The 248,419-nt window shown below is 43.7% G+C and overlaps 2 protein-coding genes across 5 annotated transcripts; one reads left to right on the forward strand and one right to left on the reverse strand.

Moving 5' to 3' along the window:
- Positions 1-9,703: 9,703 nt before the first annotated feature.
- On the forward strand, positions 9,704-142,999 carry USP9X (ubiquitin specific peptidase 9 X-linked). Of its 4 annotated transcripts, none has more exons than XM_066599961.1 (45): positions 9,706-10,050; positions 63,331-63,584; positions 68,791-68,936; positions 71,208-71,287; positions 72,026-72,138; positions 74,921-75,139; positions 75,514-75,629; positions 76,223-76,474; positions 78,236-78,374; positions 88,382-88,534; positions 91,007-91,111; positions 91,422-91,637; positions 95,587-95,723; positions 96,361-96,494; positions 96,672-96,759; positions 97,239-97,581; positions 99,073-99,168; positions 99,429-99,640; positions 101,566-101,806; positions 108,720-108,869; positions 109,346-109,466; positions 110,062-110,192; positions 111,199-111,474; positions 112,409-112,525; positions 112,611-112,736; positions 113,310-113,476; positions 117,249-117,357; positions 117,834-117,980; positions 118,061-118,207; positions 119,555-119,762; positions 122,363-122,583; positions 125,197-125,390; positions 126,481-126,654; positions 127,106-127,247; positions 128,674-129,424; positions 130,593-130,716; positions 130,967-131,192; positions 131,311-131,440; positions 131,530-131,715; positions 132,746-132,966; positions 133,378-133,466; positions 133,973-134,129; positions 134,453-134,665; positions 137,344-137,439; positions 141,308-142,999. In XM_066599961.1, exons 2-45 carry the CDS (start codon positions 63,489-63,491, stop codon positions 141,440-141,442), a joined length of 7,644 nt encoding a protein of 2,547 aa, XP_066456058.1. In that variant the 5' UTR covers positions 9,706-10,050; positions 63,331-63,488; the 3' UTR covers positions 141,443-142,999. The 4 variants fall into 4 exon arrangements, with proteins under 4 accessions (XP_066456061.1, XP_066456058.1, XP_066456060.1 ...); XM_066599963.1 differs by having other exon boundaries at positions 91,422-91,628; XM_066599962.1 differs by lacking the exon at positions 9,706-10,050 and adding an exon at positions 10,383-10,533.
- Positions 143,000-169,416: 26,417 nt separating this feature from the next.
- On the reverse strand, positions 169,417-176,927 carry RPL8 (ribosomal protein L8). The gene is made up of 6 exons (XM_066599965.1): positions 176,839-176,927; positions 175,112-175,255; positions 171,033-171,174; positions 170,331-170,549; positions 169,784-169,899; positions 169,417-169,620 (listed from the first exon to the last, which is right to left on the reverse strand). The coding sequence occupies exons 2-6, from the start codon at positions 175,247-175,249 to the stop codon at positions 169,462-169,464; spliced, it is 774 nt and encodes a 257-aa protein (XP_066456062.1). The 5' UTR covers positions 175,250-175,255; positions 176,839-176,927; the 3' UTR covers positions 169,417-169,461.
- Between the last annotated feature and the right edge of the window lie 71,492 nt (positions 176,928-248,419).

Consider the following 248,419-nt stretch of genomic DNA (forward strand, 5'->3'; position numbering starts at 1 on the left):
TATATACACTTCAACATGACAAATATCTGCATAAAAGCGCTAAAACTTATTTATATAGCTATCTTTAGAGACAACTTAATACTACATATTGCTGCCATAATTCAATTCGGATTTTAAAAAAGGGCATAGGCAACCACTATTGAAGTGTGTAAACATTTTTGGGACACATATATACACAGTACTGTGCAAAAGTTTTAGGCAGATGTAGAAAAAATGCTGCAAAAGCAGAAATGCTTCCAAATATAGAAGTGCTAATTTATTCTTGCCAATTAACAAAATACAAAGTGAATGAAAAAAAAAAAAAGAAAAAAAGAAAAACAGAAATCAAAGGGATTATTATCGTTCTGGTTGTTCAGGCTCCTGCGGGGTTTTAAGCGATAATCGTCCCGTGTAAAAGCATGCAGAAACTGAATGGCTGGACGAGAATCGTCCAGTTTGAGCATGCTTAAAATCCTGAACGCCGATCATTCAGTACTGAACGGCCGCTACTTACAGTGAACGGAGAGAGGTGGGGGGAGAGCGAGGAGAGAACTCTCCTCCAGCTGCCCCACCTCTTTGCTGGCTGTGCTTTGAGTGACCTAGCTTTACTTGCTCCTATGTACCAGCACAGGAGTAAGGATACATAGGGACGAGTATCGGGCATTGTTTGCCCGTCACTCGTCCCGTGTAAAAAGGCCTTAACCCTTTCCAATCCATTTATTTTTTCTCACCCATTCTCCCCAGCTCCAAATAAATTGGAGCTGGGAGAATGGGTGAGAAAAAATACATTTTCCCTGCACCCTCCTGATCTGACAGAGTTCAGGAGGGTGCAGGGAGGGACCTGCTTACCTGACCGGCGTCTTGTGCATTCTCCTTCTGCCTCCCGGCTCGGCGATCATGTGACCGCTGGGGTCAGGTGACACCTGGCGGTCACATGATCGCCGGGTCGGGAGACAGAAGGAGAATGCACAAGACGCCGGTCAGGTAAGCAGGTCCTTGCACGGTGCAGGCTCCCGGCTCGGCGTTCATGTGACCGCCGGGGGTCAGGTAACACCGGCGGTCACATGATCGCCGGCCGGAATCTATGCATTGCATAGCGCTAATTGAGCGCTATGTAATGTTTAAAGCAGTGGGCAGAAAGGGTTAAAAACCCTTTCTGCCTTCTCCTCGGGGGTCCTCGATAACGACCAGTAAAGGAGTGCATGTGCACCCGATGTGCCTGACGATCGGGTGCAGATCCACTCCTGCACTGCAGTGTCGGGCCTGCCCCGACATCGGAGCTGTGGAGGAAAATGATGATGTCGGGGCAGGCCCGACATTGGACTGGAAAGGGTTAAATCAAAACTTGGTGTGACCACCCTTCGCGTTCAAAACAGCATCATTTCTTCCAAACATCTTGGAGAATTAACAACAGATCTTCTGTAGATGTCAGCTTGCTCAAATCCTTCTGTCTCTTCATGTAATCCCAAGAAAACTGGATGATGTTTAGATCAGGGCTCTGTGGGGCCGTATCATCACTTTCAGGACTCCTTGTTCTTCATTACACTGAAGATAGTTCTTAATGAGAATCGCTGTATGTTTGGGATCATTTGTCTTCCTGCAGAGCCAAATCAGACACCTCCCTGATGGTATTGCATAATGGATAAGTATCTATCTGTATTTATCAGCGTTCAGGACACCAATAATCCTGACCAAATCCCTAACTCCATCATTCAAATGCAATAAACCTCCCCATGCTTCACTGCTGCCTGCAGACACTCATTGTATCGCTTTCCTGCCATTCACTGAATAAACAGCTTTCTGTTAGGCCCCCTGTCTACGGGTGTGATTTCGCCAGTGGTAAATAGCCAGCGAATCACACCAGCTGAAGCATTCCATAGCGTTGCTATAGAAAGCGCCTTCCCCGTTTCACAATTCTCCGCGGTCAGCCTATCAGATTAGGCTGACCGGCGGAGATTTGTCTGCAGCTCCTGCTCCTGGGTGACGGAGCTCCGCTGCAGGATAGTGCAACGCCTGTGGACAGAGGGCTTTAGGGCTCCTGCATACTTGCAGGGTTTTTTTGCGCATTTTTTTCACGCGATTGTTAATGGGACTTTTTGATGTTAAAAATGCATTGCAATTTCGTGCTTTGCATTTTTTTGGCCTTGTTTCGTGTCGAAAATATAGATTTTTGGCCACAATTCTTCCATGAAGACCACTTCTGGTCAGACTTCTCTGAACAGAAGATGGGTATATGTTGTTCCCACTCGTTTTTGCCAGTTCTGAGTTGGACATCTTCCGGTTTCAAATGGAAATAAGCATGATAGGTCTATCATCTGCTGAAATATATTTCGTTGGGGAACCACTGTATCTACGGTCCTTAACAACAAGTGTGATCTTTTGCTTCTTCAAAAGAGTTTGAACAGCACATCCTAAAACCAGTCTGCTTTGAAATATTTGCCTAGGACAGACCTTGCGGATGCAGGATAATTACCCAGCGTCTCGTTGCCGTGCTCAGGCTAGCCATGGGGAAGAATTATTATTAGAGATGAGCGAACGTGCTCGGCCCTGCCCCTTTTTCGCCCGAATACCGTGATTTTCGAGTACTTCCGTACTCGGGCGAAAAAATTCGGGGGGCGCCGTGGCGGCGCGGGGGGTTGCAGCGGGGAGTGGGGGGGAGAGGGAGAGGGCTCCCCCCTGTTCCCCGCTGCTACCCCCCGCACCGCCGCGCCTCTCCCCGCCCCCCGGCGCCCCCCCGAATCTTTACGCGCGAGTACTGAAGTACTCGAAAATGGCGGTACTCGGGTGCGTAAGTACTCATTACGAGTACGTTCGCTCATCTCTAATTATTATTGCTGTGTTAAAGGCAAAAAGTGGTCATTCAAATATCAATTTGATTTACTGTAGATTTTTTTTGTATTGTTTTATATTTTGAAAGCATTCTCACTTTACAGCAATTTTTTTTCTACACCTGCCTATAACATGTGCACACTACTGTGTGTAATGTTATATATATATATATATATATATATATATATATATATATATATACACACACACACACACACACACACACACACACACACACACACACACACACACACACACACACACACACACACACACACACACACACACACACACACACACACACAGGTGCTCCCCGACTTGCGAACAGGTTCCGTTCCGGGAGCCCGTTCGCAAGTCCGTTTTGTTCGCAAGTCGAACAAATGGTTGTATGGAGGGGATCGCGGGTGGATCCCGCTCCATACAACGTCAGGTGCCAGCTGTTCTTACAGTGGGCACCCGGCGGCAGCAGTTCCGACGAGCCTCGCCGCTTGTCGGAACTGTTAACACTTTAAATACTGACAGCGGTATTTAAAGTGTTAACAGTTCTGACGAGCGGCGCGGCTCGTCGGAACTGCTGCCGCCGGGTGCCCGCTGTAAGAAACAGCCTGCACCCGACGTTCAGGGGGCCCGTATAGCGTCCCACGATGAGATCGCGGGACGCTGTGTGGTTGCTAGGCAGCCGGAGACCTCCTGAAAGGCCCCAGGGCTGTCTATGCAGAGTGCCCATCAAGCGCACGGCTTGCTAGGTGCTCTGCATAGACAGCCCTAGGGCCTTTCAGAAGACCCCCGGCTGCCCAGCAACCGCGATGTGACCGGACAGGCTTCTATCAGGCTTGATAGAAGCTTGTCCGGTCCCTGCACAGCATGATGTAATGCCATAGCATTACATCATACTGTGCAGAACAGATAGTTCGTATCTAGCGAAATTCGTAACTCGAATGTTCGCAAGTCGGGGACTATCTCTATCTATCTATCTAACACACACACACACGAATATTGTGCAGGACCCTCTCTAGCCTTGCAAAGGGCTGCAATTCCACATAGCACCAAGTCCACAGGTGAACGGAAGACACCTCGAGGGATGTTGAGCCATGCCGCCTGGATAGCCTCCCACAGCTCTGTATTTGTAGGTGCAGGATCTTGGGTGCAAATTGACCTCCCCATCATATCTAATAAATGCTTGACTGGGCTCATGTTGGAGAAATGTGCAGGCTACACAATCATAAGAACTCTAGAATCTGCCTCAAACTAATTCTGGACAACTTGGGCTCGATAGCACAGTGCATTATCCTTCTGAAATAGCCCATCATTGTGGGGGTACCCAAAGGGCTGTAAAGGGTCACCAAGCAATGAAACGTATCAGGCACCAACAAATATGTTCAGGCTGAACGGTGAACACACCCCACACCAGCATGGAACCACCAGTAGCCTGCGCAGTGCCTTGTTGACAACTGAGGTCCATGGCTTCATGGGGTTTGCGTCCCACACAAACCCAACCATTAGCACAAAATAATCGGTACAGGGACTCATTGGACTACGTCGCATGATGCCAACACTCTAGGTTCTAGTTAGCAACCTCATGAGCCCAGATGAGGCGCTATGTCCAGTGTCATGGTGTTAACAGAGAGTCTGGTAGGCCTTCTGCTACATGGAATGAGGATGCTGCACTGACCTGCGTGAGGCCTCCTGCAGTGAATATGCATATGATTTTTGCCATAGTGTACTTGTCTGTTTGAACGGGCAATTCTAGCCAGATGTCACTGGTTGCAAGCATTAAGTACTGTGGGTGGTAATGTCTTCAATGACGGTTTCCAGCTACACGTGACACTGCGGATCGAAGAATGTTAAATGCCTGCATAACTTTGGAAATGGAATGTCCAATCCATCTGGCACCCACTGTCATGCTTCATTCAAACTTCAGCAATTCATGTGGCCTTGCCATAAGTACGCTGGCCCATGTTCAGCCTCCCTCACAAGATAACACCTCACAACTTATACACGTATAGGTGTTCCCAGGGCATCACCCGAGAGGACGCCCCTTCGTGATCAATGTACATACTGCTACAAAAGTCATACTGCTATGACCTTTGTAGCTAAAAGTGATAGACGAGCTGCGACCATGAAGTAGAGCTGGGGGGCCAAAACTGAACTTTTTCATCAGGGTCTATGTGCCTTTAGTTACACCCCTACCAATCTTGTTGCTTATCATCCGGTTCATATCAAGCCATGTGAAACTAACTTAGGTTACATTCACACGGACGAGAATCTGAAATATGAACTCCATTCTTCTGAATGGACTTATTCACATGAGCGATTTTTCCGCCTCACCCATTGATTGCAATGGGACCTTAATAGACATTGCATGGCACTCAGACGCTGTGCGATGTGGTTTCCTATTGAAATCAATGGAAAACACCTGCAATCCAATGATGTGCATGAAACACACACCTGAGGTTCGCAATTTCAAAAAAGAGATGCAAATCGTTTTTTAATGCAAAAAAGCCTTGCGTTGCCATGCAAAACACACCTTAACAAGTGCAATATCGGGCAGAGTTTCTTGGCCGGATAGCGCGCTTGTCTGTGTAAATCGGGTTTAATCCTTCAAGTTTAATTACATCCCCCAGAATTAGATTCAATTATTTTAACACAGATCAGGACATATTTACCAATGTATTTGTGCCCGCCTTCTGTCTTAAATGCACTGAAAAACACAGTATTAGAGCCACATTTATCAGAGAAATGGGTCGCAAAGTCACACAAGTATTTTTTTTCTCTTTATGTCACTTTATCTTCCCCATTATGCCAGTAAGTGGCAAATTAAACCATTTTCTAGAGTTTGTTCACACTTCCATTGGAGGCTCTGCTGGGACTGTCTAGAGCAAGTGTGGCACAAAATGCCAGACAAAACACCACAGCATGTGGCACTATTTTGTCCAGTTAAATGCCAGAAAGAAACCTGAAGGACCTCGAGTCAATGTGACCCGTTGGACACCAATTTTTTGCCTGTCATATGCCAGATCTGGCGCTTCGGGGTTTTTTTTTGCTGTTCAACTGTAAGCAATGGATAACCCTAGCACAAGTGTGAGCAAAGCCTTAAAGTGGTTTTGTCATAAAAAAAAAAAAAATTCTATACTCACCTATTTCTGCCCAGTCAGTCTCCTTACCACATCTTCTCCTGGCTGAGCTTCTCCTGTGTCCCGGGTCACCTCACCGCACACCGGCCGGCTTGTTATTAAGGCTGCATTCCTTGCATTGTCTTCCGGCCGGATCAGTGAAGGTCACATCCCTGTGCTGCAGCGTTCACTGCCTAGGAAGGAATTCTGATCTATTGCCGAGACAGCTTGCATAAGCAGCCTTTAAAGTACATCAGCACTCCCCCTGCTTGCCTGTGACGTAACATACATTACCGGGCAGGAAAACAGCCGGCAATGTACGTAACCTCACAGGAAGGAGTGGAATCAGGCAGCTGGAGGTGACGTGACCTGCCCCGGACTGCAGGAGACAGAAGATGGGAGAGGTGAAGATCTGGTAAGTAGACTGACAGGGGAGAAATAGGTAAGCATACAATTTTTTTTTTAAATAAGAGAACCCCTTCAACCCCTATTTTTTGGTTTAACCCCTTAACACTGCAGGGCGTACATTTACATCCTACAGTGTCGGGGTATTATGAAGAGAGACCTGGGGGACTTCTGAAAGGCCCCAAGGCTGTCTTGGCAGAATGCAAAGACACAGAGATGGCAGGCAGTCTAACAAGCCCGATAGCAGCATGATGTAATGCTATGGCATTACATCATACTGCAGGAGCGATTAAAGCATCGCAAGTTGTTGTTCCCTCTGGGAACTAAAAAAAAACAAAAAAACAAAACAGTTAAATAAGAACAATTGTTTTATCAATTATTGACATTTTTTTTATAGTTTTTATACCAGTTTGAGATACATGTGACTTTTTGAATAGGCTTTTGTTGTGGTTTTCAGGAGGCGAACAAAGAAAAAAAAGTTGCAATTCTGGTGTTCGTTTTTAAACACACTTTTACAATGTTCACCTTGTGCCATAACTAAAATATCTTCTTTGTCTGGGTTGTTAGGAATGCCGTAACACCTCTTACGTTTTATTTTCTTTGGTATTTTATCCATTTAAAAAGAGTTTTGTATGACAGCAGCATATTATACTCTGCCATAGGTGGGGTCAGTACCGCTGTATTATGTCACCACCGGAAATTAGGCGACATAATACAACAGTATTGACATTGAGTCACACCCCCAGCTTCTGATTGGCTAGGGGCGTGTCTCACCTCCCAAGTACCGTCCAGCAGTCAGATGAAACTACAGCGGCGGGGAGCACAGCGGCGCGGCCAGGTCTTGGTTGGGAAGCGGACATCGGCTGCATACAGAGCTGGCGGCCAGGATGGAGCAGAGAATCAGCTGAGGTGGTATGTCCCACTTGGGCAGAGTGGAGGGCGCTGTTAGGCTGGCGACATGGGCGCAGGGGGATTGCTATTGCTGCGCAACTATTACACTGTAAGCAGAGGGGGTAGGGATCGGTCAGGCAGGGGGAATGCAGCATGTTGTCATTTGTGGGTGGGATGGAAGTTTAGGGGTAAGTGTAACAGTTAGGCTTATATTAATTTAAGCCTAACTGTTACATTTACCCTCAATTCCAGTGAAGAATCAATGCTGGCTCATGTCGGCCTCCTCTGAGCTCTTCTCAGTCAGCAGCCAATCGGGAGCTAGGGGTGTGACAGGGGCGTTCCTCCTGTCAAACCCCCAGCTTCTGGTGGCGTCCAGGTACACCAGTACCCATGGGGTCTAATCGGCTGAATTACATGGCAGTCATGGAGGCCTTTGTCAAGCTTCTGTCTGCCACGTTAACCCATCGGTACCTTGCAATCACACTGTGAGGTGCCAATAGGTGACCATAGGATCCCCCTACCAGCCATCTGCTTAAATGCTGAAGCTGCTATTGATTGTGGCATGTAAGGGGTTAAACTGCCAGGATCTGATGTTTCTCTGCATCTGGCTGTTTGAGCAGGATCCTGGCCGTTAGCAGTCAACCAAACCCCTGACTTAGGGCACACGAGCGCGATTTTTGTGCGTTGTGAGATGTACGTATATGATTTTTTTTTTTACGGAGTTATTTAGATGAACGATTTTTCCCCCCTCACCGCAATGTTGAAAATCGCTGCATGTCCCATTTTTTCGCATTCTCTCAGAATGCCTTGTCCGTTGTCGTCAATGAGGCCTTTCAGAGACATTGCATGCAACTGAAAACAATAGGAAACACTTGTGATCCTCTGGCGCGCGTGAATTAGCTACACCTGAGGATCGCAGCTCCACAGAAGTGGGGCGAGGAGTTTTCAAATAAAAGACGCCTCACATCTGTGTGTAAACCGCATGTTGGCGCGCGATATCAGGACAAGTTTCTCGCCCATGTGAATGTAGCCTTAAAAAAAACATGTGCAGATTTAACCCTTTCCAATACTGCATCGGCCCTTGTCAGATATGAAGATGTCCGATGGAGCGCTGTCCTATATAGTATGGCATACATAAGCAGTACAGCCAACATCAGAGCGCTGGAGGGAAATCTTAATGTCCAATGAAGAACGACACTGGATTTGAAATAGTTAATTTTCAAATAATTGCTAGCAAATTCATCAGGACATCATTTTTATGCATTTCTGTTTGTTGATTCCTTGGAATTACCCATGCGCTCTCCCCCAAAATTAAAAAAAAAAAAAAAAAAGCTGGGGTGCGCGCGGGTGGTGGAGGAATTGGATTTGAAAGGGTTAAAGCCCATTAGTGAGGTCAGTAAAAAGGCGTATTGGCTGTCACTACGGCTATGTTCACACCACCGTTTGTCTTACGGTTTCTAGCAGATCCGTAACATTTTAGAGAGCGGATGAGCATATTTTAACGTCTGATCCATTTAACGCACCTGTCAAACACGGATACTTTTCTTTCAGTTTTTATCCGTTTCTGGACATTTCTAAAGGTCAATACTTATTTTTACCCACCTTTTAGGCTAATTTCACACAGGCGAGTGAGCTATTGGGCCGTGACACTTGGCGCGATATCGGTACGGATGCGAGGTGTTTTTGTATCAAAAACCGCCTCCCATGACTATACATACACACGATATAGCGATTCTCCGCTGTGGCTGACCGCTGCGGATATTTCCTATGGGAAACCTCGCATTGCAATTGCATGCACCTAGCACGCCGTGCGATGCTGCCGCCGGTCCCACGGAAAACAATGGGTGATGCCCAAAGATAGGACATACTGGGATTGCATGAAAGAAAACATTGCAGGAAAGAAAAAAAAAAAAAACAACCCAAACTGCTTGTGTAGACGACGCCATTCTTGCAACGCGAGAATCTCAGGTGTGAGTCCTCGCTCTCAGGCCAGCTCTATCGTTCTGCGCATGCTCAAACAAAAACAATCAAAAAGTGGATGTTTAACGGAATAATGACGGATACATTAGACGTTAACGGTAAAGAAGAACGATCCAGTACGCCTTTTTTTTTTTTTCGGGAAAGACAGAAAAAAAGTTCTACAACTTGTGTTATTTCTAATGTAAGAAAAGACAAAAAAAAACCCAAAAAAACTGAAACCTGAGCGCAACTGAAGTGAAGTGGGGAGAAGAGACACAATGTTTCCATTTTCTCTGCTCACATCCTCTCTACAGAGAACCATTGTATCATCATGGAAGAGATGAGACATTAGGAGAGCAGCGCCCCGGGGTTAATGTACCCCAATAGTCCAGAAGGCGCAGCATGCCCGACCCCAGCTCCGCGCCGCTCTGCTCCCGACCATGTGCAGCGCCGTAAGTGAGGTGCCGGCAGTGAGCCGGCGTGTATGTCCGGGCCCGGGGAGGAAGAGGAGGTGGTTGCTGTCGTTGCTGATGATGGTGGGAGAGGAGGAGGTGCTCAGCTGCTGCTAGGGCTCATGACGCAGGAAAAACGCACCGCCGGCCAAAAAAAAGAGAGAGAGACACAGTGCGAGACCGGGGAAGCCGGGGATAATACAACTGCCTGAGCACACGGAGCGCCGCCGGCCGCACAGAGGAAACCGGCGCGGGAGGCGACGTGAAGAACTTGTGCCGCCTGTGGAGTTGCGGGGGGAGCGAGAAGGACTGCCCGCCCGCCTCGTCCGTTATTGTGCGAGCAGCGCGCTCCCATGTGTGTCCGCGGGCGCCCCGGGGTATGAGCGGCTCCCCGGCCGGAGAGGGCGGCGCACAGGCTGGCGGTGAGTACGGAAGGAGCCCCCGGTCCACCTGCCGTCTCCTCCACCCTCTTTATAACATGATGAAGTGTAAAGGAAAATGGCTGACGCCTGTCCCCCCCATCCTGAGTGAGGATGAGCCAGCACTCCGCCGCCGCCGCCTCCTCTCCCGCTTCCTCTCTCCTCCTCCGGCAGCCATTGCTGCCCTCAATCCTCGTCCTGCTGTTATTTATTCCCGCTTAACCCCTGGCGGCCCGGCAGCCGGCATTTCCTCCCGTCGCCCTCCCTCTCTCCTCCCCCTTCTCTTCTGCTTTCTGCCAAACGCCATTACTGAGGTGGAGTGATTTGGAGGGGCGGGTGGGGAGACGTAAGACATGTAGGCCCTGCCTGCAATTACAGGCCTCGCACTCCTATAAATGGCGGCCTGGCGTCCCCGCCGTGAGGCGATCTAACAGGCGGCTCCGTCCTCTGCCGGCCGCCGGCTGCTCTCCGTCCAGTGCCGGGCATGTAAGTAGCGGCGGCCGCCGGTGTCATTGTCACCCCTGTCACCTCCCAGCAGCTGGTGGTGCCCTCGGGGGGAGGGAGTCTTCACCTATATGGGGGCATGTACATGGCCTCCTGACGGGGGCTGCACCTATATATGGGGGCATGTACATGGTCTCCCGAGGGGGGCCTGCACCTGGTATACAGGGGCATGTATATGGTCTCCTGAGGAGGGCTGCACCTATATATGGGGGCATGTACATGGCCTCCTGGAGGGGGCCTGCACCTATATATGGGGGCATGTACATGGCCTCCTGATGGGGGCTGCACCTATATATGGGGGCATGTATATGGTCTCCTGGAGGGGGGCCTGCACCTATATATGGGGGCATGTATATGGTCTCCTGAAGTGGGGATTGTGTAAATAGGGGGTGTCTGCACCTATACAGGGGAATGTATATGATCTCAGGGGGGACTGTGTGTATATAGGGGGGCTTCACCTATATGGGAGCATGTATATGGTCTCCTGAGGGGGCTTGCACCTATACATGGGGGCATATATATATGAGCATGTATATTGTCTAGTGAGGGGGGCCTGCACCAATACAGGGACATGTATATGGTCTCCTGAGGGGGGGGCCTGCACCTATATATGGTGGGCATGTATATGGTCTGAGGGGGATTGTGTGTGTATATAGGGGGGTTTGCACCTATACAGGGGAATGTATATGGTCTCGGGACTGTGTATATAGGGGGGCTTCACCCATATAGGGACATGTATGTGGTCTCCTGAGGTGGGTCTGCACCTATATAGGGGGAATGTATATGGGGGGGGGGGGACTGTGTATATGGTGGGGTATGTATATGGTCTCCTGAGGGGAGGTCTTCACCTCTACAGGGGGAATGTATATGGTCTCCTGAGGGGGGCCTTCGCCTATATACAGGGGCAAGTATGGACATTATGGTCTCTTGTCCTGTACAGCGGCCGCGGAGTGGGAGGCGGCTCACGCTACTTGTTCTCGCAGTACAACAGACCGCCTGCTCGCTGTTCTGCCACGTGAGGCGATTTACGATGGAAGGGTTTATTTTCTTGCTATTTGTTCATTTTACACCGGCGCCCGCTCGCTTATACGGACAACGTGAAAGCTGACCGATTTCTCCGCCTAGTTAGCGGTGACGTCGCTCGCTCCTTCAAATGGTAGTCGGCTTGACTGAAGGCTCCTCGCGCCCCTCTCTCACGGGACGAGCAGCGCGTTTCTCGTTTGCCCCAGCGAGCTGGTGATGTCATCATGGCGCCTGCTTTAGTTGCACGATTCTCACTCCGTAAGGATGGTTTCACATTGGCGAGTGCGATATCGGCGTGAGAAAGTCGTGGCAATATTGCGTACGTGCTGATGAGATGTCGGAGCGGCAGCGAGGCTTTTTCCTGACAATAGAGCGCCGCCGTTTGTGATTTTTCTCGCCAGATAGACAATAGGAGCTTCTAATGGTCAAAACGCATCACATGAAAATCGCAGGTTCGCATGATGCGGCGGAGGCTCCATAGGGAAATGTAGGCGATTGGAAAAAACAAGCGAAAAGCAGACCGCTAGGGCAGGCAGTGGTTGACAAATGTCGCAATATCGCAGGAAAGAAAACCTCGCAGATAGGAATGTAGTCATTGAAAAGCATGGGTTTCGGAACTCTGCATTTTCTTTCGCATCGCGCAATTCTGTCGAACGTGTGAAAACGACCTCAGGCGGCTGTCACACGGGGATTGTATTACTTTCTTTTAACATTGTTTAGTAGGCGTTGTAAACGCCCGCTAAAAACGCTGTACTGAGCCGCCATTAATGTCAATATGGCTTCTCAGACGAACGCTTTAGCGCAGCGTTTCTAACGCTGTATGTTCTGTTTAAGGCCTCATGCACACTGGTGGATTTTTGCTGCAAAATCCGGAGCGGGTGTCATTGAAGTCAACGGAAGCCGTCCTCCCCGCGGGAAAAGCAGGGGTTTAAAAACAAAACAAACAGTATTGCGCATGTCCAAAGGCAAGCCGGGCGGACCATCTGCAGCTCAGAAAGAGAAAAGCAGGTCCGCACTGATGCCAGCCGGGCACAGGGTCAGATTCCACTGCAGGCTCCTGCATTTCTACCGCATCACCTATTGCAATGATGGTGTGTGTTTATAAACGCCCGGGTGAGAGCGGCCTTAGGCCTCATGTCCACGGGCAAAAGAAGAATTAAAATCCGCAGCAGATTTTAACTCTTCTCCTGCCCGCGGATCCGCACCCCATAGGGATGCATTGACCAACCGCGGGGTAGATAAATACCCGCGGATGGTCAATAAAAGTGATTTAAAAAAAAAATGGAGCATGAAAAAATCTGGACCATGCTCCATGTTCGTGCGGGTCTCTCACGGGGACGGCTCCCGCGGGCTTCTATTGAAGACCAAAATCGGAATTTAAAAGAATTAACTCACCCGCAGCGGACCGGGAAGGTCTTCTCTTCCTCACGGCCGGATCTTTCTTGCTTCGGCTCGGCGGATGTGCCCGGCGCATGCGTGCGGCAGGTCGGTAACGTGCCGGCGAAGTGCCGCCGGTGTGACTAGTTCATCCGCCGGCCGAAAAAGAAGATCCGGCCGTGAGGAAGAGAAGACCTTCCCGGCCCGCTGCGGGTGAGTTAATTCTTTTAAATTCCTATTTTCAGCCCTCATGTCCGCGGGGCAGGAGGGACCCGCTGCAGATTCTCCATGTAGGATCCGTAGCGGGCCTGATTTTCCCCGTGGACATGAGGCCTTAGGCCCCTTTTACACGGGACACAGATCTCGTGATTTCCGTTTTCCCAAGCGGGCGAGCTGGGGATGTTATCCTCGTCCGCGGTCTAGATGCACGATTCTCATTCGCTGATCGTTGAGTGCTTCCCATTCCTATGAGACGCAGAACGATTAGTGCTCAAGGTGTACGAGCCGGCGCTGGGTGTTATGGAGGCCAGAACTGAACGATGAATGACAAGCGTATGATTTTTGTTTGTCATTCAGTTGTTGGCTCGTAGTTGAACTGAATGATTATTTTGTGTAAACGGCGCATTAGGTCTCCTGCAGACGGCCGGGAATTCCGCGGCGGGATCTCCCACAGAATTTCCGCCCATGGCCGCTGCCATAAGATTGCATTAGATAATGCAGTCCAATGCACACAGCTGCGGTTTGTCCGCGTGAAAACAAATCGTGGCATGTCCTATTTCTGCGCAGATCTCGCAGAGGCCCGCATAGAAATGTCAGTTGTGACCCGTCGGCTCCACTCTGCGCATGCGCCAGCTGGGAGGCAGCCGGCACAAAGCAGAGCAAGACGCCGGGAGCAGTTGAGCGCCAGGTCACTGCAGGGGCACGGGTCGGATTCCGCTGCAAGAAATCTTGTCTGCAGCAAGTAAGGGCTCATTTACACGACCGCATCCGTAGAACGCTGTGGAAGTCTGTAACAGTTTACCAGTCTGAGAGCTAGCAGAAGCCACGTATGGCAACGAGTGCACCGCGTATGTTATTCACACGAACATGCGCAGTGTTGACTGTCTTATTTTAAAATAAAATTCCCCACTGTGTTTCATAGCGGGGTTACGCATGAAAACGCCGCACATACGCAATATAGTGCATACACTGCCTATGTAAATGTATATAAGGCTTACGATATGTGATATGCTGTGAAATAGAGCATGCTGCGATCTATTTCTCGTGTATCTACACGCTAATGTAAACGGATCAATGAGTCTATTTAGTTTTATTGACCCCATTCACCACGTGGCCGGGCCTTGCCGTCGTAATATGTGCTGAAATCAGTCGTGTGAATGAGCCCTAAAAGTTTTCCTATTCTGCCCTAATGCCATAGTGTACAACTACTGTAGTCTGCCGCCACGGAGGTGCATTGCCCAATACGCTATTAGCATGTTATAATTGGCTTATATTTATTATTTCCTCGTTTCTCTCCACATTTACTTTGTGTTTTCTTAGCTTCTAGGGATTGTCTGGGTTTAGGGGGAAAAAAAAACTAGTGAAGCTTCAGCGGATCGTATCGCCTCCATCATGTCTTCTGCGCTGGCGTGGAATGTGGGCTCTGCTTGTAATCTTTGACCTCATACTATCCAAACTGCAAATACCAAGGCACCAGACTGAAGGATATCAGCTTTCTTGGGCTCTGTCGCGGTTTATAATGGAGAACATAATGCAGCGTGGGGTCTGCCGTATGACTGCCACCACCGGCGCCGGAGGGATTCCATGGACTTGTCTGTGTCACTGGGGTTTTCATTTTAATGGCACCAGTGGTGCTACGTGCAGATGTGTTAGTCTCTGGTTCAGACATGGACACGGCCGTCCAATCCTAAGGACGGGTTTACAGCCGTGTGAGTTTTGTGCGTTGCGAGATACACGAACGTAGACCCCATTGTTTGCATGGGCCATCTTTCTCTTGCAGCGATGTTTCCAGACAGCAATGGTGGCATGTCCTCTTTGCGTGTAAATGACACACGAGAATCGTACATGCAAATGTTCTGTGCGATACAAGTCGCACCCCAGATTCTCGGGCTCGGCTTATCGGTTATGTAAATATGGCTTGAGTGTATATTCAGACGTGCGGCTAAAACTGCCATGGAAACCACATGGGTTTTGTTGTGGTGTTTGCTTACTATAAACTACGGTATAAACTAGTGTGGGTTTTGCGATAGATTTCAGTGCGTTTTTTTTTATTTTAACCACTGTCTGAATACATCCATAGAGCTCCACTCACACAGGCGTATGTCGCCTGCATATTTTTCATGGCTGTAGGTTGTGGCACTAAAAACCCATTGATTTCTATTGGGCCACTCACACTCCCTTTGTTTTTATGAGTATGAAAAAAAAAAGGCAGCATGTTCTATATGGGCGCGCAATGTAGGCTATGGGGATTTAACGTACACAGCAAAAAACGCACATCCATGTGTATGTACTATGTACTGCGTAATACACAGGCATGTGTGTGAGCCTTAGGACTCATTCCCATGAACATATTTTCACTGCATACAGCGCGCGCACAATGTATCCGCGTGTAATAAGTGATGAGTGGAGTTAATGAAAGTACATTGATTTTCATTGATCCATTCACACTTGCGTATATTCATTCAAAAAAGAACGTAGCGTGTTCTATTTTACTGGGTATTGCGCATGTACAGCACTATTGTTCTCTGTGGGTTGCATATTAAACGCTGTACATACGCAATACTTTGTGTGCGGCGTTGAATATGTGACAGAGCGGGAACTTAAAAAAAACAACAAAAACACAAGCACATGACGGTGTGCGTGAGATGTGCTGTCATACGCAGATAGCCGCTTACGTGGCGGTAAAAGGCTGCGTAACACATGCAGTGTATTATGCTTACGGCGGTGTGAAGGAGCCCTTAAGGGCTTATTCACACAGGTGCATTCTCAGTCCCTATTCATGTTTGTGTAACGGACAGCACATGGACCTGCTAAAGCCAATGGGGCTGTTCACCCACATGTCGATTGGTCTGGATTTAAAAACTAAATAAAATCCCAGCATGTCCCGTTGTCTGTTTTCACGGACCAGAGCCGCCCACTGAGGTCAGGAGAGCGCAAAAAATACACGGATGGCATCAGTTCTCTGGTTTTCACTGATCATTGCTTAGTAAATCTAGGGGGGAAAAAACTGATTCCCCCTTAGGTTATTTACAGAAGCGCAAAAAAAGAAGAAACTGCCGTAAAAATAGGAATATGTGCAACCTGTACAGATGTCGCTTTGAAATTGGTCTGTTTTTCATGCATCGAGATTGGACACGTTCATGTGAATAAGGGAAAATCGTAGAAGTTTCTGCCGCATAAGTTTAAAAATGGTTCCGCATGATCCAATTGTCACTTGTACTTTAGAGCAATATCCTTTCAAGCTTTTTCAAAATGACAACTCTCAGCATGCCCTCATAAGTTGGAGGAGTCCTCAGTTGCATGTTGAGATGTTGTTCTGCAAGTGTTTGAGAGCCACAGGGTTGAGTCAAAATACTAACGACGACCTGTTTGTCTGTGCGTGAGTGAGTTTGTAAGTGACTTGCATGCACCACTCCGATCACATGACGGCAACATCATCAAAGGTCCTTCGTCCCCAGTGAGGGAGTTAAATGCTCCGCCCCTGATCACATGACAGTGACATCACCGGTCCTGTAAGCATACGGCTGCTGTCCGGCTAGGTGTTTAATATTCCATAGCAACTGAGGCCCATAATCTGCACAATGATGCAGGACCTTTGACATCACCGTCATGTGATCAGGGGAGAGCACATAAGTCACTCGGGATGAGCGTCACCATCATGTAATCAGGGGAGGAGCATGACCGTGACGTCATTGCAGGTCCATCTCCAGTGCCGTGCTGCTTCTGATCTCTGTAGTATTGGGATGAACAAAAATGGTCATGTTTGACGTTGCTCATTGAGAGAGAACTGCCTGCTGACATCTAATTTAAAGGGAATCAGTCATCTCCTGTTAGTGCTGTAATCGGAGTTACCTATCCTATCTGCTGAATCCAGGGGTGTAATTTTTAGCTGGCTCCCTGTTCCCATGCTGTCACCTGGGAGTCTGCACTCCTCTATGGCGGTGCGTACACACGGACAGTCCTACTGATGGACTGAGTGCAAACTTCCCAGGTAACTTTGTTTATGATGTCTATAGAAGGTGACTGTGCTTGTGTAGTACAGATATATTAGCGCTATGTTCAGTTTATTATGCAGTAAATAACCTACAAAACCTTATGTTAATACCTCACACTGTTCTAAGTATTACATTTGCCTTTTTTCCGCAAAAAAGGATATTTGCCTACTTTGCTTGTTTTTGCGGACCTATGAATACTGATTTTATAATATTTCTGCAAGCGGTGGACATTGTTGAAATAAGGGCTGTGTTTGGGCTGGAAAAGATTTTTAGGCTGTGCGCTTCTGATGTCTTGAAGGAGTAGCTTTTCTTTTTCCCCACTTGGAGGATCCTAAGGAGGGCTGTAAGAGGAACACTCCTATAATATCACTATTGGAAGTTTCTTTATAGACAGGATTGTTCTGGTAATTTGGATTGGTTTAGGCCGAATGCAGACGGCCGGGTCGGATTCCAACTGTGAGATGCGACCCTGTGCCCCTGCAGTGACTGGCTGACCTGTCCAGCGTCTTCACTCTGCGCTCTGGATGTGCCAGCTGGCGCACAGCCTCACATGCGCAGTGCAAAGCGGGTGCGTCAGCGATGACAGTCATGTGAGTTTCGAACTCAAATAGGACATGCTGCGATTTCCACCCTGCGAGCCGAATATCGCAGTTGATTTCCGCTCGTGGGCATGGAAATGCACTTTTCAATGCATGTCCTATGGGCTGTATTTGCTGTGAGATCCAGATTCCACAGTGCAAATACAGCCGTGTGAATTAGGCCTCATACACCCTGAGGCCTCATGCCCATGGCTGGGTCGGATTCCAACTGTGAAATCTCACAGCCGGTGCTCCGGCAGTGACCCCCAGGGACCCATACTCGCCTGTCCGGATCCACAGCGAGTGTCTCAGCTGGCGAGTTGGCGCGCATGCGCAGTTCAGGGCATGACGCGCTAGGCTATGATGCGGATTCCCACGATACTTATGCAGTGCTCGCCGTAGGATGGAGGGCTTCCTTTGACTGCAATGGAAACCGTCCGTGTGATTTGTCTGCACTAAATAGAGCATGCTACGATTATCCCCCGCGAGTGGAAAATCAGTTGATTTCCACTCATGGGCAAGAGAGTCTTTTTAATGTAGGGGAATCTGGCTGCGAATTCTGATCGTGGGCATTAGGCCTTACAAGTTTTGAATCGTAAGGGGGGTTTTAAGATCCTAGAAATAAAGATTGCAGTATACTTTACCAATTCTCTTGTTTACAATGCGGTCATGTGATGCATTGTCACTATGGATGAGATGTCATGAAGCTAGCTGCAGGTTAGAAAGTAGACCGGTGGCACAAGAACTGGTGGCAATCTATAAGGGAGGAGAATAAACAAGCTTAAGCCCTTAGTGACTGCCCTACTTTGTTTTTACATCCTTCAGCTTCAGGACCTGTATTAAGGGAGATTGCACGGTGATCCATACATCATGGCTGCTGGCTATTTCTTACAGTCGACACTTGGTCGGCAACAGCTCCGATAAGCTGTGTGGCTCATCATTCAAATGCTGCTGTTAATTCGGACAGCAGCATTTAAATCCCTCAAATGATGTTCGGAGGTCCCGTACAGGCCCTTGTGATGAGACCGCAGGGGGTCGTGCAGGTGTCATGGCAGCCGGGGGCCTTCTGAAAGGCCCCAGGGCTGTCATGGCAGAATGCCTATCAAGCCATGCCTGTGGGGTGGCTTGATAGACTTCCTGCCCGATTGCAGTATGATGTAACGCTATGGCATTACATCATACTGCAGAAGCAATCAAAGCATCACAAGTTGTTGTTTCCTCTGGGGACTAAAAAAAGAAAAGTAAAAATAGCAATCAAGTTTTACTAATTCTTAAAGATAATAAGTTTAAATCAGCCCTTTTGCTATTTTTATAATAAAATCCAAATAAAACAAAAATACATATTTGGTATTGCTGCGTCCGTAAGGCCCAATTAACACCAGCGGACTTTTGCTGTGGAATTCGTGGCCAGACGCCCACCACGAATTCCACAGCAATGTTTGTCTATAGCATGCAATCTAAAATGATTCTTCTGTGCACACAAGTGGAAAAAGAATCACAGCATGCTCTATTTTTGTGCGAGACTCACAGGGATGGCTTCCATTGCAGTCAATGGCAGCCGTCCGTCCCGCGGCAATTCCGAAATCTTCGCAAATCCATGTCGTCGCCCGCATGTCATTCTCCGCACTGCACTGCACTGCGCGGCGCCAGCCAGCACATCTGCAGTGTATCCGAGACTGGTATATAGGGGTGACTGGCTGAAACTGGGTCAGATTTCGCTGCGAGATCTTGCAGCTGGAATCCGACCTGGCAGTGTGCATGTGGCCTAAATGTCCAATCTTATCAAAGTAACGCATTATTTACCCCGCACAGCGAAAATAAAATCAGAAATGTGTTTTTTGCTTTTTTTTTTGGTCACCCTGTCTCGAAGTAAAAAGCAGTATGTATTCCAAAATGATACGGACACAAACTACGGGACGTCCCGCAAAAAATGAGCCCTCGCCCAACTATGTAAACGGATAAATGAAAGCTATTGCGCGCAGAAGATGGTAGCAGAAAATTAAAAAATTATCTTTTGATAAAAAATACAAGCCGTACTGCAAAAAAAAACAACCTGGTATCGTACTGACCCATAGAATAAAGTTACCGTATATACCGGCGTATAAGGCGACGGGGCGTATAAGACGACCCCCCACCTGTCACCTTATACGCCGGTATACAGTGGAGAAAAAAAAAAAAATTCATTACTCACCTCCCCCGGCGTTCCGTCGCGCTCCGGCAGGATGTTGCTCGCTCCTCGTCCCCGGCGCAGCATTGCTTTCTGAATGCGGGGCTTGAAATCCCCGCTTTCAGAAAGCTAATACACACGCCGCCAGCCATGACATCATTGAATGGCTGTGATTGGCTAAACCACACGTGGCTTCAGACAATCACACTATTCAATGACATCATTGAATGGCTGTGATTGGCTAAAACACACGTGGCTTCAGCCAATCACACTATTCAATGACATCATTGAATGGGTGTGATTGCTAACACGTGCGCCTTCAGCCAATCACAGCCATTCAATGCTGTCATGGCTGCCGGCGTGTGTACTAGCTTTCTGAAAGCGGGGATTTCAAGCCCCGCATTCAGAAAGCAATGCTGCGCCGGGGACGAGGAGCGAGCGACATCCTGCCGGAGCGCGACAGAACGCCGGGGGAGGTGAGTAATGAAATTTTTTTTTACACTTTTTTTTTTTGTATTACCGGCGCATAAGACGACCCCCGACTTCAGACCCGATTTTTCGGTGTTCAAAAGTCGTCTTATACGCCGGTATATACGGTATGTCATTTTTGTTGCAGTTTGTGCACCATAGAAACAAGACACACCGAAAGATGGTAGAATTCCTTTTTTTTTTCCATTTCTCTTCACTCAAAATTTTTTTTAGTACATTTTATAGTACATTAAATAGTACCATTGAAAAATACAACTTGTCTCGCAACAAACAAGCCCTCATACAGCGACGTCAATGGAGAAATAAAGGAGTTATGATTCTTTTTGAATGGGAGGAAAAAATGAAAACGGAAAAGTGAAAAAAAAAAGCTCGGTCACGAAGGGGTAAATGGCGTAAAGTTACAGAAAAACATCTGTCTAGACCTGTGTGTAGTGCTTGAGGATGCAGGTTGCTGACAGGTCAGTGGGTGCAATAAAGGTTACATTTCTGAATGGGGTGTATTCAATGGGAAAAGCATCTGGGAAACCTGTATTGTACTGAATGGCCACTTAACAGTTGAGTGCATGTGTCTATATAATATGGAGTGGCTGGATGGTGTAGTGTGCTACAATTACTGTCCTCAATACAGGAGACTGGAGTTCAAATACTCTCTGAAACCATTACAAACATGTGGTCCAAAAAAACAGTAGCTTGAACACAATTGCACTCATTGTAAAAGAGAAAAATCGAACACCTAGGAGTTGGAATTGAAATTAGTTGATATAAGTGATGACCATATTGGAGCAAAAGGGTAATTTTATTGTGGAAAACTGGATGCTTGAAGGGAGGCTCTAAAACCCTGTTGTACCGCCTCTAGCTTGGATACAAGCTGTGATACGGGCAGGGATAGAGGCTCTAGTACCCTGTTGTACCGCCTCTAGCTTGGATACAAGATGTGATACAGGAGGGCATCGAGGCTCTAGTACCCTGTTGTACCACCTCTAGCTTGGATACAAGATGTGATACAGGAGGGCATCGAGGCTCTAGTACCCTGTTGTATCATCTCTAGCTTGGATACAAGATTTGATACAGTGTGGCATGGATATAAGATGTGATACGGGCAGGCATGAAGGCTCTAGTACCCTCTTGTACTGCCTCTAGCTTGAAAACAAGATGCGATCCGGGCAGACATGGAGGCATATGGGTTCTGTATGGTATCCTGCAGCATATCGGGCTACATTTGCTCTAGCTGAGCCTCTAGATCATGCAAACCCATAGTCTGTTGAAGTTAGTGTCTCAGATGGTCCCATATATGTCCTGATTGTGATAAAGCTGGTGACTGGGAATGCCACGGATGTGTGTCACTGTTGTGCCGACATCATTCCTGTGACCTCCTTGTGTGTGCGGCCGAGCATTATCCTGCTGGAAAAGGCCTCTTGGAGGCCGCCATGAGAGGAACACATGTGGCTTCAGGATGTACTGAACATATCGCTGAGCTGTCATTGTTCCTTGTACCACCAAAAGGGGTGACTGACTGTCATATACGATGGCTGACCAGACGATCACACCAGCAATGCGGACAGTGTGCTGCTCCACAGAAAAGGCAGGATTGAGGTGCTCAACACTAGATTTTCAGACACTAACATGACCGTCATCAGCGCCAAAACTAAACCTGCATTTGTCGCTGAAGACAACCTGGTTCCATTCTACAGCGTCCAGTTTAGTTGTTAAAGCGCCACGCAAATGGACATGATGGTGTGTTAAAGGCAGTACATGTATTGGGCGCCATGAGACCAAATATCCTTTAGTTAGGACAGACACAGGGTCCTGTAACAAATGGTGTTACCTGTCTCTTGATGGCGGACAACGAAATAGTTGAAGCTGCTTGTATTTGTCAGACAATCCTCTCTACTGGTGGTCTGCCATGGGTACGCTGAGCTCGGTCACCTTGTATGTGTGCCCTCACGTATTATTGTACCTCTCCACCAGAGAGTAGTGCTGGAGAGAGCACTGACAGCCTGGTGACTCCCCCAGTACCTGATGGGCTGCACAGATGTCTCCCCTGCAGGTCCTAGAAGGTGAGTATAATTCTCCCCTCTGCTCCCGGCCAAGTGTTGTCCTTCCCGCTGCTGCTGTCACTCTGCCATCGGTCTGCCAAACACCCCAGGGCGGCCCACATGTTAAGTTTCCTGATGCTGCTTGAACTTCCCCAGCCTCCCGCTCAATACGTTACCTCCCCGCTGCAGTTCAGTGTTGCCCATCTGTTACCCGCTGCTACTCATCCCTGCTGCTGTGTCTGATGTTCATCGTTGTTGCTGCTGCTGATCGACGGGATAGGTGTCTGGACCGGCCACGGTCGGACATGCAGTGTGCGCTTAGCTAGCGGTGCCACGACAGTGCCATCGGGCCCTTGCCCAGTGTTTTACCCGTGCCGGCTGCAGCACATATCTACATCATAGTGATGCGGCGGCAGCAGGTCACTGCAGTCCGGCCGTTCCTAGGTCCTGCTACTCCCTGCTCTCCATCTCCCTTCTGTCCGGAGGCAGCGATTGACCAGGTCACATGGAAGGGGGATGCCAGGTACACATTGCAGCATCGTGTAGCATCAGTGTTTTGAGATTTTAGCGGGCCCTGGATGGTTAGGGGTAATTTTCCAGTGAGGGCTACATTATTCACTTTAAATGGCACTGGAAAATAAGCCGTAACCGTCCACGGCCCGCAAAAAATTTCTAAACACTGTGCAGCTAGGACCTTAGTGACGTCAGCCTATTAGGAGCTAGGGGTGTGACGGGCGTTCCTGCGTCCCTTTCCTGCCAAACCCCTAGATTCCTGGTGGCGTCAAGATACAATAATACCTGTCCCACCACCTAACAGTCTGGTCAGAACAGCCCAGGTGGCAGCAGTTTGTATATATGACCATCCAGCTTCTCACATCTCAATGCGCCCCCTCAGACTCTGGTAACTGGGTGAAATCTCTTGGATTATGGTAGAGGATTCTCGCAGCGGGACCTGACCCGAGCGTCTGCAGAGAGCAGCGCGGGCACTCACCTCTCCCGCGGCCCCAGCTCTTTCATGTGCTGGCAGCCGGCGCTTGCGCAGAGTGGGTCCGGCGGCTGGTGAGTGACGTTTCTGTGCGGGTCTCTGCGAGCCCCGCACAGAAATAGATCATGCTGCAGTTTGTTTGCCGCGCGAGGTTTCGTGTGGCCAAATCGTGGCTGTCTGCATAGGATTGCATATTGTAATGCAATACTATGGCAGCTTCCAGTGCTGGAAATTCCGCGGGAAATGCCGCCGTGGAAATTCCGCTCGTGTGCAGGCGCCCTATGTTGTAGAGGCGTCTAGCGGCCAACAAGCTCCACAAGAAGTCACTACACACAAGGAGCCTCTGAGAGCCTCTTATAGGCCAAGGAGGGAACCACTTTTAGGGCCTCAGGTGGCAAGACCGTTCATCTAATCATGTCACAACTGTAATCATTTGCATATCTGCCTGAGATGTAACTGCATGCTGAGTTTTGCTGCAAAACGAAAACGTCTAGATGCTTTAATTCTTATTTGTTTGACATGGTGTATATATTCTCATAGTACCGCCTACACACCCCCATTAAACACTTCAGTTCCTCTTGTATTTGTTCCTAGTTGTATCTCTGGCTACATTTTGAAAATGTGTATTCAATGAATATATAGCACTTGCCAGTCTGATGATCCACTGCACTCTATACCGTCCTCTGGTTGCAGCTATAGCTGGTGTCAGTCATACAGGCTCTACCTCTTAGGGCTCCCATACACTTGTGTTTTTTGTTTTTTTTAACTGTGTTAACGCAAATGTCAATGGGACTTTCTAATGTTAAAAACGCATCGCACAAAAATCACACAGCACCAACTTGCGTTGCATTTTTAACATTTGAAAGTCCCATTGACATTTGCGTTAAAAAATGCAGTGTTAACAAAAAAACACAAGTGTGTGGGCGCCCTATTTTAGCTTTGTGAGAATGAGAGGTGCTAGATAATGGTCACTGGTTTAGTGGGTGGGATTTGGTATTCATGAGCAGTGTGTGGGAAGAGATGCAGTCCAGGGGATGATGGGAGTTGTAGTAGAGGACTGAACAGGAAGTACTGATGTAAACAACAACAATGCACAGAGGGGCTGCAGAATGAGGAGAGCAGAGGGAATGGATGGATTTACTATAGCTGAGATGGTTGAGACCAGTGTCAAATTCCAAAATAGTCATTAAATACTCCTTTAAGGGGCTGACCCTTGGGAGTGATATTGTGTGGCTGCTTTCATCAGTAATCCCCGTAATGTACATCAAGGCTGGTGTCACGCAAACGTGTTTTTGCGCACACAATATGCAGTGAATGGAACAAATTCGTTGCTTTTTTTTTCAATTGGTCCGTTCACATAAGTGTATTTTAAACTCATTTAGTTTGCACAATAAAAAACTCTGCATGCTCTATCTTCCTGTGTATTTGCACCTGAAAATGGCACACGCTGAACTAATTTAACTTTAATTGCCCATTTCAATGAATGGGAGCATGGTTACATGTTCTGCGAGCGCAGATGTGATCGATTGGCGCATTCAGTATAACAGACGTGCACACAAAGATGTAATGCCCATTGTGCAAATACGTGGTGTAAATGTGCTTCCGCTCGTGTGACGTTGGGCTAATTCTTAAAATTGCTCCCTTTTTACAAGTTCGATTGACTCTAATAATTCTATGGGTTAATTCAAATACATTAGTTCTCTTGAAAATCCTTTAACATAAGTGAAGTGGCGCATACAGCGCTCTGTTGTACCCTTAGCCAGCAGACACAGGCCCTGGGAATTTCACCTTGCCACAGCACTCCTTCTATTGGAACGTACTCTTTCAACACAGAATGACGGACTGGTTAAAAAAAAAAAGTTATAAAATTGTCTACAGTTTTTTTCTACTGTATCAAAATTATAGTTCCATAAAAAGGTAAACCTACACTTGGCAGGATCCATCTGACAGGGACATCTGGGAGGTGCATTTTACGGCGCCCTGTCAGCTGTAGGAAGTCAGACAGCTGTTCCTCGCCAATGTCTTTCAGATAGAGGCCATACATGCTAATTAGCTCCCCAAACATATACACAGGAAATGCCATAAATGTCTGATGGGTGGAGATTTCAATGTAGAAGTAGCTGAAGATCTCCACAGATTTCTCCTTTTTTAAAGTCTGCTTGATACATGGAAACAATGGAGTATAGCTTGTTGTTCAGGAGACATGAATATTTAAAGGGGTATTCCCACCTCAGGAATCCCATTTCAGTATGTTCGAAATCGCAAAGAAATTCATTCAGTCATAAGATGTTTATATCCCAAATGCTCCGTTCTCTTGTTGTTGCAGCTACTGATTCCTCTGCTCATCGCCCAAAAAAAACCCCCAAAAACCCACTTCTATGTAAAGAAATAGAGCACAACAATAGCTGCTGACTGGGCCGAAAGCTAGTGCTCAAGCACTCCTAAGGTCCTGACTATCGGCTTTAGAGGACAGAAGCGCATCGGCCTCCACTGCTTTTTTTTCCTATAGAAGAGGTTCGGTTTCCCTGGCACTTAGCAGTAAATGGGACCGAGAAATCAAAAGCTGCAGTATCTGGAGAATGGAGCATTTGGGAAATGCATCCTATGGGTGAGGACCTTGTCTTGTAACTTTGAACACCTTGAAATAGGATTCCCAAGATGGGAATAGCCCCTTTTTAATAACCAGCTTCAGCACAACCTGTAGGAGCAGGTCCCTGGCTGATAGTCACCTGAATAATAACTCAAATTAGTGATTATGGGTGACTCATGGCTCGTGTACACATGGGGGCCCCCCGGTGGCACTGAGCGAGGATTCCGTTCGTAGTCACTAGTCGTTCCGTTTCAGCTTACATAAAGTGACTTCTTGCCTGTTTGCAGTAAATGGAAGCTGGTGGCCGGAAGATCTCTGGCAGACTAGCATTCTTGTATAAAAGCAGTGAAGCGATAGTCGCTGGGACAGCTGCGTCCAACAGTTGGCTCGTATAAAGGTGTGCTGACGCTCTTTATCATGAAGGGCTAGAATAACTATTCAGCGGTAACATATAATTAACTGACCCTCTGACTGGCAGATCAGACTTTTTTTTTTTCTGTTTATGGGTAGCGTTGATTACACGCCTATAATGAACAGGCTCTCACACGTAATACATGGCAAAGTAGAACATGCTGAATTCTTTTTTGCCCTCACGCAATTATGTAATGCATCCACGGAAATATGAGCGAAACTGCATAAGGTAATGTATTTCCTTGCAATCTACTGTGTATTTTGCAGTAAACTTGGGCTCGTGTGGCCTAAATCTCAACTCAGTTTATTAGTATGGTTTGTAGTTGGGCCATATGCTCACAGCTATACAGCAGTGCACGAAGGCCTCGCCATACTACTGTATGGCCTCCAATGCTGCAAAATCGGAGGCATATAGAGGTACGTACGGTGGTGTCCCCATACTTGTCCTTGGGAGCCCTATTATGGTTCTACAACCAGAGATGCAGTGTACATAACCTTCCTTTGTAGACTTCATCTCCTAGGGTGCTTTTACATGGGACGATTGTCAGGCAACAGATGCCCAACAGGTCGTCCCAGTGATACTCTTACTTGTGCCTTTACACTGGAATGAGCATCGCTGACTGACTAGGGGCAGAGCGTATTGGGGATTGTTTTGGCCCACTCATCTCTGTTCACAGGGCGCAGGCAGAATTTGACATGCAGAATCTGTGTGTGGGGTGGGGGGGGCGGAGATTCACAATTCAAAGCGCCCATAGGGGAAAATGGGCATCTGCGCGTGGATTTGATTTGCAGATCTTTTGGCCTGGAAAACAAATCGCAGCATGCTCCATTTCAGTGTGGTTCCCGCATGGACCTCTTCCATTGAAGTCAAAGGAAGCCGTCCAATCCGCAATTGCATTGCGGATTCTGCGGGAAAGCAGGAGTTGAGAGGGAACAAAAAGCCATACCGCGCATGTCTCCACCGACTGCACACGTGCAGTACAGAAAAAAAAAACGGAAAGGGCTGGATTCTGCTGCGGGCTCCAACTTGCGGAATCCGACGCGCCCATGGACATGAGGCCTAACGGTCACATTAAATTTGGAAAAAGTCTCCCAAAAAGTCACACTTTTTAAAATTGTAGGTTTTGAATTTCCGTACTTTTTTGTGCAGAACTGTCGCCTTAAAGGGGTTGTCCCGAGGCAGCAAGTGGGTCTATACACTTCTGTATGGCCATAATAATGCACTTTGTAATGTACATTGTGCATTAATTATGAGCCATACAGAAGTTATAAAAAGTTTTTTACTTACCTGCTCCGTTGCTAGCGTCCTCGTCTCCATGGTGCCGACTAATTTTTGGCCTCCGATCGCCAAATTAGCCGCGCTTGCGCAGTCCGGGTCTTCAGCAGTCTTCTATGGAGCCGCTCGTGCCAGAGAGCGGCTCCGTGTAGCTCCGCCCCGTCACGTGCCGATTCCAGCCAATCAGGAGGCTGGAATCGGCAGTGGACCGCACAGAAGAGCTGCGGTCCACGAAGACAGAGGATCCCGGCGGCCATCTTCAGCGGTAAGTATTGAAGTCACCGGAGCGCGGGGATTAAGGTAAGCGCTCCGGTAAACTTTCTTTACTTCCCTGCATCGGGGTTGTCTCGCGCCGAACGGGGGGGGGGGGGTTGAAAAAAAAAAAACCCGTTTCGGCGCGGGACAACCCCTTTAAGTGCTTTTTTTTTCAACCCCTTGGTAGCAGAACTAATTTTAGCCTTAAGGACCAGTAGATCATTTCCCCTTTTGTGTTCAGCAGTCATAACTTATTTTTTTTCCATTAGTGTAGCTGTATGACACCTTGTACTTTGTGGGACCAGTTTTTGTAGGATCCAATTTCGGGAGCGTGTATTCAATAGCGTTTTAGAACTGTTCGTTTTTTGTTTTTTTCTTCCCCCTTCTCCTGGAGCCAATTGGGGGGTGGGAAAGCAATTTCTTGTTTTTGGATTTATTTTTAAGGTATTCGCCATATGGTATAAATAACTTTATGCGGGTCATTATAATTGACAACACTTATTTTATTTAGGTTTTATTGTGTTACTACTTTTGCAGAAAATAAACACTTTCTTGCATGAAGACTTTTTTTGAACGTAGTGACAAAAAAATATTGTGTTTTGTCAGCTGTATGTGGATTTGTTTTTTTGCTGTAGTTTCTATTGGTATCCTTTTGAGGAATTTGGCTTTTTGATTTCTGTTCATCTCTCTTCCCAAAAACTGTTTTATATTGGGGGGAGGGGGGCATTACCAGCTATGTTGCAGGTTTTGTTTTCAACATTTTAAAACATTATGTAAGGGGAAAACTGTTTTACTCTTTTTGACTGCAGAATTGTACAACATACAGCAGTGACCAGATGAACAACATCTCAGTATTGTATCTGGTCTCCACCACAAGAATGGGCGGAGACAAACAGTATGCCCACAAACAACGCCCCCAACTTGATTGACTGGGCAGGAGAATGTGTGTTTTTTTGTTTTTTTTTCTTTAGCTGTCCCATATCCCCTTTGCACTGCGTTGACTAACATGTCAGTTCCCAGCTCCTGTTTCCCTGGTAGTATCGGCGGCCCTTCGCTCACTGGCTATGTAAGCCAGCTGCCATCAGTGACGGGACAGCCAGCTGTGGTGAACTGTGTCCAGATGTGCCGCTGTGCTGCCTTGCTGACTCAAGCTGCTGCTCCGGTGCCAAGCCTCATGCCTCTTTCTGCTCCGCTGTCCTGACTTGCTCCTTGTAGGAAAGCACTTGACCGTTGCCATGGAGGCAGACCCGGATAGACCGCTGACGGACTGTTAGAACACCGCAGATGGGGGAGACTACGAACACTGCCGACAGCTCATCGCTGAGCTGAGGCTGCCGTGCTGACTGTGGGGATGGAGAGCACCGGTAGCAGAAGCCAGAACGTTGGCGCCACTCACCGAAGCCGGCAAGGGGACATCATCTTGCCTACACCGGCTGAGATGGAATGCCGGAGTGTGGAAAGGCTGCATGGTAGGGACACTGACATCAGCTGGCAGCTGAGATTAGGTTGGACACGCACAGATGGGAGGGGGGGGGGGGGCAGAATGACAGCAGCCGAGCAGGACTAACACTTGTGTCCACCCCTAAGTTGTGGTGGAGACAAGATACAGCAATACCCAACTTATCAAGGTTATGAAGGACTTTTGTATGTTTTGAGATCTGCTTCTTAAAGTCCATTACCCAAACAGTGCTGGTTTTTAGATGGAAACTGAGCTGAATAAAACCTTTGGTTTTGGTGAAAAATTCTATTCTTGGACTGTAGAAGATGGGGTGATATGTTACTTGCAATAATTGTTCTCCGCAGTTTTTCCAATCTGTCAGTTTTGGTTCCTGTTTTCAGCTGTCTTTAGGATGCCAGATGCAATCTTCACACTACCTAATCCCCATAGTACATTGATGGCATTAAGCCCTATTTACACGGGATGACTGTCGGGCAAACAATGCGTGACACTCGTCCCTGCACATACTCGCTCCTGTGCTGTTGGAGGAGCAAGTATCGTTGGCTCACAGCGGGGCGGCTGGAGGCGATTTCTCTCCTCGCTCTGCCCCACTCCCCTCTATTCACTTAACACTGCCATTCAGTACTGAACAACCATCTTTCCGGATTTTATGCAGTTTAAAGACCTGAACGATGATTGTTTAGGGTAAACAGCAGCCATTCAGTACTGTACAGTCGCTGTTAAAGTGAATGGAGAGGGGTGGAGGAGAGCGAGGAGTGAAATCTCCAGCTGCCCTGCTGCGAGCCAATGATACTCTTCTGTGTTGGGTGATGTTTGCCTAACAGTTGTCCCATTTAAGTTGGGCTTTAGACTACCAATTCACTACACCTGCTCTCTGGCTGGTAAGCAGCACTGGCCAATCAGAGCAGTGTGTAGCTGGATAAAAAATTGAATAGCCGAAAGCTGGGACCAGAACCAGTTAATCAGATTGATGGCAGAGCACAAATGCAGGTAATATACCCCTAATGCTTCTGGCCCCAGGTCACATTTCTTGTCCGGAAACAGCAGTCTTTTCAAGGGCTTGTTCAGATGTGCGTATATCGGCCGGGAGGGAAAGGTGGAATGCCTAAATGGAAGCGTATATCGGCTGGCCGTGAAAACGCCAGCCTATATACGCTGGTGGGAATAAGGTCTAAGACTGGGGCTCAGTCACCTGCAAAGTGTTACCCTGCAATCTCTTGCAAATTTGCTGCTTAAACCAATTTCATTTGATGGCTGTGATTATCCACTGTTGGAAAAAAGGCAACTGAATTTCTGTAATAAATGCAAAAAATCCAATTTGGTAGACGTTTGTCATGCATTGCCATAGGATATCTTTGTACGAAACCTCAAGCTGCAGTATAAGAGACCATGCACATTTGAACACAGTTGTACCCTGAGCGGCAAGGTAAGGCCACATGGGTGTCAACGCTATGGGTTTTGCTATTGCAGAAAATCTGCAATGTTTAGACAGTAATATGCGCAGTACAGATTTTTAATTCCTTTTAAAAAAAGGAATGCTTTTCCCCACGTCATCGCCTAGCGCTGACGTGGAATCCGCTACCTTTCCGCAATGTCATTGCTAATTTACTAAGCCTGGAATTTCCTGCATTGGGCTTGGTAGTTTTCCAGGCACATACCTCTTCGTGTATTTCTTGCACCCTCAGCTGCTCTGTACGCCAGATCCGAGCTGGCGTACGTTTCTTGTACAGTTTGCACTAACTTCTGGCATAAGTTATACATCGGTCACTCTGGATTGTACACTCCCCACTCACTTTTTGAAAAGGGGCGGTTCTGGAAGTAGAGAAAGTTGCAAAAAGTGGATCCGGCATGTCGTACTGTAGTTGCGGCAGTATTTTCCAACCCTATTTAGGTTCACAGCACACTTGACCCAAAAAGATATTTTGTAGCACCCATGCAAAAAGTTTTTTTCTTTTTGTTTTCTTTTTAGGCTACCTATCCACGGCCGTGACAGAATATCGCTAGTGATATTTCCACCGCGGGTAGCAGGGGGGAGAACTGACAGGTCTCCGCGATGAGCCAATCTGATAGGTTCACCGCAGAGAATCGCGGCAAATCACAGTATACCACGATTTGAACTCCGCACGGAGAGATTTGCTAAGATTCTCCGCTTGTGGATGTCAGGCTGCGCTTTCCATAGTTAAGTTTATGGGAATCGTTCACTGCGTTACCCACGGTAATGTCTCGATATGCATCCCTGCTCTGAACAGAGTGGGGAATTTGAGGAAAAAGAATTTAAAAAAATCATGCTGTGCATATTCGGCTCGTACGCGGTCTCTGTCCGCACTGCGAATGGGCTGTGTATTGTGTAAAACACTGCAAAAGATCCGTGGCTTTTTACGCTCGTGGAAATAAGCCCTTAATTGAATTCGCAAGCGAATGGGCAAACTGGGACAACGTTTGCTCATTCGCTCAGGCGAACGATTTCTTCTTTGTCTAAAAACACTCTAGCTGAGGTGGATGCAGAATAGAAACTGTAGGTGCCGCTACTCTAACATTAGTCTTCAAATATCTGGGAAGGAAAACCATTTTTTTTTAGTGTAAATGCAAAAAAGTTTGATTATGGGCTTGAGTAATTAGGCTCAGACCCCGACATTGCTATTCCCCTGGTATGCGAATGTGGTGTAAACCGTGCAGTGGGCAGTTCACCCGCTGGGACTGGTTCGGGTGCTCTCCTCCTCATTTGGATCAAACTCCACCCTCTTGTAATGATTGACGCCTCCAGCTCTCTTGAGCTCAAGATACTTGCTGTTCCAAGGTATATTACTGAACCCTTAGTAAGCAAACAAGGGACAGTGACCCCGTGGATCTCTTCTGGATCTAAGGTCACATGGAGCATGCATAGAGATGTGGGCTTACTCTTTACACCTCTGGTTTCAGAGACTTGGCTTTTGTTTTAGATTGCATAGATATCATGACATTGTGAATGCTCTACTGGATGCTGCACGAGGAAGCGTTCAAGACTCGCGAAAAGTGCGTATCAGATGCTGAACCACAGAGGTTTCCTCCGCTAGAAGCTTTAGTTCACCTTAATTTATGTTCCATGTGCATTTGATAGGGAAAAAACCTCAGATTGAAATTAATGGGGAGGGTATGGTGGAGCTTGTGGAAAGACCTAATATGCCTTTATTCTCACTTGCGTGTGGTGTATTTGGGCATTTCCAGAGTTTGTGTAGCTGGTTTGAAATGATGCAGTACATGGTGTGTTTTTTTTTTTTTTGGGACGAGTTGTAGTTTTTTTTTTTTTTAAATTTGTCTTTATTAAACAGATTAAAACAAACATTCAGTGTTATCATAGTTTTGCAGGCTTTTTCTTTGTGTCTTGTATCAATCTGCATTTTTTATATTTTTATAAAACATAAAATAAAACATTAAATCAAACAAATTATATATATTAAATCAAAACTTTGACCCATTTTGACCACGGGTTTTTATTATTTTCCCCCTTGGTCTACTGACCTGTTTGTTGAGGATCTGCAAAAATTTGTGGGGGCCCTGCACGGCTACGGCACGGTCTGTGTTTCACCCTAAACAGGTATGTCTCCTATTGCCACCTGCTCCTGGAACCAGCATGTATAGTAGAAGGAGCTTTTCAGTCTATCTTTTACCCTTTGTGGTAATAATTGAATGAAACTCCCCCAGGTTTCAAAGAAGGCTTGTACCTTTTTTTCTTTAAAAAGCGATGTTTCTGCCCAGTCCATTTGAAACAGAAACGCTAGCTTGTCCAGGAACAGTCTGAATGGAGGCCCTGTTGGTTGTATCCATGTCTGTAAAATGGCCTTTAGTCCTGCTGCTGCTATGAAATGCAGTAATTTCCTGACCCCCCTTGAGCAGTGGTAGGTTTCGGGATCTAAATAGCCAAGTATTGCCCATGTTGGTTCTTGTGGGCAAAAATTCGTCAAGTGCGTTTTTGTGTAATCGCCTATTCGTGTCCAAAATTCCTGTATTGAGGGGCATGTCCACAAACTGTGATATAGGTTTGCGTGTGGTGCTTGACATTTGAAGCAGTTAGATGTGTTGTAAATTCCTATGTGGTATCCTCTGCTTGGGGTTAGGTATGACCTATGAACAATTTGCAATCTCATCTCCAGGAACCTGGCCGATGGTAAATATCTATGTGCCGATGTTAGGGATTTCATTATCAGTGTCGGTGTGAAATCAGGGTTGTCCGTGGCCCATTTGCCCACCCCCGGGTCAATGTCCTCCTGCTCTCTCATATTTCTTATTGCCTTGTACAGCTTTGAGATCATGCCCCGCGGACCCGTTTTCCTGGTCATCCATGTATCGCCTGTTTGTACCCAATCCGGTTCTTGTATTCGTGGTATGAGTTCTGTAATGTAGTGTCTGACTTGCAGGTATGAGAATAGTGGAATTCGGAGTTCGGGGTATTTTTGTTTCATTTCGTCGTGTGTTAAAACTCGTCGTTCTCTTGTGTGCAATAGTTTATCTATAGTGTGTATTCCTTGGGCCTCCCATTCCCTAAATATATTGTGGGGATTACCGTCCTGGAAGTTGGGGTTGTTCATTAATGACAAATACAGTGATGTTTGTGGCGATGTTTGGCTATCTTTGCGCAGTTTATTCCATGTTTTCCAGGCCGTCAGTATCAAGGGATTCTTTTTAGCTTTTTCTGGGAGTTCTGCATATGTGTGATGGAGGATGTTCTGGAGTCGTGTTGTGCCGACCATCTCCTGTTCGAGTGGTCTGTTTGTGAAATATGACTTGTCGTGGATCCAGTCGTGGATGATTCGCGCCTGGGCTGCTAGATTGTAGTCTCTGAGATTAGGTAAGTTAGTTCCTCCGTTCTCTCTGTGTTTCTGTAGCGCTTTGAGCGCGATACGCGGTCTTCTTCCCCCCCATATGAAGTTAGTTGTAGTTTTTAATTGCACCGCTCAGGGAAATGAAGGGGGGTGGGGACTTGGGACTCCAGGAACTCGACCATTGTTTCTGGCTCCTGTTTTTAGGACACTCACAATTGGCAATTTGGTAAAAAGATATAACGTTCTTATCTGCATCAGCATGATTACTACTATACCAAGTTGATATAGACTTCTAGCTTTTTTTATACTACTTTTGCACAATTATAAAAAAGGTTTTTAAAGAAAAATAGAATGATTCAGGTTCACAGATCCTTAAGGCCTCATGTCCACGGGGAAAATCAAATCTGCTCCGGATTTGTAACGCGGATTTGGGCCGCGGATGCAGTGCGGATGAGCTTAAAATAGTATTTTATTGCATGCGGATGACACGCGGATGCGTTTTTTTTCACGCGTGTATGCACGCGGATGGCATTTTTGCATCTGCGCGTGAAAAAAAATGCAAGGCCACTGAAAAAGAAGCCAAACTTGTAATCCGCATGCAGATTTCACGCACCCAAATAAATGGCATTTAACACCCGCAGCGGATTTCCCGCACCCCATAGAGATCAATGGGGCCATCCGGAGCGTGATCCGCACCTAAATGGAGCATGTCCATTTTTTTTCATGCTCCATGATTTTTCTAATTCACATTTATTGACCATCCGCGGGTATTTAGCTACCCGCGGGTGGTCAATGCATTCCTATGGGGCGCGGATCCGCGCGCGGGTGATCCGCTGCGGATTTTAATTATTATTTTCCCCGTGGACATGAGGCCTAAGGCCCAATGCCCACAGACCAAAATTCCGCGGCAAGATTCTGCATTGAATTTTCGCTGTTGCACGCTACCATAGGATTGCATTAGTTTATGCAATTCTATGCTGACAACCGCAATTTGACAGTGTGAAAACTCGCGCAGTATTAAAATCGTGGCATGTCTTATTTCTGTGCGGGCCTCAGACTCGCACAGAACCATCACCCCTGACTCGCCGGCTCTGCTCTGCGCATGTGTGAGAGCGGAGAGAGAAAACGCCCGGACAGGTAGGCAAGAGGTCAATGCCGGGGCACGGGCCGTGTCCTGCTACGTGAATCTCGCCGGCCCCACTGAAAATTCTGGGAGAACATCGCAATCCTCTGCCGCAGCTATGACAGCTGCGTCGGGAGATTCCTTCAGCCCTGCAGCAGTGCGAGGCTATCGTATCCAGGGGTTACCACATGTTCCCAATGGGGCCGGCGGCAGCAGCGATGGCCCCATTGAAAACGGCGGGAGAAGATCGTGATCTACTGTCGCAGCTGTGATGAAGGAAACTCCCCCTCCCCCACAGGGATGCGAGGCTGTTTCCATGTGAAAACGCCATGTAACCAGGGGTTTGCAGAAGGATTGCGAGGGCGATATAGGGCTATGAATCGCGGCCCGATATTGCGTTTGCTAGTGTGTGGAAGCCCTAAAGGTCCACGGGACAAGCTGTCAGACAAATGATGACCAGCAGCTCATCCCAATGATGCTAACTCAGGTGCTGTTACACAGGAGCGAGTATCGCTCGCATCGCTCACAGCGCTGCTGGAATGGAGGTGGAGCAGGCGAGGAAGGTCTCTTCCCCCTCCCCAACCCTGCCTCCCTTTACTGTAAGCAGACAGTTCAGGAGTCAGCCACTGTGGTTTATACTGAGCGGCACATTCAGTCTCTGCATGTGTTTACACAGGGGGTAATTACCTTTTAAGTTCCTGCAGAAGCGTGGAATCTGAACGATTCTGAACAATCATCCCATGTAAAAGGGCCTCTAGAGTTTTTGAAATAGCTTTTTGTTTTTCATTTTTGGGAGATAAACAAAAGAAAAATGGTATTTCAGACATTTTTTTCTTTTAAAATTATTTTTACAGTGTTGCAAGTGTGATACAAAAGTTATATATTTTCATTGGGTTGTTACAAATGCCGTAATGCCTATTGTGTTACAAAATAACAATTTTAAATGGCTTTTTGTGGGGGAAAATGTTTATTTGTAGAGTAGCACACTGCATTAGTAATGTAGTTATGTCTGCCAGAGGCGGGGTCTAATAGGCTGCGTTGCATGGCAGACATGAAGGTCTTGGTCAGGCTTCCGGCTGCCATGAGAACATGCTGGTACCTTGTAATCACACTGTGGTACCAATGGGTGACAAAGGGCCTGCTCCACCCTGTCTGCTGCAGCTGTTATTGATTGTCATGTAAGGGGTTAAACAGCCAAGATCTGAGGGTGCCTGGCTGCTAGTAGATGGCCAAGCCACTGCCCATTGGGGAGGGCAGTAAAAAGGGGTTAAGAAACCATGTCTTTACCCTTTCACAATGAAATAAGTTTTTACTAACTGCTGCTAGACTATAAAGTCTACAGCTTGGCATCTTATCCAAGCCCAAAATCTTCACTTTCAAACAATGCCGGGCTCATTAATCTAAGCTCAATATACAGAGCACAGCACTCTTGAAGTTGGAAAGCTGCATTAAAAGTTTAAATGGGCCCCCGACCGATCAACTGTGCGGGCGCATGCTGTCAGCGCCGCAAAAACACAGGTTAGAGCGGAAGCCTCCGCACCGACCTTCCATGTAGTGGCCGGTGCTTGTAAGTGAAATCAATGGGAGCCGTGCCTGCATTTACATCGGAGGTCAGTGAGAAGGCTTCCGCTCTGACATCTGTTATTGCGGCGCTGACAGCATGTGCCTGCACAGTTGATCTGTCGGGGTCCCGAGGGGCGGACCCCAGCCGATTAACTATTTATGACCTATCCTGATAATGGGTCATCAATAGTATTTCCACGGAAAACCCCCTTAATATTGGCGGATTTTTCCTTGTTTAGCAGCTGTGCCTGGTAAACAATGAAGTCTGCTGTGCTTTCCCAAGTTCCATGACCCCTTCAATCAGCTGATGGGTGGGGGTGCCAGCATAAGCCTGAGGATGCTCAGGATAGTCTGTCAATATAGAAGTCCTGAAAAACTCCGCGAAGGCTGGTGCACACTTCTGTTGGGTGGGGGGTGGGGGGGGGGGGGGGGGGGGGAGAGAGTCTGTACAAAAATGAAAGTGTATGTCTTTTGATCTGTCTGCAGTTTCATGTGTGTGGTAGTATATTTGTTTTTAAAATTCTCATATGCCATACGTTTTTTCCACAAAAAAAGGCCTAAATTAATCCTAACCCACTTTTAAGGAACCTGTCGTGTCCTAGAAGTACCATAAACGAAGTCCATGAATGTGCGCTTACTCTCCCAGCCTCCTGTTCCCACATAGTCACTGGTGGAAGTCTGCGCTCGATCAGGCAGTTTGTGTGTGCTCCGGTAGAGAACAGCAGGAGTGTGCTTGCATAGTCTGAAGACGAGTCACGCGCTGACTTCCAGGAGTGGCAGCATGGAAATGGGGAGTCGGTTGACTATAAAGAATGAGGGGGGGGGTCTCTAGAAGATTTGTGGTACAGTGTGACATGGTGAAGGAGGAGACATTTGGTTATTCCACCGCTTGTACAATGGGTCGTGTGGCAGCACCTAGAGAAATGTCATGCTTTCTGCTTGTCCATTGATACTTTTGACTGTCTGCTGAAGGAGTTGCGCCCTGGAGTTAAATACCAAAATGCGACAGCATGTTTCAGCAGATGAACGACCCCTTATCACCCTTGGGTAAGGAGACCTACTGCACCCTTCACACAATGCCCAGTTTTTTGTACTATTAGCAATTTATTTAATTTTTTTTTTCAAGCTACTAAGGCTGGCTGCACACGGGCGAGTCGGATGCCCAGGCAGCATCTGCGCGTACCTGCCTTTTTGTTTTGTTTTCTCTGTTCTGAAGATGGTCCACACGGTGAGCCGTCAGATATGCGCAGTACAGGCTTTTATTTATTTAAAATACTTCTGCTTTTCCCACGTCATTGCGTAGTGATGATACTGAATCCGTGACCTTTCCTTAATGTCAATTGTGGCAGGACCGTGAATTGGGCAGCTTCTGTTGACTTCATGGGAAGCCATCCATTGCGCAATCTACGCAAAAATAGAACATGCTTTGATTTTTTATTTTTTTTCCCCCACTCATGTAGAGGAAAACTTTTTTTTTTTTCTTCAATGGCATGTTATGGGCAGTATTTGCTGCAGAATCTGGAGGCGGACACCCGCATGCAGGTGGCCTAAAATGTAGTGAAACCATATGTAAAGTGGGGGCGGGATAGGTGTTTAATATAAACAGGATATTAATGTAGATCTATTACAGTTGCTTTCAGATTCCTAGCAAACACATTTGTCTCCTTGCAAATTGGCAAGCCTACGGTAACCCACGATGCCATTTGCAGTCACATCAAGCAGTCGGTGTTGCCGAAGCCAACAGAGCAACGATGACTGGTCATTTCCAATAGCTTCCTTTTCGCTGCCTAGCTTCAAACTGCATTGGGTACCAGCTGAGAAGCACATCCATGTAAAGAAGCCTCCACACTAATATTCTAATTGCAAATCCTTTTTCTATACTGTTGGCCTTCACTGCTAGTAACTAGAAGTGTGTAATTATAAACATGGGATCCTATGGAAACGCCGATGCTTCCCTCTATAGGGCTTCCAGAATAGGTCAGTGACTTCTTCCTGAAGTCCCAGAACCCCGGATACTGCCTGGATTACTTTTCCTACCTGTGTCATTTGTCAACTTTGCTGAAAAGTAATTTGCCCTTGCTGTCGTAGTGTCACTTCCACAAAGGCGCTTAGATGACAGGAAGCACATTTTTAATGGTTTCACCAGGGCTTTCAGGTTTGTGGGATGTGTGTTTAGTATGTCGGCAAATGGTAAGTCTTTCAGAGTGCTATACAGATGGATCTAACCAGTGTGAACGTCATGGAAACGTGTTAGGTCTATCTTCTACATCAAAGGCAATGTCATGAGTGCATGGAGTTGTGTAAGAGATGCCTACCTCACTTCTGGTGAGCAAACAAGACCTAGGTCACTTGGCCTACAAGTCAGGGACTGAGGGAGCTGTTCTGGGGAGCACACAATTTGTTCATGTTTTCTTAGTTTAATAAAGTGTCTAACGTTAATCCCCTCCCCCATACACAGCCCCAGAAAACTCATGTTTGGAATTTAGTTTAATTATAGCATGAAGAGAAGCTGCTATTAGTTAATATAATAGATATTTTAAATAATTTTAGATATTTTTTAATGGTTACAGAACGACAAATAGGGGTTAGGGTGAGGACATGAGTCCAGGTCCTCCAGTGGTGGTTTCAGACTGTTCAGAGACTTCAAACCACTAGAAGGCAGGTGCATAATGGAGTTGCGCACTGTATGGCCCTGTAATGGGAGGGCCAAAGCACGATTATGGGGTTCCAGCTCTACATTGGGAGCCCCCCATAATGTTGCCTATTTGGGGGGAAAAAGTGGAGTGAATTGTTGAAAGGTTGTAGTCTGGTTGTGCCTTGGACACTATAATAAGGGAGTGGAGGAGCTGAAATAGCTGTGGCTGGAGAATAGGTGGGCATGTATGCTAGTGGCACAGCTTGGTTGCTCACTGGCAACTTAAGTGCCTGGAAGCATTCCTGGTGGTTATAGGGTGGAGTGGCAGACTTGATGAGTAGGTTTGCAGCCACAGCCCCTCCGGTGCTTTCCTCAGATAAGGCCCAAGGCTTCTCCCAAGAACGCCCTCTACACTCGTACCTCAATACTGGTGGACCTTTGAATCTACTTGGGTAGCTGTAGGAGGGCAGGGGGTGACTTGGTCTTTCAACTAGCAGATGTTTTCCCTGCAACTGGTCATTAGGTGGTTTGGATGTGACCGTGGAAAGTTAAGGTGTGCCAGGTGCTTCTAATAACTCATCTGGATTGGCTCTTGTGGTATCTGCAGAAGTGGATCATGGGTTTGTCAGCTGGTCAGCATCCTCTGTTGTCTGTACTTTAAGTACAAGATCTTTAATTTTAAAGCTTATTTTCTGCATAAAATACTTGCCTGAATCAATATATTTAATTAGGTCCGTACACCTACAGATAAAATGATTAAAGGGCCTCTCGGGACTCCACCTTAAGATGGTGCCTGATGAGAATCAAACAGGGAGCTGCACTTTATTGAAGTGACTTCCAGAGTGTGACAAGCGATCAGGTGAATGGGGTAAGGATGGAAAAAAAAGTTTTTGACGGAGTGTCCCTTTTATAGCTCTGTGGCTTTAAATATTTAATATTTTACTTTAAGTCTCCTCAGCTAGAGATAAGTCTTAGGCCGCCTGCGGGACCCGACCCGAGCGCCTGCAGGGACGAGCGCGTACTCACCCGCGCCCGACGGCCCCGGCTCTTTCATGTGCCGGCTGCCGGGCAGCCGGCGCATGCGCAGACCGGAGCCGCGGGCTGCGTGAGTGACGTTTCTGTGCGAGGCTCTGCGAGCCCCGGACAAAAATAGGACATGCCGCGGCCGTCTGCATAGGATTGCGTTTGTTAACTCAATCCTATGCAGGCTTTGAGCGGCGGGAATCCCGCCGCGGGATTTCCGCCCGTGTGCAGGCGGCCTTAGGTTTATATTTTAAGGGAAACATTAGATTTTAAATGCTTACATTCTTGTCTACATCCTCCAAAAAGGCATGTAGAAAGCGGGATGTCTGATGCTAATGTGAGGAGTGTACCCAGGAGATCCTGCACATCCATACTTGGCAGCTGCTAGACACAGCTGACAGCCGGGCACGTAGCGGCAGGCTATCTGAAGGTAAAGATTTTATTCGTAGAAGGTTACAAATACTCCTCAATGGATGACCCTTCAAACAGATGTGGTGACAATTTTTTTTATTTTTTTAAATTGTCCAGTTTATTTCAAAACGGAGTTAGGCTGGGTTCACATCTGCATTGAAACTTCAGAGGTTCAGTCGGAGATCCAGCACAATGCCGGAAGAAATAGCGCTGCATGCAGGGCTTTTTCTTCTGGTATAATTCCAGGCAGCTGAGCGGAAACCAAATAGATCCTGGCAGATCTCCTCTCTTGGAATCCCTATTGTTCTAACCTGTGTAGGAAGACTCTGATGTATCCCGATGTTCTTTCCCCTCCTACAGCAAAGCAATGAGGCACTTCATGGGTGTGGTTATGGCTGCTGCTATGATGCCAATTGGATCGGGGACCGTTCCAGCACTGGGGCACATCTGATTAGCATGGTTACACTGTCAGACTGCACTAACGCTTCACTGACATTACTTCCTGGGCTTAACTTTTATTTTTTAATGTATAAATTGGGAACAATTGTTTAAAAATGGAAGGCACACAGATGCCTGCATGCACACGGGCATGTGCCCGCCCCCCATATGCCGGATTCCCGCAGCGGAGTTCAACCTGGTGCCTGGCTGGTGACCCCAGCGTACCTCGGTATTAGTGTATCTTGACGCCACTGGAAGAGTGGGTGGCGACAAGATAGTGTTTTTGACATGCCGACCTCTTCCCCCTCGTCAAATCCTGGCACTCAGTAACAGCGCCTTTGGAGTGCCCTGCTTATCCGGACAGTGAGGGAGCAGCAGCACAGTGGCTTTCCCGTCCGGCTGTCAGCATTCTGCAGCGGTGGGGGAGACAGAGTGAGCGGCGGGGCTGGCAAACCACATGCGCTTCCCCGTCGCCCTTCCTGCACTGACCAGCGGCGCAGGATTTTACATCGGCGGCATCAGCTGCAGAAGTAGCAGCGGCGCCTGCACTACTAAGATTCCTCACAGAGTAACAGAGGGAGGGGGAGGCGGAGGGTCGAGGCCAGCGGCGAACACGGAGCGCCGGGGATGGCTGAACCGCTTCTGTGTCGGCCTCCTTTCACTCTACAGCGGGCGACGAGACACAGGGAGTGGGGAACCTGCGGCACTGACTGTCACTGAGGAAGGGGGACTGTCAGAGAGCAGCAGGGAAGGCAGAGCCGCTTCCCTGTCGGCCTTTCTTCACTCTGCAGCGGCCAGCGACACACACAGTCTGAAGGGCAGCAGACCAGAGGCGTTTCCCTGCCACCCTCCCTGCACTGTAGCGGCTGGGGAAGCACACTGGGGAGTGGGGTAGCTGCTGGGCTGACAAGAGGCTGCAGGATGGAAATGAAAATAAAGGACCTTGCAGCCGTGAGCCAATCAGGAGCTAGGGGTGTGACAGGGGGGTTCCTCCTGTCAAACCCGTAGCTTCCGGTGGCGTCAAACACTAATACTGCGTACCTCTCTGCGGTCTTCTCCTCTGCTGCTGATGTGCAGCAGAGGACGCTATGGCATGGGTGCAGCTTGTGGGCAGGAAATCACGTATTGTCATAGCTTGCTATGGGCTGGATTTGCTGCAGAATTTGGAGCCAGTATCCCACTCCGGATTTTGCAATGCAAATCCGCCGGTGTAGGGGAGGCCTAAGGCTGGTCTAACCCGAGCGTATACTTCTGCGTATTATGCCCAAGGTATTTGTGCAGGTAATACGCAGTACCAGTCTCCCATACTTGCAAATGTGTGCCTAATATGTGGATGAAAAGTGTCATGCCTTATCTTGGCATGCATATAAATGGTGACATCAACTGGACCTTATTGCATTATCTTGTTTTTTTCTTTCCTTGCTGGTGTGAAATACATTGTGCATACGGATGCAGCATGCAAAAAAAGCTTTTGCACCAAGAGCATGTATATACTGTATGTAGTGAAAATGCTACATATTTCATGGACCAAAATCTCATGCACGCGTGTGAATGAGGCCGTACTCTGGTGTTGCACAAGTTTCTGTATGCATGTATTTTTGAAAGATGCACATGTGTATTGATTTTTACGTCACTGGGATATAACATTGATTAAAAAACGTATGTGTGGTTTTCCAAAAATGTGTGCAAACTTACATGCGTTCTTGGCGCATTTAATGTGTCTAATAGAATTGAAAAGGAGGACATTTTAAATACTTTCTTACATCATAAATGAAGGAAGGAAAAGAATCTGATACACACATTCCATATGTAGCTAAAAAGTAACAAAGTACAGCTAGTCCTGCACAGAAAAAGCCCTCCTACAACTTAATGGGAGAATGTCATGGACTTCTGTGATTTGGGCAAATACAATTTGTGTTGTGCAGAAACGTAAACCTTATTGCCATAACCATATCGACCATATAGTACAAAGTACCTGGTTTCCCTTAAAAAAAAAAAAAAAAGACAGTCTTAGCGCATTTTTGGGAGCAAAAATTTATATATGTCTTATTTTCTGGGGATGTCTTATTTTTCCATGAAGAATTCACATTTATTGTTGAACAAAAAAAATGAACATTTCTTATACTGTACAGTAGTTGTCATCACAAACCAGCATAACCAGACAAACTGACTCCTATCAAGAGTTTATTACTACTGTAACATTATTTCCATGTACAACGATCTACGGTACATTTACAGATCCTGATATTTATGAACACAAAGCAAGATTTATTCAATGACAGTCGTGTCATCATCTTCTGGAACATCATCATAACACTCCAAACCCTGAATTTCCTGGTGAATTTCTTTTGACTCCATATCTTTCAGAATCATTGGCCCAAATCTCATGTCTAGCAATAGCACTGTCCCTAAATGAGTACTTCTTGTCTTGCATAACTCACACAGGGCCACAAAAAAGGGGTGTAAAGTACCTGGCTCTCCCCCACTGTTTGGAGGCTGTAATGATCACCCACAGCAGTTCCTGGACCACTTGTACAGTAGGGGAGGCCTTATATTTAGCACTTTAGCAAAACCTCTACTAGGTCTTATTTTCAGGGGATGTCTTTTCGGGAAAACACTGTAGCAGCGCGAGCCGCCGGGAGCTGTATTCAGGGAACAGACCACCCGCTGTTTCCTGATTACGTTTGCTTTGTTCTGCCTGCGGGCCTGACAGCTGAGAGCAGCTGATACAATGTTATCAGCTGTTATCAGATCTCTGCCAGCTTGCGGTCCTGCTTATCAGCTGTTCTGCTGAACAATAGTTTTCTAGCCAAAATGAAAACAGTCGTTCGGCAGAAAACTGAAAGATGGGCATATTTAGACACAATTATCGCTCAAAAGACGACACTTTTTTAGTGATAATCGTTGTCTAAATGGGCCTTTACCAGGTTATTTATCACATGGTAAACAGTTTTTTTTTTGTTTTTCTTCCACTCTCTAGCCAAAAGGAGATGCAATGGATTATATTTATGTATGCCAAAAATAGTGTGAATACAAAAAATATATAACTTGCCCTGCAGAGATACAAGCCTGCAGCTGTGTCAGCGGAAACATAAGTTATGCTCTTGGAATGTGACAGTGAAAAACTGCAAATTGTCCAATCTCTTATTAAAAACATACATATTTTACTTTTAGGGCATATCGGTTAGCCCTGGGTGTAAGGTGTAATCTGCAGTTCAGTGTTTGTTTTTTATTATAAAATTATTTTTTTAATGTAAAACTTTGACCCTTTCTGCTGCTGGCATAATTTTAATTAGTTTACTGTATTTTGTCATAGAGATGCCCAACAGAACCGGATGAGCCCATTAGAGCTGTTCGCACAAGTGGAACACTTCTACAATATGCACTGTAAGGGCTCCTTCCATGGGCAAATTTTCGCTGCATTCCCCGCGGCGATTATCTGGCCGCAGGAAAAGCAGTGTGCTTTCCATAGCACTGGTATGGGAAGCGCAGCCCCGCCTGTCCACGAGCGGATCATCCTAGCATGCTGTGAATTGCCGCGATTCTCTGTGTTGAGCCGATCTGTCAGATGGGCTCACTGTGGAGATCTGTCTGCTGGCTCCTGCTCCCGGGCAGTGGCTCCGCGGGATTTCACAACGCCCATGGACAGGCAGCCTTAGAAGCTTCATCTGTCGCTCCAAAACCTTCAAGTCTCTGTGCAGAGTTTGATGTAGAATTCCGTTATTTTCAATTCTACATCAAAATTTCACATGGGAGTGCAGAATTTTCCAGGTCTGGAGGTGTGTATGGCAGAAATATTCCACGGATCCAATGGGGCCGGATTTCACCCCTTCATTTCAAGTGGTGGAATCTACACTGAAAATACATAGCATATGGTTGCTTTTAGACTGTCTGAATTACTCCATACCCAGACACCCCAAATTTACATGTCTCATTGTGGATTTTGATGTGAAATTGAAGTGGCTTATACCGGTCTGCAATTCCGCATCAAAATCTGCAATGATGCTCGTGGGTATTGGTGTGGAATTCACAGTCCACACTATTGTGCTGCGGATTCTGTACAGAACTCTTCCACATCACGTCAATTAGCTTCTTGAAAATCTTGTCTACTACATAGATGTCCAGTAAATGCTTTGTTTTTTTTTTGTTCCCCCTCCTTTTCTAGGCCGAAGCCTTTTGTGGCCGTGACATATGATAGGCACCAGCATGTTATAGGGTTTCCTGTGCTGCCTGACAGCTGCAGCTCCTGTCTGAATCTTATGCCAGTGCTTCTTGTGTCTTCTGCCTCACCCATAAATGTTTGATGGGACTACCGCTTTTAATATTGCAATGAATATATATCAGTTGGTAGAATTTATCTTATTTTTTCCCCACTTTGTCTTAATACAGGTTGCCGTAAAAAAATTCCAATACCTCTTTAGCAAGCTGTAGCTTTTTATGTCAGCCATAGTAAGGCTAGAGGCACACAGCGGTAACTGAGTTGCACACACACTCTGAGGCAACCCATCGGCCAGCACATGGACCCTGCACCTCGCAAACGAATTATCATAGAATGTGGCATGAGGGTTTTTGTTTTTTTCAAATAAACTGATGGTCCATGTAGGAGGAAAAAAAAATGTAATTGCTCGTGTGTAGCCCATAGTGAGGGTCATGTGCTGTCCGTGGAATTACACGGATGAAATATAGCACCTGCCCTAACTGCATGACAACTTGGTTTATGGTGCCATAGGCTGGTGGCAGAGTCCTTGTAAGGTGGCCAAACATGTTAGGATGTTAAGTGACCCAAACTGTGTTTTTGGTTGAAATTATGTTTTGATCACCTTTTAGGGCTCATGCCCACAAGCGTTATGGGATACGTCCGTGGATTTACATCACGGGAGTACCGCGTTTAAAAACAAAAGTGCCTTCTGGTAATCACTGATTTCCACGGTCTTAATGCTATATTTCCCGCTGCAGAAATCCGCTGCAGAATTTTGCACGTCAGCCTTGACAGGCAGAAAAGCTATTAGGTGCAATAGAACCCAATGGCTGCGGAATTCACATGTCTATTTCTGCCGCGGGAAACGCGGTAGAAATCCGTCCGTGGCCATTCATTCTTATACTAAGGCTATATTCACATGGGCGATGATTTAATAGAATATTTGCATTTTATTTTTTTTATTCTCTTGTGGTCTGAGATGGACAGAACTAAAAAAAGGACCCATTTATCTGGGTTAATTCGCGCACGTTATTTCCCCCTTACTTGAATCGACAGTTTGAGTTTGAAAAATGCTGCTTGTCCTTTTTTTTGTGCGAACCTTTCAGGCGTTCAAAAAGCAAATCCCACTAGCATGCCATACGAGTGCAATCCGTTTTTAATGCATGTTATGGGAATCGCATGGGGAAAAAAATCACATCTCAGTGCAAAAAATGGATGCAAATGACAAATGCAAACAGGCCATGTAATGTGCGGCGGTCTGCACAGAACACGGATGTGTCCGTATGTTGTGTGATGCAAGTTGGGACCGAGAATTTTTAGCTGTTTCATGACAGACGGTCTGGAAAGAAGTCGACTGTTTAAAACTTGTGCGATGGTCACCAATTCTTCAGTGTATACAGAGCAGATGGTCGTTGCTGAACAGTCGCCCCAAGACAAATCCTGCACCCAGCACCTTGGAATATTTATGGCCAGTTTGAGGGAGTGTAATATCCAGTATGGGCTACAATGTGTGTGGTTGCGTAGGCATACTGATGGCCTAACCATCAACCTAATTCTTTCTAATGTCGTGTCTTTTTGCCGCCTTACTTGTTTTCTAGTTTCATTTCTGAAGCCCTTTCACCCTGTTGCTTGAGACTCTCTTCCTGGCCAGTCGTCTGCTCCCAGCAGTTGTGGCACCCCCTTCGACATGTGACACCCGTTGCCCACCAGGCAAGGGTTCACAGGAAACTTATCGCTCTGATGCCTTGAGATGGGCCAATGCAGTGCCGTTTATACTAATGGAAATCCTTTTTTAATTCTGAATTTCTCCAGTTTGTTATCCTACACTTACTTCCATGCATAATATACCAGACTGAGAGGTTTCTAAATTCGTATAGAGATGCTGTTCCAAGTAATTTTGGCAAATGATACACCTCCCACAGAACAAGACAAAGGAAGCAAACAACATAGATGACAGTAAAAAAAAATGCGTTTATATAAGCATCATGGAAAATGTGGTATTCTGTGTCTGCCACTACAGATCAGCATAAAGCAACTGGCCAGTCAAAAGCTAAAAACGATGTGCAAGTCAGTACCTATACTGCATGCTCACCCGCTAAGACTGTCTCACATCTTGGCTTCTGTTTTGCTTGACTCACTAGAGCAGAGCAGTGATCTATGACTACAGTTATCTACAGAAGTCTATGCATCCATCTTTAGCTCCTGAATAGAGCTGACTAAAAAAGATGCAGCACAGCTCTTAGGTCAGCGCTGCAGCTTCATTTCAGCAATCAGCGGGGGATCCTAGCACCCGAACCCCTCTGTTCAAAATTTAACATGTTGCTCTGGCATGTCAAAAGTTTGAGTGCCGTTACTCTTTCATGCATTCTTATGGACTACACTTGAAGGTGTCATCACCCCTTTCCCATTTGAAAACCGCGAGCTGAAATCAATATGGCAGACTTTTAAATTTGTCACTGAATTTGTCAAAAAAAAAAATGCAGCCCCCTTCCAAATTAATACTTTCACACATTGATGGTCAATTTTCTTACTAGTACACCAGTTAAACGGGTGTGTCCAGACTTTTGGCTCACCCTGCGTGTTATCCATATGTTGGGGGACTGCAAAGGTGATTGTAGGCACCTATTTTCTCTTCCAAATATTGTGTTTAACCGGTCTGAATAGTTTTTCTTTGTATCTTTTACTATATTTTGGTAAATCAATAACGTGCAGATTGATCTTTGCCTTGTACTGTGACCCGGGCTGACTTCCGTTATGAGTCATGAATGGCTTTCTAAGTATTACTAACTACACAAGACCAGGGTTTCTCAACCTTTGCAGGCAAAGTAGCGCTTGGTGACAAGTTCTGAGCGCCCACTGAAATCGGCAGTGTGAATATTTTAAAAATTCCGCACACTGAAGAAAATGTCCAGAGCGGAAATTGACCTGCAATGCAGTGTTTAACCCCTTAGTGATGGCCCTATAGTGTTTTTACGTACTGCTGTTGATGGACATGTATGGAGGGAGATAGCGCCGCTATCTCCCTCCATACAGCGCGGGCGTCAGCTGTTTATTACAGCTGACACCCGTGGGCAATAGCCGCAATCGGCCGTTAGGCTGATCGCGGCTATAGACCCTTTAAATGCTGCTGTTAATTCTGACAGCGGTATTTAAATCCCCTGACCGATGTTCGGGGGTCCCAAACCCCCCCCTGTGGTGAGATCGGGGGAGCCGTGCAGGTGTCATGGCAGCCAGGGGCCTTCTGAAAGGCCCCAGGGCTGCCTTAGCAGACTGCCTATCAAGCCATACACGTGGGGTGACTTGATACTGTCAAAAAACAGTGACGTAATGCTATAGCATTAGAATTTTTTAAAAGTTTTTCAGTACATTATATGGTACAGTAAATAGCACCATTGAAAAATATAACTCATCCCGCAAAAAACAAGCCCTCATACAGCGACGTTGATGGATAAATAAAGGAGCTATGATTTTTTTTTAAAAGGGAGGAGGAAAAAACGAAAATGGGGGGGAAAAGCAAAAAAGCTCCGTCACTAAGGGGTTAAACCCTTAGTGATGGCCTCATTGCCTTTTTACTTCCTAGCTAAGTGGGCTTTAATTCTCAGGGATGTAAAAACATGCATAACCTGAGGATTCAAGCCATGTGGGCTGTGGATGTGACGCCTACATGCTGTCCGTTACTGCAGATGGCTAACAACATGGAGCGGTCATGGGGGGGCCTCCCATTGCCACTCTTAGCAATGCGATTAGTGCTATGAAGTAAATAAAAAGTAAAAAGTAGCTTCATCTGGCCTGATGAATCTAGTCCTCCAGTACCGTACATCGCTCTTCTCTGCATGCATGCCAGACATATGACATCGTCGCAGAAGGTCGGGAGCTGCGGCAAATTTAAAATCTCCTGACTGCTGCAGGTAGCCGTGACCTTAATGGGTATGTCACTGCAGTCCCTGGGCCTGTGATCACTGGTATTGAATGGATACCGGTGATCACAGTAAGGTTAAAAATAAAAAGTTTTAAAGTTAAAGTTGGCCTTATAGATCGGATCCATGAAGGCAGCTGAAAATACTCACCCCAGTCCTTCTTGATGTCCCAAATCCATCAGGACCTGCCGCGAGCTTCTGCGCCAATGTGGCGCACATGCACGGAGAACCTAGAACTTAAAATCTGCCTGCAAACACCTGTCAAAGATAGCCTGGAGATGTCACGGGGGGCCGCGGTGAGCGGTTTCTGGTCACGTGATTGCCTTGATCCAATGGATAATGGCGATCATGTAAAAGTAAAAAAGTTGAAGTTTCATCTCCCCTCACCAATGCGATCGATGAGAGATGAAACGTTTTACCGGAGGCCTTCGTATTTGAACCCAGACGCGATCCTCCTCCATGGACCTTACCTGGATTCTGCACATGCGCCCATCGGCAACATGCCAGACACATTCGCAGGAGGCGGGGAGGGCCCGGGAAATTTTAAATCTCCCTGCTACTAACAGTCGCCGAGAGAATGGAGCAGCGACCGGTGGCCTCATTGAGCGGTCCCCAGTCACGTGATTAAAAAGGTAGTGATATACCATTAGGCCGGTCTCGCACGACTGGATAGGAATTACAGATTCCGCATGCGTCCGATTTGCAATTATACGCCGATCAATTCCACTGGATTACGCAATTCCGCTAACATAAGCGGGTTGTAATTACGTTATCCACTCGCAGAAAACAAAATGCAGCGTGTTCTATTTTACCGCCGATATCCGTAACATAGATCCCATTATGCTCCATTGTCAGATATATGTGCACGACCAGGCTCCCACATTGGATCTGTTCAGACCGCTACGTGTAATATGTAATTTACAAGAAGGCCCGAGATCGCTCGCCTTCTTGCAGTTTCAGGAGCAGCTTGTTGAGTGCCTTCTCCCTACAAATTTTTTTTTTACAAAAGTTATGCAATACATTATATATACCTAAAAATAATGCCATCAAAAATGTCCCGTAAAAAACAAGCCCTCATATGGCTGTGCCAATGGAAAAATGAAAGTTATGGCTTTTGGAACGCAACTGCAAAATTAGTTGAAATTAAATGATTAGACCATTTTAAAAACCTGCCCTGGTGGGTCTGACAGGGTGGTAAGAAACCCACTACTCAAGGGGTTAATAGCCCCGTTGGGCATTTAGATTTGTAATTTTATATAAATACTTGATTGTAATCTCCTTCTTACGGGTATGGTATGCTGGTTGAGGTCTCGTATAGTGTTTCTCCTATTGGCTGTGATTTTAACTGCTTCTAACCTGTTTTGTGTCTGAATAATGTTTTGAATACTAGACCATTTTTTGTAACTTTTTGCCAGCATGTCAGGTGCTCTATTTGCCACACATGCTGCACCACCACTTGACTATTGGCGGCGCCTGCTTCTAATTCTTGATCCCAACGAACTTTAAATCTAAAGTAGGTCCGTTTATCCTTAAGATATTCAGCATGGATTCTGCCTCTTTGAATAGGTTGTGAGCATTAAGCATCAAAATCAGCAGCGGCTATTCTGCTGTGTAAATTCCGCTGTGTGGGTTACCCTTAATGGGTAGTATTCAAATTTGTTTATTCTAATTGGAACCAGATAGTGAAACATATTCCAGTTTTCTAATTGTTGTGATTTTTAGATTTTTTTAAAATTTATTTTTAACCGTCAGTACATGACTCTTTAAGGGCTTCCATCTGCAGAAATATCTAATATTAAAAAAATCTGGCACCTTAAGCCCTATTTACACTGATAGATGAATAATAGTCCCCTCTGACTGCCGGTATCCCCACTGTGAATTCACAGCAGGACACAGGCACACCTGATAACAGCCTGCTCCACTGAGAACAGCTGATCGCTCAATTCTAGCAAGCTAGAAGTCAGTGATCAGCGACTGGTGCACAAAAACTGCACGATGTCAGTGCATTTAGACAGAACGAGAATTGCTCAGACGGCTTTGAGCGTTTTTTTTTTAAAGCTATTCTTGTGTCTGAAAGGGCCTTTACCTTTTTAAGGAGTAATTCCCCTCCCACACACAGGACAGGATGAGCAGTGGCATAGCTGATCACACCAATCTAGCCTAATCAGGTTAATTTTCAACTGACTCAAATTTTTTTACCTGCACCTAGATGGTGGAAACTTTGTGAAAGCACGTACCTGTATTCATAGTTATAGCTAGCATGTGGAAACTTTGCCGCTTTACAAAAATTAAGATATTCAAAGACTGTCTGGGTCAGACTTCTAATTGTAAACGTAAAATTTTCTGTCCCATTTACAAATCTTTATGGTTTGATGTAAAATTGCAGCAAGCTTTCAGCAGTGTAAACGCCTGGGTAATGTTCTCACAATGTGCCAGGGGTCTCATCTGAGAAAACTAAGAATAATGTGGAGAAATTATTTTTGCAAATATCTAAGCGCTCATCAGATGTGTGAAAACTGTACTACAACCCCCGGCAGCAAAAGAGTTGGAGCGTCTGTCACCTAAATATTATTTTAGTATTTTTGGAGCAATCCTCATAGCAGCAGCATGGTGAATATATTCTGCACTATGATGGATTGTCTTCTAGTAACGCTGCAGATGTCCTGAATTTTATCTTCATTTCTTACACCAAGCTGCTGCTGCTGAGTATTCATTATGCTTCAGTCCTTAGCCAACCCGCTAACAATACTCGAATCAGTAGCTGAGGGTGGATCATGTGATCTACTCCGCCGAGCTGCACCGAATCTCATTGGTCCAGACCCTCGCTGCTCCTCTGTATTTTAGTCTGATTCAGACACAGCCACTCCTACAGACACATCCATGTCAAAGTGAAAATTACTCAAAAATGGCACAGACACACAATTTAGAACTCATGAGAACCTTTTATAGGCTCTGGCTAGTAATCCCTTTGTGCAGGATGAATTGTTAGGCACATTAGCGCCCGACTGCTGTCCGGCAACTATGGCTTCTGTGCTTTAATTTGTGCTATCTGTTAATGGAGGTAGAGTGCGTCAGGGATTGTTCCAGCCCACTCGCCTCCACTCACAGTAAACAGTTGCTCAAAGACTTGACAGATTCCGCTTTACACAGCCCGATAGTCGTTTAGTCTTAGCAGAGCTAATACCAAACTACTCCGACAAATGAGCGCCGTAACCAACTTGTGATCTACAGGGGCACCGTAGACTTATTATAACCCAGCGCCCTAGATACCACACTTGTGCAAGATAGAGCCTAAATTGCACCCAAACACTGTCTTGCATGCCCCCAAAGCCTCTTCTGCCATCACTGACCGCTTCTGCCAAGTAGGGCAGCCACCGTGGTAATGCTTGCCAGCAGCCTGAACACTGTTACTACTCCAGGGTTATGGATCGTGTAGAACTTCAGACAGTCTGACAAAGTTGTTTTTTTGTTTTTTGTTTTTTTAAAGCCGTTCTTATATAAAAATATTCATAAAGGATCTATAGCGTACAAGGGGTTAAGGAACAACAAAGATACACAACCTTTAGGCCTCATGTCCACGGGGAAAATCGGGCCCGCTACGGATTCTACATGTAGAATCTGCAGCGGGTCCCTCCTGCCCCGCGGACGTGAGCGCTGAAAATAAGAATAAATGACAATAAACTCACCTCCCATCCGCTCCGTTTCTTCTCTTCGCGGCGGCGTCATCTCCTCTCGTCGCGGCCGGATCTTCATTCTTCGGCTCGGCGGATGTGCACGATGACGTCGGTGACGTGCCCCGCGCATGCGCCGGGCCGAAGCAAAATGATCCGGCCGCGGCTGAGAGAGGATGGCGCGGCGCCGAAGAGAAGAACCGGAGCGGGTAAGTAAAATGTGATTTTTGTGTCCCGCGGATCCGGACGGCTTCCATAGGCTTCAATAGAAGCCCGCGGGAGCCGTCCCCGCGGGAGACCCGCATGAAAATGGAGCATGGTCCAGATTTTTTCATGCTCCATTTTTTTTAAAATCACTTTTATTGACGATCCGCGGGTATTTATCTACCCGCGGGTGGTCAATGCATCCCTATGGGGTGCGGATCCGCGCGCGGGAGAAGAGTTAAAATCCGCTGCGGATTTTAATTCTTCTTTTCCCCGTGGACATGAGCCCTTAAGAAAATAAAAGGGATCAAAGTAGTCTGATATTCCTGGCTGCAGAGAGCATGTGGAAATCTAGACAGCCCAGTGTCAGATACAGTTCTTTGGTCTGACAATTTGGCAAGTGTAACCACAGTTTTCATCCCAGGGATGTGTAATTTGGGTTTGTGGGAACAGGATGGAAACAATTGTAATGATATTTCTTGCTGGTAACTTCATTATGGAGATGAAGAGCCATAACTAGAGGTCCATTAGACACAATGATTATCACTCAGGATTCGTTAGAACGATCAAGTGAGCGATGGTTTTGCTTTTATAGACGTTTTAGCCTAATGAAAATTGTTTGAAAATGGATGTAGGGGCTGGGCATTTCAGTCGTTGGTACTAATGTTGTGTAGCCTTTGCATTAAATAATAAACTGTAATTGAGCGTTAGTTTGTTTGAAGGTGTGTGTATTTAGTGAAGGGGAAATAAGAGCTTCTTTGTGTTGGCTCATGAAAATTGTGGGTGCGCTTATTTGGTTTTTAGCAACCCAGCTGTTTAGCAGTGACATTAGAAATGTACGCCACGCCAAACGATTAAACACTCCCCTCAAATCCCTGAACGAATGTCATTTAACCCCTTCAGTGGCAGGTTTTTTAAATGGGCCAATCATTTCATTCCAACTAATTTTCCAGTCTTGTTCCAAGAGCCATAACTTTTTTTCCATTGACAGCCATATGAGGGCTTGTTTTTTACGGGGCAAGAGGTATTTAACGGCATCATTTTTGGGTATCTATGATGTGTTTCTTAACTTTTGTAAAAAAAAAAATTTGTTAGGCCTCATGTCCACAAGGAAAATCAGGCCCGCTACGGATTCTCCGTAGAGAATCCGTAGCGGGTCCCTCCTGCTCTGCGGACATGAGGCATAAAAATAAGAATTAACTTGCCTCTCGCCTGCTCCGGATCTTCCCTTCGCCGCGGCTTCATCTTCTCTCCGTTGCGGCCAGATCTTTTCTCCGCCTCGGCGGATGCGCAGGGCACGTCGGTTGCGTGCCCCGTGCATGCGCCGGCCCGAAGAAAAAAGACCCTGCTGCGACGGAGAGAAGATGAAGCCACAGCGAAGGGAAGATCCGGAGCAGGTGAGTAAATTCCAATTTTGGTCTCCCGCGGATCCGGACGGCTTCCATAGGCTTCAATAGAAGCCTGCGGGAGCCCCGCACGAAAATGGAGCATGGTCCAGATTTTTTCATGCTCCATTTTTAAAAAAATCACTTTTATTGACCATCCGCGGGTATTTATCTACCCGCGGGTGGTCAATGCATCCCTATGGGATGCGGATCCGCGGGCAGGAGAAGAGTTAAAATCTGCTGCGGATTTTAATTCTTCTTTTGCCCGTGGACATGAGGCCTTAAGGAGATTAGGGGTGAAAGAAAATACCATTTTGTTTTTTTTTGGTTTTCATTTTTATGGCATTCAGCGTGCAGAATAAATAATGTGACATTATTCTGAGTCCGCACAATTCCAGCGATACCAAGTTTTTACAGTTTTTTTTGTTTGTTTTTCGTTTTGCTCTTTTTGTGCATTTAAAACATTTTTTTCCCTTTTTAAAAGGTTTGCTTTTGTTTCGCCACATTCCAAGAGCCGCATTAATTTTATTTGTCCATTGCCAGACCTCTAGAAGGCCTTGTTTTTTTGACCTCTAGTCTTTTATCTAATTTTTGGGAACATGTAAAATTTTCATTCATCGCTTTTCATTCTTTTTTTTTGGGGGGGGGGGGGGGGGATGGGGGCAAGATTAACAATCTGTAATTCTGGCATGTTTTTATTATTTTTCACTGCATTCTCTGATCAGTATAAATAATATATTAAAGTAATTCTACGGTCCGATTATGCCGATACGAAATTGTAATTGTTTTTTTTTCTTTTTCGCTACTTTTCCACACTTAAAAAATTGTGTGTGTGTGTGTGTGTGTGTGTGTGTGTGTTTAGTGCTGCATGCAAAGACCCCTAGCAGTTAAATTCTTTTTTTTAATCAACTGAGCTGTGTAAGACTGGGTTCACACGGGCCGGATTTGCCGTGGAAATTCCGTACGGAATTTCACCGCGGCAAATCCGCCTGCGGCCGCTAATCCCGGAATTAGCCAGCCATGTGTACTAGATTTCTCAAAATCTCGTCCACACGGGACGGCAAAGCCGGCAGAAGCCGTCACTGCGGCGCAGATTAGCCGGCCGCAGCATGCTGATTTTCTTCCTCCGCTGCGGCCACGCTCTCCTCTATGGGAGTGCCGGCCGCAGCGGAAGAGCCAGCGGCTGGGCCTCTATAAAAACCCGCGGGTTTCGAAGCAGCGCTTCTCCCGGCGGAAATCTCGTGGCTTTTCGCTGCGGATAAACCCCGAGATTTCCCCCGGGAATTCGGCGTGTGAGAACCCAGGCTAAGGGTTTTTATTTTGCGGGATGAGTTATACTTTTTTATTACCATTTGTTGATCCGTGCAGTATTTTGATCACTTTCTATTCCGTATTTGTATAGTGGGATAGGCTGTTAGCTATTTTCGAAACGTTTTAAATGTGGCGTCCCCCCCCCCCGCCCCCCCAATGTCGTGAACCCTGCAGATTAAGTAATGTACTATATTCCTCCTCGGGATAATTAAATATTTTTTTACAAAGTAAAGGGAGAAAGGTGGGTTATGATGTGTTTTTTTTTTTTTGTTTTTTTTTTTACTTTTTAAAAATTTTTGGTCCTTTTAGGGGACTTGCATAATACTTTTCATTCTTCTAATACTCTGCTATGCATATCAGGGTATTAGACAGGGTATGACACTGTCTAAGCATCATAGCCTAAATTAGCTGGCAGACCGTGTGGCTATATTCAAGCCTCTGGGTGCCATAGAGACCCATCAGGACCCCATGATCACATTGCGGGGGGTCTGATGGTGACAGAGGGAGCCCACCTCCCTCTTTCAGCCCTTTACATGCTGTGGTTGCACAGCCTGTGGTATGTAAAGCGTTAAACAGCGGGGACCATTGGACGGCTTAGGACAAGCCGATGGTCTCTGTGACAACGTGTAAATGGTGCAGGACTTTCAAAAAAAGTGGTTATTTTTCAGCTTTTCTTTAAAGTCCTGCACTGGTTCTCTGTGGCACTGTGCAGGCGGTGTGTACAGAACACAATGCCACAGCTTATGACATTGTTCCTCTCTGGGACCGTGCAGAACACAGTCTGGAAATCTTCTTCTAGTTTTTATCACTATGGGCAGTGGGTTATATCACTATGGATAGTGGAGCTAGTCCTGGAAAATTTCCAGGACTGCCACTGAAGGGGTTAAACTAAATGAAAAGCGATCTGCCAAACGTTGAAATTTAGGCGAACTGAGAGACGACTATGAATGAATAGATAACGAAAAATGCGCGATGGGCACGCGTTTATCGCGCAAAAGATGGCTTTTGAGCAAATTTAGAGCAATAATCTTTGTCTAAATAGGCCTTAAGCCTTTAACTTCCAGGATGTGGAAGATAGCAGAGGATGGTGTCTGAAAACCCCTGTTCAAGTGTCACAGGAAGCCTCGTGAATTTTAATTGAGCTTTGCTTGTAATGCAGAACACCTGACCGTATCTGTGTCCGGCAAAATGGTTGATACCAGAGAGCTGTAGCTGACACACAGATGGGTGAATCTCCTGGTATCATACTTCATAGCAGTTGCCTTAACCCCGTGAGTGGCACGCCTGGAAATTTTCCGGGACGAGCTCCACTGCCGATAGTGATATAGCCCGGAAGATTTCCAGGCTATGTATCACTATGGGAGCTGCAGAGCACAATGCCACAAGCTGTGACAGTGTGCTCTGCCTGCACAGACCCACAGAGAACAAAGCAAGGGCTTTGAAAAACCAGCAGAAGATATTGTCGATAAGTCTCCTGCTTTGTTTACAGGTTGCTATAGAGACTATCAGCTTGTCAGAAGCAAGCCGATGGTCTCTGTGGCAGGGAGAGCTTGGTGCTTGGCTGTCAGAGGACAGCTAGGTACCAGCTCTTACAGCAGAGATCAGAGAAAACCTCTGATCTCTGCTGTTAACCCTTTACATGCTGCAGTCTGTCACTGCGGCATGTAAAGGGCTGTCACCATCGGACCCCCGGAATGTGATCAGGGGGTCCTGATGGGTCCCTGTGGAAGTCCCCTAAAGAAACAAAAAAAACAAAAGTAAAAAAATTATAAAAAAAAGAGAAATAAAAACACTTGTCTCCCTTTACTTTGTAAAAAAATCAAAAATAAAATCACACGTGGTATCCATGTGTCATAATGACCCAGAGAAGGAAGTTAATACATTATTTAACCCCTTAATGACATGGCCCCTTTTTTTCTTTTTTCCCCATTTCTTTTTTTTTCCTGGACCCCTGTTTAAAAAATCACAACTTGTCCCGCAAAAAACAAGCCCTTATATGGCCATGTCAATGGAAAAATGAAAAAGTTATGGCTCTTGAGACGCAACTGCAAAATTAGTTGAAATTCAATGATTAGACCATTTTAAAAAACCTGCCCTGGTGGGTCTGACAGGGTGGTAGGAAACCCGCCACTCAAGGGGTTAAATGTTTTACATCTGATTTGCAATCTGATTATTCACTGTTAGAATTTTTAAGCTCCTCATAAACTGATAACTTTAAGCAACTCTCTTCTAAAAAAAAATATTTTCTTATTGAGGCCTACCTAGTCTGAACCAAGGGGACCACTTGTAAGTGAAAGCCATGCGTCCTAAATGCTACACTTCCGTCATGTACATTTTATTAGTGGTATCCTTTTAGTATTTTATGCTAGCGTTGCATTCAGTCTGTGAAATAAGCACATGGTGTTCATGATGCAGCTGCAGGCTTGTTTTATTTTGGGTTAAGGGGGGGGGGGGGGGATTTTCGGAGGAAATGTGTGCAGTCTTGTTTCCTTGTCTATCACAGGCGAGAATGTGATTGTTCTCAGTAAGAGAAATCAAGTAATCTTGTAGATATGATACGTTTCTATGGCTAACAAAAATACACAATGTTATAGCGGAGCGCTGTCTTCTGCATATAGCTGTTGTCTTCTCAATGCTCAGCTGGTATAGAGCTGAGCACTCCGAGCGGGGTATGCAGAATACAGCTGGAGTGCTGTCTTCTGCATACTTCTGCTGTGTTCTTTGAGCGGGATACCAGCTAAAACAATTGTATCGGCGGTATGCCGCTGAGAACTTGGCGCGTGGTCCTGACGAGAGCTGAAAGAAAACGATGAGCGAATCGTTACTAAAAATTGCACGATGGCCGCATGTTTAGACCCAACGATTCTTGCTCAAAAAAATGCTTTGAGAAAATTGTCTAAATGGGCCGTTAAACCTCATTTGCCACTTTTCTGCCCCCAATTTATCCAGATCCTTTTGCAATCTCCTTTAGAGATGAGCAAACCTACTCGGCCACGCCTTTTTTTCGCCCGAGCGCTGCGATTTTTGAGTACTTCCGTACTCGGGTGAAAAGATTCAGGGGGCGCCGTGGGTGAGTGGGGGGTTTGCAGCGGGGAGTGGGGGGGGGGGGGGGGGAGAGGGCTCCCCCCTGTTCCCTCTACCCCCCCCCCCCCGCTCTGCCACACCTCCCCCGGCGCCCCCGAATCTTTTCACCCGAGAAAAATCGCGGTGCTCGGTCGAGTAATTACTCGAAACGAGTATATTCGCTCATCTCTAATCTCCTTACTTCCTCTCGTTGACATATAGTTTTGTATCATCTGCTAATATTGATATTTTACTGCACAATTCTTTTACTAGGTCATTAATAAGTATATTAAAAAGAATTGATCCCAAAATCAACCCCTGTATTAAACAATAGGACCCAGTACTGCCCCCTGTGGTACCCACTAGTAATGGTGACCTAATGAGTAGTTACCATTTATAACCCCCCACTGCTTTCTATCGCTGACCAGTTACTTACCCACTGACACACATTCTCACTAGACAAGCATTCTCATTTTATATACCAACCGTATTAAATGCTTTGGAAAAGACCAGATATGCCCCTTTTTTGATATGGAAACGTGAGCTTTACCTTTATCATAATTAAACAGTAGCTTCTACCTCAGTATTCCAATAGGCTAGGTGCATCTTAAAGGCAGCATGTCATAGGCGATGGAGATTTAACGTGCATATTTTATGCATGTTCTATGCGGGACACATACTCCTTTGTGAGGGAGACCTTGCTCTCGTATTTATATCAGTCTGCAATTGTTCATTTAGTTTTCCCAACTCCTGATAAGCAGTTTGCAACTTTTCTCGTAGCCTCAGATTTTTTCTCATGTGGGCATGCTTCCAGTAATCCATTCTGCATGTGAAGTCCTGTGTACCCAGGCTACTGCTGCCTTCACTAGCTTCTCCGCTGTCCTCTTTGTGCAGCGAATGAGGACCTCCCTTCCCTTGTACTGACACACTGATGCTGGGGAGTGTGCTGACAAGGGGGAGGGCAGACATATGTCGGACTGTTCGGAGAATATCACTCGGGGCAGATAAACTGAAGACTTAAATGGTTTCCTTCCTCTCCACGCTCTGATCTTCTATATACATCCTCCTCTCGCATCTTTAAGCGCCCTTTCACACGGAATGATTGTTTACTTGATCACTATATAGTGTGACACAACAATATTTGTTCAGTCGCTGACTATTTGCTCAATTTTTTTTTCTATTTCTATGCCTCCATAGACTGGACAAACTACTATTCTTTGAAGTTACGTAGCAGTCGCTTTTCTCCATGTGCAGTGTATAGAAGCTATAGCAGCAGTTTTTACCCACAAACTCAGAGAAGACTGGTGAAGGCTGCTGTATGACTGTAAATAGGCGTGCTCCTCATCTGCACACATGACTTTCAGTAATAAGCCTGGACTTCCAATGTTTCACTTTCAGCAGTGTTGGCAGTCATTCCTGTGGGGGAGAGGGGGACGACTGATAACAAGAACCCTCAATATTGTCTGATGTACAGGTTTTCCCTCAGAGCCCTTAGTACAACTGAACATGCTAGAAATGTCCTTTCATTAGTTGTTGCTGATTTTGTTGTTTACTGGAAAAGGTTTACGAAACTTTTTTTTTTCTCTTCCAATGAATGGTAGTTAAAGGTCTACTCTGGTGGCCTGTTTCGTTCATTATGTAAGGAGTCCTAAAAACACACTTAAAAAAGGGATATACATATATTTATTAAGATGTAAGGATTGCCGTAGAATAATAAAAAAAAATCATTAAAGCGAGCGAAAGTGAATAATCATTTGACTTGTATGCAAGCCAACGACCGACCGAGAATCACGCAGTCACCGTTTGGTTTCAGCAGAACTAAAAAAAACATCATTGGATCATTCACTTCGGTTTTTCCACTCCCCTTAAATAAAAGTTATGATTTTTTTTTTTTTTAATCAATTAACGTACATGGCAGAGGGCTTGCTTTTTGCGGGATGAGTTTTATTTAATGTACTGAAAAAATCTAAATGAAATGAGGAAAAAATGAAAGTCTGCCACCTTTTTGGTTGAGTCTTGTTTATACGGCGTACAGACTGCTGCAAAAATAACCTGATCACTGATGACATATGGGTCAGTATGATTACTACAAGACCAAATTTATATAGTGTTTTTGTGGTTTTTGTTTTCCTGTTGACCATAGTTGTGGGGCTCCTTTTTTTTGCAGGACGCCCTGTAGTTTGTATTGCTACCATTTTAGAGTGCATATAACATTCCTCCCCCTCCAATTACATTTTTTTTTCTTGGAGACTGGGTGACCAAAAAAGCACAATTGTGTTATTCATTTATTTTTTTCTGACGTTCACGATGCGGTGTAAATAATGCGTCACTTTGATCGAACTTTTACGGACACAGCGATACCAAAATGTTTTCATTTAGATTTTATAAATATAGCAAAAGGATTTTTTAAAAACTTTATTACTTATTTTTTTGATCGCTCCTGCAGTATGATATGCCATAGAATTACACTACACAGCGATCTGACAGGCAGTCTATCAAGCCACCCCATGGGTGTGGCTTGATAGGTACTCTGCAATCGCAGCCCTGGAGCCTTTCAGAAGGCCCCTGACTGCCATGATAACCGCATAGGAGCCTGCTATATCACTACAGGGGGGCCATACAGGACCCCTGAACATCGTTTTGGGCATTTAAATGCCGCTGTCAGAATTGGTGATATTTAAATGGTTAACAGCTCTGATGAGCGGCATGGCTTATTGGAGCTGTAGCCGGTGTCAGCTATAACAAACATTGTATGGAGCGGAATCAACACCGCAATGTCACTCCATGCAAACCCCGAACTTGCAGGAGGACATAACTGTACGCTCTGTAGCGTTAAGGGGTTAAACAGTCTCGACTCAGTGTTTTCACACAAGAATTTGAAATGCTGAACAAGAAGTGAATGATTTTCATTGGCGATCTTACTGCCTAAACAGTTGGCACAATGGCACAAGTGCGAACGAGTTAACAGTGACGTCACTCGCTCGTTCAAACTAGAATAGACTTCTCATAGAGAGGAATTTATAACTAATCCTTTCTATCTAAAAACTTCCTGTAGTCTTTTCCTCGGGTGGGTCGTGATCTTATTGTGACCATTTGGGAATTACTTGGCCTTACAATCTTTGAAGAAGTTACTTTTTCAGTCACCATAATGTCTTCTACAAGAAACTGCCCTGTGAAGAGCCTGTGTGGTACAACCCATGCAAAGACAAATGCCCATCACACTTATACATGAGCTGGCTCTCAAGTGATGTCACCGCTAATTCATTCAGTTGTTTGCGCAGAATATTTTAGCCAGGCAGATCATCGTTGAGAATAGTTCCCTTCTCATTCAGTGCTCATTCCAACAGGGAGTGTTCAGAAATGTAACTGGAAGCGAGCAAGATGCCGATGATTTTTATGCAGACTAAAACTAAGCAACAAAGTGTACAATGGCCACATTTAACCGTAACTACTATTGCGCACTTTAGTTAGTTTGAGCGACAATCATTACGTATAAATGGACCTCTACTGCTGATAACTCGAGGGTCCTGTTAAACAGTTATAACGAAGATAACTGTTCATCCTCCCTGACTTTATACTTACGGACTTTATCTAATGTACTCTGTAGGGGGCTGCACTGCATGGCCGTGACTCAGGTCTATGTATATTGCAGTCTGGCTAGGGGGGCATTGTTTTGGGGGTGAGAGGGGGGTTGCCACAGTGGCTCTTCAGTTTCTTCCATAGCTATTTTGAAAGCACACATACTAGTAACTTTCCTATTAATCTCAACAGAGGAAAAATGCCCCTTTTACATGGGCCAACAGTCGTTTAGACTGAAAGACATCGCTGGCTTCTCACTCAGGAGAAAGTGTTTACATGCACTGAGAAACCAGCGACTTTTTTTTTTTTTTTGATGCCCGCGTGAAGCCGGCCTAACAAGACTGTGACCCATCATGGGGTTATACGGCCCAAAAGCTCCACTCAGGTTGCTCTTTGTGAAATTGAATGACATCAGACGTTTAATGATGAGACGACGTTTGCTTCAAAACTGTTTAATATATTGATATTTGGAATATTTATTTCTATTACTGTAGTCATCACCCTGACAGACTATAGTAGTTATCTAAACTCGTTATATGAAATGCTTTTTTTCTTGATTTTACTAATGTATTTTTTTTCCCTTTCTCTCCCCTGAACAGGTTATGCAATGGTCTCTGCAAAACGTTCTGTGTTTGAGGTGGAGCTTCGTAAGACAGACATATGCCGGCTTGTCATCTTTAATAAGGGGACTATAATTTCTTCTCTTACAACTGCTACATAAACAGACAAAATTGCAAAGATCTGCCCTGTGTCGAGTATGACAGCCACGACCCGTGGCTCTCCAGTTGGAGGGAATGAAAGCCAGGGCCAGGCTCCCGATGGACAGTCCCAGCCTCCATTGCAACAGAATCAGGTTTGAATCTCCTATTTTCCTGGTCCGACTCCTGAATTGTCTTACAATTCTAGCAGCCAACTTCTACTACGGTATGCAGGCTTTAAAAAAAGACTTTCTTATTGCCACTCTTCTTTTTGGATGCTTTAATGAAGCTCCATGGTGCTTTTACGCCATGCAAACATCCAGTGATTTCTTGGGCTTCAAGCAGAGTAAGGAATATACAAGCCCTAATTCTGAAAAAGCAGGCGCTGTGTGTAAAATGTAAAGAAGAAAAATGCAGTGATTTAAGGCCCATTTATACTGAAAGATCACGCAGACAGTTTGAGTGACAGTTTTGAGCGATCACCTTTGCATAACAACTTAACTCCTTAAGGACCAAACTGCTTTGTACCTTAAGGACCAGACCAATTTAGTTAGTTAGTTAGTTAGTTAGTTAGTTAGTTAGTTAGTTAGTTAGTTAGTTAGTTAGTTAGTTAGTTAGTTAGTTAGTTAGTTATTAATTTATTTATTAATTTATTTATTTTAAAGGGATTTTACCCATGTGGCAGTTTTACTGCCCCATTTTGTTTCCTTTAGCTACCAAAAGAATTCATGTGTTTTTTTTTTATTTTTGTTTTTTTCCCCCGTGACATATGGGGCTTTTTTTTTCTTCCCCTTTTAAAAATCTTTTTCACTGACCTTCCGTTTTATTGGGGGGTAAAATGCTAAAAAAAAGCTTTTGTAAACTTTTTTTAAATGATTTTTTTTTATTTAGTAAATTTATACTAAAAGTATGAGAATGGGTTCCTTTATTTGTTTTGGACATTTTGATATATATGTATGGTTTTGGTTTACAGGGCACATACAGTGACTGTTTTGGTTTTGGCTTTATTTTCCTATGTATATATGTATTTTTCTGTAATCTACTTATGTATGTAATGTGTTTTTTTTTTTTTTTAATTTTTTTATGTCCCCCATGACATCATATAAGACCTCTGGGGGACATCATTTCTTTTTTTTTTTTTTTGACACTTTCCCACTGTAGCTGGGGCATCCATAGGAGCCCTAGTTACAGGGGAAAGCAACCCCTGTAGTGACAGTCACTGGCAGAGATGGCCAGGGTCTAGTATCACCCTCCAGCTCTGCTGTAGCAGGATACCCCAATGGTCATGATGACCCCCCCCCCCCGGCTCCTGGAGTGAAAGCTACACTGCTTTCACTTTCTAGTACACAGTGCTCCATTGAGCTCTGTGTACTCGGAAGGAAAAGGCAGGAAGAGTTAACCCCCCCCGCTTTCTCCTCTGGGTTCTCAGCTGTCACTAACAGCTGATAACCCGTCCTGACTCTAATTGATTGCAGAGCCAGGAGACTTAAAGCGCTGCCGTAATTTTACTATCGGCGGTGCTTTAAGCCCAGGACCAGGCGCTGTAAATTTACCGTGCCTGGTCCTTAATGGGTTAGAGTTAAATGCAGACTGAGCGGGACACCGCTGATAACTCAGAACAGCAGCTATTTTGTATATACAAACAGCTGCTTTGTTCTTGGAGCTTTCAGCTGGTATCCTGCTGAGAAGTCCCATTGAAATAATGCTTTCAGCGCCGCCCGCTGAGAAAATCGGCATGTGACGCTGATAGGTCATTAGTGATTTTCTAGCTTGCTAGAAATCAGCGACGAACGAATAGTTAACGGACAGTGCATGATGGCAGCGCGTTTAGACGCGATTATTGCTCAAAAGATGGCTTTTGAGCAAATTTTGACCGACAATCGTTGTCTAAATGGGTTTTTAGAAGCCTCCTATAACTATATTGTATTCACAATAGAAATATCAGAAATGAAACAAAATGGCCAAATGTCTCACTTTCAAAGGAAAAAAATTACCGTAATTCAGAAATTGATGGCACAGGGCCGTGTATGCAATTGTGTAGCATTACCTTATTTTTAACAGTCAGGGAAGTGAGGAGACAATTGCTGGAGTTTTAAGGAGGGAATGTTGTCCCATTTGTGTCTGATGTAGGATTCTAGTGGCCCAACAGTCCGGGGTCGTCTTTGGCAGATTTTTTGTTCCACAATGCGCCAAATGTTTTCTGTTGTGAAAGTGAAAGGTTTAGGCTGCAGTCAGAACAGTTCAGCACCCAGACTCTTTCTGCATCAAATCACTTACATTGCTTTGCAGTATGTGGTTTAGCATTGTCTTGCTGAATATGCAAGGCCTTTCCTGAAGGAGACATTGTCTGGATGGGAGCATATGCTCTAAAACCTCCATATACTACTCAGCATTGATGGTGCCTTTCAGGATGTGTAACTGCCCGTGCCATAGACGCTAATGCAACCCCTTACAAGCAGACATTCAGGCTCTTGTACTGTGCGCTGATAAGCTAGATGGTCCCTCTTCTTGATTCCACATGAGATGACATTTGTGGTTTCCAAAAAGAATTTCAAGTTTCAATAGGATCTGACCACAGAAGTTTTTTCCATTTTTGCCTTTGCCTACTTTAACCCCTTAGTGACCAAACTTTTTCCGGTTTTCAATTTTGTTTTTTGTTTTTTTTTTTAGTTTTTCATTGTCCCCAGAGGGGACAACAACTTGCGACGCTTTGATCGCTCCTGCAGTATGATGTAATGCTATAACATTACATCCTACTGCAATTGGGACAGGCAGTCTATCAAACCACCCCACGGGCATGGCTTGATAGGTGATGGGCATTCTGCAATGATGGCCCTGGGGCCTTTCATAAAACCCCCGGCTGCTATGACACCCGCACAGCTCCCTGCATCCTAATCCTAACATCATTCGGGGAATTTAAATGCTGCTGTCAAAATTGACAGCTGCATTTAAAGTCTTAACAGCTCTGATGAGCTGCGCGGCTTATTGGAGCTGTGTCTGCTGCAAAGAAATAGCCAGCACCGGGTTGTATGGAGGGAGGGCTGGTCACTAAGGCGTTAAATGAGCTTTGGCCCAGAGAAGAAGCTGCGGTTTCTAGACTGTGATATATGGTGTCTTCTTTGCATGATACAGCTTTAACTTGTATTTGTGGATTGTATGGCGAACTGTGTTTGGACAATGATTTCTGGAATTATTCCTTTGGGCCAGTAGATTTGAGCATGCAATCTTCACCATTGTCGATGTCCCTTGTGCACCTGAGTTTTCTCCAGATTATCTGAGTTTTATAATGTATACTGTCGATGGTGGGATATTCAAAGGCTTCATAATTTTACAGTGAACATTTTTATGAAATTGTTCCTCAGTTTTTAGGCTCTTTCCCCATCACCAGAAGCCCTTCAGTTACAAACACCTAAAATCGATTTTTATTAATTTTGATTAAAATAATGGGCTGACAAAGACTACAAAAAACCACTAAATTCATGCGACTGAACACTGTATATGCTAATACCGAAGAAGGTGATGTGGTTAGATTAGAACCAACATAATTGGGTCGGAGTTGGCAATAGTCAAGGATATCAGGTTAATGTATTAATCCATCATGTTAAATGACGCATACAGGATGAATGATGAATCATGAATTCCTGATGGTTATGATACCTATTCATTGTAGAGTGGCAGAACAGATTAGCAAGAAGTTCCCTGTTCTTGCTTATGTAGTGTATATTTATATAATTTGTTAATTAACGGTGTGATCATCAAAGTGAAAGTTATGATGATTTATATATTTTTTGCGGTTCCAATATCAGATAATCCTGATTTATAGATCAAAAACTGGTTCAACGCATTTGTGTCATATGAAGACACTTCATCAGGAACCAATGTGCAGTCACACCAACTGTATAGTATACTGGTAATGAGGTGCTTTAATGTGTGATATTAGCTGAACTACATAATAGGACCAAAGAGGCAAATTCAGCCTGACTACAGCCCTGCATATCCTACAAGTGCACCATAGCTAGGGAGGGAAAAAAAAAATCCAAGGCACATACAGGGAGTCAGTTAGTGATAGAAACTGATACAGACTTGCGTAGAGCCTAAAACCCTGCACAGTATATAGGGAACTCGTGCTCAGAGATTGTCCCCATAATACAGGATAGAATAAAGCAGAGCTGTTTGAGCCATCGGCTTGGTCTAGATAGCCAGAATAGTCTGGTAGTCAGCTCTACACAAAAAGCACTAGGATAGGAAAATGAATGGAATAAAGGATAGAGCCTCCGGCCTCTGTGGTAGACTGGAGGGTATTCTGGTGAACCTCTGGCCATTTCTGCTTCCAATACTCCACCTCGAACATGCTCTTCTTAAACACAGTCCTGCAACTTGGTAGAAAATAGTCCCTCCAGCTGTTTTTCATTAGTACCACTTAGGGTGCTTTTTAGATGGAACGAGTTTCCTTCAAATAACTGAAAGTGCATGATAATCGTTCAGTCTAAACGTGACCAAACGAATGATGATTGCTTTTCACTCAGCCATTTTATGCATGAATCAAAATCCTTGTCTTCACTAATCGTCTGGGTTAAACAGCGCTTGTTCAGTCGTTTTCCTTCAGTGAATGGGAAAGACTGAGCCAGTGATTGTTCCTGCCTGTCTAAACATGCTGCATGAGCCAACTCCGTCATTCGCTCATTCAAACGGTAAATTGGCTTGGCTTAGAGCACCCTTACTTTTCCAACCTTTTGTTAGCCCTGTCCCAACTTTTTTGAGATGTATTGCTGCCTTCAATTTCCCCAATTTTAAAAAATGTTTTAAACAAAAAATGGAAAACTGTCTTCTTTCAACTTCTGATGTATTCTATTGTGAATAAAATATGGCTGGCACGCTGTGTACAAAGTAAATGTTAAAAAGAATGCAATGATTTGGAAATCTTAGCTCATTTGGGATTGTTATTGGTTAACAAATAGGTCATGCTAGTAGATCTGCACAGATTTTAAACAATTGTCCATTGACAGTCTGGCAGTGGAGTTATATTGGGTTTTCGGTCTCTATGGCTTTCTTGCTCAGTTATTGACAATTGCCATGCGTTCTGCAGTGTAGGATTAGGATCCGTCTGCATCCCTTCCACCATCTGGTCTACAGCTGCATTACATTTTAGGACTGGTTTCTCAGACTTCCATTCTCCCCCAGTGCTACTTTGGCTACAGCAGCCTGTGACACCCAGTTACCAGCCAGTAAACAATCGGAGACCTCTGCCTTCTTATAACCCCTTTTAAGGACATGTATGTCTAATTTTTTTATTTTACAGTATTTTCAGATGTAAAAATATTATTTTCTTGTGTTTTATATACTTATTTTTCTTACATGCAGACCTCCTCACCTGATTCTTCCAATGAGAACTCCCCGGTCAGCCCTCCTGATGAGCAGGGACAAGTGGATGCACCACCTCCACTCGAAGATGAGGAACCCGCTTTTCCTCATACTGACCTGGCTAAGCTGGATGACATGATCAACAGGTTTGTTTTTTTCACCTAGAGTATTTGCTAGGAATGAGTGTATGTGTGTGTCTGTATGTGTATATTATTTTTTTTTTAAGTATATAAATTGCCAGTGCTTAAAGGGAATTGTTTAGTCGTTCACGACCCTCAGTAACCCTAAAGGCTCCCTCCCTCCCTGTTTTTCAGTCTTGCACTGCGTCTTTCATTTGGTTGATATCCATGTTAGTATCAGCTAACCCAACCCATAACACATTACTATAGATGAGCGAGTACCAAAATGCTCGGGTGCTAGTTTTTAGAGTCAAGCTTTTCGTAATATTCGAGAGTTCTCTAGTTATAAAAAGTTTGATAGTTTTTAATAAAAGAAAAATGTTAGAAAATACACTTTTTTTACCTGACAATACCCTTTTTTTAAAATGTGAAAGTATGTACGTAACAGCTTTCACCACATTCATAGTGACCGGAAAACAACGATGATATGTTTATCCCACATGATTAACATTAATAAAAAAAACAGGCTAGAACACTTTTTTTTTCGTCCCAGAAAATACAGTTGAAAAGATCCAAAAGTCACAAGTACTCTAAAATGATACCAATAATAACTGCAACTGTCCTGCCAAAAAACAAGGCCGAAGAGTTCCATTGCTAGATGAATAAAACTGTTATGGTTCTTGGAATGCAACTATGGAAATTCAGTTTGTAGGCTTTTTTAACCCTTTATGGACCCAGGCACCTTGTTTTGAATTTTTTCGTTTTTTTTCCCGTCCTAATATTAACCCTTTCCAATCCACTGTCTGACATCTGAAGACATTATGATTTAGAGCTGTACAGCTCCGATGTTGAAAGACGTCAGTCGGGGTTCTCTTACTGTATATTGCCAGCCTCTCTGCTGTCTGAGCCTATCCAATGTGTCACCTCATGCAGTACTGGCTTTAGCCAGTATATAGCGCTGTTGTATAACTGCAGAAAAAGAGTAAGCCCCCCTAGGAAAACCCAGATACAAATTAAATTGGAAAAAGTAAAAAAAGAAAATCACAATTTTTTATTTTCTTTAATTTTTCAAACAACGTAGCTGTCTGGGGGCTTGTTTTTTGCAGGACTAGTTCTCGTCTTTAATCGTATTACTTAATGTACTGAAACTTAGTCTTCTTTTTTTTTTTTTTCTGAAATGGAAATGACTTCTCTGCAATTCTGCCATCTTTGGGAGGGGAGTCTTATGGTGTACACACTGTATCAAAAATTACATAACTTTATTCAATGGGTCAGTACTATTAAGATACCAAATTTCTATAGTCTGTTTCACAGAATTTTTATTTTTTTCAGTGCTCTTCTGACAATCATAACTTTTTCCTATGACATAGTTGTGTGAAGGTGTTTGTGTTTTTTTTTGCAGGACATCCTGTAGTTTGTATTAGCACCATTTTGGAGTACATGGGACTTTTTTTTTTTCTTCTTGGAGTACATTGTATTTTGCTTTTGATTACATTTTTTTCCTTGGTTACAGAAAGCTCAATTGTGTTGTGTATGCATTTTTTTTTCTGATCACCTTGCTGGATGAATAATTGTGTTGCTTTGATGTATCAGACTTTTACAGTTGTAGTAATGCCAAACAACTGTTTGTTAAACTGAATGTAAGATGGTTTGATTGCTCCTGCAGTGTAGTGTAATACTATGGTATTGCATTATACTGCAATCTGACAGGTCCCGTCTGCCATGAATCTCATTAGGGGAAACCTTTATTGCCTTTGAACCTTAATTTGAATCATGTAATTGCTGCTTACAGCCTTGATCTATACAAAGCAAATATAATTCAAAAAGTCAAGCAAAGTAAATCCTCACTCAGTAGGGGAAGATGAGGCACTAATTCCTAACCCCCTGAATCCAGGATTGCTCTCCAAATATCCATTCCAATCCAGAGAGGACATATAGCCAAAACTTCCTTATGGTGAACAAGTCTTTATTAGGATGTAATCAAAGATGCATCGCATTTCACCTTTTGAGTGATATTGTTTGGTGATGCCCCAAGTACCGATATGGTTTCTTAACTCTTTATGCTGTGATTCCAAAACTGGGATTCATTCGATCTTATATCATTCATTTCTTTTCTTTTCTTTTCATGTTACGGACACAACACCTTTCCTGCTCTTAGAGCACCGTAATGCTAATCATGATAAATAGATGTTTACACTGGGTAATTACTGATCGCAAAGGATATACAATGGATAATAAATAGCTATTCTGAAAAAAAAGTTTTGATTTTAGTAAATGATATGCAGTTCTTTCTTCTAGACCTCGCTGGGTTGTTCCAGTTTTGCCGAAAGGTGAATTAGAAGTTCTTTTAGAAGCTGCTATTGATCTTAGTAAAAAAGGTATGTTTAATACAATGGAATAGATAAGGGGGGGGGGGGGGGGTTAAAATGTCTTCCATAACTTGTGTGTATGTATCCATAGCACTTTGATTCCATTCCCAAGTAAATGGGGCATTAATCTATTCTCGTTTGCCTGAGCAAACGAGCTGCTCACGTTCTCACCAGCTTGGGCAGCGTGATTAGAATCGTTCAGTGCTTCACATTCCTATGTGAAACACTGGTCCATGTTTAAACTGTGCAATAAGTGCCCCAGCTGATGCGGATTTTTATGTTGGCTGAAACTGACTGACCAATGAGAAGTGCGTTCTCGTTTCATTGTTCGGTTGTTGGCTGTGTTTAAACTGAACGATTGTCATTTAGTTTAGCTCGCTGAATGAGAATCCTTCAGTCTAAACGCATCTTTAGCATGTGTTCACATCGTGCAAAATGTAATGGACTTCAATTGTCAGATGTATGTAAAAGAATATCTGACTGGCGCATATTTGGGATTTTGTCTGTTTTTCATTTTATTGCTGAAAAGCATGGACCACTTTGCTTCTGAATGCAGGGGACATTGCAAAAAATACTTGCCATCTCATAATAGCTTTCAGTTGATGACTTGTGCCTACATTTTTTTAAGAACTATCTTTTTTTGGATGTATGCCACAAGTACCTATAGAAGCTCTTGTAGTCAAAATACTGATTATTTATTTGTATAGTTTTCTAAATGTGCGTTTTATTTTTTTGTTTAAACCTTAGGCCTTGATGTGAAAAGTGAAGCATGCCAACGATTTTTTAGAGATGGTCTAACGATATCCTTTACCAAAATTCTCACTGATGAGGCAGTGAGTGGCTGGAAGTTTGAGATCCATGTAAGTGTATTTGATAAGAAAATGTAAATTTGTATATAATGCTATTTCCATAACCCTAGTTCTTGAAAGTGCTGATCTGCCTTTTTTACTATAATTCTACATTTTAAAAGTGAAGCTCCATCTTTTGGATGTTTTTAATATGGGCATTGTTCTATCAGCAATTTATAATTTCTATTACCTCAGCTTTTCATTTGATTGGGAATGATTGAGTAATTTAAAAAAACAAAAAAAGCTTTCTTTTAATATGGCCCTACGAGACCCACTTGATGAGTATTTTATGTAAAAAATTCAATAAAAACAGATTAAATATAAAAAATGCTGTATAGACTGCAAATCTCTCAACATCAGGTGCCATTTACCACACTAGTTCCTGAATGAAATGTGCAGTATAGAGCCCCATGACTACAGCAAGACAGCCTTTTTAATGGCTTTCTTTAAAGGGGTGGTCTCGCGAAACCAAGTGGGGTTATACACTTCCGTATGGCTATATTAATGCACTTTGTAATGTACATTGTGCATTAAATATGAGCCATACAGAAGTTATTCCACTTACCTGCTCCGTTGCTAGCGTCCTCGTCTCCATGGTTCCGTCTAAATTCGCCGGCAGCTTGCTTTTTTAGACGCGCTTGCGCAGTCCGGTCTTCTCCATTCAGCACGAGCCGCTTCAGTGTGCTCCCCGCTACAGCTCTTCTGCGCATGCGCAGACGAGCTGTCACTGCTCGGGAGCGCGCTGAAGCGGCCATTCTGCACCATCCTCTGTTAGAGGAAGGTGCAGAAACTGGAGCTGCCCAGCGGAGAAGACCAGCCCAGCAGCCCCGAGAAGCCTCCCAGGTAAGTGATGGGTCGGGGGGGGGCTGCCGCTGCGCCGGGCTGCGCCGGGGGGGGGCTGCCGCTGCGCCGGGCTGCGCCGCCGCTGCGCCGGGGGAGCTAGCGCTGCGCCGGGGGAGCTAGCGCTAGGCCGGGGGGGCTGTCGCTGCGATGGGGGGGGCTGTCGCTAGGCCGGGGGGGCTGCCGCTGCGCCGGGGGAGCTAGCGCTAGGCCGGGGGGGCTGCCGCTGCGCCGGGGGAGCTAGCGCTAGGCCGGGGGGGCTGCCGCTGCGCCGGGGGAGCTAGCGCTAGGCCGGGGGGGCTGCCGCTGCGATGGGGGGGGCTGTCGCTAGGCCGGGGGGGCTGTCGCTGCGATGGGGGGGGCTGTCGCTAGGCCGGGGGGGCTGTCGCTGCGATGGGGGGGGCTGTCGCTAGGCCGGGGGGGCTGTCGCTAGGCCGGGGGGGCTGTCGCTAGGCCGGGGGGGCTGTCGCTAGGCCGGGGGAGCTAGCGCTAGGCCGGGGGGGCTGTCGCTGCGATGGGGGAGGCTGTCGCTGCGCCGGGGGAACTAGCGCTGGGGAGCCGGGGGCTAGCGCCGGTTACCTGCTGTCTGGTCGGCGGCTGCGGGGCGTCTGGTCGGCGGCTGCGATGCGTCCGGTTGCCATGGAGACACAGCTGGCGGCGTCTCGGGAGCGCGCACGTCGGGCTGCAGCGAGCGACTGGGAAAGAGCCGGCGGCCATCTTGAGGAAACTTTTATAACTTGCTGAAACGCTGGAACGGTAAGTACGAACCAGCTAGAAATGTCATTTACAGGGGGGCTTAGTAATGTGTGTTTAATGGGGGGGACTGGGCTAAAAAAAAAATTAACTGCTTCCTCGAGACATCTCCTTTAAGTAATATAGGTGAGTTTAGATAATAAAAATCATTCCTATATTACCCTTCTAATAAAAAAAGCTCTTCAGATGTAGCAAGTCACATGTACCCCAAAATGGTAACAATAGAAGACACAAATTGTCCTAAAAAAATTAAAAATTAAGTACAATTAAAGTAGCGCAGCTACAAAAAAAATGGAAATTTGGAATCGTGTTTGTACCCACAGAATAAAAATTGGTATTTTTGATGCAATGTCAATGCCAAAAAAGCAAGGCAGCCCCACTCCACCACACAGAAGAGGCGCAATTGCAGTTTTCTATTCACTTGAAAGTTGTTTTTTTTTTGTTTTTTTTTACTTTTTCTCAATGCATTATTTTGCACCATTGAAAAATACAACTTTTTGCCCACAAAAAACAAGCTCTCAAACAGTTATGTAGATGGAAAAATTAAGTTTTTCTGTTTTGTTTGTTTTTTTTTTTTGGGGGGGGGGGGGGGGGTTGTGAGGGCTCCTACAATGGCGTGAGCTATATAAGGCTGTGAATCACGGTGTGATATCGCCCTCACTGTATGTGAAAGCCCCGTGGATGCTGGGCGGTTTCATGTGAAAACCGCCTCGCATCACTTCAGTGATGAAGGGTATCCCCACCACGGCTGTCACAGCCGCAGCAAAGGCTTATGGAATTCTCCCATTGTATATGGAGGGGTAAGTTGTTTTGAAAGCAGACAGCCAAACTGCTAAAAGGAGGGGCATTGTATCAGTGCAAAATAATGATTAACAGCACTCGTACACCCTCCTTATATTAAGGGGGTTGGCTGCTTGGTACTATCGTGCAAAAAGGCATATACGAAGTATTGGGCCACATGGTACATGTGTTTAAGCTTGAAACCATGGTTAAAATGATTACTCCGGGTACAACCCCTTTAAAATCACAAATTATTCCCTAGCTACACCTTAATGGATAACTTGCTGATCGGTGGGGATCTCACTGATCCCTGCTGACCTTGAGTCCTTCATCAGCATGCAATGCATTCCCTTTACCTTATGGTTGATAATGGAATAGGCTGATTGTTTATTTAATTAACTTTTTTTATTTTTATGAACAGAGGTGTATTATTAACAACACTCATCGCCTTGTGGAGTTATGTGTGGCCAAGCTTTCCCAGGATTGGTTTCCTCTTCTTGAGCTTCTTGCTATGGCCTTAAATCCTCACTGTAAATTTCATATCTATAATGCTACACGTCCATCAGAGACCGTTCCAGCTGGTGTCCAGCTGGCAGAAGATGAGTTGTTTGCCCGTCCTCTTGACCCTCGATCTCCAAGGGTAGGTGACCCTAGTACAGCAATAGCTGCAGTTTTAATTCTAAAGGATTCCATTTTTTTAACAGTATTTTGAAAATTTAGCTGGCATATTTTAATTTGTAAAAAATACTTCTATAAATATATTTTCTGGCATTTCTATTACATTTTTACATTTTTATAAAACTGTTTAAAAAGCCATAAATGTGTTACGGCAGAAAATCTTGACTGTCCCAATTCAGTACTTGGTATTCTGCATATGGACTACTGATATTGGTGGATCTTTCCAACATTATTTTGCTAACATGCATATAAACATCCAAATACTTTGTAAACTAAGCAAGAAAATTGTTTGGCTTATGTACTAAAACTTTTTTTTTTTTTTTTTTTAATTTGCAGGGTTGGTTAGTAGACCTCATAAATAAGTTTGGCACGTTAAATGGGTTCCAGATACTGCATGATCGCTTTATGAATGGCTCCGCATTGAATGTTCAAATCATTGCAGCTCTCATAAAGTAAGTAAACACCGGATCAATGTTTTTCCTTGTTGTACCTTTGGCCTAAACTAGTTGGTATCAATAACCTCCTTATTATAAATCAAAGACAACATTTTTTTTTTGTATAGTCTTTAAAGGTTATGCTTTCACTATCCGCATAAGAAAACCAGTTTAAAACCTCATGGCCACGGCACGTGCAGATTTTTCATGCAGTTTTTCGCAGCGGATGCACTGCGAGCCGTCATTAAAATAAAAAATTTTTTTTAAATTGCTTACGGGAGATCGCGGATTGCGTTTTTCCGCACTGATGTTTGTGGCTGATGCGGATCATTTGCGCAGGAAAAAAGTCTGCAACCCTGGTGGTCATATTATAGAAGACCCTCATAACCTCTGGGATCCTGAATACTGTGCCAAGTATGGTACCAGATCTGAGGAGTCCTCTCCCCTAATTGCAGAGATGACTTCCCTTCTCCACCCCCCCCCCCCCTCCTGAGTCCCTTCACCTGTTTATCCCTTAACCTTATATAGTTAACATGATAAATTGTTTTTTTTCCTTAAATTTCCAAATCTTGTGACCTCCTTTGATAAGATTTCTCTCTTCTCTCCTGTAGGCCGTTTGGACAGTGCTATGATTTTTTAACGCTTCACACAGTCAAGAAATTCTTTCTTCCAATTATAGAAATGGTTCCTCAGTTTCTAGAAAATTTAACAGACGATGAATTGAAAAAAGAAGCAAAGAATGAAGCCAAAAATGATGCACTCTCCATGATAATAAAATCCCTTAAAAATCTAGCTTCCCATGTTCCAGGGCAGGAAGAAACTGTCAAAAACTTAGAAATTTTTAGACTTAAAATGATTCTTAGGTAAGTTGTAAAAGTATACTTGAGATTGATTCTGTGTTTTGGCTTTTTTTTTTTCTTCCACTTTTCTACACTGTAAATTGCAGTGTTATCAGATCTTACATCTGTCTTTGCTTGCATGAAAGCTAATATAATTAGCAGTAGTACATGACTTGAAGGAGGTCCCCCCCCCCCCCCCCCCAACTGATGACACATTCTCTGGATGGGCAGTCAGTAGTTGGGTGGAGTTCTGCCACTCAGGACCCCGCCCGTCAGCTGATCATCCAGCCCGCTGTCCAGTGTAGCAGACTGGATGTTGTCATCGGGGGAGGAAGTGGTAGTGCCAGCTTTATTCCCATTGAAATCGATGCAAGTACCCCTCTGCCGTTCCGATCTCCATCCAAGGTAGGATTTCAGTATAAGCAGGAAGTGGAATAACAGCATGGCCATCGACTACTGATGGACTATCCAGAGGATAGGCTATCAGTTAAAATGGGCCCAGACTATTCCTTTAAGGGAACTCTCTATCCTCATTTTCTGCATGTCCTGTTCAAACATATGAACACCATTGGAAGGGATGCCCCCAGATCCTCCACAGCCCCCACCCCCAATTCAGTATTGTCTAGAAGCCGATGTTAAGATCTACATACTTTGGTCAGCCACAGATTACATGGCCATCCTTTCATTTTAATGGCCATCTTGTAGTACTGCATTTCTGCAGGTGTCACTTGGTTCCCCTTGCTAAAAGAACTGATTGTCCAGGGAGGGGAAAGGATTTCAGTAGCCTGCCAGTGAAGGACTTGATTAATATGGACATTTTTGTTTGTTTTTTGGTTTTTTAAAAAAAATAAATTCTACATTTTTGGGACATCCGCCCTGGCGTATGCCAGACTAAAGTGGTATCTGGCTGTTCGTTTGTTGTAGTGGGTTCCATCTTTGAGGCTTTACACAGCTTAAGGGCTTCTACACACGAGCGTATATATCGGGTGCTGTTTTCACTGCCTGACGATATGCGTTACCATCTGATGCATTGTATTCCAATGTATCAGATCACACAGGCGTATTCCCATGGGGTAAAAGCGCACGCCCAGCAAATATAGCGCCGGGCAGGAAAGATGGTCCTGGAACTATCTTTTTGGCTGGAATATGTCGGATGCTGCATAAACTCCAATCAAACCCTATGACAGCAGCCGGAGAAGAGAGGTGAGAGGGAGTTTAGCAGCGTGACTGTTAAACTCTCTCCCCCTTCTCTCCTCCTCCTCCGGCTGTTTGTAATAGGAAGGGGCGGAGCTAAGCTCAGCAACTTCCCATTGCGTGCTGCGGACAATGGGTGAGAGCTTGGCCCCATCCTGTTGCAAACAGCCGGAGGGGTAGGGAAGAGACGGCGAGGGGAAGGCATTGCGGCCTCGGCATATATGCGTCGGGCTGTCTGAACGGGCGCACAAACATTAGATTTGTGCGCCCGTTCATGCGTTTTTACGGAGTCATCGGGTGCACATAACACATACAACCATGTGAATCTAGCCTAACTTGGTTCTCTCCTGTATTGGACCAGACCAAACATCCAGTCCATGTATAGTCCACTTCAGTTGAGCAGGCATACCTGCACCTCTATGGGGTACAGTAAAGATAAATTTCATATTTACAGGACAATCGGGTTTAAAAAGAAATAAGCATAGAATGTAGGTTTACTGTAAAGGTTTGGTATTTTGGAATGAATGACATCTGTAATCGACATGCTTTCTATAATTGTGAATATTCTGTTACTGTTATATTTTTATATAGGTTGTTACAAATTTCATCTTTTAATGGAAAAATGAATGCACTTAATGAAGTGAACAAAGTTATATCAAGCGTATCTTACTACACGCACAGACATGGCAACCCAGAGGAGGAGGAGTGGTTGACAGCAGAGCGGATGGCAGTAAGTACAGCTTTTTGCAGTTCGTATCATTAAACCTAATTTATAGCATGTTGAATGAAGGCTTTTTAGATTAAAGGGGATTTACAGTATTTACAACTGCATTATATGAGTTTATCCATAAAAGTTAAAAAATACTTTGTAAGGTGGGAGAAAAAATCTGCCTCCTTTCTAGAAATGGCACTGCTCTTGTCCATGGGCTCCTACCAGTATAGCAGCTACTCTGTCGTGAGGTGCAATTCCAAGTGCAGCCACTGGACAGAAGTAGCACTAGTGCTAGAAGAAAAAGTACACCCGTGTGTCATCCAATTCTAGACAGCGCATTTTTTCTTTTAAATTGCCAAAATACTTAAATACAGCAAAAATAGAATTTTTGTTTGATTTGACATTTGAAACTAACTGGGCACTAAGGAGATATAGATTTGATTCGAATTTCTTGGCATAAAAGTGTTACTGCAGCTCCAGACTTGTGGTTTTTTTTTTTCTGTGCAGAAAAAACCTAAGCGGTTTGCACTGTGTGGACATACCCTTTCACTGCTGATCACGAGCATTAGATAGTTGATTTCTGATTGCTGATCAGTGGTTGCAGCTATGCTGCCCATGACAGTCAAATTTTTGGCCCATCACTTGAAGAGGTGATGGCCCAGTGAGATCAGATTGACTAGCAAATCAACAGTACATATGCAGGGGTTGCCTGCAGGCCATTTCTTTCAATGTGGCCACAAATGGCTGCATTCGTCTAGGTCCTTAAAGGTCCTTTACCCCAGTCTGCATAGAGTTCCCCTTGCATCTCCCCTGCCATTGAAGCTCCCCTAGCAGCGGCCCTCTGCCTTCGCTCCCTCACTGCTACGTCCCAGCACTTTTGTACCTGGCGGTACCCCCGAACTGTTCAGCGCTGAAGGGGTTGTGAACAGCATATCGGGGCCGGTACACTTTTAGCTGCAGCTTCCGTGCGACATCACTGAACACCGCAGACCGGGGTGTCGACACGCCCGATAGCCGCACATGCCGCAACAGCGGGCAATAGGACACTTACAGGTGCGTAGTCCGGGGCCAGCCGACAAGCAAACATGGGAGTACAGCGGACACGGGATACTTACACCTCCGGCGACAGCAGGGTGAAGATCCCCACTCCGGCCTCCCATTAGGCATACCACTGCAGACAGTACAGGGGCCTGACAAAGCAGTGAGCCAGCGGCACAGGAGACTGACATTGGCGTGAAGGTCCTCACTCTGGATCTTCACTCCGGACTCGAATTACAAGGAGACTGTATGCAGATGCAGTTAAAGAACCTTCAAGGACTTGGACGAATGCAGCCAATCGGAAGGTAGGGGTGTGATGGGAGTTCCTACATCCCTGCCCTGTCAAACCCCTAGCTTCTGGTGGTGTCAAGATACAATAATGCCAGGTATCACTCTATTAGTAAGTGGCACATTCCGACACCAGAAACACTGGTACTAGTTTCATTACTACCCAGCTAATGCAGGTTGGCTAAGGCACAACATAGAGCTCTCATTCAATGAGCTCTCTAGGTCGAATCTGTGCCTGCACGTATGCCACTGTATAGGCATAAGTGACCAATGCTGCACATTTACACAAATTGTACAAAAATGTACACCATGCCTTTGCAGTGGCCCACACCATAACAGAAGTCAAAAGGCCATTTTTCTGACCCGCTGAGGTTAAAGCAACCCGATGTATACATTTGACATGTATCCCAAATGTAGAGCTCAGATTCAGTTAACAGACTTGGATACAATGTTTCAGTAAAATAAGGTTTTCACAGCACATGAATACTCTATACATTTAGGAAAACCATGTTTAAATGTATAAAGTGTAGCCTTCTAGGAAACCCCTCTAATCTTGTTTTAACTTTTTTTTTTTTTTTTTCTTTGTAGATCCACCCCATAAGTAACAGACTGTTAGATTATAGCAGTATTCAACAGGTTTTCGTTAAGTTGGCCATATGGTTTATATTAGCTTTAAACAGTTAAAGCTGTCACAGCTGCGATTTAAGGCTAGATACCCAAATGCACCTCAGATGCTCCTGCTTAGTTTGGATGTAGAGAGGGCATTTGATAAGATGTTGTGGCCTCTTCTGCATTCCACTCTGCAATACACACACTCTGGCCCAACCTTTTGTAACTTCATCCATTATATTCAGTCTGAGGTCTACACTCTTCTCACAATAAATGGACATAATACCCAACCCGTAAATATATTCAGAAGAACTAGACAGGGATGCCTGCTTTCAGTCTTTCTTTTGAACCTTTCCCTTGACTCTTTATAACATCACTTTCAACCTCAGTCTCCACAACCAATTTATCTATATTATTCAAACGTCTCGGTGGCAGCCTTTGTGGATGATGTGCCTCATTATCAAAAATCCGCCAGCTGTTTTGAGAAGTCTCCCAAGACCTCCAGTTTTTAGGACCAATCTTGGGGCACTCATAATTTGGGGAAAAAACACAAGGTTTATTACTAAATGATCCAGCAAGGCCATTATGGACCTCTTAATACCCTTTTCAGTGGCGTTTATGCTCTATTTCGTAATCCAGGTGTCCGTCTACCTAAATCATACCAAAAGCTTGATACAATTAATCTTAAAGCTTATATTGCATCAGTACAGCAGCCCCTTTTTAAAATATAAACTCCTATTAACATATATGGGCAGATGCCGCTTGATCAAAAGATGGTAGATCTGTATCTGCTACACACATTCATCAGGAAAGGTGATGGAAGCAAAATATCTCAACATCTTCTGGCAACCCAAACTTGACGGTGGGATTAATTTTCACAACATAGCCTCCCTCACAAGGATTTTAGCGAACTGGGTACAGCACACTTCCATTTTCTCAGATATGCAAACTAAAGAACACTTTATTCCTCAAGTTGATCTCTAACTTTTTACGATATGACATGATCCCAGTGGAATATAGACAATCCTCTAATGTCAATATGGAAGGCATGGCAAAAATTAATTTGCCTTGTCTCCAACATTAACCACCACATCTAACGCTACTGAAGAACCCAAACTTCCAAGTTGATACATCCCATGGAAAATTTAATTTATGGCATAGAGGAGGCATAATTGACATTTAAAGCCTGCTACATCAGGGGACACACATGCTTTCCCTCTCAGACCAAAAAGTCAGATGTCTCCAAGTTCTTATTTTACTCCCGCATTACAAGCCAAAAGTTACCTAGACAATCATTACTCCTCTAGCCTAATGAATGGCTGAAGCCAGACCGTCTAATTCTGGCATATGCTTCCCGGTACGAGAGATCATATCAGTGTATGTACACTCCGATTAGACTATTCCACTTCTCAAGTAGCCCTTACAAAATGGGTCACTGAAATTCCTGAACTAACTACACCACTACTATTAAAAGCATTAGAAAATAGTGTGCGCTCCCTTCCCTGCAGTCGTTACACTGAGATGCACAGCATGTGCATCACTCTTATAAGGATACAAAATGGGTATATACTCGTATGACAAATGTTCTAGGTGTCCTGAGGAGGGGGCGGTCTTCACCATTGTCTGTCCAGACCTTTTGGGCTAGGGTGCATAGGTTCACCACTACACTCTGCTGATAACGTTTTCAACCCTACTTGGACACCATTCAGCCATATAGACCAGAGTAGATGCACATTGGGCACTAGAAAATGTTTGCATATGGTCGCAGCGGTCGAAATTAACACAATCTTGTAGCGATGGATTGCTACGAACCCTTCCCCTTTTCATCTTTTCTTATAGAAACAGTCTTATGCGCTTAGATTTACGCATATTTAAGTGAAAGAAAATCTATGCACACGTATTTCGCCCACTCTGGTGTGTTTTTGTGTGTGCAAATACACTGTGCATTCATGCGCATGATAAAAAAAAGTAAGTTTTGTGTGTAAATAGTTTTCCTGTGTATTTCACCCAAATTATGCACGCCCACTGATTTCGATGGGTTTCTACAGTGCGTAGAACGCACCAAGACTGTTGTGTATTTTTTTCACACAATAGCAAATCACGTGGAAAAATACACTCATATGAATGATTTTATATAAATCAATGGGTTTTTATTCACTGCGTTTTATGCAAGCTAATACACTTGTGTGTACGTGCCCCTTGTTTATCCATATTAAGTGTAAGCAAATGCTACGCTGTTTTTGTTGCAAAAAATGTAATGAAACCTGTTCATAGAATCATAGAATGGTAGAGTTGGAAGAGACCTCTGGGTCAACTGGTCCAACCCTTTGCTCGGTGCAGGATTCACTAAATCATCCCAGACAGATATTTGTCCAGTTTTGTTTGAACACTTCCATTGAAGGAGAACTCACCACCTCCCGTGGTAACGTCTTCCACCCATTGATCACCCTTGCTGCCAGTTTTTTTTTTCTAATATCTAATGTGTCTCCTCCTTTTCAGTTTCATCCCATTGCTTCTAGTCTTCCCTTGTACAAATGAGAATAGGGCTGATCCCTCTGCACTGTGACAGACCTTCAGATATTTGTAGACAGCTATTAAGTCTCCTCTCAGCTTTCTTTTTTGCAAGTTAAACATTCCCAGATCCTTTAACTGTTCCTCATAGGACATGATTTGTAGACCGCTCACCATCTTGGTAACTCTTCTCTGAACTTGCTCCAGTGTGTCGATGTCGTGTTTTTTTTTGTTTGTTTTTATTTTTTTAAAGTGGGGTGCCCATTACTAAACCCAGTATTCCAGATGAGGTCTGACTAAGGAAGAGCAGAGGGGGATAATTACCTCAACTGATCTAGACTCTATGCTTCTCTTAATACATCCCAGAATTGTTTGCCTTTTTGGCTGCTGCATCACATTGTTGACTCATGTTCAGTCTATGATCTATTAGTATACTAAAGTCTTTTTCACATCTGCAGCTTAGTCCAATTCCTCCCATTCTGTATGTGCTTTTTCGTTTTTCTTGCACAGATGTAGGACTTTGCATTTATCCTTGTTAAATACCATTCTGTTAGTCGCTGTCCACTGTGCAAGCTTTTCTAGATCTTTTTGAATACTCTCTTCCCTGGTGTTAGCTATCTCTCCTAGCTTTGTGTCGTCTGCAAATTTGACCAGTTTCCCATCAATTCCCTCCTCCAGATCATCTATAAAAATGTTGGAACAACACTGGGCCTAGGACAGAGCCTTGTGGTACCCCACTTGATACATTCTTGCACTTGGATGTGCAGCCATTTATGACCACTCTGCGTACGATCACTGAGCCAGTTTTGAATCCACCTAACAGCTGCCTTGTCAATCCCATATTTGGTCATTTTTTTCAATAAGTATATAATGAGATACTTTGTTAAATGCTTTACTAAGGTCAAAATAAACTATATCCACTGCACTTTACTGATCAACTCAGTTGGTGATACTGTCAAAGAAGGAAATTAGATTAGTCTGGCATGACTTGTTACATACCCATGCTGGCTCTGGTTAATTCATTTTCATCCAGGTACTTGCATACATGCTGTTTAATAATTTGTTCAAAGATTTTTCCCGCTATAGAAGTCAGGCTCACAGGCCTGTAGTTTCCTGGATCCACCTTCCCTTTTTTTAAAGATGGGGACAACATTTGCCCTTTTCCAATCATCGTCTCCTGTTCTCCATGAATTTTCAAAGATTATGGCGCGTGGTTCAGCAATTACCTCCACTGCTTCCTTTAGTATCCTAGGATGTAATTCATCTTGACCTTGAGACTTGAATTAATTTAAGTTAACTAGATGTTTCCTCACCATCTCTCTGTTTACAGATGGCTTGCATTCTTTTATTCCCCAAATAGTACAGGGAAGATCAGCTGATGTTCTATCTACTTTCTGATAGAGAGGGAAAAAAAAAATGAATTTAAAAGTTCAGCTTTCTCTACATCATTTTTAACCAATTCACCATTTTCATCCTGTAAGCATCCAATAGCATCTTTAACTTCTGCTTTTGACCCCCAAATCCTTTTTATTGCTCTTGGTCTCGGTTGCAAGCCTCAATTCATTATCAGCTTTATCTTTTCTGACACTTGCCTTACAGTTTCTGCACACGGCATTATATTCTTCTTTAGATATTCTCCCCTCTTTCCATTTGATAAACATATTTTTCTTTGTTTTTAACATGTGTGCAAGTTCTGTGTTCATCCATCCTGGTTTCTTTAAATGCTTCCCTTCCTTCCTTGTTTTAGGGATTGTTAACGATTGTACTTTAAGAATTTCATTTCGCAATATTTCCCAAGCTTCTTGGACATTTCTGTCCTTAAGAACATCCAGCCATTGGATTCTTCCTACACTCTTTAAGTTCATTGAAACCTGCCTTTCTGAAATCAAACCTTGAGGTCTGTTTTCTCAGGTCTTCCTCCCCTTTTTATCCAAAATTCAAGGATAGTAGGATCATTGCCTCCTAAGGTCCCAGCCACCCTTACTTCATCAACCAATTTCTCAGTGTTAGTAAGAACAAGGTCCAAGATGGCAGATCCCCTTTCTCCAACTTTTTCGAAGATAAAGTTGTCAGCAAGAGCGTTAAGATAAACAGCTGTGGGTTAGCTCACGTAAGTATTGAGGGAATCTATTTTCCTGCTCGTGTTCGGGGAGCAGGAAAACTGCACCATGGCCAAACGGTCTTGTCTTGTGGCAGAACTGACCGCTGCCCAACTGTCCCCCCCCATTGACTATATAATGGGAGTCTGTTCGAACTGAACCTGGAACATTTATGTCAACAAGCCCTTAAATTCTGCATTGCATAAATAGGACAGCATGTGATCTAAACCCGTATTGTACAGTCAGACCCTTTAACCCCTTAAGGACATGGCCTATTTTGGCATTGAGGACCAACTGATTTTTGGTAGATTTTCATCTCCGTTTTTCAAAAGCCATAACTTTTTTTTTTATTTTTCTGTCGACACGGACATATAAGGGCTTGTTTTTTGCGTGGCAACTGTAGTTTTTATTGGTGCCATTTTTGGGTACATAGACTACATTGTAAAACTTTTGTTTTATTTTTATGCTCGCAGGGAGAGAAAACCCTAACAATTCTGCCATAGGGTTTTTTTTTTCTTTAAGCGTTAATTATGCAGCATAAATGACACACTACATTTTTTTCTGCGGGCAAATTATTATTATTTTTTTTAGGTCTTTCAACTTTCCTGCAATAAAAACCCTCTTGGAATTTTTTTTTTTTTTGAAATCGCTGCATTCAAAGTCCTATAATTTTTTTGTTTTTCCATGGACTGAGCTCTGAGGGCTTTAGTTTTTGTTGGTACCATTTTGGGGTGCATATGGAATTTTGATCACTTTTTATAGCATTTTTTGGGGGGGAGGCAAAATGCCAAAAATGAGCATTTTGCCCCAGTTTTTTTACTTTTTTTTTACAATTTTTGCTGTGCAGGATAAAAACGTGTTCAATTTATTGTATGTGTCTTTACGGACACGACGATACCAAATATATGGAGGTTTTTAATTTTTTTTTTTTTTTTTTTTAATGCTAATAGGAGAAGGCATCTCTGATGCACCCCCGCTGTTGCAGCGGGAGGCTGGCTATCACTGACAGCCAGCTCCCACTGCCGGATAGCGCGGAATCTGTCATGATCTTGCGCTATCCCTGTGATGTAAGGCTACGTCATTTTGCGGGAAGTAGCCCGCTCTCAGGACGTACCCTTACGTCATATGAAGGAAGGGTTATACGGCAAGATTTGGTCAAATGCAAGTAGTAGTAAAACTAGATTTTGTGAAAAGTAACCTTGACTAACTATGTTGCTAAATGCTTTGAATTCTGTTCCATGTTAATTGTTTTCATGTTATACTTTTTTGGTAGAAGTTTTGAGGGTTAAGGGTGATTTTACACACTGCTTTTTTTTTCTGTTGAGAAAATAAAACATGGACTGACATTAACTGTTGGTAAATGGGAAATTATGTAAAACACATTACACACACTAGGGCAGTGATGGCGAACCTTTCAGAGACCGAGTGCCCCAACTGCAACCCAAAACCAACTTATGTATCGCAAAGTGCCAACATGTCGGGGCTTATCACGACATGATTTTACCCCCGTCATTCTAAAAAGGACAGGGCTGCTTAAAAATAGACAGGGTGCAGATTCTGACTGCTTTTTGGATGTGGAAAATTCTGCAGCATTTCTGCATCCAAAAAGCAGTCAAAATCTGCACCCTGTCTATTTTGAAACAGCCCTGCCAGTTTCTGCCACATGTAAACATACCCCAGTGGTAATAGTGGCCCTCCTAGCGATAATAGTGACACCCCCCCCACCCCCCACCCCAGTGGTAATAGTGACATACCCCAGCGGTTCCCACAGCAGTCATATTACCCCCCCCCCCCCCCAGTGGTCCACCAGCAGTCACAATGCCACCCCCAGCTGTCTGCCAGCAATAATGCCCCCCTCCCCTCAAGCGGTTCCCCCAGAAATGATAATGCGCCCCCCTCAGCGGTCCCCTCAGCAGTCATAATGCCTTCCCCCCCCCCCCCCCCCCCCAGCGGTTCCCCCAGCAGTACTAATGCCTCACCCCCCAACAGTTCCCCCAGCAGTCCTAAAGTCTTCCCCCCCCCCCCCCCAGCGATTTTCCCAGCAGACAGAATGCCCCCCCCCCTCCCCCCCAGCGATTTTCCCAGCAGTCACAATGCCCCCCCCCCAGCGATTTTCCCAGCAGTCAGAATGCTCCCCCTCCCCCCCCCCAGCGATTCTCCCAGCTGTCAGAATGCCCCCCCTCCCCTCCCCCCAGCTATTCTCCCAGCTGTCAGAATGCCCACCCCCTCCCCCACATACGTACCCCTCCTCCTCGCGGGAGCGCCGCTCCTCTCCTGCCTGATCCCAGGTGCATACTGAAGGCAGTGTGCTGCTGTTGGATGCCTTCTCCCCCTGCTCTTGCGGAACCAAAGTAGGAGACGTCGGGGGACGGGGGAGAAGGATCCTAGCTGCACACTGACTCACAGTGTGCGCCGGGATCAGCACAGAAAGCAGCGCTGAGTGAATGTCAGCAGGGGAGCCGCGGCCCCTGCAGGCATTCACTAAGGTGGTGATGAGTGGCCGATGGCGACGCGTGCCAGCAGGGAGGGCTCTGCGTGGCGCCTCTGGCACGCGTGCCATAGGTTCGCCACCACTGCACTAGGGCATATTTAAATGGCCACTCTGATGAAATCCATAAGTATAGAATGAGGAGGATGAGCTGTGATTTTTCTCTATTACAACTGTGACAGGAGCTGTGTGATCAGCAATGGTATCTGTCAGGAGAGCCTAAGTTCCCTTTCAGGCAGTTTCTGTGATAAATCCATACAACAGGCTTATACATACTGAGAACTTGACTAGAAAATGAATTCATAACCCCAAGCAGATCTGAGTGGGTCAGAATTGAGATCAAATGCTATATAACCATCTGTGCGTTTATTTTTTTCAAAGATATATTTAATTTTTTAAAAATTTTCTGCCACAATCTTCTGAGCGCAATAATTTTTTTATTTTTCCGTTGACAACCGGCGCAAATTCTGCAGCAACAACCCTCCATAGACTTACCATGTAACGCAATTTATCCCATGCCCACGAGCGGAAATCAGCTGCGATTTTCCGTTCACAGTGTGAAAATCGCAGCATGTTCTAACTTGTGCGGAAAACCACTCGGGTGACTTCCATTGCAGTCTATGGAAACAGTTGGTCCAGCAATACTTCTGCTGTGAGTGTAGGGTCTCTGGGGAGCGCCGGGTCTGATTCTGCACGATCATACAGACCTCTGTAATAGTTTTCTCTGCTCTGTCCTGATCTGACAAGAAAGCAGGCTGCGGGAGGCGCTGAGAAACAGCCAAATCTGTCAAGAGTAAACAGACTGGTCAAGATTTCAGTCCTCAAGTCTACAGTGCCTTGGAAGACAATAAAACCATAGAAATCAAACTTCTAATGAAAACCAGTTACACATTTCCAAAAACACATCGATGAAGGAAAAAAAATTCTAAAGTGTACATTGTCAAACAAAATGAATTGAGAGGTTTTCTTAATGTAATGTATTTGTATTACAGGAATGGATTCAACAGAACAATATCCTATCTATTGTCTTGCGGGATAGTCTTCATCAGCCACAGTATGTGGAGAAACTAGAGAAAATTCTTAGATTTGTCATCAAAGAAAAAGCCCTAACATTGCAAGATCTAGACAATATTTGGGCAGCACAGGTAAAATTACCTTTTCTTAGGTTTGCAGCTTTTTATTTGCATTTCATTGCAGTACTTTGAAGTACATCTCACAAGATTTATCTTGAGTACAAAACAGAAGCTGAATGCAGTATGTGTATGTGAGTCCTAAGGCTGTCTTCACACTGGCATATTTGTGTGCTGTACGCATAGAATAGAATCCATTGATTTCAATGGCTTTCTTCACATTTCGGTCGCACAAAAGCTTTTTCAGCGTATTTGTGGATCAAAGGTCCCCATAGAAGCCAATGATGGGTATACAAATACGCACGCAATACTCAAGGAGATGCGTGAACACACTGCATAATTGCACAGGAATAAGAGCACATCTGCAAGTCATTAAGACTAATTGGCCATTTCAATCAGCGAGTCTCTTTGCCATGTGCAAATGACCATGTCTTGGAGTGGTGCAAAAAGGACAGTAAAATACGCTGATGCGCGGTGGATAAAAGCATGCCGCAACAATGCTACGCCCATGCGTGCGCAAATACACATGCTCGTGTGAAATCGGTCTAGGGGTGTGTTCATTTGAGGGTTTAACCCTTTCAGTGGCAGGTTTATTACCACCATGTTAGCGCTGCAAGCCCCAGAGATTTTCCTGAGGTAATTCAAAGTGGCAAACGTGTACAGTGGTACAATAACTGTGTCCTGGCCAGCATTTCAGCACTAGAGCTGTCCATGGAAATTTTCTAGGGGTTAACTGCATGGTCAGTGCAGCACTCCCTGGAGATTTTCTGGGCGTGCCACTAAAGGGGTTAAATGGTACGGATTGCAAACAAAAAATCTGCACCACTTCTAGTACAGGCCATTTGGATGAGCTTTATCAAAACTCTCCCACAGCAGATTTTAAACTCTTAGCATGTAAGTTATTTGAGTCGTAATGGCTGAAATCTGTACTTAAATATGCACCAAAGGGAAATCTTCCACAAAAATCCACAGCAAATATGACCGCTGTGAGTTAAGTTCTTATGCACTCATAGCGTGCTCCCCCATGGATTGACTAAAGGTACCTTTTACAGAGGGCGAATATAGCCCAAATTCACTGATCCTAGCAACAATTTGGGGGATAATCATCCCATGTTCATGCGGTTGCTGACAGCACACTGAGTGAGAAATGGCTAACTTAGAAGAATTGTTTTGTTTTTTCTTTGTTTTTTAGCAAAACACCAAGCCTTTGTGTTGATGCGTACACTGGTAATGTGGGAGTTAGCATGGTGTACTGGTTATGTTGGGGTTAGGTGTGAGGCAATGAGCTCAGAGGCAGTGACTGATCACATGATAGTGACATCACAGGTCATGTACGCACATGGCTGCTGTCTGGCACACACTGTAAGGATGTTGGTCCTACTGGATAAACTTACATGGTGAAACACAGTAAATGAACTATATGAAATATCTTCCAAACAGCCAATATCAAGTTTTCATGGTCATATTCCTATTCAGCTCACTAAGATACTACAGATTAGGCCTTTTAAAGCAAGTAACCATTTCAGTGTTGACCAGTGCTATCGGCCGGTATACGTATGCTGTTCGACTATGAACGACTGCCAGTTTACTGTGAATGGAGGTAGTCTGGCCAGAATGATCTTCGGCGTGCTCCACCTCATTCTCTGCACAATTATCGTTCTTTTGCTGGTAATCTGTTGGACGGCTGTCAGGTGCTTATGCATCAGTCTTCCCATGTAAAAGCACAGTATGGGAAAGGGTATAAAAGGTACCAAGTCAGCAAATGCATGTCTGTTTCATGGTATTTTTGCAGTAGTATGCAATGCAACCGTGCACTACTTTTTTAATTTTATTTTTATTTTTTACTTTTGTCTTTCATAATATAACAGAAAATGTCCCAACAGTATCCTACAGTACATTTTTATTGCATTTGTAAATATTGCTTGTATTTCAAGTATAATGGCAAAGCTTTCCAGAAAGAGTCCAGCTTTTCAAAGAATGTTCACCTATTATCGTCACTTCTCCTTGCTAATATTCATATACATGTTAGGATCCCGATGGTTATTGTCAACAAAACGAGCTCCAGAAGTAGAAGCAACATGCTACACAGAAACAGTATTTTCTAAAGAGAAAAAAAAAAATTGTACTAAATAAATCAGTTATTGCATGTGTGTATAGATAGATGGTCTTAGTCAAAGGTTATACCATGCCAACCTCTAAACCAAAATACTTTTTTTTTTTAAAATTATACTACATTGCCAAAGGACTCAAAAATGACTTGTACCTTTTATATAATATACAGGATTTGGCTGCATAAGGCACTTGTGGTCAGTCTTTATTTTGCCATTGCTTCCTAATTACAGAGTGGAAGAGTATTGTGTGTGTTAAGCCATAATGATGCATAATATTGTGTTTGTGACTCAATGTTCTGGAAATTTGATTGCACTTATTTTGACACAGACAAATTGTCTTTAAAAATGTTACTTACTTTTTTTTCTTTTCTTTCAGGCAGGAAAACATGAAGCCATTGTAAAAAATGTCCATGACTTGCTGGCTAAGCTAGCATGGGATTTTTCCCCAGAACAACTTGACCACCTCTTTGATTGTTTCAAGGTAAATATTTTTAAGAGTATTTTTTATAATCTGCTCACATTAGTTTCATTAACTTAAATCTACATTAGAATTAAGAATCATTAATCCTTGTAAAACGTAAAATTTCTCTTTCCTTTTTATTTGCCACGTTTGGCAAACTATTGAAAGGCAAGGAATTACTGAATTTCTCTTGTTGCCCACCTACAAAGTCATTTGAACAGTTAACTTTCCGGGTGGTATCAGTGAAAACCTTGCCCTGGAGTTGAGAAGTATACTGACTAATTGGCATTGATGGGACTACACATATAAAGACTTTCTGCTTTATTTCTAGGCTAGTTGGACGAATGCAAGCAAAAAACAGCGTGAAAAACTATTGGAGCTGATTCGACGACTAGCAGAAGATGACAAGGATGGAGTAATGGCTCATAAAGTGTTAAATCTCTTATGGAATTTAGCGCACAGTGATGATGTACCTGTTGATATAATGGACCAAGCCCTGAGTGCTCACATTAAAATCTTGGATTACAGCTGCTCGCAGGTGAGTAAAGTAAGCTCATATTTTATTTCCTGGGTATTCTGCTGGGTTGTTGAAGCTAGTTACTGACTATTAAAGGGTCTGTACCAAAATTGGAGGGTATGGGGTAACTTGCATATCGTTCAGGTTCATCGGGGTCTAGGAAGTGTGGGCAGCAGCGATCGCATAGGAGTTCTGCCACTGCATTCACTTCAGTGGAATCGCTGGCTAAGTTCAGGCTCTTGGTTATCCTATGAATGGAGCTACTGCTCACATGTGCAGCCCCTGTTGCCTACACCATTGCATGTGTCAGGACTTTAGTTCATGGGGTTGGAGGTGGCCCCAGTGGTTGGCCCCCTGTGTATAGGGGATAACTTTCAATCATGGCACCACATCTTGAACACAAGTCAGACCATCTCCTGCAGTGAGGTAGATAAAGTAAGCCCTCATGTTTCTTATCTGTATACATGTGGGAAGTGGCTGCAAATTAAATATTTTTTTTTTATACTCTAGTATTTATACAGTGATTGTGGTTACAATTTGGTAATGTCTCTTAACGCCCTAATGCAACGGGATATTAGGTTACGTCATGACAGCATGGTACTCAATGCACCAGGACGTAAACTTGCATCATGTGGATGGCGCAGGTTCAGAAGTTGAGCCTGCACCATCCTGCAGCGGGAGCCTGATGTTACAGATAACCGGTCTCCTGCTGCAATATACAAAGGTTAATGAGATCATTGATCTCCGCTTTTAACCCCCTACATGCCGAGACCTATAAAGATCGCAGCATGTAAAAGGCTTACAAAGGGAGCGCGCTCCCTCTGTGACATCAGACCCCCACGATGTAATTGCAGAGAGTTGATGGGTTGTCATGGGAACAGGACGCCGTATACAGGCGTCCCAGCTTGCCATTGCCTATGATCGCTATTACAAGTGATAAGGCATTGCAGTGCAGAAGTCCTGCAATGCTTTATCATAGCTGCTATGTTCAAGTGCCCTACAGATGGATAAAAAGTATATAGTTGAAAAAAAAAGGTAGCTTTTCCTTTTATCTGCATAAAAAAAGTAAAATCACACATTTGGTATTATCATATTAACACTTGTACAATAAATTCAACACCCTATTTATCCTGCACAGCAAAAAAGTTAAAACCTATAAAACTGAGGCAAAATGCTGCTTTCTGTCATTTTGCCTCCCAAAACACACAAGTAATCAAAAAAAAGCCATATGTACCCCAAAATGGTACCAATAAAAACTACAGCTTGTCATGCAAAAAACAAGCACTCAGCCCTCTGTCCATGGAAAAATTAAAAATTTATAAGACTTTAAATGCAGCGATGTAGAAAAAAATCATTTAAAACAAAAAAGCGTTTTTGTGGAAAAAGTTGGTATCGTCGTAATTGTACCGACCTGCAGGAAAAAAATATCATTTATGCTGCATTAATAAAACTGTAAAAAGAAATGGTAGAATTGATGTGATTTCTCTCTATCGAAAAAAGTTTTTTGCTATATACATTTAACCAAAAATGGCACCACTAAAAACTGCAGTTCGCCATGCAAAAACAAGGCCTCATATGCTATGTCGACAAAAAAATGAAGAAAATATGACTTTGGAAAAGCTGAGATGAAAATCACCCCCCTTAAAATCGTTGTACTTATTCCCAAAATAGAGCATGTCAATAAGGGGTTAAAAATTTAACATTAACCATGTCAATAAGGGGTTAAAAATTTAAAATTGAGGGAGAAAATTAACACAATATCGATGCTTTGTGGTGCTTTTGAACTTTAAAAAAAGGCTTTGTCTACCAGCTGACTCTAGGAGTCTGGAAATGACTTCAAATTTCGGACTCCTTGCAGTATCCACAATTTGCCTGAATGACAGATTTGCGCGTGACCTGTCTGCAGGTGATCAACTTAGAGGCTACCCACTTTTTTTTTTTTCTTTCATGTATAGAATAGGTGATGCTGAGCATTTTTACAATGTTTTATCAGCCTTATCTCTACTTTTTTTTTCAATAATAAGGAATAAAAACCCTCCTTGCTATGCAGTTTAGATAAAGATGGGGCTGAGAAATCAGTCTTCACCTAGCTGCATAACAGTAGAGCATGCTGCATCCAGATGTGTCTGCATCTATTCTCTACAAGTGTACTGTTGTGTATGTTAGACTCTATTAGATATACTTTCTTTTCTCTGACACTGTGCTCACTCTGTCCCACCACTCTGTTTTACTATCTTACCTGCTCGTATGCCACCGCCATCCCTGGGCGCTGTGAAGGGAAGCTGTTCTATGCTCCTGATGGCTGCTTCCCTCACATGTCGCGTACTGCTGGACCAGATACTGACGGGCTCTCCGTGCATAGCGTTGTAACGTATAGTGGTAAATGCCTGATGTCCTGAGAGCCCCAGTGTATACATGTTGTTCTGCAGCTGGAGAATAGAACAGCTTCCCTTCACAGCGCCTGGATGGTGGCAACGTATGAGCAGGAAGATCACTAAAACACATGGGGGTGGTAGGACAGAGTGAGAGCACAGCATTGGACAAAATAGTGTATATATGAGTCGTCTTCATACATTGTCCTACACAACAGAACACTTGTGTCTGCAACTATTCTATAGGGAACACTATAGACACATCTGGATGCAGCGCCCTCTAGTGTTACACACCTATGGGAAGATAGACTTCTCAGTCTTCACCTCACTGCATAGCACTTTTTTTCCTCAAAAAAATGCACAGAATAGGCTGATAAAACAAAACATAACCTGTTGGGTAGCAAAAATTCCCTCTTTTTTGCTACCTGACTACATTCAGCATGAATATACTTACTATTACAATTTAAAGATTGTACTTTCTGTAATTAAACAGAATCATCCACTTTTAATTTGTTCAAATGCTTAGAATCAGCTATTCTGTACATGTTATTATTAACCCTTTGCAATCCAATTTTGGATCTAGGGGGTTTTCTCTTTCTAACTTTATACAATGGCAACATCTGCTTGCTTGAGCTGGTACTGCACTTTGGGACATGCTGGAGAGGCCCACTGACAACAGAGCGACCAGCAATATACAGTAAGAATACCCTTCCGGATGTCTTCTGACATCGGAGCTGTACAGCTTTTAATCAGAATGTCTTCAGACGTCAGACAGTGGATTGAAAAGGGTTAAATTCCTGGTGCTCGGCGGGGGAAAAAAATACCCGCACTTTTTTTTTTTTTTTTCAATTCTCCATGTCACTCTGTTTAGTCTGACACGTTCTGTTGAGAACTTTTCAGAAGTCATCTTATCATAGGTTGGTTTCACCTTTTATTGTAAACCTATGTATAAATGACAGAAGATCTATCGCTCACAGTATATAATGATCCGAGCTTATCTACACCTTTTCCTGCACATTGACCTGTGGACAAGTCATAGAGCATGCCCAGAACAGTCTACTATAGAAGTTACTAGGTCAGGTCCTTTTTTGTGAATAGCCAATGAGGCTGCTATAAATCGCGTCTCTAAATGCTCTGAACTGCAACTAGGACAAAATAACCTTCCTGTATTTATGTACAGGTGACGCACTACCTTTTAAACTGATGATTTGACATAAAGGATGTGTCCAGGATTAGAAAAACACTGCTACTTCCTTTCAAGAAAAAAAAAACCGCCAACGCAGTCTACAGGCTTTGAGTAGTTTTGCAGCAAAGTTCATTTCACTTCTATAGAGCTGCTGAGCTTCAGTACCAGACGTGGCCCATGATCAGGTGTGGCACTGTTTCTAGAAGAAAGCACCCATATTTTTCTAATCCTGGGTAACTTCAAAACTAGGCTCTAAATCGGGGGGCATCTGAAGAAAATGTCTTCTCTTAGGGAAACTTGTGGGGGTATAGGTCAGAAATCTTAGGAAAGTCTAAATGTTCTGGTGGTCTAGAATATATAAATCAAGTAGGTGAGGAACCACCTTTTGCTTTGAAAATATGAACCTTGCTTTTCTTTTCAGGATCGAGACACACAAAAAATTCAATGGATAGATCGCTTTATAGAAGAACTTCGTACAAATGACAAGTGGGTCATTCCAGCACTTAAACAGATTAGAGAAATTTGTAGTTTATTTGGTGAAGCACCTCAGAATTTAAGGTAAGGTGTCAATGTGTTAAAAAAATAAATAAATCCTATTTTTAGAGACATTAGACTTTGTATTTAATAGCTTTTGAATAAAGACAGACAAGGTTTATGAGCTTTATGGTCACAAAACCTCTACAAAAGGGCTCTGGTAGAAAATATTCCATTTTCTGAATGTCAGTATGGTAGTAAATATTGTACTCCTTTACTTATTGATTTGCAATGTTTACCTTTGAATTGTCCGAGTTTTCTGAGTTAGGCCACTCTTAAACATGCCGTCGGCAAAACGCCACGATTTTATCACCCTTTTCGGGCGTTGGTTACTGGATACGACAGCGGGTTTTAGTGCACCCCATTATTGTGATGAGTGCACTAATTGTGGCAAAATAGAGTAGACGATGCTCAAAAATCAGGGCGTTGAAAGAGGCCCCCAATCGAGCGCAGGTCTGCGAGGCCCCATTGAAATCAGAGCCTTGTAGGGTGATTACTGCAGCGTTCAAAACGCCGTGGTAAAAAGCGCATGTGTGAGAGTGGCCTTATGGTGCACATACCCGTTGGTCAGAACCATTTTTGTCTTGGCAATATGGAAAAAAAAAAAGTTGGGTCAAAGGATATGCTATTAACCTATTTCTCTTGTACACTTCTATTTCAGTCAGACGCAGCGCAGCCCTCATGTGTTTTACCGTCATGATTTAATTAACCAGCTCCAGCATAACCATGCTCTCGTCACTTTAGTTGCTGAAAATCTCTCTTCCTACATGGACAGTATGCGGCAGTACTCAAAAGGTAACTCCAAACTTGTGATTAGACTTTTCCTGAAGCCTGGGTAAAAAGTAATGTAAAATGGTAAATTGTACTTTTACAGTGTTCCTCTAGAGTAGGTTTAAACTAAAGTTTACAATGTGATTGTGGTACAGCGACAATGTTCTTACAGCAGCTGATTTCACTTCTTTTCTCCTTAAGAACACGGAGACTACGATCCACAGACTGTTAGGCCAGGCAGTCGCTACAGCCATGTACAAGAAGTCCAGGAAAGGCTGAATTTTTTAAGGTAATTTTTATATGGGAATGGCTTCCAAGGATATATAATTCACAATTACTGTGGCTGATGCTCACTTCTGGGGGAAGAGGTGATTTCAGGTGCCCTAAAGAATATTCTGCTTATGAAGAAATACAAGCCTGGATATATACTGTGACAAACAGTAAAATAACCGAAGCAATGAAAATGATCAACTCTGATTATATTTTTTTGTCCATTTTCAGTCTTGAAAATCTGCCAAATGTGCTTTTGACTTTCTTGCATTCGGGTATTAAAATTTTGCTAGATTTGCTTTGGCCACTTATTTATTTTTCAAGGTAACATGTTTTTCACCTCCTGGAACAGGGCACTGGCCTATAAAACATCGTCTATTGAAACAGATCTGAGTCTTGCTTTACTTTAGAACTTTACAGAAGGTTATAATAAAAATTGATGCTTTAGCATACCTCATTTCCTCTTTTTTGTTTTGTTTCCCCCTTCCTAAAATGCAGATTTCTGTTGAAGGATGGTCAGCTCTGGCTTTGTGCTCCGCAAGCGAAACAGATTTGGAAGTGTTTAGCCGAAAATGCTGTGTATCTTTGTGATCGTGAAGCTTGTTTTAAGTGGTATTCCAAGCTGATGGGTGATGAGCCAGATCTTGATCCAGATATTAATAAGGACTTCTTTGAAAACAATGTGCTACAACTAGATCCCTCCCTCTTAACAGAAAATGGCATGAAATGCTTTGAGCGGTTTTTCAAAGCTGTTAACTGCCGAGAAGGAAAGCTTGTAGCAAAGAGGCGGGCTTACATGATGGATGACTTGGAGCTTATAGGACTTGATTACCTTTGGAGGGTGAGTGTTTTCCATTAAGTGTTCTCCATAATAAACGCAGCAAACTAAGTTATGAACCTTACAGAGCTTTCACCAGAATAACAGGTTATAAGTTGCGAAGTGGTGGGAGTCTCACCGTTGAGACCCCTGCCATTGTAGAAAGGGACTCCTATGTCCAGTTCTTCTATCACTCTTAAGTCGCTAGCCGATCATGTGCAGTTAGTGCTCCACTTGTTTCACTGGGAGTGATAATACCTGAGCGGCTGTCTAGGTCTACTGAATCTTAGTAGATCTATTAGATCTATACCCCATACTGTATTGGGTATATTGCACCATAAACATTATACATTTAGCAAGCCGAAGGACATAGATGGTAAATTACTATAGTTTTAAGGGGTATTTTGGCTTTTTCTGAAAATCCCTGGACTGCAACTCAACCGTGTTCTGTTTTTGCAGTTTTCCTAACCCATATATGACTTGCTGCTCTTTGGCCTGAGCAGTAGTTTTGTTTTGTTTTTTTAAGTGAATTTGATGTTTCTTAAAGCAACACACCGTTCCTGGACAAACAAAAGATGTTTGCACAGTTTCTGACTGATGCACACTGCGCATTGATGCATTGGTAGTCTGCATTACATGCTCTTCTGATTGGCCAACACTGCCCACAATGGGCAACACTCTAGCTAATCAGAACAAATGTGAAGTCTTGGACTAATAATGCATATTAATACACAGTGTGGATCATGCTCTGTAAAGCTTTCCATAGGGTTGCTATGGAAAGCGCACCACTGGCGTGTATGAGCGGAGTATTACAGCGATTCTCCACTCTTGGGATTTATATTGCAGCATGCTGCATGCAATTGCAGCAATTATCCGCGATGAGCCTATCTCTCCCCCCTCCTCCCCCACGGTGGAATATCGCTAGCGATATTCCATCTTGGCCGTGGACAGGGGGCCCTAGTCAGCAAAGCTGGTGCAGCCATCTTTGTTTGTCCAGGCCCGGTGGGTTGCTTTAATGTTACGAAAGAAAGGTTCTAAACAGCTGAGATGACAGAGTGTGCAAAGGGCTATTTAAATGTCTTGGAAGGTCAAGGGTATGTTTACATGTTGCGGAAATGTTGCAGATTTTCTGCTGTAGAAAATCTGCAGCATTTTACAGTACCAGCAGTGTAGAGGAGCCTGAGAAATCACCTCTGCATGCGGTGGAAAGAGTCTGTAGCGTATATTGACCTGCAGTATGGATTTAAAGTCTGCAAACTGCCAGCTTATGCTGAAGATTTTAACCTCTTCAAATGAGGGGATGAAAGCTGCATCAAAATCCATGAGACATGCCAATGGTGTCAAAGTCCCAATTTGTGTGTGTTTTTTTCTTTTTATTTGTTCTCTAGTGATACATGGCAGCACTGTGTCTATCAAATAACAAAAACACATTCTAGTTTTTTTGATATCTACTAAGATAATGTGCTATGTTTGCTTACCTACTATGTATTCTTACTGTCTGTTATGCTATTATAGGTTGTGATTCAGGGTAGCGATGATATTGCAAGCCGAGCAATAGATCTTCTCAAGGAAATTTATACCAACCTTGGGCCAAGGTTACAAGTAAATCAGGTAAAGATTGTCCTAGTCTTCGCATTCTCAGTACATGTATTTTCTTGGAAATTGTGGGAGTGCTGACAATCCTTGGCACAACAATTGTTGAAAAATGTGCATTATTCTTAGAAATGTCATGTTGTGGAAGTCTGTTTTATAATGCATTAATTTGTGTTTGAGTATAGCCTTATATTTATGGTTGTACAGTTATGCTAATACATCTACTCTATGAAGCTTGGGTGGAGTATATCGCTGACCAGGTTTTCATTCTATTCTAGGTGGAGATACATGAGGACTTTATTCAGTCTTGCTTTGATCGGTTGAAGGCCTCATATGACACTTTGTGTGTATTAGATGGTGACAAAGACAGTATTAATTGTGCAAGGCAAGAAGCCATACGAATGGTCAGGGTTTTAACAGTCCTCAAAGAATATATAAATGAATGTGACAGCGACTACCATGAAGAGAGAACAATTCTTCCAATGTCTAGGTACTGATTACTTGTTCTATAAAGTGGGTTATGATTTGAAGACTATGCTCTTGATATTTCTGTAGACTGAATTTATGCTTTTTTTTTCCCCCTCTTTATAGCCGTGCTTTCCTTCTTTAAAGCAAATTATGAACTTGATCATTGATTTAAAGGGAACCGGTCATCAGCTATAAACACCATAATCTAAGTTGGGGTGCTCATAAAGTAGGGGACGCTGCAGGTATTTATACCTCTCGTGCCAACCCTGTCCTCTAAAGTATGGATGTGGACCGCGCAGCTGACTTAATGCTGCAGGCTGTGTGCTTGCATTCACATAGAGATAAATAAAAGAGCGCATGCACAGCCTGGAGCTTTTGAGTCCTCTGCACGGGCACCAGGAGGGTGGGTAAGTATAAAAAAAAGATACCTCCCAGGAATGTGCGCTGTGAGCTCCTTAACTTAGTTTATGATGCTCATAGGCGCTGATCGGTTCCCTTTTTAACCCTTTCCAATCCAATTTCAGTGCCACTCACACACTCCCTGGCTCTTATTTATTTTGGATGGGAAAGCGAGTTGTAGATTCCTTGGTAATAAAATCATCATAACCGGTCATTTTTAGGTTTCTGTTGAGTAATTCCAATTTTTGCAAATAAACGAGATACAAAAATATATGTATATTACACAATGCAGAAGAGGTCCAACATCGGAGCTTTATGTACTTGTATATTACACTATGCATATACATATACGAAAGAGCTCCGACATCAGTTCTCTTCTGCATGGTGTTAGAAATGTGTCGTACCTCACCTGACAGGGGAGCTATGCAGGGAAATCTCAATGTTGGGCAAGGCCTAACACTGGATTGGAAAGGGTTAGAGGGATGTTCCGACCAAATGCATTGATCACCTACCTACAAGAGAAATGCTAAGTGTTTGATCTCAGGAACACATGCTTGACTGCCAGTTTTTTCAAATTGTGTCTCAGTGCAGTTGTGGTGTTGCGAAGGAAGTGGAGACTTAGGAGCCCCGGTCTAGTAACGTTGATGGGTGCCCTGCAATAAAATTTATCCTCTTGGAAGGATGCATTTTGGTTGAAAACCCCATTTTTAACTAGTTTGGATTTCCTTTAAAGGGGTTGTCTCGCGAAATCAAGTGGGTCTATACACTTCTGTATGGCCATATTAATGCACTTTGTAATATACATCGTGCATTAAATATGAGCCATACAGAAGTTATTCACTTACCTGCTCCGTTGCTAGCGTCCCCGTCGCCATGGTTCCGTCTAATTTCGGTGTCTTCTTGCCTTTTTAGACGCGCTTGCGCAGATCCGTCTTCTCCCTTCTTCTCCCTTCGGCTCCGCTCGGCAGCATCGGCATTTTGGCTCCGCCCCCTTGTACGCATCATCGCTTAGCTCCGCCCCCGTCACATGCCGATTCCAGCCAATCAGGAGGCTGGAACCGGCACACATCATGGGGCGGAGCTCCGCGATGATGCGTACAAGGGGGCGGAGCCAAAATGCCGATGCTGCCGAGCGGAGCCGAAGGGAGAAGAAGGGAGAAGACGGATCTGCGCAAGCGCGTCTAAAAAGGCAAGAAGACACCGAAATTAGACGGAACCATGGCGACGGGGACGCTAGCAACGGAGCAGGTAAGTGAATAACTTCTGTATGGCTCATTTAATGCACGATGTATATTACAAAGTGCATTAATATGGCCATACAGAAGTGTATAACCCCACTTGCTGCCGCGAGACAACCCCTTTAATGTTCCTTTATAATTAACTGAACCAGTATTTTCTAAAACATGGAAGTAGTTATGTTGCTTACATGAAATTTCTTTTCCTGTCAGTCTCCCTTTGCTAATATGCATCCTCTGCCACTGCCATCCGCATTATATCTGGTAATTGCATTGAATGTTTGATTTCTATTTTTTTCCCTTCTGCTTTTAGGGCTTTCCGGGGCAAACATATAACCTTAGTTGTGCGATTTCCAAATCAAGGTCGGCAGGTGGAGGATTTGGATATCTGGTCTCATACAAATGACACCATAGGCTCTGTACGTCGTTGTATACTTAATCGTATCAAGGCCAACAGCGCACATACAAAAGTTGAACTCTTTATTGGTGGAGAACTAGTAGATCCTTCAGAAGACAGGAAGTTAATTGGCCAGTTGAATCTGAAAGATAAAACTGTAAGTAAAGTTTTGGAACATCATTTGTGCAGCTACAGTTCAGAATTGGTGTATCAGAAAATGAATACATCTTATTATAAGCCTGTTATCTGTTATGCTTTTAATTGTTTGATCATATTTTAAAAATGTAGTTTTCTTACTAGCCACTGGAACACACACATTAGCCTTACTAGTCCTGTTCCCTGCTTCTAGTTTCCCAGCTTGGCTGTGTATACTTGGCCAGTCAGCAGCTGATTAGCTTTGTATTGGTAGGCAGGGAGTTGATCTATTATGTCTGCCTAGATGAAGCCGAATGCCAGAATTTATACCCTGAATAAAGCTCTTTATCACCTTTTGTCAGAGGAAACTGTACTACTTCTCTTCCAGGTGGCTGTATTAATGTATTCATTGCAGCTGCCATTTAGGGCTAGGCAATTTAATCAAATGAATTTGATTAATTCGCTACTTTTAATGTCACATGATTCATATTTTTTTCTGAATCGTGTAATTGATGACAGCCCTATCCACAGGGGCGGGTTTAACATTGCTGCTTGCCCTTAACCAGTATAAACCATTCTATACTTTGCTACGGGACCCACCCAACCTTTTCTAGTTACGCCCATGAGAGTGGACGATATATAGGGGAGACTGTGACTGGGGAAGTGTTGATGATAAATGGGTGGCTGTGATTATTGAGTGGTCTTAACAGTCTTTCATGTGTAAATTACTATGAGGTTTAAACTTCATTTTTTACGTACAGTAAAAGCCCATTTAGACACAACTATTATCGCTCAAAAGCCATCTTTTGAGCGATAATCATAGTGTGTAACTTCACTGACATCGTGCAGTTCTCGTTAAACCGTCTTATCAGGGATTCACAGCCGGATACAGCTGATACGTTTTGGTTTTTTTTCCAGCTGTATCCCGCTCCCTGATGACAGCTAGGTATGAAGAACAAAGCGATCCAGCTCTGTTCTCCATACCCGACACGGAGCCCTCGGCTGTATAACAGCCGGGCGCTCCGTGCAGAAAACCTCCTGGATGCAGAAGACAAGCGGCGATACCCCATTTGTTTTCTGCATCCTCTGCACGGAGCGCCAAGCTGTTATACAGCCGAGCACTCTATGCAGAAAACAGCTGGATGCAGAAGGCAAGCAGGGACACCCCTCTTGTCTTCTGCATCCTCCGCTCTGAGTGCTCGGCTGTATAACAGCTGGGCGCTCGGAGCGGGGAACAGCTGGATGCAGAAGACAAGCAGGGACACCTTTTTAAAGGGAATGTGTCAGTACCTTCGGGGCCACTAATCCACCAGCATGCTGTCATACAGCTGAGCTTTAGCTTTCTAAGGATGCCCCTGAGACAAGTGTCAGTCTCTACATGATCTAGGGGGAAAAAGTTATAACTCTTCTTTACGGACACCAGACACGTGCATATGAAGCCGATAATACACCTTCATACGTTGTTTGGGGGTCCCATACGGCCCCCCCGCCTGAGATTGCAGGGAGTCGTACAGGTGTCATGGCAGCCGGGGTCCTTCTGAAAGGCACCAGGGATGCCTTAGCAGACTGCCTATCAAGCCTCCCCATGGGGTAGCTTGATAGACTGCCTGTCAAATCACAGTATGACGCAATGCTACAGCGTTATGTCATACTGCAGGAGCGATCAAAGCATCTCTAATTGTGGTCCACCAGAGGGTCTAAAAATAAAAGTAAACATAAGATCAATAAAGTTTTATTGTGTAAAAAAAAAAGTGTTTAAATCACTCCCCTTTTGCCATATCTATAATAAAAAAAGAATACACATTTGAAATCACCGTGTCCGTAAAAGTCCGATTTATCAAAGTAACACATTATTTACCCCGTACGGTGAACGACGTCCGAAAAAGTAAATAAACGTCAGAAATGCAGTTTTTCAGTCAACCTGTCTCCCAGAAAAAATGCAATAAAATGTGATCAAAAAGCTGTATGTATGCTGAATTGGTACTAACCGAAACTACAGGACATCCCGCAAAAAAGGAGCCCTCGCACAACTACATCGCCGGCAAAATAAAATGGTTATTGCGCTCAAATTTTTTTTTAAAATTAAATATCTTTGAAAAAAAATAGTGTAGCAAAAAACTATACAAGTTTGGTAATGTAGCAATCGTACTGACCAGTAGAATAAAGTTATGTCATGTATGTTGCAGTTTGTGCGCTGTAGAAACAAGACGCACTGAAAAATGGAAAACAAAAGGGCTACGTCATTAATGGGTTAAGGGATTGCTGTACATGCGATCCCTTTTAAAAGAAAAAAATAAATAAAGTTTTTGTCTTGTTTTATAAACTAACAAGAAAATAAAGAGAAACTTGGGGGTGGAGGCGAAATCGAGGTTTTAACCCCTTAGTGACAAAGCCTGTTTGCGCCTTAGTGACGGAGCCAAATTTTGGGAATCTGACATGCGTCGTTCAACGTAGCATAACTCCGTAAAGGCTTTACATATCCAAATGATTCTGGCGTTGTTTTTTCGCCACATGTTGTACTTCATTTTGGTTGTAAAAAGAGACCGATAGAATTTGTGTATATTTATTAAAAGTACCAATATTGGAAACATTTTGAAAAAGTTGTCATTTTTCAAATTTTCAACTGTAATATCTCAAATATGTCCAAACATACTGTACAAATTTTTGATAAGATATATATTTCCATCTGTTTACTTTATTCTGAATGCACACTTGAAAAACTCTGGTTTTTTTTTTTTAATCATTTATAGGACGTACATATTTAACATTACTTTTCAGCATTTTGAGGAACACTTTGTTTTCCTGCACCAAGCCAAGTTTGCAAAGGCTCATGAGTGTCAGCATAATAGATACCCCCCCCCCCCCCAAATGACCCCATTTTAAAAACTACACCCCTTAATGTATTCACTGAGGGGTGTCAGGAGTATTTTGACCCTACCAGTTTTTTTCAGGAATTAATTCAATTTAGAGGAGAAAAAATAAAATTTCATAGTTTTGCAAATATGTCATTTTAAAGACATATTTTTTTCCTAGATTGCCCATGAAAATGAGCATTTACACCCCAAAATGGATACCCCCATTTCTCCCGTGTTCAGAAACATACCCATTGTGGCCCTAATCTTATGTCTGGATGCACAACGGGACCCAAAATGAAAGGAGTAGTCGGTGTCTTTCAGAACAGAAATTTTGCTTGAAGGCGTTTTAGACCCATAGCACTTTTGTAGAGTTCTTGAGCGGCCAAAACCAAAGAGAACCCCCACAAGTGACCCCATTTTGAAAACTAGACCCCTTAACGAATTTATCTAGGGGTGTACTGCCCATTTTGACCCCACAGTTTTTGAATGAATTCAAGCAAAGCAAAAGGAAAAAATGTGATTTTCGTTTTTTTTGGGCAATTCTGTCGTTTTAAAAACTGCTTTTTTGGTACAGCACACATATGAATGAAGACTTGCACCCCAAAATGGATACCCCTGTTTGTCCCGTGTTCAGAGACATACCCATTGTGGCCCTAATCTTTTGTCTGGATGCACAACGGGGCCCAAAATGAAAGAAGTAGTCGGTGGCTTTCAGAACAGAAATTTAGCATGAAGGTGATTTAGGCCGCATTGCCCACTTGTAGAGCCCTTGAGCGGCCAAAACGACAGAGAACCCCAACAAATGACCCCATTTTGAAAACTAGACCCCTTAACGAATTAATCTAGGGGTGTACTGCGTATTTTTACCCTACAATTTTTGAATAAATCTAAGCAAAGCAGTAGGAAAAAAATTTCAATTTTCATTTTTTTGGCGTTTGTAGCAATTTAAAAACAGGTTTTTTTTGTACAGCACACATAGGAATGAAGACTTTCACCCCAAACTGGATACCCATTTGTCCTGTATTCAGAACCATACCCCTTGTGGCCCTAATCTACTTAAAGGACACATGGCTAGGCCTATAATGGAAGGAGCACCCGTTGGATTTCAGGGTACAACTGAATAAATTACAGGCCCCATTGCCCACTTATAGAGCCATTGAGCGTTTAAAACGATAAAGAACCCCCAGAAATCACCCCATTTAAAAAAAAACTAGACCCCTTAATGAATTCATCTAGGGGTGTACTGCGTATTTTGACCCCACAGTTTTTGAATAAATCTAAGCAAAGCAGAAGGAAACAATTACGTTTTTCATTTTTTTGGCAATTTTGTCAATTTAAAAACTTTTCTTTTGTACAGTTTACATAGGAATGAAGACCTTCACCCCAAAATGGATACCCCCATTTGTCCTGTGTTCAAAAACATACCCATTGTGGCCCTAATCTACTTATAGGACACATGGTTAGGCCTGTAATGCAGGGAACACCCGTTGGATTTCAGGGCAGAACTGAATAAATTCAAGGCCCCATTGTTCATTTGTATGGAATAAAAATTGACTCCCTAAAAATCCCCCGCCCCTCCCCCACACACTCTGCGCCCTTTTCGGCATTCCCCAAATCTTAGATAAAAGTAATAATGTGAACTGTGTGGTATTTCCGAAGACGGGTAATTACGGAGGCTGGTTGGGATGGGTACAAGGGGCAATAAAACCGTGTATCCCCCCCTCCTCATGCTTTTTGGGGGTCATTTCTTGACCTCAGTGGTGGGTATAGGGTGTAAAAAGTGGCGCTCTGAGTCTCCGTAAGCTTGATGAGGTGCGGCAATCTCGCACAGAAGACTCAACAAGCTGCTCCTGGAACTGCAGGAAGGCGAGTGTTCCTGGGGCTTCTTGTAAATTGCGTATTACATGTAGCAGTCTGAATAACGCCGGACTCACACGGCCGTAGGTGGAATCCGCTTGCGGAGGCCAGCAGCGGATCCCAGCTGTGAGCCCGGCTGTGTCCCTGCGTACGGCCGCCTATTGTACTGCGCATAACTGCCTACTCACGGGCGGTCATTCGCAGTACTTTTTTTTTAAAATTTGTATTTCCCGCACAGTCGCTTAGCGATGACCCGGGTACCCGCAGCCCGTATACAATGTAGTTGCGTATGGGCTGCGAGTATATCCGCGACCATGGAGCACAATGGGCTCTATGTTGCGGATATCCGCGGTAAAATAGAACCTGCTGCGTTCTCTTTTCTGCGAGTGGATTACGCAATTCCGACCTGCTAATGTGAGCGGAATTGTGTAATCCAATGCACTTCATCTGCGTATTACTGCGGATCAGACGCATGCGGAATCCGTAATTCCTATCCAGTCATGTGAGACCGGCCTAAGGTAGATCGCTACCTTTTTATCACGTGACCGGGGACCGCTCAACGAGGCCACCCGTCACTGCTCCAGGCTCTCAGCGACCGTTGGTCGCTGGGAGCAAGGAGATTTTAAATTTCCTGTGCTCCCCGACTCCTGCGCATGTGTTCGCTGTTTTGCTGGCGGTCGCATGTGCAGAATCCGGGTAAGTTCACGGAGGAAGATCGCGTCGGGGTGCAAATACGGAGGCCTCCGGTAAAAAGTTTCATCTCCTCTCACCGATCGCATCGGTGAGGGGAAATGAAGCTTCACCTTTTTTTTACTTTTACATGATCGCCATTATCCATTGGATAACGGCGAACACGTGACGAGGAACCGCCCACCGCGGCCCCCGTCAAATCTCCAGGCTCTCGGCTAAGTTTTGTAGCCAGGAGCAGAGAGATTTTAAATTATCCTGGCAATCCACGGCTTTTGTGCATGCGTCCGCCATTTTGGCGACGGGAGCGTGCGCGGAAGCTGGGGTAAGGTCTGCGGATAAATCCGCGGGCCTTAGGTACGTCATTTCATCCTCCCTCACGGATATGATCCGTGGGGGGAGATGAAACGCAAGCTTTTTTAACTTTCTGTTAACTTTTTTTAAAACTTTTTTTTTACTTTTACACTTCTTTTTTTTTTTACTTTACATGATAACTTCTATCCATTGGATAACAGTGATCATGTCCCCGGTATAATCTCTCTGTTCCTGGCTACACGTGGCAGCCAAGAGCAGAGGGATTTTAAATTTCCCGGGGCTCGAGCCCGTCTGTGCACGCGCCCGATGTCAATCATCGGGTGCGCATGTGCAGACGGGGATTCGGGTCCCGGGACATCGGGGAGGACTTAGGTGAGTATTTTCCCTCCCCTCATGGATCCGATCCATGAGGGGAGGTGAAACTGACTTTTTTTTAAAAAACTTTTTCGCAATCGCTGCTATCCAATGGAAATCGGCGATCGCGGTCCCCGGTAACACCTCCTGGTTCCCGGCTACCTTCAGGAGCCGGGAGCCAGGAGATTTCAAATTTGCCGGGGGCTCCCGGGCTTCTGCGCATGCGCCTGACGTCATCGTCTGGCGCGCATGCGCAGAAGACCACCGGCGGGTCCGAGAGGACCCGGGGACACCGCCGACAAGCCAGGTAAGAATTTTCAGCTGCTCTGATGGATCCAATCCATCAGGGCAGCTGAATATCTAACTTTTTAGGCACTTTTCTTTACTTTTTTGCGATCGGCGCTATCCATTGGATTACGCCAATCGCAATACCGGGGGGGGGGGGACTGCCCGCATCCTGGGATGACGGCTCCATGCTGTCGGCTACCCGCAGGCACCGACAGCATGGAGCTGTCACGTCCTCAGGCAAGTGGGCATTAATCCATAGAGGATGCATAAAACTACGTCCTCTAGGATTAAAGCCCACTTACTGAGGACGTAGTTTCCCGATGGGGCAGTTGTTAAGGGGTTAATGCTAGGCAAAATTGCCCAGCTGCACTGCCTTCCTAAAACTCGCATTGCTATATGTGTATGCAATCCAGGAAAGAAGTGAGTGTCTGCAGCATGACTAACTTTATGCTATTAAAGTGTTGTATTTTTTATTTTCAGTAATTAAAACATTAATAAAAAAATAGTATTGATTCTTAATATAAAAATATTGTCTGCTATATACAGTACACTGATAAGTGTATGATGTGTATTTTACAGCTGATTACCGCCAAGCTAACACAGATAAGTTCAAACATGCCTTCAAGCCCTGATAGTTCTTCAGACTCCTCAACTGGGTCTCCTGGAAATCATGGCAACCACTACAGTGATGGCCCCAACCCAGAAGTTGAAAGCTGCCTGCCTGGAGTGGTTTGTATATTTACTGAGTACTTAAACACTGAGGCTCTTTTCACAGCTTCTGTTAATGAAAGCCCTGACTGATATCAGTTATTGACTTTTATATTTGAGTCCCATCATCCTTCTTGATAGTTTTTTTTTTTGTTGTTTTTTTTTCTTATAAGAATAAGGCTACATTTATATTTTGCTGTGAAAGGCCGGTTTTTCTCTGGAAAAGGCTAATATGAACACAGCCTTAACACACAAGGTCATAGTTTACTGCTCTCCTTTCAGTGGCAATGTACAAAGTAATCTTCTATGCATTGATTCACTAAAATTAGTTATGGAGATGTATTTTTATTCTTGTAGGCTGTGAGCAATTAATATTTCAGACTTGTCGCTCTTATTTTGTCTTTTATATAAAGGTTGGACGCGCAGATAACACTTAAAGCCATCACAACAAATGCCTGTCTGTAATGTTTTTTGTTTTTTTTTTCTTCTGGCTTTAGATAATGTCATTACACCACCGATATATCTCTTTTCTCTGGCAAGTCGCAGATTTAGGCAGCAGTTTAAGTATGCCACCTCTACGGGATGGTGCACGTGTACTGATGAAACTTATGCCACCAGGTAAATATAGATATTTTAAGTAGTTATATAGATATTAAGTATAAGATAACTGTGTAGTATTGAGTGAGGTTATGCTACACAGCCTCTGAAAGATGAAGAGAGGGCAGAGAGCTGAGCTTGTGTACCTTCGTGAGGTCAACTGATCAGTGCTGAGAATATACCCAAATAGAAGCTTTGAATGTAGACAAGCCTGCAAACCTAGTGTGAAGCTTTTTAAATGCACAAGAAGGAAAATTCAGTTACTCTGAAAAACATATAAGTGCACCATTATTTTCTCTGCAGGGACTTTGTAGGATATGAGTGTATTGATTTTTCATACACAAAGGTTTCCCTAGCTTTTAAATTGATAGCTGCAATGCTTCATCTGTAAGTAACTGCAGTTTGGGGAGATCTAGATAAAATAAGTTGTGTATAATGACAATGTTTAAGCATGATAATACTAATTTGAAATCCTTGTTTGCTTTTTAGCTGCTAATTCAAGTTTCCAGTAGCATTTCCATATCTTTCTGTACTAATGCAGTTTACATGATCCTATGAGTTTTGCCCTTTACAAATATTTTCCTGTCAAACCTTTTACATTTAACTGTTATTTCAGACAATACTATAGTGGAGAAACTCCGATCAATTTGTTTAGACCATGCGAAACTTGGAGAAAGCAGCCTAAGCTCATCTTTGGATTCGCTCTTCTTTGGCCAGTCAGCTTCACAAGTTCTATATCTGACAGAGGTGTGTGATTTATAACTTTTCTCTTTTGTGACATAATGCGGTGCATATGGTATGTTTCTTAAAGGAGTATTCCATGCTTTTGCAACTAATGACCTACCCTTTGGGATCTCTGTTCATCAGCTGATCATCTAGCCTGTTAGTGCAGCAGGGATGGATTTCATCAGTGATCATGGGAGGAAGTTAAAGCGTCAGCTTCACTTCCAGTGAAATCAATGAGTGTTGTGTCTTCTATAAAGGCTCATTTACATGCAAAGAAAATCTTTTTAAATGATTGAAAGATTGACATTTTTAGCGATCATTTTGCATAAAGTACTAATGAGCACTAATGCCCATTAGCACTTTAGCAGCTTCACTTGCGTGCAAATGAGCTTCCTGAAGCTGCTTGCAGAACTCAGCAGGTGGTCTTAGCTCTGCAATCAGCCCCATTGTTCTGTCACGGGTTGACTGCATGAATACAATGTAATCAGCCGCTCCCGTGGAGAACACAGTGTGGTGATTTTAAGCTCTCCTTTGAAGTCATCATTCAGCCTTGGAGTAAACGATGGGAGCTATTACACGCAACAATTATCGCTCATATGCCATAGTTTTAACGAATTTTGAGCAATAATCATTGCGTGTAAATGGGCCTTCACTCTTCCTGCTTCTCTTATGGTTAGGACCGGACGTCCGGTCCTGATCATAAGAAGCAGGAAGTCTAATAAAAGCGTAGCAATCCCATTGATTACAATGGAAGTGAAGCCAGCTCTATCACTTCCTCTACTGTTGACATCCCGTCCTGCATTACTGACAGCAGGCCAGACAATCAACTGATTGACTTGGGATCCTGAGCAGTGGATCCCCACTGCATCAACTACTGATAACCTAAGCAGAGGATCGGTCAGCAGTTGTAAAAGTCCGGAATACTCCTTTAACTGCCCTAACTTTTGAGAATACTTTATATAAAAACCTACAAATAAAATTGTATAAACTGCTAATTAACATTGCATCTGTATATTCTGAATTCTAGGTGGTTTATGCCTTGTTGATGCCTGCCAATGCACCTTTGGGAGAAGATGCTAGTGACTTTCAGTACAACTTTCTGAAAAGTGGTGGCTTGCCTCTTGTGTTGAGCATGCTTACTCGGAATAACTTTCTGCCAAATGCTGATATGGAAACAAGGAGAAGTGCGTATCTGAATGCGCTGAAAGTTGCCAAATTGTTGCTTACTGCAATTGGTTATGGACATGTCCGGGCTGTTGCCGAAGCCTGCCAGCCTGTTGAAGGATCAAATCCTGTGTCACCGGTAGGTTGGGATATTTTGAATAACTTTATTGTATGTTATCAACAGAGGCTTTCCACTTAAAGCGGTGTTCCCGTCTTGGACATTTGTGCCATATCCACAGACTGCAGAAAAATGTAATAGAAACAAATCACACCTATTTTGAGTATTCCTCACCCCCGCCAGCTGGCCTGGCTGGGTGGTAGGAAGTTACAGAAACGGCTTGATGTGCTGAGTTTCCGTAACTCCCTTTCACTCCTTTAGGAGTTATGGAAACTGCGCTTAATAGCCAGTTGGTTTTACACTGTCGCCTCGTGCAGCAGAGTTTTCAGCATGGGTTATTTGACACGTGTGTTGGTAATGGAGTATCTGCAGCTATAAGTTTATTAAACATGGGATAATGGTATGTTGAATTGCAGCTTTCGTTGATGGAATGTGAAATTCTGTGCTTGTTTAATGTAGTAAGTTAGTAAACATCTGTCCGTTGTATGTGTTTCATATATTTAAGCCGCCTGTAGACGGCCGGGTTGGATCCCGCTGCGAGAATTTAGAATTCTCGCAGCGGGACCCGACCCGAGCCCCTGCAGGGACCAACGCTGCACTTGCCTGCTCCCGTGGCTCCAGCTCTGTGATGTGCTGGCTGCTGCCAGCCGGCGCATGTGCTTAGTGGAACCAGCGGCCGGGGAGTGACATTTCTGTGCGGGGTTCTGCGACACACACATAGAGCATGTTGCGATTTGTTTTCCGCGTGAGATTTCGCGCGGACAAATTGCAGCCGTCTGCATAGGATTGCGTTTTCTAATGCAATCCTATGGCAGCTCCAACGGGCGGAAATTCTGCGGGAAATCCCGCCGTGGAATTTCCACCCGTGTGCAGGAGGCCTTGCTGATCAAAATACATGACATATTTTATGTGCAAGTTAATGTAACGCTAATTGCTTAACTTTTTTTTACATTAGGCAACCCATGATCAAGCAGTGGTGCTACAGAACGCTCTACAGAACATTCCTAATCCAACTTCAGAATGTATGTTGAGAAATGTAGCAATACGCCTGGCACAACAAATATCTGATGAAGTAAGCTTCCTTGCGTTCTCATTTTGGAGGCCTCATTTATTGCTTTAAACTCTTAATTATCTTGAATTTTACTATTTTCCTTTAGGCTTCTAAGTACATCCCTGATATTTGTGTCATTCGAGCAATACAAAAAGTAATCTGGGCATCTGGCTGTGGATCTGTTCAATTGGTGTTTTCAGCCAATGAGGAAATAAGCAAAATTTATGAGAAGGTAAGAAAAATGCAAGCTAAACTGAAAATGTTATTTGCCTAATGTGTCTTGTATTTGAGGAGGGGAGGGGGTAAAGCCCTATACAGATCTATGCCTGAGTGTTCTGGCCAGACATTCGAGTCAGAGTATGGACACAGGATCAGACTGCGCAAAGGTTATTTGCCTTCTATTGTGGAGACATGTGAGTAGCTTATCGGTCGGCACTGTTGCTTTGCACCAAGGGAGTCCTGTGCTCAAATCCAACAAATTGCAAAGTCTGGATGGAGTTTGTATATGTTTGCATGGTTTTACTGTAGTTTCTTCCCAAACTCCAAAATGTATTAAGCAATGAATTGTTATATTGACCTGTGTATGAAATAAGTAGTAGATTGTTGTTTGCCCCCAGTGAGGCTCACAATGCCAATGATGACCATCTTTGTACAGTGCTGTGGAATATTATGCCACATATGCACTCAAATTGGTTATTTAGATTATTGGAATTTCTGACAATTCAGATTGTCATTGCACTACACTGTGTGAACATTTATCTATACTAGCACTGGATATTTACACTACGTGATTCTTAATTAACAGACCAATGCCGGTAATGAACCTGACCCAGAAGATGAACAAGTTTGTTGTGAGGCTCTTGAAGCGATGACCTTGTGCTTTGCTTTGATACCAACAGCGCTTGAAGCTCTCAGCAAAGAGAAAGCGTGGCAAACTTTTATTATTGACTTGCTGCTACACTGTCAAAGCAAGTAAGTTCTTTTAATTTTGTTTCGAGCTTTGTTGCTAGGGCTTTTTATGTATTGAGCAGGCCAGTTCATAATACACGAGGCAAGTAAGCTATTTTGCACAATGTATTTGAGAAATACTATCTCTAACCCTGATTTTAGACACTTTCTGCTTTACTGTAGATAATGTTTTGATTCCAGATACCAATGCATATTCTGCTTACTGGTCCACTTTCTAAAAGGGTTATTTTGGACTTTAAAATGGATGACCTATCTTTAGGCTAATAAATATCTTATTAGATGGGTGCATGTCTGACTCTCGGTGCCTCAGCCAATCAGCTGTTTGTATGTAATGCTCCACTTGCGCCTGATGCAGTGCAGTAAAGTCCCATTCACTTTAATTGATCGAAGCTGCAGTGAATTGTAATGCCAAGCACAGACATTACTGAAGGTAGGGAGCTGCAGTTGGTAAACAATGAAGAGAGAGCGAGATGCAGACAGTTGGATCTTGTATTCATGGCTTATTCCAAGGTTAGGCCATCAACCTCACAATGCTTGGACTTATAATTAGTTATCCAGGGTTTTAAAGGTAAAATAAATTAGTTGTCTAGAAATCCTCATGTTGTCAATTAGGATTTTCTTTTACTGATCAAAACACATGAAATGGTTTTATGTAGAGGAATACATTGGTTCCTTTTTTAATTTTAATTGTACCAGATTACAATCTTTCTAAAGGCCCCTTTATATGGGACAGGTGTCGGGGCAGCTGAAGAAAAGTTCTCTTCCCCCGCTCCTCTGCATTCACTGTGAGCGGCTCGTTCATTTAAAAAAAAACAAAAAAACACACCTTCTCCTCTTTGATCTTCTCCTGGCTCCTGCAGTCCCCTGGCTCATGTCACCTCCAGCCGGCCAGATCCTCGTCTACCGGTGACGTTGCATACATTGCTGGCATTCTCCTTCCTGCAGGTCAGTTTAGGTTACTTCACTAGTGACATGGTATTCATAACCTAGCAAGGAATGCCGAGCTATTGCCCAGACTGCTTATGCGCGCTGTCTCGCAGCGAGTGTTCCTATACGAACGCCGCGAGACAGCGCACATTCACAGTCTAAGCAACAGCCCAGCGTGGGATTTGGCACTCCCTGCTAGGAAGTGAATGCTACGTTACTGACCTGCAGGAAGCAGGAAGCTGCTGCATAACAGGAAAAAGGGGATCCAGTTGGAGGTGAGGTGAACTGGGGGACTGCAGGAGCCAGGAGAAGATCGGGGAGGAGAAGATGCGCTGAGTAAACTGCCTGGGGGGGAATAGGTAAGCATTGCATTTTTTTTTTTAAAGATGACAAAACTCCTTTAAAACTGAACGACTGGATGATTCTCATCCAGTCATTCAGTTTCTGCATGCTTTTGCACGGGGCGATTACAGTTTAAACCCCAATAATCGTCCTGTGTAAAAGGGCCTTAACTTACAATGGCCTTTCTTGGGCTGTTGTAACTTGAAACCACATTTGAACTTACACCGTGGGTCAGGGGGAGTAAAGTTTGTTCTTCGGGAGAGCACCTAGTAGGTGTGAGAAGACTTAATGCCTTGCATGCTCTTCTGGGAAATTTTATGCAAATGGGAAGATGGAAACTTCTAATGGGTGGCACTGTAGAGGCATTGTTCCATCTTCCAGCTTTCACAACCTATAATGTAAAACACGCTGTTGATCTACAGCACAAACAAATAGCTGAAAGATCCAGGCAATGAACATTCACCTTTTCAGTTGTAAAACTCAAAATTAAGTTAAATAGCAAGTGTAATTTATTACTCAAGTGCATAAACTGCTTTACTTTACTATTTATTATACGGATTTCTACATGTGCCAACCTGCTCTTTTGGGCACCAGGTGCACTGTGTACTGGAGAGGACCCGCAGGAAGCTTCGTCATTACATGGCATCGCTTGTTCATATGCCTCATTAGGGGTGACCTCTAATACTACATTGCCTCAGGTCCTGCTCTCAGCAACCAGGAGAAATGAGCTGTTCTCTGGGATCTGCATTCTGGGAAAGGTTGTGCATCTTGGCACAACCCCAGTAACAGTTCATCAGCTTCCAGCAGTTCTGTCTACCGCTTATATGTAAGGACAAAGGCTTCTCTTGCTTTTTTTTTGTTAAACTCGATGGGCTTTCTGTGTGTGTATATATATTTCACATACACACCGTAGTAGCCTGTGCTATGAATATGACTGTAAGAAGTTAATGCATTTTCGTTCACTCAATTTGTCCCACATCCACACGTTGCGGACAGAGTTTAAGGCCGCCTGCACACAGCAGGGCTAGATTCCGTGTATGGGAGTCTGCAGTGGAACCCGACCCTGACCGTGGCCGGCGACCTAGCATACCTGCCTTTTCTCCATCTGTACTGCGGATGGTCGTGGCGAGCCGCCCTTGAACATGTGCTGTACAGATTTTTGTTTTCAAATGTTTATTTTCACTGCAATGACGTGGTATCCGCGACCTGTCAGCAATGGTAATTATGGCTGGGCCGCAGGTCTGACTGGTTCTATTGAACTAAATGGAAGCCGTCCATGTGGACACCGCACAAAAATGGAGCATGCTGCGATTTAATTTTTTTTTTTTTTTTTTTCCCTCTTGGTCTCCCTGCTCTACTTGCGGGAACCGCAATTGGTTTCCGTTAGTGTTTTTTCCATAGCATGCTATGAATGGTATTTGCTGCAAATCCGTGGTGTGGACATCTGCCGTGAATTCCATAGCAAAAATACGTACACGTGCAGGCGGCCTAAATTCCATCACAGCGCAGTCCATACACCCCAGACAAGCACTTCGCTGCCACCAGCTGCCTCTGGTTATATGCTTATCATGCAATCAACAAAGCCTGATAAAGGGCTGCAAGCCCAGACTATTACTTTAAAACATTTGCTTCTTAACCCTTGTCCCCTTTAGCCAGTTAAGGCTTAAGGACATCAGAATGGGGGAGGCTTCTTGGGACCCTTTCCCCCCAGAGTGCTGATGAAAAATTGCCTTGGCAGATTCAGGCCTCTTTCACACGGCTATTTTGCCACGATAAACTGCTGGCCAAAAATTGCGATCATCTGAAGCATTTGATTTCAATGCCTTTATTCAGACGGATCATTTTCTGGTGCGTAAAATCAGCCGACCCGAAAAGATGGCGCATACAAGTGCGCATTTCGTCTGGCTGCTTTTACGCGACGCTGGAGGAGATGAGACTTGTCCTATCCTTTGCAGGAATACGCCGGCTGTTCCCATAGACTCCTATGGGAGCCTATGAGAGCCGTCAGAAAAAGTAAGGGGGAGGGAGCTAAGCAGCGGCTCACGTATGAATGAATGAATGAAAAAAAACGTTTAGATGCAGCTGCGACTTGGCCAAGATTCTTTTTTTTTTTTTTTAATCTTGTGTTTATCACCAAATGAGCTATGCTAACATTTAACATAAAGCTGTCTTTGCATCTCTCCTTAAACAGATCTGTGTTCTCAGCACACTCACATGCAGAAGGGCATCTGTGCAATGTTGGTACAACCTCTTGCAGAGAGACATTCACACCCAGAGACTTAAACTTATTGGTTAAAATATGAAGGAAAAATCTAAAATTCCCTGTCCGGTATTGGACACAGGCAGATATATTTCTTGATGTAATGTGAACCATACTGTTGTACATAAGAACTTTGTTATGGGAATCTGACTTTCTCATGAATGACTTATTTCATGCCAAAAAAAGTTTTGTTTCTGATGTCTTCATTTATTCAAAAAAGTTAATAATCCGTATTTTGTGTTGCAGACTTGTGAGACAAATGGCGCAGGAGCAGTTCTTTCTTATGGCTACTAGGTGCTGCATGGGGCACAGACCCCTCATCTTCTTCATCACACTGCTCTTTACAGTACTGGGGGTAAGAACTTCTCCCATATGTTTAAGATCGTTTATCATCTTGCAGAGATTGGCCGACTGTGAGCTTCGCTAAGTACTGTGTGCGAGAGTAACTGTTTGACATCCAGCAGAGTTGTGAATGCAACATTCAACTGAAATATAAACTGTAATTGAGAATTGGTAAACCATAAATTCAATGTATGTAGACTGTAACAATATATAATAAAATGGTCAGAGGGAACATATTTAAGTAGAATCTGTTACCAAGTTCATGTTGCCTTATTTGAGTGCAGCATAAACTAGTGACTTTTTTCATATTTTTTGTAACAGGAAGGAGGAAAAAAACGAAAATGGGGAGAGGGGTGGGGCTGTGAGGGCCATGTCCTTAAGGGGTTAAGCACTCTTGAAAGTTGTCTAAGAAAAGCAGCGATCCTCTTCAATGACATATAGTATTTGGAAACCAATCCATCAAGGCATAAATGCTTCTTTAATTTACAGAGTACAGCGAGAGAACGAGCCAAGCACTCTGGGGATTATTTCACCCTACTGAGGCACCTTCTGAATTATGCTTACAACAGCAACATCAACATCCCCAATGCAGAAGTTCTTCTAAACAATGAAATTGATTGGCTTAAAAGAATACGGGTGAGTTTTCTAGTCACATGTGCTTTGTATCCTTTTTTGTATAGAAAGCAATGGTTATTATGTATTCTTTCCATTTTAAGGATGATGTGAAGAGAACAGGTGAGACTGGTATTGAGGAAACCATTCTTGAAGGTCATCTGGGCGTAACAAAAGAATTACTAGCTTTCCAAACGCCTGAAAAGAAATATCACATTGGCTGCGAGAAAGGGGGTGCTAATCTCATTAAGGTATTGTTTCTTCTTTAAACATAATCTGTTTACTGCACTTTCTGGTTGATTTTATGTTGTAGTCTGAGTTACAGGCCAACTTGGTTTATTTTACAAGGTAATGGTCACTTGGTCATAAGACTGGTTTTGTATGGAATCTCCTTCCAGACAGTAATATTGGGGCTAAAAGCTGATTAAATAGTTGCCAATAAAATTGCCAGTGAGTGTGTATTTACATTTTTTTTTTACATGCGATGGCTTTTAACGTCCTGTTGAAAACAATGCTGCAATTTTTTTATTTCCTCACTACGAGGAAAGAAATTGCTTCTGTTAATGATTGTATTCAGTAGAATGGATTTCATATTTGACAGTTTTGTGTATCCCATAAATCTCCCGCGAGAATATCACTCTTGTGAATAAGCCCTAAAAGGCTGCAAATTATGAACGGGGCCTAAATGATTTCACTGGCTTCTATCTGGATGTGCAACAGTCTGCTTTAAAATACAATGCTATGGTTCATGGACAGAGGGTTTATGTTTTCATATTTTCGTAAAACGTTGTATTCACCGTATAAATATCACTATTTGGTATCTGGATTTGGATTCTGCACCTAGCATTAAAAAGAGATTTAAATTGTTTCTTATTGCGCGTTAATTGCTTTCAAGGTTTTAATAACTTTAAGTTGCTAATGGGGTTACAGCTTGTACATGCTCATCTTATGAGCTGAGCTCCACTGCTACTAATAATCTTATACTTATGTGAAAATAGTAATGTAAGACTGCTTTATTGGCACAACCATCATGATTTATAGTTTGTCAATGTTTGGAAGCACACTAAAGGCCCATTTAGACAAGATGAATGTCAGGGAAACGATGCCCGACACTCTTTCCCCGTATATAGTCGTGCTGCTGCACGGAAGCTAGTATCGCTAGCTCACAGTGGGGCGGCTGGAGGAGATTTCACTCCTCTCTCCCCCGCCCCTCTTCATTCACTTAACATAACGGCAGTGCAGTACTGAACGGCTGCTATTTACACTGAACGATCAGCGTTCAGCTCATCGTTTATGCTGCATAAACAATAGACGATGAGCTGAACGATTATCGTTTAGTGTAAAAAATAGCCGTTCAGTATTGAACGCCCGCTATGTTAAGTCAATGGAGAGGGGTGGGAGAGTGCGAGGAGTGAAATGTCCCGCAGCCTCCCTGCTGGCCACTCTGTGAGCGAGCCAGCTCTACTAGCTACTGTGCGACAGCATGGGAGCGCGAGTATGCGGGGAAGAGTGTTGAGCTTCATTTGGTCTATATGGGCCTTTAGTTATGTGTCTTGTGGATAATGTGTATGCTAATGTAGTCAGTTTTTTTCTTCTAGGAGCTAATTGATGACTTCATATTCCCAGCATCTAATGTTTATTTGCAATATATGAAAACTGGTGAGCTTCCAGCTGAACAAGCTATTCCAGTATGCAGCTCACCAGCTACAATAAATGCAGGATTTGAATTGCTTGTTGCATTGGCTGTGGGATGTGTTCGTAATCTCAGACAGATTGTGGATACTTTGAATGAAATGTATTACACAGGTAATGTATATTAACATCTTTCTGTTTGGTTGTAGTGTTCATGCTACTGATTTGATTGCGTAAAATTTTTTTTATTTTATTTCTGCTCACCCCCCCCCCTTTTTTTCTTTTTTTAAATGGCCAAAATCTCTTGCAGTCTCCAGCCAGCTACTCTATTTCTGGGGGAGTCTAATGGCCTGAGACATTCGCCAGTACTAGACGTGCGAACGCTTTCTTTCACTTATGCAACTCCACACTTAAGGCCCTTTTTACATGGGATGATTATCGTTCACAATCATTCAGGCTCCTGCGGGAATTTGAATGATCGTCCCATGTAAATGGATGCAGCGACTGAACAACAATTCAGTTAGTTTCTGCATGCAGTTGAGTCGTTTACTTTTTGAAGGACTGTCTGCTTACTGTGAATGGTGGCTGGGGGAGAATACTCCCCGACCCACTCCACCTACATTCCAGCAGCGCTGATGCCAGCTATACTTCTGTGTAACGGCACAGGAGCAGGCATCATTTGCCTGACTGCTCGTCCCGTCTTAAAGGACCATTACCCCACTTTCTTGCCTACTGTACAATCCAATTATCTTCCCTTTTACCCTTAGTATCATGTGGGAATGGCCTTCTCTACTCCCACCTTTTTAGTAGACTGTCTGTGATGTCCTGTGAAACATTCTGTGCACTACCTCAACTGTGTTATTAGAGGACACTAAAACCCAGGAGTGGTCTGCTGCTGACAATCAGGCTATCATAGTTGTATTGTACACAGGGCAGTTCAGGTGAAGGGCGCTCAAATATAAGTTAGTGGAGTGATACTTATGGCCAGTGCACACATGGCAGAAGATGCTTGCTGGGAGCTTTGTGGGCAAGCTGTGCTGGCACAATCTATATGCTCTATGTAATGCACAGGAACACTGATACAGCCAGTGACCTGCTACCACTTCCTGTAATCCGTCTGTTACTAGAGACTCATTGCTTGATGACAGGCAGCGGACGAGGAGACATCTAGTGATGGGCACTCTGGAGCAGTTTTTCTTACAGAAAATATAACTTTTGGCAAAGTACTTTACAATGGTTTGTTTTTTTTTAACATCTACAGTATATGTTATGAAAAGCAAAGTGTAAATGCTGTCAGGGTTTTTTGCTTACTTTACCTGATTTACCCTCCTTTTGATTAAGGGCCCTCTTACACAGGCAGATAAATCGTTCAGATTCTCGTGAGAACAATTGTCGTTCAGTTTTTATGCATGCTAAACTGACAAATGAGAAACAAATTGTCACTCAGTGCATGCATTAAGACCGAATTGGGCCGTGTAGTATGTATGAATGACTGCTGGTTGTGAATGGAGGCAGGTAGGCTGGAATGATTTGTCCCACTTCGCCTCCATTCACTGAACGAGGATCATTCCTGTGTAAGTTCACAGGGAGTGATCATCGCTTGGACAACCTGTCAGGCATCTGCCCCCAACAGGTCGTCCCATATAAAAGGGCCCTTACTCAAACAATATCCACTAGTCTTAAACTACTTAAGAGATTTTACTCACCTCCCCCCACACCTCCCGTAGCATAGAGGTTCCCAACCAATGTTGCCTAAGCTGCATGGTGCAATCTTCTTCCATATAGCTACCAGGCTGTTAGTGTTGCAGAACTAGATGCTGCAGTTTCCGACCAGTAATGACAGTAATGAACTTTTAAGCTGGCCATAGTTGTTAGTCCTGGTTGGTGTACGAAGGTTGCTCACTTGGAAGACAATGCCATAAGTTCAAAGGACAAGTCGACGATCATTCTCTGTGTGATATGTGGCCCTGTCTTGTGCCAAGAGCAAAACCTCTATTCATGTACCCTATTATGACATATGAACATCATACAGCAGGACATAATTTTATGATCCAAGATGGGGAGCTACTCAATAAGAGCGCACCCTTTCTGCCAAGTCTTCTGGAATCCTGGTATTACAAGACTTCCATTCATGTGAATGCCTGCCCTGTAATAATATTACGCTTCAGAGCAAATGTGTGTAGCTGGCTGTGGCTTCTGCAAGCTAAATCAGCTAATTGCTGGTGGTTCCAAGAGCGGGACCAAGACTATCAGCTGTATGCCCCAAGCCTGCATTCTGGCAGGGGTTATGCTGCTTGGCACACCACCTTTTAATAGGTTCTTTTAGTTGAAAATGTGTTCTTTGCGAACGGATCTGCATCCTGATGGTGACCAAAACACAAACAACAGATGTGTGCCATCGGTTTCCATCTGTCAGTCATTCAGGTCACAAAAAGGTGCTGATGGTCAGCAGAAAACGGTGTGGCCGGCTTTACTGTCCTAGATCTGATGCAAACCTTTAAAATAAAAGGCGTCCAACCATCGCGCATACGGCTGCAGCACACAAATTTAAGAAAACCACCCTCAGAATATTTTTTAATTTCAAGTTTTGGTTGTCATAAACTGGATATTGAGGCTTTTTTTGGTTTGCTGGTTGATGCAATCTAGTTATATAGAAGCTTGTGTCAATATTATATGAACTCCTGCTTTTATGTTTTGGTATTGTTTCAGGATTTTTACATACTGTGATTTTTTTATTTATTTATTTATTTATTTTCTTTTCCTCCACCATGTAGGATGTGAAGCACTTACAGAGTGGGAATATCTACCCCCAGTTGGACCACGACCTCCCAAGGGCTTTGTTGGGCTGAAAAATGCTGGTGCTACATGTTATATGAATTCTGTCATCCAGCAGTTGTATATGATACCTGCTATCAGAAATGGAATCCTTGCTATTGAAGGCACCGGTAGTGATGTTGATGATGACATGTCTGGGGATGAAAAACAAGACAATGAGGTAACCTTGCATGTCCAAACCATAAGAGTAAAGTTTCTTATAGTTCCGCTTCATTTTCACTGCTACTTGCTGCGTGTCATTATTGTTGCTGAATAGAAAATGTCAACAAAATGTCAGTTACTTTATAGCAAGTGTCAACAGCTTGAACTTAAACATCTCTGGCAAAGCCATTGAAACAAATGGAGTGGCAATACACATGCTTGGCTGCTGCTCCATGCGTTCAGGGAACTTCTGAAACTTGCTCAGGATCAGTGTAGGCCTCCACATTCAGACCCCCTGCTATCAGAACGTAAGCCCCTATCCTGTGGGTAGGGGATAATTTTAAAGTTTGCATGACCCCTTTTAATGTTGACCTAAAATGTGGTCATTTTTAGAGGGTCACCACAAAAGCAACACGTTAATTACAATTAAAGTCAAGTAGGGATTTGCGATCTAAAATCCTAGCTGCAAACTAGTGTTTTGATTTAATTTTTTGTGTGTGTGTGTGTGTTTGGCATGTTTTGTTGCTTAAAAATGTTGTATCCAGATTGAGTTATCCCCTATCCATTGTATAGGGTATAACTTGCTGAGACCCCTGCCGATGTTCAGAATGAGACTTCTTCCCCCGCAGTGACATCAGCATGTGAAGTTTCCTCACTGTGGGTGATGCAGTTTCCCTGCAGGGAAGAGGATGTGGGACACGGGACCTTTTTTTTTGAGATGGGTGGGGGTGTCAGAGGTCAGATCCCCACCGGTCGGCAAGTTCTTCCCTATCATATGGATAAGGCGTAATGTGCAATCTCAGTACAACCCTTTTAAAGGGGTTGTCCCGCGGCAGCAAGTGGGTCTATACACTTCTGTATGGCCATATTAATGCACTTTGTAATGTACATTGTGCATTAATTATGAGCCATACAGAAGTTATAAAAAGTTTTATACTTACCTGCTCCGTTGCTGGCGTCCTCGTTCCCATGGAGCCGACTAATTTTCGCCCTCCGATGGCCAAATTAGCCGCGCTTGCGCAGTCCGGGTCTTCTTCTTTTCTGAATGGGGCTCCGTGTAGCTCCGCCCCGTCACGTGCCGATTCCAGCCAATCAGGAGGCTGGAATCGGTAATGGACCGCACAGAAGCCCTGCGGTCCATGGAGACAGAGGATCCCGGCGGCCATCTTCAGCAGGTGAGTATGAAGACGCCGGACCGCCGGGATTCAGGTAAGCGCTGTGCGGGTGGTTTTTTTAACCCCTGCATCGGGGTTGTCTCGCGCCGAACGGGGGGGGGGTTAAAAAAAAAAAAAAACCCGTTTCGGCGCGGGACAACCCCTTTAAGTACTTGATTTTCTTTTATTTTTATTTATTTATTTTTTATTTCTCTAAATGGCACAAAGCTTAGCATTTTAAAAATGCAATTTTTTGTGCACACTTCACACTTTAGGTTTTATGGTGGTTGTGGGTTTTTTATTTATTTATTTTTCCCCCACTCCTGCCAAACTGCAGCATGCCCTGTCAAAGGTGTGGGTTCATTTCCCCCATCCGCATTGATTACAGCAGTTATAATTAAACAGTTGCTTAATGTTAGGTTTCCTTTAAAAATACACTCCTAGGGAAACGCTGATCCACATAAAAATGTCAAATTTGCAGGCAACATTGGAGCAGCGGAGATCTATATATAAAAATAGATTGTGTTTTTTTTTTTGTTTTTTTTAACCTGGTGAAAGATTCTGTGTAAGACTACGTGCATATGGATATTCTTTCTGACTGACTGTACTGTGTTCAGCACATCGGACAGCACACAGCCGTGATGTCAGAGTACAGTACTATGCAAGTTGTGCCTGAGAATCTTGAACGCAACTTCTAAGTCGCCTGTGCACATATACCCTAGCTTGTATTTTAATCATTTAAATCCCTGCTCTTTCTAGGCTTAGTGGGCCAATGGGCATTCTTACTGACTGACAGATATCGCAGTATGCACAACCTTACAGAGAAAGCAACCAATCTGATAGGATTGCCCACTGAACTTTTAAGCTTAGAAAGGAAGTTATTTAAATAAACAGAATAGAAGTTCTATTAAACAGTTTCCCCACAAAACTAGATGATGATCGGATCGTCTGCTCCTGCTGCTCTATAAAGGCTCGTTTAGACTGGACGAATGTCGGGCAAACTATGCCTGACGCTCGTCCCCACACATACTGGCTCCCGTGCACCTGAACAGCTGCTATTTACTCTGGGCGATCAGCTCATCGTCCATTGTTTGAGCGATCAGCTTTTAGTTCATCATCCATCATTTATGCAGCATAGTGTAAATAGCAGCTGCTATGTTAAGGCAATGGAGAGGGGTGGGGGAGCGCAAGGAGAGAAATCTCCTGCCGCTCCGCTGTGAGCCAGCGATACTAGCTCTTGTGCAGGTGCTCGGGAGCTAGTGTGTGCAAGGATGAGCGTCTGGCATCATTTGCCAGACACTCGTCCCATCTAAATGGGCCTTAACACGCTGCTTGCAGGTTGGACAACATCAATGTGAGGAGTTCCCTGTAAGGGAGAGCTCCTATGAAACTTTAGTACCACATTTGTTGAGTTGGAATGTGAAACTAGTAAACTGAGCTGTAAATCTAAAATTTTTAGAATTTTTTTGTTTTGACAGAGTAATGTGGACTCGCGGGGGGATGACGTCTTTGGTTACCCTCATCAGTATGAAGACAAGCCCTCACTGAGCAAGACAGAGGACAGAAAAGAATACAATATTGGCGTGCTGAGACATCTGCAGGTTATATTTGGTCACTTAGCAGCTTCTAGGTTACAGTACTATGTCCCAAGAGGTTTCTGGAAACAGTTTAGGTTAGTTATTTTGTTGTTGTACAAATGTTGTAGCTCTTTAACCTGCATTTATACTGATAATCTTGCTTTTCAATATTTTTTCCTTACACTTGTAGGGGTGTTATACTGTAATGATATGTCATCTTCCTCAGATATGCCATAAGATCATGATTCATGGGGTCATGACCTCTTGGACTACCAGTAATACAGTCCCTATGGTGTGGTGCAGTAATACCTACTGTGCAGAGTACTGTAACGCTGCGCCATTCAGGGGAATGGGGCTATGTTGTAGTTTCATGCATTTGGACCTCCACCAAAGACATGAGAACATGGCCAGTACTCTTTAAATAAAACCTGTCGCAAGGTTCATTATGTCCGAACCATGGGTATCATGAAACAGACAGGTATGTACACTGTACCCATGTATAGTTTAATTGGAAATGTTAATGAAGTAGTGGAAACAGCAGATCAAGGTGCAAAGCAATGAAGTTTCTTTATTTCTTTCCTCCCAAGTACTTGACAAAGACTCTTGTAGTCGAAACGTCGTGTTTTTCTGTCTGGGAGGAAAGAAATAAAGAAACTTCATTGCTTTGCACCTTGATCTGCTGTTTCCACTACTTCATCAACATTTGTACTGAAGAGCGGCTTGGCTTGGATCCCAAACCCAGTGGGCGTGCAGGATACCTGTTCAAACCATATGGTACTCATATTGTGCTGCTGACAACTTTTTTGCCTTTTCGATAGTTTAATTGGAAACACTGCAGCAAAAAGCCACCACGGTTCCACCTGTGTGACTCGGAGCGCCGTTTTGCATTAATTAAGACCTACATGGGCGCAGTGCACATACCTGTCCCGGATTTTCAATCAGAATGAAGCTGGTGACAGGTTTCCTTGAAAACCTATCTTAAAATTACCTGAGATTAATGGAAGTAATATCTATCATTTTGCCTTATGATGGCCTTCATCTTTGCTCCGTTTAATAATGACCAAAATGAAATTCTTGTCCTAACATATACTGTGTAATTCACTACTCGAGCAGAGGGCACATTATCGTATGCTTTCGAACTTTTAAATATATATTTACATTTTTCCTTTTTTTTTTTTGTCTTAGGCTTTGGGGAGAACCAGTTAATCTTCGGGAGCAACATGATGCTTTAGAATTTTTTAATTCCCTTGTTGACAGTTTAGATGAAGCTTTAAAGGCGTTAGGTCACCCAACTATGTTAAGCAAAGTCTTAGGAGGTTCCTTTGCTGATCAAAAAATTTGTCAAGGATGCCCTCATAGGTGAGTTTCCAAATAAGTTTGGTACTTTAACTTCTATATAAGCTTTTGATTGCAGAAGGGAACATAATGTCCGTAATCAGCCGGCACCTGCAGTCATCTCGATTCCGCCACTATACGGCCTGACCATTGTATGTATAGCATCCCTCACTCTCCACCTCGCCATACCGTGCACATCTCCAGCCCCTTTACCTTCTGTATCACCCCATTATCTGTAGCATGTAAGCTGGTTGGAGCAGGACCCTCACCCCTACTGTTTTCATCAATTGATTACTTCATGTACCCGTTGTCTTGTGTTATTTCCCCTGTATTGTAAGCACTGCGGAATATGTTGGCACTAAATAAAAAAGATGATTATTACTTGGTTTGTTGTGAAATGTATTTCTGTTTTTCTTCTGTGCTTGCAAAAATTGCTCAGCAGGCTTTGATACCTTTTTATCTTCCAACTTTTCAGGTACGAATGTGAAGAATCTTTTACAACGCTGAATGTAGATATTAGAAACCACCAAAACTTGCTCGACTCAATGGAACAATATGTCAAAGGAGACTTGCTAGAAGGTGCAAATGCTTATCACTGTGAAAAATGCAACAAAAAGGTAACTAATGTAAATAAAATGTACATAACAGATAATTTAATATGAGCAAGGTAAAGATGAGATGACCTGGACAGCGCCTCTGTGTATCATGGCCGAGTAGACCTGTGGTGCTTTACAGTATGTGGTGATTAGGATACTCGGAACAATTAGTATTGTGGATGGAGGAGACCGCTGTCCCTTTACAGGGACATCTGAAAAGGGCATGTTTGGAAAAGACGGGAAAGCCAAAAAGCCCCCAGAGAAAATGGAAAGGAAGGACAGAAATTCCTGCGCTCAGGGAAACCTCGAAGGGCACCTAAACTAAAGCCTCGGTTAAGGAGACCACAAAGAGACAGGTCTCTTGTGATTAAGATCTCCTTAAATAAGGTGGACAACACCTCAGTGGGGATGTAAAAAGTGGTTTTAATTATCTGATACTACCTCATGTCTGTCTAGTAAAACCCGTTTTACATCACCCCTGAGGTGTCGTCCACCTTATTTAAGGAGATCTTGTTCACCACAGACCTCCCTCTTTGTGGTCTCATTACCTAGGCTTTAGTTTAGGTGGCTTTCGAGGTTTCTCTGAGTTCAGGAATTTTTTGTCCATTTCCAGGTAATTTTAATGTAACTACTTCCCCCCCAATGACAGGCTTGTGCAATTGTTTTATTATGCCCATTCAAATAAACAGCCATCCATATAAAACATACCTGCAGAGTTGGCTTTTGAGCTGAGAACCGACCTCTATGCCATCCATGTGCCCCAATAGGACATTCAGAAACCTTAATCCGTTTTACTGTGTAATACGCTTGCTGTAAGAAAATGTTTGACACAAAGTAATTTTTCATTCTGTTAAAATACCAACATAATTATATATTTAGATTATTTTCAAACTTCATCATAAGGCAGTCCCCAAACTAAGATAACAGAAGGGCCTCTCTGAATGAACGTGGCGGCAAACGTGTAGATTGTTGCTTTGGATACCCTGCTGAAGCTTTTCCTCAGGGTTCCTTCACATGGCCGTATGCATAATTCTTTTGCTTAATACGCAGCATATGAACGTGATCGGAAAATGGCATATTCACTGCGTATTTTGACCCTTCTGTTTTTGTGTGCATTAACACAGCGTATTTAGGCACACACAAAAATACAGACTGGTCCACAGTTTAGATGCACACTTACACGGTGAATATGTGGGTTTCCACCGTATTTCCACAGGCCCATTGACTTCAGTGGCCTGCTCCATCAAAACAATACACGTAATGTGAGATGTAACTATGCCAACGTGAATTAATCCTTAGGTACAATCGGGGCTTGTCTGTATATTGTGCAGACCTTGGCTGGGGTACCAGGCCTTTACTTTAAAATACTATCTTGTTCAGGACAACAAAAGCACTTGTGCCAAAGGCAATCGGGACATGTATCTAACAAATGTTGATGTGATTTCAGGTTGATACGGTGAAGCGTTTATTAATAAAGAAGCTGCCTCCTGTTTTAGCCATCCAGCTGAAGCGCTTTGACTATGATTGGGAAAGGGAATGTGCAATTAAATTCAATGACTATTTTGAGTTTCCACGTGAATTGGATATGGAGCCATACACAGTGGCTGGTGTAGCGAAATTGGAGGGAGATGAAGTAAACCCTGAAAATCAAGTCATCCCCAATGAACAAACTGAAAACGAGCCTGCTGGAAGTACTAAATACAGGCTAGTAGGGGTGTTGGTGCACAGTGGACAGGCCAGTGGAGGTCATTACTATTCTTACATCATCCAAAGAAATGGTGGAGACGGTGAAAAGAACCGCTGGTATAAGTTTGACGATGGCGACGTAACCGAATGCAAAATGGACGATGATGAAGAAATGAAAAATCAGTGCTTTGGGGGCGAATACATGGGGGAAGTGTTTGATCACATGATGAAAAGAATGTCATACAGACGTCAGAAGAGATGGTGGAACGCTTACATTCTTTTTTATGAACGTATGGACACTCTAGACAAGGACAATGAGCTGATCAAATACATTAATGAACTAACAATCACCTCAAAACCCCATCAGATCAAGATGCCATCAGCTATTGAGCGTAGCGTCCGCAAGCAAAATGTGCAATTCATGCACAATCGAATGCAGTTCAGCTTAGAATATTTCCAGTTTATAAAGAAATTACTAACCTGTAACAGCGTCTACCTGAACCCTCCCCCAGGTAAGTCCGGTTTTTGGTGGGTGGGTGGCGGTTCCAATAGGAAATGGTACAGAATAGAAATTTTTAATCCTACATTAGTGTGTTTATGCAATGCATTTATAAAGATGTTAACGTCATTTAAAATGCTGACTTGATCCCATAAATTCTACTGCAACTGTTTTTATATGGTTGTAAATGTTATAAACAGTACTGGTTGATAACTGACTAGTAGATCCTGAAAAACTCTGGCTCTTTAACATCCTGCATTGAGTACCAGTAACTCGAGGACTGTCTCTGAGAATCCTGCAGAGAACTTGCCTGGTCCTCCTAGTAAGATGATGCTGTAAAGGTGGCACGGACTGCTTTTCTACAGATTCCACATATTGGTGGCCCTGGAGTTACCCGTACCTGCTGATTTCTGATGGGCACACCAGTCAGTGATGAGCGGGCATCTTAGAGGACATGCAGTTGCCACACAGATATGGCGTCATCTGTAGCTTGTATGCTTTTTATGGGGGCTTCAGTAGCTAGCAAGCCCTGTTATGGACACATCTGTAGTGTATGCTGCATGCATTTTGTTTAAGCCAAAGGGCGTATTAAAGTGGATCTGTTAACGGAATAAGGCGCCTTTTATGTAACGGCAGTTTATTACAGCTACAAATTTGTATTCCTACTAGCCGGAACAGTACAAAATAGTCAGGATCTCAGATTTTTAAAAGTCCTATATCAGAGCGCTCTGTATGATGTATAAAGGCTTGTTTTAGAATCTTTCTTGGTTTTTTTTTTTATTGTTTTTAAACAAATCCTTTTTTTGCTTTATTTTCTGTTAATATATTTAAAAGCTGAAATTGTTTCTTCTAAAAAAAAAAAAAGCGCATATAATTGGGGTGTCTTTTCCCTCTTGCCCGATTTCCCTGTAGTTACATTCTGAAAGCTTGTAGTTTTCATTCTCGCCACGGATTCCTTCTATAACACCCATTTCCAGAATATCGCCGGGGATTTAAATATATAACTAGAAAATGACAGTAAAATTTTATATTAAAACTTTAATTCTAAAAAGTAATCCCTTTTACATGTCTTGTGTTGTGTTCAGATATTTCTTTCTTCCTTAAGGTTTGCAAAGTTTTGACTCCTATTTTGTACAGGTATTTGCATCGTATTGTACACACATACATTTGTATATTTTCAGGGCAAGAACATTTGTTGCCTGAGCCAGAAGAAATTACCATGATTAGTATACAGCTTGCTGCTAAGTTCTTGTTCACTACAGGATTCCATACAAAGAAAGTTGTCCGTGGGCCTGCCAGTGACTGGTAAGATAACCGGGTAACTGGGAGAGAACACAAAATAATGTAACCTATATTAGAGACTGCCATAGATGAGACTTCATGTTTAATAGATCTGTACCAGGCTAGAAAAGTATATAGACTTATTTAGTGAGAAATCAAATATTGATACATTCCCTTTTTAAAAGGTTGTCAATCTTTCATATACTAATGTCTAAAAGTGGCTGTACTTGTTTTGTAGAGTGATTTGTTGATTCTGTGTAATACTTTGTTTTAGGTATGATGCGTTGTGCATCTTGCTCCGCCATAGCAAGAATGTTCGCTACTGGTTTGCACATGGTGTCCTTTTTGCTTATCCAAACCGCTTTTCTGAATATCTTTTGGAGTGTCCTAGTGCTGAAGTTAGAGGAGCTTTTGCAAAACTTGTAGTATTTATTGCACATTTTTCTTTGCAAGATGGACCTTGTACTTTACCCTTTGCCTCACCTGGGCCATCAAGTCAGGTAGGTTTCCTTTTTCTTCTTTTTGAGTACAGTCCTTCTACAAATCCTTTTTCCTGTCTTGCATATATTGTGGATAACAGTTCTAGGTGCTATTTTTCATTTTGTAATTTTTTTTCAGGCTTATGATAATTTGAGCCTGAGCGATCAGTTGCTGAGAGCAGTCTTGAACCTTTTGAGAAGAGAAGTGTCCGAGCATGGACGTCACTTACAACAGTACTTCAACCTTTTCGTTATGTATGCTAATCTTGGTAAGAAAAAGTCTTCTTGGATTATTCAAGCTTGATGAAAATAACAGTTACAAATTAATTTAATGCAACATTTACTTTTTTTTTTTCAGGCATGCAAGAAAAGACCCAGCTCTTGAAACTCAATGTGCCTGCAACTTTCATGCTAGTAGCAATGGATGAAGGGCCAGGTCCTCCAATCAAATATCAGTATGCTGAATTGGGCAAATTGTACACTGTAGTGTCACAACTAATCCGGTGTTGCGATGTATCATCGCGTATGCAGTCTTCTATAAATGGTAATGCATACGTTGAAATATTTGAGGCCTGTTAAAACCATGCATGTTGCACCTAGTGGGATTAACTGTCTAACTTTGTAGAATTGTAAGAGAAAGTGGACAAGTTTATTGACTTTTAAAGTACAAATTCTTGGCATTTTCAGGTTACACAAGTCATTTCAATATCACAAGGTCAGCTCTACCACAGGCCGATGTTGTACATAGGCCTTTTGAACAACATTTCCTTATTTCCTTTTCTAATATCTTAACAAAGACCAGATTTGTTCACCCCATGGTGGCCTCCAGTAGAATAGTGGACACCCCCCCCCCCCCCCCCCCCCCCCCCCCCCCCCCGGACGGCGGCCCCCAGTAGAATAGTGACACACACACACACACACACACACACACACACACACACACACACACACACACACACACACACGGCGCCCCCCCAGTAGAATAGTGACCGGCTATGTGAAGCCGGCCTTAGGGGAGAAGGTTAAAGAAATCTAAGACTTTACAAATGATAGATTACTGTTCAGGCTTAGCAAATTATGGGGTTTTTAAATATGAAAAATTAACTAATGCCAAAGCTGGCCCACAAATAAGTATTGATGCTATATCATAAAACACACAATGTCCACATTATGTATCAAAGCTGGTGGTCACACATGCTCAGTCCCACCGCCTAGACCATCTTGTATGGAAGCAGAGTAATTCCTGTTCTGCACGTTGGCAACAGCGAACAGGAGTGGTTTTTTTAATAGTTCCAGCTAAAAATATAATTTTGCCTATTCTAACAGGTAAATGTTTTAATTGTGGGATAATGTCTATTAGAGGGGTTATTCAGCCACTGTCTACGTTCTGTCACAGGGACATATGACTGCTGCAGCTAAAACAGTGACTGCACTGTGAGGGAGAATCGGATGAGGGGAGCGTGGTTTTGTTTTTATATTGTGCTAATCTGCTTTATAATCTCTCACATCAATAAATGCACAGAATTTCATTTGCAATTCTACGTTTTGTATTTTTCTTGCCTACATCATTTCAGGTAACCCACCACTTCCCAACCCCTATGGAGATCCCAATTTATCAGCGCCTATAATGCCACTTCAACAAAACGTGGCGGAGTTGTTGTTTGTGAAAACCAGTTATGTAAAGAAAATAATTGAGGACTGCAGCAACTCTGAAGAGACCATCAAACTTCTACGATTTTGTTGCTGGGAGAATCCACAGTTCTCCTCTACAGTTCTCAGTGAATTGCTGTGGCAGGTGAGAAACTAATATATTTATAGTGTGCGAGGTTTTCTAATGGGTTTTAATTTTGTATAGTCTTACCGAGCATACAGAGGGATCTGCCAATCAGCATCTGGAGGAAGGAGGCGGAGGACAGCGTGGTGCTGCCTGCAGCCCAGGCAAATTAGGGAGACCTTAGATTCCTTTATAAACATCTGACATGCCATTGAAATGGGATAAAGTGTTCAACGTGGGTTTCCCTTAGTATGACCCCCAATGCTGGCTACATTGTAAATCCTTTGTCACACATAACTGCTGAGATTTCCATGTTGAAGGTTTTCATATCGCCATAAAATGTCAACAGCTATGCTTATTTAGTGAGCGTAATGTCTATCCTGTGAGAGATGTGTTTTTATTTTTTCAAATTTCTTTTTTATTTTTTTGGAGGTGGCATATTCTTACACCTACGAGCTTAGGCCCTACTTGGATCTGTTACTCCAAATCCTGTTGATTGAGGACTCTTGGCAAACCCATAGGTGAGTGCTTTATGGACCTTAAATGCTCGGGACAATAATAAACTCTGTTTTTGCTTCACTGAAAACTTTGATGGAAAAATTTTAAAAGGGTTGTCTGGGATTTGAGGCGTTAATTCTATTTTTGATCACTCTTCCTCAAGATAGGTACTCAATGGGTGATAGCGTGGGGGTCTCCCACTCGGGATCCTCGCTAATCAGCTGATTTCCAGTGCCCTAGTCAGCATGAGCAATGCAGGAAGCAACCTCTGCTGTCTGTAGTGCAGTGGCCCAGGTTGGTACTTCAGGCACCGCTCATTGAATTCTGTGGGAGCTGTGCCTGCTGTACCGAACTGGATTGCTGCATTGTTAAGTGTCTTTCAGCACTGACCACATAGACACTGGCACTGGGAAATCAGCTGATCGTCGGAGACAGCTCATTAATATTAAAGGAAAAGAAAGTCTCAAAGTCCTGGCCAACATCTTTAATGCAAAGGTTTTTTTTGTTTGTTTTTTTTCCTGTCTTTTAGGATTCATAATGCACTTAAAGGAATACCAGATGACAGAGATGGTTTGTTTGATACCATCCAGCGCTCCAAGAACCACTATCAGAAGAGAGCTTATCAGTGCATAAAATGTATGGTGGCTCTCTTCAGCAATTGTTCTGTCGCATACCAAATATTACAGGTAAGGTGTAATTATAGTCACAAATGGCTGTGGAATATTAGCCATGATCTATGCATTTAGAGATGGTACAGAAGTTACTAATTTGACTTTATGAGAACCACATATTTCCTTAGACAACTTGTACAAAAGTCATCAACTGTATAATCCAGAGTCCATATGCTAATGATTTACCTGATATCTAGATTTGATTACTAGTTATACGATGAATGGAAGTGTTTTCAAGTAGAAAGACATTCATGTATATTTTAGTTGGAGGGAACTGTTTTGCTACCAGATTTGACCTTTTATTTTGCAAAGCATATCCTTTTTATTTCCTCCCCTAGAGTAATGGAGATTTGAAAAGAAAATGGACTTGGGCAGTGGAATGGCTGGGAGATGAATTGGAGCGCCGGCCTTATACTGGCAATCCTCAATATACCTACAACAACTGGTCTCCACCAGTACAAAGCAACGAAACCTCAAATGGCTACTTTTTAGAAAGGTCACACAGTGCTAGGATGACTCTTGCGAAGGCCTGTGAGCTCTGCCCAGAAGAGGTAATGATTGCTTTTATAGTATAATAGGGTTTGGTTTTTGTATGTAAATTCTCTTCGCTAGGTATTGCTGGGTAAGCTAAGCCTCATAATTTGTCATCTGCAAGCGTGATGCAGCCCATGCTTTTTTTTAATTAAATAACTAGGAATGTCTACTTTTATCCACTTTCCAATATTTTACAGTAGTCTTCTAGGTACCATACTTATTTCATATGATGCATAAGGCCTCTTTCACACGGGTGACAACGATATCGCCGCGAGAAAATCGGCAATATGATTTTGTAGTGCTTTTTGGCTAGGATTTTCAGGGTGGAGGGCTTAAAATAAAAGCCCTACCTTGTAAATAAGCCCTGATTGGCTGTGATTGGTTTATCGAGTGCTGCAGAAATTGGCTGAGCCACGGTGCTCGAGAACTAATCACAGCCATTCAATGCGCTGGCTGTGATTGGCTGAGCCACGGTGCTTAAGAACTAATCACTGCAGCGCTCTATAAACCAATCATAGCCAGTGCTTCCTGGAGGTGAGGTTTTTGAATCTCTGACCACGAAGTGTTGGGTGAAAACTACAAGCAAGTGGGCCGAAGCTGCGGTGGAGTGGACAGTGCCTGATGGGTGCTGTATTGTGAGGTTTTTTGTGTTTTTGTTTTTAAAGCCAGATGGGGCTTATTTTAGTGACAAACAGGACTTCTGTAAAAGTTGCACCGCACGGAAACTGCATTTTCGTGTGGTGCGAAGCAACACATAGGTAGGGTCCATAGGGAAACATGGTCTACAAAATGTAGCAAATTGTGGCAATATTCAGCATCCTGTGATTTATTATTTTTTTTTTTTTTAATTCTCACTGCAGTGGCCTACAAAACATTGCTAATGTGAAGGAACCCATTGGAAAGCATGGGCTTCACATACATGCGATTTCTAGCACTGTCTTATTGCAAGAAAATCGCATGATTTTGTTGCCCGTGTGAAAGCGGCCTAAAAGCGAATCTGCACATTTAAATCTAACTTAAAGCCTTCTGTTTATGTCTAAATGTATATAGTGTAATCCTTGCAATTAGTTATACATGCTGACTTTATTTAACTGTCAGTTTAAGAGAACCTTTAATCTCTCCTGATATGTCGGAGTAAATATTCGTATTCCCCACGAATAAACGTTGTTTTGTTCCTTGTAGTAACTTCTGAATAAAGTTGTTACAGGTTGGGGTTGTGTTCCTACTTAGTACCCAGTCTGATAGTCAGCAGTGCCCAGACTGTGACGTTGTGTAGGGGCACCCCAACTTGTAACACCCAGCTGTAACCTTGGGCATAGATTTCTAGAAGGAAAATGAAGAACAGTACAATGGGGCTTTATAAGAGAAGATGCTCCAGAATTATGTAAAAAAAAAAAAAAGTTTTTCATGCACCAAAGGGATGTTTGTTTTTACAGGATTAGTACCAAATGCTTTATCCCATGATACAGTACTACTGTTTTTTTGTGTAAGGCATTTGACCGACCAATGTCACTTCCCTCACCTGTTTTAGTAAATGCATACTTGCACTGGCTACCATCATGAGGAAGGTTTGACTTCAGTCATACTGTGTAGGTGGTTTGCTTAATGCTGATACTGAAAGCAGTAATGGATTTGCGTTGAAACCTAGTACTAAGCTGATCGGACATGATGCTGAAGCTACTGTATAACCATATAATCAACATGGTTATATCATCTTAAAGGCGTTGTCATACTTGGCTTTAATTTTATTAAAAGGTTCCCAATCATGGAAAATAACAAATTGGCTTATACTCCCTCTCCCGACTCTCCGCAGCTCAGTATTTGAGTGCAGCTGCCGATCATGTGCCATACACGGCCTGCAAACAATCAGGTCAGCACTGGCCTTTGTCATCGGCTGCAGCAGTCTGTGATGACCTGTAATAGATTTTATGCCAGGGGGAGAACAGTCTGCAAGACGTGTGGAGCCAGGAATGTGGAGTAGAAATTGGTTTATTTTCTATCATGGGGAACCTGTTATATAGAATGAAAACTGTGTGACAACCCCTTTTAATGAACTTCACATAAAGACAATCTCACTAGATTCTCAGAATGTTTTAGCATGAAATGTTCTATATAAATGTTAATACTGAAACAAGCCAAGATTTTTAGTGCATAACACTGGTTTTATATTAAGCACTACTAATTCTACTAACTTTCTACTAATACAAATTCAAAAGGACGAAGGTTATTTTTTTTGGTCTGGAAGAAATTTAGAGAATGTTTTGGTAGTTTTATTTGAAGAATCTGGAGCCATTGGAGTTGTTCAGACACTTATTTTGTGCTCTGAAAAGTGGTAACAGTTAAGCTATATTCCTTGATTGAAATATTTATACGTTAACACCTTTTTTCAGAGGTTCGGTCTTTGGGCTTATTTATGTGGCTGCAATTAGCCGCTGTTTGATATTTTGGTGCAGTTATGCAGGAGTGCTTCAAAACAATACTAGTAATGATTTCTTACATTGGGACATAAGATTTAGCTAAAACAAGAAGATAGAAATAAAGGTATTTTTAGAAAAGTAACATAATGGACGTCAGAATGATAATGATCTAGGGCTAAATAATGAGGTGCAGTCAAGAGGAATTCTTCTGGCAGTGAAATCTGTGTTCAAGTTGGTAAAGTTGTGAATGTAAAATTCGACTCTTGCAAACTTTATAGGAGCCAGATGACCAGGATGCTCCTGAGGAACATGAGTCCTCCCCTCCTGAAGATGCCCCATTGTATCCCCATTCACCTGGTTCTCAGTATCAGCAGGTATAAGATGCACTTCTATTTCTCTTTTTTGTTTTTCTTAACTGCTGTTCTATCCCAGGTATAATACACTGTGGTGTTTATTACTATGGTCCACATTTGATGTAAATTAATCACATTTAAAAATGCTGTGCTGTAGTGGTGACAGGTGACCTTTTCTGTAAACTGTCCCTTGTGATAGCAATGTACCATAATGTGAACCTACAGAAATAGCGGGCCAATCTTCTACTTATGTTTGTGCACCTGTCACGTATATAAATTTGTTTTGGTGTTTTCCTTAGTTTGACTAGCTGCTTTTTATATTCCTAGTGTTTTTGAATTCTCATTTGCTCTTGTACACTAAATGAAATTCTGCAAATGACATAAACCATCAGTACTTCTCTGACATTTACTTTGGCATTTGGTCATGTTGTTTTTTCCCCTAAACTAGAATGTATTTTTAAGTTGGTATGAATAGTCACATTCTATACCCTTACTTTCAATCTGCCTTACATACCTAGTTACATGTAAATGGAGCAGTATTCATATCAGATCATTGCCATAAAGTGTGACGATCACTTGGCTATACAAGCACGTTTTACCACAGTTGTCGTTTTCGGAAAAAAAACTTTGGGTAAATTTTCATAGAACGGAGTATAAGGCAGTTGACTACTGGCACCAGCTGGTTAGGTCTTTCCTAGTGATGTTTCTATCCATCTGGCTGGTGCCTACAGTACTATGTACATCTCTGATGCACCCTCCTAGTAATATAGGTGATCAATCCAAGGAGTATGCTCCTATGTCCTTCAGCTTATTGCATGTATCTGATGCTTTGGCGTGACTGTTTGACATTTGGTCAGATTCTGCTGTGATGTTAACAAGCAGCTGATTTACTATCCTTAACTCTTACTAAGGGCCTTCAAATTTCGAAGGTAGAACTCACCCTTGTTTGCAGTGTTCATTTATTAACTGAGACCTATCCTTCAATTGTGTACCCATAATAAATGATGATTTTTCCATGCACTGTATAGGCATAGTCATTTTCACATTCTTAGATTACTGTCAGTGTAATCTGACATCAGAGTGAATCATGTGACCTGCTGGAGTGCACAGAGCTCATGATCCAGCTGATGCAATCATGAACAGCCTGTGGAGGGAAGATGTCCTTCAACCCCCTCTATTCTAGTCTTGCTCAGTACAGATCAGCCAGATCACACCATGGGTAATTATCACATGAACAGTTGGTTTTATACTTGACGGGTGCATCCTTGCAGCTTCTATATCCATTTCTATGCTGCACCGCTGTCTGTCCAGTATAAAACTGCATAAGAGTTTTTGCAGAAGGCCATCTTGATACTCTGCTTTTCAACCCTGCTTTTGGATGGAGCACAGCCAGCACAATAAGAGTATGCTCTGTGGGGTGCGCTTCTGTGATGTTGAGCAGCCCGAAAACATGCTCAAGAAATGCTCTTGATATTGATGAAGAGCCAGAGCGCGTGTTCTGCACTCCATGCTCAAAATGTAAAAATGAATATGCCTTGTGTGTGTCTATACTTGCAGAGTCATTCGAGGAATATACGGGTTTAGAAGTATGACCTAAGCTGAAATCCTTTTTTTTTTTTTTTTTCACTTCACCCCAAAGCCCTCCACCATCTCACTCTTAGGGCTCATGTCCACGGGAAAAAGAAGAATTAAAATCCGCAGCGGATTTTAACTCTTCTCCCGCGCGCGGATCCGCATCCCATAGGGATGCATTGACCACCCGCGGGGTAGATAAATACCCGCGGATGGTCAATAAAAGTGATTTTAAAAAAAATGGAGCATGAAAAAATCTGGACCATGCTCCATTTTCATGCGGGTCTCCCGCGGGGACGGCTCCCGCGGGCTTCTATTGAAGCCTATGGAAGCCGTCCGGATCCGCGGGACACAAAAATCACATTTTACTCACCCGCTCCGGTTCTTCTCTTCTCCGCGGCGCCATCTTCTCTCAGCCGCGGCCGGATCATTTTGCTTCGACCCGGCGCATGCGCGGGGCACGTCACCGACATCATCGTGCACATCCGCCGAGCCGAAGAATGAAGATCCGGCCGCGACGAGAGAAGATGACGCCGCCGCGAAGAGAAGAAACGGAGCGGATCGGAGGTAAGTTTATTCTCATTTATTTGCATTTTCAGCCCTCATGTCCGCGGGGCAGGAGGGACCCGCTGCAGATTCTACATGTAGAATCTGCAGCGGATCTGATTTTCCCCGTGGACATGAGGCCTTAGGGCCCTCTTACACGAGTGCTGGGCAAACTATGCCCGACACTCGTCCCTCTGATGCTCGCTCTGCACAGGAGCATGGATCACTCGCAGTGCGGCCAGCAGGGGGCGGGGCGACTGGAGGAGAGTGCTGAATAGTGGCTGCTGTTTACACCCAACGATATGTCGTTTGGATTTTAAGCTGCTTTTAAAAGTGAACGACTGGATAAATCTTGTCCAGTCCTTTAGTTTTAACATGCTGTTACACAAGCTGATTATCGTTTAAAACCTTGCGGGAGAACTATAATCGCCTTGTGTAAAAGGGCCTTTAGTATTCAGACAAGTTGGCTACAGAGATTTACAATTCTTTACACCACCAAACCCTCAGAGGGCACCTGTCACCACTATCTCACCCCTAAAACAGACTGGCCAGCAGAGGATGAAAAATCGATCATTTCTAATCCTTTCTTTTTATAATGAGCCCATGTATCTCTGCAATTAGGTCCCATAATTATCCCAAGTCACATGCAAATGACCAGAGAAGAGTTGCAGAGATTCGTGAGCTAACCACATCCCAACCTTACTTGTTGCATTCCCAGATATACAGGAAATCCTGTATCCAAATAAGAGGGTTATGGTTCACTCGGCAGCTCATAAATCAGCGTGACTTTTTTTTTCTCTGCTGATTTGCATAGGACACAAGATAAATTTGGAATCTAATTTCAGAGGTGCATGGGCTCATTAAGAAAAAAAGGGGCTTTTGATGTGATTTATTTATTTTCCATCTGCTGCCAGCCAGTGAAATTAGTTTTGGGGGTGTGATGGTGGTGACAGATTCACTTTTAGCCTAAACTTGCTCAGAGTTTATAGCTGATGAGGTGGTTTACCTACAGCTGCATTTGAAATAGTTCTAACCAGTTTCTGTCTGCTATAATATCTTGACTTGAGACTACAAGGAGGATTTGAATGGATTGTCTGGCCTCTATGTTCTAAATGAGCAGTAAGTTTACTTTTTGGAAATCTTCTGTTGCCAGCAATGTGGTAATAAGGCACAAAGGAAGATTTCTGAATGTAACTATACTGAAAAGTTGTGCGTTTTTTGGTTTTTTTTTTAACCAAAACAGACTGCCCTCTAAGGGCTAATGCCCACAGATGGATTATCGCTGCGGAATTCATGGCCAGATGCCCGCCGTGATTTCCGCAGCAATGACAGTCCATAGACATGTTGTGTTAAAAGATTCTCCCCTGCCCACGAATGCAAATCAACTGATTTTTCGCTCGCGGGGGAGAATCGCAGCATGTTCTATTTTGTGCAGAAAATCGCACGGACAGCTTCCATTGCAGTCAATGGAAGCTGTCCATCCCACAATATTTCATGCTGTGGGCACTTCGGAGTATTGCTGGAATCCGCGTCACAGCCCAGCACGTCATGCACTGCTCATTTACGCCGGATGAGACACGGTGGATCCAGGCAGGTGCGTAATAGGGTCTGTGGGGGCACCAGGTCGGATTCAGACTGCAAAAAATTGTGGGTATTGGTAAATGTTGTAGTGTGTGTGTTTGTTTGTTTTTTTTCCCCCTTTTCTCTCACTGTATGTTTTAAGCATACCTCTGAATCCAAAGTAACACACAACTGTCTTACACTTTTCTAGAATAACCATTTGCATGGACAACCATATACTGGCCCAGCAGCACATCACATGAACAACCCTCAGAGGACAGGCCAACGAGCACAAGAAGAATTTGAAGGCAGTGAAGAAGTCCCCCTAATTCAGACAAAAGATTAGTGAAACTTTTAGTCATTTTACTTATCTCCTCCGAGACTGTGCACCCAGGCCTTACAGTCCAACCTTCCTTTGTGTCTGGCTAATATTTAAAACTAGAAAAGAAAAAAAAAAACTATTCCTAATCAACTTGGAGTGGAGAGTCTATTCACTGTCTTATCTGCAGAAACTTGCTGTCAATATATAACCCGCCTGCAGTGGAAAGTGTATAGTGTTTTGTAATAAACGGCCTGATGCTAATGTGTAAATGGCAAAGGTGTACATAGTATATTAATGTTTGACTGTTAATTCTTAAGCAAGATTTTTTTTTTTTTCATATTTTTTTCTTTTCATTTGGGGCTCAACAAGATACAGATTTACAAAAAAAAGAAAAAAAATGGAAAACACAAAATCTCTGGGAAAAAAAACTTTAGTTTCTTGAACTATGTGCTCTGCTCAACAAGAATTTTTTTTCTTTTCTGCCTTGAGGCAGTTGGATTCGACGACAAATGAAATGCAAAACCTTTCCACTCCAACCACAGAAATAGTTCAATGGTAACATCGCACCACCAAGATGGTTTTCCTCTGAGCAACTCTGATGGCTAGTAACCTTTTTTTTTTTTTTTTTATGTTTCTGGTTGATGTGGATAAGTGATATTTTGTTTCTAGAGTTCCTTCCATTGCCTTCTCCATACTCATAATAGTTTAAACATTTTGAAGATTCTTATTGCTGTAACATATAGCATGGCTTCACATCAGGCTTAGTACAGCCAGACATAGGGGTTTTGGGAGGGATAATGAGGACTATATGCCATGATCTACAAACAGTTGCACTCTTCAGGACTTACTTTTTTTTTATTTTTTTTCTTTGTTAGACCTCAATTTATAAAGTGGACAGAAAAATTTAGAGGTAAATTGCACATGTGCCCATTTGTAATATTTGAGATATGCCTGTGAATATGATACGTGACACTTAAAGTTTCAATAATTAACACAGGATGGGATGGGGGAGATCAAATATGCAAACAATCACTATGCCAGGACCTCTGGAGCATAGTAGAGATGGTATTTTGTGTGCTTTTTGTTTTTTTGGTAAAGCTTATTTAAGACTCTCGTCTGGCACTTTTCCCTTCTACTGCATCTCAAAGTGAAGGCCTGTGACATTCTATTACACTTCGGAATACCACTGCCTGGGTAAAAAAAAGTGGTATTTTGCTCAGTGTACAACATTTCTACTTGAAATTAGAGTTTGTCTTGTAGTCCTTAATCGGCTCCGTGAGAAATATTTAACGTTAAGAAGCAGGGACTGAACATAAGAACTACTGGTTAGTCATACACATTTTTTTGGAGGTTGCGTAAGTTCCAGGCTAAAATGTTTTACTAACTTCAAGCAAAGCAGTAAATACTGTATTTAAGAGAAAATTGGTAACTTGAATGTGTGTATTTTTGGACCTGTCTAAAAACCAAATACTCCCTGCAAAACAGATACAGCCCATCCTATAATATTTAAATATTTTGCTGTTTTATTTTATAGAAATTATTTTGCTGAATTCACAAATAGAATTTGATTTAAGAAGAAAATCCTGTTGCGTGTTTTTTCTTATTGCACAAACATAATTGTACCATAGTTCAATGCAGAAAATGTTTGATATAATATTTATTTTTTTCAGAACCATCGCCCCATATAACAGGCACTAGATTTGTTTCATACAGTTGCCTGTAGAGTTAGCGCATCACATGTACATATATAGACCTGGAATCTACTCATAGCAATAATATATAATAAGGCAAGGTGGGTGTGTTGAGGACATTTCTTATTATGGTGTACTTTTCTGTACTAATGTTTTCACATTCTGCTTTTCACCCTTTTGCTCATCTTTGCCTCGAGTGTTATCGGACAAGCACTTTTTTACAGGCCATCCCGCAGACTTGTATTGACCTCGCTGCAATTAAACGGGAGGGGGAGGAGGTAGATGCATACATGAAAACTGGTCCGTGGGTAGCTGCCCTTAATGTGTACAGTAAACTTAGCAGGTGCCTACTTGCAGTGGTCCTTTAAGTTACAGTAATTCACTTTGGGGCACCCATTGTAAGTTGAAACTGTTTTTAACTACAAACCATAACCACATGGAAAAACTACTATTTAGGCCTTCCTCACCCATGCGTTTCGGTAAACGTAGCGATGCAAGTCACAATGCTCTGCCGCGATTTTACTTCTGCCTTCGGCCACAGGGAGCTGCAGCCAACAGCGGAGTTGAGCTCACTTCATCATTGAGGTGCGCTAAACAGGCAAAAATAAAACAGAAACCGCTCAAAAAAAAGCACTGCAAAGCGCTGCGATCCAGCCGCTGTCTAAGCAGACCAATTGAAAACAATGGGAGCGTTACACCGCGATTAGCACAGTGCTGAAAGTGCCGCACTAATCGCGATAAACATCTGTGTGAGGGAGGCCATGAATTTTTTTCAAGGTTTTCTTTTTTTTTTCCCCCATAGATGAGACTGGGAAATCGGCATAATAAAACGTCAATCCTAGAGCTTGCTGCATGGGGGCCAGCATAGACCCCCTGGGTGCAGTGGTTTTTTTTTTGGGGTTTTTTTTGGCACAAAACTCTAGTGAAGTGCAGCATTTGATGTAAGGCTATATGTGAAGCCTTCCATTACTATATGTAAGGACTTGCTTTACAGGCAAGACAGGAAAATCTGCTATAAGCAGTAAAGTACTTTCTGTATTGAGGATAGGAGCTTCTTCAGGGTCCTGTACAGTACACTGAGTACCAGTAAGGCTTGCCTGTCTACAGGCATAGCGATATCCCGCAGGGGATCTCCGCCGCAGGAGTCAGCTGACGATTCTCCGCACTGAGCCTATCTAAGAGATAGGCTCACCGTGGAGAATCGCAGCATGCTGTGATCTGCCGCCTGCGAGCGGAGAATCGCTATGATTCTCCACTCGTAGACGGGGGCTATGGAAAGCGTTCTCTACATTCCCCGTGGCCGGATTATCGCCGCAGGGAACGCAATTAAAATTTGCCTGTGGACAGGCAGCCTAAAACAGAGCTTTCTTTCCTGCTGTGCAAAGATGCCGCTGATCTACCATTGGTAAACAGTAGTACTCCTTTGTAGAGACGTGCTACTAGACAACCAGGCAGTGCATTAACTTCAGTAGTACATGTTTTACTGGTGACATGTACGCCGGCTCTTCCAGAAAATCAGTCTCTAGCATTGTGTGTTGAATCTGGTTTCAAGTTACTATGGCTATTATATATTGAAAACCTTGTAAACTGAGGCCATTGGCACTTAGGGGACCACTGTATTAGAAAGATGTAAAGCAAATACATGGGTTGCCTCTGCATCTGTTTTCATGAAGGTGCTCAGTTATATTTTGTAAGCAAGCATTGTAGAAGTCATTTAAAATTACCTTTCTATGCCCTGCTCAGTGTGGGTTGGACAATTTCTGCTTTTTGTTTTGGTGCTGGTATATTTGTATCATAAATTTTCTTGGCCTATTCTGGGTTTATCCTGTAGACTAGCCTATCCTATGTATTTTGTGTATACAAAGCCTCAATTCCTTCCCCCCATTGTGTTCAAGATGGCTCTGACACACTGCTGCTACAATACACACAATTCATGGGATCTTCATGGTTTCTTAAAGCTTTACATGTACAGTAGAAAAACGTATCTGAATGCTTGTTGTGCATTTAGAAATTACATGGCAACATTATATTCAACAAAACCTATATTCTGTTTATCTGAACAGTCGCTCAGTTAGAAAAAATGACAGAACAGTCTATCCTAAGAACTGTTATGTTGCTAAAATTAAAATAAAAATGAAATTGCTTTTGTTATAATTGGCGCGGTTCTTGATAAATTTATTTTTCTTACAGACTGTCAAATTGAAACTTCTTTGGTATAGATAGTGTTGGACTGTAGTCAGTATTTACATTGATCACAATTAAAGGGCTACTCTGGCGAAAACACATTTTTCCATCCCTGGCACACGCTGGAGGTCTCCTCTGTGTATTCTAGCCACTTCCATGCACTGCAGCCTCCTGTCTAACAAGCACCATCTTGAGACTGAGATGTTTTACTTTTTCATATCAATTTCATGATGCATTAGCTGAGGCTATACCATTTTTGTCTGCTGGGGGACAGTTTATCGTTACGTTATATTTGACGAAGCTACAGACTATAAGTATACAGTCGAGAAGAGCTGTGATCTCCATTATAATTGTGTCACGGGAGCTACGGTAGGTACATGTAACCGCATCACACAGACTTGGACTCTAACAAGAAAATGCATCCATTTAAAAAAAACCAAAAAAACCAACAGGAGTTTCAGACAAATAACTAAGGTAAAGCTAGCCGACATGTATATACTGGGGAAGGGGGGATGGCTACATCATAAATGAAGAAGAAAAAATCACCAGAGTGGCCCTTTAAAATCTGTTATGTTGAAAATGTAGAGTATTTTAGAACAAGTGGGGCTAAGCTAATCAAATCTTTCCCCGGAAAATTATATACCTTGTAGTTATTACAGTCTCCTGGATTTGAATTCAGTGGGTGGTTCTAATCAGAAATAGATAGATGCATGCTCATACTATGGAAGAGCAGTAAGCCAGAAGTTCGGCCTTCCTGCAAGAGAAGCTTAAAATATTCCTTTTTAATTTGTCATTAAACTGATGAGAAATACTGATCAAATATAGCCTAATGCTACATCTTGTCTCACAAAACTAAATGGATCAGCACTTCTGGCTATTTTAAAAGTGTTATCATGGACTTCTGATAGTGATGATATCCTAATGATAGATCATCACTATTTGTTAGTGAGGGGGGGCCTCCCATATCCTCACTGCCACTAACTCCACCGGTTAAGCTTTTTTGAGGAGGCCAAGCATCAAGGCAACTTAGGCTTGTGCCATAAGTTCATTAAACACAGCCATACTGCAGTTCAGTCTCATTCGAGTGAATGGAATTGAGCTGCAATACTGGGCACTGCCACTACAGAGTATACAGTGCTGCTCCTGATACACAATGTAGAAACTGCTGCTCTCATCCAAGCACTGCAGCCCCTTCAAACTGCTAATCAGTATGGGTAGCAGGAGTCTGACCTCAACCAATCTGGTATTGATGTGCAATCCTAAAGCTTTAAGTGTCATATAACAAAACCTAAGATCCTGTCCAGGGGTTGGACTGAGTATGACAGGTTGACCTTTAAAAATGAACATTTTTTTTCCCCTGGAACAGCTAAAAACAATAGGGCTAACATCTGATTTGATCAATGTGTTGCATCAATGTTTAATAAAGAAACAAGGAAAAAACAAACTAGCATGCCTTCATTGAAGAGCCATTGTGTGTATTATGCAGAAGGTAAGTTCTGATTTACAAACATTTGTGCCTTTTTAGAACTTTAATTTTCTTTGATAAAATCAATCTACCTTTTCTTAAAATATATTTTAAGACATTAAATGGGTAATCCACTTTTTTTTTGTTGGCATAGAATAAAAAAATCATATATTTTTTTTTCTTTTTTATATAGGGCCATTCCAGTGCAAACACATTTTGTTTCATCCCTGACCTCCCCTACCTTACACCCTCACCTGATTGCCTGTCATACTCTGGAGGTCTCCTATGTATTGCAGTCACTTCCATGCAGTACAGTTCTCTGCTGTATGCTGGTCAGGCACCACCTTGCTGTTGCTTTTGCGTGCAGTGGTGTGCCATCAATCCCATGATGCATCAGCATTAACTAGAGGCTGTACCATCTCTGCCTGATGGAGGGACAGTTTTATCATTACATTTTATACTCTTCTAAATGAGCAACAGGCCATAAGTATACACACATAATAGAAGTAGGAGTTTTGATCTCTTCTAACTGTGTGGCAGGAGCTGTGTGATTATCATTAACTGTGAGAGGAGTGTCTGTGTCCCCTTCTAAGCAGTTTCTCAGTAAGATCCATATAATGGCATCACACAGATATTATGCTGAGAAACTGACTAGTTTGAAAACACACAAACTTAATTACAGACCCTTTTACACCGGATGATTATTGTTCTGGCTGTCCAAGCTTCTGCTCTACCGCGGGGTTTTGAATGATCATTCCATGTAAAAGCGTGCAGAAACTGAATGGGCGAGAGTTGTCCAGTTTCAAGCATGCTTAATATCCTTGAACGATGATCGTTCAGTGTAAACAGTAGCCATTCAGTACTTACAATGGATGGAGAAGGGTGGGGGGAGAGCAGGGAGAGAAATCTCCTCCAGCTGGCAGTGATCCAGTGATGCTCGCTCCTGTGTAACAGCGCGGGAGCGAGTATGTGCGGGGATGAGTGTCAGGCATTGTTTGCCCGGTATTATAAAGCGTAGACCCAGGCAGCATCAGGTGAGTTTTCAAAGTAGTATTAAAACCTTTATTCCTCCATTAAAAGAAGACCAGCCTAATAGAGGAATAAAGGTTTGAATACTACTTTGAAAACTCACCTGATGCTGCCTGGTCTACACTTTATAATACTGATGACTATGAGGTTATGATCCGGACCTAACTGGGCTGTTGGGGTACTTTTTATACATAGTGAATCATTCGCCTGAGCAAACTATAACTGTTTGCTCATTCGCTCGGCTGGTCAGATTAAACCTGCAGATTGTTTTTTATTTTATGTTTTTACAAGATCGTTCAGTTCTCAGAACCAGTGAATGAGAACGACTGAACCGATCAATGTTGAAACTGGATTAGCAAACGAGCCAATGATTTCCACGCTTGCATGAAATGAACGATAAGTAAACAAATCGTTGATTGAGTTTACACTTAATTATCGTTCAAATTCGAATGATCAGTGATTTTTTTTTTTCCCTCTTTTTGAACGATAACCGTTCCATGTAAAAGTACCTTGAGAGACAGCCATGTAATGCAAGTGTATATGCACACAGTGAAAAAAGCTGATGTAATAATCATAAACAGTAATTACTACTATTCAGGAAGCTCCTGTATGCCATGTAAGCTTGTTACTGCTAGAGGGACACATGACTGATGCCACCTTTAGTCTGGACTTGACTGGTCCATGGCTATACCATTCTACTGTAGAGGTAGGTGCTACTGCACTGGTATAAGAAAGGTATATCAGCTGAAATTTAAATGCATGTATATTAGAAAACTAATTTCTTCTATAAAAAAAAAGTGGATAACCATTTTAATCTCAGAAGTACCTAAAACTTGCATGGCAACAATATTATTAAAGATCTTTTAGTACCAGAGCCTAAGGCCTCTAAAAATTAAATCAATGGGGTTTCTCAATATAATTAATGGACCTGTCAGCATTCCTGATGTCTGTTTTAATAAATGCTTGTATTCTCCATTAAATGATAATGCTGGATCATTTTTTCTTAGAACTGCGCTGTGCCATTTCACTTCCTTTCTGAATAAATTGACAACTGGGTGTCAGCACTTCCCTTCTCAAATAGGTGTATCCCGCACAATCTGGCAGTGATTGGACAGTGGGACTGCAGGGACATATCTCGTACTAATAGAACCCTAATTTTTGTTTTAGTCATACATTTCGAGGAGGATTAAGAGGAATGGCACAAGCTCTGCTTCTAATGCTCCAGAATTATTTCATGAGCATACAATGATTTATTAAAGTAGACATGACTGGTCCTCTATCTACTTATAATAGGACAGAATCTTAATAGCATGTTCCACAATTCTCGCAGGATTCTTTTACTAAAAAATTGTCACATCCACAATGCTGATCAAAAGTAGAATCTGTGTGGAAGTTCAACGTGGTTTTCCGATTTACATATGCCCTTTCAGCATTTTCAGTCTCTACTTGATTTCAATGGAAAAATTTGCCACAGAATCAAGAAATGACACGCTCTTTTTTTTGTAGTGCTGTGTTTTTGTTTTGTTTGGTTTATTTTGAAATCTGTGTCATACAATGAAATTTCCTTTGAAATCAAGGGGAAGCAGATTGTAAATGGATTGTGGTGTGAAATCTGCACTAACATCTGTTGTGTGAACTAAGGGTCCTTTTACACTGCATGATCTTTCAGTGTAAATGCCTACACAATCTGAATGATAAACGGTAAGTCTGTTCGGATCATGCAGGGGTAAAAATCAAACTACGATTGGTCTGTGTAAACACTAATTAATCTGTGAATGAAGGTGGGTGGGCAGATTCGATATCACAGCCAGCGCTCGATGAACCAATCAGTCATTCATCGAGTGCTGGCTCTGATTGGCTAAGCGTCAGCCAATCATAGCAAGCGCTTCCAGGAGCCGGGTATTTTCCAATCCTCTGCCAGAAGAGAAGATCATCAGTGCCGGGGAGAAGATGTGGCCGGGCTGACAGCACTTCTAAGGTGATGTTTTTTGTTTTTTTTTCTTTCCCCGTGCAGTTAGGGCTTAGGTTAGGGCTTTGACAGTAGGATTTCCTACTGTCAAAGTTGCATCGCACCACACGAAGGCTCCATAGGGAAATATGGGCTACAAAACCTCACGAGTCGCGGGCATATCCCTGAACCTGCAAGGTTTTTGTATCGGGTTGTTGCATGCTACAAAACATCGCACGTGTGAAGTAACCCATAGGAAAGCATGGTCCTCGCATACATGCAATTTGTAGCATTGTGACAAAATCACGCCACTTTGTCGCCCATGTGAACGAAGCCTAACTAGCACTTAGTCTGTGTATTTTTAGAAGACTCGGCTTTCCATCACCTACATGTAGATGATCCTTTTATAGATTGGTTCCTGTGGTGTCAGGTTATGCCCTTGAAGTCTGCCTAAAGGAGATACTCCAGTCAAGCGATTGGTGGTTGAGTTCTGAAAAGATTCGATTGTTACAATCAATTGCCATTTGCAAGAATGAGTAAACCCTATTTTACAAAGCCATCCAAGCAGTTGGGAGACAATTGCGCTATATCTGCCGCTTGTTTTTCTTCCAATACAGGAAGATGTGCCTAACCCTGAATCGAATGATGTGAATTGTCAACTGCTCGTGGATCAAAAGGAATCCCTGGTGAAATGCAACAATTGTTTTACCACCTTGAAGTCGCAGCCAGTTTGGGCTTTGTGGGGACAGCCCAATTTTTAAATTCTGATGCAGCTTTATTCAGTCGTAACTTTGAAATGCTTGTACTTATCCAAGTCATTCCAATATGGTCAATATGATTTGATTAAAAAAAGCTAAAATTATGGAAAGGTTTTTTGTTTGTTTTTTTTAAACTCCTAATTTTTATTTTTTTTGCTTGTAAGACAGATATGCATACCACACAATACAAGAGCTAACCTTTTATAAGTCCACATTTTATTGCCATTTTCTGTGTGGGCATTTTTTTTTTCTAATTTTGAAGAAAATATCCAAAGCCTATATTTTAAGCCTATTAAACTGTTTAATTATTGTGTTCTTAAAAATGGGTAACTGACATTTGCAATAAAACATGTATAGCACAAGGTGAAAGCTTCGGGCGAACTGTGATTCCAAAGAATTTGGGAGAAACTTAAAAACTCAAAATTCTGAGTCTGTATATTCAGCCAATGTCGCAAGCATCTAGACAGAACTGTCATTTCCCCCACTATGAAACAAAGCCTATTTTTTAAGGGACCAATTTCGTTCTGAAGTGACTGAAGACTCCATATGTAAGAAACCCACAGAAATCATCCTAGTTTAAAAACCACACCCCTCAAAGTTTCCAAAATGACATTTATGAGCTCTTTAGCTGGTTCACAGAAATTAAAAACCACGTGGAGGACAAACCTGACTTAGTTGTGGTTTTTTTTGGGGGGGGGGGGGGGAGGGGGGGGTTGGTAGCACAGCAAAAGTTAGCAGGTAAAGCTTTGCAGGTTTGGTGGAATAGATGGTCTTTAGAAATATCCCACATGTGTGGAATAGTCTACAACATGACACACACACATAGCCCTCTGAATTAAAGAGCACCTTGTGGATTTTGGGGCCTCCCTTCTGTGGGGACATTTCCCAGGCACACCTTCAGGTTTGCAGAGGCCATAAAGTGCAACACATAAACAGCCCTCAAAATACCACACTTTGGAAACTACAGACCTCAGTTTATAAAGGGGTATAGTGAATGTTTGATCCAACAGGTGTTTTAAGAATTGCACATTTTAAAAAAAAGTTAATCGCTTTTTCTTGCAAGTGCTTTACCAGTTTTTAAAAAAAGAACACAAACCCCCTTTCCCCAACTCAACCCTCCGACCCCATGTATCAATCTCATATGATGGTCGTATTCACTTGTGGATATTGACATATAAAAGCCATTTGGGTTACTTCTTTTGCAACTTGCATGTCACACAGAAGGCCAGTAGTTTGTGTTACACAAGCTGAATGAAAACAACTGCCTCCTCTTCTCCTACTTATAGCATTGTTGACTGTATTTTTGTCACATGCTATATTGTATAAAATGGGTATGTATATCGAAACCAAAAGGATTGAAATAATTTGTAGTTAATAGTACATTATATCGCTGTCACGTTTATTCCCACAAGCAAGGCCCCTCTTCTGTATCAATCCATCCATAGTTACAGCTGATTCACCCAAAACATTTTAATGATTAGCCCATTGGGATATTACTGATCAGGTTTAATGGCGCTAGCCCTGGATTACTCGGCCATTTCAACCATGTGCTATAGTATTTTTGTGGCGATTTATTCGTAAACTACCCTGGAAAAAAAGGCATATATTCTAAATTGTTGACACTTTGTTTCTGAATTCTTCCACTGTAGGGGGACCTCATCTAGCCAACGTTGTGCTATTAGCTTCCTTGCAATATGAGTCTCACCACTGCAACGTGATCTTGCTCCTACATCGGCAGATCACCTGCATATCTGAGGATACATACTAATGATTTGAAATCCACATTATCTTTGTATATACACTACTGTTCAAAAGTTTGGGGTCACATTGAAATGTCCTTATTTTTGAAGGAAAAGCACTGTACTTTTCAATGAAGACAACTTTAAACTAGTCCTAACTTTAAACAAATGCACTCTAGACATTGCTAATGTGGTAAATGACTATTCTAGCTGCAAATGCCTGGTTTTTTGTGCAATATCTACAAAGGTGAATAGAGGCCCATTTCCAGCAACTATCACTCCAGTGTTCTAATGGTACAATGTGTTTGCTCATTGGCTCAGAAGGCTAATTGATGATTAGAAAACCCTTGTGCAATCATGTTCACACATCTGAAAACAGTCTAGCTCGTTACAGAAGCTACAAAACTGACCTTCCTGTGAGCAGATTGAGTTTCTGGAGCATCACATTTGTGGGGTCAATTAAACGCTCAAAATGGCCAGAAAAAGAGAACTTTCATCTGAAACTCGACAGTCTATTCTTGTTCTTAGAAATGAAGGCTATTCCATGCGAGAAATTGCTAAGAAATTGAAGATTTCCTACAACGGTGTGTACTACTTCCTTCAGAGGACAGCACAAACAGGCTCTAACCAGAGTAGAAAAAGAAGTGGGAGGCCGCGTTGCAAAACTAAGCAAGAAGATAAGCACATTAGAGTCTCTAGTTTGAGAAACAGACGCCTCACAGGTACCCAACTGGCATCTTCATTAAATAGTACCCGCAAAACACCAGTGTCAACATCTACAGTGAAGAGGCGGCTGCTGGATTTTGGGCTTCAGGGCAGAGTGGCCAATAAAAGATAAAGATGGGCAAAAGAACACAGACATTGGACAGAGGAAGACTTGAAAAAAGTGTTGTGGACGGATGAATCCAAGTTTGAGGTGTTTGGATCACAAAGAAGAACGTTTGTGAGACGCAGAACAAATGAAAAGATGCTGGAAGAATGCCTGACGCCATCTGTTAAGCATGGTGGAGGTAATGTGATGGTCTGGGGTTGCTTTGGTGCTGGTAAGGTGGGAGATTTGTACAGGGTAAAAGGGATTCTGAATAAGGAAGGCTATCACTCCATTTCGCAACGCCATGCCATACCCAGTGGACAGCGCTTGATTGGAACCAATTTCATCCTACAACAGGACAATGACCCTAAACACACCTCCAAATTGTGCAAGAACTATTTACAGCAGAAGCAGGCAGCTGGTATTCTATCGGTAATGGAGTGGCCAGCGCAGTCACCAGATCTGAACCCCATTGAGCTGTTGTGGGAGCAGCTTGACCGTATGGTACGCCAGAAGTGCCCATCCAACCAATCCAACTTGTGGGAGATGCTTCTAGAAGCGTGGGGTGCAATTTCACAAGCTTACCTCAACAAATTAACAGCTAGAATGTCAAAGGTGTGCAATGCTGTAATTGCTGCAAAAGGAGGATTCTTTGACAAAAGCAAAGTTTGATGTAAAAACAATGTTATTTCAAATACAAATCATTATTTCTTACTTTGTCAATGTCTTGACTCTATTTTCTATTCATTTCACAATGCATGGTGGTGAATAAGTGTGACTTTTCATGGAAAACACAATTGTTTGAGTGACCCCAAACTTTTGAACGGTAGTGTATGATCAGAGAGCATACCTCCAGACCAATATCTGTTTAGCTTTGGAGACTGCCACATCATGTGTATCAGACCCGCAACCAAGGTTTAACAACGTATACATAGGTTTATCCCTTTATCTCTATTTTGTGCAGGTGGTCCATACACCCTATGTAACAGGTATATTTGTGATGATCTAGGAGTTTCACTCAGATAATTTAGTGATCTGTAAAATTTCAACCCATTGCGAATCCTCTCTAGGTCCAATATCTGCCTCCCACTTGCCCTTGCACGTATCTGGGTTATGTAAATTTAAATGGCAAATGAAAATATAACAAATTTTCCCAGCTGATTAAGATGATGTGCCTATACTACCAGCCAAACTGTGCATGTGGCGGAGCGTGATTAATTTGCATCTGATCACATGACTTCATTATTTTGCCAGACAATCTGTGAGGCATGTCTTAGGCCTCTTTCCCACGAACGGATTTACGCCGCGTAAATTCGCGGCATAAACCCGCCGCGTGGCCCCCTGCTATTAGGTTCTATTGAACCTAATAGCTCAATGCTCACGATGCGTAATTCCACCGCGGAATTTCGCACCGTGGAATCTCCCGTCCTCACCCGCAGCATGTTCTATTTGCCGCGGGTGTACGCGCTGACGGCTTCCATTGCAGTCAATGGAAGCCGTCCGTTCACGCTATCTCCCGCTGCAACCAGCGGAAGATAGCGTGAAAAAACGCTTCCCCGCCTACCGCCGCGCGTCATGACGCGGCCGGCCGCGTCATGTGACGCGGTGGGCGTGTCACATGACATGACGGCGGTGGGCGGGGAAGCGTCTTCACGCTATCTTCTGCTGGTAAGTATGGGGTCTCTGGGGGGCGCCGTGACGGGCTTCACTGCGAAATATTACGCGGCGGAGCCCGTCACGCTCGTGTGAAGCCGGCCTTATACCGCTTTTTTTTTTTCTTCTTCACTGGCCAAAATCTTTTAATTTGAGTTCCAGTAACCAGGGGGTACTCCAAATAGGTGTATATTGTGTGCAGCCCTCAATCCCTGCAATACCTCTAGCTATCCACCAGAGTGTGTAGGAAAACATTGGGCATTTCCCTTGAATCTATAGGCCTTTAAGTCTTCAAACAGATGTGTTTTTAAAATGCCCTTTAAGTAACTAGTTAATATTTTGTTCCTCCTCTAATTCCCACCCGCTAAAGTGCTACATCTGCAAGGCCAAAAAATGTCATGGGATTAGGTAAAACTAAACCACTCAGTCTTGTAAAGTGTCTCCAACTTTTTTCACCATGAGTTCCCTGAAAATGCTTTTTACTTTTATGAAAGAAACATTGAATTTTCCATTGTTGAGTTATGCTACAGATATAGCAACTGTCGTATCCACATCGTTTTTATTAAATTAAGGCCTCATGCACACAGACGGATTTTTGCTGCAAAATCCGCCGCTGGCGCCTGCCGCCTGTTCCGCAGCAATAACCCCCCCCCCCCCCCCCCCCCATAGCATGTTATGGAAAAATGATTCTTAATGCACAAAAGCAGAAACAAATTCTGGTTTTTGCTCATGAATGAAAAATTGGCAGCATGTTCCATTTTCCTGCAGTTCCTGTGCGGACGGCTTCTGTTGAAGCCAATGGAAGAGGTCTGACCCACGGCCAATCCGCAATGCTGTGAATTCAGCGGGAAAAGCAGGAGTTTAAAAAAAAAAATTAAAAAAAATGTCCTGCAGATGTCTGATGGCAAGCCTTGTGGATCATCCGCAGTACAGAGAAGTCGGAAGAAAATGACAAGTGCGCAGGGTCGCCCACGGGATTCTGCAACCGGAAGCTGGACCTGCCATGTGCATGAGGCCTAATTTCATGTATTCAAATATAGTTCTTGATACGTCCACCCCCAAATACTTAGATTTGGTTTATCTAATGGACTATTAGACAGTGGAACAAATCTACAGTAATGCCAATATAGAACATGCTCCATTGATTTGTACAGGTTAATTTTAAGCCCGGAGTAACAACCATATTCCTTAATTGTGTTGGGCAATTGCAATTGGTTTCCGAAAACTTACAGCTTTGGCCCCAAATCTTTCATTTCCATGATGGGGGGGGGGAAAAGGGAAAGTACCCCACAACTTGCTATGCAATTTTTTTTCTGCAGAAATGTTCCATATGTGCATGCAAACTGCTGTTTGTGTACGTGGCAGGGCTAAGAAAGAAAGGAGCGCACATTTTGCCAGAATAATTTTTCGACACCATGTTGAAATTGCAAAGCCCCCTAATGTGTACTCAGTTTAGTGGAAGACCCCAAAAGTGACCCCATTTAGGAAATGACAATTATTAGGGCATTTATTTATAGGTATAAGTAGTATCATTTGGGGTCTTACGGAGTACATTACTACTGTTTTTTTTTTTTTGGTGGGGGGGAGGGGGTAGAAGAAAATAGTTATTCCATTGTTCAAATTTCATGTTTTTATTGCCTACATTGTCATGTTAAATTTTCATTCAGTGGATTAGGATGATTGTTTAGCAAATTTCTTTAATTTTTTTTTAACTAAAATTGAATTACAGACACGTTTTTGGGTGCAGACAACTTAAGCCAAGCTGGACAAAAAAATGCAACTTGACATTTGTTTTTCATTGTTCGTTTTTTGTTTTGTTTTTTTGCCTTTTTATGCTGTCCTCCCTGAGGTATGATATGTTAACCTTATTACGCGGATCAGTACTATTGTGGCAATACAAAATGCTTTCTATTTTCTACTAGTTTTGCACAATTAGGCTGCATGCACAGGGGCAGGTCAGATTCCACTTGCAGGAGCCATGCATGCGTAAACTGCAGGGAAATAGAACATGGTGCGATTTTTTTTTTTATTTTTTTTTTACATTTTTTTTTCTGTTTTCTCTCATCTGCGAGCGGAAACCACAATTGGTTTCCGCTCGTGTACATAAAGAATCATTTTTCCATAGCTTGCTATGGGGGATTATTCAGGGGCGGAAACGTGCCCTTGATGCCGCCGCAAAAATCTGCCTCTGTGCATCAAGCCTAGAAAGCATTTTTCATAAAATTAATTTTTTTTGCCTGCATCTCCATATTCAGATTGTGTTTTGTTGATTTTTGGGAACTTGGCGCCTGAGGATCTTTGTGAGGGCTTGCTTTTACTTACGGAGTTTTATTGTCAAGACTGGAATCTCATGGGGGGGGTTTTGGAAGGGGGGGGTGGAGGTTAGTACATGAACCCCCCCCCCCCCCTCACCTTTTTTTTTTTTCAGAAAATTTTTTTGTTCCACAATCGGATTTGAGAATACTTATGTAGTGTAGTCTGTCGTCTGTCACTCTTCTCACAGATACGCCTGTTGCCCTATCTGATAGTCTCTGGGTCTGCCACATCCATTAGTCTGACAACTAACAGCACACCATGATTGGATTGCTGGGGGTCCTGATAGGGTGAAAAAGCGAGCTCCTTCTGTCTCCAAATCCCATAGAGCAGTGTTCCCCAACTCCAGTCCTCAGGGACCACCAACAGGTCATGTTTTCAGGATATCCTATGGTAAGAACACCTGTGGCAATGTGTGAGGCACTGACAATAATTACATCACCTGTGCAATACTGAGGAAATCCTGAAAACATGACCTGTTGGCGGTCCCTGAGGACTGGAGTTGGGGGAACACTGCCATAGAGATCGCAGTCGTCTGTATGCGATTAAGTAGCCAGAATCTGTGCTAGTTCTAAGCCTAGTATCTTCATGGTGCTGTGGGCTCAGCCCCTGAGCCTGTACAGCAGTATTTCCCAACTATGGTCCTCAAGGCACTCCACCAGGTCATGTTTTCAGAATATCCTATAGTAAGAACACCTGTGCCAATGTCTGGGGCATACACAAGAATTACATCACCTGTGCAATACTGAGGAAATCCTGAAAACATGACCTGTTGAGGGTCCCTGAGGATTGGAGTTGAAAAACACTGCTGTATAGTGTGAGTACCGTGATGGTTTGCACGAAGACTATGCTCCCTGGGATATACATGTCATATATCTCCAAGCGGCTAATTTATTACAGTTAGGGCTTCTACCCACTAGAGTTTTTTAATGCTGCAATATCGTTGCTTTTTTTTTTTCTAGTGCAAATGTCAATGGGACTTTGTGCGATGCAATTTTTAACATTAGAAAGTTCCATTGACATTTGCATTAAAAAAAAACGCAGCGATATTCCAGCGTTTAAAAAAAAAAAAAAAAAGCTAGTGGCTAGAAGCTCTTATAGAACCTGGACACTTATCCATATTTTATGCTGCATCTAAGTGTTTGTGATTTGAATTGGGCTATGAATCACATGGTCACATAGGCTGATAGGCACCACCCCAGAGCAGGGTAATAGGGATACGGCAGCTGCATGGTGTATGAATGTAAAATCGTAGGCGCCCTACATTCGACCTGTGCCCTACCAGTTTGACCTGTGGCAAATGGTACTTTTGGCTCCCTGCTTCTCGACATCCCACCCCACTGCAGTGACAAGCCCGCTGGGCGATCTGATTGCTGGGGCTCTAAAGTGTCAGGTCAACTGCAATCAACTACCTGTTTTCCTGAAAATAGGCCGTACCCTGATTTTTTTTCTTCTTTTTTTGTGATTTTTGGGGAACCTTGAAATATAAGCTCTACGCCAAGAATAAGCCTTAGCTACATTACATTTAAAAAAAAAAAAAAGGAATACATTACTTAGCAGCCTTGATCCAGGTCTGACGCTCTCTGGAGCTAAAACGCACTTCTTGAAATCCTCGCCCGCCTGCAGAAGATCGCTTCCTGGTTACGGGATTAATAAATCCTACTTCCAGGAAGCGATGGCTCGGATTGGTTCATCGAGCGCTGCATTGATTGGCTGAGCAGCGCTTGAGAACCAATCACAGCTATCGTGTTGTGGAGGTGGGATTTATGAACCGGCCAATGCTGTGGCTCAGGAAATTCATAAATCCTGCCTCCACATTTGCTCTGGAATTGCCTTTAATTTTAGCTGCTGGTTAAATTATGGTTCTCATTAATGGGGCTTAAAGTAACTATCTGGTTTCAGGACAAAATTCTTTCCTGGGACCTGAGGCTGAGGGGGTTTATTATTAATAGTTGATTTTGGTTCCGCTGGTTTGGGGTCCTATTTTTGCGTGTTCACCACTGTCTTTAGATTACCTAATCATCCATAGTACATTCGTAGTACCGATATTGGGATTAGTGATGCAATTTACCTCCTGGGACTGGCCAGTACTGCCAGCAGTGCAGTGTAGTGTACTATAAGGAAAATGGTGCCCATCTTAGTCACCTAAAATAGTCTATGGACCGGACAGAAACAAAGGATAGCTGATAATCAACTACAGGTTATCTACCCCCTCTATACATAATTTTATCCTAAAACCGGGGAACCACTATATAGTGCTTTTAGACAGGTCCATTAACCCGCAGTCCATACCATCCAGTAAACTTTGCACTAAAAGCTACCAATTCAATGCATAATCGAAAATAGCTTAACTACAACAGAAGAATATTTTTTTTTAAAAGTTAGACCTGCAGATTTTGGACAGAATTATACAGCACAAACTTAAGTTGCATCTTCTGGTGCATTCGAGCAGAGTACTTTTGCATTAGGGTGTGAAATTAGCCTAAGGCTAGCTCCACACAGGCCGCACGATATCGGAACGTGAAACTCGGGCTAATATCACGCTTGCCATTATGTGATTTACCCACGGATGCAAGACTGTTTCTTGTCCAAAACTCCTTGCATCACATCAGTAAAGTAGCAATATCTCTGTCGCAGATTTCAGCCGTGTCCGAGGATTGGCAAGTGTTTCCAATTGTTTTAAATGGGAAACTTCACATTGTACACCATGCAATGTGGTTTCCTGTCCCATTGAAAACAATAGGTGATGCGTTCCGATAAATGCGCAAAGCTAGAACATGCAGTGTTTTGGTTTTTTTTCAAAAGAATGGGGTCCAAATTTGTGCGTGTTGTAACGCAGAAATCTCGTGCAATTTTCTCGGCCTTGTGAAAGCGGCCAAAGCGTGGCGTATAGGGCACGCTATTGAAAAAACAGGAGCTGTCCTTGTCAGGGCAATACCTGCTAGGTTTTAAAGGAAAAAAAATGCAAAGGGTCAATACCTGAAGGAGGTGAACAATCCACTGTACCTGATTATACACTTTTATAGCTGAGGTCTTATTCACATGGATGTATGCAATTTTGGAGTGTGAAAAAAATGTAGTTTTCACTGTATGCGTATGTGCAGTTACATCCGTGTTGTATTTGTATTCACTGCATTTTTCACGCACAATAGAAGGGGAGAAACACGCAAGGCCCAATTGATGTCACTTTATTTTCGACGGTCTCTTGGCACTATGCTTAAAGAACAGAGAATACGTATTTATTAGCCGTTTTCATTGCGTTTTTTTTGTTCATTTTTTTTTCTTAAACACTGCCATAGACATTAATATATTGGTCTGTGAAATGGGCTGAGATGTTTAGAAATGCGTATTTTACACACTTAAAAATACATCAATTTAATTCTGTGGGCCCATATTTAGTCAGTAAAAAAACACGAACAGAAAATATGCCTGTATGAATGGGTCCTTACGGCCTGTTTCACTCGGGCTACACAATCACACCATTTTGTAGCGCTGCAACATCGCTACAAAACGCATGTATGTGAAGCTCATGGTTTCTAATGGGTTATTTCAGGCTACAAAACATCTCTCATGTAAAAGAACCTACTGGAAACCATGGGCTTCACTTACATGTGTTAGGGGTCTCAAGGGGACCCATCAGCTGATGCTGTCTGCTTCCCAATCAGTTTGGACATGCGAGTATTTATTGTACAATGTACTCAATCTTTATAAGATTTTACAAAGCGAGTGGCTTTATGCCAAATACAATTAAAATTAATAAGCACATATATTGATTTAAAACATCTCAGCCTCCTCTGTGCAGGTGTTAAGCAGGAGGTACATTCCTATAAGCTTGTTAGTAAGTTTCAACAAGAATTATTTAAAGATAAGAACAGGACAGAAACCTTGTGGTAATCCAATTAATATTTCCAGGTGGATTATTCTAACTGAAATCTAACATATTTCTTAAGTGAAAGTTGAAAACCATACAAATATATATATATATATGTATTATAGCAGACAAGTAAAGAGACAAAATGGAGTTTTTGTAGTCCATTTTTAAAGCGTTAGCCCTTACACGTTTTTGCGGTTAAGCTTAAACGGGGAACAAAACCTTGAAACCTTTCCCAGAAGAAGACACAGATTATAAACACAAAATTATTCTGTGAAATACACTTATCTATCTCTATTTAAAAGCATAAACCAGAATTAACCCCTCACACATGCATTTTGTAGCAATATCTAATCCCTACAAAATCGTGCCATTTTGTAGCCTGTGTGAAACAGGCCTTAAGTATATTTGATTGTACTCTGTCCTCACGAGCTATCAGATGAGACTATGAGAATCATTTTTTAGAGTTCTATATTTTATTTAGCTAATTTGATTGTGGCTCGCATCATTTCATGTCTTAAAGGGGTTGTCTCGCGAAAGCAAGTGGGGTTAAGCACTTCTGTATGGCCATATTAATGCACTTTGTAATATACATCGTGCATTAAATATGAGCCATATAGAAGTTATTCACTTACCTTCCCTGCGCTGGCGTCCCCGTCTCCATGGCTCTGTCTAACTTCAGCGTCTAATCGCCCAATTAGACGCGCTTGCGCAGAAGGGTCTTCTGCCTTCAGGAGGCTGGAATTGGCACACGTGATGGGGGCGGAGCTATGTGATGACGCGTAGAAGGGGCGGAGCCAGAACGCCGCTGCTGACGGACAGACACGAAGGCAGAAGACCCTTCTGCGCAAGCGCGTCTAATCGGGCGATTAGACGCTGAAGTTAGACGGAGCCATGGAGAAGTGCTTAACCCCACTTGCTTTCGCGAGACAACCCCTTTAAGTTCTTTTTTTCAAGTGGTCTTTCTCATTTTTTTTTTCATTCCACTTTTTAGTAGGGGTGTGTTTGTAAGCACAGCCTTCTGCCAGTAGTTCACTATCCTGTCCTTTCTTGCCCTTACCTTCCATGCTGCATTGCATCTCTGGGCCAATCAGCAAGGAAGCAGTATCTGTATGCCCGACCCTCTGCTTTCCCAGGATACTTAAGCATTTAGAGAAATTCTGGGTAAATTGGTGAGCTATGTGGTGCCCTCTTTAACCGCCAAAAGGAGCCAAACCTGCAGGTGCAGCAGCTCCAAAGTGAAAGTGCAGGTATTCAAGGACCACCAGGAACTCTGGTTTTTTTGGTTTTGACACTAAAATCGCACTCTAGCAAGAGGTTTGTGAAACCAGTTGCCTCCATGAGCTGGCTGATACCTATTCAATGCCAACAACCCTAAAGTTGGATAGGGCTGCAGCAATTTCAATTCTATCCATTCAGTCATGTCTGACTCTTGAATACTGTCGGTCAGTCCTATCAATGCTGCTCTATGGCTGCTTTCAATTGCCTGATGTCCATTCATGTGTCCTCCTTGTTGATGTCCAACCATCGTGTCTTTTGTCTTCCCCATTACTTTTTACTTCTGACCATTCCAGGTAGTATCTCTTTTTCCAGTGAATTTGCCCTCATCACATGTCCAAATTAGTCAGTCACTCAATCTCTGTCTCGTGATCTTTCCTTCCAAGGACATCTCTGGGTTGATATGGTCCAGGACAGCTTTGTTGATGTCTCGGACTGTCACATACGTTTTCCCTAACACCACAGATTGAAAGCATCAATTGTTCTGTCTGCTATCCTCAATGTCCACGTCTCAGTCATATGTTGTGATTTAATCTTCACTTGATGGTGGCTGAGTAATCTTGCACTTCCATATTGGACCCATGCTCTCAATGGCCATACAACCCAGTGCTAATTGATGCTTTATCTCACCTGTCGAGCTGCCACTATAATCGATAAGGGACCCAAGGAATACTAAATTATTAACCACTTTGATTTCCTCGTTGTTGACCTTTTAGGTGGACTTTCTTGTTGGCAGTGCCCATGATCTTTTGTTGTCTTGATGTTCAGGTGAAGTCCCACCTTCTCACTTTATTCTTTTAGCTTTAGGATCAGCATATTCAGATGACTTGCTGTCTCAGCTACCACGATTGTATTATCTGCGTATCTTTAGATAACTGATGGTTCTTCCACCTAAGTCCAGCCACCTCATGATCACTTGCCTCATAGAGGTTGAAAAGGAGAGAGGATGCATCCTTGTCTTGTGCCCTTTTAGAACTTGAACCATTTTATATACAAATACCTGGTTCTCACTGTGGCTTCTTGATTGCTACAGAGGGATGTGATCAACATGAGCAGGGATGGTTGTACTCCTACCTCCAGCAGTGGTTTCTACCTTGTCTGGTATAATGTTGACAGTGCCGCTCTTGAGACTGGTTTGAGCAGCTCTGCAGGGATATACCATTGATGCCAGTTGCTTTGCTGTTTGGTAGCTGTCTCATCGCCCACTCCATTTCACTTTTGAGCAGGTCTTGTTCTAGATCCTCTTGGCCCTCCTTGTTCTCTTCATGATGCCTGCCAAGCAGTCATCAAGGACCATGCTGGGAGTGAAAAGCGTCACCTGTTTCACAGTGGCAATGCATTCTCTGGTATGACCCTTCTATAGGCTAATTCAAAGTTCATGCACCAGGCGTTCAGAAAGTTGTTCTAGTCTTTCTTTGCTTCCTTTTTGCAGTGAATTGCCTTGCCTTGTTTAGCCTTTTTATCAGCAATCCGGAGGGTGGTTGTAATGAGCCAGCTGCAACTATGAATTGCCTTCTTATATGGCACATGTTCTTGGCTGCAGCATGGACTTACAAATAAATAAAATAATAAATATGGGGGTCAGCACCTGACAACGCTGGTTTATTTGAATTCCTAGCAGAAATGGAAGACTGATAACTGAAGGGAAGGGATGACAGCTGGTGGAATACAACTGTCTTACCTGGATTGTGCTTACTATATTAGCATGAATTTTATTCATAACTACATATAAAAAAGCAACATTAGCATGGTTCTCAAGGGGAAAAAAAATTACTGTTGTACTATGTGAAATCAAACACTCCTATGAGGTGGTCAGCTATATATTTTCCATACCACCCACTGCAGTTCTAGCACAATATCTATATACTTACCTCAGGTTTGTTATCACACCTAGCAGCCATGAATAGTACCAGTAAACTGTAAACCCTTAGTTTTTATTGTGGTTGATATGAGACTATTACACCATAACAATGACTCTACATACCTGTAACTCTACCAATGAATGCAAATATGCTGTGTAATTGAGTCACCGACAGTCACTTGCCTGTATTTTTCAGGCCAATCCAGCTTGCTTTTGTGTGTGCAAATACACAAAAAAAAAAAGAACGCAGGCAGGTCTGTTGAAATGGTGTGCAAATACATAGGTTGCCTGTCCTCCCACTCACACAACAGGACAAACTGCATTTTTTTTTTTCATATGCTCACACATAGTGTGAAATAACCCATTGAAATCAATGGGTTCTATTAACTGGGTATTATGTTTACAAAAATTGCACATGTAATGTGCTGTGCAAATACACTCGTGAGTGAGCCCTTACTCTACAACTACAATCTCCCCTTTGAAGGAAACCATAAAGGATGACTGTGCCCCTCAGTGAAAATGATTTTAATACGGTTTCCCCAAAAATAAGACCAACACTTTTTTTGGCAAGACTTGAAATATAAGCCCAACCCCAAAAATGAGTTCTAGTTACATTATATAAAAAAGCAATACATTACTTAGCAGGCTCAGTCCAGGTTCTCCTGCTGTTCTCCAGAGCTCCAGCACACTTGCTGCACTCCTCAGCAGCCCACAGAAGCTTGCTTCTTGGTTACGGGATTCATAAATCCCGCCTCCAGGAAGTGATGGCTGTGACTTGTTCTTGGGCACAGCTCAGATAATCAATGCAGTGGTCTATGAACCAATGCGATGGCTATGATTGGTTCTCAAGCACTGCTCAGCCATTGCTTTCTGGGGGCGGGATTTATAAATCTTGTAATCAGAAAGCGATCTTCTGTGGATGGCAGAGGACTGCAGCAGTGGCAGGGCCTGCTAGGTAAGTATAAGACATTGCCTGAAAATAAGACCTTGTGCCTCTTTTGGGGAAAAAAAATAATATAAGACAGGATCTTACTTTTGGGGAAACTGTACCTCTGCTCTAAACCAAGTCCAACAGTGACCAAATGGATCCTACCTTCTGGTTCTTTACACTGTCTTTAATTCATAGCATGATGTCCGATTGCTCTCGTGGACTGTCAAGTGGCCCAGGGTCAATGCAGGCTGTTGTAATTTACATGGAGGCATTACGGTAAATCTATGGTTCATTCCTTGCAGCAATTTACAATTGCTTACAAAACCAGGCACGTGACCAAACCTACTTGCACCTTAATGACCAGACTAGATTTTGTAAATTTGGTATGTCACTTTGACAGATGACTCTGTAAAGGTTTTACACATATACAGTGGGAAAAAAAGTATTTAGTCAGATACCAATTATACAAGTTCTCCCACTTAAAAAGATGAGAGGCCTGTAATTGACATCATAGGTAGACCTCAACTATGAGAGACATGAGAAAACACATCCAGAAAATCACATTGTCTGATTTTGCATCGAATTTATTTGCAAATTATGGTGGAAAATAAGTATTTGGTCAATAACAAAAGTTCATCTCAATGCTTTGTTATATATCCTTTATTGGCAATGACAAAGGTCTAACGTTTTCTGTAAGTCCTCACAAGGTTGGCCCATTCCTCTATGCAGATCTCCTCAAGAGCAGTGATGTTTTGGGGCTGTCGCTGGGCAACAGGGACTTTCAACTCCCTCCAAAGGTTTTCTATAGGGTTGAGACTGGTTAGGCCACTCCAGGACCTTGAAATGCTTCTTACAAAGCCACTCCGTCGTTGCCCTTGGGATCATTGTCATCCTGAAAGACGCAGCCACGTTTTATCTTCAGTGCCCTTGCTCATGGAAGGAGGTTTGCACTCAAAATCTCACAATACATGACCCCATTCATGTATATGGATCAGTCGTCCTGGTAACAGCCCCAAAGCATGTTACCACCACCCCCATGCTTCACAGTAGGTATGGTGTTCTTTGGATGCATCCCAGCATTCTTTTTCCTCCAAACACCACGAGTTGTGTTTCTGCCAAACAGTTCTACTTTGGTTTCATCTGACCATATGACATTCTCCCAATACTCTTCTGGATCATCCAAACTTCAGTCGTCCCCGGACATGTACTAGCTTAAGCAGGGGAACACATCTGGCACTGCAGGATCTGAGTCCCTGGCGGCGTAGTGTGTTACTGATGGTAGCCTTTGTTACGTTGGTTCCGGCTCTCTGCAGGTCATTCACTAGGTTTCCCCGTGTGGTTCTGGGATTTTTGCTCACCGTTCTTGTGCTCATTTTGACCCCACGGGGTGAGATCTTGCGCGGAGCCCCAGATTGAGGGAGATTATCAGTGGTCTTGTATCTCTTCCATTTTCTAATTATTGCTCCCACAGTTGATTTCTTCTCACCAAGCTGCTTGCCTATTGTAGATTCAGTCTTCCCAGTCTGGTGCAGGGCTACAATTTTGTTTCTGGTGTCCTTCGACAGCTCTTTGGTCTTCACCATAGTGGAGCTTGGAGTGTGACTGCTTGAGGTTGTGGACAGGTGTCTTTTATACTGATAACCAGTTCAAACAGGTGCCATTACTACAGGTAATGAGTGGAGGACAGAGGAGCCTCTTAAAGAAGTTACAGGTCTATGAGATCCAGAAATCTTGCTTGTTTGTAGGTGACCAAATACTTATTTTCCACCATAATTTGCAAATAAATTCGTTAAAAATCAGACAATGTGATTCTCTGGATGTGTTTTCTCATGTTGTCTCTCATAGTTGAGGTCTACCTATGATGTCAATTACAGGCCTCTCATCTTTTTAGGTGGGAGAACTTGTACAATTGGTATCTGACTAAATACTTTTTCCCCACTGTAAATATGGCTGAATTCTCACATACTGCACTTTATTTAGGTGATAACATAAGTCCAAGGAGAAGCTGCATATGCTTACTAGAAAGAGAAAAAAAAACAAAACAAATTGCTAAAAATTGTTCTGATTCAAGTCCAGTATGACACGTACATTCTATAGTTTTCACATAAACATACATTTATATTGGAAGTCTGCAAAAAATACACAAGATGTTCTATGTTCTTATGCATTTGTGCAGGGAAATTGAACATTTTTAAGTCATTAAACTAATTGGCCATTTCAATGGCTGAAAGCATTGTTGCATACTTTCTGCGTGTGCAAAAGGTACAGTTGTGCACGTGCTTAGTAAGGCCTGATGCCCAAATAGACGTACGCTTGTGTGCATCCGGTTTTAGTATACTCAAACTATGGAATGCTTTACCCCAACTATAAGTAACCCCTTGCTTCATAGGTAAGCTAGTCCTTCCTCCACACAGGACTGTCCGCTGCTCCTCTGTAATCTTCAGGCAAGCAAAATCCTGTGCCAGTGCTTGGTATTGCCCGCAAATGTAAAATACCACCTCTACGCAGGGCTTTTTTTCCCCTAGACTCACGAGAGGCCACCTACCCGTTTTATAATCAGTTGCCCATTTTCCAACCCTCTCTGGCTCTCCTACATCTTTTTTTTTTTTTTTTTAAATGTGGAGCTCAAAACTAAATACCATTCTCTAGGTAGTGTAATCCCAATCTTCTTCTACATCCCCAAATCTAATTTGATATTGCAGCTGTTTAACATTAGGCAGTGCTGCCTTGTTTGGGACCAGTTTGCTAGTTATGGAATTTGCACTGGAACATATACCCTATATTCAAATGAGCATGAAACCCGCAGCATATCACTGCACACCAGTGGTTCCCAAGCCTTTTCAGCCATGGAGCCCCTTTTGAAGCAAAAGTTTCTTGTGGAGCCCCCAAAGTGGGACAGAGGATGTGGTCAGGGGAGGGGTTAGGGGTGTGGCTTAGAACATGATTTAAAAGAGAAAAACCCAGGGAGCAATGCTGGAGCGCTGGATGTGCTATTCATATATTTAAAACTAACATGCTGCGGAATTAAATCCTGCACCATGTCAATATCCACACAGGTTTCGTGCAGATTTTTCCCACAGCGTGTAGATGAGATTTTCAAAATATCTCATCCACTTCGCTGCTACAGCTACTGTGATTTCCCCCTCTAGAAATAGGTGACCCCCCACTCTACTCACTGCTGCAGCAGTGTACAGACAGGCTATAGTGAGGAAATGGATGAACAGGGCCTGTGGTGGCATAGCAAAGCGGGTCACATGATCGGGGCCAGCTCATGTGATCCGCGTGGATTTGCCACCGCAGGTCCTGTTCCTCACTAGAGCCTGTCCGAACACTGCTACATCGGTGAGTCGAGTGGGGACCTAGACCCTCGGAGCCACTGGCAAAAAAAATTAAATAAATAGCTGTTTGGGAAACGCTGCTTTACACAAATTCATGTCATATTGCCCATGCCAACAGCTTATCCTTCTGTAATGTTATACAGCCACACTGAGCTTTAACCCCTTACACTATAAGGCATGCATTTACATACTAGAGGTTTGGGGTTTGTATGGAAGGGGATGTGGGTGTTAGTCATTTCTTACAACCAACACCCGCTGCTGATCAGAGTCATTAACCCTTTAAACGCTCTGGTCAATGTTTGGGGGTCCAGTTCTGCCCCACCTCCACCCCCCGCAATGAAAGCACAGGGAGCCTTCTGAAAGGCCCCAGGGCTGCAATTGCAGATTGCCTATCAAGCCATGCCTGTGCTGTGGCTTGATTCTGTTACATTACACCGCGATCTAGAAGGCAATCAAACCACCGCAAGTTCTTGTCCACTAGGGGGGACTTAGGGGGCAAAAAAAGGGCCACTCTGGTGATTTATTTCTATTCATTCATGTAGCTATCTCCCTGGTATATATGTGAGCCAGTTTTAACTTTGTTAGTTATTTCTTTCAGTCTAAAACTCCCAGCCTTTTTTTTCCCTCAGATGGTCATGTGATCTCAGTTCTGACCAGCTCAGACCTACATAGGTTTATGTGTTCCCAAATTAAGTCAGTTTCATTCTGTGTAATGCATGCATCTATCACAAACTTCCTACAAGGGGATACAAATTCCCCTATCGCAGTTACTGATAATGAACACACAGGCATTATAAACGAGATCACAGCTCATGCTCCTGTTTATATACTTATGGCCTGTAGCTAATTTAGAAGAATATAGAAGGTAATAATTAAACTCTCGATGCTCGCTCGAGTAACTGCTTTATCCAAGCGCTCACTCATCTCTACTTGCTACCCTATTTTATACAGGCACAAAGAAGCCATAAGAATTTCTATTCCATAGCTTTATACAACCCCTGCAATAAAATAGTGGCAAAAAAAAAAAAAAATTCCCTAAATTAATGTGGTTGTTGTACCCCTTAAAGAAGCACCGGTTCAACAGATAAGTCTTATTAACACGAGGTTAAAAGCAACAAAGACAACATATTTGGTTCTTTTAAACAGTTTATTATGTAAATTGTGCACAAGTTACTAGTTCTCCTTTTCCTGCACAGTCTTTGTGCCGCGCAGACGACCAGTACGACGAGCGGCAATAAGACCAACTTTGCGACCAGCTGGAGCATCTCTCCTAATAGTTGAAGGTTTACCAATGTGTTGATGGTTACCACCACCGAAGGGATGTTCAACAGGCTGCAGAGAAAGAAAGAGTGATGTAACAAAGCTGCATAACAACTCAGTACAATAGTCCTTCCAGGAATGTACGTTTTCTATATCCCAAGAGACCTTCCAACAGACCCCTGGTAATGTGGTACTCACAATGCCATCATTCAATAAGTAGAATACAAAAACTTACATTCATAGCCACACCACGGACACGTGGCCAGCAGTTTCTCTTGGCCTTGTACTTGTGGTAAGCACGACCTGCCTTCAGAATGGGTTTGTCAATACGTCCACCTCCAGCAACAACTCCTGCATTGCAAAAAAAAAGTTTAGTTAAAATTTACATTGTATTCTGGAGTGTAAAATTACAAAAAGAAAAATGCAACTTCCTTTAAAAGACAACTTCAATAAAGAAAGTCAATACAAGCAGCACTCACTTATTCCCAGTAGGGCTGGATCTGTTTAATGCAAAGCCAACGGTAAATAGAACCTGGACCTCAGTTCCATTGGGTACACACGGAAGAATGAAAAGTCCACGGCAGCAGTGACCTGGTAACAGCATGGGTCGAAACGCTGCTGCCATAACTTTGATGGAGGAACAAAAAGTTTTTATGCATCACTGTGCTGCCACGGACTTTTCATTCTTCCTTTAAGAAGACAAAATGTGTGGTAGTAACAGGCTCATGCATGAGGATTACTCCACACTACATAACATTTGGGGTTATAACATTAATACCCACCAACAATTGCTCTGTTTGCAGAAGAGATGACCTTCTTAGAGCCAGAAGGCAGCTTTACTCTGGTCTTCCTGGTTTCAGGATTATGTGAGATGACAGTGGCATAGTTGCCAGATGCACGGGCCAGTTTGCCACGATCGCCTGGTTTCTCCTCTACACAACACACAATGGTTCCTTCTGGCATGGTGCCAACTGGTAGGACATTGCCAATGTTAAGCTGAGCTGGAAAAAAAAAAAAAAAAAAGATAGAATCACCTTAGCCCATGCCCAACTTTGAAGTCATAGCCCCCACATTCACATACATTCCCTCTACAGAGACGTTACAGTAGTTCTACAAACTAAACAAGGGAATTCATGACAGGAACAAAGTGTGAAACGTTTTTCTTCACTGCTAAGCACAATACACTGCGGGTATCTGACGGGAACATACTGTATGTGATTACATTTTTAGCAGTTGCCTCTCTGTACACCTTGAATTTCTAAGAGACAAGTACAGCCAGTGCATCAAGTTAGTTTTATCACGCCTATCAAAAGCACCCTAAAATGTAAGGTACATTTCATAGTAAAGGCACCAGCGGCTGAGTGGAGCCACCAAGCACAAAAGGCCAGATTAGTGTGAAGATATAGAAGTTTTATAACGTTAGACGCCCAAGAAATCGCACCTGTTAGTCAGTAATGGTGCTCATATGTAAGTGGTTATTATACCTTTCTTTCCGCAGTAGACAAATTGACCAGTGTGGATTCCCTCAGCTGCAATGAACAGTTCAGTCCTCTTCTTAAACCTGTAGGGATCACGGAAGGCAACCTTGGCAAGAGGAGCGCCACGGCCAGGATCATGGATAATGTCCTACAGAACAGAGAGAAATCCATTATTTTTAAAGCAAAGCAATAGACCAGTAATGTACTTGATTTTATAAGTCTACATTAAACTCAGTATGATTAGCAATTATATATTGTTGCAGCTCAGACAGAGAAATCCACATTGTATGAACTACGACAGATTTTTTTTACCATTCGAACTGCTAAAATTATGTGTATTTTGCCACAGAGCTGACAGCAAAATTGCACTGTTTAAACAAGGCCTTGCTGTGCTTTAACTAACGAAATCACATCTACACTGCTCAGTACTTCTCCAGTGTACTCCAATATATGTCTATGGTTGTGCTATAGAGAGTTAAGGCTCATTCACACAGGGCATATGAGTCCAATGTTGTGAGTCTTATCACAGCCCCTATGCTCTGCGTACGGGCTACAATAGGCAATGCGCATACCCAGGATTCTGACATGCACCGTGTGACTTTTTTTCTTCAAATTCCTTGCTCTGTGCAGATCAGGGCTGCGTATAAAACGCGGTCTATTGGCAGGCATTGTGAAGAGGTAGCATTTCCCTACACAGCGATTGTAACTCAGAGAAATAGAGCATGCTGCGATTTATTTCTCCTGCATTTTATAAGCAATGACCGCCTCGCAGTCCAAAGCAGGTGTGAATGACCGAATGAAAGTCTATAGGCTTTAATTGCCTCCGTTCACCGTGTTATGCACGGGAAATACGAGTGCGCAATACGCCTTGTGAATGAGCCCTTGGGCGGCCCTCCACTGGTGTGAAATATTGTGCGAGATTTAGGTGTTGCGAGATGCACAAATATGAACCCCATTCTTTTGAATGGGTTCTTACACATCAGCGATGTTTTCTTGCATGGCACCGAGATGCGATGCTATGCAAGAAACAAATCGTGGCATGTTCTATCTAGCTGCGAGAGCTCACATCGCAACCCCATTGCTGTTAATGGGGCCAGCGGCCGGGATTCCATTCATTTCCGCTATGATCTGAAGCTCTTTTCACGTGAAAACATCTTGCATCCACTGGGCTTTTACATGGTGGGGAGCGCAATATTCATGGCCCCATATAATGTTCACCAGTGTGAAGTTAGCCTCGGAGCTGAATCTGCATTTTTTTTTGTGTGCAGTGTATATAATACATCCTGATAAGAGGCTTCTGATACGATTCTGCAGGTGCGCTATATCTATCTATCGCACACCTGCAAAGGGGGAAACTAGTGATAAATGCAGGATACATGTCATTATAACCAGAAATGGCCACACACACACACACATTTTCTTAAAGGCTGTACAGGTTATGCTTTATACATGGGAGTGGTAAGGACACAACCATCTACGGAATAGTCTTAAAGGGATTATCCCAAGAGACGGTCAACTGACCAGTAGATATCGGACCTCTGGGAGCCCCATCAAATCACAAAAACAGGGGTTCTGTGGGACTGCCAGAGAAAAGCCAAGTACAGCACTCAGCAATTTCTGACTGTCTCAGATGACTGGAGCATCAGCGCACATACGAGTGATGCCCTCAGCCAGCCTGTGTGGGCAGAGTAATCAGAACACTGGCTCTCCTAGGAGTTCTGTCACGATTTACACAATTTCTGCTCCTAGTCACAAAGTTATATGACTATCAGCTTCTCCCCCTCTATTACATCGCCTAACAGATTCGCTTTATATTTGTGTGAAGAAAGGTGGCAACTCATGTCATCCATAGGAGAAGATCAGAGAAGGGGGAGTAAACTGCTCTCGGGACCAATTGGGGTCTCAGCGGCGAGACCCCCACTGATCAGACTTATTATCCATTTTATGGATAGGTGATAAGTTTTAGTTTTTTATGCACACCTTTAATATAAGAATGTTAATACTGGTAATATCTAATCACAACATTTATTGCATTCCTAAACTTTGTAAGGCCGGCTGCAGACGAACGAGTCGGATTCCGTATACAGGAGCCCGCAGCGGAATCCAACCCTATGCCCAGCTGGCTTCCACGCGTACCTGCTTCTTGTCTTTTCCTGTACTGTGGATGGTCCTTAAAGGGGTTGTCCCGAGGCAGCAAGTGGGTCTATACACTTCTGCATGGCCATAATAATGCACTTTGTAATGTACATTGTGCATTAATTATGAGCCATACAGAAGTTATAAAAAGTTTTATACTTACCTGCTCCGTTGCTGGCGTCCTCGTCTCCATGGTGCCGACTAATTTTCGCCCTCCGATGGCCAAATTAGCCGCGCTTGCGCAGTCCGGGTCTTCTCCTCTTCTCTATGGGGCTCCGTGTAGCTCCGCCCCATCACGTGCCGATTCCAGCCAATCAGGAGGCTGGAATCGGCAATGGACCGCACAGAAGCCCTGCGGTCCATGAAGACAGAGGATCCCGGCGGCCATCTTCAGCAGGTGAGTATGAAGACGCCGGACCGCCGGGATTCAGGTAAGCGCTGTGCGGGTGGTTTTTTTTAACCCCTGCATCGGGGTTGTCTCGCGCCGAATGGGGGGGGGGGTTTAAAAAAAAAAAAACCCGTTTCGGCGCGGGACATCTCCTTTAAGACATGTCGGACATGCGCAGCACTTTTTTTTTTTAATCACTGCTTTTCCCAGCTGTTGGTATGCAATGACACAGGTATCTGCGACCTTTCCGCAATGACACTGCAGAAGGTCTGCGGGATCTGCGCCAAAAATGGAACACGCTGCAATTTTTCCACTGCGAGCGGAAATTACAATTGACTTCCGCTCGTGTGCAGAAGAAGCACTTTTCCATAGTACGGTATGTTACAAACAGTATTTGATGCAGATCCGCAGTGCGGACACCTGCCACAGATTCTGCAATGCCAATCTATTTGTGTGCAGCGGGCCTAAGCCAACATTTTAAGAGCATGTTCACTTTCAAACAGATTATAACAGAAAATGCCTTAGGCCACCTGCACACAGATGGGTTTTTGCTGTGGGCGTCCACACTTCAGATCCGCGGCAAATACCATCCATAGCATGCTATGGGAAATCAATTCTTCTTGTTGCGCACGAGTGGAAATCAATTGCTGTTTCCGCTCATGGCCGGGTGAGGGGGCGCATATTACTTCCCAAATCCGCACCAGTCGCAACCTGATTGGTTATTTGGGTTGGCTGATTCACAGTCATTGGTTATTTGGTTTGGCTGATTCACGGTCATTGGTTGTTTAGGTTGGCTCATGTAGAAGTGGGGAGTAAAAGTCTAATATGCGTGTGTGGGGGGAAATCACAGCATGATCTATTTTTCGCAATGGAAGCAGTCCAACCCACAGCCCTTCTGCAGATTCCGTTTAAACAAAAATCTGTACAGAGCATACCCGACGGCGAGCCGCCAGGTCCATCCGCAGTACAGATGAAGGGGAGAAATTACAGGTACGCCTGGACACCGCTGCTGTTGGGGTCGGATTCCCGTATGCAGAATCTGGATCTGCCGTGTGCAGGCGGCCTCAGTGTACCACCTGTTATAACAAATATAGTAAGAGAATTTGTAGCAAATGGTCCTCACTCCTGACGTTACACCGTGCAGCAGCCTTGCTCTGCGACTATCATCTTTTTTGGCAGTAGTCTGGTTCGGTCCATGCTCACTTTCCTCTTCAGTAAAGAGGACAGACATGAGTAAGACCGGGCTGCAGTGTCAGAAGCGTGGAACACCAGCTACACACATGAAATGATGCACCTGCACTGCGGTCACTCATTAACATCACTGAAGGTGTACTATAAACCGCAGCTCCCCATTCTCTGCACGTTACCCTTCAGACTGAAGTCGGCCGACAGCGTACTGGCTACCAGCATGAAATGGCTACTTAAAGTAGGGAATCAAATGGATAGCCGTGAGAAGCAGTGGCCTACTATACAGCTGTGTGCCCTCCTACCCCATCACTTCCAGCAGAGCTGCAGTTGTGACACCAGGATCACCCTCCTCCAGACAGTACAGAATACTCACTTTTACAATACCCTTGATGTAGCCATGTCTTTCAGCGAAGTCGACAGCCCTGAGCTTAGCGGGGCCTTTTCTGTGCTTCACGTGAGCTCTGAAAACAGAGCCGGCACCTTTTCTCTGTCCCCTGATCACACGTCCCATCGTGTCCTGCAAGGCCAAACACAACAGTCATGTTACATGCAGCAGATTTAAGGAGGCCATGAAGAGAGGTCCGCAGTTTATTTGCTGCACAAGCTATTGTTTTCTCCCATTATCCATTATAAAGGGGTTGTCCCACAAAAATAATCACTTATCACCGCTCCACAGAAGAAGCATCTGATTCCAGCATTCACGAGAATGGGGGTCCCGACTGTCCCTGACCGAGATAGGCAGTGGTCACGCACACCCCCACTGCATTCATCCAGGGACCCCCACTGCATTCATCCAGGGACCCCCACCAGAGAGTTAGCTTATTATTACATAATGGTGAACACCATTTAAAAAAAAAAACAATATTGTGGAACTTTAGAAGGGCAGAGTGCTGCCTTTACAAAAAAACCTAAGCCCTCAGACTAACTTCCCACGGGGCGAGCGCGATATGGGGGCCGTGGATCACATCCCAATATTGGGCTCGCCAACATGAATTCCCAGTGAATGCGAGGCGTTCTTATGTCAAAACCGCCTCCCATCACTTGAGAATAGAAGCAGTCCTCCACTGTTGCCGACAGCTGCGGCAGAGGATTGCGTTGTTTTGCACCGCATGCACCTAGAGCGCTGCTGCCGCCGGCCTCACTGGAAACAATAGGCTCTGCGATGCTAGTGCATGCAGGAAGATGGGACGTGCCGCGATTTTCTTCCTGCATTGCATTGCAGAGCCATGTGGGAAACATCACTCATGTACATGACCTCATTCCAGAGTATGGGGTTCACATACATGCGAGGTCTGTGTTTCACAAGGCACAAGTCTCGCCCGTGTAAAGGCAGACCCGTACAGCTGGCAATAACTTACAGCTCTCGTAACTCAGCAATGAGTCGCTTGGACCTTAAAGCAAAATAAATCAGGCCACCAGTAAGGGGTGCGCTCCCTGGTCGGCGACTGCCGGGTTCTCTAAGGCCGGGGGTCACATCCGTGCTGGGATCTACAGTCAGAGGTTCTGCCACCGATCCGGCACAGTATACCGGAAGACGTAGTGCTGCAGGCAGAGCTCTTCCTTCCAGTAAAATGCCGGGCAACCGAGCGGACCCCATCACAGTCAGTGGGGTCCGTCTGGCACAGTTCGGTCCACCATAAGTCAGAACCGTTCAGCCGGGGATTCCCTTATCCTGCTCCGGAGCGGCTCAGGAAACCGACCCCCACCGCAGATGTGACAGCAGCCTTACAAACAGCCAAGGTGAATTAGATACCAGCTGCCCGAAGCTCATACACCCTACGGGGGGCGCTGGCAGGCTACACTGTGCCATGTCCACTACATAATATCCCCCCTCTATCTGCCCCCTACAGCTGCCAGCAGAGCGCACTGCATCTACCGTACTCCTCAGTGTATGTGCGCACAGTAACTACAAGCCCCGCTGCCGGCCATCCGCACATCGTACCGTCTGCCCGGCAGAACACACCAAACGTACACATACATAGGCCCGGCGAACATCCAACCCACCAGCACCCGTCACCCCACACAGAGGACCCCGGCGGGACGGGATGGCTGAGATCTAGGAGGGATGGTGAGAGAGGAGCCACGGCTACGCCATCTTACCTAGGCCGGGGCTGTCCGCGAAGAGGAAGTTCCTGGCGGCACGCTGCGACTTCTTCCGGAGGACGCAAAGCAGGCTGGGAAGTGGTCGGCTGTGAGTGACGTCAGAGAGCGGGGGGGGGGGGGGGCGTGAGGTACCGCTGCCATACTGGTGTGACTGACCAATACGGTCAGCGGTGAGGGGAGTGGGGTACATGGCGGCATGTGTACCCCGAGGAGAGGGATCACAGCAGCCTCACAATATGGGCTCTTAGTTTTGTGGAAAACATCCAAAAATCACGAACAACCAACATTTTTAGGGTGATTTTCAGACGATTTCACAATTTCTGTGTTTTGCAAGTGACCGGAATAATATACATGAGAGATTATAATATATAGGAGGCGGAATAATATACATGGGGAGGGGGGATAATATACCTGAGGGTAACAATATACATGAGGGGAAATAATATACAGGAGGGTAACAATATACATGAGGGGAATAATATACAGGAGGGTAACAATATACATGAGGGGAATAATATACATGGGGAGGGGGGATAATATACAGGAGGGTAACTATACATGAGGGGAATAATATACATGGGGAGGGGGGATAATATACAGGAGGGTAACTATACATGAGGGGAAATAATATACAGGAGGGTAACAATATACATGAGGGGAATAATATACATGGGGAGGGGGGATAATATACAGGAGGGTAACTATACATGAGGGGAAATAATATACAGGAGGGTAACAATATACATGAGGGGAATAATATACATGGGGAGGGGGGTTAATATACCTGAGGGTAACAATATTCATGAGGGGAAATAATATACAGGAGGGTAACAATATACATGAGGGGAATAATATACATGGGGAGGGGGGTTAATATACCTGAGGGTAACAATATACAGGAGGGTAACAATATACATGAGGGAAATAATATACATGAGAGGTTATAATATATACGAGGCAGAATAATATACTGGAAGAGTAATAATATACATGAGGGGAAATAATATACAGGAGGGTAACAATATACATGAGGGGAATAATATACATGGGGGGAGGTTAATATACATGAGGGGAAATAATATACATGGGGAGGGGGGATAATATACCTGAGGGTAACAATATACATGAGGGGAATAATATACATGGGAGGTTATAATATATACGAGGCAGAATAATATACTGGAAGAGTAATAATATACATGGGGGGAGGTTAATATGCATGAGGGTAACAATATACATGAGAGGTTATAATTAGAGATGAGCGAACCTACTCGACCACGCCCCTTTTTCGCCCGAGCACCGCGATTTTCAAGTACTTTCGTACTCGGGCGAAAAGATTCGGGGGGCGCGGTGGGTGAGTGGGGGTTGCAGCGGGGAGTGGGGGGGAGAGAGAGAGGGCTCCCCCCTGTTCCCCGCTGCTACCCTCCGCTCCGCCACTCCTCCCCCGGCGCCCCCCGAATCTTTCCACCCGAGTACTGAAGTACTCGAAAATCGCGGTGCTCGATCGAGTAATTACTCGAAACGAGTAGGTTCGCTCATCTCTAGTTATAATATATACAAGGCGGAATAATATACTGGAAGGGTAATAATATACATGAAGGGAATAAAATCCTGAAAGTGTGATAATATACCTGAGGGGTAATAATATACATGAGGGGAATAAAATCCTCTAAGGGTAATAATATACATGAGGGGAAATAATATACCTAAGGGATAATAATATACATGAAGGGGAACAATATACATGAGGAGAATAATATACATAAGGGGGAATAATATACATGAAGTTGAATAATATGAGGGGAATAAAATCCTGAAAGTGTAATAATATACCTGAGGGGTAATAATATACACGAGGAGAATAATATACATGAGGGGAATAAAATCCTTAAAGGGTAATATACATGAGGGGGAATCATACACATGAGAGGTTATAATTAGGGATGAGCGAGTATACTCGCTAAGGCACTACTCGTCCCGAAAGATTCGGGGGCCGCCGCAGTTGACAGGTGAGTTGTGGCGGGGAGTGGGGCAGAGCGGGCGGGAGAGAGAGATCTCCCCTCCGTTCCTCCCTGCTCTCCCCCGCAGCTCCCCGCCCCGCGGTGGCACCCCAATTTTTCGGGACGAGCAGGGAGATACTCGGCTAAGGCATATTATTCGAGCAAGTAGTGCCTTAGCGAGTATACTCGCTCATCCCTAGTTATAATATATACGAGGCGGAATAATATACTGGAAGGGTAATATGCATAGGGGGAGGTTAATATACATGAGGGGAATAATATACATGGGGGAAGGTTAATATACATGAGGGGAATAAAATCCTTAAAGGGCAATAATATACATGAGGGGGAATAATATGCCTAAGGGGTAATAATATACATGAAGGGGAACAATATACATGAGGAGAATAATATACATGAAGGGGAATAATATACATAAGGGGAATAATATACATGAAGGGAATAAAATCCTGAAAGTGTAATAATATACACGAAGGGGAATAATATACATGTGGGTGAATAATATTGCAGCGTTAAAAAAACGCAAATGGGTAGGCTCCCTAAGGCCGGCTTTATACAGATGTCAAAATCGCGCAAGATGTGTTAGGCACAAATGTGAACCCCATTCTTTTGAATTGGGTCATACACATGAGCGATGTTTTCCTGCATGGAACCGTGATGCTATGCGGTAAATACATCGCGGCATGTTCTATCTGGCTGCGTGATCTCGCATCGCAGCACCATTGAAAACAATGGGAGAAACTCCGTGATCGTCTGCTGCGGCTGTGACAGCTGCGCCAAGGATTCGCTCCATCCCCGCAGTAACGCGAGACTCTTTTCACATTAAAACGCCTCACGTCAACCGGGCTTTCACATGGTGAGGAGCGTGATATGGGGGCGGGATTCACAGCCCCATATCGTGTCGCCCATGGGAAGCTAGCCTACGGCTACATGCACACGGGCAAGAAGCTTGCGCGAATATGAACTTCATGCTTTTGAATTCAGTGATTTACATGAGCAAGTTTTTCCCTCACAGCAATGCTGATAGGTTAAGAATCGCAGCATGCTCTATCTTTTCACGTCCCTCGGAATGTCTCACCCATTGTATACAATGAGCCCTGTAACCCCTTAACACTGCAGGGCGTACAGTTATGTCCTGCAGCGTCAGGGCATGCATGAAGGGAGATTGCGGGGCAATCACCATACGTCATGGCTGTTTCTTACAGCCGCCACCCGTCTGCAACAGCTCTGATAAGTCATGCAGCTCATTGGACCTGTTAACCCTTTAAATGCCACGGATTGCCATGAGGGCCTTCTCATCATGCGTGATGATGCAGATGAAGTGTCATCACATTTTACTCTGTCACCATTTTATTACTCTTCATTATTGTCATTGCATCATCACGCATGCGTGCAAGCATTCAAGATTTCCCCGCTTGTAGGTGGTATATAGAACTAAAGCAGAAATATTATTTTGCAGCAGATACAAAGAGAGCACTAAAACAATGGGAGTACAAAAGAGCTGCTAATGAGCATTACTACTTTGTGGGGTTCACAAAAAGGTACTATTATATTGTGGATCACCCTAAGTGGGCATTATTACTTTGTAAAGACTACAAATGGGACATTTACCTTATGGGCATGGGGGCACTAAGGACGTGCTATTACTTTGTGGGTGGCACAATATGGGCACTATAATCTTGTAGTAGGCTATATACGGGCATTATTACTCTGTGGGGCACACAAAAGGCACTATAACTGTGGGGCATAAAAGAGGCATTACTTTTTTGTGGAGGGCCCAGTGAGGGAAAAATTGCTGAGTGAGAACACTATTACTTTGTGCGAAACAAAAGAGGGCACTAGTACTGTGTGGGGAACACTGAGAGGGGCATTAGATATAGCAACAAGATGGGGAAAGTATGCAGATACAAGTAGTGGTTGGAAAAGCCCACATCACAGTCTAGGCCCGGAGAGAGAAGAAAAGCTAAACAGATGTCACCAATTGGAGAACATGTCACATATGATCACTGGAAGTAACCACACTGTAATTACTCACTTCATAGAATTGGTATCTATTATATGGTGTCTTCATTATTTAGAGGTACACTAGAGCTAAGCCACTGTATTTGAGCTTGCACTATTATAAAAGTTATTTCATGCTGTCTCCAATATTTGCATATATTTATACAGTAAAGGTTTCAGGCAGCTGTGATAAAAAATGTTGCAAAGTAAGAATTAAAAAAAAAAAGGTGTGTGATTGGTCATTTGTCCTGCCACGGAATTTATTCTGTGGCAAGACAACGGCCCCAACCATAAGGCCAATGTCTTTAACAACTATCTTCAGCGTAAAGAAGAACAAGGAGTCCTAGAAGTGAATATTTGGCCCCCGCAGAGTCCTGATCTCAGCATCATTGAGTCTATATGCCATTACAGATCTAGAAGAATTTGAGCAAGTCTACATCCACAGAAGATCTGTGGTTAGTTGTCCAAGATGTCTGAACAATCTCCCTGCTGAGCTCCTTAAAAACTGTGCAGGTGCTCCTAGAAGAGTTGATGCTGATTTGAAGGCAAAGGGTGGTCGCACCAAATATTAATTTAATTTAGATTTCCTGGAAATGATGATGTGGCCCCTAATAGCCCTGATCGCAACATCATCTAGACAGTCTGAGATCACATGAAGAGACAGAAGGATCTGAGCCAGCTACATCCACAGAAAATCTGTTAGTTCTCTAAGATTTTTTTTTTTTAAACTGCCATGCCAAGTTCCTTTAACCCCTTAATGACGCGGCCTTTTTTTTTCCATTTTCATTTTTTCCTCCCCCCCTTTAAAAAAATCATAACTCCTTTATTTATCCATTGACGTCGCTGTATGAAGGCTTGTTTTTTGCGGGAGAAATTGTATTTTTAAATGGTGCCATTTACTGTATCAAATAATGTACTGAAAAACTTTAAAAAAATTCTAAGTGGAGTAAAAAGTGCATTTCTGGCATTCTTTATTTTTTTTTCGGATGACGTTCACCGTGCGGGGTAAATAATGTGCTACTTTGATAGATCGGACGTTTATGGACGCGGCAATATCAAATATGTATCTTTATTTTATGATTTAGATTTTTTAATTACAGATATGGCAAAAGGGAGGTGATTTAAACTTCTATTACTTTTTTTTTTTACAATTAAAAAAACTTTATGGATCTTTTTTTTACTTGACTTTTAAGTCCTCCGAGGGGACTACAAAATGCGATGCTTTGATCGCTCCTGCAGTATGATGTAATGCTATAGCATTACTTCATACTGTATTCTGACAGGCAGCCTATCAAGCCACCCCACGGGGATAGCTTGATAGGCAGTCTCCCAAGACAGCCCTGGGGCCTTTCAGAAAGCCCCCGGCTGCCATGACCCCTGCACAGCTCCCCCGATCTCACCGCAGGGATTTAAATGCCGCTGTCAGAATTGACAGTGACATTTAAAGGGTTAATAGCCGCGATTGGCCGATTGCAGCTATTGGCTGCGGGTGTTAGCTGTAGTATACAGCTGACGCCTGCGCTGTATGCAGAGAGGTTGCCCTGCGACCTCTCTGCATACATACCCCGATGCTCCAGGACATAAATGTACGTCCTGGAGCGGGAAGGGGTTAAAGACTGTGTATACGTGTACCTAGAGGAATTGATGTTGTTTTGAAGGCAAAGGGTGGTCACACCAAATATTGATTTGATTTAGATTTCTTTTTTGTTTTTTTTAATTTTGTTAATTGACAAAAAAATTAACACTTCTATTTTTGAAAGCATTCAACCGGAGGGATGAAGAACATCAAAAGGGATTTATGAAACACCCTATGCACATTCCAAGAACTCGGTAAATCCAACTCATAAGCTAGAGGATTAATGACTCGCGTTATGACAAAGGGACCGATAAAACGCGGCGCAAGCTTTACCGAGGGGAGCTTCAATTTTAAATTGCTACATACGACCACTTGCTTCCTCCAGATTCTTGGGCACAGCATTCAAGACCTCCCACAACTCACTAGTAACAACATCAACAGCGGGACAAGCTGTAGGTACTGGAATGGAAGTCAGGAACCAGGGATGCCGACCGAACACACAGAACTGATACAATTATTTATGGCAAATTCGTCCAAAGGTAAAAACTCTACCCACCGACTGACCCTCTCGCCCACAAAAAGACGCAACTATTGTACTAGGTCTTGATTATTTTTTTTTATTAATTAGATTTTTATTAACAGTTTTTCATACAACATAGACATAATTGAAGGGCATTGGAGAAGGGACCACAAGCAAAAAGGGGAGGAGGGGATGGGGAAAAAAATTATATATATAACAAACCAAACAGAACATCGGAGGTACAATTCCACTTTTTTGTATACATCATTGTCTTATATCTGTTGCTTACAAGTCAAACGTTATTGTGTGGATAGTTGTGACCGGGGTTGTGTGTTTGAGGGGGCATAGGCGGCTATGTGTGTGTGACTAGCTAGGAGATGGATGAGGGAGGGGTGTCTTGATGTACTTAGGTTCGGATTACCTTATCTGTCTTAGGGGCTCTTGCCACGCATCACCCCGCCTCCAGGGTTTCGATCATAGGGGATTGGATGTCGTGTAGTCCAGCCAAGCCGCCCAAAAAGATAGGCTAGGGGGTTTGGTAGCAAATCTGCGCCTATAAGCCTCCTCTAAATGGAAGGTGCAGTTCACTGAGTTTCTCACTTCCAGAATAGAGGGGGTCTCTTTTGATCTCCAGTGTCTGGCGATTGTCAGACGAGATGCGAGGATAATATGCGAGGTAAGGGCCGAGTAGAAGGGGGACAAATTGTTAGTGTTCAGGAAACAAAGGGCCAATGCCGGGTCCGGGGATACAAACTGGTGTGTGACCGAATAAATAAAGTAAAATACAGTGTTCCAGAAAGATCGTACGACTGGGCACGACCACCACATGTGGAAATAGGCGCCCTTCGCACCACATTCTCTCCAACATGTCTCTGAAACCTCTTTATTCATTCTAGATAGTCTTGCTGGGGTCAGGTACCAGCGGAGGAAGATCTTTTGGGATGTCTCGCAATGGGCGATACCATGTGATATTTTTTTAGTCCAGGCAAGTGCACGGGACCATTCCTCCAGGCTGAAATGTTGTTTAAGATCAGTTTCCCAAAGCGACATATGGACTGACTTGGATTGTGTTTCCTGCGAAAATGAGTTCTCGTAGAAGATTGATATGCCTCTGGGAGTACCCGTAGGGAGAGAGAAAAAAATGAAAGCCGCCTTGGGGAATATTGGTTTATGGATGTCGAAGGACTGTAGTGCGTATCTTAATCTAAGATATAAAAAACCCAATTTGCTTGGGAGATTAAATATTTTACTTAGTGTGGGGAACTCCATTATGGCTCCTTCGTCAAAGACCCCTTTTCTGACCCCACAAGACTCCCATTTTCCGTATTCGAAATCTGGGAGAATGGAGGAGAGGAATCTGAGGGGAAGGGCCGTAGCCGAGACCTTGTCTGAGGCCGAAGAGGTCAGGTGGTTCCAAATCTGAGCCGATACCTGGAGACTTGGGAGCGCATGTGGCGGCAAAGATGGTGGTCTAACTCTAGGTATTGATTTTTACGTTCCGTTTGCCCATTTGTCTGCAGAAGAAACGCTGATGAGAAAGAGAGATGTTCCCAAGTTTTTACAGAAGGCCTTCCAAAATTGGGCCACGAATCGCACCCCCCGATCCGAAACTATATTGATCGGTATTCTGTGCAATCTTATAATCTCTGTAATGAAAATCTTCACTAATTTAGCGGCAGACGGTAATTTTTTCAAAGCAACAAAATGGGCCATTTCGAGAACCTGTCAACAACTACCAAAATGGTGGAACAACCTTGTGACAGAGGCAGGTCAGTGACAAAATCCATGGACACGTGTGACCATGGACTACCAGGTACTGACCGGCGGCATTAATGGTCCCTCAGGGCTCTTACAGCGACTCTTACTACGTGCACAAGCTGAACACCGATTTACAAACTCACGGACCTCCCGTGCCATGCCAGGCCACCAGTAGAATCGGTAACATAGCTCAACACTCCCGTGGACCCCCGGATGCCCTGCAAAAACGAAGGAATGAGACTCCTCCAGAACCAACAACCGCAGAGACATCGGTACAAAAAACTTCCTTGCCGGGACCCCCTCAGGAGCTTCTAGCTGATATTCCTACAGCTGAGCCGGAAGGTTTCATGTCAGGGCTGACACCATGACATCGGGCGGGAGGATGCCTTCCGAAGAAGAGTCCTTAACCTCCGGAGTCCCGAAACTGCGTGAGAGGGCATCAGCTTTCACATTTTTATCTCCCGGCAGGTACGTGACTGTAAAATTGAATCTCGAGAAGAAAAGCGCCCACCTGGCTTGCCGCGCATTAAGACGCTTAGCATTCTCAAGATACACTAAGTTCCTTTGTTAGGTGAAGACTGTCACCTGGTTTCGAGCCCTCTCCAGAAGATGACGCCATTCTTCAAATGCACTTCACAGAGGCAGTAAGGTCCCAATTACTTAATTAAGCTCACTTTTAGGACCCAAAAATATAAATTCATAAAAATTAACTTTTAATAAATATTGCTTAAAAACCTTATGGACACACAAACAAAAAAAAAAAAAATCCACTATCCGGTAGGGAATGTGAAATTCTATCATACAGTAACACTTCAAGATCAGTATCGATCTTGGACGTTTTCTTTATTATGTCTTTTACGTCCAAAAGATAGCTCTTTTTTGGGGGGGTTTCTTGGTTTTAATGTTCCAAAAAACCTATGCATTTTTTCCGAACCTGAACATGATGTCGTAATCAGCCGGAATCTACATGCAACTCATATAGTCCAATGTATAATAGACACGAGATGTTCTTATGTACAGAATAGACCTTGTAATTGCCCAGATGTTTTTATGTACAAAATAGACCTTGTAATTTCCCTACGCGTTTCGCCCACTGCGTGGGCTCCTCAGGGGCTCAAGTATCTCCTGGGATGATTCCCTAGAGAAAGGGTTATCAGTCATCAACTGAGTATAGAAAATTGTTTATAGATTAGGACTATAAACCATTAAACAAGCGGCTTGTTCTATTTATTTTATGATTTCATTCTGCTTTATCTGATCCTGATAGGGAGGGGGGGGGGGGGGGGGAAACCTTACAACCCTTCACTAGGCTGAGAATTTGCCTGACTGCAGAAAAACCCTATTTAGTGGGAGCTATTCTATTGATAGCTTTTGAGTATATCAAAACTCACCTACTAAAAGGATCTAATAGACAGCGATGTATTACCTGGGGACCTTTATTTAGTGCGCAGACTATCTGGGTATTGACCAAGACATCACTCTAAGTGATAACTGGGCACTGTTCCTCTAGGAAATATTATTAGGCTATCAAGTACCGCATATCAGCTTAGGAGGAATTATTGCAGCGATCACTCCTCATAGTGGGGTGCTAATTCAATACAGTACCTTACCTATACTTACTCATTGCCTTTAATGGTTTATAGTCCTAATCTATAAACAATTTTCTATACTCAGTTGATGACTGATAACCCTTTCTCCAGGGAATCATCCCAGGAGATACTTGAGCCCCTGAGGAGCCCACGCAGTGGGCGAAACGCGTAGGGAAATTACAAGGTCTATTTTGTACATAAAAACATCTGGGCAATTACAAGGTCTATTCTGTACATAAAAACATCTCGTGTCTATTATACATTGGACTATATGAGTTGCATGTAGATTCCGGCTGATTACGACATCATGTTCAGGTTCGGAAAAAATGCATAGGTTTTTTGGAACATTAAAACCAAGAAACCCCCCCAAAAAAGAGCTATCTTTTGGACGTAAAAGACATAATAAAGAAAACGTCCAAGATCGATACTGATCTTGAAGTGTTACTGTATGATACAATTTCACATTCCCTACCGGATAGTGGATTTTTTTTTTTGTTTGTGTGTCCATAAGGTTTTTAAGCAATATTTATTAAAAGTTAATTTTTATGAATTTATATTTTTGGGTCCTAAAAGTGAGCATTCTTCAAATGCCCACTTTATTGCCAACAGTTCCCTGTTCCTAACATCGCAATTGCGCTCGGTGCTACTGAATTGCAGGAAAAGAAGGCACACGGACTATACCCAGAACGGCCTCCCAATTCTGGGAGAGGACTGCCCCCACCACAACCTCCAAAGCGTCTACCTTCACGAAAAAGGGCTTCCGAGGGTCCGGCTAAACAAGCATCGGTACAGGGGAAAAAGCCCTCATAAGTTGCGTCACGTCCGCTCCTTTTTCCGTGAGACCAGTCAGCGGTTGTGCAATCACTGAAAAATTTCTGATAAATTTTCTGTAAAAGTTGGCAAACCTAAGAAAGCGCTGAAGAGCCTTCAAATTATCTGGTTTAGCCCATTGTTCGATTGCCGCAACCTTGTCTGACTCCATACACACATCAGTTGAAGTAACGATATACCCAAGGAATGACACGCGTTTGACCCCAAATGAGCACTTCTCCAATTTAACATACAATTGGTACTCCTGTAGTTGCTCTAACACTAAATGGAGATGTCTGACATGCGTGTCCCATTCCGATGAGTACACCAAAATTTCGTCCAAATAGACAACCATAAAAACCCCTAGATAATCGTGGAAGACCGCGTTCATAAACCCCTGAAAAACCGCTAGGGCGTTGCATAAGCTGAAGGGCATAACCAGACACTCGAAGTGCCCCAACGGGGTGTTGAACGCGGTCTTCCACTCGTCACCAAGCTTAATACGTATAAGATTATAAGCCCCCCAAAGGTCAAGCTTGGAGAACCAGCGTGCTCCCACCACCCGATTCAACAGATCAGGGATAAGTGGGAGCGAGCACTGTTTCTTTATGGTGATCTTGCTTAAAGCCCGATAGTCAACACAAGGCCGCAACGACCCATCTTTCTTTTCAACAAAAAATAGGCCTGCTTCAGCTGGTGACTTTGATGGTCTGATATGTTCCTTGGCTAAAGCCTCTGAAATATAGGATTTAAGAGCCTCATGCTCCCGACCCGACAGATTAAATATGGCCCCCTTAGGGATAGGCCTATCCGGGACCAGATCAATCCTACAATCCCATTTGCAGTGTGGGGGTAATACCTCAGAAAGCTTAGAGAACATATCTTGAAAATCCCGTAAATAGTCTGGAATACTAATAGTATTGGTGGAGCACAATGTAACAGGCACTAGATGATCCTGACAGAACCCTCCCCACCAAACTAGCTCCAGAGTAGTCCAATCGAACTGAGGATTGTGCGTCCTTAGCCACGGCAATCCCAGAACGATATCCACAGACATCATCTCCATGACCAGAAATGAAATAACCTCCGAATGTAATGCGCCCACCATGAACCGAAGTTCTAGTGTCGTCCAACGCACTACCCCTGAGGACAGAGGGGTTGCATCGATATTGGTAAATTGGATCGGCAAACCTAACGCGGTATGACTTGATAACAGTGGTCTTACGAACTGCAAATGGATAAGGTTCGCGGCCGACCCAGAATCAATAAATGCCTGTCCCACCCTGTGAAAAGCCTTGTAAGACACACTACAAGGCACCAATAATTAGGGAGTACCTGACCTCCTAGATGACCCTCCCACCGTCACCTGGGAGCTGAAGTTTTCCTGCTGCTTCCGTATCTGCCTTTCCTGGCAGGATGCGATGTGATGACCAGCCTTGCCGCAGTAGAAACAGAATTGGTTTGAAACCCGGAACCGCCTTCGTTCTTCAGGACTCAACCGGTCCACTTCCACACCATCAGCTCTGGGGGTTGACAATGGGGTACAGGCTGTAGAAGTCGCTAGAGACTTAGCACCACGTTCTTAATGGTACTCTAGCTTAGCTTCCCTTCTAGACCTGAGTCTACGATCAGCTCTGACTGCCAATTCCATAGCCAGATTCAAAGTAGAGGGTGACAGATGGGACAGCAATAGATCTTTTACTGCGTCAGACAGGCCTACCAAAAACAAATCTTTGAGCGCACAGTCGTTCCATGCAGATTCACCTGTATACTGCCTGCAACTAGAGCAATATTCTTCTACCGACTGGCACCCCTGGCGTAGGGCCAACAACTTACTGACTGCATGACCTGCACGATCGAGTTCATCAAAAATATTCCCGAGTTTAATTAAAAAAGAGTCTACCGACTGCAGACAAGCGGAATCAGACGGTAAAAAATATGCCCATGACTGAGGCCCTTCTATGAGCAGAGACATAACAATCCCCATCCATTGGGGCTCAGAACCAGAGGAACGAGGCCGCAAGTAAAAAACCAACTTACAAGAAGAAAGACAAAGAATTTTTTCCAGTCCCCCAAGAACACCTTGGGTAATGGGCATTTAGGTTCAGGTACTGGATCAGCGGGCACAACCAACTGCTGCTCATGATGGCTGAGACACCCGACAGGTCCTCAACCATCCCGGCCAGGTCACGAATCTGACCGGTAATCGTATTGTAGGACTCCATTCACACTGTGAATCCCACCTCAAAAACCGCAGGAAAATATTTTTTGGCCCAGTTATTATGTTACAGTACTAGTAGTGTGCACAGGTACGCACGGCGCGGGGCTCCCTGACCCTCACCCATGCCAATGTCTCTTCCTGGAGGTAGCCCCAAAGGTGGACAGGTCCAGGCTGCCAACACTGTCCCTACGCTGCCTAGTTGCAGGACTGGAAGGAACCGCTGTACCTATGCAGATGACAACTTACTAGTACCTACAGGCTAGGCCGAAAGAATAAACCAACACGACAGGAAAAACACTGAACACAGGCAGAGCTGGATCAAAACTAGGTAACTTTCACTGGAGCAGGACCGAAGTCAGACACACAGGGAACGAAACCAATAACTGGCAACTACTATCAGCAGCTGCCAGACTATATTCAGGAGTCTCCGCCCCTTGGGTGGAGACCAATCAAGCTGGCTGACTGGAGCTCCCAGTCAGCCACTATAACTCACAGAGGTAGAGCGCGCGCGCCTCGCATAGCAGGCACACGCCGCGCTTGCACACCGGAGCACGGTGCCGCCGCTTGCTGACCCGAACGTGGGTAGAACACAGCGTCGATCTGCGCCACTGTCACCCGTGGTCCCTGGCCGGCCTCATATTAACAGGCTAGTTGATGAAAGACACCAATTCCCTGTTTACACCAGACAGTAATCCGCAACTATTGTTAGTGGAGCTGAAACTAAAGGTCTTTTTATACGGGACGAGCTGTTGGGCAAACGATGCTTGATACTCATCTCAGTGATCTCACTCGCTATGCGCTGTTGCATAGCAGCAAATATTGCTGGCATCATTCACAGCACTGTCGGAACGGAGATGGAGTGGGCCAGGGAGCATAGTCCCCCTGCCCGCCTCCATCCACAGTAAACAGACAGTCGTATAAAAGTGAACAACTGCTGTTTACACTGAACAGCACGACTGACCAATTCTTGCTCAGTTGCTGCATGCATTTAAATGTGATGATTACATTGGGGAAGAAAAAAAAAATTTCCTTGGTGCCTGGAATTTTAGACCATATTTTAAGTATTTTTGTACTGCTGATTCTGAAAATACCATCCATTTTATTTTAGGAGCTCTAATATTTGAGATATTCCTGATGTCATTATCTATTTTTGTTATATTAACTTTATTTTCCCACCATCATTTGCTTACTGTTAGTACATATGGTACATATTGCCACCACTGCACATCGAACTTGGTTTAATGAAACAATTTGTAAATGCATTGAAGAGAAATGAAATGTGTTTTGGCGACAAATGTAGTAAATTTCCTACAATGAGCATGGAGAAGCTAAATGCAGATAAATTCGATGGGTCACAAATCTGGGAACTCATGAAATACCGGCTTTTCCAAGATTATTAGGTCATTGATAAATATATTGAACAGAATGGGGCCAGATACAAACCATTTATTACCACCCTCTGCTTTTTATCTCTGAGCCAGTTCTTTACCCAGATACACACGTTTTTACCCAGTCCGAGCTGTATCATTTTATATATCTGCCTATTATGCGGCACAGTGTCAATTGCTTTAGAAAAATCCAGATATACAAAATCAATAGACTCTCCCAGGTCCAGCCTAGAACTTATTTTTTTGTAGAAGTTGATCAAGTTGGTTTGACATGATCTTCCCCTTGGCCACATCATTCCACTCAATGTGGCTAAGGCGTTTAGCAGTATAGAGTGGAGGTTTTGTGGGAAGTATTGGCAAAAATTAGGTTTGGGCCTAAGTTATTGCTTCAATTCAACAGCTATACAAAGCACCCAGTGCCAAAGTGCGTGAAGGGTATTTTAAGGGAGGTGCTCACGCTGGGTAGGGGCACATGGCAGGGATGCCCCCTCCTCTTCTATTTGCAATAACCATAGAGCCATTAGGGAGCACTCAGTTGATATGGGTTTTAAGCAAGGTGTGTTGCCCTCTATGTGGAAGACATATTGCTTTTTGTCATGTCTACCATCACAAAGTTTGAGCAATATTTAGTGTTGTCTATTAATTGAGACAACTCAGCTTCTCTTAATGGATGGACAGCCTATAGATATATTTAGCCTAGATAGCTTGTTGAGATGTTCCTCTGTCTTTACCTATCGTCATATTAAAGTGTCAACTGTAATAGCAGATTTTGAGCACTTAATCTTTCTCCTCTGTTGCAAAATTTCAAACAGAAGACAGATATTTGGGCCAACTCCCGTTATCAGTAGCAGGCTGAATTAATTTCATTAACATGATTTGGATATCTCAGTTGTTATATATCCTACATAACGTGGATCCCTCAATGATCTTTTTCCGTAAGGTCAGTATATTCTTCATGGAATTAATCATGGATAAAGGAACTGCCAGGATTAGGCTGGAGATACTTCAGAGGAGTAAAGAAGGGGGAGGTATAGTGGCTCCAAAACTAGATATGTATTATCTAGCTGCTCAGTTGCAGCATTTGAGAGGATGGAGAATGCCAGTATCAATAAAGAACTGGTGAAGCATTTTTTGAATATTGCGTACTTATTTGAAGCTTTAGATGCACATCAATTTTGGACTTCTAGCAAATAAACTGTTATATTTAATTACTAAACTATGGTTAAAAATCCATGATATGTTGAGTATTATAGGATGGGTGCTGTCAGATTCGCTCTAGTTTTGAATATGTAGATAACTCATCTGCTCCAGATCCAGTGAAGGTGGCTCAAGGATGGCTCCAAGAATCACCGCCCAACTACTTGGGATTTTTTGATAAAGTTAACTGGTTGATAACCATGAAAAAACCTATACATACCAAACAATGAGTGAGAAAAAGGTTTGAAGATATATGGTCAATTTAGTTAGATGAATCAGGTATTGCTACAGCCACATTGACCGGAGACAGATTGTTTTGCATTCAGCAGTTTTTAGAAATGGTGAATTATTGAAGATGAACGGTTTTGCTCCATAAATAAATACAAAGGCTTTTGTAGAGTTCATTTTTATGGATAAACTCTACCGAAGGGACATATTGATGGAAGGAGTCCGAGAATGAAGTCAACAATTGTTCTGACAAACAAGTGGTGCAAAGTCAAGCTCCAATTAATGCCCCACTCATCATCCCTTAGCAAGAATGGGCTATAAAAAGCAGATAACCACTTTGAGTGCCATTGCTGACTTAAGGACCAGGCTGTTTTGTGCCTTAAGAACCAGACACTTTTTAGGGATTTTACCCATGTGATGGTTTTACGGCCCTATTTTTTTTCCTTCAGCTATCAAAATTATTTTTGCTGTGTTTTTTTTTCCTGTGACATATAGGGCTATTTTTTTCTATCTTTTCACTGACTTTTTTTCCCGTTTTTTAGTTTTATTGGGAGTAAACCGCTAAAAAAAATGTGTTTTTTTTTAACATTTCTAATTTTTTTTAAATTAGTACATTTATGCTAAAATAAAGTATGGGAACAGGTTCCTCATTTTGTTTCGGGCGTTTTAATATATAATATGTATGGTTGTGGATTACAGGGCGCATATAGCAACGGCTTTGGTTGACGTCGGTTTTGGGTTATTTTCTTTCTTATGTATATATTGTTGTTTTATGCTGTAATTTTGTTTTACTGATGTATGTAATTATGTTTTTTCACTATCTATGTCCGCCATGACGTCATATAAGGCCTCTGGGGGACATTCACTTTCACATTCACATTCATTCTTTTTTTTTATTTGACACTTTCCAACTGTAGCTGGGGCATCCATAGGAGACACTGGCAGAGCTTACAGGGAATGCCGGTGGTCATGTGACCCCCCCGACTTCCATAGTGAAAGTTACACTTCTACTTTCACTTTGAGTACTGTGTACTCGGGGAAGGAAAAGGCAGAAAGGGTTAAAAACCCCTCCTGCCTTCTCCTCCGGGTTATTAGCTGTTACTAACAGCTGATAACGTGTTCCTGCCTCTGATTGATTGCAGAGCAGGAAGCTTAAAGCCCCGCCATAATTCTACATACGGCTAGGCTTTGAGCCCAGGACCAGGTGCCGTATATTTACAGTGCCTGGTCCTTAATAGGTTAAGAAAAACAAAAAGACAAAATTTCTGTGTGCAAAAGTGCATAAAAATTGGATCTCAAAGCAGTGGAAAATCATTGTTGGATCAGATTTTTGGTGCACCCTGCTGATGGGAGGATCAGAATTTGGCACAGGGAACATGAATCGATGAACCCTTTCTCTAAGCTATTCAGAGTATGTCAGCAACTACAAGAAGCAATAAATATGAGACCCAGTATTCCAAAAGAACATATCCAACACTTAAGCGGAATCTATGCCATGATGAATTGTTCTGGTTCTGAAAGGGCAAAGGTGTTCTAATGTGCTACTAGATAGATGTCTTTAGTATAGTGGCCATTCAGTGTATTAATGCTGTAAAATTGTGCTAAAAAAACAGTGCAGCAAATAAGTGTTACCACATTAAGTCTGGAATGCAATTCCATCTTTTAGTATAAATAATTCCTCTAATAAGGCTACTGTGGTTTTCCAATAATATGCAACTGTACATTATGATTTAGAAAATGTAATTATATATTTGGGACAAATTGTTTTGTATTGGTGTGTTACTATTTTATAATGATATTTTAATCATATCATTAACTGTATTATAGTCATGTTATACTCTTGAAATTATTGCATTTCTATGTGGAAATCAGCAAGGTCACATACCAAATGTTCTGTTATCAGCAACAGTCATAATTGCCTTATTAAAGTAGACCTCATTACATGAATAAGCTAAGATGGTAATAAACGAGGGCTAGTAAAGGCAAAGCCATTAAAACAATGTTGGTGCATTCAGTTTAGTTACCTCACAGGCTCCTACCTTGATGTAAATGCATTCTTGCAGATGATTACAAGTAATTGGAAAAATCATTTGGAAATGCATATAATATGTTGTGATAAATCTTGCAAATAGAAATGCGTGACTATATTCTTCTTGCTAAAAATGGAAAACAGAATAAAAATGGACAATTACAAATATTCAATACGTTTTATCTTTTAAAGGGTATCTCAGTAAACCATGGATATTTGCTTGTAAAGAGTGTACCACCCAAAACATAAAGCTCTAGGCTACTCATACTAGCCGGGAGTAGGAAGTTTTAAAGTTTCCCGGGCCTCCTTGCCCTCTGTGTGTGCGTGTGATGCAATGATGTCTGGAGCGGATGTGCAGACGCCACGGGACATCACAGAGGATGGGGGTGAGTATTCTCAGCTCCCCTTACAGATCCAATCCATAAGTTGAGCTGAAACTTTAATTTTTTTGGCTGTCCATTGATTTTAATGTGATTGTCGGTATCCGGGGAGGGGGGGGGGGGTAATCGACGATGTAGAGCTGTCACGTCCAGAGCCTTTAGGGTTTTAATCCCCAGAGGAGGCATGTTTTTACGTCCTCGGGGATTAAAGCCCAGCAGGCCAGGACGTAAAAAGGCAATGGTGTGGTCACTAAGGAGCTAATGGCTATAATTCACATTTTATGGCATAGTAAGTTTAGTTATTACAATATATTCTAGGTAGCATTATTGTGATTGATGGTTGTTACTCATACTTGGTGATACAGAACCTTTGATCGTTCTAAAAATCAATTTCAGTAGTCTTTCATGAAACGGTATTCACTCCAAACTAATCAATGTTAGCTCCACAACATAAGTCAGTGTTAAAGAAGTTGTTCAGTTATAAACTATTGGTCTCCTATCATCAAGACAGGTCATCAATAGTAGGTTAGCGGGGTCCATTTCTTGGGACCCCCACCAATCAGCTGTTCATCAGACTGATGCACTCATGCACTGAGCTGCGTTCTGTAAGAAATGGGTAGCTCCATTCTTACAGTAGTGGCCAGGCTTGGTATTGCAGGCCAAGTTCCCATTGAAATAACCTGTTCCAGCCCACTGACACTCTGCACGACGGACAAGTAACTCCAGCTCACCATCAGTCTTACAGTAAACAACCACAAGCCTAACAGCTACATAAGTCACTAACGTACTCCAGGCATCAGACATGGTACATCTGCATTTGGCTTCTTGGTGCCAAACCATTCTCTTACTCGCAGCATCTCCGAGCAACAAGACACTCACCTCCATTAGGCTTTTACTGGGCCTATGCAGACACCTCTCTCCTCCCGCTGTTGGCTACCATTATAAAATACAGTAGTGCTGCGACTAAACATCAGTTTGCACAGGAGCGAGTATCGCTGGCTCGCTCAGCAGGAGGGCTGGAGGAGATTTCACTCAGTACTGAACAGCTGCTATGTTAAGTGAATGGAGAGGGGCAGGGGAGAGTGAGGAGTGAAGTCTCCGCCAGACACCCCAGCCCCTTGCTGGCCACTTTGTGAGAGAGCCAACAATGCTCGCTCCTGTGCAGCAGCACCGGAGCGAGTATGTGCGGGGACGAGTGTCAGGCAACATTTGTCTAGTGTAAATGGGCCTTAAGGCAGGTGTCCTAAGGTGAGCACAGGAAGGACAGAAACCTCCTGTGAGCAGAAGGGCAGTTGTGGTCATAAATTAGCTGATAAGAACATGAAGGAGAGAAAAGATAAGGACTGAAAATCAAGCAATGACCCAATAATCAAGAGGTTTTCTACAGAGACAACTAGTGAAGTGCAGCAAACAAATATTTTATATGAAATATTGTCTTGGGAATATTTAAAAGGTTTTATGACTTGCATGTATAATGATGCTTGGTGAGAAGGTTGTTTCATTAATGTGAGTGCAACATTACAGAAGGTTTTGATCTGTTTTCTAGATCCCAATAGTCCATCCTCATCAATCAGACAAATTTGAACATTCAGAGAGAACAAGTTTTCACTAAGGTTGATGACTGAACTGCAACTGGGGAAGATTGGCTTCTAACTACCTCATTGCGTTTTTTTTTACCTTCCTCTGGATCAACATTGGGGTGTCATAGGCTGAACTAGATGGACATATGTCTTTTTTGGACTTACATACTATGTTACACACTAACTGTTTCAGACACCCAAAGCACAAAATAAGCACTGCAGAGGAGAAGGTGCTGACTTGTAAAAATTGTATATATATCATTATACTTCATTCTAGAATAAAGTAATTTCCTAAACAAGTGCTAAGGTATTTCATTGAATGTGGCATATACTATGTTTAAATATATTTTTTATACTTGTGTTTCCAAAGCCATTCCAAAATGAAACCTGCACAAAGGAGAGTTTGCATTTATCTGTATTTCATACTTTATTCCCCCAAAAATTGAACATACCTTTTTTTTCGATATTCAAGTTCAAAGTTTACATAATGTAACCTTGAAATTAATTCAGACACCAAAAAGAAGGCCTATACACTCCATGCCTTATTCTTGTCCATGGAAATAAATGAGAATAGGATATGCAGTGATTTTTTTTTCCAGATAGACCTGAGGTCCATGTGAAAAAATGGTTGGGTAACTAGTGCAATTGGCTTTTATGGGTCTGTGTACTATCTGTAAATCACAAGGTCAGTGCCTCGCCTGAAAATATGACATGTGAATGGACTGTAATCAGTTTATCCTGGGCTAGTGGGAGGCAGCATGGATAACATTATAGAGCATTACTGAGCAGTGTATCTGTAAATCCAACACTGAGTGAGATAAAACACTTATTAGAGCCTTCCCACATGATACCAGCAGTCTCAGATCCGGCAGGGCAGTCTCAGTTTCTAACCACTGGCTGTTCCGCCATCCCAGGCAGTCTGCTATGCATCCCAGCCTACTAGTGATTTGCTCCTCTGTCTGACGCATATCATACTGCCAAGAGTGATCCTGTCATTATTCACAGTGCTGCCAAAGCACCATCAGTGTGTGAGTCATACTGTATGCCTGATTTGACTCACACTTCTGAAAACTGCACGATGTCGGTGCATTTAAACCCAACGTTTCTCCCTCAAAAGATGGCTTTGAGCGAATTTTGAGCTAGAATCGTTGGGTCTAAATGGGCCTTTAGGAAAATGTACTGGAAACATCCAATTGATAGCCAAATCCAAAGTCCACTGGTTTTATTTAGAGGTACAGGTAAAATCATCAGAGGCAACACGTTTCAGGAGTTACCAGCATTATACTCCCTTTATAAAGCCCACAAATACATGTATGTAGTATGTCAAAGATTGTCTATATATCTATTAAACAACTCATCATTCTCATCAGGTGCCAGGAATGGCATCACACGCTCTGGACGGAGGACCAGAAACTGGAAGCGCCATGTGGGTTACCACGCACTTCTGACTTGCATTTAACCAATTATCATTACTGCCCAAGGAACAATGTGTAGTGCCATCATGTGGTATAATGAATATACAGCAATTAGAAACACATAAAGATAAAAAACTGTGTACAAAACATACAGTTATATACAACACAAGGTGAACAAAAAAAATGAGTGGCCATAATATTAGTAAGGTAAAAAAAAAAACAAAGCTTTCATGAATTATCTGAATAACATTATGAATTAAAAAATGAAATGATGAAAAAGTGAGGGATAAGGCAGTGAGCAGATATTACAGCATCAAAGTGCTAACGACAACTTGTCCGTGAGTAAGTGTTTCACAAGCTCCGCCCCTGATCACATGATGACGACGTCATCACAGGTTCTTCATCCTGTGACCTAGGCTGACAGAAGAATAACAAAGTTAGGGCTCTTGGAAGGGAAGGACAAAAATAACAAAATGAGAATACAGCTAATACATTATTATCTCAGACACAACTTAGCGGTCCTGCCAGGAGACACCGACCTACCGCCACCACAAAGATCCGGTGGGCTGAAGGACCTGCAGTGATGCCACTTCCACGTGACCAGCGCTGCTGTGGGAGGAGCCATTCTGGAGTTTGGTAGAAAGTACTGTATACTGGATAACCACCAACCCCAAGAGACACCCACAGAGCCAGACAGCAGCTACCAGGACCTGTGATGGCATCACCATCATGTGATCAGTCACCTGTGTGAGCTGATCAGTGTATGCAGGAGTCTGCTGTGCTGGTTGTGATCCCTGCTGGATGAGCTGAAGGCAATAGGATGTAGCAGTACTGTGTGTGTGATGTATGGGGGTCAGAATGAATGTAGTAGAGCTCTGTATATGATGAGTGGGGGTCAGAATGGATGTAGTACAATTGTGTGGGGGATTAGAATGGATGGAGTAGAGTGGTGTGTGTGATGTGTGGGGATCTAAATTGATGTAGCAGAGCTGTGTGTGTGATGTGAGGGATCAGGATCGATGTAGTAGAGCTGTGTGTTTGATGTGTGACATCAGGATGGATGTAGCACAGCTGTGTGGGGATCAAGATGGATATAGTAGAACTGTGTGTGATATGTGGGAATCAGAATAGTTGTAGTAGAGAAGTGTGTGTGATGTGTGGGGTCAGGATAAATGTAGTAGAGCTGTGTATGATGTGTGGGGTCAGGATGAATGTAGAAGAGCTGTGTGTGTGATGTGTGGGGTTAAGATAGATGAAGCACAGCTGTGTGTGTGATGTGTGGGGATCAGGATGGATGTAGTAAAGCTGTGTTTGATGTGTGAAGTCAGGATGGATGTAGCGGATCTGTGTGTGTGATGTGTGGGGATCAGGATGGATGGAGTAGAGCTGTGTGTGATGTATGTGGATCAGGATGTAGCAGAGCTGTATGTGTGATGTGTGGGGATCAAGATAGATCAATCCCTGGATCAACATTTGAGATAAACAACCCCACCGGTCACCTAATATCTATATCCTGGAATATTGTAGCGCTCTAGAAAGCCATCTAGTCCCCTCTTAAACTCCTCTATGGATTTTGCTATAACCACATCCTCAGGCAGAGAATTCTTTACTCTGTACTGCTCTTACAGTAAAGAACCCTCTTCTATGTTGGTGATGAAACCTGCTTTCTTCTAGACATAGAGGATGCCCTCTTGTTATCGTCGCAGTGCTGGGTATAAACAGATCGTGTAAAAGATCCTTGTATTGTCCCCTAATGTATTTATACATAGTTATTTGATCACCCCTTAACCGTTTTTTTTTCCAGGGCAAATAATCACAATTTTGATAGTCTCTCTGGGTATTCCAGTCTACCCATTCCGTGTATTAATTTAGTTGCCCGTCTTTGTACCCCGTCAAGCACTGCAGCATCTTTCCTGAGTACCGGTGTCCAGAACTGTACACCGTATTCCATGTGAGGCCTGGCAATTGCCTTATACAGTGGAAGGATAATGTTCTCATCCCTTGCCCCTATACCTCTTTTAATACACCCCAAGACTTTATTTGCTTTTGCAGCAGCTGACTCGTATTGATTGCTCCAGTTAAGTCTACAGTCCACTAGTACCCCCAGGTCTTTTTCCATATCACTTTTCCCTAGCAGTACCCCATTTAGTGTATATTGGTGACATCCGTTTCTCCCTCCCATGTCCATAACCTTACATTTATCAATAGTGAACTTCATTTGCCATTGTTCTACCCAAACCCCCAATTTATTTAGGTCCTTTTGTAGCCGCATTTTGTCCTCCATTGTATTAATTGTCTTATTTTGTATGATCTGCAAATATTGATATTTTACTGTGCAGTCCCTCTATCAGGTCATTGATAAATATATTGATCAGAATGGGGCCTAATACTGAACCTTGTGGCACCTCACTAGCAACGGTGGCCCAATCAGAGTATGAACCATTTATTACTACCCTCTGCTTTCTATCTCTGAGTCAGTTCCTTACCCAAACACACACGTTTTCACCCAGACCGAGCTGTCTCATTTTATATATCAACCTATTATGCAGCACGATGGCAAATGCTTTAGAGAAATCCAGATATACAAGATCAATAGAGTCTCCCAAGTCCAACCTAGAACTTACTCATCGTAGAAGCTGATCAAAATGGTCTGACATGATCGATCCCTCAGCGAACCATGCTGATGAGGAGTTATGCCGGTTTTCCTTGAGGTATTCTAGGATCGTGTCTCTCAAAAACCCCTCAAATATTTTTCCAATTATTGAAATGAGACTTACCGGCCTGTAGTTACCAGGATCTTTTTTAGACCCCTTTATGTATATTGGAACCGCATTGGCAATGCGCCAATTCAGTGGTACAAGCCCGGTCTCAATAGTGTCCATAAATATAAGAAATAGTGGTCTAGCTTTCACGTCCCTTAGTTTCCTTAGAACCCTTGGCTATATTTCATCCGGGCCCGGCGATTTATCAATTTTGATCCTCTTTAACCGATTCTGCACTTCCTCCTGTGTTAGGCATGCAATATTTAGTTGGGGGTTTGTTTTATTCCCCTGCATCTTGTGTGGCATTTTATTTTTATTCGTGAATATACTAGAAAAAAATCTATTTAACCCCTTCCCTCTCCATGATGTATAGGTACGTCATGGAGCGGCGGGGTATGTATGAAGAGAAGTTGCGGAGCAACCTCTCTTCATACAGTGCAGGCGTCAGCTGTTTATAACAGCTGACACCTGCGGGCAATAGCCGCTATCGGCCGTTCGGCCAATCGCGGCTATTAACCTTTTAAATGCCGCTGTCAATTCTGACAGTGGCATTTAAATCCCCCAAACGGCCCCCCCGCAGTGAGATCGGGGGAGCCGTGCAGGTGTCATGGCAGCTGGGGGCCTTTAGAAAGGCCCCAGGGCTTCCTTAACAGACTGCCTATCAAGCAATCCCCGTGGGGTGGCTTGATAGGCTGCCTGTTAAATGGCCGTATGACGTAATGCTATAGCATTACATCATACTGCAGGAGGGATCAAAGCATCGCTGGTTGTAGTCACCCAGGGGGACTTTAAAGTAAAGTAAAAAAAAAATCAATAAAGTTTTTTTAATTGTAAAAAAAATAGTTATGTCACCCCCCCCTTTTGCCATATGTATTATTAAAAAATCTAAATCATAAAATAAAAATATGTATTTGGTATCGCCGCGTCCGTAAAAGTCCGATCTATCAAAGTATCGCATTATTTTTCCCGCACGGTGAACGCTGTCCGCAAAAAAAAAATAAAGAACGCCAGAAATGCACTTTTTTAGTTACCCTGTCTCCCAGAAAAAACCCAATAAAAAGCGATCAAAAAGTTGTATGTATTCCAAATTGGTACTATCAGAAACTACAGGACATCCCGCAAAAAATGAGCCCTCGCTCAACTACGTTGACGGAGAAATAAAAAAGTTATTGCGCGCACAAAATGACTACAGAAAATAATTGAAAAAAATTGTCTTTGAAAAAAAAAAAGAGTAGTACAGTAAAAAAGAACCTATACAAGTTTGGTATCGTAGTAATTGTACCGACCCATAGAATGAAGTTATCATGTCGCTTTTGTTGCCGTTTGTGCGCTGTAGAAACAAGACGCACTGAAAAATGGCGAAATGTCGTTTTTTTTCTTTTATTTTACTCAACTTAGAATTTTTTAAAAGTTTTTCAGTACATTACATGGTACTTTAAATAGCACCATTCAAAAAATACAACTCGTCCCGTAAAAAACAAGTCCTCATACAGCGACGTCGATGGATAAATAAAGGAGTTACGATTTTTTTGAAGGGGGGAGGAAAAAACGAAAATGGAAAAAGAAAAAGGGTCCGCGTCATTAAGGGGTTAATAGATTTGCTTTCCCCCTATCATCTTCTATGGTTTCTCCTGCATTACTTGTTAGAGGGCCACTGGTTTCAATGCAAATCCTTTTACTGTTTATATAATTGAAGAAAAGTTTAGATTATTTTTGCTTTCTTTAGCAATCAGACTCTCTGCCTCCTCCTTAGCAATTTAGATCTTTTCTTTACATGATTTGTTTTTCTCCTTGTATGATTTTAGCACTTCTTCGCTGCCTTCTTGTTTTAGTAGTATAAACGCTTTCTTTTTTTTCGTTTCTTATCCCCCTTACAGTTTTGTCGAGCCACATTGGTTTCCATCTACTTGTAGTTATTTTATTTTTAAAGGGTATGAACAGCTCATATGGAGTCATTAGGATGTTTTTAAACTTCTCCCATTTGTCATCTGTACTGTTATTTATGAGGACATTATCCCAATTAATTTTACCAGTAGTAGTTCTGAGCTGATTAAATTTTACTTTACTAAAGTATAGTTTTTTTTTCGCTCCAAAATAAATGACAGCTGGAAATTAGTTATATTGTGGTCACAATTTCCCAAGTGTCCCTGCACCTGCACCCCTGTGATTCTGTCTGGTTTGTTAATAGTAAGTCCAGAGTGGCCCTCCCTTTAGTTGGCTCCTGCACAAGTTGGGTAAGGTAGTTGTCTTTAATTGTTCTCAAGAACTTGAGAAATTTGCAGCTTTTGTCTTCCCATATTGTATCCAGATAATTAAAGTCCCCCATAATAATTACTTCATTGCGGTTTGACACCTCTTCTATTTGCCTTAATAATAAGATTTCAGTTTCTTCTGTTGCTTTTGGTCACCTATAGAAAACACCTACCAGGATTTTGTTATTTTTTTTCTCCCTGTATTTTTACCCACAGTGATTCCACGCATTCAACTCCTGCATGTCATGGACCGGGTCCAGGCTGAGGTCAAACCCTAGACCTACCCGCAACCCCTGTCCCTGCCTCCTTGCCCCCCTGGGCTAACCCCCAGGGTGACAACTGGGCAACGGACCCAACACTTACTAGGGAAGCAGGGTATGGGGACAGGAACAGACAAACACTGAGACAAACGAACACAGAGGAGAGTGAGGTTGTCCGAGTCGGCAACAGGAGGGTACGTGGTACAGGAGCGTCAGGCAAGGCAAAGTCCGGTTCAAGCAATAGTAGAGCCTGGTAGACAGGCAAACTCCAAGAGACGCAAGTGCAGCTGAGAACAACCTAACACTGGCAAGGACAGGAATGCATGGAGAAGTTTAAATGCTGTCAGAGCTCTCGCCCCAGCAGCTGATTGGGGCAAGGAGTCTGACAGCAGCAGAGTACTCACAGCGGCGCTGAGGAGCCCGCCCCTAGCCCTGCAGTACAGGCAGAGACCAAGACACGCGCCTGGTTACCATGGCGCTGAGGACGCGGAGTGGGGCGGCACCCGCCGCGTCCCTAGCAGCCCTGCGGCGAGGAGAAACATGGTGGCCGGGGAACATAACCAGGACCGGGGCTGCCATGCGCTGCACAGCAGCAGACTGGGGAACAGGACCAGCGGTGTGAGCACGGAGGACCTGCGAGTCCTGACAGTACCCCCACTTCTACGGGGGGACATCGGACCAGCACTACCCGGAGCGAGCTTAAGGGGAAAGGCCCTGTGGAACAGTCAGACCAAATGTGGTGCATGCACATCCCAAGCAGGAATCTACGTTCAGTCCTCTGGGTCAAAACCCCTCCAGTGCACCAAGTATTGTAGACTGCCTCTAACCTGACGGGCATCAATTAATCTCACTACCTTGTACTCCAGTTCCCCCTGTACAAGTGTAGAAGAGGGAGGGTTCTGGGCGGGCAGAACTGGTGTTACGTATTTCTTAAGTAACCCCTTGTGGAAATCATCATGAATCTTGCATTACTGCGGAAGGGACAATTTGTAAGCCATAGAGTTAATCACCTGAGAGATGGTGAAGGGACCAACAAGGCGGGGAGCCAGCTTTAAGGATAGAATCTTCAGTTTTTTGAGGCAAGTAACACCTGCTCCCCAACCACAAAGGGAGCAGAGATAGTGTGTCTTTTATTAGCCTGACCAAGAAGTCTTCCCTGGGAACCCTGAAGGTTCTTAGAAACCTGGGCCCAAACTGTGCACAGTTTATTGATAGCTGAATCTGCAGACGGCGTGTCCAAAACCGAGGGAACAGAGAAAGAAAATCAGGGATGGAACCCATAATTACAAAAGAACGTCGAGACCTGAGATGACGAATTTACATGATTATTAATAGCAAATTCGGCGAGAGGTAGAAACCCACTGATTGATTATCTGAAACAAAGAGTCGTAGGTATTGAATTAATTCTTGATTCATTCGCTCAATTTGACCTTTAGATGGGGGATGAAAAGCCAAAGAAAAGGATAAATCAATATTCAAGTTCCTGCAGAAGGCTCGCCAGAAGCGAGCGACAAACTACTCCTCTATCTGAGACCACATCCCCTAGAATCCCATGCAACCATACCACCTCCTTGATAAACATCTCAGGTAATAGTTTGGCATTTGGTAGCTTGCCCAGAGGACCGAAATGTGACATCTTAAATAAATGATCCATGATGACCCAAATGACCATATTCCCCTGTGACGGCGGCAAATTGGTTATGAAGTCTATGGGCCTGGACGGAATGGACAAAGGAAGAAAAGGCCCCTCAGGACGGGTCCTGACACTCTTCCCCCTGGCGCACACCAGACAAGCAGTGACAAATGCCCGAACGTCCCAACCCATATGAGGACACCAACAGATTCTGGAAAGTAGTTTCTGAGTTCCCCGGATACTGGGGTGACCAGCTAGGACTGAGGCATGTGTCTCCTCTAATCCTTTCAACCTCAAAGGTAAAGGAACAAACAGTTTGCCTTCCAGAAGGGCTTCAGGGGCAAATTGCTGAGCAGTGTGAATTAGAGGTGAGAGGTCAGAGAAGACGGCTGCGTGAACCACCCCGGGGGGAGAGGATAGTCTCAGGCCTTAACGTTTTTTTCAGCCGGGTCGGTAAGTAACTAGAAAGTTGAAGCGTGAAAAGAACAAGGCCCAGCTTGCCGGGCATTCAACCTCTTAGCTGAGTTCAAATAAATAAGATTTTTATGGTCTGTGAGCACCGTAATCTGATGGCGAGCCCCTTCCAAAAAATGCCTCCACTCCTCAAAAGCCCACTTAATAGCAAGTAATTCCCAGTTGCCTATATAGTAGTTCCGTTCAGTAGATGAGAACTTCCTAGAAAAATACGCACACGGTCTAAGATTCGTGAGTGTGGAGGGACCTTGAGATAGCATCGCTACCACTTCAAACTTGGAGGCATCCAGCTCTACCACAGATGGACTGGAAAGGTCTGGTTGGATGAGGACGGGCGCTGAAGAGAAAGCAGCTTTCAGGGTAGCGAAGGCCGCAAGCGCTCGGAAGACCGAGTACTCACATCCGCCCCCTTCCTGGTGAGATCCATCAAAGGCTTAGCCACCAAGGAGAAGTTCTTAATGAACTTGCGATAGTAATTAGCGAACCCAAGGAAGCGTTGCAGAGCTTCCAAGGTTACTGGCTGGGCCTACTCCGTGATGGCTTTCACCTTCCCAGGATCCATCTAAATAGCACATGGTGTAATGATATACCTTAAAGGGGTTGTCCCGCGAAACAAAGTGGGTCTATACACTTCTGTATGGCCATATTAATGCACTTTGTAATGTACATTGTGCATTAATTATGAGCCATACAGAAGTTATAAGAAATTTTTCACTTACCTGTTCCGTTGCTGGCGTCCTCGTTTCCATGGAGCCCGTCTAATTTTCAGCGTCTAATCGCCAAATTAGACGCGCTTGCGCAGTCCGGGTCTTCTTCTTTTCTCAATGGGGCTCCGTGTAGCTCCGTGTAGCTCCGCCCCGTCACGTGCCGATTCCAGCCAATCAGGAGGCTGGAATCGGCAATGGACCGCACAGAAGCCCTGCGGTCCACCGAGGGAGAAGATCCCGGCGGCCATCTTCAGCAGGTAAGTAAGAAGTCACCGGAGCGCGGGGATTCAGGTAAGCGCTGTCCGGTGTTCTTGTTTAACCCCTGTATCGGGGTTGTCTCGTGCCGAACGGGGGGGCTATTGAAAAAAAAACAAACCCGTTTCGGCGCGGGACAACCCCTTTAAGAACGATATTTTCTGCACACCGAAAACACATTTGTCAATCTTCGTGAATAACTTGTTAGCCCTGAGTCGAGTCAACACGGTCTGAACATGTGCACGGTGCGTCTCCCAGTCGGAGAAAAAAATCAGGATGTCATCCTGGTATACTACGACGAACACCCCCATGACATCCTGAAAAACGGAATTCATGTACCCCTGAAATATGGCCGGGGCGTTACATAACCCGAAGGGCATGACTAGGTATGCGAAGTGGCCGAGAAGCATATTAAAAGCCGTTTTCCACTCATCCCCTTCCCGAATACGAATGAGATTGTAAGCTTCTCTTAGGTCGAGCTTAGAGAACCACTGGGCACCGGCAACCTGGTTGAGGAGGTTGGAGATGAGTGGAAGAGCGTATTGATTTCTGACTGTAATCTTATTTAGCTCTCTGTAGTCAATACAGGGTCTGAAACCCCAGTCCTTCTTCTCGACAAAAAAAAACCCAGCACCCACTGGAGACTCTGAGGGTCGGATGTGCCCCCTGGCTAAACTATCCTGGATATAGTCCTTCATGGACTCCCTCTCCAGGACCGTAACATTGTATATGCGGCCCTTAGGAAGTTTGGCCCCAGGAATCAAACCAATCTTACAATCCCATTCCCCATGGGGAGGCAAAGCTTCAGATAATTGTTTCGAGACGACATCCGAAAACTCGGAGAGGTAGTCCGGTAGCTCAATCCCCTCACAGGTGGAGATATCCCCCTCCACCGGACACATGTGATTGCAACAGTGAAAACCCCACTTGACCAGTTCCACGTGTCCCAATTGACTATGGGGTTGTGCTCCCTTAGCCAGGGTAGCCCTAACACGATGTCCTCAGACAAGTCTCTCATGACAAGAAATGTACAGGAGTCAGCATGTAAGGCTCCTACCGTAAACCTTAACTCTGGGGTAACCAGATTAACAAGGCCGGCCTGAAATGGAGTGGAGTCCACCCCAGAGACCAGAATCGGAGGGTCTAAACATAACAAAAACCCAGACAGTTGACCCACAAAATCTAAGTTAACAAAATTTGCCGCAGCCCCAGAATCAACAAAGGCTTGCCCGCCATGGTAGAAAGTACGAAATTCTAAGGTGCAGGGTAATAACATCTTAGATGCCACACGGAGTACAGATTGTGATGCGATGGCCTGACTCTCCACAGTAGAAACAGAGATTCTTCTTTAGGTGGTATTCCCTTCATTGTTTAGGTGACAGGGTTCCCAGCTCCATGGGTTCTGCGGAGAGAGGAGATAAAGTCGGGCTTTCTGAGGAGGTGGACGGACTGGACTGGTCTGAGCAAATTGTCTGGCCCTTAGGCGGTGATTAGCCCAAATTGCAAGTGACATGGCTTGCTCTAGGGTCTTAGGCTCAGGATGCGCCACCAATGGGTCCTTAAGACCTTCCGACAGGCCGGCCAAAAATAAAACTTTCAAAGCGGCGTCATTCTACCTGGATTCCGTGCAGTGTTGGTGGAAGTGAGAACAATAGTTCTCCGCCAACTTCCGACCCTGGCGCATGGCTAGGAGTTTGGAAACCGTGTAGGCAGCCCGGTCGGGTTCATCATACAGTTGGCCCAGGGCAGAAAAAAAGCGTCAAGAGACTGCCGCGTGGGAAAGTCAGAGGATAATGAGAAGGCTCAATTTTGGGGCTCTTCCCTCTGGTATCCTGTGCCGGAGGAGTTGGGTCAAAGGTCAAAGTATAGCTTGCAGTCCTCTCTGAAATGCAAAAGACTGGCTTCTCTCCCCCGAAAAAGATATCAGAAAGTGTAGCCCGTGGTTCCTATACTGTACCTGGAACGGGAGGGGGCTGCACAGAAACCGTAGCCACCACCTGTCCCTAATGCTGCAGGCGGGTGGTTAGGTCCTGAACCAGGCTCATCAGAACCTGGACCTGGTTAGCTAAGGCCGCCACGGCCTCCATCAAAGAAGTCAAAGTAGCCGGTCGGATGCAAGGGTCTGACCTTTTTTTGGCCAGTGTTGCTGTCACGGACGGGGTCCAGGCTGAGGGCAATCCCTAGACCTACCCGCAACCCCTGTCCCTACCTACTTGCCCCCTTGGGCTAACCCCCAGGGCGACAACTGGGCGACGGACCCTACATTTACTAGGAAAGCGGGGCATGGGGACAGGAACGGACAAACACTGAGTCAAACGAACACAGAGGAGAGTCAGACAGCTTGAGTCGGCAACAGGAGGGTACGCGGTACAGAAGGGTCAAGCAAGGCGAAGTCTGGTTCAAGCAATAGTAAATACTGGTAGACAGGCAAACTCTAAGAGACGCGAGTGCAGCTGAGAACAACCTAACACTGGCAAGGACAGGAACGCACAGAGAAGTTTAAATGCTGTCAGAGCTCCCACCCCAGCAGCTGATGGGGGCAAGGAGTCTGAACGCAGCAGAGTACTCACAGCGGCACTGGGGAGCCCGCCCCTAGCCCTGCAGGACCGGCAGAGACCAAGACGGGTGCCATGGTGCCGAGGACACGGAGTGGGGTGGCACCCGCTGCTTCTCTAGCGACCCGGCGGTGAGGAGGAACGTGGCGGCCAGGGGACGTAACCAGGATCAGGGCTCCCCTGTGCTGCACAGCAGCAGCCTGGGGGAACAGGACCGGTGGTGTGAGGACGGAGGACCCGCGAGACGCCGGTCCTGACACGTCACCTATATCTTCTTGTAGCTTCGGCATTAAGTAGGTTTCAACAAACAGACATACCCCTCCTCCTTTCTGGTTTCCATGGTCTCTTCTGAAGAGATTGTAACCCTGTAAATTCACTGCCCAATCACACTTATCATCAAGCCATGTTTCGGTTATTCCTACCATATCGTAATTTTCATCAAACATTCTTGCTTCAAGCTCAACCACTTTGCCGATCAGACTTCTTGCATTCGTTGTCATATAATTTATGCAGTTATTGTTGTTCTTTATATTCATTTTGCTACTAATGGAACTATCAGCTATTCTGTCAGTTCTAACTGTACTAACCCCACCCCCCACTCGACCCCCATTTCCATTTCTTGGTCCCAGGTTGCTATCTACACTGTCTACCCCGTTTCTCTTTTTTTCTTCCCCCAGTCCCTAGTTTAAACACTCCTCCAACCTTCTAGCCATCTTCTCCCCCAGCACAGCTGCACCTTCCTCATTGAGATGCAGCCCGTCCCTACCGTAGAGCCTGTAGCCAACAGCAAATTCAGCCCAGTTCTCCAGGAACCCAAACATTTCCTTTTTACACCAACTCCGGAGCCACTTGTTTACCTCCCTAAGATTCTACTGCCTTTCTAATGTGGCTTGTGGTGCAGGTAGTATTTCCGAGAAAACTACCTTGGAGGTCCTTGCCCTAAGCTTGGATCCTAGGTCCCTGAAATAGTTTTTGAGGGCCCTCTATTGGCCTCTAATTTGTTCATTGGTGCCAATGTGCACCATGACCACTGGATCCTCACCAGCCATTCCCAGTAATCTGTCAATCCGATCCATGATGTGTTGAACTTGAGCGCCAGGAAGACAACACACCGTTTGATGATCCCGGTCTTAATGGCAGATTCCCCTATCTGTTCCCCTTATAATTGAGTCCCCCACCACTAGGACCTGTCTAACCTGTCCTGCCCTCCCCGTCCCCTTTTCACTGGAGCAGTCATCTTCCTGGCGTTCAGAGGGCATGTCGTGCTGCAGCGGTGCTGGCTCTGTAATGGCAACCCCCTCATCTGCCAATTTTGCAAACTTGTTGGGTTGTGCCAATTTCAGGACTAGCCTCCCTGGTTCTCTTCACTCTACCCCTCCTTCTATCTGTCACCCAGCTAGCTGCCTGCTCATCCTGCTCTTCCGTACTACTATCCGCCCCAGCCTCTATCCCAGCGAGTGCCTGCTCAGTGAGAAAAAGGGAAATAAAACTGTTTCCCTTAAGAAAGAAGATGTAGTTAGTGAAGAACATGAGGTCAAAAATAGAAAAGAAAGTGAACAGAGTTCAAGAGGAACTTGTACAGATGTGAGCTAACATGGATATTCTTTTGAAGGCCAAAATGATTGCAGAACAAGCATGTCAAGCTGCCAATGAACGATATGAGAGGCAGTTAAAAAAGAAAGCTGCCAACTTGCGTCTAATAGCAGGAGAGGCCAAGAGACAAAGGCTACTGGCAGAAGAGGAAACGGGAACGATCCTGAATAAAAAGCTGGTTGCCATCAATGAAGTCACATGTTTGAGGAACGAAGCTGAGATCATCTCTAAAGGAGAATGAGCACCTCAGAAAATTAGCTAAAGCTGAAGCTGATCACAGGTTGTTACTAGAAGAGCAAACTGCTCAGTCTAAGCAACATGCTGATACTGCACTTGCAAGAGTAGAGGAACAGTCTGCACAAAAGAATGTGTCTCTGAAGAGAATTTTTGAGCTTCTGTCACAGATGAACTGCAGAGGATCCTGGAATCAAAGAGAGCTGTGTACAGCAAGGCAGAAAAACAACAGAGGGATTTGGGAGAAGTACATGAAGCCTAAGTCCAGGAGCTTAGACAGAAACATGCCCAAGCTGTGGAGTAACTGACCAAACACCTAGAGCAATCTAAGAAGGTGAAAAAAAAACTTGGAAAAGGTCAAACAGATTCTGGAAAGTGAAAGTAATGAGTTGATCAAGGAGCTAAAGGTACTACAAGACCAGAGTGATTCCAAACACAAGAGAAAAAAGGGTACAGGCTCAGCTTCAAGAGCTACCAGTAAAAATCACAGAAGGTAACAGTTTACAGGCAGAGCTCTCTGAGAAGGCAAACAGACTGCAGGCGGAATTGGAATCTCAAATTCAAGATTCTCAGAAACTTGTGCTGGAAGAAACTCATCAGAAGCTTGGCTTTAGTACAAAACTGAAACAAATGAAAGATGAGAGAACTGCGTTCCCTGAGCAACTAGAGGATGAAGAAACTAAGAAAAAATTATTAAAACAGATTTCAAAACTTCAGGCACAGGAGGCAGATATGAAAAAGAAAATGGAGGCGAATACTGCATCCATGGACTGTTGGAGAGCAGAAGAGAAACATTTTTAAAGGTATGAAGAAAAAGCAGTTGCTTATGACAAACTAGAAAAGAATAAAACTAGACTTCAGCAGGAATTAGAAGATATTGGTGAAGAGAAAAACTGTTTTGTTAAATATGCCAACAAGTATGACCATCCTGAAGCTGAGGCTCATGAAAAAGAAAGTTGGCTTGCACCCTGGAAAAGGCCCTTGAAATGAAGGTTGAAGTAGAACGGCTTAACAAGCAGTTATGCACGGAAATGCAAGACTTGGTTAGCACCAAGAAGGATGCTGAAAAGAAAACTCTGGTTCTAGAAAAGGCCAAGAGAGTGTTCTAACAGTCAGTAGATGAAATGAAGACCCTGTTTAAGGATCTTAAAGATGAGTTACAAGCAATAAAGTATGCCATGATGTATCCATCATGCAATACGATCAGGGAGGTGTCTGATTGGCTCCGAATTTATTCTGCAGCAGAGTCCCCAAGCTACCTTCTAAGCAAAACTTGGCACACTTTTTGCTTGTAACTTATCTTTAAGATCCTTCAACAGTGTGTCCATTTCTTCTATTGATTGTTGAAACAAACTTTTGGACCTTTCTAGTACCAGAGTGTGTGTCAATGAGAGTGCTTTGGTTTCTTTTTCATGAACTATCTTCAGCGTAAAGAAGAACAAGGAGTCCTGGAAGTGATGATATGTTCCCCACAGAGCCCTGATCTCAGCATCATCCAGTCTGTCTGGGATTACATGAAGAGACTGAAGTATTTGAGCAAACCTACACTACCGTTCAAAGGTTTGGGGTCACCCAAACAATTTTGTGTTTTCCATGAAAAGTCACACTTATTCACCACCATGCGTTGTGAAATGAATAGAAAATAGAGTCAAGACATTGACAAGGTTAGAAATAATGATTTGTATTTGAAATAACATTGTTTTTACATCACACTTTGCTTTCGTCAAAGAATCCTCCTTTTGCAGCAATTACAGCATTGCACACCTTTGACATTCTAGCTGTTAATTTGTTGAGGTAAGCTTGAGAAATTGCACCCCACGCTTCTAGAAGCATCTCCCACAAGTTGGATTGGTTGGATGGGCACTTCTGGCGTACCATACGGTCAAGCTGCTCCCACAACAGCTCAATGGGGTTCAGATCTGGTGACTGCGCTGGCCACTCCATTACCGATAGAATACCAGCTGCCTGCTTCTGCTGTAAATAGTTCTTGCACAATTTGGAGGTGTGTTTACGGTCATTGTCCTGTTGTAGGATGAAATTGGTTCCAATCAAGCGCTGTCCACTGGGTATGGCATGGCGTTGCAAAATGGAGTGATAGCCTTCCTTATTCAGAATCCCTTTTACCCTGTACAAATCTCCCACATTACCAGCACCAAAGCAACCCCAGACCATCACATTACCTCCACCATGCTTAACAGATGGCGTCAGGCATTCTTCCAGCATCTTTTCATTTGTTCTGCGTCTCACAAACGTTCTTCTTTGTGATCCAAACACCTCAAACTTGGATTCATCCGTCCACAACACTTTTTTCCAGTCTTCCTCTGTCCAATGTCTGTGTTCTTTTGCCCATCTTAATCTTTTTCTTTTATCTGCCAGTCTCAGATATGGCTTTTTCTTTGCCACTCTGCCCTGAAGCCCAAAATCCCGCAGCCGCCTCTTCACTGTAGATGTTGACACTGGTGTTTTGCGGGTACTATTTAATGAAGATGCCAGTTGGGTACCTGTGAGGCATCTGTTTCTCAAACTAGAGACTCTAATGTGCTTATCTTCTTGCTTAGTTGTGCAACGCGGCCTCCCACTTCTTTTTCTACTCTGGTTAGAGCCTGTTTGTGCTGTCCTCTGAAGGGAGTAGTACACACCGTTGTAGGAAATCTTCAATTTCTTAGCAATTTCTCGCATGGAATAGCCTTCATTTCTAAGAACAAGAATAGACTGTCGAGTTTCAGATGAAAGTTCTCTTTTTCTGGCCATTTTGAGCGTTTAATTGACCCCACAAATGTGATGCTCCAGAAACTCAATCTGCTCACAGGAAGGTCAGTTTTGTAGCTTCTGTAACGAGCTAGACTGTTTTCAGATGTGTGAACATGATTGCACAAGGGTTTTCTAATCATCAATTAGCCTTCTGAGCCAATGAGCAAACACATTGTACCATTAGAACACTGGAGTGATAGTTGCTGGAAATGGGCCTCTATACACCTTTGTAGATATTGCACAAAAAAACAGACATTTGCAGCTAGAATAGTCATTTACCACATTAGCAATGTATAGAGTGCATTTGTTTAAAGTTAGGACTAGTTTAAAGTTATCTTCATTGAAAAGTACAGTGCTTTTCCTTCAAAAATAAGGACATTTCAATGTGACCCCAAACTTTTGAACGGTAGTGTACATCTACAGAAAATGTATGGTTAACTCCTTAGTGACAAAGTACATACAGTTACTTCCTTTGCGTTCAGAGTTTCTATGGAGGGGGATCAAGAGCCAATCCCGCTCTATACAATGCGGATACTAGCTGTTTCTCATAGCTGACACCTTCCGGCAACAGCATTCACGCTGATTGGTTTTGCGGGATTCAGAACAGCTACGCTCACGATAACATTGCGTGGTGCTGTTCAGTTGCCATGGCAGCCTAGGGTCTTCTGAAGGCTTTAGGGCTGCCATGGCTGATTGCCAGTCAAGCCATGCCTGTGTTATGGCTTAATAGACTGTCTGTCAGATCAAGATTTTACATTGTACTGCAGGAGTGATCAAACAATTGCAAGTCAAATTCTCTATGAGGACTAGAAAAAAATGTAAAAATGAGTTTCAAGAAAGCTATATTATTAGAAAAAAATTAAAGGTATTAAAAAAACAAACTTTTCATATGTTTTTAGTATCACTGTGTCCATAAGAGTCTGATCTATCAAAGTAATGAATTATTTATCCCGCAAAGTGAACGTTGTCTGAAAAAAATACACAACGCCAGAATTAGGCTTTTTTGGTCACCCTGTCTCCAAGAAAAAAATGTAATAAAAAGCAATCAAAAAGTCGTATGTATTTCAAAATTGTACCAAAATAGAAATTACAAAATGTCACAGAAAAAAAACAGTCCTTGCACAACTATGTTGACGGAAAAGTTAAAAAGTTATGGCTGCTAGAAGGTGGCGGAACAAAATGATTTTGTTTTTCTAAAAATATTTTATTTTTTAAAAGTAGTACAGCAAAAAAAACCAAAACATATATTTGGTATCATCATAATCGCATTGATGCATAGAATGAAGTTATGTAATTTTTGCTGCATTCTGTACGCCATAAAAATACCCTCCAAAGATGGTGTAATTTTTTTTCCCTTCATTTCACTTCACGCAAAAACAAGCTTTCAGACAACCATGTCGATGGATAAATAAAATAAATATTATATGGGGAGGATAAACCGAAAAAAATAAAAAAGGGCCGTGTCCTTAAGGTTTTAAATATCACATAGTATGTTAGGCTGAAAAAAGACATATGTGCATCTTGTTCAGCCTCTTACAACTCCCACCCCCTTAACCCACTGTGTTAATCCAGAGGAAGGTAAAAACCCCAAAGAGCTAGAAACCAGTTTTCCTAAATAAAGGGCAAAAGATTCCTTCCCGACTCCAAGTCTGGTAAACAAAATAATCCCAGGACTAATAACTAGAGATGAGCAAGCACTCTCGGTTAAGGCAGTTACTCGAGCGAGCATCACTCTTCTGGAGTAACTGCATACTGGTCCGAGCAGATTCGGGGGGCGGTGTTGGTGAGTGGAGGGCGGCAGGGGGTAGCGTGAAGGAAAGAGAGAGATCTCTCCCTCTCCCCCGCCACCCCCTCGCATCTGCTCGGATCAGTATGCAGTTACTCGAGAAGAGCGATGCTCGCTCGAGTAACTGCCTTAATTGAGCGTGCTCACTTATCTCTACTAATAACCCTTCTGAAGTAATTAGTGACTATAACATATAATAGTGTTGTTCTCAAGAAAGGCGTCCAGGCTCCTCTAGAACTATTTAATCGAATTCACCATCACCACGTCTTTAGTGAAAGAGTTCCACAGTCTCACTGCTCTTATAGTAAAAAAACCCTTCTGTGTTGGTGATAAAACCTTTTTACCTGTAGTGTACATAAGCATTTATTGATTTTTCTTTGAACTATTACAATCACAATTATATAAAAAAAATTGCAAAACATTAACAGGGATCAGAGCTAGATAAATTGGTTGTTCCTAATAAGTAGAAAAATTGCGGAATAAAAATTTTTAAAATTAAATTCTATTCCAATCTCAATATATTATTGATTGGGGGGGTGATAGAAATCAATTTCAGCATAAAAACTTGGGGAGACAAGACAGACACAAAAGGGATAAGTGTGGGAGAGGGGTAAAGATAATGGACAAATCAGATGGCAAAATGGTATCATATAGCTCCAGTGACTCCCAGAAAGTGAAAACAAATGGAACAGGTTACAAGTTAAATGGGGGGAGTAGAAGACACACTAACAGGCTGACTCGCATTGAGTGGGAGGATCTGAGCTTAAACTGAAGGGTTTCAAATTAAATATTTCCTAATCTGGGATTCAATGTACCAATCGGAAATATTCAAACTGTCGGAAACGCAGCCTATCAACCACATTAGCAGTCCTAGTAAGACTCCTAGCAATCCACCACCCAAATCTAGTAGTATCCAGACCCGGGGGGAAACCAGGATTGCCAAACAAATTAGACATAGGAAGATGCTTGGAGATCAAACTATATCTCCTTGATAATCCTTCCCACAATATCAAAGAAGAGGATAGGGCAGGGCACATAATTGCAGGTCTGTTCCTAGATTTACACCAAAGGGTTTGTTCAAGGGGGTCCAGGGAGAACCACAGGAGATTCAATATTTACCCATGAAGCTCTATAATAACAGGAAAATATAAGAGTTAATTGTGCCAGCTGTGGTGCAAGGTAATGTTTCTGAAGATTAGGGACAACCAGGCCACCTGCATAACGAGGAGCGTATAATATAAATTGCTGAATGTGCCTAAGATTATTAGACCAAATGAAGGATAAAAGCTTGGATTGAAGGCATTTCAAAACTCCACCGGCGACAAGAATAGGTAGAGTGCAAAATAAGTATAAAATTTTGGGAAGCCAGGTCATTTTAACCTAATGGATCCTGCCCAACTAAGGTAAGTTGTATGAGAACCAGGTCATAAGGTCTTGCTCCAAACACTTAATCAATGAGAAATAATTAGCTCAGTATAAAGTCTTGAAGGAGTTAGTTAGATTTATTCCCAATTAGGATAGGCTCTTACTTACCCAATGAAAATTAAGCTTTAGGCGTAGAGATGAGCGAGCATACTCGCTAAGGCAAACTACTCGAGCGAGTAGTGCCTTATGCAAGTACCTGCCCACTCATCTCTAAAGATGGGGGGGGGAGAGCGGGGAGGAACGGGGGGAGATCTCTCTCTCTCACTCTCTCCTCCCTGCTCACTCCCACAACTCACCGCTCTCCCCCGCCGGCACCCGAATCATTAGAGACGAGCGGGCAGGTACTCGCATAAGGCACTACTCCCTCGAGTAGTTTGCCTTAGCAAGTACGCTCGCTCATCTCTATTTAGGAGTTTGAGCAATGGGGGAGGTATATTTAAATTAAGAGCCAAAGATTTAGAATTATTAACTCAAAAACCTGAGACTAAGCCAAACTTATCAAGGATATGATAAATATTAGGGAGGTGAGGGGAGAAGAAATAAATAATAGAATATCATCAACAAATAGAGCACATTTGTCCTTCAATGTGAAAGCCTTTAACATTTGTGCTGGATCTGAGTAGGGATGTCAGGGGTTCAATTGCCAAGGCAAACAACATGGTTGAGAAAGAAGAGCCTTGCATGGTTCCCCTTTCAATTGTAATACTGTTAGATTCAAAGCCATGGATTCTGACATAGCTTGTATGATGTATCTGAAGGCGGTCTGAAAGCCCATCCCCTCAAGAACAAAAAATAATTATTGCCAGGAAACTGAACCAAAAGCCTTATGTACGTCAAAGCTACAATGAAGACCTCGTCTATCCATGCCCCTGTCCAAATCCAAGAGCACTGCCAAGATGATATCTATTACTCATCTGGTTTGATCAGTGGATTGGTAGTCTGAAATAAATCCTACCTGGTCAGGATGAATATATTGGCTAATAAGTGTTAAACCTGATGTCCATTATTTTGGTGAGAATCTTTAAATCATATTAATTAAAGATATAGGGCGGTAATTTTTCCAGGAGGTATGATATTTATTAGGTTTAGGGATAACTTGAATATAAGCTCGATTAGCTATAGGGGAAAAGCATGATTCTTGGCAGATGGAATTGAAAAAAGCCCACTGTAGGTTCACCCAAGGCCAAGAAGAACTTTTTATAATAAATATTGGAAAAGCGATCAGGATTAGGAGCCCTGGATAGTTTAAGTACTTTGATTGCTTACTGTTAAGTTCGTTGGGCGCACAAAAGCACCACGCCTCAGTATGGGGGCGCAAGATTGTGTCCATTTAAAACTGAAAACACACATATAGTAAAAGGATGGACCAATTGCACCTCTCCAGGCCAAGATGGAAGGACCCCGTCCCTTACTAATCAGGGAAAGTAGGGAACCCCTGCCTAAAAGCAGGGTAATCGTCCCGATAAGGTCGGTCCCACTGTCTTCATCTGGAACCTAACTATCCCTGATCAGGAACCTGGAGAAGTGCACAAAACACATGTAGGACACGACACTGTTCCCATACACACTAAACACAGAACAGGACTGCACATAAAGCACATGTCTGGCCCTTTGCACAGACATAACATGCGCTGCAGTTCACACCAACATACAGAATAACACAAACCACATAGCACAGGACTGCACATAGAGCATGTCTGGCCACTAGCACAGACATATAAAACACGTCACTGTTCACATCAACACACATGGTTGTGCATACAACATATAAGAGGAACCCCACCCAGAGGTCACATGCATAAAGATGGTAAACCATAGCCAGTCCAAGTATACTCACACTAGGGGAATAGAGAGTCAGCCACCATGCTTGCATAGGGAACAGTGTCAGGCATCACCCATCTTACACACACACAAGACATAAGACATCTGGAGGCTGCTCCTGTCAAAGGGAAGAGGTGGTCTGCAAATGATACAGACAAGGACTGCAGGTATCCAGACCATCTTCAGGAGAGGAGCAAGACACTTCAGACAAGCATACACCACAGCAGCTCTAAGTGGGATTAACAGTGATACATAAAGCACTAAAATGACCAGCAATCTCTTCACAGCAGACAATGGGGATTGGCTGGTGGAGAATACCACACTCAGCCAACTCAATTAACCCCTACCTGTCAAGGTGTGCACAAGGAAACCTGTAGAATCACAGGTCCCAGATGCACAACCTTAACACTTCCCTTATTTCTTCTAATATAGTTTTCCTTTCCAGGAGATCACAATGTTTTGGCTTCAATATATTTGAAAGTCCCAGCAGCACTTCAATCTACCACTCCAGTGGATGGATCAAAATATGTAGGGATGCAACAGCCATGTGGAACTAGACCATCTCCAAAGTATACTCACAGTTCAAAGTAAACACGGCAGCATCCAAAGGTGCAATAAAAGTAAGAAACCTTCTTTATTCTCCTATAGTAAAAGAGACAGAGACGTTTCGGTCAACAATTAGACCTTTGTCAAGCAATGTTTTGGCTTCAATCGGGGTAGTGTCTTTCCAATGAGCTTTTAACACATTTGGTCAGGAAAGTACTCTAACGTATAAATTGCTATAAAATTGACAAATACTTCTCCAATGCTGACTGGGCTTTAACTTAGTGCACCATTTGGGAGACATAGTTTAGGAAAAGCTGAAAGGAAGGGACTAGGCAACATGCCAATAACTTACCCTATCTGCTTGTGAAAAAAAATAATAACTAGACTATCTCAATTGCTTTTCAGCTTGGTTAGTGAGGCATAAGTTTAATTCTATATGTGCTTTAGGAATTTCTGACAAAAGATCAAAAGGAATCAAGGAGAGCGCCATACACATACAAAACAATTAAAAGTCATGGTGGAGTCAAAACAAACGAAACAGCAGCAAAAAAGGACTCACCCGGTGCTTGACGAGTCACCACTCAGGTGAACAATGTCCGCACCAAAGATCCAGGAAAGCACGTAACAATACAATGATTTTTATCCAGGGATTATCGAGATCCAGCAAGAAGGAGAGCTGCAGGGCAAACTGAAAACCCGTTCCTCGTAAAAAGGTCGGGTATACAGAAATACTTGCAAAAACAGAAAAAAAGTTGCCACTGTGCTTCTTAGATAAATACCCCTAGTAGTAGACACACTACTGTGTGTCTACTACTAGGGGTATTTATTAGAGATGAGCGAGCGTACTCGTCCGAGCTTGATGCTCGTTCGAGTATTAGGGTACTCGAGATGCTCGTTACTCGAGACGAGCACCATGTGGTTTTCGAGTCACTTCCATTTTCTTCCCAGAAAATTTTGCGCCTTTTTCTGGCCATTAGTAACACAGGGAAGGCATTACAACTTCCTCCTGTGAAGTTCCAGCCCTATCCCACCCCCCTGCAGTGAGTGGCTGGGGAGATCAGGTGCCACCCGAGTATATAAACTGGGGCCGGCCGCGGCTCGCCACAGATGCACGCTGAGAGACATTAGGGAAAGTGCTGTCTTGCTGTAGCTGCTATAGGGAGATTGTTAGGCTGTTATCTTCGTCTTCAAGAACCCCAACGGTCCTTCTTAGGGCCACATCTGACCGTGTGCAGTACTGTTGAGGCTGCTTTTAGCAGTTTTGCAAATTTTTTTTTTTGTATATCGGGCGTGCAGACCATAGCGTCCTCAGTCTGCAGTCATTGTACTGAGTATAGGGGCAGTACTGGTGAGGCAGGGACAGTGGTACAGGGAAAGAGATATACTGGCTATATAGGCAGTGGGCTTTTTCAAAAAAATTGGGGAAATAAATCTTTGGGCTGCCTGTGACCGTGTTCAGTTTACTGCGTGTCTGCTGGGGGTAGTAGTCGCTCAATTATTACCCAGCTAGGTGTTACTGCAGCCTTGCGCATAATTTTTTCTGGCTGCACTGTGCTTTCAATAACCACAGTCATCCTCCAACAGGGAAATCCATATACAGGCTATATAGGCAGTGGGCTTTTTCCCAAAAATTGGGAAAAAATACTATATTTGGGCTGCCTGTGACCGTCTTCAATTTACTGCGTGTCTGCTGGGGGTAGTAGTCGCTAATTAATACCCAGCCTTGCGCATAATTTTTTCTGGCTGCACTGTGCTTTCAATAACCACAGTCATCCTCCAACAGGGAAATCCATATACAGGCTATATAGGCAGTGGGCTTTTTCCCAAAAATTGGGAAAAAATACTATATTTGGGCTGCCTGTGACCGTCTTCACTTTACTGCGTGTCTGCTGGGGGTAGTAGTCGCTAATTAATACCCAGCCTTGCGCATAATTTTTTCTGGCTGCACTGTGCTTTCAATAACCGCAGTCATCCTCCAACAATGAAATCCATATACAGGCTATATAGGCAGTGGGCTTTTTCCCAAAAATTGGGAAAAAATACTATATTTGGGCTGCCTGTGACCGTCTTCAGTTTACTGTGTGTCTGCTGGGGGTAGTAGTCGCTAATTAATACCCAGCCTTGCGCATAAGTTTTTCTGGCTGCACTGTGCTTTCAATAACCACAGTCATCCTCCAACAGGGAAATCCATATACAGGCTATATAGGCAGTGGGCTTTTTCCCAAAAATTGGGAAAAAATACTATATTTGGGCTGCCTGTGACCGTCTTTAGTTTACTGCATGTCTGCTGGGGGTAGTAGTCGCTCATTATTACCCAGCTAAGCGTTACAGCAGGCTTGTGCATAATTGTTTCCTGGCTCTGCTGAGTCCATTACATGATCGCTGTCATTCCGCCAGAGGGAAAGAGTATACATATATACGCTGCATACGGTGTCTGTCTGGTTTTTGACCTCACCATTTTAAAAAATTGAAGCAAAATACTTAAGGCCTACCACTGGCCTTTGGCCACTTGACTGGTTCTGCCCTGTGAATTCCAGTAGCTCAGTCATACGTACCTAGGTCTGACTACAGGCTTGCCCATAATTGTTTCCTGGCTCTGCTGTGCGTTCCGTAAGTGAAGTCAGCCTCCAACCACAGGCCAATAAGCGGCACATTTAATTACAGCGTTCAGTTTCTGCTCTACTCGTAATACACCATGCTGAGGGGTAGGGGTAGGCCTAGAGGACATGGACGTGGACGTGGGCGAGGATGCGGAGGCCCAAGTCAGGGTGTGGGCACAGGCCGAGCTCCTGGTCCAGGTGTATCGCAGCCGACTGCTGCAGTATTAGGAGAGAGGCAAGTTTCTGGGGTCTCCAGATTCATCTCACAATTAATGGGTCCACGCAGTAGACCTTTATTAGAAACTGAGCAGTGTGAGCAGGTCCTGTCGTGGATGGCAGAAAGTGCATCCAGCAATCTATCGACCAAGCAGTCTTCTACGCCGTCCACAGCTGCAACTCTGAATCCTCTGGCTGCTGCTCCTCCTTCCTCCCAGCCTCCTCACTCCATGAAAATGACACATTCTGAGGAGCAGGCAGACTCCCAGGAACTGTTCTCGGGCCCCTGCCCAGATTGGGCAGCAATGGTTCCTCTCCCACCGGAGGAGTTTGTCGTGACCGATGCCCAACCTTTGGAAAGTTCCCGGGGTCCGGGAGATGAGGCTGGGGATTTCCGGCAACTGTCTCAAGAGCTTTCAGTGGGTGAGGAGAACGATGACGATGAGACACAGTTGTCTATCAGTGAGGTAGTAGTAATTTCAGTAAGTCCGAGGGAGGAGCGCACAGAGGATTCGGAGGAAGAGCAGCTGGACGATGAGGTGACTGACCCCACCTGGTTTGCTAAGCCTACTGAGGACAGGTCTTCAGAGGGGGAGGCAAGTGCAGCAGCAGGGCAGGTTGGAAGAGGCAGTGCGGTGGCCAGGGGTAGAGGCAGGGCCAGACTGAATAATTCACCAACTGTTTCCCAAAGCGCCCCCTCGCGCCATGCCATCCTGCAGAGGCCGAGGTGCTCAAAGGTGTGGCAGTTTTTCACTGAGAGTGCAGACGACCGACGAACTGTGGTGTGCAAGGTTTGTCGCGCCAAGATCAGCCGGGGAGCCACCACCACCAGCATGCGCAGGCATATGATGGCCAAGCACCCCACAAGGTGGGACGAAGGCCGTTCACCGCCTCTGGTTTGCACCACTGCCTCTCCCCCTGTGCCCCAACCTGCCACTGAGATCCAACCCCCCTCTCAGGACACAGGAACGACCGTCTCCCGGCCTGCACCCACACACTCACCTCCGCTGTCCTTGGCCCCATCCAGCAATGTCTCTCAGCGCAGCATCTAGCTGTCACTAGCGCAACTGTTTGAGCGCAAGCGCAAGTACGCTGCCACGCACCCGCACGCTCAAGCGTTAAACGTGCACACAGCCAAATTGATCAGCCTGGAGATGCTGCCGTATGTGGAAACGGAGGCTTTCAAAAACATGATGGCGGTGGCGGCCCTGCGCTACTCGGTTCCCAGTCGCCACTACTTTTCCCGATGTGCCGTCCCAGCCCTGCACGACCACGTCTCCCGCAACATTGTACGCGCCCTCACCAACGCGGTTACTGGCAAGGTCCACTTAACAACAGACACGTGGACAAGCACAGGCGAGCAGGGCCACTATATATCCCTGACGGCACATTGGGTGAATTTAGTGGAGGCTGGGACCGAGTCAGAGCCTGGGACCGCTCACATCCTAACCACCCCCAGAATTGCGGGCCCCAGCTCGGTGCTGGTATCTGCGGCGGTGTATGCTTCCTCCACTAAACCACCCTCCTCCTCCTCCTCCTACGCAACCTCTGTCTCGCAATCAAGATGTGTCAGCAGCATGTCGCCAGCAGTCGGTGTCGTGCGGCGTGGCAGCACAGCGGTGGGCAAGCGTCAGCAGGCCGTGCTGAAACTACTCAGCTTAGGAGAGAAGAGGCACACGGCCCATGAACTGCTGCAGGGTCTGACAGAGCAGACCGACCGCTGGCTTTCGCCGCTGAGCCTCCAACCTGGCATGGTCGTGTGTGACAACGGCCATAACCTGGTGGCGGCTCTGCAGCTCGGCAGCCTCACGCACGTGCCATGCCTGGCCCACGTCTTTAATTTGGTGGTTCAGCGGTTTCTGAAAAGCTACCCACGCTTATCAGACCTGCTCGTAAAGGTGCGCTGGGTCAGCGCACATTTCCGCAAGTCCAACACGGACACTGCCACCCTGCGGACCCTGCAACATCGGTTTCATCTGCCAGTGCACTGACTGCTTTGCGACGTGCCCACACGGTGGAACTCTACGCTCCACATGTTGGCCAGGCTCTATGAGCAGCATAGAGCTATAGTGGAATACCAACTCCAACATGGGCGGCATAGTGGGAGTCAGCCTCCTCAATTCTTTACAGAAGAGTGGGCCTGGTTGGCAGACATGTGCCAGGTCCTTGGAAACTTTGAGGTGTCTACCCAGATGGTGAGCGGTGATGCTGCAATCATTAGCGTCACCATTCCTCTGCTATGCCTCTTGAGAAGTTCCCTGCAAAGCATAAAGGCAGACGCTTTGCGCTCGGAAACGGAGGCGGGGGAAGACAGTATGTCGCTGGATAGTCAGAGCACCCTCATGTCTATATCTCAGCGCGTTTTGGAGGAGGAGGAGGGGGAGGAGCATGAGGAGGAGGGGGAAGAGACAGCTTGGCCCACTGCTGAGGGTACACATGCTGCTTGCCTGTCATCCTTTCAGCGTGTATGGCCTGAGGAGGAGGGGGAGGAGGAGGAGGATCCTGAAAGTGATCTTCCTAGTGAGGACAGCCATGTGTTGCGTACAGGTACCCTGGCACACATGGCTGACTTCATGTTAGGATGCCTTTCTCGTGACCCTCGCGTTACGCACATTCTGGCCACTACGGATTACTGGGTGTACACACTGCTCGACCCACGGTATAAGGAGAACCTTTCCACTCTCATACCCGAAGAGGAAAGGGGTTCGAGAGTGATGCTATACCACAGGACCCTGGCGGACAAACTGATGGTAAAATTCCCATCCGACAGCGCTAGTGGCAGAAGGCGCAGTTCCAAGGGCCAGGTAGCAGGGGAGGCACGGAGATCAGGCAGCATGTACAGCGCAGGCAGGGGAACACTCTCCAAGGCCTTTGACAGCTTTATGGCTCCCCAGCAAGACTGTGTCACCGCTCCCCAGTCAAGGCTGAGTCGGCGGGAGCACTGTAAAAGGATGGTGAGGGAGTACGTAGCCGATCGCACGACCGTCCTCCGTGACGCCTCTGCTCCGTACAACTACTGGGTGTCGAAGCTGGACACGTGGCTTGAACTCGCGCTGTATGCCCTGGAGGTGCTTGCTTGCCCTGCGGCTAGCGTCTTGTCAGAGAGGGTGTTTAGTGCGGCTGGGGGAATCATCACGGATTTGCGTACCCGCCTGTCAACTGACAGTGCCGACAGGCTTACACACTCATCAAGATGAACAAAGCCTGGATTTCCCCAGACTTCTCTTCTCCACCAGCGGACAGCAGCGGTGCGTAAACAATACGTAGGCTGCTCCCGCGGATGGAAGCATCGTTCTCTCTCACCATAAAAAACGGGGACCTTTTAGCTTCATCAGTCTGTGTATTATATTCATCCTCCTCCTCCTGCTCCTCCTCCTGAAACCTCACGTAATCACGCCGAACGGGCAATTTTTCTGTGGCCCACAAGGCTCAGTCATATTACTTTTGTAAACAATGTTTATATGTTTCAATTCTCATTAAAGCGTTGAAACTTACACCTGAACCAATTTTTATTTTAACTGGGCTGCCTCCAGGCCTAGTTACAAATTAAGCCACAGTAACCAAAGCGATTAATGGGTTTCACCTGCCCTCTTGGTTGGGCATGGGCAATTTTTCTGAGGTACATTAGTACTGTTGGTACACCAATTTTTTTGGGCCCTCGCCTACAGTGTTATCCTAGTAATTTTTATGGGCTTCGCCTGCACTCATGGTACAGCAGGGTGTGTGGGGTTGGCCTACACTTTTGCTACATAAATGTAACTGGGGCCTTGTCTATACTGCAACTACTGAAATGTGAAATAGACTGCTGCAACGGGAATGTTACTGTGGCCTGTCTTGACTGCTACTATTACTGAAATGGAACTAATACTGTGCTCCCCCTTTACTGCTGCTTCGGAATTGTTACTGGGGCCTGTCTTGACTGCTACTATTACTGAAATGGAACTAAGACTGTGCTCCCCCTATACTGCTGCTAGTGATATGTTACTGGGGCCTGTCTAGACTGCTACTACTACTGAAATGGAACTAATACTGTGCTCCCCCTATACTGCTGCTTTGGAATTGTTACTGGGGGCTGTCTTGACTGCTACTATTACTGAAATGGGCGGTTGGGCAGCATGTTACCCAGGAGAAGTGGCAGCAGAGTGTCATGCAGGCAGTGATTGTGCTTTGTTGGATGTAGTGTGGTGCTTAGCTAAGGTATGCCTTGCTAATGAGGGTTTTTCAGAAGTAAAAATTGTTGGTGGGGGGGGCCCACTCTTGCCGCTATTGTGGCTTAATAGTGGGACCTGGGAACTTGAGATTCAGCCCAACATGTAGCCCCTTGCCTGCCCTATCCGTTTCTGTGTCGTTCCCATCACTTTCTTGAATTTCCCAGATTTTCACAAATGAAAACCTTAGCGGAGCATAGGTCCCATACAAAAATGCTCGGGTCGCCCATTGACTTCAATGGGGTTCGTAACTCGAAACGAACCCTCGAGCATCGCGGGAAGTTCGACTCGAGTAACGAGCACCCGAGCATTTTGGTGCTCGCTCATCTCTAGTATTTATCTAAGAAGCGCAGTGGCAACTTTTTTTCTGTTTTTGCAAGTATTTCTGTATACCCGACCTTTTTACGAGGAACGGGTTTTCAGTTTGCCCTGCAGCTCTCCTAGGGGTATTTATCTATGAAGCGCAATGGCAACTTTTTTTCAGTTTTTTTTTATTTTCAATAGATTTTTAATAAAGTGTTAACAGATATTCACTTTTGCATTTTCAGTAACATACATATAACTAGTACATATAAAAAGTCTCTGCAAATCATTACACTTGTTATTTTAGTTTTTCCAAACAAAAATGTGGAATGGGAGTGGGGAGGGGAGAAGGATAGGAGGCAAGGTTAGGGTAGGTGAGTATGTGAAAGGCACTAAACCTGTAATTTGCTTCTTAGTTTAAAGCTGTCTATTTCTTGTTATCCGGGCTCTTCTTAGTTTGATGCTCATAGTTGCGTCTGGTTATTGGTGTGACAGTAGTCCTTTTGTTATTCCGTCCAGCCAAGGTTGCCATGTTTCCCTGTAATTACGTATTCTGTCTTGTTTGGTCGCATACAGTTTCTCAAATGAACAATGCTCAGATACCATGTCAATAAGTTTGTTCAAGGTAGGAGTATTAGTGGATTTCCACTCTTTAACAATCAGTAGCTTAACACTGAGGAGAATGTGTGCTATCAACTTTCTGTTATGGGGTGGTATTTTTTCTAGATCTAGTAGTAGTATAGCTGTCTGTGGTCCAAGCGTGGTTCTCAATCCTAATAGTCGGTTAATCATTGCTAGTACCGAGTTCCATAATGGACGTATATATGAACATTCCCATAGTAGGTGCAGTAGGGATCCAGCCTTTCCACATCCTCTCCAACATAGTTCTGAAGTGTTCGGAAAGAGTGATGCTAATTTCAAAGGAGAGTAGTACCATCTTGTCAGTACTTTCTGGTGAACTTCTAGTAACCTAGAGCTAACTGTACATTTGTGGGCTCTTCTACAAGATTTGGCCCAATATTCCATATCATAGGATGTCTTCAGGTCCCTCTCCCAGTTAAGTATGTGGATTTTTTTTTGTTTATTTGTGTCTCCCTTAGCTTCTCCATTGAGTACCTCGTACCACAATTTTAATTTCGTTTTTTGGGTTTCTTGAGTAAAAAAGCATTTGTGTAGGTATGTAGGTACTGTTAATGTGGGGATTTTGTTGTCCATCAGGAAGCTTTTAATTTGTCTGTATTGGAAAAGGTTATCTCTGGTTAGGTTTTTCTTTTTACACAGACTGTCGAAGGGCATTAGTTTGGAGTTCTCTTGAATATCTGAAATTAGTTCAATCCCTTTTCTTTTCCAGTCGGTGAGTGTTAAGTTTGGTATTAGTAGTTCTAATATGTCAATGGGGAGGGCTACCTGACTTCTCGGTTGGTGGGACCTAGAGATTTTTAGGGTGTGTTTCCAGGTTTCAATTGATATTCTGATTGCTAAGCATTTTGGAGTCTTTATTTTTGGGTCTATTGCGTTTACCAGCAGTGTTGTGCGAAGGTTTCTGCCACCTCCCAGGTGTTTCTCTATTTCTGGCCAGCTGGTGTTATTTTGGGGTTGGCACCACATTCTCAATTGTTGTAGTATAGTAACTTTGTGGTATGCTGAGAGGTTGGGGACCCCCATTCCTTCTCTCTCTTTTGAAGAATATAATATTGCTGCTGCCACTCTCGGTTTTTTATTTTGCCATATGAATGACATCATTTGTTTTTGGAGGCTTCTGATCATTTTTTGGGGTAGGGGGCAGGTCATAGTCCTGAAAATATAGAGGACCTTTGGTAATGCCATCATCTTGTAAAGAATTATCCTTCCCAACCATGATGGTTCTGTTTTTCCAAATCTTTCCAGGTCAGACTGCAGCGACTTAAGCAGTGAGGTTATATTTATTTGGGGAGTGTCACTTAGTGGGGTAGTTATCTTTAGTCCCAGATACGGAATTTGTTTGTCTTCCCAAGAAAAGGGGAATTCTTTTTTAATTATTTCTTTAAGGGTTTTGGGTACTCCAACTCCTAATAATTGGGATTTGTGTGAGTTAATTTTATAATATGAAACTCGTCCGAATTTGTTAATGATTTCTATTATTGCTCTGAGTGAAGGTAATGGGTTGGTCACAAGCAGTGCAACATCGTCCGCAAATAGACCTTTTTTTTGTTGGCGAAATGGTAGTGGGATTCCTTTTATGTCTGGGTCTGTTCTTATTTTTTCTACGAACGGTTCCATTGTTAGAACAAACAACAGAGGGGACAATGGACACCCTTGTCGGGTGCCATTGGTTATTTGAAATGGGGTTGAAAGTGTTCCATTTATCAAGACTCTTGCGGATGGGACTGAATATAATGCTTGTATGGCTCCTAGTATTTCTCCCTTAAATCCAAATTTCCTCAGGACTGAGAAAGCGTACTCCCAATGGATTCTGTCGAATGCCTTCTTCGCATCCAGAGTAAGGAGCAGAGAAGGCGTTCGCAGCCCCGCCATTTTTTCCATCAGGCCTATTATTCTCCTGGTTCCATCTGATGCCTGCCGGCCCTGGGTGAACCCCACTTGGTCATTCTGCACCAAATCTGGGATGTTGTTTACTAGTCTTTGGGCCAGGATTTTTGCGTAAATTTTTATATCGCTGTTTAATAGCGAAATTGGTCTGAAATTTGTCGGGGACGAAGGGTCCTTACCGGGTTTAGGGATTGCCACAATTGTGGCCTGCAGCATTTCTGCAGGTAGGGTACCTGTTTTTTTTTGCTTCGTTGAAAGTTTTTGTGAGGTTTTTAATTAGTTCTATTTTAAAAGTTTGATAGTACTCGTTAGAGTACCCATCGGGCCCTGGTGCTTTATCTTTTTTTAAGACGTTAATTATCTTCAGAACCTTTTGCTCTGTTATTGGGGCGTTCAGTAAGTCTAGTCGCTCTCTGTTAATGGTTGGGAGTTTGATATTGTTTAAAAACTCTCCAATGCTTTTTTCGTTAGGTTGGCTCACCGTCGGGTCATCTTTCAAAATGTAGAGTTTGGCATAAAATTTATTGAATACTTCTGCTATGTCTTTTGGGTTGTGTATTTTATGTTCAGATCCTATTTCTTTTATATATGGAATTTTTGCTTTAATTCTTGCTTATTTAACTCTGCGTGCCATGTAACTGGTAAATTTATTGTTATCTGTGTAATAGGTTGTTTTGTATGTTCTGATCTGTTTTTTGTGTTGTAGTAATAGCAGGTCTCTTAGTTGTTGTCTGGTGTTGAGTAATTTTTTGTCTAGCGTGTCTGTCGGTGTTTTTTGGATTTCCGTTTCCAAGTTTTTTAGTTGTGTGAGTAGGTTGTCAAGAGTTTTTGCTTTTTCCTTTTTATAGCGGGAGCCTTGTTGAATTAGCATACCTCTAATGACCGACTTGTGTGCGTTCCATAGTACAAATGGGTTCGTATTGGGGGGATCATTAAATGTAAAATATTCCTTAATGGCTTCAGAAATTTGTTTTTTGTATGGGTCAGCTTTCATCAGAAACAAGTTATTTCTCCATATTTTTGGAGTGTCTGTTGAGTGTGATAACCTCATGGTCAGGAAAACTGGTGCGTGACTGAAGAGGTTATTCCGATTGAGGCATCTTTTACCTTTGGCAATAGGAAGAAGTCCACCAAGATCATAGCGATCCTGGTGAACATTCTATGCCTTGTGGAGTAGAATGTAAATTCTTTTGCATTTGCGTTGATACATCTGTATGAATCATACATCTTCTTCAGAAGCCAAGGTGCCAACGTGGGTGATGCCATTCTTTTATTATTAGTGTCAATACTTCTATCGTGGATTAAATTAAAGTCACCACATAATAAAAGCTGACCTTTTTTAATTTTGTTAATTTTTTTCATCAGCCTGTTAAGGAAACGTATCTGAGCATTATTCGGAACATATACGTTAACTAATGTTACTAAAAAACCATTCAATTCACAAATCAGTATTACATATCTACCATTCACGTCCGTTGTCGATTCGACCAGCTTGAAGTCCACCGAGTCTTTGATCGCTATTAGTACCCCTGCCTTCTTCTTTTCTGTGCAAGACATATATATCTTGGGAAATTTTGGATGTGTAAATTTTGGGTGTTTTTCTTTTATAAAGTGAGTCTCTTGTAGACATATAATGTCCGTTTTTGCTGCTAATGCGTCCTTCCAAAGAGAAGACCTTTTGTGTGGAGAATTGAGGCTTTTTACATTGTATGACATGATCTTCACACTCATGGCGGTGGGGTATTTGGATGCTTTCCTTTCAGCTTTTTAAATTTAGGGCTTGGATTTTTCAGGTTGTTCTTTTCAAAGGAAGAATTTTCTGTTCGTTTCCTCTTGTTATATTCCTTTTGTTTTGGCTTTGGTGCCTTAGATGTGTTGTGCCTTTGGTGTGGGGGAAGGTAATAGGGTGTGAACTGGTCCCCTAACCAAGCGGGGAATAAAATAGTAATCAAAGGTAAAGTGAGAGTTTCTCTCGTTCGGCTTTCAGGCGTCTTCCGAGAGAACATCATTTATTGTTTGGGGGGTAAACAAGTCCAGCCTTTACGAGAATTCAGGCCCTTTTTAACACATAAACAGGATATCGTGGAGGGTTCTTAATTCTTCCTGTGATTGCTCTCTGTCCGAGGAGTGGGGAGCATGCCGGAAGTTCTTTTGAAATTCTTTTTTTTTTTTTGGTGTTTATTTTCAACCTTTATTCCATTCTGGATCAAGATGTTTCAGGGTGTTGGCCCTTTCCGCATGTATATTCCATTTTTTAAGTAACTGGAAGCCTTCCTCTGGATTCTGTATTAAGTAGGTATTTCTGTCTTTGTTTATAATTAGTTTGGGCGGGAAGCCCCATTTGTAGAGTATCTTGTTGTCTTGAAGGGCTAGAGTAATTTCGCGGAATTTCTTTCTTGCTTGAATCGTCGTTTGTGAGAGGTCTGTGAAGAGCTTTATTTGGTTGTATGGTGTTGGTAAGGATGTATTCTTTCTAGTTTCGTATAGGAGTCTTTCTTTAACATGAAAGAAGTGAATCCTTACGATGACATCTCTGGGGAGGTGGTTTGGCACTGACTTAAGTCGGGGCAGTCTGTGCGCCCTGTCGATTATTCTTTCCTCCCCCGTCGAGTCAGGTAGTAGGCATTTTATAAATTGTTGGATGTAGTTTTTTAGCTCTGAGTTCGGGACTGTTTCTTCTATCTTTCTTATTTTCAAGTTATTTCGTCTACTTCGATCCTCCATGTCCGCCATTTTATTTTTTAGTGCTTCCAGCTCTTCTGCTACGCTGTAATGCGCGTCTATGAGCTCGTTGTGTGACGTCGCTATTTCTGCCATTTTGCCCTCAATGTGATCCACTCTGTTGCCTATTTCTGTCACTGATGAGTTTAATGAGGCTGACATGGAAGACAAGTCCTTTAGCTGGGTTTCTCTAAGAGCTATTATCATGCTTTTTATAAATATTTCAGATGCTGGTTGTTCCGAGCATTGCATGTTCAGGATAGTATCAGCAGGGTTATTTTCTTCTGGGTCTATGTTCCCCTGCCTTTACTGGGTTAGCGATTTCTGGGATCCTTGGGTGCCGTTTTGATCTGATTGCTCTGTTGCTGTGTAATTTAGCTGTTGTGGATGAGTGGCGGGAGATCTGCTTGTCAGCCTCGCAGCAGGCGCCATTTTGGGTGCCCCTGCCTGTACCTCCTTCCCTATCCCTGGAGCTGGGTTTCTCCTTACTGCTGTAGTTAGGGGTTTTGAGGATAGAGGTATGGGAGAGGGTCCTTTACCTTTTTGTGGGACGTCACTCTGCTCCTCCGTTTCATCCATCGTCCCCCCCTCTCGCTCACCGGCTGCTCGATCCGCTCCCGCTCGCTCCGTCTCCTCTCCTCCACTCGGCCGGGCAGCAAAGAAGTTGGTGAGACGCTGCGGTCCTGTCTTCACTCTCCGCCTTGTAGCCATCGTTGGTGAGCACTAGCGATGATTCCTCCTCTTGAATCTCCTTTACCGTCGCTTGGTTTTGCTTTGAGAACCGGTTCTCGCGGAGCTCAGAGATCTGCGACTTCTCCGGTCTCCATCCAGGCCACGCCCCCCTTTTTTTCTGTTTTTGACAAAAGATCAATAGATTGATTGGTCTTGTGACCCTGTAGTAAGGAGGAATATTGCACCTCCTCTTCCTTTAATTCCATAGCCCGTAATGCCTCAGCTTTAGAGGCCACCTGAATGAATTTCCACCTTTCTACTGCCTTGTGGGCCTCCTGAGTATGATGTGTCCTCAGGGCGATTGTGCAGAAAGTATTCCTCAATGGGTCGGGGGACCTCTGTGTATATTGATTCATTATTAAGGAGGGATTCATTCAGTCTAGAGATGAGCGAACGTGCTCGGCCCCGCCCCTTTTTCGCCCGAATACCGCGATTTTCGAGTACTTCCGTACTCGGGCGAAAAAATTTGGGGGGCGCCGTGGCGGCGCGGGGGGTTGCAGCGGGGAGTGGGGGGGAGAGGGAGAGAGAGAGGGCTCCCCCCTGTTCCCCGCTGCTACCCCCCGCACCGCCGCGCCTCTCCCCGCCCCCCGGCGCCCCCCGAATCTTTACGTGCGAGTACTGAAGTACTCGAAAATGGCGGTACTCGGGTGCGTAAGTACTCATTACGAGTACGTTCGCTCATCTCTAATTCAGTCACCAATGTCTAGTAGATGTATAATTGTCGAGATCTGCAAATGAAATCAAATATGGGGAATGGTCAGACCACAAACATGCAAGATTTTAACCTGATTTACTTCACGAATTAATCTGGTATGGGTAAAGATCTGATCCATTCTCGTACGCACATTATGTGTCACAAAGTAACATGTAAAATTTCTAACCAAGGGGTAACAATTTCGCCATACATCAATGAGGTTGAAGCCGTGTAAAAGCTTAACAAAGCGAAGACCGAATGCAGTGGGAGGGATCAGCCGAGAAGTATCAGCATATCTGTTTTCCTCTAGATTTAGAGGACGCTCCCTTGTTACAATAGCAGTCCTAGGTATAAACAAATTGTGGGAAAGATCGCTGCATTGTCGCCTGATATATTTGTATGAAGTTATTAGGGAACCTCTTAGCCATCTTTTTTCTAAAGCAAATAACCCAAATTTTGATAACCTCTCTGGATATTGTAAACCGCCCATTCTAATTTTTACTGTAGTTCCTGGCCTTTGAACCCACTCAAGCTCTGATATGTCCTTCTTGAGTACTGGTGCCTAAACTGTCCACAATATTCCATGTGTGGTCTGACCCGTGACTTGTATAGAGGAAGAACAATGTTCTTGTCATGTGGCCCTAGACCTGTTTTGATGCACCCCATGATCCTTATTGCCTTGGCAGCAGCTGCCTGACATGTGTTGCTCCAGTTAAGCTTACAGTTAACCAAAATTTCCAACTCCTTTTCCATGTCAGTGTTACCCAGTGGTTTCCCATTTAGGCCTTAGTCAGACGGGTGTTTTTTGCCGCGATTTGCGCATGCGCATGCGTCCGGCGATTTTATAAAACCATTGCTTTGCAATGGTATCGGACACATGAGCGCTTTTTATGCGCTCGTCCGATAAATTATAGAACAGAAATCGCAGATTGCACCTATCTGCGATCTGCGATTCCTGTTCTCTTCTCTATATGCGCTCAATGGGGCCGGCGGCAGCAGCGCCGACCCCATTGAGAACATATAGAAGACAAATCATTCTTCTCTGCCACAGCTGTAACAGCTGTGACAGAGAAGAACGATGTTTGCCCATTGAATTCAATGGAGCCGGCAATACAGCCGCCTGCATTGAAAGCAATGGGCTGCCGGCGAGCGCAGGATGAATTGTCGGACGGGCTTAAATATATAAGCCCTTCCCTGCAATTCATCCAGAAAAGTGTTAAAATAAAAAATATATACATACTCACCTGCTCCCGGCAGCCGGAGTTCCGTGCGGCCGTACTGCAGTGGGTGTGAAGGGGGTGTGAGTCAGACCTGTCCCCTGATTGGCTCAGCGCTGAGCCAATCAGGGGGCAGGTCTGACTCACACCCCCTTCACACCCACTGCAGGCTGGCCGCGCGGAACTCCGGCTGCCGGGAGCAGGTAAGTATATATATATTCTTTATTTTAACACTTTTCTGGATGAATTGCAGGGAAGGGCTTATATATTTAAGCCCTTCCCGACAATTCATCCCACACTCGCCCGCAGCGCATTGCTTTCAATGGAGCGGGCTGTATTGCCGCTCCATTGAATGCAATGCGCTGGACAGCTCTGGCCCGTTTCTAATGAAACGCGGCTAGGAGCAGATTTTCGGGAGATTTTCGGGCACCGGTCACGCGATTTGCGGATGCGCATCCGTCATGCGATCCGCAAATCGCGCGAAAAAACGCCCGTCTGACTAAGGCCTTAGTTTGTATTGGTGACTTGTATTTCCCTGCCCATTTATCAGTGTTAAACCTTATTTGCCACTTTTCTGCCCAAACCCCCAACTTATCCAGATCCTCAAATTCTGTCCTCTCTTCTGTTAATTACTTTACATAGTTTTATGTCATCTCCAAATATTGATATTTTACTGTGGAATCCTTCTACCAGGTGTAGGCAGTTAAAGGGTGAAGTTGTGGATGGAGTATATCTCCCTCCCAGGCTCTTGGTCTGGACAGGGTGGAGATCCAGTCCACAACTTCACCCTGGTTCTCAGGAACCTCAGCTACAGACACTGACCTCGTTACTTGAGCATAAAAGGCTGCAGCTCCCAGGGAGTCAGTGCCTGACAGCCTGAGGAGGAAGCCTCTGAATACCTTGCATGGTGCAGCTTCCATTGGTGATTTTTGCATGGACCTGAGCACCCTGCGTGGTGCATCTCTGCACGTATTATATTGAAATAGACTTTTGTTGTCGTTTTGCCTAAAGTCTGGTTTTCTGAAATAAAACTGATGTAATTTTTATGCAAACTTCTAGTCCAGAGTGTGTCTGTGCCGCACCCACCCCCTGAAGGACTGTTACACAGGTCATTAACCCCTTAATGACGCGGCCCCTTTTTTTTTTGCATTTTCATTTTTTCCTCCCCCTTTCAAAAAAATTTAAACTCCTTTATTTATCTCGACGTCGCTGTATGAAGGCTTGTTTTTTGTGAGACAAGTTGTATTTTTAAATGGTGCCATTTACTGTACTATATAAAGTACTTAAAAACTTTTTTAAAATTCTAAGTACAGTAAAATGAAAAAAAATGACATTCCACCATCTTTCATTGCGTCTTGTTTCTATGGCGCACAAACTGCAACAAAAATGACATGATATCTTCATTCTATGGGTCTACTGGCCCCACCTCCAGCATAATAGAGATCCATGAAATGAGCGAGCTGAGAGTAGATGCAGGGGTGAACAAAGAACTCACAGGACCCCATAGCAAACTAGCAAACTAATTTGCCCTGCCCTGAAAGAAAATTCTAGAAATAAAAAATGTATAGCAACTTTTATAACTAGACTGACCCGATGTTCGCTACACGAACATAAAAAGTTTCAGAAGTGGTGGTTGTGAACTTCTAAATCTGCTTGGTTAGGTGATTATTTAGAGTGTCACTCTGTATTTGGAGCAGATATCTAATATAAAAAGCCTACAGGTCTTACTCTGTCTGTCTCTTTCTCATTGTCTGTCTGTTTGTCTCTCTCTGTCTGTCTCTCTCTGTCTTTTTCGTTGTGTGTCTCTCCCTCTCTGTCTGTTTCTGTCTGTCTATCTCTCTATCTCTCAGTATCGCTATGTCTCTTTCTTTTGTACTATTTCTGTCTATCGCTCTCTCTCTCTGTCTCTCCTTGTCTATCGCTCTCTCTCTCTGTTTCTCTCTATTGCTATCTCTCTCTCTTTCTATGTCTGTCTATCACTCTCGTTTTGTCGGTCTATCACTCTTTCTCTGTCTGTTTCTCTGTCTCTTTATTGCTATCTCTATTTGTCTCTCTATCGCTCTCTCTGTCTACGTTTGTCTATCGCTCTCTCTGTATGCTTCTCTCTGTCTCTCTATCGCTGTCTCTCTATCATTCTCTTTTTGTGTCTCTCTATTGCTCACTCTCTGTTTCTCTATCACTCTACCTCTGTATCTTTCTATATTGCTCTCTTTCTGTTTCTTTATTGCTCTCTTTCTGTCTGTCTCTCTATCACTGTCACTCTCTGTCTCACTATCTATCTCTATGTCTATTTCTTTCTCTCTGTGTTTCTATCGCACTTTCTCCGACTGTCTCTCTCTATGGCTCTCTGTCTCTATGGCTCTCCCACTCTGTCTCTCTCTATCGCTCTTTCTCTCACTGTCTCTCTATTGCTCTCTCTCTCTGCCTCACTATCTCTCTCTGTCTATTTCTCTCTCTTAGTGTTTCTATTGCTCTTTCTCCGACTGTCTGTCTCTATCGCTCTCTCACTCTGTCTCTCTCTATTGCTCTTTCTCTCACTGTCTCTCACTCTCTCTATTACTCTCTCTGTCTGTCTCTCTATCGCTGTCTTTCTCTCTGTCTCTCTATCACTCTTGGTTGGGCAGTGTATGGTGCAGCTTAGCAGTGTATGCTGTGTTGCTTAGCAAGGCTTCACTCATTCCAGCACATGCCTGAAAAACAGCAGCGCCACCCATAGACTTAACATTGTAACTTTCAACCTGCCAGAATGTATTAAACTGAAATTTGATGATTTTACAGAACCAGTGAGCGTGTGTGTCATCTAATGACACCAACATCATACACCAAAGTTACAGCAAAGGGGTCAAAGTGTGATGCAAGAAAAAGCATGGAGGCTTATTTATATTAGATGTGGCAGGCTTAGACACAGCGGTTCAGCTATAGTATACCTCTAAATAATACAAGTATCCTATTATGTACTTGAATACCAGCTCTACTTATATATAGCGATTGCAGTGCAGTTACCTCCTATGATTATAGTTGATGTAATCTCTGTTTGGAGTCATCTGTATTCAGTTTTCTCTCTGGGTCCATTGAGATTTCTTTTAGTCATGATTCGCTTCTGCACACTCTCCCCATCCTCCAGCTGCAACCCCCTCTATAGCTGCAATGTATATGCTGTGGTCCTACCAAGTAAAAGTGCCTCTGCTGCGGTACCACTAAGTAATAGTGCCCTCCGCTGTGTCCTACTAAGTAAAAGTGCATTCGCTGGGCTGCAGTAAGTAACAGAACCTTTCTATGGCCCTAATCCATAATAGGATACCCACTGTAGCCCCACTAAGTAAAAAATGCCTCTTCTGTCGTGGCACTAATGGTGCCTCTGCTGTGGTTCTACTAAGTAATAGGACCACTCTGTAGCTACAATCAGTAATAGGATCCCCACTGTAGCCCCACTAAGTAATAGTGTCTATGTTGTAGTCCCAATAAATAATAGTGTGTCTGCTGTGAACCCACTAAGTACTAAGGTACTCGTTGTTGGTCCAATTAGTAATAGGACCCCTGCTCTAGCCCCAATTAGTAATAAGACCACCACACCGGCGTCAATTAGTAATAAGACCCCCTCTGTAGACCCCAGCAAGTGTTTAGGGCTGCCCAGCACCGCCTATAAAAATCCAGCAGCTGTTAGTACTTACAGTAACTTACACACGCATACTGGACTGCTGTATTCAGTATCCTGCCTCGCGCTACCTCACTTCTTCCCCGGCTCCCTCACTAAAAATACAGCTAACACTGGAGGAAGCGGGATGAGTGAAGTAACACTGTGTGGGAGATAGCGTGAGACAGGGGACAGGAGACGGCAGTCCTGTATGTGTGTGTAAGTTACAGTAAGCACTAACAGCTGCTGGATAAACCACAAAATAATAATAGAAAGTGCAGCTTCCCACACAACAAACAAGCCCTCAAACAACTCAATCGATAGAAAAATAAAAGTTAGGAGTCTCACAATAGGGTGACATAAAGCGTAGTTTCTGCTCACAGTAAGTTATCTTTCCTTTAGTCCACACAGCAGTACCACCATTAATCGGGATTACACTCTCCTGAAAAGCAGGACAGACAGTATGAATTAACGATTTAATTAATTAAGCACCCTACATAGTATATCAGCTAGCTAGCCACGCTGTGTACTATCAAATAATAGACAAGAATCAATGGTTGCTTGAAAAAAAAATTGTATTTAAAGGGAAAGTTGTGCTGCTGCTTGGACTACAGCAAAGAGAAATTATGGTCAGTAGACATTTTGGACATTCACAGTAGCACCATTGGGGATTTGGCAATTAGTAATTTTAGGGTGGGCTACTATTAATTACAGTCCCTAATACCACTACTCCAATAAAGACTGCCTCTCTGTCTCTACTGATGTCTTGTCTGTAATGGTTTATGAATGCATGAGGTGTACTGCATGAAGTTGTCCTACTGATCTGGTCCAGTGGAACATAATTTTCCTAGGCCCAAGATGTGATAATTGTCAAATAGAATGGGCTATAGTAGAGTGCAGAGTCTGAAGAGCTGCTTGGGTACAACAGGTGGTAGAAGTTCCTATCTGGACCAGGTTGTCGTAAAGACCTTCTGTCTTTACTTCTCCCATAGTAGGATGATCAGATCCCCTAAACAGCTCCACTATCTGACCTTCCAAGGACGACAGAAGAGAAAAAACACAGTGGTACAAATTTATCATATTACCTGTGCCAGAATTCAGGCAGCAAAAAGTTACATTTGTAATAAAAAATTGTGATTTTGATGGTTTATGCCACTGTAAAAAAATGGGTTCAGTGTTACGGAGAGTTGGAACAAATGGCTTGTTAGATTTATTGTAATTTATGCCAGGTCTTTATATAACAGGCTTAAATAGTACAGACTTTCAACATTAGTATGTGTATCCATATAAACACAGTATCCACATCAATTGTATAGCATGGTAACTGTTCAGGTATCAGTCTAAATGTAAAATGCAATATATTCACCATATTAGTATAAAAGTCAATAACAGCCAGCATCTATCATTGTGCTACACATCTATTTTCCATCCATATCTATACACCTTAATGCTTTTAATTGAAATATTGGAACTCAAATCATTGGAATATAGACATTTCTACTATCCAAATTGCACTTTATGATGGAATAATATGCAAATATTTGGTCTCATATACAGTTAAGAACCATATGGAGCAATATGCAAAGTTTATTAATGCAATTCTATTTCCAAGGTCAATAAGAGGGGCATTTAAGGGCCAAAGAAGGACAGAGGGACTTCGGACAAATATAGAGACTGTTCCACCAAAAGAGGGACATTTGGGACATATGCTTTTGTCAACACAGATTCATGTTTCATGTACCTATACTGTAGCAGAGAAGCAAAATTGCTGAACATAAGTCACATGTCTTCTTTAACTATAAATCTATAAAAATATTTTAAAAATTAAAGGAACTGTATAGGTTTCGCTCGAGTAGTTTGCCTTATCGAGTATGCTCGCTCATCTCTACTTTCTGTGCATCAACTATCTTGGGGGGATCTCTTCAGTGCAGCTTTGTGTCGGACCAGTAGCAAAGGTTTTGTTTGTTCACCTCCCCGTTCACGTAGAAGTTTGCTTCATCACTGAACAGTAACATAAAATGTGGGTCTTATTGCAATTGCTGTGACACCCATTCAACAAATTCAATTTGGCAATTGGGATCATCCTCATTAAGATGATGTAGCAACTGTACGGTGGCTATTTGTCCATAGCCAGTATCCGCCCGATAGTGATTCCAAGTCACCCTGCTTTCCCATGATAGATGACAGGTGGTACAATGTGAGCTCTTGCAGAAAAACGCCAGATTGGCCATTGTTGTTGCTTTGTTTGTTGCAGTTTTGGTAAGGTCCAACACAGAACCTGTTTGGTGAAATTTGGCAAGCAATATGCCAGGTGTCATGACAAATGAGTGGTCTGTTAGGGTGCCAACCGCTCAAATCCATTGCAATGACTCGGGTACTGTACTCCTCAGAGATCAGCACAATCTGTCCTCTCCTCGCAGGTTAATCTTGCAGCTGTATCTGTAACAAAGAGGAAATTGATTATAAGTTTGGCAGGAATAAAGGTAGGTCACATTTAAGCACATATTTGGTTTCCTCATCAAACTATATCACATATACATGTTACATGCACCCCTTCCATTTTGAAAATATCAACTTGGTTCCAGGATGGCGGCTTACGAAATGGCCACAGTGATGGACACTGCCCCTCACAGTGTAAACATGCCACATTAGTAACATACCACACACAGGGTGGCATTCCCAACTATAGTACCATTTATTCAGGTGTCTCTATACCTTTGGGCCACCCTGTATATATACATCCTCCAAATCAGTGGTAAATCTCACTGTATGGCACTCTGCCAGTAAAGAGACTGGGCCGCCACTATGTCAGTTCAACCCTAATGAAATGACTGGGAGTTGTAATAATCTACTCTCACCACTGAGAAGTGATAAACATGGTGGTCAAAGCGAGCTGAAAAAGACCCTTGTAGAGGTCGAAACTTCGTGTTTTACTGGATACAATAAAGAGGCATCTTTGATGCATTTTTAAGAAGAATCCACTCCTGGCGCTGCTCTTATTCATGAACTTTGTTGGTCACTCCACAGGGAAAGAGAGTCAGCTACCATGCTAAGATACAGGGATCAGTGTCAGGCATCACCCACCTGACACACACATATAGCATCAGACGTTTAAAGGCCGCAGCTGTAAAGGGATAGGGAGAAACCTGCGGGCGCACGCACCCCAGAAACCGCAAGGAAGGGAGGGACAGCGGGTGTCTAGACCATCTTCAGGGAAGGAGAGAGAGAGAGACACTACAGACAAGCATGCAAACACCAGCTCTGAGTGGAATAAACACAGCGATACATAAACAGTGATACATATAATGACCAGCAGTCTCTCACAAGAGTTGCTGGTATTTATCTGCTGCAGAAGAGGGGAATTGGAAGGTGGAAAATACCACACCAAGCCAACTCTATTAACCCCTACCTGTGAAGGTGTGCACAAGGCAACCTGTAGAACCACAGGTCCCAGACGCACAACCTTAACAAATGGAAAGGGGGTTTCCAAGCATTTGCACATCAGGGTTGGTGGGAATCCTGCAGTTTTTGTCTCACTGTCCCGCAGGCCCTGTATTTTTCGCATGTAGTGATTTGAAAAATGAGCTTCTAGTATACTAGTTGTCTGTATACACGTGGTACCCCTTGTGCAAGAACGGCACCATTAGTTTCCAATTTTTCATTAATGTCAATATTGTCTGGACAATCTGGTCGTCTCTGCTTTCATATATAAAAAACAATCACAGACATATCCTGTTGTGCTCTTGCACACCTTACACAATTCGACCATATTGAAACGTTTGAATGGGATGAACTGTCGGAAGGAAAGCTGGCTCTTGAAGCTCATCAGGGACTCGTCAACCAACAGAATTTTCTAAGGGGTATATGAATTTTGAAAGGATCCTTTTAGCAGGGAGATTAGGGCCCTCAATGTACTTAATTGATCATAGACAGGGTCATTTTAGGGGGACTTGGGGATTATCGGTTAAATGGAAGAAACACATTAGCATTTTAAAGCTGCAAATACAGGGGTGGCATGCACAGCACTGGTAAACCAAGATGAGCGGATAAAGGTTTATTTTTACTAAAACCATTACCAATATGATTCTCAAAAACTTTTTGTTTCTATTTCTGGGACAATTGTGGGGGTCCATATTTTGGAATACACAGAGGTGGGTTGCTCTGCAATAAATTGACTAGTATAAATGTTGCGAAAAAGGATGTGAAAAGAACTGGTATGGAGGCGCAACCCTCTAAGCTACTAGAAGATGTAGATCAAAGTCCAATGTGTGATGGTGAAAGCACTTCTTTTTTATTATTTTTTCACAAACTAAAAACCAGCAATAGAATACGCGTTTCGGGGAAGAACCCCTTCGTCAGTTTGGCTGGATAGGACAACAGGATGCCTGGGGGTGACACGACTCCAAAGATGTATTGGATGTGTCGGAGGTCCAACAGGATGCCTGAGGGTGACACGACTCCACAGGACCTCCGACACATCCAATACATCTTTGGAGTCGTGTCACCCCCAGGCATCCTGTTGGACCTCCGACACATCCAATACATCTTTGGAGTCGTGTCACCCCCAGGCATCCTGTTGTCCTATCCAGCCGAACTGACGAAGGGGTTCTTCCCCGAAACGCGTATTCTATTGCTGGTTTTTAATTTGTGAAAAAATAATAAAAAAGAAGTGCTTTCACCATCACACATTGGACTTTGATCTACATCTTCTAGTAGCTTAGAGGGTTGCGCCTCCATACCAGTTCTTTTCACATCCTTTCTCGCTACACTCAGGCCCACACTGGTGGAGCGTCATCTGGTTGGCAGCACCTCCACCATTCAAAATACTCAATCATTGAAAGCTCTTTGTACTCCATAAATATTCCACCACCCTCACTGGGTCTTGCTCCACCCTCCTTTTTCATTTCTTTTACTCATAGTATAAATGTTGGTCTGCTGAACAATTAACTCCAGGACTTTATCAATGATAAAAATAATAAAAAAAAATAGAAGGGGGCAAAATTAGCAACACCCTCATTTACACATAGAGTCACTACAAACTGGGGTACTTGGGGGAAATTAAATGGCAGAATACGACATTGTGAGAGGCATTGCAGTATGGATTTGACGATTCAACAACTGCTCCAACCACCATAGGGCTAGTGGTAGAACCAGAGTTGTCACTGCTAGAATTTATTTCGGCCTCTGATGCAGTTTCGGTATCACTATCAGAACTTCTGGAACAAAGCAATGCGTAAGCCTGCTCTACACTATACCTCCTATGTGCCATTTTAGAATTTTTTCTTGTAAAGAGCAGCATATAAGGTGAAAAAAAGAAAATCATCTGAGGTCAAACACACATAATAATGTGCTGCTGCCTAAAAGCATTACAACGAAAAAAAACTATGAAGACTGAGAAAACGTCAGTAAACCTACACCACCAAGCATCATGCTACTTTTTTTTTCAAATGCAGAAAATAAACTGCAGTTAACCGCATGTAATAGCGTAGGGCTGCCTAAATAGAACTATAACACAACAAGCGAAAAAACTTCAACAAGTAGAAAAAGGGAACAGGTGTGTTCTTCACTTTGTGGGTAAGATGGTAAGCATTAGGCCTCATGTCCACGGGGAAAATCAGGCCCGCTACGGATTCTCCATAGAGAATCCGTAGTGGGTCCCTCCTGCCCCGCAGACATGAGAGCTGAAAATAAGAATTACTCACCTCTCCGCACGCTCCGGATCTTCCCTTCATCCCGGCCTGATCTTCACTCCGTCGTGGCCGGATCTTCTTTCTTCGGCCTGGCGGATGTGCTCGGCACGTCGGCTACGTGCCACGCGCATGCGCCAGGCACGTCCGCCAGGCCGAAGGAAGGAAGACCTGCATTGCCCGGAGCAGGTGAGTTTAATTCAGGCGCGGGTCTCCTGCGGATCCGGATGGCTTCCATAGGCTTCAATAGAAGCCTGCGGGAGCCATCCCCGTGGGAGACCCGCACCTAAATGGAGCATGTCCAGATTTTTTCCTGCACGCGGGACCCGCGCCTGCAGGGAAAATGACATCCGCAGGTATTTAACTACCTGCAGGTGTCTAATGCATCCCTATGGGGCGCGGATCCGCATGCAGGAAAAACGCTCCGGATTTTAATTGTTAATTTGCCCGTGGACATGAGGCCTTAGGAGTAAGTGATCATAGGGTGACGAGGGGTACTCTCTTTTACTTTCACTCTCTACAACACAGGATCAGTAGATCTATATCCTCCCACAAAATCACTCAGTGAGGGGAGAGAAATAAACAGCTCTAATCCTGCACTGTATGTACTGAACAAATGACATGGGTCACTATCATAGTTGTATAACAGTGATCCATGTGACCAGGGACCAATAACAATGGTCCCTGGTATTCGCTATGTGCCAACTGCTGCCGAAAGCAGCTTGGCATATAGCTTATGTGTATGCATCCACCATTTTGCTGCAGGCACACTCTGATAATGGAGGAAGTGGGGGGTGGGTGGGGGATGAAGATCGGTGGTGGAGGACAGTCCTGGAGACCTCTAGTATGATATTTTATCTCCTCTCCTCGATCGGAACGGTGAGAGGGGATGAAACAGAAGAAACTGTTACCTTGGCTTGCACTGATCGCTGTTATTTATTGAATAATGGCATTTACATGACTGGGGACAGCTTGCTCCGGCCTCCAGTCACTGCTCCAAGTTGTCAGCTACCTCCGGTAGCTTAAAGCAGTAAACTATTACGCTCCTCCGCCCCGCAACTTTGTTCTGATTCAGTGCCGCAAAAAGGTATATGCATCAGAATAAGGCCTCTGTCACACAGGCGACAGCAATATCGAGGCGAGAAAATCGCAGCAATATCGCAACTGTGTTCTGTGCGATATCTTTGCGTTACGATATGTCAACTTTGTAGCGCTCTTTTGCCTGTTTTTTTGGGGGGAGGGGAGGTTGAAATATATAATCCTACCCTGAAAATGAGCCCTATCTGCCTTTAAAAACAAAAAAACAACAATACATCACTTATCAGGCGCTGCCTGCTACAGAGCATTTCTTCTCCGCAGCATTGAATGGCTGTGTTTGGTTCATTGAGTGCTGCAGTGATTGGCTGAGCCGTCGAGTTCGAGAACCAATCAGAGCCAGCACTTCCTGGAGGCGGGGGTTTTTGAACCTCTGACCAGGAAGCGTTGGCTGAAAAGTACAAGCAAGTGTGGCGGAGCTGCAGAGAAGAAGTGAGCCAGAGTAGACAGCGTCTGTTAGGTGATGTATTTTTTTTTTTTTTTTACAGGCAGATAGGGCTTATTTTAGAGCTCAAGCAGTAGGACTTCCTATTGTAAAAGTTGCATCACACCACACGAAAACAACGTTTTCCTGCAATGCGATGCAACACATAGGAATGGTCCATAGGAAAACACGGGCTACAAAACATAGCAAATCGTGGTAATATTCAGCATGCCGTGATTTTTTTTTTCAAAATGTAGCAGCCTACAAAACATCGCTAATGTGTAGAAACACTGGAACATTGGAAAGCATGGGCTTTACATACATGCGATTTGTAGCACTGTCGTATCGCAAGAAAATTGCGCGATTTATTCACTCGTCTGAAAGCGACCTAAAGCACATTCATGACCGTTGTCAAAAGATGTATGGGTGGTCAATAAGAGGCTCAAGGGGTTTTCTGGGACTTAAAGGGGCTGACTGAGTTATTATTTTATGTTAAAACCCTGTTCCCAATGCAATAACATAACTGGCATACACTCACCTTTCCCCGCTTCCCGCCGTGGCTCACACCACTGCTCAGTCCTCCACTCAAAGCGTGTAGTCCCTCCTGTTTTTGGGACATCACAGGCTGCTGCAACCAATGGCAGAGCTTGGCAATTGATCACTAAGCTCTTTCATTGGCTGCAGCAGGCTGTAAACAGGCAGGACTGCAGCCTATTATGTCAGAGGGGAGACCCGGTGTGATGTCGAAGGACATAGCAGAGAGAGGTGAGTATATCTTGGTTAGTTATGTTAATGCGTCGGGAACAGGGTTGTAACAAAAAAAAATTCTGACAACCCATTTAGCTATTGATCACCTAGCCTCAGGATTGGCCATCAGTAATTGATTGACAAAGTCTGCTGCTCGGGATCCTTACCAATCAGCTGACTGAAGAGGCCACGGCACTGGAGTGTGTGTCGTGGCCTCTTCTCAGGCCTGGGATGCCAAGTTCATCGCTCATGTGGCCTAAGATCTGAGTCCCATCTAAGTGAATGGGACTGAGCTGTTAGGCAATGTATTATGCTGTACCAGGTGTGAACCGAAATTTCTGTGGCGCTCACCTAAGCACTTCTGTCACTTCAATCAGCTGATTGGCAAGGATCTTGAGTGCAGACCCCCACCAATCAACTATTGATAACCTATCCTGAGAATAGGTCATCAATAGTTCAGTCCAAGAAAAGCCCTAAAGAGAAGCACTTTTTTTAAAATTCTAGGCAATCCATCATAATGTCAGTGACCTCTGCTCTGAAGAATCTAGTTCTGTAGCTTGTCCCCTCCAAACTGTATACTTTTTTTTTGGCCTTCAGTTCGCATGACCAGCACTCTGACTCTCCTGTGTCCTGCAGTTAAGGGGGCAGCTTTATGTCAACTGTCATAAAGAAAAACTTTTTGTTGCCCATAGCAACCAATTACAGAGCAGCTTTCATATTGAAGAACAGGATATGAAAACTGCACTGGGATTGGTTGCTATCAGCAAGAAAGTCAGTTTTTCTTTATGGCAGTTGACATAAAGCTGACCCATTAACTACAGTACACAGAGCAGTCAGCGTGTTGGTCATGTAAAACAGAGACCAGAAAAAAAGTGCAAGAATACACAGTCTGGAGGGAGAAGCTACAGAAGGCGATGAACTACAGAATTGAATTCTTCATGGACGTCAGTGATATTGTGATGGATTTCCCCAACATAAAAACAATCCAGAATGTTTATTTAACCTCTTAGTGACCAAGCCTGTTTGTGCCTTAATGACCAGACCAAATTTCAGAAATCTGACATGTGTCACTTTAACATAGAATAACTCTGTAAAGGTTTTGCATATCCAAGTAATTCTGACATCGTTTTTGCCACATATTGTACTTCATTTAGGTGGTAAAAACAGACCGATAGAATTTGTGTATATTTATTAAAAGCGTCAAAATTGGGAACATTTTGAAAAAAATGTCACTTTTTTCACATTTTCAACTGTAATATGTCAAATATGTGTAAATACTGTACAATTTTTTATGAGATAGGTATTTCTATCTGCTTACTTTATTTTGAAAGCACATTTGAAAAAAACAGGGTTTTTTTAAGCAATTTAAAAAATGTAGAAATTTAAAGGGGTTGTCCCGCGAAAGCAAGTGGGGTTCAGCACTTCTGTATGGCCATATTAATGCACTTTGTAATGTACATCGTGCATTAATTATGAGCCATACAGAAGTTATTCACTTACCTGTTCCGTTGCTGGCGTCCTCGTCTCCATGGAGCCGTCTAATTTCAGCGTCTAATCGTCCGATTAGACGCGCTTGCGCAGTCCGGTCTTCTCCCTTCTGAATGGGGCCGCTTGTGCCGGAGAGCTGCTTCTCGTAGCTCCGCCCCGTCACGTGTGCCGATTCCAGCCAATCAGGAGGCTGGAATCGGCAATGGAACGCACAGAGCCCACGGTGCACCATGGGAGAAGACCTGCGGTCCACCGTGGGTAAAGGTCCCGGCGGCCATCTTCGCAAGGTAAGTAAGAAGTCACCGGAGCGCGGGGATTCGGGTAAGTACTATCCGGTTTTTTTTTTTAAACCCCTGCATCGGGTTTGTCTCGCGCCGAACGGGGGGGCTATTGAAAAAAAAAAACCCCGTTTCGGCGTGGGACAACCCCTTTAACATTAGTTCTTAAAATTTTGAGGAACATTTTGTTTTCCTACACCAAGCCAAGATTGCAAAGGCTCATAGGTGTCAGAATGATAGATACCCCCACAAATGATCCCATTTTAAAAAAAAACTACACCCTTAGGCCTCGGTCAGACGGGCGTTTTTTCGCGCGATTTGCGCATGCGATCTGCGATCTTTTAGAACCATTGCTTTGCAATGGTATCGGACACATGAGCGCTTTTTATGCGCTTGTCCGATAAATTATAGGACACAAGAAATCGCAGATCGCGCCTATCTGAATGGGCTGCCTCTGATTGGTCACAGCCCTCACCAATCAGAGGCAGCTCTCACTCACCCATTCATGAATTCATGAATGGGTGAGTGAGTGCTGCCTCTGATTGGCTCAGCACAGGGACCAATCAGGGGCAGCTCTCAGCTGTCATTCAATAGCTGTGAGCTGCCCCTGATTGGTCCTTGCGCTGAGCCAATCAGAGGCAGCCCATTCAGCAGGTGGGGATTTTAAATCCCCGGCTGCTGAATACTACCCAGAGCAGTTCAGGAGAACTGCCGGCCGGCCACGGCTGAACTCTGGCTGCACGGACAAGGTGAGTATATATATTTTTTTTTTACACATTTTTGGATGATTTTCAGGGAAGGTCTTATATTTTTAAGCCCTTCCCGAAAATTCATCCCACGCTCACCGCCAGCCCATTGCTTTCAATGGAGCCGGCTGTATTACCAAGGACTGAGGATCGCATCATATGGGGCACATCGCCAGAGGCCCCTGGTGAGACGTTTCACCACCCCTCATCGATCAGTGAGGAGACATGAAACTGAAGCTTTTTTTTCTTACTTTTATGTGATCGCCGTCATCCATTAGATAACGGCAATCACGTGACCGGGGACAGCTCACCAGGAGCTGAGGTAACTGTTCCAGGCTCTCGGTTGCCTCTGGTAGCCGGGAGCAAAGAGATTTTAAATTTTTCGGGCCCTCCCTCACTTCTGTGCATGTGTCCGCCATTTTTGCCAATGGGCGTATACGCAGAAGCCGAGGAGGGTCCATGAAAGAACGTGTCATCGGGGGACAACTCTGA

The sequence above is a fragment of the Eleutherodactylus coqui genome, chromosome 4 (assembly GCF_035609145.1).
Source record: "Eleutherodactylus coqui strain aEleCoq1 chromosome 4, aEleCoq1.hap1, whole genome shotgun sequence".
Classification (NCBI taxonomy): Eukaryota; Metazoa; Chordata; class Amphibia; order Anura; family Eleutherodactylidae; genus Eleutherodactylus; species Eleutherodactylus coqui.

Excerpts from the sequence above, each read along its gene's own strand:
- RPL8 (XM_066599965.1), bottom strand. The coding sequence starts at position 175,249 with ATGGGACGTGTGATCAGGGGACAGAGAAAAGGTGCCGGCTCTGTTTTC. Across the intron at positions 171,175-175,111 it reads ACATCAAGGGTATTGTAAAA|GACATTATCCATGATCCTGG; the intron begins GTGAGTATTCTG and ends TCTGTTCTGTAG. Across the intron at positions 170,550-171,032 it reads TGTCTACTGCGGAAAGAAAG|CTCAGCTTAACATTGGCAAT; the intron begins GTATAATAACCA and ends TTTTTTTTCCAG.
- USP9X (XM_066599961.1), top strand. The coding sequence starts at position 63,489 with ATGACAGCCACGACCCGTGGCTCTCCAGTTGGAGGGAATGAAAGCCAG. Across the intron at positions 75,140-75,513 it reads TTGACCCTCGATCTCCAAGG|GGTTGGTTAGTAGACCTCAT; the intron begins GTAGGTGACCCT and ends TTTAATTTGCAG. Across the intron at positions 131,193-131,310 it reads CACCTGGGCCATCAAGTCAG|GCTTATGATAATTTGAGCCT; the intron begins GTAGGTTTCCTT and ends ATTTTTTTTCAG.